This window comes from Harpia harpyja, chromosome 4, assembly GCF_026419915.1.
Source record: "Harpia harpyja isolate bHarHar1 chromosome 4, bHarHar1 primary haplotype, whole genome shotgun sequence".
In the NCBI taxonomy this organism is placed as follows: domain Eukaryota; kingdom Metazoa; phylum Chordata; class Aves; order Accipitriformes; family Accipitridae; genus Harpia; species Harpia harpyja.
Genome location: NC_068943.1, coordinates 62,332,734 through 62,621,091, shown reverse-complemented (window position 1 = coordinate 62,621,091; position 288,358 = coordinate 62,332,734). Strand labels below are relative to the sequence as shown.

The 288,358-nt window shown below is 40.9% G+C and overlaps 2 protein-coding genes and 2 long non-coding RNA genes across 5 annotated transcripts; 2 read left to right on the top strand and 2 right to left on the bottom strand.

Moving 5' to 3' along the window:
- Positions 1–111,865: 111,865 nt before the first annotated feature.
- Positions 111,866–188,731, bottom strand: LOC128140508 (uncharacterized). The gene is made up of 2 exons (XR_008234763.1): positions 188,366–188,731; positions 111,866–112,757 (listed from the first exon to the last, which is right to left on the bottom strand). It is a non-coding gene; the product is annotated as an uncharacterized LOC128140508 (long non-coding RNA).
- Positions 188,732–189,247: 516 nt separating this feature from the next.
- CCN2 (cellular communication network factor 2) lies at positions 189,248–192,383 on the top strand. The gene is made up of 5 exons (XM_052784375.1): positions 189,248–189,554; positions 189,669–189,891; positions 190,045–190,296; positions 190,513–190,724; positions 191,054–192,383. The coding sequence occupies exons 1-5, from the start codon at positions 189,504–189,506 to the stop codon at positions 191,348–191,350; spliced, it is 1,035 nt and encodes a 344-aa protein (XP_052640335.1). The 5' UTR covers positions 189,248–189,503; the 3' UTR covers positions 191,351–192,383.
- A 14,422-nt stretch (positions 192,384–206,805) lies between these two features.
- ENPP1 (ectonucleotide pyrophosphatase/phosphodiesterase 1) lies at positions 206,806–265,533 on the bottom strand. 2 transcript variants are annotated; one of them, XM_052784374.1, is made up of 26 exons: positions 265,317–265,415; positions 264,601–264,830; positions 247,816–247,888; positions 246,030–246,146; positions 243,667–243,792; positions 243,441–243,501; positions 238,374–238,471; positions 234,740–234,819; positions 233,226–233,345; positions 232,023–232,132; positions 230,722–230,787; positions 230,340–230,412; positions 228,137–228,245; positions 226,852–226,983; positions 225,066–225,097; positions 223,810–223,937; positions 222,646–222,715; positions 221,056–221,143; positions 217,652–217,827; positions 217,066–217,117; positions 214,125–214,279; positions 212,790–212,925; positions 211,751–211,831; positions 210,394–210,526; positions 209,520–209,676; positions 206,806–208,668 (listed from the first exon to the last, which is right to left on the bottom strand). In XM_052784374.1, the coding sequence occupies exons 3-26, from the start codon at positions 247,871–247,873 to the stop codon at positions 208,501–208,503; spliced, it is 2,526 nt and encodes an 841-aa protein (XP_052640334.1). In that variant the 5' UTR covers positions 247,874–247,888; positions 264,601–264,830; positions 265,317–265,415; the 3' UTR covers positions 206,806–208,500. The 2 variants fall into 2 exon arrangements, with proteins under 2 accessions (XP_052640334.1, XP_052640333.1); XM_052784373.1 differs by lacking the exon at positions 264,601–264,830 and having other exon boundaries at positions 265,317–265,533.
- A 232-nt stretch (positions 265,534–265,765) lies between these two features.
- LOC128141132 (uncharacterized) lies at positions 265,766–268,234 on the top strand. The gene is made up of 2 exons (XR_008234920.1): positions 265,766–266,588; positions 267,778–268,234. It is a non-coding gene; the product is annotated as an uncharacterized LOC128141132 (long non-coding RNA).
- The last annotated feature ends 20,124 nt before the right edge of the window (positions 268,235–288,358 follow it).

The window sequence follows — 288,358 nt, the reverse complement described above, 5'->3', positions numbered from 1 at the left end:
ACAATTGCGTAAAAATATCTGTTGGATTAGGGATGCTGGGGGGAACATCCCTCCCCATTCCCAATGGTGTCTTTTTCAGACCTATTTTGCTTTATTTTGTCTAATACTGTTCTGAGCCTGGAGGTTTGCTCTGACTCCTCACCATGGCTCCTGCGGCAGCACGTTTCAGAAGTGCACTGCCTGCTCTGTAAAGTTACTTTTACCTGTTTTGAACTGAGTCCTGTTCTACTAGCAGAGAATTTGGGTGAACACTTTCTCCCTCACCTTCTCCACTTCCTTCCTTGTTGTACAAACCTTAGTTATACCCCTTTTCATCTCCCAGCTGAGCCATCCCAGCCTTCTACACCTCATAGCCATCTCATCCCCTAAAATGACCTCCAAATATCCTCAGCCCACCCTGTAGGGTTTTGATGCACTAAGTACAGAAGTCTTATGCCGTGTAAAGCAGAGGTTTTGGAGAAAAGTTTATGCCAGAGTAGCAGCCTGGAGACCAATGGGTACCTAAGGCTGCCGTGCCTGGGTTTGTAGTACTGAGCTGGCCAAAAGTCACCATGAAAAACTGATCCACAGCCTGCCACAGCAGTGCATAAATGCACACCTTGTTGCCACTGGATGTTTTGAGGTATTTCGTTTTGGAAGAATTTAGATCTGGTGGTGAAATCGGGCAGCTCAAGTCCACGAGTCTCCATGGTATTATTATGTTTCCCCTTTTTCAGGAAAAAATGGGTGCTCTAAACAGCCAGCTGAAAACAGTCTCCCCCGCACAGCTAAGTAAACCATCATTGTCAGGAATGTGGGCCCACTCTGTTTTGTGCCAGGCTGTGTGTGCGCTCCCTGCTGAAGCATTTCCTTTAGCAAAACAAGTAAGCACCACAACGACAAATACTACAACAATCAGTCAATTGATGGACTGAAACACTCCTTTGCCATCATGCAGCGAATCTCCGCATGAAAAACACAGGGACTGGAGAATTGCTTTTCCTGCATCTTATAACAGCACTGTGTTTTTTCCATGATCCAGACCTGACACGCGTTGCTTCTTAAAACTCAGAGAACAGGGAGATTATTAAGGTAACTCAGTATAATACCATGTTTAAATCTGCCCTCACTTACCCTCGTTTGTGTGACATGAATCAAATATACCATTAATTTGTCCTGATAGAAGTGGGATCCTATTTGAAGAAGGCAGCAGGGTATGTGCTCTGATGGTCCTTCTAACACTTTACAGAATAGAAGCATCTCGAACAGAGCTGTCTGTCTTGGAATAAAACAGAGATTTCAGGCCATGAACCATTGCCACACATGTCCTGTCACTCACTTTGAATTCACACTGAAAGTGTCACAAAACACAGGGATATTTGGGCTCTCTCAAAAATAACACATAGTAATAGTATTTTCCCTAAGATAGTGCACAAACACAAGCAGAAGTGCATTTTTCTTTTTTTCCTCTCTAAATTAGCAGCAGTGGCTGTGTGGTCATTTGGTCTTCTTCCGTTTAAAAAATACGGTACATTCCTTACTCCCAGCCACCTTGACCACTAGCTGTTGTGTTACCTGCGTCAGAGGAGATGAGATCATTAATACCACCAGTAATGATGTCTGCAGAAGCTCCTCTTTTTGCCAGCTCATGGGACCAGTCTGGATGAACTATGAAAAGGATCTACGATCCATTTAAACTGCTCACTGTTTAAATTGGCTATTAGAGATATGCCTTCACTGTCATTCCTTGGCTTCTTCCTGATAAAATAAAAGATGACTCTGCTGATTTATCTTGGTTGAGAAAAAGAGTATGAAAGCAGAATTTTGCAAAAAATTCTTGAAGAGGGAGGCAAGGAGAGAACTTGTAATAGAGCAAGAAGAAAGAAAAAGGGGAAAAATAAAATAGAAATCTGAGGGAAGGGGAAGAAAATGGTAGATCTGCAAACATAAGGGCAGTGGAACACAGCTGTGGTCAGATTATATCTCGTCATGTCTTCATCATCTTCAACAGAGGCGTGGCCATGTCCAAATATTGTTGAAGGGAGTGATAAGGCCATTATGTGATTTAAGTAAGTGTTGGAAACTGGTTTTGCCATAAAGGTATACACCAAAAGATCAGGTTTGTTCATATTTTACTGACCTTTATCCATAGGAAATAAAGAAACCAGAGAACACAGACAAAACCACCAATTTATAGATAACACAAGAAACACCTAGCTCATTCTACTGTGCAGTGCACAGTAAAGTGTTTACTTTAAAATGAGTAATGACATGGCTGTCTTTGAAAAGCAGCATTCAAGGCTGATATGTAACTCTTCTCCCCAGGAGCGTCTGAAAGAGGCAATTCAGATCGTGGAACAAGAGAACTGGCTGAATCCCAAGGGGATAGCTCCTGGCTGTCTTCTTGGAGGTGCTCTATGGCAGTTTGTGGGCATGATTCTTCAGATGACCGAGGGTGTCCTGAAAAGAGCTGCTACATCCTTGCAAGGTAAAAAATAATATAGGAGACAAAGGATGAATTATTCTTTTACTTGCTGATGCCAGAGAGCAGAGTGTCATGGCCAGCGAGCTTCTACAAAGTAGAGTGCATAATGGGAGACTCTATATTTTAATTATCCCTGACCTCAGTCCTCCAGCTCAAAGAAGGATGAGTGTATTTAGGAATATCTGACAAGACTTTTGCTGCTGAGCGTGTTTGCGAGGAAGCTGCCTGGCAGAGCGAGGGCCTGTTGCTGCCTGTGTCCAGCAGGCCTGAAGAGGGTCTGCAAACATTGCAGGACTAAGCATGATGAGAAATCATTTGAAGCAGACTGCAATATGGATTTGTTTCTGTTCTTGGTTTCACTACTATGCTTCTTCATTTGCTGTTCAGTTAACACACAGGCTGTGACATCCCAGAGGAAATACAGTGATGCTCTGGGAGCTGAGACCAGCGCCATAGATATAGTGCATGGTGTTTTGGCACAAAGCTCCAGAAGGACACACAGAAAAAGGTGGGCAACAAAATGGTCTTTTCTGAACTCAGCCTTCCCACCTTCTACATTCACCAACACTCAACAGACTGGTGAAGGCTAGCTGTAATCTAGCCAGGAACCAAGTACTTCAACAGATTCAGTTGCAAGACTTCACTTACCATCCAAACACACGGGTAGGTTGAAACTTTCTTTTCCTTACACACTTTCTATAAAATAAAACCTACAGCAGCAATAGTTAGTTGGATATTCTTACAAGATTTTCATAGAGCTGAAATTATTCTTTTGTTGATTCTGCAATGCATTGACTTCTGATACTAATGGGATTTTTTTTTTAAAGGAATGTAACACATACCATCCACACTTCTGAAGCACTAAGTGTTTTAAGGTCCCATTGGCTGAAATCTCGCAAGGTTTACTTATCTGAATGTACAGCTTTGTTTCTGTGGATGTGGACAGCTGTCTTTAGTTCAGGGTCCAAAATACCACTCAAAATCTCATTCATACTGAACAATTTGTTTTAAATGATGCTTATCAACTGTCGTGGTTTAACCCCAGCCAGCAACTAAACACCACGCAGCCGCTCACTCACTCCCCCCCACCCAGTGGGATGGGGGAGAAAATCGGGAAAAGAAGCAAAACCCGTGGGTTGAGATAAGAACGGTTTAATAGAACAGAAAAGAAGAAACTAATAATGATAATGATAACACTAATAAAATGACAACAGCAATAATGAAAGGATTGGAATGTACAAATGATGCGCAGTGCAATTGCTCACCACCCGCCGACCGACACCCAGCCAGTCCCCGAGCGGCGAATCCCTGCCCCCACTTCCCCGTTCCTATACTAGATGGGACGTCACATGGTATGGAATACACCGTTGGCCAGTTTGGGTCAGGTGCCCTGGCTGTGTCCTGTGCCAACTTCTTGTGCCCCTCCAGCTTTCTCACTGGCTGGGCATGAGAAGCTGAAAAATCCTTGACATTAGTCTAAACACTACTGAGCAACAACTGAAAACATCAGTGTTATCAACATTCTTCGCTCTGAACTCAAAAACATAGCACTGTACCAGCTACTAGGAAGACAGTTAACTCTATCCCAGCTGAAACCAGGACATCAACTGAACTCCTGTCTCTTGTACAGCTTTTAAAACATCAGAGTGCATAAAAAATACAACTTGCTCACTCTTTTTTTCTCCATTTGCCAAGAGCATCTGACTGGGGAGCCTAGGAAGAAAGCACAAATGATAATGGAGTGATATTGAGAATGATAAAAAACAGTAATACAAAAATCCTGATACTGCTCAGATGTCAGCCAATGCACAACTAATAATCTGACATCCAGGCACTAAGTCCTCTGTGGACCACTTTGTTGTTTCCCAGTATGGACACAGTGGTTCCCAGGGAACTATACACCACTAAATTAGTCATGTGCTCCTACCATTAATTTCAAAAGTACATGAATGCGAGCAAAATTTGGTCTGAAAGGTATATAATAAAAGCTGAAATATACCAAGCCAGGGATGTATCTAGGATACTTACTCCAGTAATTGCTTTTTGGATTGCAGAGGTTATTGGTTTTTTTGTGAGATACCTATAAAAACAAGAGAGCTTGCTGGCTTCACAGAAAGCTATAAATCCCAATGGATTACCAAATGGAAGTGGTTCACAGTCTGCCACTGGGTTGATGGTGATAAACAGGACTGCATTTAATGGTAAAAGTCTGTTACTCCCCAAAGCTCAGTCAAAGCAATTTCTTGATAGAAAATTGTTCTGCAGACAATGGGAAACAGTATTTGATGTAACCAGCATGAAAGCACATTGCCCTCTTTCTGGTAACCATCAAATGCTTTGGTTTCTTAACTTGGAAATAAACAAGTCTCGAGGAATTTGAGGTTTTATACATCTCTCATGCAGTTTGGGGTTTTTTTTTCAAACCTAGATAAATTTGCAAATATTTTCAAACTTGTCAAGTAACTTTCCACTATGGTAAAGAAGAATGAAAATAAAATTCCTTTTTTCATAGACTTTAAGCAGCTCTCCAGTTCATATGAAGTACTTGGGTGCAAACAGCTTCCACTGCTGCTTTGGAGGAACACAGCACTTTTCATAAAGATTTTGTTGCCTTCAGAATGTGACAGTAGAGAAATAATTTTAAAGGCTAGCATAGATTATTTCAACTTCTTATTCTGCCCACCTTTAATCTCACTGAGACTATCTGATTTGCTGCCTTGCAATTTGTAATCTGGGATTCAGTTTTGTCACTGTTTGCCGTACAATGTTACCTAGCTTCCCTTGTGTGTCTGGATGAATGACCCTGCCCTCTGTTAAGGATGGAGATTGTGTGACCAGCTGTGACGGTCTGACAAATTATAGTCAATGTCTCAAACATTCGTTAAAGAATTTTGGTGGAGAAAACGGCCTCTGTAAAAATGCTGGAATTTTGTGAACAGGACAATGTGGCTGGAGGAGAGGGCCCCACGGAGGGTGGGACCGCACTTCTCCAAAGCCGCAATTCCTTGTCTTAAGTGACCAGGAGAAGGAGCACAGCATATGTGCCTGGAGGAGGATGCCCACGGAAGATGGGACTGTGCTTCTATCTTAAGCGGTCATGCCAGCAGAAAAAGAGAGGCAACTCCGCAATGAACCCCCCCCGCCCAAAGCTCACCGACCGATTCCAGAGAACCCCGGGAATGGGACTGCGCATGTCGAGACCATCGACTAACATACTATAAAAGAAGGGAGAATGAGTTCTCCGTGCGTGCCCTCTGGAACTGGATCTCTATGCTGGCTGGACCAACGCTGGACCCAGGACTGGTGAAACCCTTTTCTTCTCTTTCTTTCTTTCTTTCTTTCTTTCTTTCTTTCTTTCTTTCTTTCTTTCTTTCTCTTTCTCTCTTTCTCTCTTTCTCTCTTTCTCTCTTTCTCTCTTTCTCTCTCTCCCTCTTTTCCTTCTCTCTTTTCCACAGTCCCTACACCTCATCCTTTTAAACATAAACCGTTGACCAAGTCTGAGACTAGGAGTGGATCTAGCCGCCCCTGGGCTCCTCTTTGAGAAGGAGTCCAGAAAGCAAGGGGGTCCGCTCTGAACCTCGTGACTCAATGGGAGGGCTCTCCTTCTGATACATTTCATGTTCCTTTTTCCATTTCTTTTTCTACACCTTCCTTCTCTTCTCAAACAGTGGCTTAACAACATGTTGCAAGGTTCACATTGATAAGTTCACGTGTACTTGGGCAAGGTTAGTTAGGCTGAATAAATGTTGATTGTTGTTTGAACTCCCCTGGTGTCGTTTCACCTTAATTCTGACAAAGGAAATCCACGAACCTGAGTCGCTCCAACTTTGGGACGCGACACCAGCTGTTTGTGTTACTGTGCTGTGACAATTTTCCCCCTAACTGCAGGTGGGCCCCGGTGTGGATTTTTTCCTGAGTACAGGAAACGGCAGCCCCTTCCCTTGGCTTCTGCCGCACAGGAGTTGTGCGGGGGCCTGAAGTGCAGTTCCGATGGGACTTAATGTAGGCAGGCTCTAGATATACAAGACTATCCATGTGCTGGAGGAGTATTTTAGAATGACAAGGCTCTAAATTCCACTTCTGTGGAGTCAGCTGCGTGAGACTGATGATGTGGTGAGAACTATGCCGAAATCTACAGGAATATGTCTGGAAAAGTCCCGGTAATTTAGGTGATGTCTCTCAACATCTCCACTGAGGATATGAAATCAAGATGCAGTGATATACCACAGCCCAGTTTTAAGTGTGGTTCTTCCCCTTTGCAATGACTTTCTAAAGCTGTTTGGTGGAGGACTGTGGATGGATTTTACAGTTCACCAGCTAAACACAGTGGAACTTCTCCAAATGCTAGGAAATCCCATTGAAAAACTCGATTGAAATGTTAAGATGTCAATATTTGTATCTATCTCCATCATTAGAAAATAATGAAGTTAATCTCAGCCTGCCAGCCTTGGGGACTTGCTGCAAGGGTAGTCTGACGTAAAGGTTGGACTGGGATGCATGAGCTGCTATGGGAGAGTACCAGTACAGGTTGATCCTGTTTTCATCATTAGCTGAGAAAGAGAGAGAGAGCTACTTTTTTGATAAAGATTATATACAAGTTTACAGTTCTGCAGTGCACTCTGACTATGTTGACAACCATAGATATTAACCTCTGAGGTGCTTGTCTGTATCTATATGAACAATGTACTAGCATCTTTGAAATCCCATCTGGGTTCTCAATAGGCTATTACCTAAGCTGGAAGATATATACCCTAATGTCAAGTCAGTTTATAAAACCCTGTGTGGTTTGGGTCCCCCAAAACATCAGAACTCATCATTGTCACTATGTGCCACCTTATTTTCTGAACCACTTTTGCTAACAGTGTTTGGTTTTAAGTTCTGGAAGGAGGGAGTTAGGTTATTTCCAGCAGGGACATTTCAGTTTGGTCATCTGTTTCGTCATTTAAATGAACCCCAAGCCTGTTGACTTTAAAAGTGTGCTGAAAAGGCTTCATATCTCCAGGAACTTTTCTTGGGCACGTTGGGTGTCACACAGCAGGGTCACTTTTGCAGCAAGAAATGCAAATCATTTTGGTGTTGACTTCTACTACCTTTGATGTATATAGTTCTGTGTTTTGGTTATAGATGGTCCCTAGAGACTAAAAAAGTCATATTGCCTGATAATCCATGACAGAAATGTTTAACCACAGGTATGAGCTAAACTAGTGTTACTGGTGGATTTTTTTAAGAGGTATGTGGTATTATTATTCATCTGCTTTAAAAAATCTGATTTTAACTGTGTTAGCAATGATAACTGCTTGGTAATAGCTGTGACTTTAAATAAGAATTATCTGAATGAAACTATCTCTCCTCCTCAGAGTGTGTTGTTCTTACTACATGTCTCTGAAACATGTTGGTAGAGGATATATATAAACATAATTCAGCAAAGAAGTGTGCTGAGGCACTCAATACAGCTGTATCAATTGCCTAATGAATACATCCATCTTCCCAATAATGGGTAGATGTTGAAATTACTGGTAGACAAAGGATAGTTTTGTTTTTAAGGCACAGGACTATTAAGTAAGAGTAAAATTTAGGCTTAAATAAATGTGCTCTCAGATTCTAGTGGGAATTGTGCACATTTATATTATGGGCTGGTTTGTTTCCACTCCTGGCTTTGTCTTTGACTTCCTCTGTGACACTCGGACAAGTTACTTCACATATACTTGCCCTGGTTTCCACACTGTAAATTGGGGACTGTGCAGGAAATTAGCCCACAAAAAGTTTAGATCCCAACTTAATTAGAGGTTGCAGAGGCAATTTTGTTCCTCAGAGAAGAGACTGGGTTTTATTACAAACTATTATTGTGGTAATTATCATTTACTGTAGCTACTAGGGTCCATTTGCTTCCCCTCGTTTTATGCCAGTATAAACCATGTAACATCCATGAAGCTTTGCTTCATTTAAAGCAAGGCTGTTGGGTACATATCAGCTGCTGAGTGTCCAGGACAAGCTGTCACTCAGGCATTTCTCAGCTTTTGAGAGGTATTCTGAGTCTCCAGTACTAGTTTTATCTGCTCAGTTTGCACAAGCTCCTCATGCCCATTTAGAGAGGCCTCCAAGTAGTCTTGATAGCAATCGAGAGGAACAGCAAACAATATGGTCCTCTCGACAAGCACTTACGGGAAACACAAGACTCGTAACTGGGAAATGTGAGATATTTCCCTGTGTGGGAATGCGAGTAATGGAGGATAAAGAGCCTCTGTGTTTTACCTTCCTCCTGGGGCTAAACAACGTGTCCCCTCAGTGAAGGATATCAAAGGCAGCTGAAGGATATCTTATTAGAGCTCAGTTGCCAAGGAAGGCGGGCAGGAGTGACCAGAGAAAGCTGTGGGTTTGGATTCCTGCAGAATAACAAACTCCCGACTTCCTGTGCTGCTCTTTCTCTTGGGGATGTTTTGGTAACCTGCCAGCCCCAGCCTGGTGGCAGCTTAAAGGAGGGTGGCCAAGTGAATAGCCCTGGTGATACAAATAATGATTAAAAGGTTAAAGAAACCCCATGTGACTAGCTGGAATCACAGGAGCTTGAGTAGACCTGGTACGCTAACAAGTAAAACAGCAGCACGTTTACTTCAGTAATTGGATATATACACTGTGTGTAGGCATTTTTCCTATTTACTGCTTCAGCGTGCTTATCCCTAGCTGCTGAGACATTCTTTCATCAGCGTAAGTAAAAATGCTATTTGCTCGAACTGGGTGAAATAAAATAAAACCCAGTCCTAGACTAGGAAGTTTTTCTCCAGATTGTTTCCACCTTCCTTGGCACCTTTGATGTGTGACCCTTGCCACCCACCACCCTCCCTTTCAGCTGGCCCTCCCTGGAATAGCCTCCGAATGAAACGATGGGCCCCAGGACCAAAGAGGAGGCTGTGGTTTCCATAGATGACTGCCCACTGCGGGCACTGCTTACTTGTGGTGTTTATTTCAGTCCCTCCTAGCTATGGTGCCTGGAGTTGGAAGGGTCAATCCACAGTTTAAACTAGCATATTTTTAAGGTCTTTTCTATTATGAAATATTTATGAGAGGAAACAAGGTTGGACATTCCTGCAGCCAGTCCAGTGTAGGAACGCTATGTACCTTCCTCCCCCGAAGATGTAAATGCAGTCAGTTATTTAATGGAAGACTCACATACCTTGTTCCTTTACATTTCAAGTGAGCTGTCAGAGGAATGTAAACATTTATTTGGAGCAAGCCCTCAGGTAAAGGATTACCATATGCCACAGAAGGAAATTCCAGCATGCCCACCAAAATTTATGCTGTGGAGAGAGCTATGAATAGAAAGTTTGTACACTGTTATGAATATGGATAAAATACATCACTCATGGCTGGGCTATGGCACGCAAAATTAAAAAACACATATTTTGGATCACACAATATTTTCAAAAATATATTTAAAAGAAAATAAACACGGGATCTTGTGTGTTCATTTACTGTTTGAAGTACCTTCGGGGAAGAGAGACATCAACAATTTTTCTTCCAGACCACTCACTTCTCTTGATAACAGGGGGTTCTTTGGGAGAAAGGCAGCAGTCTCATTCCCGGGTTCTCTTTGTTTCCTTAGCCAGTGCCCATTTATTGGGAGTTTATGTTGTGTTCAGAGCTAGCAAAAGCAAATGTGTTCAGAGGGCTATGTTCAGTCTTAAAGGTCAGAATTCCTCATTCTCAGCCACCTCACAAGGTGACCTTTTCATGAGTGTTACATGACCCTTGCTCACCTTGCAAATGAGTGTAATTAGCATTTTTATTATTATTATTCTACAGCCAGCCAGTCATCACTGATGTTTTGATGTGGTCAGCATCAGTTTCTTTTGAAGTGAAAGGACTTCTGCTAAATGTGTTAAAAAGAGATGTTAAAACTTGTGTCTGTGAGAAGGACAGCTCCACCATGCAAACCAATGGCCTCTGGACACCTCAGCAGCTCCAGGCTGCACAATGCAATGGTCCTGTCTGTGCTCCAGAGCTTGCTACTATGACCCGATTCCATGTAGAGCTCCAGCACTGCAAACCCCTCCGTCAGCCCCCTCTAACTGTATTTACAGTAGTGCTGCACAAGCTCCTTTAGCTGGGAGGGACTGATGAGGGGTGGCCTGCCCTTCCTCAGGGTGTATGTGTTTGGGCCAACTCATGAATTTGTTCTCAGGACCCTCCTGCTGCCTTTTCACCTCTGCTTTCCCCCTGCAGCGTCTCTTTCCACTGCAGTTTCTTTTTGCATATGTGTGGAAGTGACAGGAGAACAATACTATGCTTAAATGAGATCAAGTAAAACAACCTTATTATTAGTGAAAGAGAAGTATGAGACAGTGAAAGAAAACAGTATTTGGCAGCAGGAACACTTGGAGTGGCATCAGGCCCAAGCTGCATGTTGACGCAGAGAAAGGGAGGAGTTTGATGTGGGATAGTGAGCTGCTTTGATTATCTTTCACTGTTAGCCCAAAGCCAAGTTTATTTTAACTGGACATTGCACCTGACAATTGAGTGAGAAACTTATTCAAAGAAAAAGTTACTGATTTAAAGTCTTAAGATTCCTCCTGCCTAAGGAGGGACAACCCAAACCTTGCTCAGAGGTAGCTGTAGCATCCATGCTTAAGCTGGATATCAGTGAGCTCCCCAGGACCACCCCCCCCTCCATACCCTTCTCTCTAGGGTGTTCATACCCAGGACAATTTGCACCACAAGTTTCCTACACCCACCTGCCCTTGTTCTCCAGCCCCCCATCCAGCACATTCCCAGTACTGACTGCAGGGCTATGGTACAGCACTCCCCTCACAGGAGGCTCTGAGTGCAAAGTGGTACCTAAAGTTATTGTCAGGGAGTGACAAGGAGGAGGTGTGTTTGGTGATGAAACAACAAGGTACAGCTAAAGAGATATAACTTCTCTCTCCCTACATGTTAAGAAAAAATGGTAGCTTTTTAGTTAATTTAGAATCATTTAGCCCTTGATAATTAGAGAAACAACCGTTGAGTAAAAGCTTTACTGCAATGTAGGTGAGTTTCAAGGTGAAGCTGAAAGGAACAATCAATCTCAGTCTTTTGGTCTTCAATCATGTCTTTTGGAACAGGGGCAGGAATATAAATTCTGAAACTATAGTGATGAAAAGATTATTAAGAGTAAATATTTGCCATCTGGAGAGTGAAGACATGGCCTTTGTGATTTTTGCATTAATAGACAGTTTCCTTTGAGCATCAAATGCCTTATTTGTTAATTCTTAATCTGATGTAGCAGCTGTGCACTCTCTGACCTTACTGTAAAAGAGAAGCAAAGTACCACTCACTTTAGGCTACTAACACTGAGATTAAAAAATTCTGATGCTTGGGTGAGGATTGGTTCTTAAGGCAGCAAAGGGTGACGTTGGAATGAAATATAGCATCATAGCAAGATAATGGCTTCAGACTACTCAGCGTCATGATACTGTGCATGTCACATTTGATATAGCAAATGATCAAGGTGTTATTACCATTTTCTAGCTAAGGAAACTTAGACAAGAGGCTTCCAATGGTGGTGGCATAGGAAGAAATGAAACTCTAATGTGCTCACTTGCAGTTGTCTTCTTGAGGTGCAGATCACTTGAAACCACTTTGAACTTTTAACATCCGATGAATTTTTAAACATGAGGCCCTACACGAAATATCTCAGTCTGGCAAACAGGCTACCCAGTTTGATCCTAAAGTGCATCAATCACGTCATTGTAGGTGCTGAAAAGTGCCATCAGAGTCCAGCACCCACATTTGAAAGCTGAGTGTGGGAGCAGGGGAGGGCAGGGAACAAAGAGACTTTCTATCCTTGTGCCCACTTGCACAAACATCACAGTGGGTCTGAGCCTCCGCACTCTTACTGTGCGCCTCTGTGGGTGTAAATCACATCAAAGAGATTTTTGGAAACACTACCCCGAGGAAGGCTGCAGCCTGCCCGCAGTTCCTGGGTGGTGGGCCCCTGGGCAAGGCACGGCCCTTCTAATTATGTCCTGTTATGATCCTCAGGGTGGACCCAAAGTTAAATACCACAGTTTGCATGGAAAACACACTAAGATGTAACTGAACCAGCACACTAGCTCTGTGGACTGAGGGCTGTAATTTGATAGGAGACTGGGTTCATGGTGTGACAACCCATGAACATCTATGTCCCACTGCAGGCAACCTGCTCAGCGAGGGAGAAATGGAACAGGCTGTCCCAAAGGGCTTTTGACCTGCTGACCAAATGATGTCCAGCAGACTTTTCAGACCAATCCTGGCCAGGTTTTTGTGAAAATTGTTTCTAGGAGAATAACATGTCATACAGTAATTTACTGGCAAGCCTGAATCCCCTGGACCATGATGGTTTCACCTGCAGGAACATTTATTGGGCACAGTCTGAACTTGGTGCCCACCGTTGATTTTTACAAAAAGTTCTGGTGTCCTCGAAGTTGACTAAGAGTAACGGGTACCTGTGAGTTTGCCTGTGATGCTCTGTCTCACAGTCAGCTGCTCTGTTTGTACATGGAGTCGAGTTCCCAACACATAAGCAACAACACTAAGAGAGAGGCAGCACTGAGAAACGACCATGGTTTTAAAGGCAACTGATGGCCACGTCATATAATTTGCTATGGGCTGCTTGCAGATATGATGCACATGCATCCTGCCGATTGCTCTCTGATTGTATATCTGCATGAACACTTTACCTTGAAAATTAAAGCCCTCAGGGGGGATTTTTCCATCAGTGCTATCCAACTTGTGGCCTGAGAACAACCTGAGCTCTTTTGAGGCCCATGAGAACAACTGCTGTAACAAGAAAACCTGTGTTTAATTAGCAACAAATATCTGACAGTTCTGATATGCAAGGTGGGGGCTGGAAGCAGACCTACTTCCCTGTGGGGGCAAGGAGTATGCTGGGGGGAGCTGTCACGCTAGCTGAGGTCCTACAGGAGGTACAAAACTCAGGCAAAGTACCTAAAACTCTCCCAATGCAATACTTATACTCCCTAAGGATTTTTTTTTTTTTTTAAAGAAAACATCTACATTCTTTAATCAATTTTGTGATTTGGTGGCAGGAATGGGGTTTTCACTCATTATTTGGTAGTGTTTACAGTTTCATATTTACTGTTATTTTACGGATTTCTTTTGATCCCCTCATTTGGCACTTCTCAATGGCAAATTCCAGGTACACCTGTAAATCACATGGTGTTGTTTCTTCTTGTTTGTGTAAACATAGCTGTTCTTTCAAACTAAAAAAAAAAAGGAGCTCAGAAACAACTTACAAAATAAACATATGTACAAAATCTTATACATGGGAATGTCAGATATTTCCAAGATCATGGTAACAGATGCCAATTAAGAAGTAGCATAAGTTTATGCAGCAAAACAATGTTGAATAGGAGATTAATAGATCAGGAGATTTACTTGCTCTGTTGTTCTCATCGATTGCTTTTAATTTTTTTTTTACTCTAGTTATAAGTAACAAACACATTGATTAAAGGCAGATTAATTTAACATTAGCACATGGTTCAGAGAGTCAGCAGTGAGAGAAAGATATCTTGCAGAAATTTTTAAGATAACACAATCTGTTTCTTTTATGGGAATATTGGTTCCTGTGGTATTTCCAGCCCAGTTTTGTAAATGTATCAAGTTCAGATGGTTTTTTTACAGAGATAGGATAAGCATCCAGATTTTACAGTTTTTCACAATATTTGACATCTTTAAAGCTTCATGTTATTACTGTGAACGTCCAGGTTGATTACCACTGGATGTATAAGAGACATATTTGGACATACAGCTCTTTCAATACTAAATCGAAGGCTTGATATCAATTGATGAATTATGAGACTATAGATGCCACACGCTTTTGTCAAAAAATTGAATTGCTTCCAAGTAACATCTTTACTGTGAATATGATGCAATTATCTGTAGCACTATTATGACTGCCACTTTTCTGGGTTGTGAGTATGTTCAAACATATAATACTCTTTGTCACTACTGGTGACACGCATTTGTTGTGGTGGTTTTTCCTCACAACTGAAGGAACATTTTTCTTACTTTTGCTAATAATAGTGGCTGTATCAATTTCAAGGAAATGAATTTGAAATATGTAATTGTATTTGAGTTCCTATAATTATATACATAATTTACATACACAAAAGTCAGTTAAATGCAAAGAAGAAAGACAATTTAAAAATACAAAACCCATTTTGTTTGTATATGCTGCCATGTTGATGACGCAGATATTTTGTGGTGAAATTCTTCTGCCAGGCCTGGTATGTGAGCCTGGTATGCTGTAAAAAAAAAAAAAAAGGTGGCCTTTTCCTGTTGTTTGCAGTCATTACATTTTGAATGGGGAGGTGAAGAACAGATCCTAGTTTGACACAAGATGAGGTACGGATAGAGAGTGTATTCCTCCACAGGCATTTTTCTCTGCTCTGAACCTGGGTGTCTTCAAAAGGAGCTAAACATCTCAGGTACCTTTGTACCCTCCAAGTTATAGTCTCCTTACTGGGGACTGGTGTCAGTGTGCCAGGGAGGGATTCGTTTGCTGACTTACCGCCTTGGTTCATTGGCGTGTGTCTGCCCTCCCTGCCCTGCACGTGGTGCAGATGGACAGCAGCACAGGTGCTACAACAAACCAGTTAAAAGCGGTGCTACTAATATCATGAGTATGGTTTCATAAAGGAGCAGACAGTTCACAGGAAACCTGACAATCTGCTGCTTTTACTACAGAGGATAAAGCTCTAATTGTTCCTTAACATAGCATTTTCTCAGTTTCAGTTCATGAAACAGCTAAATTAATTGTTTGCGCATGTGTTGTTCTGCTTGATTTCCAGACTCTTCTGATTTTAACGACTGAAGCAGACTGCTCCAAACATGAAAAGATTTATTTGCTATGAGGCTTATCATAAATTTCCTGGCAGAGCTAGTCTAGAATTGCTCAAAGTGTTTGTGGAATATGACTATGGTCACAGGCTCCAGCAGAAAAGTTTTACAGAAGATGGAGGTGTCAGGAGGGGCCTGGAATATGCTCCCTGGATCATCACAGATTGTTTACCACCTGAAACGCTGAGCAGAAAATGTCATCAGCCAGCAGATGCCCCTGAGGAGAATTCATCTCTTCTGAAGTCATTGAGGAGAAGAGCTGAAAAGTATTCCTGATTTCTGTAGGTGTTCCATACTTACTTAATGGCTGATTATACTGTTAACTTGAAAGGAAATTCTGACAAAGGTAAAGTTTACTGTTTTTTCCAGATAGATTTCCGCTTTCCCTTTTAGTTCAAATTGGTTATCTGGATATAAAGAAGGAAATGCATACATTTAGCTTCATAGGTCTGCATCACCTCAGAGAAAGGAACCAGTGATTTAACTCCATTTGCTCTTTTGCCATAAAGAGGGTGTGACATTGTTGACCACCTAAAAAAAAGTCAAAAGTGTGTAAGAGTGAACGGCGCACTTAAAATGACATTCTGCAAGAAATCTAGTATGATCTTATTCCCAGGCTAAAAAATCAGATAACCTTTGCACAGGTAGTCCTCCAGGTTGTGGGGTGTGATTTTTGTTGCTGTTGTCATTGCTGGCTTTTAGTCTAATGTAGTCATTGCTGATGTCACTTCTCCCTGAAGTGTAGCAAAACTTCTAGTACATGGTAATGTCTGATAGGCCAGAAAAACATCCCTAAAGAAAAAATGGCTTGATAAAATGTTGTGATAAAAAGCAGATTGAATTTTACAGAGATTTGCATAACTAGTAGCTTTCTCTATCACAGAGAAGTAAAAGCTGTTGTCTAGATGAGAACTTTGTTTCCACTTTGATACTGAGATTGCATAGAGCTTTGTGTCTGAAAATACATTGTTCTATTCCAAAATGTGCATCGACTCAGGAAGGTGAATTATAGAAGGAGAAGACAAATATGAACTCTTCCAACTTTTCTAAGTTTTTATGAAAATGCATTTTAAGCAGAGACCTGGGTCATTCCACAGGTTGTTGTCACCTGCCTGTGGGGATTATGTCAGGAGCACGGTTACCCTGCAGTGAATGAAGACACATGACCTTGTCCAGAAGATGGCTCCTGGGTGGCCTGAGTCACTTTCTCGAGCCACCTCCTTTCATGCTCTATAGATGCAACCAGTAGCAACCATGCTCCTGCCCAAGGAGTCCCAGCTGGGTGCTGGAAGCCAGAGGGATGTCTCTGAGCCACAGGCCTGGCTGGTTGGCTGGCTGGCTGGCCGGACAGATGGAGGTTTACAATGACCTGACAAAACAGTCAGATTAAGCTGGAAAACATTTGCAGAGGCAAGTGGGGTACCGCAAAGTTTAATACTTGCAAGTCCTATACAGGTGGGAGTCCCCCTACAGCACTATAATGTCCTTCACAGCAATATGTATTTTTGTGAAGTAAATGTAACCTGCTTACACTCAACAAGGACAGCCATGACTCCCTTGCAGACAGCTCTGAGGAAGGCATGAAGCACCACAGAGCCCCAAACTGAAACTGAGTCTGCCCTCAACATTTTAGGAATCCCATTCACCTTGATTATCTGCCCCTGCACAACTTTTCTTTTGTCTCCCAGGGTGATAAATTTTTTTATTCCTTAGATATTTGGAAGAGAAAGAGAGGCAATGAAAAAGAGAAATGGATATAAGGCAGAAAGTCTCATCATCCACTAGTATTAGAATATCACCAGATGGTCTGTGCTGAGATAGATCATAATTCAGTCTACTGCTCATCCTTTATGCAGCTTCCAGAGACAGATAGTGTAAACTTTTGTAACTTGGACTGTATTTACATACATTTGCCCTCGCTTTGCTTATTAGCACTGGAATGATATATTCCTTTTTCGGCCAAATTCCATGCTCCTCCTTCCTGTAAAAGCCATTCTTCAGCTCTGCATGAAATTTCTCTTTGGTGGATCTACTTGCACAGGGGTCAGACTAGAAGGGTACCAGCAAAGCAAATGTGGGCAGCAGATAGTGATAAGCAGCGTGAAAAGTTTTTTTGACATAGCCACAGACTTTCCACTATGGTTATGTTTTGAACTCTGTAAGTCTATTGTTCCCAAATCCTTAAACTCTTATTCACTGAAGCATTGTGGCACACCAAAACTGCTTGTTACATAGAATAATGTGTTAGTTTGTCTTCTGCAGGATTGCAATTTGTTCCATTTAGTCCAAGTTAAATTATAACCTTGCCCATACTTTCTACACATTTGCAAAGCATGTTTATATGTACATTCCTATCGCTTTATAAATAATTATGTTCCATGTGTGATAGAAAATTTCCAGGGAAAGCACCAGGATTATTATTGAAAAAAATCTTGGAAAGGATTAAGAATAAATTAATTGGGTCTGATTTGCAAATACTTGCTTTTATTTTTATAAGCTCTGTGGAGGCATAGGGAGTATGCTAGGTATGTCTAGTACTGCAAATACAGAGTGCTTTCACTGTATTATTTTTGCCACTTAGTGGTGAGAGGTGACATTAAAATGATTTAGTAAAATTTAGAAACTTGCAGAATCTCAGTTAATGAGATCTCTGTTCATTATTCTTGGCCCTGGCTCAGTTTACTATATGATGTGCCTTGTATCATGAGACTATGATCTAATTATTGAAGTCACTGGGCATCAATTTCAATTTGGCCTGATCTCTTGTTTTTTCAGGAAGATGGACTCTGAATTAATAGATCTTTACTTAATCTGTTTGCTATCTTAACCTCTACACCCACACCAGAAGACCTGTGCTGTACCTAACCTAATATTCTAATGAGCATTTCCTCTGCAGTAGACCCCAGTCCTTTTTTATGGTTTTGTACTTGCAAATGTAATTTTTAATTAATCTTAATAGTGACTAATTTTATTTACAGATCCTGCTATAAGCCTTACAAAAGCTCTGCCAGCCTTTTCCTTTTCCCCTTGAAGTCGTGCCACAACTTCAAAGTGAGAAGAAAACAGGATTTTATGCATTGGGAATAGCTAATACCAGAGCACCGGATCAGCACAGAAGCTAGTGCAGATATCTGAAAAGTATGGAGAGCGCCTCTTTCTATGAATATGCATTAGATCACTGATCTCCTAGCTATTAATTTCTACTCCTATCAACTGTATTATCTCTATACTTTCTATTTCTTTCCTTTTTTAAATTATTCATCCAGTAGGAATCTGTGGCAAGAACTGGGCAAGGATGAAAACAGCCAACTGGGTATTTATTAGCCACTATGCTCTACTTCAAAAGATGTCACGATGGTGCTGTAAATTGCAAAACTTGTAGGTCCAGCTGCTTTATGAAAAACCAGATCTTCCCAAATATTATTAATTCTGTAATATTTTCACAACACTTTAATTTATTACTAAAGGAAGGAATGTGATATTTTACTAGCATTTACTTAAAGCAGCATGATTTTTTTTTTATGACAACAGCTGGAATATAGTAAGTAACAGCCTTCTATCATGCTTTTCAACAACCCAGTGCTGGCTTTGCAACAAAGAGTTTTGAAAGTACACTGTGTATATCATACTTACGTGTCTAGCTTTGGCTCTTCCTTCTATGTTATGCTGCACGGGTTCAAGAGGAGGTAGGGCACAAAAGTTGACGCTGAGACCAAAGGGAGGTGAGCCAGATCCCACGTATAAAATAGATAAGTGTCTGTGGTTAATTTATATCCACTTTCTAAGAGGCACAATGGACCTTTCAATTTTACCCAAACTCAGAGATACTTTTCAGCACAATGCCTGTCCTGGGAAGTGGAAGGAGATAGCATAGCCTAGCCTAGCCTAGCCTAGCCTAGTATGATATGGTATGGTAAAGTGCTATACAATATAGTAGTTCTGCCATCCTCTAGGGTTTAAATCCAAGATAGTAAATCTTCCACGGGTTAATTCCTGCTTTCTGGATACTTCATGTCAAACATAACCAGAGTTGAGTGTTGAAGATAAATAAACAGCATCAACATGCTTCAGTGCAAATCTGCTCAACTGAGCATAATGTAACAGTAGTTTTACTTTAAACCAGCTCCAATTAATCTGCAGTGGTTGCACTGAGCAGATGAGAAGTCTCTAACGAGGCAGCTAAAAGACACTGCAGCAATATTCTCCAGTACTTAATGAAAACATGTAGAAAACATAGGAATGTGATTTTTTCCCCTGTTCCTTGCTCTAGGGAATTAGAAGATGATGTAACAGAGGTTTTGATTTCCCTCCTGCCCCAAAAAGCAGGAATTCTTAAAGTGGGACATCAGTTTACCAAAGACTAAGAAAACGGGCTCCTCGGAATTTTTTGATGTTTTTGTTTATGCTTCCCATGACAGGAAGATGGTGATGCACCTGGCAAATTACCAAGCCAGTTGTCTACCCTATGCCGAGTTCATGCCATACAGATCTGTATTGCATTGAATTGCATGTGTCACTATGCTTGTGCACGGCTCTAGAGCTCTTCTGAGAAAGCAGTAGCCTTTCAGATAAAATAATCTAAACATTACATGTTTTTTTAAGTTGTTCTCCAAAGACAGAATGTTTGCAAAACTTGGATTTGCTCTTCTTGCTCTCCTCAGTATCCCAGGAAATCATGAACTATTCCCAGCAATGATGAATATATACACATTCAGCTGACAGGAACTCAAAACAGGTCCCTCCCTGAAAAAAAACAAATGAAAACACTCATGTAAATCTCAGGCAAACCATATCACCGATACAAGAAAATGAATCAAGACCTTATGACTATCTTATGAACACCAGAAAAACCACATCAAGCAAGTGTACATAGCATGAGACATGTCAGACAAGGGGCAGTGGGGTTTTGAGCCACAGTTATATGGTATCAATGTAGACATCCAGAGCTCAGTACTGAAACAGAGAAGTTTAGTCACACAAAGTATATACTTATGAATTCCTTTAAGGCAACGTTTTAAAACTCCCCTTGGCTTATTTATTTATCTTAATATTTGGAAAAGCTTTTACTGACTACTGATAAGAAAAGTATGGATTTCTGAGCAAAACACAATAGAAATAGTGATTAATTTTTAAACACATTTACTACTGGGAGCTAATTGAGGAAAGAACTTAAACAGATTACCCACATGCATGCTTGTTATCTGTAAGATAACGTTATCTGCGCTTCAGCTGTTGAGGGATGTCACAGTAAGTTAACACCGTAAAACCTATGAAATGCTTGAGACTGGAGTCTAAAGCTCTTTAGTAGAGAAAAGAGGAGTATTAATGCAGCATTAGGTACGATTCCCACTTTAGGGAACTGTACCTAACAGCAGTGCTTTCTGTGCATATAACACAAATACCATTACCCATCCCTGCCCTACTGGAATCTAATGGGGTGCCAGCAGTCCTAATATATGCTACCCAGCAGGACTTGCCTTGGCATTTCTGCCATGATATTCAGGGGAAAGTGTAATAACAGTTGGCGTGTTGAAACCCCTGCTTCAAATATTGGCTTCTTGTTTCCTCATGTACTATTGTCTGTCTGTTTCCTTAGAATATAAACACGAGATGGAACACTCTTTTCACTCTCTATTTGCATTGCACTTACCGCAGGGACACAATGCTCTGGGCAGGTAAATGTTCTTACTATTTTTAATCTTTTTAATTTTTCTTGTTGTTACTTATTAAAACAACTATTATAAAGTAGAAATGGCTGCATTTTGATTTGTTCCTATACAGAAAAGACTGGAAGACAAATCTTCTGTCTGTTCCATTGGCAGAGCCCATATGTAGCTGCTGTGATAGTCCATTATCAGTTAGAGAAATGCCAGCTCTGTTTGTTGAAATGCTAAAAGGCTCCTCTAATGCAGGACTTCTCAGTTTGATTGGTGGCCTAGCAACTCTTAGTTTTCCCATTAAATTGTTTATTCATATAGTGTTAGGGATGGCTGGAAAAATCTTGCTACATATATGTGACTACATTTGCTATCTTTCTCCTCCCATTTAACAAAAATAGAAGCATTATAAATGTCATATCAAATATAAACATTGTTCTACTCCATGAGGAGTTGACCATTAATGTGGGGAAACATAATCATGCAACAGGGTGGGCTTGGTAGGCTTAAACATGAGCTGAGACCCTGGGAAACTGCTATGCCTGAGTTTGCAAGGTGAGGAGCCCTGGAGGCTGCTTGCTTGACAAAATAAGACACCGTAGGGATGGAACAGGGCTATTTCTGTGCTCCCTAGCAGCTGGAAAACGTTACTTTGACACAGTACCATGGGGTCAGTGCTGGGCAGGAACAACGGGAAGGTGAGAGGGCAACTGAAGAGCAGGTCATCTACTCTGCGGTGGGCAAATGAAGACAGAATCCAGGGCAAGGGCAGCTGGGGCAGGAAGGGAAGGTGTGGGTGAGAGAGAGAATTGTTCCTTCTCGCTGGGCTTAAAATTCCAGCTTGGTTTTAGCAACCACAGGGTTTTACTGCCCTTTCAGTTGGTGGGATGAAACCCAGTGGGTGTCCTCTGGTGACCCACTTTTGGGTCATGCCCCAATGCTTGTAAGCTGTTGGTCTGACAGATCTCAGCAATAGGAAGTTTATTCTGATGTGGTTCTTGAATGGTTTAGAAGATGTTTGGGAGAGAGGTTTGATGTAGGTTATGGAGCACTGATGTGGTCTGTCTGTGTTTTTCCATCTGTTTTTGTTCAGGGAGGGACCTAGTTTGAGTTCCTTTCACCACATGGCAAGTTCCTCATTGCACAGATTTTTTGCATGATCCCCCTGCATTTTAGGAATGTCTAAAAGCCAGACATGACAAAGTGTAGGAAGTGTCTGATCCTGAAGAGCTGCTGGAAAAATGTCACCCAAGATTGCATGCCACCACCACCAGCATTGGCACACCAGCGGCTAGATTTCTGAAGGTGTTGTGTAACCGAACTTTTCCTTGGGTTTTCAGAAATACTTAAGCACTTGACCTGTTTCCATATGGTTGAAATTTCTATTGGTTGCTTTTTGGTACCACTGAAGTGAGATTCAGTGCATCAAAGCCGGGACCCTGCTCCATTAGGCTGGAGCAGGCATAGCTGGACAGCTGGATGCTGGGTGGTCAGAAGTACCTACTGTTTTCTTCTGGAAGAGGCAGACACCCTCTGGAAACAGACTGGCTTCCTGAACAGGGAATGGGGGGGGAGCACTGAAAGGAGGCTGCGTGGGTCCTCTAACTGCCTGCAAATGCATCCATGTCTTTCCAGTGACTGAATAAAGAGGATGAGCATCTCAACTCAAGCTCCCCAGACCCTTTTGAAAAATCTGATCTTAGTTCACTAAGGGACAATTGAACTTTCTATTTATTTCCTTCTGTCTAAGATTCATTGATCTTTGCAGAAGAAACATTTTTAAAGGATTTCTTTTTAATTTTTCTCCTAGTTTTCCCTCTTCTATTTGTGTTCCTGAAGGAAAAAACACAGTCCATCCTAACTTAGAAAATTTCTAGTGTAAAATACAGCACAAAAGCCACTTCTGGTATACAGACAGGAAACCCATGTGTCAGGTTCACTTTAGAGATGAAGTCTACGAAACTTTGTGTCCCATAATAACAAACAGGGGACAAAAATAAAGTTACAAAGTATGGACAGTAAGCCTTTCTTAACTTCTTGAACAACAGCTGCTGTCCTCATAGTGGGTCTGTGAAACTGGGAGAGGAGGTAGATAGGGTAGTATGTGGTAGCAGAAGAAAGGGATGAGGTGACTAGGATAATTATGATATCTCATTTCCTTGGTGGATGACTCAAGAACTCATGACTTGTGCTTTCCAGGATGAACCAAACAGCATGTGCTGACTTTTCCTGAAGTTATGTGTAGGCACACACAGCAAAATTATGGGATTCTTGTGTTTGTTTTTTATTTTCACTTGTACCTGTGTATACAATCACACTGCCTACTGTTCCATAGACCACATAATTGATCTATGGCTAACACTGGTTGTGGTAGATCTCCCATAGATTGGCTGGTAGCAGAGTAAAGAGCTGGAGAGGAGAGACAAAAGATTTAATGATAGCTTGCCAACCAGCTCAGTAGTTCAAATGGTAATTCAGCCTCTTTCCTGGAGCACATCAGTGAGATTTCAGTGGCGAGGGAAAATGATTGTACCAAGAAGAAATATTAGCAGATAGGCAGGGACTTTCTTTTCCAAGGTCTGGAGATCTTAAAACCATGTTGGAGTTTTGCTATAGCTTAGTGTGTTTGGGGATGGAGGGCTGAGCAGGGTAGCTGAGGAGTTCTCTGATCTATGTGGATAAAAAGCATCATATGCTGTGGCAGTGACAACATATAGCTTAGTGTAGATGGTGTAAAATTGAGACTAACATTATAATTTCTCTACTGCGCATTGCCATTTCTCTACTAGAAATGACTAGGTTTATGCAGCACAAAAAAATAAATAAATCCCTAAATATCGAAATAATCCAAGAAAATCTTGGGCTTTCTGGCATGTTTGCACAGAAGGCTTTTGGCCCATTTGTGGTGTCACCAGTCTTAAAGACCTTATACACTTGCAACACAAAAGGGAAAAATTTAACATGAGAGCCCTGAAGTTTTGCAGGTAACTTGAAGTTTTGCAGTATTTGGAGGTAAACCTCCAAAGGGACAACAGTTGCTTGCTGAGTCAGAATGAACTGTGCTAAGCTACACTTACCTGGAAGTTGTTGTTGTACACTGGCACAATAACAATCAACAGAGAGCAGTACTCAGAAGCCATTTACCTGGCTGCAGAATCAGTACAATGTATGATGGGAAAGAATGGTTTGGCAACCAGACTTGAACCATTTTTAAAGATTGAGACCATCCATGCTTCCAAATGATGACTGTAGAGAGGCTTTTTTTGAAAACAAAGGATATGCATTACAAATAATTTTCTGCTGAACCCTCTTCTCTTATGCAAGATGATGTTTAAAATTTAATCTAAAAAAAAAAAAAGCATGTTCACGAAAACAAGCTGAGGGAAAAAAAGTGTTCTCAATTTTGTTAACCACTACTTAGAAAAGTCCTTGTCATAAGACACAGTGTAATTGCTACTATAGGTAGTAGTACCAAGGTCTTAATTTCACAAACTATTTTTGAGAGATGTAGGTAACTAGGTTTAACAAAAATTTTCTCTTCCCAACTCAGATGTTTTCTGCATTGGTCTGGGAGAAAAAACCCATCAGGGAATGATATATATATACAGAGATAGCATTTTTGATTTAAGAGGTGACTGACCACAAACTGTCATAGGGAGGCAGATTTTTCTGGGAATATACCTCTATTTTCTTCCTCTGCTTTTATACTTTTCTCTATTTACCTGCATTGACCACTGTTGGAGAAGGACACTGGCTATATGGACCCTTGGCCTGACTTGTATGTGTCTCCTTATGTTCTGTCCTAGTTCTGATACAGGAAGTGCAGTAGTAAGGAGGCATGATGCAAGACACTGCTGCTTCAGTTTTCACAAACTGAAATACTGATATTACTTACATCTTTTCAAGCATATAGAAAATTGTACTTTTCTAGCCTCAGAGAAATACAAAATGTGTATCCCAGCTGTGGAAAACAGGGCCAAAATACTGTTGATAGGCTGGAAGAAATGGTGAAGTGATACCTCTTTAACAACAGATGTTCACATCTGACCAGAGCAATGGGTCTTTCCTTTTGTAAAGTTGTTCAAAATGAGAGATTGTTATTAGTTACCCAGTAATCTTATGAAGCAGGTAGTATTTCTTATCAGCATCTGACAATAGAGGGAGCATGCGTGGTGGCCCTATTGTTTGGATTTGGGCTAAAACCTGGGAAAGAGACATGTAGAAACAAGTTTAGCATTCTGTACTGTGACAGTTTCGCCTTTGTTATTGTATAATCTTCATCTAGTTTATGAGAATTTTTAACCTATGAGAAAAAGGATTTGGTAGCGAACTTTCCTGCTTAAAGGAACTCCAGCTACTGTTATGTTTCCCTAAGTAAGTGGCTAGTAAGTTCACATACACTTGGTGAAGGTACTTTTTTGAGACTACATGTTGTCTTGTCATTATTCATATTCTATTTCTGCTCCAGCAGGATGCAAAGGTCTCAGTCATGTGCACTGCTCTAAAGCCCACCTGTGGAGGAGAAGGACAAACATGGAAACTGCCCTTCCCTGAAAAACTATGACTTTTTTAGTGGGGTTCTCTTGAACAGAAGGAGGAAGAAATGCTGGTTTAAAACCAGGTGCTACAACTGTGTATAGTGAGCAGTTGTATGATTATGAACTTACACTCTGTTAATGTGTGTAAGCCTCAAATGTTGAAAAATGTGCATTTGCAGTGATTGCATCTCCCCCACCTACACTACCTTTTCAAAAAGTTTTTTGCCAATTTTTCTTCCTTCTTAAAAACAATAGCTACCTTTTTTTTTTATATATATATTATTTCATAATTCATGGGCAAGTAGCATTGATACAACTTTGCAGAAAAGGTAGAAAACGGAGAAGGAGCAAGAAGTGGAGTATAGGACAAAATGGGGGAAGAAGTGTTGTGAACTGAGGTGAGGAGAGTACTATCTGAGAACTTCAGCAAAAATATTTACTAGCCACAGTGGGAAGTCTCAGAGAGGGCTGAGACCCTTGCATGTTTGATGGCGGTTGCAGGAAAGACATATTTTCAATCCAAAAAGAAATGTTAAATCCTGTAGGTTGAAACAATGCTGAACTGCACATGCTAGCAGACTGCGTAAATCTCAGGGCAGTGGAAAAGGCAAGAGAAACATCAGGAAGTCTGTACCTTTTTAGGGAAAAGCCTTTAGAATTTAATGAAGTACTACAAGAATGATGTAGGGATTTCCATAATTCACAATTAAATCCTGGAAGGATAGTTTGAATATCTGGTAGAGATGGTATTATTTTCAGTTACATTCTGAAGTCTTTAAGCTCAGAAGCAGGGAAGATCAGGCAAACTCTTTCTGAAAGACAATGCAGCAAGAAATTCAACTCCTGTGGACATTTCCAAGCTGACACTGTGTGTGCTCCATTGCTATGTAGTTCCATCCATTTGATGAGGCTGCTCAAGGCAAACATACAATATCTTGAACAAGTTTCTGCTTCCTCCATTGGCACTTAATGGGTAAATCAAATTTAGGCTAATAGGAATACAATTAACAACATCTGAGGTACTACTCCAGCTAGGATTTGATTATGACTGATTATGTTGCACACGTCAAGATCACTGCTAATCTTTGGCATAAGGAACTGATTAAAAGGGATTTTTTTTTTTTAACTTCAATTATATTTTTCTTTAAAAACTTCCCACAAACAATCTGTTGGCATCACAAAATGTTTTCTAATCATTGATGGAGGTTGGGCTGGAGCGAACATTTTGAGTGAAAAGATGCCAGAAGTTTTCCTAAGTATGATGACATTCAGATAATTATATGCAATCTTCTTTTCCAGTTTCTAAGAAGATAGGTAATGCCTTGTCAAAACACTCACCCATATGCTCTTTGCACTTTTCTGGAAAGATGATCATACTCACACTTGCTCTCACAGTCCCAAAGATGCTGAATTTATTTCAAAGGCAAAAAAAAATTAAGAGGAATGCTGGCAACTCCTCTGCTGCTGCTTGTTTTCCAAGTGGTTTGTCATAAGGCAGATCCAGATTTCTTACAAGGCAACCTTGCTTTTCTGTGTCTTTTGGTCACCCTTGGAGCTATCATTTTCCAGCTCACAGATGGAGCCTGGCCCAAAAGTCAGGGATAGTTTTGCAAACCACCATGCCACACACCTCATGTAGATTTTACACTGGTAGTTGGAAGCTCTCAGCCTTCAGGGATAGGCTTTTGTACTACTTTTGCATAACAGAGAAGAGACCATCTACAGTCTGAGCTCATGGTGAGAAAGGGAATGAATGAGAGCCATGACATCTTGTTGTTGCTGTAGGAACACAGAGATGTCCCAAAGGCTCAGGCACAGCTCCAGATAGGTCCTACCATTTTTTGGTGGATTCTTACCACTAAAAAGGAATTATTCTGAAGTGAAAAACCTGACTGAAATTTGTTGGCTTTTCTCCTATCTTTGAGACTTTTGACCACCTTTGTAGGCTTCCTCCCTTCTCTTTGTCTAAGTCACCTGCTGTAGTTTGAATAAATTGTTGACAAGCCTATGTCACAGACTTGCTTGGGAGACTCCCAGCATGTGGTGAGTCCAATGTTTTCTTTTATGGCAAGTGTTTTTTTCACTGAATCAAATGATCATCACTGAGCTACAGGGTTCACCTGAATACGAGTGTGAACATTGTCATACATATGCATGTTAATTTCTAATTTCATTTTTCAGGGACAGCCATTTTACAAGTTTCTCCAGCTCCAATATGCTAGAGTTGATAGAACTTCTCTTCTTTGAAAGAAATGCTGATTTGATGCCACAGCTCAGTTTTGCAGCTACCTTTCTTTTGCCAATTTATTCCTGCTAGGGAAGAAAAAAAGGCTTCTTAAAAAAGTTTCTTTAAAAAAAATAATTTCATTAAGAACTAAACAAGTCTTAAAAGTACTCAAGTGCTTAAACGTGGGGTAGTTTTTTCTTTACAAAACATCTGAAATATTGTATCTGACTTAACGTGACCTTCATTTACTCTTTTTATTTGTTTGACATCATTGATATTTTTTCATTTTGGTTTTACTCAAAAAATTATTTTTATTTATATTTTATTCCAAGGGACTGACAAATCAATTATGCATGATGTATTGGAAATAATAAATCAGACAATCTGTTTAGTACCTTCACTGCTAAAATAAACACAGCTAATTAGATACAGATGATAACAGCAGCTCTTCTAAAGCTAAATACTAATCCATCGAAAAGCATGGTTTTGTGGTATCACCACTTGGTCAGGGCTTGGGAAATCTGAGTCTGATTCCCAGTTTTGCTAGGCACATCATCTCATAGAAGTTATTTCATGCCACTTAGCTCATCTCCCCAGCACAGATAGACACGTCCAAGGTTGAGTTGTCCTTCTTGTGCCAGATCCCTGTCTGAGATAGGACCCCAGGGGGTGTTTATTTCTCTGTACGGACTACAAAACTACTGAGATGAATAACTCTTTTTTTGTGGCTCAGGCAAGTCCTTCATACGTGAGAGAAGGGACTCTTTGGACAAAGATCTATTTTTCTTCATCACCTTCCAAAGTTGGCTAAGGTAGTCTGTTCCCTGTCCGAAACTATACCAGAGTTTGCAAAGGGCAATGGTTTGGGTTAGTGCCAAAGGGTATCGGTGTCATTATGATGGAATGGCCTATCCACCTAAAGAATGAAGATACAAATGTCTCAAAAAATTTGTCTAGCGAAGACAGAAAACACCATTCTTAATATGTTCCTTGCTGTTCCCCCTTCTATGCTCAAAATAATGTGGCTGCTGTGGCCAGAACCATGCCTGCCTAGACTGTAGGACTTAACTTCTTTGTCCATTTAATTCAGATTCTTTGGTTAAATCCTTGTAAGGCCCAGGCAGTTAGCACAAGCAATTGTAATTGATAGGAAGATCTACACTTAAGGTATGAAAGAAGACATGGGTCTTTGGGAGCTATACACACAGTGACAATGAAATTGCACGCAAAAAAATCATATGCAGTTAACTACAATGCCAATGATGGGGCTCCCAGCACTGATAAGCATTGATATTTTGGGGGGTTTGTCCCATGGGAATATTGTGCAGGTAACTAAAGACCTGTGGTCTCTCATGAGAAGGAGGCAAGCAACATCTCATGGGACTGGAAGAGATCACAGCCTCATTTTACTAGATACAGCCTGCCTGTTTACCAGCTCAGCTCCTCAACCCATCCCAAGGGCAAGGGCCAAATATCAGCAAGAAGCAAGTCTGTACTTCTGGATTATAACCTTTAGGGCCACAGCATGTAAGAGCAATCATTCTTCCATCAATGAAAGCCAAAGGTTTTAACACAGACGGAAATAAAACTGCAGTCTATGCACAGGTTCTGGAGTGAATTCTTAGTATCTTCTCCCGAGAGATAGAAAAGCAGAATTCGTCTCCCCTACCTTTAGTCAGGATACTTAAAAGATAAGTATCCTGTCTAATCTAGTTGTCTAGGTGCTATTTAGTGGAGAATGATTGACACATACAAGGATAATGCATCATATCCTAAAGTAGGTGTCACTGAGAAACCTTTTATACAGGCTAAATATAGATTTGCCTATCTCCATTGATGACAGAGGAAATATAAATGACCAGTTTAGACTAAATATATTCCTTGAGGACACCTGAAGTTAGGTGAGATGCATCCTACTTCTAACAGCCTCAAACCCCACACAAAGTCTCCACTTTGTTCTCCACAGTTACAAAATGCAGTTTCAAGACATTCTTCTAAAATGTCCTCCCTCAAAAATGCTCGTGGTTTCAACATTTCAAGCTGTTGCTGCCCAGGGCTGATTAGTCTTGGAAAAGCAATCCTAGCAGTTTTCATAGATCTGGGCAGAATTCCCATAGATCATTGTTCTTTCCAGTCATTATTTCATGAATGGCTCTTGAGTCAGAGTCTGCCTTCATATATCACACATAAGCTTTTTCAGAGTCTCATGCCTGCATTACAGGGCAGAAAAGTTACCATGAAAGTAGTAAAAGCCCTATGCGACATACTTAAGTACTAAATCGATTTCTGATTTGTGGCATCATTACTGATTAAGAGAAATTTTGGATTTGGGGAAAGGTTTTATTTTGGCATTTGCCTACTTAAGTCCTAAAATCCTAGCTAACCCATGGCGGTTATATGGTACCCTTGCTACTCAAGCAACTGGAACTTAATTTTATCCACAATGGCAGCTGTCTGAAGATGGTCTGCATAAACTGGCACAATGTCACATTAGTACACTGAATGTAGGTGCAATTGAAGGAAGAGGCATTGTGAGATTCCCAGTACCCAAACTGCTCAAAACTAACTGCTACCATTGTTACCGTTTTTGCTGTTACCATTATTCACATCCAAAACCACATCAGGCATCTCTTCCTCTAGAACAACTTTCTTGGCAGCTTCAGCAAAGAAGCTGAGAGTTGAATTGCCACAGAAACTGGAATGTCTTCTCATGGCTAAGGACGTTTCCACAAGAACAGACTGGAGGTATGTTGGTAGTATGAGAAAGCATTGCCACTGCAAGTGCTTTTACCATTCTGGGAATTTATAAAGGACTTAATGCCTACCACTTCAGCCTATTCCTGAGCACAACATTCACTTTAAATTATGTGTGTACCCACAAGTATGTATTTGCCTACTCAACAGAACTATTGTTATTGCTTAGAAAGGGGTAATGTAGTTCAGCAAAAATAAGAATTGCTCCAGAGCTCAAACATTTTGAAGTTTGGAAGATGTATATAAATACACAACTAATACCGGCTGTAGTAGTAATAATAGTAATGATGATAATCATAAAATACATCATATGTTGCATCCATCTGTCTGTTGTCAACCAGTAACGTGAATATTGAAACACTCCAGTGACTCTTTTTGTACCATTTCTGAGCTGGCTGAGACGGAAGATCCCTGGAATATGTTCAGGAAATCCAGATCTGATGAAAATGTCTGCCTATTTCCAAACCGGGGAGGCTTGTAAATGCATCCAAGCTTTTGGATGCTTAACCAAAACTGAATTTCTTTTGCAGTATGCCCGTTAATGATTGGTACCATGTGAAATTGTCATTGTGAAATTCAGAAGTATGAAAAACTCATCCAGTTTTATTATAAAGTTTAAACTCAACCCTTGTACATTGAAAAACTTATGTTCACATTCTTGTTTACCCCTAACACCCAGGGGAAATTATACCTCCTGACACATATGTAACACCAACTAGGAGTGTTCCTCATCAAGGTGAAAGTGTTCCAGCAAATCTGTGTCAAAATCTAAATACAAGGTCCCTTTTTTCAGAGGAATGGCAAGGTAGACAGATGGGAGCAGTGGAATATGAAAATAAGATTTACATGAAATGCCAAATGCTGTATATTGCTATCCCAGTGCCTCTCTACAGATAGCTTCAACCTATTTTCTCTTACTGACATTTTCAACATCAGCAGCACTTGCAGTATTTGTATGAGTCAGATCATGGGTGGTCTTTGTCTTGTTCTCATTAACTAGACATCAGCAAGAACTCAGTGGTGGAGACTATAATTGAGATGAGTCCTCAGAATAAGAGAGAAGCTGTCAAACATTAGAGAAGAGAATATGAACAAAAGAGCAAGTTCTCAAATAAAACAAAGAATGTGAAATAGTGTTGTTTCCTGGAGTCTTACATTGGTGCTGGTTCTAAGCTGGGGTTGGAGTTCCTTGCACTCCCACATCTCTTCCAGGGACATCCAGTGCACCACTTCCCCATACCCCAGCACTTCAGGATCTCCCTGAATGTCTGATAAGTTCCCACAGGTCAGACAATCTGTTGGTCTTAAATTCCTTCTTCCTGCTGAGGTCCTCTCTGCTTCCTTCTTCTCTGGCCCCTGCCATGAGAGGCAGCCTGGGTCCCTCACACTTTTATACCTCTCAGCATCCTTTGTGTGTCAATGGGTTAACATGTTTTGGGAAGACAGTCACATGTGAGATAGGAAAACTGAAATGTGTGAACATGTCAACAGCTGCTGTAAATTTGTTTTGCCTAGAGACAATACTAAGCCATTGGAAGCCAGTACCAGTACTAACTGCATGCTGGAGCTCCATGACTTCCTTGCTTGCCTCTCTTGGCTTTCACCAAAATCATTTGGGTTCATCCCACTGACATTCAGATTATTCTCTGAGATTTTGGAATTGGTTCCACTTACTGAAATACAGAAGTGTTAAGAAATGGGGGTTAGGGCTTAATTGACTTCAGCCAGTGATTATTTCAGCATTTATAGGACTAACAGAGACCTCATGAAGACTGAGTAAGACCATGGCTCCCACAAAGGCTCTTAATATACTCTGCTAAATATCAAGCTTGCAGGATCTTTCTTCTGCCTCTTATTTTAAAACTAAGAATTTGTATTTATATGCATTCTGGGTTTCTCAGGACATTGTCTCTGTGGCTGACAGCTCAGCTTAGCCTCAGCAGTACCTCTTCAGTAGCGGCTCCAGGCAGAGTCCTGTTCCAGCTGGGCAGCCTGGAGGTCCCTCTAGGGCCCTAAAGAAGTTTTGAAGGGACTCATCCTCTTCCCAAAAGTGCCTGTGTGGCCTACCACCCCCTTCAAGTTCTGCTTCTACCAGTGCAAAATGGTTGTCTTGCATTTTGTACACAGGTTTCTCTTCTTATAAATGATCAGTCAAGGTGCGCAGCAAAAAGCTGGGCCTCTGGAGCGGAGGGTTACCTTGGTGGTAGTCTGTCCCTGGTTTCACTTCAAATGCCCTCAAATCGCCCAGAAGGTTTTGGGGGAAAATGATCTTGGTTTCACAACCCACAGAGGGTGTGACATTTCTCTTCTCCACAATCACGTTGTGAGGCAAGTTGAGTAACTCTTATCCAGTACTTTGGGAGTTACAGTGGAAAGTATTCCTATAAATTTTTCCGCGATATTTTTCCTTAATTAAACATTTCACTTCTTATACTAAGAAATTTCCTCAGCATTGAACAATAGAAAGAGCCTAAATGTAATTTTGATCATGGGCAGAAGAATACTGTGAAAAAGACAAGATTTTCTAACCTTTTTTTGTCACTTCCTGCTCTTTTAGCACAAGACGAAGGTGAGAGGGCTGAATGCCCCAGCAGCTTGCCAGCAGGTTTATATGTCAGCTGCTACCTCTGACTGTGGCAAACATGTAATTCTGACATCTTGTGGGTGAGAAGGATGACGTTTTAGTGAGCGTCTCCCCTGCTTTGCCGTCTCGGTTTGTGATTTCCTTGGCGGGGCAGCCGAGTACAAATGCAGACGGGTGAACACTAGATGGAGACAGATGCTCCTGCCATTGGGTGTAGATTTCCTGTGGCGAGCTGACATTTCCTATCAAACAAAGAGCTAAGGCTAATGAGGTGCTGACTGTTCTGAAGCAGCAGGAGGATTTAAGCATTAGAGAGGTTTTACTCCCCCCACGTCATCTCAGACCTCAACAAGCAGCTTTTTAAGGGCTAAATTTGAGCTTTGCTGTCATGTGAATGTCGTATTAGTTCATAGCAGAGATGCAGGGTATATGGGACGTTGCATAAATCACACGGTTTCAAAGGGGTGAATCCAAGGAAAGGGTAACGTTCATTAATCTCTTTCTACTTTGTCTATGCCTGTGATCAGAGGTCTTTGCTAAAACCAGAATTGTATTTGTCTTTCGTGACCTACCTTCTCTTTTTCATAATGTATCCTGAAGATACATACTGACTGCAGCACTGCAAACAAACCATATAAAAGAAGAGGTGGGCGAAAGATTTGGAGTTGGGATGAGATAAACATCTGGAAGTTTAGAGCTTTTTCAGAATGAATCAAACTATCCACCTACCTGAAGCTTTCAGCAGTCTTGTGGTAAAAACCCCATGTGTAAGCAAGGCATGATAGATGGAGGTATGTTAATAATTCTGGGTTAGAGATCTTGTCCTCCAGATGAGCATCCATGAACATTTTGTTTTGAAATTCAGATCTGGTTTTGAATACAATAGTTAGAACTTGATAAAAAAAAAAATAGAAACTAGTTACTACTAGAAACTAACAGTCAAGCACTTCTAATCTCAAGGGGACGTCCAATTTCCAGAAGAGTCCCAAAGGCTATGCTTGCTTTTTTTTTTTTTTTTCTTTTTTTTAGCTCATCTCTGATTTTGATCCTTGACAAAAAGTTGTGAAAGAGAAAATGGTGTCGTCTGGAATTGGACAAGAGCTGGCCTGTGGGAGGCAGCAGAGCCTGGTAAGGGAGAAAAGGGATGCTGCAGGACATGAGGCCCCAGCTGAGGGAGTGTGAGTGACCCACCGCCACATTGGCACCCCTGGCACCAGCCTTCCACCCTGAGGTCACTGGGAAGTAGCTGACACCTACATGGAAAAAAGGGGGATACATTGCCGGCCAAGGATGTAAAGTGAATAGGTATCCTCTGCCAGCTGACACCCTCTCTCACCCAGCAAGTGTGTCTGTGTGTCCATACCTGAGACTCAGCTCTGAGCTCTGTTCTGGCCCTTACCAACAATGTGACTATGAGGAAATCTTTTCATCAAGGTGGGCCTTCACTTGCCCAGAACAAGACAAAAACAGTAAAACATAAGTCAGTTCTGCCTGAATCAAAGTCAAATAAAAACCGTATGGGGATTTCTCCTGAGGTAAATGAAATCTCATAAAGTGTGGTAGACAATGATGTACCTCATCATGACAGATAAGAAAAGGGCATACAACAGAGGGGAAGAATTCATAAATTTGAATCTTTCTTTTATAAATTATTTTTTCCAGACACGTTATTTGATTTTTTCTTTTTTTTTTCAAGAGGAAGGTAATGGCATGAGTATGCATTTATGTAAGCATACTTGAGCCACAAGATGTTGAAGTCCGTCTTTACATCACAAACAAGTGTACATAGAATAATCACCAGCTAAGAAGAAAATGGTGCAATAAGGAATGGCTGGTGTTAGAATTGGTCACAGCATTGAAATGAGCACATTTCATGGAAACAAGACCAATGAAGAAAAACACAGCCTGGTGGTAAATACATTAGCCAGATATGTTGGGGTTAAAATCCATTCTCCGCCTGACTTGAAAGAATTTGGGATTAAAAACTAAACTGAGGTCCAATTCGAACAAAATCAGAGACTGGGAACAACTTAGTTTTTTCAGAAGTATGGGGAAGATTTTGCTATCTTCCTACTGCAGAATGAAAACCAGTTTCTGCTATATAATTAGATATGATATCTTCTGAACAGTTCTGCATGCTTTTGACCCACTTATCCTTTACCTCCCCCGTTCCCTGGCTTTACAAGCAAAGAAATCATGGGGAAGCTGTCAAGAAAACACATTTTTTCTTTGGAAGGAGCACTCCAATCCACACAAACACCTGCAGCTCAGCTCTGAATTTCATTCATACACTCAGTAAATGACTTCTCCAGCACTTGTGTAGTGAGGTAGGTTGCTCTGACAAAGAAGCAGAACAAGGGAACCACACTGAACTTAGAAGTAAATGCAGAATCAGAGGCTCTGAGCTAAAATCCTTCACCCTTGCTTAGTACCAGCAGAAGAAAAACAAATGGAGCACTGGCATGCTCAAAAAGCTGTTATGTTTGCCTCCCTTTGGCTTTTTAGGCACTGAGAAAGATGCGATTTCTCCTGAGAAAAGGATCCAAGAGAAAGTAGAAGGAAACCATTAGTTTTGCCTCTGTTATATAATTTCAGATAAGGTGCAGTGGGACTTGGGGCCTGCACTTCTGATTTCAGAAAGGACAGGTTTATGTATGGGCAGTCACCTGCTAGTCTAATACTTAACCCCATCAAATATAATGTTTGTTATGACCATAGCTTCAAAAGCAGGGACTTATTCTATTAAATAAAGCATCCTATCTTTTTTCCTTAAAAATGTATTGATAAACCTTTTTTTTTTTTTTATGTAATAATTTCCTTCCTTGGAAAATTGCATAAACCCAGCTGCACTGGCTTTAGCTCAAGGGATTAATTAGTTCCAACAGAGGGAGTTGAAAGTTTTCTGAAGTTTGTCTTAGATAAGTATTCAAAAGACTGATGCTTATGCAAAAGTTGTCCAAACTATGTGAACCTGTTTGGCACAGAAATACGGAAAGATTAAACCTGAGAGCCTTTCACTACATCCTGGAATGACTGCCCTTCTTGTAGTGAGAGATGCCTGACTGCTGCAAACACAGAGTTGGAGAATATTTGTTCACATTCCAGCATTCAATTTGTCTGTAATTCTCTCCCTTGACCATATTCAAAAAGAGAATTTTTTTTTTTTTCATGTCCCTGTTTGAGAAATGTCAGTGCTTCCCTTGTATCTATAACTGAAAAAGGGTGCTTAGGCACAAATAATTAATTTGCTTAGAAACTTTCAGCTGTCTGGTCAGAAACCAAAATGTAGTGAACAAATCCCACCCCCTGAACAATGAATGCTGAACAGGCAAAACCAGTATTCATGAAAATCCAAATAATACAAGCAAGACTAGCAACATTTGGATTACTATTGCTAAATACATATGCAGAAACTGAGCTTGCTGCAACAGATTTTTGGACAAGAAGTTTAAGTATGCCAGATAATTTTTCTTAAGTTTTGTCATCTTTGGTAATTCAAACCTACTTAGCTCTTCCCTGAACCTGAGAGTGTGAAGGGTGACTGTCACTAAAGTAAAGTATAGTTTTCCTAGCTTTTAGATCATGTTGCAGAACCCCATTCTTTGTTCTTATGCTTTATTTTGGCTTTTCAAAGTAAATTCATATTTTGAAAACTGATTATCTCTGCCAGTTTTACTATGTCAGGAAGGGCCTTCTCTGATGTTACCATATCAAATCCTTAGAGAAACACCAGGGAAAAGTGTTGAGCCACAGCTTATCAGCTTTGATTGCACCAGCATAGAAAGGCAGGGACCATATGTGAAGTTTTTTTACAGCACCTCAAAAGCAAAATAAGCCAGTGATGGTGGTGCAAATACTCAAATTTCCATGAATTCAACTTAAATCAGAAATTTGGACCACTTAATGGGCCAGTTGTTGGAGTCTTGAGGAAACCTTGTATGATGTTGCTGCTGTTTAGGGAACAAGGTAGTGTGAGGGAAATACTAGCTCTCAAAAGACCAGCCCCTCCACGGGCCAGGTGTACTCTGTTGTCACGGAGGACACAGTGCTACCTGCTTTAGGATGGTGCCACCACAACACTCTGCTTGTTCACAGAAGGACTTGTTCACTGTCTCCCTGAATCTCAGTGCCTTTTAGGACCAGTCCTGGGGTGATACACAGAGTCCCCTGTCCAGGACAGTGGCTAAACACATAAAGTGCAAGTAGGACAGACAAAAGACAAATACAAGGGCTGTGTAAGCTACAATCAGCATTTATTCATAAATAAATTTGTTTTTTCTTACAGATTGTCCCCCTTTTAAGGTGCAATTAGACACTCAAGTTATTTGGCAGAGAAGAGGGGGAGAATGGTTTGTAAATCAGAGAACCTGCTTCCTCTCTCAAGCCATGCGTCATTGCCTTGGGGGACTGTTACCGTAACCAAGATCCAAGAGAGTCAGTCCTGCTGTCTAGCCACAAAAGCTTTTTAATACAAACACTGCCGAACGCTGCTCTTGAGCACGGCAGATGTCTGCAATCAGCTATTGACTGACTACTGTGTTTGTCTCATGGGCTGGCTGGTGCTTTTGGTTGACAGTAGATATCTAGGCTATGAAGTAATGCTGCTGAGAAGCAGCATATAGACATGGAGATTGGTACTGTCTCATGGGAGTTTACTAATCCTTTTGCAGCACAGTCAGAGACAGCAGACATGAAATCAGCAGTAGGAGCAAGCTCTGGAAGATTTGGTTATGATTAATCTTTCATGGGGGATGAGTATCTTCCTGTAGCTCCTTTGCTTCTGTGTAGTTTTGATAAAACCTTCATAGACATGTTATAGTGTTCCCCAACAATCTGATAGGCTATTTCCAGCTCTAATAGCTTTAAGCAAAATACCAGGCACCTTATCCTGTTTCCACTCAAACTTCCTTTGGAGCCAAGAGGAGTTTGTCTGAATGAGAACAAAGAATCTGGGTATCTTGCTCCACTTATCTGGGGGCTGTCACCACCGGCACCTGTGAGTGACTGTAAAGTCACTGATGGCAGACAGCTTAAATTCAAACCCCCTCTCCTCTTCCAATCCAACTGCTTTTCCCATTAGGCCCTGCTCTCATTAACATACTGAGCTTTGTATTGCAAGGACATTGTGCAAACAGTGGCAAAGCAAACACAGGTTGCTGTGGTGGCAGGTGCAGGGATTTTTGCAGCACCCAACTTATATCAGCAGCCCTCAGGCAGATGTCACTTGGTGCTTGTTCAGCATTGCTCATTAGTACCCCGCCAGATTTCTCTGTGTCCTCTGTGCCTAACATGTATTTTGGTAGCTCCTGAAGGTCCCAGCTGGGGTCCAGGCCCTGCTGTGCTGCAGCAAGGCACACAGCCCCAGTCTTTATACTACAGAGATTGCTCTAATTTGTGGTTACTACCCATGTTTCCACTCACAGTGTTTTTCTCAGTGACTGCCTGACTAGCTTAGTGTCTTTGCTTTGTGTTGGAGTAGTACAAGTGATATAAACCTTTGCCTGATGGAAACTATCACCACTCCACACAAGGTATACTACTGTAACTTTTTATAGGGAGTGAAAGCCTTGTAACTAAGGTACAGCTATATTTCCATGCAAAGGCTTGTGCTCCATCTTGTGAAGAAATTAAAGCTTAAAGCTGTCTGACTTACGCCAGTTTCGTCTTGTTTCTAAAAGTAAGTTACTCAAAGCAGCAACTGAAGTAATATCACAGGATTTAGCTAACCAAGAAGAGATTTATGAATACCAAATGCTGAAAGCAATGTATTTCCAGGGAATATATTGTGTAACCTATGAATGCATCTTGTAGTTTAAATAATGGGCTTGCTGATGAAACGGAAGCCTGCTTTAGGCAACTTGTGAGCAGACAATAGCGTTAGATCAAATAGATCAATAATTTGCCCAGCCACTGCAGAAAATTTATTAGTGACACAGGAAAGGGACAGTATTATGTTTCCAGCTGGTTATATTTGTCTAACTTAGTTGTTAGACAATTATACTACTATTATACTTTTTTATACTACGATTATACAATTATACTACTATACCACCATTGTACTCCAACAAGAACAGTGTGCTCTTCTTGCTCCAGCTACCCACTGAGGCAACTGTAATTGTACTTTGTGCAAACAGCTGACCATGGAAGCAGAGACAGCGCAGACCCTCTTGCTCCAAATACAGGCTGTCCCTTTAATATGCTTACTGGTGCAAATCCACAGGTCACAGCTGACTACGATGTATGCAGCCCATGTATATGTATCCACAAAAATCATGAAAGCATTGAGAGTAAGCTGTAAGGTTATTGGTACAACTGCACCCTATGAAGATCTTGTAGCTCTGCATTATGACACAGTTTGTTTTAAAAAAAAAGCGAAGGAATGTGGAATCATTCATTAAAATGACTAACACTGATATTAGGAATAAAAAGCAAAGGATGCCTGTTTGACCCAGCTTACCCCAATTACCACTTTGCTCCCTACAGTCAATCTCACCTCCCTAAAGTCTACTCCTTTTTATGTTTTAGTTGTCATTTTTTAGATTAGTGTAGAAGTGCACATCTGTCCCCACAGTGCTGTACAGACATCTTGTTTGATGTATTGAGTATGTAGGAACAAGAAGCCTCTCTTCCTGCCAGAAGTACCCGAGAAAAAATGAAATCAGTGAATTGCCTCACAGGTTAAATACTGTGCAACATATATCCAGCAGCTCCTTCTGGGTCTTGCCACTTGCACAACATGCTGTGCAGGAAATGGTAAGAGGGAGGAAGAAAAAAATAGAGGTGGCCAAAAGTATGTAAAGTATCAAAATTAGAGGTAACATTAAGAAGGAGGAAAACTGAGAAGAGAAGGAAAAGAAAAGAGTGTGTTTTTGGGCAAAATGCTTTTGGGAAAGAAGCTTTTGAACAGTGAGCAAACACTGGTTTATCCTGCTTTGCCCATCTCCATAATGAAATTTTCCTTCTGCTGGAATCCATCTGCAAGTTAGGAGGAACTTCTGAGTTAGGCTAACTTTTCAAGTCAGGAGAGGTAACAGTATGTTCTCAGCATGGCGCATCCTTTTCTGCCTTTTGCCTCATTAGCAACCAAATCTGTTAGAGCACACCGCTTAGGAGACCTTTTAACTTCTTAGCGCATCTATAGCCTTTCACGCAGATGTTTCCTTTGCTGAAACCGTGCCAGAGAGATTTCTGAGAAATCTCCATCTGTCGTATGACATGCTGAATGCCACAAGGTAGCTAAATCTCTTATCCAGTCTGACTTGCCAGTGAGATGACTCTGCAGACAACATGTGAAACTGTGTGGGCTGGATTTCTCCTGCAGGCACATTTCCACTGAAAGGCAGTTGCTTTTAGATGAACACGGGTCCATGGGATGGCAGAGAGCCTGTTCCTCTTTGAATCCTTTTCTTTGCGCTGTCGGTGACCTGGCTTTGCACTGGGCAGTCTGGTAGCAGATGGCTTATTCCCCTTGGGAAAAAGTTTTACAAAATGAACAGGAAGAGTTAAAAGTGGTGAGCCAGATTTCTCTGGATAGGAACAATTATTTTTCTTCAGGACAAAACTGACTCTCAATACTTGCTTGCCCATCAGCTTGTAGAAGAGGACTCTGAGCCAGATCAAGGACTTTGGAGGCCTGCTGCTAGTAATCAGTAGTCGTATAATCTCCTGATTATGAAAACAGTGAGACACAGCTTCCCTGTATCTTTGAAAGGTGGGTCAGATGTTATCTTTGAAAGGTTGTACCAAGCAGATGTTAACAGGGATCTATCAGATGATTTGCTCTCCAAAAAATCACAGCACTGACACAGTTTAAACCAGATTTTTGCTTGCCTAACTACAGGTGGACAGGTTTGAAAATGTTGGCCTGGATATTGCCAATACTGCATATTAAAGACTACGTCAGATACGAAAAGCACTCAAGATCTGCTGCTATTGTGCATACGATTTCCAGAAAACCCAAGTAAAAATGTAGTCTTGTATCACACATTTTAATATGTCTTGTTCTTTCCTTCTCCAGCTGGGTGGTTGTCTCACACAAATGCCAATAAATGAAGTACAGTATGTACTGTACCTGTAGTTTATGCATCTATTATTTGTGCAGATTTTTTCCGGGAGTAGATCATTTTGGGCAGGAATTGGTTGCCAGCTAGGAAAGGAGAGAAGGAAAAACAAAATAATGTCCCTTAGGGTGGGTGGTACTAGTAAGCAGAACATTATTGGTCTGTGCAGGCAGCAGGATTTGGGTTTGGTGGTGTCACTGACATCTTCTCTGAGCATGGCAATAGAGGAGAACTATTACGGGAGCCACAAGTCCAGTATGCAATTAGGGTTAGGTAAAGGGATTGAGTAATCCTGCAATGGTTGCTGTTATATAACTTGTAAGACTGTGCCCAGGGAACAGAGATGTAACTTAATACTACAGCAGCAGTTCTTAACTCTGTGACTGCCAAGGGTCAATTGCTATTCCCATTAAAAACCTTGGGATTTAGAACCCAGACACTTTAATTCACAGCAGGCTAAAGCTTGGCATACACACTATTTTTTTTTCCACTTTGAAAGCTTAAATGAATTAGATAACAATAAAAATAGAATATAATATAACTACTGTTATCATTAATTTAGACCCAGACCATTCAAAACAGTGAAAGGAGCTTGAGGTTTTAGACTTGCATTTTCTTCACTTAACACAGGTTCAGTTTATATCTCAAAGCATACATTAAGTCAGTCACTGCACTGGAAACCTTTTCCTTTGCAGTCTGTCTACTGTTATGCTTAATGTACATTTAATTTACATCCCATTGATTTATATTTAATCTGATACATTAGTTCTGTTTCTCAATACCTCATAAGGGAACATTCGAAAGAAGCACTAAATTATTTTGCTTTATAGGACTGGTTTTTTCTTTCTTATTCTACAGAGTATTTTCCATTCAGGTTATTTTGTTAATTTTGTTAGCAGTGTTAACCATTACTTTGCAGCAAGATTTTTCATTTTTTTAATTGTCATCTACCTAGAGATTTTTTGCTATAGTGCCACTCAATTGTAAAAATTCTAAGTACATGGAAAGGCTTAATTTAAGCCCCAACTGAATTTCTGTTTATAATGCACTCTTGTTAGAAATTACTTTATTCCTTAATCATTTACCTCTGTGGCATCTAGTCAACAGTAAAAATAGGAACTTTCCTGAACTTGGCAATCTTGTGTAAAGCAAAAATAACCCAATACACAACAGAAGGTTTGTTTGATTAAGATGACAGAACTGGATACATTAGATAACGACTTAATTCAGACAGATTACACCTGGCCTGTGGTCCTGAGCAAAGCTGCACGTGCGCAGCGGAGGTCTACGGGGTGGTGTGCTTCACAGCTCGTCCCCAAAGGAAGGCTGTAATATTCTGTGGGCACACAACACATACCTCATGATAACAGAACTACCATAGTGTAATACTGTGTGAGCTGAAAACCAAAGTTTTAACCTATCTCTACCCTCATTGCACCATTTGGGAAGATCAGGTATAGTCAAGGCATAGGCTAAGGGATGCTTTGTGCTACTTTTCTCAAAATAGCCACAAACCTGGACGCAGAAAATAAAGACAAAGGACATGGCTCATTAATCCTATTTTTTTGCTAATCTATGGAACTGTATGGAAAACACTTGAAAAACATGGAAATGCAAAAATTGGTCAGTCTACCACAAAGAAATTAGACTTTTCTCCCCTTTCTCAGATAGCCTCATTAGGTTCAGCAGCACTTTTTTCAGAAGACATATGGAGTAGGACCGTATTCTCTATATGGCAGCAGTTCCAAGATGGGGTTGTAAGTTAGGGATCATAATTGTACATACTGTGTTTCAGCTGACTTAGGATGGCTAAGTTTTATTCTCAGTTTGAGCTCTTGTCATTCAGAATTATTAAAAACAAAATGAGCTTTGTAAATATGACTACTGAACATCACAGTATGCAGGAGGAGATTATGTGATGCTGGAGGGTTATCCCAAATCAGATTATGGAGTTTTCTTGTTTATTTGAGTTGCATAAATTTATAACCATTATCTTCACAAAAAAACCATGTAAAGGATTATTTATAGGGTCATTTTGCTTTCAGATGTGCTTCTGTAATAGTGTTGTATTATATCCCTCCATGCCTTTGCAAAATGTTTTATTAATCAGATCTTTCTTATGGTAATTATTTAACTGCTGTGCACGTTTGCACTTAATATTCTGTGAATTTACAGAAAAAGGAAAACCAGGCATTCATAAGAAACAGGCTTTGAGTGCTAGGTGGCAAATAGCAAGGGGAAAAGTAAAAAGTGAAGAAAGTTAGTCAAAACCTGTTGTAATCATTTGGCCCCAGCAGACATTTAATTTGTTTTTTGTTCCTATTCCAATGTATTATAACATTATTGGAGTTGACTTCATAGGTCAAGTTTCACTAAGAAACTGCATATTTTATTTAGCATTATGGGTTTCAAACCTGCCAGAGAGTCAATATTTATCAGGGACATTACATTTAATATTTTTGTTTTCTACATAGCCTAATCCACACTCTAAAATTGAGAATTTAGTCAGTGGTCCACTCAGTCTACCTCTATCTGTAACAGCGTGTACTGATTCAAACTGCCAGCTGCCAAAAGCAAGACAGAGCTAGAGTCTTGTTAACTTATTATTGTGTTGTGGGTTTGCAGTTATTGGACTACCCATGACTAAATTAAAGTTTTGTTTGTGGTTTTGGTGCTTTCAGTCTAGGAAGTGAAGAATTTGCACGTGTTTTTAAATATGCATTATTAGAGAAAAAAATTTGAAGCTATTCCATCTGTTTCAAGACTTTAATCAAATGCATTCTATTTCTTTGCTCAGTCACAGAAATAGCAATGGTACTTTCTTTAAAATCTACCACAATTTTGAAATTATGTATTTTTTAGGAGTAGCAAAATCTTTTTAGAAAGAACAAGAATCTAAATTCAGCAGCATTCTGATTTGCCTTCTTCTGGGCATTCATTAGCTGTTCCATTTCTTGATTTTAAGTTGAATTAAAAATGCCAGAAAAGGCCAAGATAGAACCTAGTCCTGAGATTTCCAAGTGACCAGATGGAAGAACTAGAAATCTCACCAAAATGCCTGTCCATTGCCCAACCAATTTGCAGACTAGCTCTCGCCAATACTTATCCAAACCCAGCTGAAATTCCATCTGAAACCTTTGAAGTACTTCTGGAAAAGTAATTAAAAAGAGTGACTTGTTAATCACTCATTAACTCACAAATAACTACTTGAAACCTTACATTGTCACTTGGTTGAATTGTCAATAGGGCTACTTCCATCTTCCTTGACGTTAGTGTTTTGACATCTGGGATTCTCAGAACCCAACATCAAGATCTAAATATAAATGACTGCTTTTTTTCTTCTGGTGAAACAGTCATGTATTTTTTCCATAACTGACTTCACAATGTTTAGACTTGAAACAGTCAGTCAGAATTCAGCAGCTGTATGTCAGAGCTATCTTTGATTGTGCAATGGCAGAACAGCAAGGGCTTTTAGGAGATGTACACAGCACAGAAGCAGGGGAAGCAAAGCCAGGATGGAGTTGCCCTGATCCAGCCCTTTCATTGACGGTTTCTTTTAGTGATAAGCTGCCCAAAGAAGGGAGAAAGCCATTTTTGTGAAGAGCTGTAAGTTTTAAGAGTCCTTTTTTTTGGCTTTGTTTTTAATAGATGTTATCTGATATCACTCAAATATAAGAAGCAAGGGCAGGAAAAGAGGGTATAAGGATGAGTCATCAAGCAAACATGCCAGCCTTCCTGTCCATCAGAAGAATTCCTCTGAGGTCAGCCACAGAAACCTTTCATCTGTATCAGCAGCCCAAGAGACAGCCAAGAGCACATGGAAAAGGCACAGGAAGGACCTGCAAATTGCAAATGGTTCCTTTTGAGACCTGTCAATACCTTCTCACACAAAGCACCACATCGGTTCTGGGCAATACAAAAACGTAGAAAGGAGTCCACAACTGATGACAGCAGTTTTTAGAAGCAGCATCTTTTGTACGAAACAGTGAAGAGAGCAGGAATGCTGAGCAGATGTGATGGTGGTTTTCAAAATATGGGAAGTTATAGAAAAAGCATGTGGGCTCTTATATTTAGCCTTTTTCATAATACAAGAAAGATGGTGTGCTCATGAAATCAAAAGGCAGCAGATATGAAACAAATGGAAATATTGTCAGAGTTCCTGATTAACTTGAGGAACTCATTGACACTAGACGTCACTGAGGTCAACAGCTTAAACTCAGGCAAATTAGAAAAAAAAGTGAAAACCCTGGTAGCTACGCTCATGTCTAGCTCTAGGGACTCCCCATTCTGCAGATTGCATCTGTTCCGCTTAGTATTTGAACAGCAAATTGGTTAAGATGTTCCTCGTAATATAAGAAAGCAGAATGCTTGCCGAATGGGATTTTCGAGTAATATTAAAAACTCACTTTAAAAATTGTTATAAAAATGGCAAAATTATCTGTGATGACTGTTTTCAGCACTTTGCTATCAAACATTCATTGGAGATTGCTTTTGGAAAGTTTATTGTGATTTCCTAGGGCAGCCCTTGTCTTCCTATGCTGTTGGATTTCAGAGGAGGAGTGCTTCTGCTGCCCCTTGCATGAGTCTAGATTAACAGGTTGGCTAACTGCACAGACATTTACTAAAATCTTAAAAAAAACAAGAGCTGAAATCTATGTTTAATGTTCCAGCTGTCTGCAGATTGAAGAATAAAGTAAAAATTTAAATGAGCTCACCAAAAATAATGAAGTCTGGCTGAAAACCAGCTGGGCAAGAACAGAGTTTAAAATCTGGAGTTACTCTGAGCACTGAATCTGATTCCAGTAAAGCTTTAGTACAATTCCAGCAAAAATCCAATTTCCCTGCTGTTATTTTCTCTGAGAACTACTTTTTAAAACCAGTTGTACCCATGCCATCCCTTCCAGAAAATAGTTTGAAGTGGATATAAATAAGGATAAGATTTTGACCACCATTTTCCCTTTTGAATGTCCCAATAATTGGTGCAGGCTTTACGAACACAAGAAACAGTTGATGTCCCCCCAACTCTTTTTATTTGTCCAAAAACTCATATCAAAGGAAATGAAAACAAGTACTAGTGTCTGAAAACTAATCTAAATAACACTCTGCTGCAAAATGGAACAGCAGGGGGTTGTGTTTCAGTCAAATCTGGGCCTCCAGATCACAGTGAGTAATCACTGCCCTAAGATTAGGCACATGTTTCTTTGAGACACTGTTTACTGCTGAAACTTCCCATTGGAGGCTCTTGCTCCATCAGAAGGACCATTACTAGTTTGTTGCAAAAGGAGCTGATAGCAAAGATCCATCTGAAGCAGGTAACATTGAACGATACTAAACCAAATGCAGAAGGAGCACAGGTGCTGACTCATGTGAAATGTTTGGCATTGGTCTGAAATAAAGGATATAAATAACCAAACAGGTGAGTTCTGTGCAGTTTATCTGGATTTATGTAGCAGAATAACTTGACTAGGACAAAGCTGAATGTCACGTCCACAGTGTACTGAAAATATTTGGATACATCAGAGGTACTTAAAAACATACTGCATGTAAAAACCCAGATTTACCTATGCAGAAGATAAAGTTCTTTGTAAAGCAAGTTGATGCAACAGATACTTTTGTCAAGTGGATCCCTTCGCTAAGATTGAGGAAGAGATTGGTCTCAAGAAAGTCCCATTAACATGATAAAGAACTCATTTCTGATGTCCGCGGTACATGAAACTGCAAGGAAATACCCCTCAACTGCAAATCAGTATGTTGTTCAGTAGAGATTACAGGGTGATATGAAGTATTCCAATAAATTGTGAAAATGCTAGCAGACATAAAAGTGCATTAACCAGAAAAGCAAGAAAAGAAGGGAAAAGTCTTCTTTTTAATGTTATGATCTCATCTCCAAAGGAGCAGTGTAATAAAACTTTCAGTAATAACAATCAGTGAAATGTTTGTGAAAAACCATTTGACATGTTGTAGGTCAAATGACAAAGCCAACACAGAATGCAGGAAAAGAAATGCCTGACCTGTGACAATAGAAGAAAGTTGTTACAGTTTGTAAAGCAAGAACAAATAAGGGGTGGAATAAATTAGCCACACTGAAGAAAACCCTATACAGCAAATGGCTTTGAAATATGGAATTATTGTGACTGTCACCAAGTCAAAGAAAAGGTGACATGGAGTAGTTGCACAGCCAGTGCGACAGTGGGAGTTGTCTTTTTGAAAGCACACTCAGATATGAGCTGACTAGAGAATTCATTTTATTCCAAACTAAAGGAATGCCTAGTACAACATAAAAGACTACAAAAATGAAGCCCTTTTTATAAATCACCAGTGCATGTTGTTGGTAGATTAGACCATATGCTCACACGAAGGAAAAACATTGCCCAGAACTATTTAAATTGCTACCATTACATCAGCCCCAAATTATAAAAATAGCAGAGAACTTTTTACAGATAAAGTCATTCTTAATTCAGCAGAAGGAAATGGATTGCACAAAAACATTACTGCAATTGAAAACAGGCTTTTATTGCCCCCCCAAGGTCTCGGGTTATGAGCAGGGGCTTAGTGAATGCAATCACAGAACAAAAATGCAAGCAATACAGTTGCTAGGAAGCATCCCATTGACATTGCTACCAAATTTGGAGATGGCCTTGGAGCAAGAGCTGGAAATTTGAAAATAAATAAATAAAAAGGAAATGTCATTATTAAAAAGAAGATGTTTGAAAATATGCAACTGATTAGAGCCATTGAAAAAACTCAGAACATCACAAAATGGTCACGAAACATGAGAAAGCAAAGGTTGCTTTTGACACATGTACTTCAACATTTTAGAGAAAAAGATGATGCCTTAGAGAAAGAGGCAGTGATGTGACAATAATCAAATGATGCTACATTTAAATGTAACAGAGATTTTTCAACTTGATTTTTGGCACATTTTCCATAGAGAAGTGAAACTCTCAGCTTCATTAAAATGAAGATCTACAGAGACTGTGTTACTGTCTTTGGGAAAGATGGGAAAGACCAGTAGAATTGACAAGTTTCTAAGCTATGCTGATGAACATTATGGGCTATGGGTTACACAATTTGGAATTAAAACAGTCCAACAATGGGCCATTTTCCAAAAAATTAGTTTTCATATCCATTTTATATTTCTTTTTTCATAAAATAGCCAATAACTTTATAAACATTATTTACATTTTTCCTTTAATAATTTAAAATTTTTTTAGAACATTAAATTATTTACTGAAAGGGTAGATTTCATCCTGGAAAAATAATATTTGGCTGGAAAAAATGTAAAAGAATTTTGGAGATAATTTCAGGAGCTATGTAGACAAATTTCATGCAATGTTACAGGGAAGTGAAATGGGTCATTTAAGCAGTAGGAAATTTGGAACAACTTTAAAACTGCTATTTTCCATGAAATAATCGAGAAGCACTAGCAGAAAAACAAGAGGTGTGTTCTGTTCTCAAAATACTACTCTGTTCCCAAAGTTTCAATAAGTCAAATCATCACCCTGTGATTACTTCTTCTCCCACCTCTTGTCTGCATTCTCAATATCGATCATATGGTCTGAGACAGGATTTGATCCTTATGAATTTGTATGACATCTGTCACAGAGAACCTCCAATATTAAGTGCTATCTAAAACCACCAGAGCAATAGAGGGATAAAAACACCTTTTAAAGTGTACTTCTTCCATATGCTAAATGCCAGGTGTTCAATGACAAACATTAAAATAATATTTTTCCATTGGCTAGAATTGTATTGCAGTTGTCCTCGTGACAATTTTCTGAAATCCCTGTGGAATATGTAGGAAATGACTGGTGCCTTAGTAATAACTCAGTGTAAACACTTCCGTTTGTGAAAAGCAGATGTGTTTCTCACAACTGGCATTGCAGAAGAATAACATCAGACATCTAGCCATGAAGTGGCATTTCTTCAGGATTTATCAAGGCAACTGGAAAGAAGTAGCTTTTAGAGTAGGATGTCAGAGTGGGCAGCAAGATGAGCTCACAGGAGAAAACAGGCATTTCACCGCATTTTCTGCAGGGCATGTGTGCAGAAAGCAATTTAAGGAGGATGAGCTTCTGGACAGCAAGAGGCAAGAGGCTGGGTACTGCTCTCTTCATTGCCAGTGAGAGATCAGAAAATAGCCAAAACCAATTGAAAATACTTATGTTAATACACAGCAAACCTTGAGAGCTTTTTGTAGTCTAGTATTTATCTAAAGAATAATCCCATTTGCTTTGTCATTTTGGCTTCTCTGCCAAGTTTAGCTGAAGCCAGTCCAGAAAAGACAGAGAAGCTCATATCTAGTACTTCTAGCTGTCTTTCTTGACGATGAAAGAGCAAAAAAGAGCAAAGTTCTGTCATCAATAAAGGCTTGTTTATTTATAGACTTGTTTGTTTGTTCCACAGGTGCTGCTCAGTGTAGCCATGTCTCATCATCAGAAAAAAAAAAAAAGAGAAAGAAAAAAAGGAGTCCTACTGAAGGAAAATAATATTTTTTCCCTCTCAGTAGGTGATTTTCTCTGAGGTCAGCCAGGTATGTGGGACTTTTTGTTTTTCCCACAGTATTGTGATTTGCTTCCCATTGACAGGAAATGTTAATTTTTGTAGTAGGAATATCACTTGCTTTGGAAATTGTAGTACAACTAGTGCCCTGAATCAGATTTTGTTTGAATTGGTGTAAATCTGTAATAAACCGAGAAACAAAAGGCTGAAAAAAAATTACGGAGAAAAACATATTTGCTACAATTTGGAAGTCTCACCTCATAATGTGTTAATTATGTGTGGTAGTTATGCCATGTGCAGTAACCTGAGATATAAGTCAAGAGCAAATAGTACTTTTTCAAGAGCACATAGTACTTTTTAAACCATGCATAGGGATGTGGTTTAGTAATCTGGATGGTAGAGAGGCTCTAAAATATTCACCATCTCTATAAACTAAATGCATATTTAATATACAGATTCTACAAATATCAGTGAGTAATCATGTTCAAATAAAGGGAACAAAATAGTAACACTAGATTTATCACGATTTAATAAAGAATTTGTAGTGTAGAAAGCCAATGCTTTTCCAGAGGAGCCAGCTAATGTGTGTCCTCGATGTCTATCTAACCCGCACCATTTATAAGAAAAGCTACAGTCTCATCTTAAAGCCTTTTAATCAGAATGTGTCAAGAAAATTTCTCACGTGGTCCAGCCACTCAATTCTCTGAAAAGATCTTTCCTGATGGTCTGGAAACACAAACAGGAAGGTATTTATGAGAGAATGGGATAGCTGCTGGTTTGGCTTTTTCTAAATTCTCTTTACTGCACATGTCCAGTTTTCAATGTGTGAAGCCAGCAGCAGACAATAGAGGAGATACTGTACCCTACAGTCACACAAAGGAAAGATCCCAGGTGCTAAAATGGGCATAATCGAAACCAGAAACATCTCCTGATGTGGTACTTTCTCTAGCAGAGATGACATCTCCACCAGAGCAAACAGATCAACTGTAAAAACAAGACCTCTCTTTAGGTTGCTACACCTGGTGGTCATATATTTTCTTCCACACATTATGCTGGTCATTACATTAATTCTACACAGACATTATTTTGATTACACACTGCAGTTTTTTTCCAGGGTGGCTACGCAAGGTGTTATTTGGGACACATTATCATACATTTTAGGCTAATACATGTTTCACATATTTTTCATTAGTCATTGGAAGATATCAATAAAGATCAGTAATTTGGAAGGCATATTTTTACTGCGAAAATAAAAGAAGATACCCCATGCATGGGAAAACCATGTTCAAAACTGTGCCTTGGGCTTCTCCACATTACCTTGAAGCCCCCTCTCAGATGCTTTTACCCCTCCTTGAGCCTCCTTGGAGGCCCCTTTTCTCCCTTTCTTCTTCCTGTAAGCAAGGTAGCTTTTCTCCGCAAGTTCCCAGCAGCTGACTTATTTTTTGGCACAATTCCTGCCACTGATTTCACTTGACAGCTATTCTGCACTCTGGTTGCAGACATAATGGACATGCCTCAAGTGAATTTAAACTTGTAATTGTTCCTGAAGCACCTGGGGCTTAATCAGTTCCCTATTCAAAGCCCTCAGGAGGACAGAGCACATCAGTGAATCACCTCAAGATGTCCATCCTCAGCCTAGGACTGGGCAAATCCTGTGTGTGAAGCTCTCCTGAAATAGAAAGACAGTTTTCTGTGCAAGGCAAGCCCCCCCAAAACCCTAGGAACATATTACCACAGTCATTGATTTCTTTGCAATATAAGAAACACTTTTCTCCTTTTTCTGTACAGTTCTCAAAATCCAGGCATCTTTATGAGATTTTTTCCTTTTTGTGGGGTACTGTAGTCTACAGAGAGAATTTAATATAATGCTTTCAGGTTTTTACTAATGAAAACAAAATACTGAAGCAGCCCTTCCTCCATTCTTCCTCACTCAAAGTTTTTCATGCTTAAATGCCAAGGTGAACCTGCCTGAGATCAGGTTATTTTGTTGTTGTTGTTATTAGTTGACTATCGCTTCATTTTGTCTATAACCCCAGTCCATAATTTGCTTCTGTCCCAACTGTGCTCACCAGTCATACACTGTCAGCCGAGTCTTCTCAGCCAGCACAAGCAGAGGTGTGCAGGGTCATGTTTAATATGCTTGCCCTGCTCTGCTTCTCATTACCCAGGAAAAGGACTTCAGGGTAACTGCTCTGTGATGCATCCCAACAGGAACTGGCTACTTATTTCTGCTTCAGCTCACCATCTTGATTTCACCATGTTAAATATATAGTGCTAATATTAATTCACATGTTAAAAGATGCCCTCCAAAGTTTCAAACTACTGTTCTATTGGATTGTTCAAAATTATATATTGTTCATATTTCCACTACTTCTGGGGGTTTTTATATATATTTAATGCCATTAGTACAAAGGAAAAAAAGTGAAAATACACTTTTGGAGAGTTCAGAGCAGTTATACCAGAGATTAATTTAGGCCCAATTTCTCCAGGGAAGGCTGATGATCTGCAAAGAGTCTGCTCTGTGTACGAATTCTTTGATGTTTCACTGCGCAGTCTGGCTATATGGTCCAGAATGCAATTCCTATTTAAAGACTAACACCAAATACTATTCTGTTCTATGAAAAAGGTGAGGTTTTTTGCAAAACATTCCTGAAATCTAGAGACATTAGTAGAAAACATGAGCAATTTAAGCATTTATGTAGCAGTCATTCATATGCAATCTGTAGACACAAAATACTATGCATTTATTCTGAGACAGATTGCGCTTTCTGCTTTAAAATAATCTCTCTCACATTTTCGACATGCCAGAATGTTAAAAAGTGTTGCTGTTATCTGATGAGCAAGGGAAAGTAGTAAATGGATGCAATGCCCTTCTCCCAACTGTTGATCTCATTTATTTTGTGCACAAGGTAGAAAGAAACCTGTTTTCAGAAAATGATAACAGCTTTGGAATAGAGTTCAGCTGCAAGTCATGCTTGCTGGCTGAAAAGAGTTTTCAGTCCATTTGGTACAACAATAACAGTCAAAGTTAGGGAACCATTTTTCTCCCTCCTAAATATGTCGTAGCACCAGCATGATTTTAAAAAGACAGCTCTTCCTTTTTATTTCTTTCACTCATTCCTTGGGTTTGTTGCCAAGAGCAACACAAAGAATGCACCAGGGTGTCATAATAATCCTCCATTAAATCCCTAGTATTTGAATTTTAATGCTATAATTCAACAGCTGACAAAAGCCCATTGAGCAGGTCTGAGGAGAGGAAAAGAGCTGGTCCCATTTTCTCAGGGGGTGATGCTATAGCAACATGGAATGAATTTGGGGTCAGGGAACAAGCTGTCTCCAAGCTTTGTTTGCATTTCCTGGCTAAAAGTAGAATCTGGTGTTATAAATTTTACCAAAATAAGTAGTTACTTGGAGCTGCATGAAGATCGTTCACTCTGTAAAACCTTTGCCTTGTAAAAAACGAGCGGAGACAACAAAACCAGCAGCCAGAAAGACAACAAACTAACAGACTATTTTAGAAAGTGCCAGCCTAAGAATTATTTCACAGTCTCTCTTCCTTCTCTGGTTTCCCTACCTTCCAGCACAAACCCTGCACCAGAACTTGAAATGATGCAACACACTAAGTCCATTTTAAAGGAATAACACAAAGACAGCAAAGTCAATAATGGTGGAACAGAGACCTCTTATAATCATCAAAGACCTCGGGAAAGTCTGGTATGTCATTTGTTATGCTTAGCTGTCCCCACACTGAAGGCTTTTGTGCTCTGGGGAATGTTGTTCGGTGGAGACAAATGAATACACCTGGAAGACAATTGTCCATTGTGGGAAACGCTGCTCATCGGACCCCCCGCCCCTCCCAAGGCCCTCCTTTCCACTCAGGGCTGAAGCTGAGGTGCGGCTGTTCTCAAAGTTGGTTTTAGCGGGGATCAGAGCTCAGGGTGTCTGTAGGTAATAACGATATATTGGCAATTTCTGTGTTTTGCACTGTACTGAGAGGTATATTTTAAAGAAGAGGGCTGATGCATTCTTCTTCTCAATTAAAATAATCAGAGATTCATTAGATAACAGTGAAATAATGAGATATAAAAGATTAGAAATAACAAGATATGCAGTTCTCTGTGCGGAGATACAGCTTTTGTCACTGAAGAAAACTATCAACGTTTTACTGTATTTGAGATCACTGAGCTGCTTTCTCTATTTTTTCACTTTGAAATCCATTGCTGATCACCTGTAGCCAGCCAGCTCCCCGGCGCCTGCTGCAGGGACCTCTCGGGTCTGGCACTTCTTGTTCAGGCAGGGAGATGAGACACACATCAGCACAGGGGGTACGGGTGTTAACAGCCTGATGTAAGGTGAGTGTAGTGTGTTTGGTAGGTGAAGTGATGCAGCCAGGATGGATGAAGGTGGAACTGCTGTGACAGTAGGGTGGAGAAGTGAGAGAGATGGTTTTGAGGCCTTCGGGAGGTATGTGTACAGGAAAGAGCAGGATGAGTAGGAACTGGCACAGCAGCAGCCCCCCTTGCAGCTGGTATGTCTAATAGCTGCTTGGTCCTGCAGGTGTTGGACTACAAGACACCTGGAGTAGGGGGGAGGCTGCCCCGAACTGCAGTGCCTGCGCATCTTACTGATGGGGTGGACTTTTCTGTCTTTCATGCAGATCCCCCTGACAAGTATTTGGTGCACAGCGAGAGGGTTAGGAAGCCTTCTTCCTTCCCCCCTCCCCCTCCAGAGCTCAGTAGCAAAGGCTTTCTGTAAGAAAAACAGGGCTACGTAATGTCTTCCTCTGCGATTCCCAACCTTTCTTCCTGCATGCTTCTGGATGGGGGAAGCCACTAAGGAGTCAGTGAGCCACTCTCTTCAGCGTACCTCTGGGACAAAACAGTATCTCCCTTCTTTTGTTTGTCAACAAATCCATTACAAAAAATGATTGTTTTTCCAAGCCTGAATTTCAAACTTATATAGGCCAAACTTGCGTTACAGGTGCTACATGTAATGCATGTGACTGTTGCTAGGCTGTCCACATACTGCTTTATGGAAGTGGTACAGCTATTTCTGATCTGCATACTGTAAGCATCCATTTTCTGTCCAGTATTATACCAGTATTATTAAGCTGCTCATTCACAGTCCTTTAAAAACAGAGCACCTTGTGCCTGCATTTTCTTTCCCATGTCTGTGAATTGCTTTCAAGGGCAGTTTTGCTATATCTAAGATGAACAGATTTTATGAAAATTCCATTCTTTCACCCTATAAAGAACTGTTTTTCAATAGAAAAGCCCTGAGCACTGGAGCCCCACTCCAAAAGAGTTCAGCTCACTTGACTTTGGGGTCTTTAGAACAGGAATGATTCCTGTCAGCCCACTAGATCTAAAAGGGAAGCAGTTCATGTGCAAACAGCTTTCCATCATTATCCTGGGAAGAATCCCACTGGGAGAATAAAGAGTAGCCATAGGAGAAATTTTTTGCAGTAATGGCATGTCATTCCCTTGACCCTCTGCTGAAGTGTTCATTTCTGTTACAGCTCAGGCAAGAAATATGACATTTTATTGTCTGAGATTTCCAGGCAAGCATTCCTGAATGGGGTGCAGTTCTCATTGGGTAATAATCTACAGGACCAACCAAGAGAAAACAAGAAACTTCACTGTCATAACTTTAAAGCCTGGCAAACTATAAACTGTGAAGATCCTTTGTTAGATATTTTTTATTTAATGTCCTTTGTGTGACTGAACTGATTTACATACAGAGCTTATTGGATTTATGTAGTAGCTGCACTGATTCTGATTATTCCAAGCAATGAAGAACAGAGGCAGAGTTTTGGAAGGTTTGCCAAGGCTTTGGAGCACCTTTTCTGTTCTGGAATTCTAGATTCTGTGGATAAAATGAGTCTCATAGCTGGAATTAGGAAGCACCTGATCTTTTGCAGCAATGACCTTTTGCTCTGATGAAATTACCCTATTGCGGTTTAAATGCTGCCACAATGTGACTGAACCAATAGCCTCCTCTGGCAGCAAAGTTTATAGGCATGCACGAATGGCACTACCTGGGATTCACTCCGAGGCAATTCTTCACTGAACAGTATTTTGCTATTTAAGTGCAGATGCTGCTCCACTTGTCCTGGTGCACATCGAGGTGCTTGGAGGAGTGGCACGCTCAGGCTTCCAGCATGCCAAACACACACATGCAAACACATACTGAAAATGCCAGCAATCAACCCTTAGAAAAACGCTCCTTGAAGACTCCTTTATTTTACAGCACTGCTGTTGGCAATAGGTCTTAGAAACAGCAAAGTAAATGGCTTCAATATAAACCAGATACATGTGTGTTGGAGGAGAGTTGAAACTGAAACAGAAGGGACCAAGATGAATCAATACTGAAAACAGGGCTCATTGCATTTATGACACTGGGTATGTCTAAGCTGGTTTTGCACGCTCTGCTGAGGATTTGTTATGGCCAGACATGCATCAGCTTCAGTCTAAAAGCACCTCATTTCTACAGTACAGTATTAGACTGGTGCCGAGCTGTAGCTGCAGAGCTGAGGTCTGAAACTGCAGTGGCTGTATTTCAATTACCTCCACTTCCAGGGTGTGCAGGGTACAAATATCCTTTCATGCTGAAGATAAGTCTGCTCCTCACTGTCTGTGGAAGTCCCTTTCCCATCCCCTGTTAGTCTGGCCTAAATCCTATGTATTAATTTTAGTTCTGTTTAAGATCTGCTTAATTGTGTTTGACTGTCTATCAGACTCCTTTATACTTTTTGAAAGGCATCAAGTGATGCTCGATGCAGATTTGGCTAGCAAAATGAAATGGCCACAGTTGTAAAATTTTTCTGTGGCTTTGCCCATGAAATTTTATCAAGTAATTCACAGTGAGGATTTAAAGGAAAAATAAAGATACCTGTTAGAACTAATAAAAAATAAGTTGGAGCACCTCTTCCTCAATAGTATTAATAATTTCAGCGTAATAGAACAGTGAGCTCAGTCTCACAGATCAGCATCTCTTGTGTAGGTAGATAAGTATTAATAAAGGCATACTAAAAATGGAGAAGTAGAAGACATAAGAGAGTTCCTGGGCTAATGCTCTGTCATATAGAAGGCGGGCATTAGGGCTAAGGGTTACTGTGAGTGCAGCACTGATGATTTCTGCAAATGGCAATGTCCAAGTGCTAAAAAGTCTGGAACTGTTGTACTAGAACCCAAAGGAAAAATTTCATATTATTCTTTGAACATTTTCTTCAGTGTTTGCATACAGCTTCAAAACAAAATGATGCATTTCTGAAGCATTTCCAAAACTCCTGTCATGGATCCATGATAGTAACCCCGTCTTTGGCTGCCCCTGTGATGTGTTAGCTCTGGGTCTAACTCTTCCCAAAGGTGTTCCTATCAAAATAACTGATTTTACTTTTTGAAAGACCCAACCTTTTTAAGATAAAATAAGTCTTGTGTACCAATGGATGGTATACATATAAAGAATCTGATGCCCCGAATGAGGTCAGCATTGGAGTTCATAATCAAGGGCTCTCAGAATCTACTTAAGTGGCTTCCTTCAAGTTTTCCATAGTCCACTTCATATAGTTATCAGAGAAAGGAATCATTTTGCTGACAAATGTCAACCAGAATCAAATCGGTGATCAGAAATATATCCTTGTGTTTTCTCCTCTTTATTTCTGATTTCCATGACAAGTGACTTACTTCTTTGAGCAGAGAAGTGTGAAAATCTAGCTGGGAAGCAGAAAGGGACCTCCTTCACACTGAAGGTGCTGCTGAAGCATGTGGATGTTCCTAAAGAAAGACTATTCTCCTTGTAAATTCATGTGAGAAAGGCTCTATGCCCTGACACTCCCCAGATTCCCATGAAGAAATCTGACCTAGTCTAACTAATGGAAATCAGAAGGTATCAATAATAACTTTCTAAATTAGTGCAAGCAAGGAGGCTGGTAAGATTAGAGGCAGGACATTTAGCTGGTGGTGTATAATCAATAAACCTGTGGTGCTACCTTGCTCAGGAAGTCTGACCTATTCTTTAACGCATGGACCAGCTGAGGAAAGTCCATAGCAAGAGTGATTAAGGGTCTTTAAAAAATGCCAAAGGTGGAAAGGATGGAAATTCATAGCCATTTAGCTTGCAGAACAGAAGACTGAGAGGAGACGTGAAAAAATCTTCAAACAAATCACAAGTGCCTGCAGAGAGGAAGGGCATATTCAGTTCTCCATGCCATTGCTAGGCTGAAAAAAATCTGGGACTTCAAATACAGCAAGGGAGTCCATATTGGAGATACACTGAATATTCTTACAGTAAGGGTAATGAGGGACTGAGACACTTTATCTGGGAAGTTTTAGGAATCTCCATTAGTGGAGGTCTTAGAGAACATAACACTCAAACATTTGCTAGGTGGGATCTAGGCATACCTGATCCTCCCTTGAGGCATGGGCTGGACCAGGTGATTTATCTTCCTGTGTTTCTGTGGTGTTGTGGGTTTTTTTAACCTCAGCACTGCATGAGTGTTTGTACGGTCTGCATTGTTTAATGCAAGGCATGTAGCTTAGAATACCTCATGCCTTTATTCAAACAGCAAAGCCTTTCTCTAACAATTTTCTCATCAGAACTACTCTTCCATCTTAACTCAGTTCCTCCTGGTTAAGGCTGGAAACAACATTACCGTACTTTTAGCATCTTGGTGGTTACATAAATTTTTGCATTTCAGGAATGAATCTGGGACCTCCCTGTAGCCTGTGGATGTGAAACACATAATCCTGATCCACTTCCTAAGCCATCAGAGACCATTTTTCAGGGGAAAACATGTACACATTTTTCCCAACTAGAGTTGAATGATGGCAAAGGAATAGGGCATGAGATATCTCAAAGAGAACAAGAAACATATTACCTGCTTTTTTTTCAGTTTGTTTGGAATTCGTTGGTGGTGACTGTGGCCAGTGAAACAGCAATCTCTTAATGTTATTTATCTGTCAATGGAAGGGAAAGTTATTTCCCATGATGAAATCAACAGATGTGAGTTGCACCCTGGAAACTGAACCTCAGGTCAAACAAGTACTTCTTGAGAGTGAACAGTACAAAAATTAAACCAAGGACAACTTAAATTACATTTCTGGTTTAACAAAGCTGGGGTTTTTTTACCCTTTTCTCAGAGCCAATGCATTTGTTAGGTGACAGTAAGTTTCTGTGAGGAAGATATGAGGTTTTTGCAGTATTAAGTTATGCAATGTTTTGCTGTGTTTGGATGAGCACATGCAGCCACGCTAATGAACGCTGATTTGGTTCCCTGTCTGTGTACTGAGGCATGACGCAACATGGGCAAACATGGACTCAAGTCACTCCTAACAATGACTACTTCAGTGTGGGTACAGAAAGTGCTCCCATGTTTCCATCTGGGAAATCCTGGACTGGAATATATGTATGCATGCACTGCACAGATGGCTAACACATGCCATCAGAAACGTTTTTGGGTGCATCAGACTAGATGCAAAGATTGACTCCTGTGAGTATGTGCAGTAAGCCCAGGGTGTCTGTAGAGGCAGCTCACACCAGTGCTCTGGCCACTGGTCCAAGACCTCTGGACACACAGCAACCCATCAAGAGCTGCTGCCATTGTCTGGTCTGGCAGCAGGACACCCTCTAGACCCTCTGAAAAAATGACCACATCCCTTTTTCCCAACTGAATTACATTTTAGGCTGGGTTAAAAGAGGGGACATGTCAGAGAAAGCAGGATAACTATTTGCCCTAGACAAAGAAAAAGAAAAAAAAAAGTCTGAATTCCTGCTTAGCTGTATGTGTTTCAGCCTACACAATAATGAACAGTCACATGATTCAGGGGGAAAAAAAAAGTCCCTATGTTCACATCATTGCACAAATGTCCAGATAAATCATGTATTCCTCGGTTTCCTTCGGAGTATCATTTTAGAGATCAATTAACTGTTTTTAAAGAGAACTGGTCAGAATAAACTTTCCCACCTTAAATGGTGAGTGTGTCTTCATAACTATAGACCTTAAACTGGCAAGGAATAATATAGTATTGTCAGTTGAAAATTACAGTCTTTAACTTCTCAATTTGTAACAGTAGTTCCCATTCTCCCCATCTTGTCTAGAGAGAGAAAAAGAACTGGGGTCTTGCTTTCTATGTAGCTCATTTCCATTTGTAGGATTATGGATCCTGCAGGATCCAAATGGATTATGCAGGAGCATAATAAACATCCTAGTTAAGTTCAGTAGTAGTTTTCTTTGCTTTATATTGAGAAAGTAATTGTGACAGTATGAACAAGCAAGTGAACCTGCCAGAAATCTAGGAGAGTCTGTTGCTGTGATGTTGCAGTCTTTAAAGCCAAGTGATATATTTTCCTTCAGCTTGGTCAGTCCAAATATCACATTTTAGGAAGTCTTCAGATTTTAGTTTTTCAGCTGCTGTCCAAGCTTTGCATGTTTATCCTTATATAGAGACAGTTGGACCAATCATCTTCTGAAATGAAATTATGAAAGGAATAGTCATGCCAAGTCAGATTCCAAGGTTTAAGGTTTCTGGTTTGGTTTTTTTTTTTATAAATTATTTTCACACACAAGAAAAGATGAGCCACACACAAGAGCTGTACTCTGCAGCTGGATCTGCTTCCAAGTCTGAATCTGAAGGTGGGATATGGACTCTGGATATTTTTAGCCACAAAATATGCAAACCACAAAAGTATGTAAACTACACACATATATTTGCCTGTTCTTTTCAAAGGAATTCTCTTCATTGCAGTAAAAAAAATATTGCCCACAGAAAGTTGGCAAAGCAGTAGCCCATGTCCCAGCAGATGCCTATGGAATGTTCCTGACTGCTTTGCATGCTAAAATGTGCGGCTTTATAAATAGTGTTAAAATATTCAACTCTAGTTAAAAAAAAAAAAAAAGACTATATTCCCTCAAAAGCACATGTAATATGGACAATAAACAATGTGCTAATGAACTGGCCATTGCCTAAATGCTTTTCTCATCTGCTGCTTTAAAAATGCAACCAGAGTGGGCCCAGTTAGGTCAAACAGGACTATTTGCTAATTAAAGTAATGCTTGGGGAGAGTGTGATTGATGCAATATGGTGCATATCCATCACCAATTTCATATCTAATTATGAGCATAGGTCTAGATTCAGGAAAGCACTTAGATGAACACATAAGCCAGTTTCTCTTCAAGACAGCATATAAATACATGCTGTATTTTAGCTAAGTATCTGTGCCTGTTTTTTCCTATTAGCTAATTCTAATTATTACTTTGCTTAACATGTAGTTTAAGCTCTTTGAATGATTCTTTAAAGCATGCTTAGTTCTCCTAGACATGGAGACTTAAGGAGAATTCAGGCTGTTTGAGTATAGCCCAGAATGATCAACTTTAAGCAGGTACTTCAATCAAATGAAATTTTAAGGTATGCTTAAAGTTAATCATGTTCTTATTTATCTTTCTGAAGAGACAATTATTTATTTAAAATAATTACACATACAACTAATAGAGTTTTTCATTACTTTAGTATCTTTCATCTGATAATCTAAAAATATGTTTTAAAGGTAAGCTACTAAATATTCCTCTGAAATGAATAACTATTAACCCTGAATTTTTAATATTCTTAACAAGGAGTACATTAAATTCCCCTTCTCTTTGAGGAATAGTAGTGATTGAATTAGCATTTTCTCAAATTAGTTATTTGAAAGTATTCTACATTTGCTCTGAACTGGGTTAATCTTCATCACACCACTTGATAGACTAGGTCCTAAATTCAACTACTTCTTAAATTAAATGGTTTCCTGCAGTCCTACGGTATTTGTGTACCTCAGTGGAATGCCTGCCTGTCGTATGTAATTGTCAGCTGTGAATGCTCATCCTGTTTCCAAGGCTTTTGTTAATCACCACTTCTTCTCCATCATTCACCATTCGTATGTCACCATTTGTACAGATTTACCTCTTAACTGAGCCGACAAGTCTGCTTCAGAAAATGTTTCCCTTTTTCCTTCTCCAGCTTCTTTCAGTTTGGCACTTCTTTTTTTTTCTTTTTTCAGACTTTGCATCCTGAATGGCTCAAGGTCAGCTCAGGCATAGTCTAACTAAAACCAATCCTTTTTATCTTACCTCCAAAACCCTTTCCACTCCCATTTTCTATAGCTGCCAAGAACACCATTCTGCTTGTCATCCAAACACACAATCTTTGATTCTTCTTTTGACTTCTCTCTTCAGACTCTGACTATAAGTAAACAGTCAGCTGCACATAAATTATTTTGTCCATCTTTGCACAGGGTACAAATATCTTCTTTTGAAATTCAAAATTTTACATAGCTCTGTCCTGCTTATGTTTTGAAAGCATCTCCTTTAGTTTTGTGTTTAATTTAATAGCTCACTTTTAAGTAAAATTCCTCATGAAATTATCTTATTGTGTCACTTTTTTTTTAAGAAGAGTTTACTACAACAGCAATTGCAATAACGATACCGGTAATAATGGAATCAATATATAGCAATTGCAAACCCATCTTCGTAATTCCTTTTCTTCCTCCCACATTTCCCTTTATTTATTACTATTATTATTATTATTATCATTATTATTATTATCTTTCACATAATATATATTTGTAAATAAAGATTGTTGAAGGTTCAGGTCAGGTGCATTGTCTTTTTTGTTCAGCAAAGTTCTGGTAATATGTGCGCATGTGAAAATACAAACAATATATGAAACTCTTTGGCAGCTAGGTTTCAGTGGTTAGTGTCTTTCTTTGGAGCTGACTCTATGCCAAGGGAATCTGTCCTTTATGTGGAAACAGTTTTGTTGACTTCATAATGCTTCTTTGTTTTGGAGGGAAAAAAAACCTTTGAACCGGCTTTAAAAAATGTGTTGCAAAGATTCATGAAAGAAATAGGTTTTTTTATTGTTGGATTGAACAGGTCAAAAGGTGAAACTGCAACAATTTCAGGCTCTGATTGATTGACTTTGCTGTAGAATATCTGCTCGTGCCATTCCCCAGGGCTGCTCAGCTGAGAAAGCGTTGTGTGATCCAATCTGCTCTCAGTGGCAGAGGTAACAGCAAGGGGTGTCAGGGGATGGTTGGTAGCTCACTGCACTTTTATTTGTAATAATTCATTGGGTTTGTTTTGTTTTTTTCTTAAATCCCCATTTCCTGAGAGGAAAAAGCCACAACTCAATTTGAACCTAATCTTTCTTGAAATCAAATGCAACCTAAGTTTCACGATACTTTTCAAGTATACCTTTTCTATCCAAGGATAACAAAACAAAGTCAGTAAGAGATATTGCTGCTTCTCCTATAATGGAAGTCATTCTGGACTGAATATGTGATTCACATTATTAAAGCTTCAGCATCCACTTTTCTGCAGTCCTAGTCCCACACAGAAGAGAAACCTTGACTGAGAAGTGAGGTTTCTGATACGAAATAAGGTACAAACCTTACTGATGCTTCTGCCAGAAGCAGGGCTTTCATCGGATCTCCCTTTTGTGTGGCTTATCTGGTGTTTAGCTCACCGCAGCCTTCCCCTGGTGAGCACTCGTCTCTCTCCTACCTTTGTATCGTACCTCTTTTCAGGTCTGCTGAGCTTGGTTGAAATTGGCTGATGGGTTCAAATGTAATTGGACTGAAATGTCTGACAGACAGAGATACACACAACACAATCTCCAAGACCTTAGTGCCTCAGGCAAGAAACCAGACTAAAAGATTATGAAATAAGATATCCACCCCACCCTGCCCCAAAAATTAAGGCATAAACTTAACAATCTTCTGCAAGAAGTTTTTCCTCTGAAAAAGAAAAAAGCTCTGGCATGTCCCGGATGCCCAGTATGGGTTCTGATACTGCTTCTGATTTGATGTGAATGTCCCTCCTATCCAACTGTGATGGCTATTGGTGCACAGTTGTACGATAACCCCAGGGAAATAAAATAAGGTCTCCAAAAAATTACTCAAGACAATCACCAAATACAGTTGCAGATTATGATTGTCCCATGTATATTTGCTCTACTACCTGCTGTTGATGTCAAATATCAACATAAATCAACATAAACAGAGTTGTATAAATACCAGAACCACTGTTTAGGCAGCATTAGCTGTTATCTACCTTCTACTTTCCATCTTAAGAATCAGATAAAGGGATTTCGTTTACTATTTAAAAATGCTCAATGAGTTTAAATTCTGAGCAATACTAAACACTGAAAGATCATTAAGTGCTATAAAGCTGCATTTATCTTTGAGCTGTTGCTCTGCCTCCATGTTCATCCTCATTAGGATTGTGCCTGTTGTACAGATATGAAAAAGTGCTATGCAGTTTAACCATAGGACTCTTGAAAAACAAGGCTGTAGGGCATGAAGTGTGTTTCCCTCTGAAAGGTTCTCCTGGTTTTCTGCATTACATAAATACTGAAGAAAAAATGAAAGTCTTAAAACACAGGTCCTGTCATAAAAGTTTAACCAGCCAGGTGAAAACTTGTTTTAAAAGCAGGCCTCCTCAAAGAGATTTCAGATTTAGTTTGTCCAAGTTGTATAAACTATAGAAAAATAAAGCTGCCTTTCCATACTTTACTGGGTTGTAAGTATATCTTCATGCTGTAATTTAGCAATTAAATCTGTAAATCATCAAAGTCAAAGTTGAACATGAAACTTTGGCCTTTTGATAGTTCAATTTATTGGTGTGTTACCAGTTCTGCTTTAGCACCATCATTTCCCTGATCTGTGAGCTGGCACTAATTGCTTATTGCAAAAATAGCAACTCTGTTTGTTTTATGTGCTGCCAGTGCATTACGAGCCGCTCACTGATTCTTGAATTTCACTGTCCCAAAAGGCAGAAGAAGAAAAAAGCATGCTAGACCCTCAGTTCATTCCACTTGATACTCTATAAGCTGCAGTTTGCCATTGCTCTGCTTCATATTATCCCATGCAGGTGACTTGATTGTATGGGGGTTGTAATCCATGTATGTATCTGCATTAACACGTGCAGACCAACAGGGGAGAATTTGTAGAGCTAACTAATTGGTGCTGAAGACCTGACATCCAAAATCATACACATTTCAGGGTTTTTCAGACTTCAGACTACCCCTTGCCTGGTGCTGGGAACTAAAGGTCTGACTTGAGCTGGAGGGTGTCAGCAGTGGTCCCATTGTCCAGCTATGGGAGTAATCAAGTTCATTAATCCTAAACCAGCTCCATGATGCAAACCAAAGCACAGGAAGGAAGTAGGACTGTCACAATCACTTCAAAAGTACAGTCCTGGTTCAGTCAAACTCTAAAGCAGATACCAATGTTGTGTCAGAGCAAAGACTTGAAGACCAGTATCGTCTCCAGTAGAAGGCAGTAGTTTAGGGGAAGGATGCAAGAAGCAGGACAAGTACATGGTGTGATCTTTCCCTTTGCTTCCAAACCCCAGTTTTTAATGACTATCTGATTAGAATTGGATGCAGTTCCATAGGAACATTAATGTGCTATATAGGATTGTCATGTTAATCTCATAACTGACATGATGAAGAGCAACACAACACTCCATGTAGAGTTTATGTGGGTGTGTATAGTCAGGAAGAGGAACAGACACAAGCCCATCTGCTGTTGGTTAAACACAGCTTATGTGTTTGCATGAAGGGCCAATTTATCTCTTTCAGTGGTTCTTACCTTCCCCTTTGCTAAGTGCTCCTATTGGAAAGGTTAAATATGTTGCATTCCTATGATAAAACATGCCATCGTTGTTCACCATAGCTTGATTCTGAACTTGCACATGATGAAATAGTTGTAAACATGATGTGTACCTGTTCATACATAAAACGGAAAAGAAGGACGCAATAAGTATGGAAAACAATTACCCTTCTTCCAAAATGTGCATTAGTTCCGTGCAGCACTAAACCTCAGACCAGTTTCTCTCTGATATGTCCCTTTCCATCGTTGTATCAAAGCACTTTTGAAAAGCAGGTCTTCCCTTGACTCCTTCAAGGACTTGTATGTGATCTCCTTCCTGCCTTTTCCAGTTTGGCTTTGCCTAAGGAGCGATTAGCAGCTCATGTGAGCAGGCAGCTGTGAGAAGGACAGCTCTGGTGTACAAAGGGAAAACAGCTGTAGTTATCTAAGAAAGCAGCAAATATACAAAGGAAAAAAAAAAACAACCAAGAAAAAATCACACTGAACTTGCAGGAAGTCTGTGCCAGAAGTGAAGTTTGTTGCAATTAAACCCATATATTTCAAGATCCCTATTTCTGAGCCCCACTTTGAAACAATTCTGATTGCCTAAAATGCAATTGTATGGTCTGGGCTTTTTTTTTTCTTTAACCTGTTGTTTCCTCAAGCTTAAATGGTTACACTGGGCATACAGTAAGGAAGCGAGGCCTCCTGTGTTGAAAAGCCGAGCAGTCTAATGCAGATATGAATGTTACATCTTAGGACAGCACAGCATAGTTACAAGTTGTTCTTAGAGAATATTGACATCCATAGAAGACACAGATTTGCTCACTCAAAAGTTAGATCTTGAGTCAAAATTACAGAGAGGCCTCTCTGTGAGGGTTGACCTCTCTGTGAGGTCCCAAGACTGATTTTCCACAATTTTTCTTGTAACAGTTATTAAACTCAGCCTAATGGCAGCTCTGATGGTATGTAAACACATCCAAATGCACCCGTTTGTGGAGCTTTAGAGCTTTCACTTTCACTTCTTTCTCTCACATCAGTGTTTTCAGATATTTCCACAGAATGATGTGGGCAATGTGTCTTGCATGGGATCTCTAGAAGGAGGCAGACGCAGACACCTTCAGTGTCATGTGGCTCCACTGTGCTAATGGAACAATATTTGGACCAGAATGTGCTGGAGTGATGAATGTGGCCTCCAAGTCAGGCATGCCTCATCTTTTCCAAACAACATTCTTGTACAGATTAGAGGATAATCTGACAGGCAGGCCCAGCCAATTAAAACAGTAATTGAAATAGCTGAGAGTGTTTTATTTGGCAGAGACTGATCATTCTGCTTCATTTTTTAATGAACAAACAAGTAGGGTCAATCATAATAGTTTGATTAATTTAAGAAGCCATTTTTCTGCTAAGATAATTTCCTATCTTGTGTTTCTAAAAACAAAACCAGAAAAGACAGACAGAAGGAAAAGATTCCTTTTGACCTTTGGTGAGACACTATAAACATCAGTCAATGAATAAAATCCTGAAATGATGGTGAAACCACAAAAAGCAAAACAGTTCCCCTTTTGACTAGAGGTAGGCAAAGATATTTCAGATGCAGGGAAGGGGGAAACCTCAGGAAGCCCACGCTCATTAAACGATTGAGGTTCATTTTCCTGAGTCTCAGAAACATTTAGGAAAACAACATTAAACAAAAAGCAAACTAAAACTTCCCCGGCAACTTCTATAACCTTATTGAGGCTCTTGCAAAGAGCTAGGACTTTCTTTCATTCCACCCGCTTTTGACCAACCCTGTACTATAAAGAAAAAACAAGAAAAAAGAACCTAACCCAAAAGCAAAATTTCAGTTAGGAATGTAAATGTAAGGCATATTTCAAACAACTAGCACACATCACTAATTGACAGTTGCTTAGTGATTTACAAGAGACAGCTTGTTGGCTTTGGTACAGCGCCAAGTGGTACCCGCATCACTGAAAGTGTCTCAGCTGGCATTTGGGCATGAATATCTCAGGCTCTCCTTCCTACTGTCCCCAGTTTAGGAAATCATCACTATTCATCAAGGTACTTAGGCCACATGCTTAATTTTAAGCATGTGCTTTCCTCAAAAGGGATGCATTTAAACATGTGCTAGGGATTTAAACATGTGCTAGAGTTATTTATGGAATTGCTCTTTCCAGGAATGGCATACATCTGAAGGCAATATGGGAAGTATTGACTGCCAAGATGAAGACTGTGTCTTTTCTGTGGGTGAGTTGTGGATTTGCATCCTCAGACCAGCTAATTTGGCGCCTTGCAGAAGGAACTTAAAGATGTCAACTGTTTCCTGAAGATAACACGCGTGAGTAACAAGACATTGTGTTCAGTCAAAGGCTGGAATGATGCATTGAGTAATTTTGACAAAGAATACAAACATTGATCCGTGTGATTTAGTCTGAGGCGAGGGTGGCTGTGGGAACCACAGTGTATGTTGGATTCAGCAATTAAGTACCTTCAAACATTTTCATCTTTCTTAAGCATATATTAGGTTTTCCAGAACGATGTGAAGGGAGAGGTAAGTTGGGCTAGTCAGGGATGTCACTCCCAAATAGTGGAAATGCCATCCCATACCTTACATTATATTGCAGATACACATTAAAGCCTGTCTTCTGGGAACTTATCTGCCAGTGTTGTGAAAAGCCACGCGGATTTGTTCCATTGCTCCTGTCTGTAATTTCCTGATACCAAGAATTAAAAATGTATCAGAGTGCAAGTAGCAAAACTCCTTTTCCTTCACAGTCCCATTGTTATAATGGAATTTTTGCATTTTAGTTGTAAGAAGAATTAATCACAGTAGTAGTGAAAATACGCTCATGCACCATTTTCTGATTTCGTCCGTGAGCTGGAGTGACTGGTCTGGGCCATGTTACATGCAATGAAATGAAGCCCCATGTCTGGCCAACTATGAACCCTCCCTTCCTCTTCCTCGCTAGTCATAGAGTAGAACATGCCCTTACCCGGCTTTTGGGCAATAGCACAGCTGCACCAGCTGGCCATTCCATAGGGACACTGTATTCAACATGCATGGCTCCTCCCAGTAAAGGATTTTGTTTAAAGTCCAGGATTCCTGTGTGCTCCACTGCAGAACAATTTGAGGAGATATGCCATCAATATATTGTTGCTTCCTTCTGCTTTTCAAGTCCTAGAAGGACGGAGTTCACAGAAGAGATTTCATATAAGATGCTGCCGACTACATCAGAAAACTCCAACTTTATGAATTGCCCTAGATAAATGCGTTTAGCCATCCTCTTCAGTTCTCGTCTTATAAGGACCATATATGTCACCTCCAGCCTCCCTGAACAACAGCAGCCTATCCCCTACAGCACATCTATAGGGCCTGATAGGAAACAAATTGACACATTGCTTCATTGCTTCCCTTGGCCTTAGAATAATCTCTCTATCTCATTTGCTGTCCCACAAAGTAGACAGGATGGCCAGGTTGTTGAGCCCTGGCACACACATGTTAGTCTCAGCAAAATCAGAAAATTCTCATGGCAGCATTTGCCAAACTCCACATTAAAGGTTGCATAGTGGCAGCTCATCTGTGCTACTTAGAGCAGTGATGTGGTGCTCTGAGCTGCTTATGCTTACAGTGAAGTCTGCATGGGACTCAGCTATTTTTAGTTGTTCCTCATAACTGAACTGGCTAATTCAATATAATGCAAAGCTCAATATCTAAAACGCACTTTGAATTCAAGTTTCAGCATCTGAAGCTGCCACCACTGGTTCTCATAGAGTCAGTCCTTGCTGCAGCCTGGCTTTATCAACCTGTTGGCCATTTAGTCTTAAAACAACAACTGAGATGAAAAATTCTGAGAAAAGACAGTACTAAAGCACTTTGAAAAGGTAGCATGTTAGTTATTATGTAGACAAAAACCCCATGATGTACGTCATTGGTAAGTGTTTGGGCAAACAGGTCCTGTTCCCAGGAAATTTTATCTGCTGCTTCCTTGGCTCTTTTGCTTGCAGAAGCTGCTACCCCTCCTATTTCTGCATCACTTGCTGAGTCAAGAGTTCTCACAGCTGGAACGCTCCGAGGCCGCATAGCCATCTGCTCTGCGATTTTCCCTCCATACCTGTCTCCTTCTGCCTCTTTGCATCAGCTTGTTCCAAAGCGTATTGCTATCTTTTCAGGATGACCAAAGGTCAAAAGTTCAAACACTGACAAATTATAGTGTATTGCAGAAAAGCTGTAAGTACGAGTGTAAGCAACTGTCTTGGCACCTTCATTTCCATCTGTTTTCCATGTGTAATAAATGCAGCCAAGTTTATTAATATTCTAATCGCCGCTCAAAGGCCACAATTCCATGCTCTGACTGAATTAACGCTGAGGTTTTGGACCTGAGAACCATATTCTATTTATATAAACAGCAAGGATATAACATTGTGCAATCATTTTGCTGATATCTTATTAGGATACTTAAGACTCTCTTTCCATGCTCAGGATGGCTTAATAGGATTATCTCATTGTGAAAGAAACATTTATCCACAAGTTCAAGAGGTGTATATTAAAGGCTCATGTACTACACCACAGAATGACCTTTACCTCAGAATGTGTGTGCCCTGTGTCAGATATAATTTGTACTGAAAATATCATCAGATTTGCCCCCGCTTGATAAAAGAGGCTTTTCTGGAGACACCAGAACAACAGCTTTCTCAGCTAGCTGTGCTTGTTAGCTTACACTTGAGAGAGCTGTATCATGTTTGAGATTTTTGTAGTAATACAATACATTTTATAATACAATAAAGTAGAAGTCATTTTATTCATTTAAATTGGAATTATTGCATGCCATAGCATTTGAATCTGGCAGGTGGAAAAGAAACCACATCAGTAAATTGTACTATGAAAGAATACTTTGTGGTTTTATAATGCCTTTCTTCTGAGAATCCCAACACACTTTATAAACTTACATTGCCTTTCATAGCATGTTTGTGGGTATCTATCTGAAGACTTTTTAATTCACAAAAAAAAAAGAGACATAGATAGATGAACCAGCCTGGCTAAGGATACACATATTTTACAATCTGTGAATCTGTGAATATTCAATCTGAGAAAAATCCAAAGTGTGATCCCTGTTTGCCTGCTCTAAACATGAATTTAGATATTATTTTTCTTACTGAGTGATTGTCCTGGTTTCAGCTGGGATAGAGTTAACTGTCTTCCTAGTAGCTGGTACAGTGCTATGTTTTGAGTTCAGAGCGAAGAATGTTGATAACACTGATGTTTTCAGTTGTTGCTCAGTAGTGTTTAGACTAATGTCAAGGATTTTGCAGCTTCTCATGCCCAGCCAGTGAGAAAGCTGGAGGGGCACAAGAAGTTGGCACAGGACACAGCCAGGGCACCTGACCCAAACTGGCCAACGGTGTATTCCATACCATGTGACGTCCCATCTAGTATAGGAACGGGGAAGTGGGGGCAGGGAATCGCCGCTCAGGGGACTGGCTGGGTGTCGGTCGGCGGGTGGTGAGCAATTGCACTGCGCATCATTTGTACATTCCAATCCTTTCATTATTGCTGTTGTCATTTTATTAGTGTTATCATTATCATTATTAGTTTCTTCTTTTCTGTTCTATTAAACCGTTCTTATCTCAACCCATGGGTTTTGCTTCTTTTCCCGATTTTCTCCCCCATCCCACTGGGTGGGGGGGGAGTGAGTGAGCGGCTGCGTGGTGTTTAGTTGCTGGCTGGGGTTAAACCACGACAGTGATCACAAGCAACATGGGAAAACAGACTGATTGAATTTAGATTACATCCAAAAGGAAAAATCAAGTTCTGCATTTTACTACCATGATCATGTGCTCTTGCAATATTTAAAAAATGTGCAGACAATTGAATTTCTAACAATACTCTATAGCATGTGGCAGCATCCTTCTGTGTCAACAATTTTTAAACCAAAACTTTGTGATAGGTTTCCAGTCTCTGAAGCAAAAACTACATGCATAGAGAGATTTTCTGCTGGTTCAAAAATTCTTATTGTGGAGTGTAACAGTTGAGCCAGTGTAACAAAATGGGCCTGGGAGCTCAAATTCTTCAAGCTGCCTCTGCTATCTATAAAATACTTCTGTACATACAATGATGCTGTTACTTCCCGCCCCCCCATGTGTTTTTTGCAGATAATAATCAAACAGACAGCAAACCAATTAAAAAGTCTTTTCAGCCTACTGTGTTCCCTGTTGCCCAATACCTTTCTTAAGGCTAGTAGTTAATTAACTATGAACTGATGCTGCAGTATTTGGCTTGTTGGTAACATCTGGTAAGATCTGAATAGCCTTCCCAGCAACTTCAACTTTTGCTGACAGGACAGTGCATGAGAGCTAAAAACTCCAAACATCATTATATGTTAAAGCTATACAAACACAGAAGGACACTTCATTAAGTTTGATAAAAATTTCATGAAAACTAGTCACATATTTTTATGACAAAACCAGTTGATTTGGCCGCTGAGCAATTATGACTGTCCTAGCAACTACTGAATGCTACAAAATTAGACAGAAATAATGCCCAGCTAGTTCCAAGTATACTGCTCATCACTTTAACTAGGGAGCTAACAATGTCTCTTCATTGCTGTGTATATTTGGATTTGTAATACATATTTGCAGAGGTGTGACACTGTGTCTAGTAGAAGACAGGCTATGTACACCCCTGCTGAAATGCCACATACTCTCCTTTAGCAGACAACACACCAGAGGTGCATGAGATTCCTTCATGGTATTATTGACAATTAGGACGTTAGATTATGAGGCCGGCTTCAATTTCACATCTACATGAGATGATGGAGTTCAGACAGAAGAATGCCCACCTTTAGGAAGCCAAAGGATCAGATCAAGGTCTGCAACACGTTCTGTGGCTTTTCCTAAATTTACTTAATGGAAGTTTGCAAAGATCATAATTCACAGTTACACTTCATCCTCGAGACTGCTTCCTGCACAGCTTGCTTTCACAGAAAGACTGTCTTCCATGTAATTACAGCCTACAGGAGAATTGTCATTCTCGGATTTACTTGCTTTATGCGTGTGTGTGGTATTGCCCGTCTTCTTAAGTCATCATGTCCCATCATGAAGAGACCATCTGTGTTTAGTTAAACAGCATATTTCATGGGAGCTATTCTGTCACCCTGCAGAAGGAAGATGCCATGGCTCTGGTTCCCAGAGTCCATCTGTCTCTCCCAGGAGCAAGGAATAACTTCACTAGTAACTTGCATTTTAAAAACAGGTGCAGAGTGGTAAAGGAAACAAACTAAAGGAAGATGAAAAAATGGAAGGAAAAATTAAGAGAAGCAGTCCTGTGTTTCTCTAGGGAGTGGGGGCCAGAGGCAAGGAGACAGCAGGGGAGGCACAGAGGTTGTCTTTGTCTGGCAGAAGTCGGAAAGGTCAGTTCATTCCAGTTTTTGTGCCCACTGCTGCCAAACTGTGGAATAAATGTATAAAGCTTTGAAAACTTCCTCATTCAAGTAAACAAATACCAGATGAGAGAATCTCTTGTATTCAGTTTTCAGAAGCTCTCTAGTGTCCCCAGATTATCTTAACTATCTGGATACTATCTACACTCTTCAAGTAGACCCCCAGACTCATGTGTTATTGTCTCACACAGGTATGGCATCAGTCAGATAGATGTTATGACCCGAGTGGATTACTTTTAAGAATATTTGTCACTGCAAATATTTTTTAAACACAGAGCAGTCATCATTCAATGATTTAACCTATTTTCCAGTGACTTGGAAAGTCCACAATAGGATGCATCATTTGATGGCGAGCTCTACTTATGTCTACATAATAGTAGTATATATATAATATAATAGTATAATAATATCTACTACAGATAAAATTGGGTAAGCCATATATATAAGTGGACGGATGGGAAGGTTTACTCTACAGCTCCCCACCATCCTGCTCCCCCATGAACTGGATTTTGGGTCTGGCCAATGACTCATCTGGATTGCAAGCCTCAATTTCCTCCCTATAGGGGGCATGGGGCTTACAGTAGGGGACAATATGCTTCCCATCCTTATCCTAGCATGGAAACATGAATAGAGCACTCACTTGGGCACAGATACTGGTCTTGTTTCCAGGACCCACAGCTTCTGATACAGTCTCAGGAAATGTATGTTGGGTGAGGCCTCTGAAAAGTTGTGCCTTAATAATGCTTGTAAGCATTAATCAGTTTGATGGATGCAGTCCTATAGATTGCTTTGCTGTGGTACCCACTGATTGTTCTTAAAGAAACCCCATATCTCACATTCACTAATATTTTAAGAAAGATTGTCCTGAATTATTGATGATCCTTAGATCTAGAGGGCGATCACTGAATTCTTTGCTCATCAAGCTTTCATTTCCTTCAAAGATATTTCTTCTCCCTGAGGAAATCCCTGAACTACATCTCTCTCTCTCGATTTGTACACCATAGAAATATAACTGTATGTCTAAAATTTCATAGGTTCCTGGGTAAGAAATTTCAAGACTGAAATTTAATGAAAGCAGATTTGCAGAAGTAAATTAACCATTCATGTTTTTTAAGAGATATCTGAGCTGATGAGTCTTCTGAACTTCACTAAATGAATGCAGTGCACAGCAGAGCATGGGCATGCCATGTGAACAGCCATCTCTCTGCCCCTTTGTGCGAGCACCCTGAAGGGGCTGCGCTCCTATGGAGCTTCCACAGCTGTGGCAGGCATGGCCCTACCGCACACCTCATGGCGCTGGACCCTCTCCTCAATTTGCGTGGGAAAGGCTGGGGGTGAGGAAAGGAGTACACGAGCTGGGATCCATCTTCTATCACTTCACAATATGCATCATACAAATAACACACTCTCCCACCATAAGTATCAAACACCTTTAAAGCTGTTCAGGAAAAAAGCCACATTTGCTCCTTTCACTCAGGCAGAACATGGGCAAACTTCAAACCCTTTCACTCTTCCTTCACAGAGCAGTACTTACAGACCCTGTAGTTACCTTGAACTCAGCCAACCCTGTCTTCTCACCCAACTGGGAAGGCTCTGGAAGTGGCCTAAGGCTGGTAAAAAGACTCAGTCCTCTGACAGACCTCAGATATCTCCAGATCTGATCTCAACTGACTCTAGACTGAAAGGCCCCAAAGTCTTCTGAGAGCTCAAGATATGTCTCCAGACATCACCATTTCCCATCCCCAAGAGGTATTTTATTGAATCAGTACTCTTCATGCTATAATATCCCATGTGTGTTGTAAATTTGATTATTTTGTTTCAACCTGTGCCTGCTGCCTCTCACTCTGTCACTGTGCACTTCTAAGGAGACTTTGGCTCCATCTTCTCTCCAAACACCCTTTAAGTAGTTGTAGACATCAGTCAGACACTCCTGAGGCCTTCCTCCTTTATGCTGAGCAAATGTATCTCCCTCAGCCTCTCTTTGCACATCATGTGGTCCAGGCCCCTGATCAGCTTGGTGAACCTACACTGGATTCTCTCCAGTATGTTCATGTCTTTCTTGTACTGGGGAGCCCCAAACTGGTTTCAACACTCCAGGTGCAGCCTCACAAGTGCCGTGTAGAGGGAAATAATCACTTCTCTCAACTTGCTGCTATAACCTTAAACTGCCACCAAAAGACCAGGTCCTGCTGGTCCCTCACCATTTCTTTTCACATGACCTCTTCCTGAGCTGCTGTTAGTATGTGGATATATGTGAGCCAGATCACATCCTATACACACACCGAAGTTTACTTTCTGTACACACCACTAATGTATGCTAAGTGTTTTTCACCCCTGTAAATGCTGACTGATCCCCCTTCCTTCAGTGGGTTGGATTGTCTGAAAAACACAGTATGAAGTGTGAGAGACCCTGGAATGCGAAGAATAAGAGAACAGAAGTGTAACACAATGATTCATGAAGCGACAAAATGAGAGGTATCAACATTTATTCCCATTAAACTAGTTCCCTTTTATAAAAGTATCATTGTTTCGGGAACATTTAGCTGTGAATAGGATTCGGGGCTAGTCCAGATTTCTTACCTCAGAAAGAAAGGAGAATTTTGTCTCTGACTTCAACAGTAGTAAGTCCACAGATCCTTTGCCAAACCATACAGTGAATAGGGAAGAGGATGTGTCACAGCCACTGCCGTGTAACACATAGCTGCCATTAGCATCCCTTAGTGTAATAGTCATAGATAGCCTTCTGCATGGATTAAAAAGTCCTTTTGCAACTTCAGGACAGCAAAAGGAAAAAATACACTATGCAAAAGGAAACTATACACTTTGCTTGTCCTATAAGGTAAAATGAATAAGGGTAACAAATAAGGTAGGATTTAAGACCAGCCATAAACTGCCAGTTTTTTGGAACAACCTAAGAGTTTCAGCTGCTTCCCGAACTCTGGAATCTGTGTTGGAGAAAGGAATTTGCAGACCCAGAAAGAAGACGCAGTGCCACACTGCCTGTCCCTAGCAAGGAGGGCTGGAGGGGGTCCGCAAAAGATTTTTTATGTCAGGGAATAATTATTTTGTAGTGAGACAGAAATTATCTCATTTAAATAACATTTTTCCTACAGTACTTTCTCAAAGCCCAAGGGCTGCTCTTCCAAAAAATGAGATTTTTGGCAGCCCCAGAGCTTTTCTCGTATTTCTGTCTGTCCTACTCATACTATAAACAGTATTCTTACAAAATAATTTCTAGACTACAGTTTCTTCATCAGCCCACTGTAGGAGGAAGGAAAAAACCTATGTTTTATGTAACTTAGCAGCTGCAGACCGTTACTCAGTTGTGCTGTAAAAGTCTACCACTTGTTAGCCAAACAATCCAATTCTATGGCCAGGATTATATGGGAGGTCAGACTAGATGTTTGAATAGCCATTTTTGGCATTAAAAGCTATGCAAACAACTATTATTTCAGTATCATAAACAACGTTATTAAATACAAATGCAAAGTGTCTGCATGCTAACCACCCCTTAAAGTTTTTATGTTGTATTGGAGTCACTCATCAGACTGAATGTAGTTTATGGTTTGGGGACAAATTCAAGCTTCCTAGAGGCTGGAAGAGACTGTGGATGATAACCAACACATATTAATAAGAATCCATGAGCAACAAAACTAGATTTGAGGAAACAGTGGGAAAAAATCCTTGTAATTCTGCATTCAACATCAAAAGCAAATATCAGTTTCTGTTCACTACTGTATTCAATTTGCATCTCAGAGGCAATCAATCTAGTCTTGAAGAAAAAAAAAATAAGGGAAAGGACCATTATGTTCAAATATCCACTGATAGACCATTTCAGAGTGTAAAATCCACTTTAGAATGAGAAATTAAAGTTGATTATTTTCATAAATCATATGAGGACCAACTGAATTGTGATAGGTAATACTGAAAAAGTACTGCTTTGCTTAGATGGAGAGTATTCCCTTTGCTTTTATTCCTGTACCTTTGGGAATAGCTGAAGTACAATCCTTGTCCTGCTAAAACTAGTCAGGTATTTTGGTTGAACTTGTCAGTTGTTTTGGCAACAGTTAAAACAATGGTTTTATTGATTAATTTACAACTTGTGAATATTTTTGCTCTGCACAGGTCTCCAGGGGTACCTTGGATGTGTACTGAATGGAGGGAATTGCCCCTCCTTTTGGCCAGGGATAGTGGCTGTCGATTTAGCCATCCTGTGATGCTTTAAAACATCCCGGGGAGAAGTAACTCCCCAGGAAACCTCGAAACTGAGTGCAGTCACTCCACCTCCTGCCCTGAGCACAGCTCTGGCAGAACCGTGAATCAGAGACATTCACCCAATGCCCTAAGCTCCATAGCATCTCCTCAGTCAGTTATTATTAAAACAAAATAGAAGGAGATCCACCAATCTTGTTTGGACTTTCTGGAGAGGAAAAAAAAACAATTGTGTAAGCAACTAGTTGAAGCAATTAGGGGAGCTGTGAATGGCTCCACCAAACAGATGGCTAGATGAACAGACTGTTTCCCCATAGGTATTTTAAAGATATTTTTGTATTTTATATGTTCTATAAACAATTTTAAATGCAGTGGAGTTACTGGGGATGAAGGGAAATATAAGAAGTGAGCAGGGTGGGAGTGCAGGATGAGGGAGGATATGAAAGACGAGCCGTCTGAAATATGAAGATCTCAAGTACTGGCATGTCTGGTTATTTGAGTGTCCCTAGCAGTCAAATAATGAGCCTTCTTCATGTTTTGCCTTTCTGGACTTGGCTTACTTCGAGAAATTTGTAGGCATTAGGGTCTGTCTGGAGTTAGTTCCAAGATCTCTTTTTTTTTCCTTAACATTTTGCAGCTGAGGCAGCCTTGTGAAAAAGATGCTTTGAAGAGAAATGTTACCAAATATGTCTTTTCTCCTGCCCATATCTTCTATTTCCACAGGAAGGGGACGCAGGCACAGGCAGACCAATGGAAATGCAAAAGCAGCCACCGTCACGGGAGGAGAAAGCCAAGCCCTGCCTGCAGCCCTGCTCGCAGAGAGGAAGCAGCTGAAGGTAAACGTCTTCGTCAGTAAAGGGGACGCTGTCCGTCACCTTGACATTTCTGCCAGCTTTGCAAAGGTTTTACTCAGTGCTTCCTTGCCTTCTAGCCGCCCTGGGCCACTCCTGGCCGACCACCTCCGAAGACTGTTTTGCTTCCCTTGGCTGCTCTTTGCGAACTGCAGACAGCAGAGTCTGTCTATTTTTGTCAGGGGACACCACTAACACAAGCAGAATAACTGAGCCCTGTGCCATTAACGCTTCCTGCCAGAACCTCAGCTGCAAATGCAGCTACATAACCTGCTCCCTCCTCTGTGTTTCCAAAGATTTTAGGTAATCATAGAATAAGAGTGGAGCAAGAGCTGCTTGTTCCTTTCTACTGCTATTACTTTTCTGAAACAAAATGTTGTTACTAATTACAGCTGCATTTAAAAGCCCTGAGTAAGGAGGGTCTGCATTGTGCTAATAAGCATAAAATAAAAACAGTTCTTACCCCAAGTGGTGTGCAGTCCTGTTCATTGCTGTCCACTCCCACAATTTTTTCATGATTTTTTTTTTACCCCAGAATATCCTAGCCTCTGGAGTCACAATTATGTAAGAGTCCTGATTTGCATGTACTGAAACCCCTCTCCCTTTTCCCCAAAATGTTACTGAGAGCTTTAACACAAATGAAATCAAACTTCCTAAGTAATCATCTTTACCCCTTCACCACTCTTCCCTGCTACTCTCCACTCTTCTTTTTCTGTATCCTATGATAGCCATGACAGACTTGAGACAGTATAGACTATGGTTCATCCAGAAACACATAAATGATGGTTTCTTGTCTGGTCCCTCTTCTGACCAAATGGGCAGCTGCTGCGAGGTAAAACCTCCTAAGGCTTAGCTCTGCCTCCCTCTCCTTCTGGAAGGAACTCATCCGGCTTCCTTGCTTCTAACCAGCTTTCACAAAACTTGAAAATTTAAACTTTGTGACAAGTCAGGTTGAAATTAGTGAATGCATTCAAAAGATATCAGAGGTGATCAAATAGATAGGCCAGGTCAATAATATGGTAAGCCATTTTCCTTAGAGAAACAGACAAAAATAATTCTAGAACTTTCTTGTAGATAGGAAGAAAATCTTGAAATTGTGGCTATTCCATTTCAGAATAGGAACAAATCTGGATTATTAGGGTAGCAAGGTGCCCCTAAGCAGTCCTTCTGCAAATTCTGTTTTGAATGAAGATTTTTGTTCTGCTTTCTGTACTGCGTTTTTGTGCCATTGTATCGAAATATAATTCAAATCAAGTGAGACTTGTGAAATTTTGTTCTCCACAAAGAGCTGGAGTGACATTACACTTTGACAGCCCAAGAAACTGTGTTGAGACAGAATTTGGACTTGGCTGGTAGGCAACTTTTTGTTGGAGTTAACACATGAAGCTGCAGATAGGATTGGGACCAATAAAGAGCAAAGAGCAAAGTTAGGAATAAAGCTATGTCTAACAATAACCTTGGGCTGGGGTTCAGAGAGAGTAGGTAGTCTCTGTGCAGAGTTTCAGGCAGAAACAGTATGTGGCTGAGTGGTAGGTTTCTGATGTGTCTCGTTTGGTGATCGCAGGCTAGCAAAGAGATAAACCATAGGTGACCCTACTGGTAAGCCTTTTGGAGCTCAGGTTATGACCAGTATGAGACCTAAGATATTGAAACTGGTAGGGGGACATCACATGATAGTTTTGGTTAGTTTTAGTAAATACCTACTGCCCAAGACTATGTTAGATTAGATAAGAACTAGAAGGAAGCAGAGGGCTGAGGGTAGGTTTGAAGCTAGTGAAGTAGCTGGGCCAGGTCCTAAACCATGCCAGACACGGTTTAGGATTTGGGCTAGTGCATGGCTTTGGAATGGGACTGAGGATGAATCCAACACACAGCCAGGGTTTGGTGAATGAGGCAGCATTTCACTGCGGGAGTGGTTGTGGGTGGGACAGGGAAGTAACCTGGCTCCGGCATGAAAGAAGAGATCATTAGGAAGTCTTGCATTAAGAAGCTGGGAGACAACAGACTGTACCTGTTTTTTCTTAAAACTAGCTGGCAGGGCTGAAAGTGAGACCTCTGACTGAAGCCGCACATTAGCTCTCGGGCCAACGGGTGACTTCAGGCTAGCAAAAGCTGGGTGAGATTATAGTGCTGCGGATACAGGCTAACTCGCAGGACCGCAGGCAAGGCTATGGCTGGGGCTGGCAGGCAGTGCTGTCAGAGGGCAGCCTCAGGGCTGGCGGGGCTGCAGGTCAGCAAGTGGCTTTGTGCCAGGGCCACCATCAAAGGTTGCTTGCGGTGCAGACCAGGGGGAGCACAGAGGAGCGGAGGTCTCGGGGTCCGGTTAGGACCTGGCACAGCAGGCACCTAGGGCCAGGGATAAGACTGCAGTGGCAGGCCACAGTAAATGATCTGAGATTCAGGCCTGGGGGGTGGTTTTGCTTAAACTGCAGGCACAGGGTGGGTAAGGATTGTATTGATACGTGACTTTTTTGCTAAAATAGGGTTAGAGGCAGTACGTGGCTGTGAGCAAGGGGCAGGTTAGGAGTCAGTCAGTGTCTTGGGGATAGTGCTTAGGCCCAGGGCAGCTAGCAGTTTGGAGCTTGGATTAGGACTAAATCCAGCAGATTAATCTGGGAACTGCACCCCTCAAAAGACCCAGCTTTATCTCTAGGCTGCTGTCTACCAGTCCTCAATTCAGACTCAAGCTACATTTATACCAGTACCTGAGACTAGTTATCTTCCTGAACTCTTAACTTATTAGAGGAAATAACCATAATCCGACTTAGTGTTACCTATTGGCTTCAATCCTAACCCAACTCACAAGTGCCTGCCTACATCAAGAGCTACTAAAAGGTCCTGTCCTGTTTACATCAGTCCTAGTTGCCATCTGAAGCTCAGTACCAGCCCAGTATGTTGTTAAGGTCTTCACGGGTAAGTTTCACCCCAGGCAGCTTGACTAATACAATTAAAATAAAGGTGGAAGCTATATTTCTCCACTGAACACCTGCAATTATTTAATTAAATTTCTGTGGCTGCACATTATTCTTCAGTATAACAGGAAAAGGTACAGGGACTCACTTGCACCAGCCATGTGAAGTACAGACATGCCTTGCAGAGACTTTCAGGGATTGCCCTGAGGAAATAGGTCATGTCTGCACCTCAGGAAAGGCTGAGGTTGCTGCGTTGCTTCTCCCGAGCAACACCTCATGAAATGCCACAAGTTTCTGCATACATCTGTGGTCTTTTCATTTACAGTAATAAATGAAACTACTAAACCAGGAGAAAATAAAATGGGTAATGAAAATGAAAGAGATGTTCCTTTTCATACAGACAATAAAAACGGAGGCCTTTGTATTTTCAGGTATAATATTCCCTCTGGCCCTTCAGCTGGAGCATATGGGGGAAATGACTCGCTGGCTTTCTACTAACTGCAATCAGCAAATAACTGTTAATCATCTCTAACCAATATTCTCTCCCTTTGGAATAACAGTCAAATAATGCATGATATTCCCTGTTTACTTCCTGTGGAGACAGATAACAACTGCCTTCTGTTATGACTGCGCACAGATCCAACCCCTCCCGCAAGTCCCCTGTGTCATTCATTCCCCTCTTCCCACAAAGCCCTTGTGCCTACATGGGTAATTACAACCATTCTGAATTTTTGATCTCTCAGATTTTGGGGTTTTTTGCTTCTTTCCTGCTCCCATTCCTCTCTCCAGCCTTGTAATACTCTGCAGACTCTGAACAATGGATTAGCTGTTCCCTCCAGTCAAGGTTTCCAGAAATAGTATTTAGAGTTTTGCCATATGTTTATCTTTCTTAATACTCCAGTGAGCAGCCCCCTCATGACTCACGGGCAAACAAAGGTCTTGAATGGTTTGTTTATTCTTCTGAGCTAGATGGCACTGCCCGGGGCTCACCATGCGGGCAGCAGAGGAGCTCTGAGGAGGTGCATACTGTTGCACATATTTAATTACAAACAACATCATATTTACCCTGACCCAAACCGCTATGAATCAGAATGAAGACTAGAAAATCTAGCCACCCTCAGGTAGCCCCACTCTGACATTGTTCCTGGAAGGGGTTGGTCCCACGTGCCAGCATACTCCTATGCATACACCCGTTCCCATGTGGAGCCCCTGCTGGGAGAAGCACAGGAGGAGTAGGGAGGAAGTCACCCTAAATGACTCAGCTGCTGACCTTCTCCCACTGAGCTCTCTCCTACTCCTGACACAGTCACTGAATGACCCTTGTCTGTCAGCGGTAAGGTATATTTTGGCTCACAAAGAACAAAGGCAACTAACAGTACTACAGCCCAAGAATTCAGTATTAAATAAATAAACAACTTTACCATGCATGACAAAGACAAAACCCCAACAGCCAGTCACAGAATGAAACGCTCAGCAAAAACAAAGGTGCCCAGAAGACCTGAGCTGTGGGGCTAAGCAATGTTCTTCAGAGTACTGAATATAAGATTAGCTCTCATGGCCAGCACTGGATGTGCAAAGCCATGCAAACCATTCAGGTGTAAAACCTTAAATTACCTAAGGGACTGGAGAAGAAAAGATGCGGGTTACTCAGTTACCCATCCCCTCAAGGGAAAGCATCAAGGTGAAAGAAGTCAAATGTGATCCAAGCAGGTACCTAAGCAACCAGTTTTCATGCACTTTTAAACACTCTGTGGTCTCTAAGGGGACTGTGCTGGAGTGGCAGCTCTGACTGGGAACATCTGGGAGCCCTTGCTTTTCCAGAGAAGGTGCTGGAGGCTGGGCATAGGATGCTATTTAGAGGTTTTTCAGGGCTCAGAAACCACTGCTGAGACCTATCTATTTATTAATACATAAATATAGTCGGGGCACACCATGACATTGATTAAGGCCATTGGTTAAGATAGAAAAGCAACAGGCATTGTGTGATATTTAGACAATCTCCTCATGAGTTCTGGGAAGGTATGCTGGGGAAGATAGATACAGCTGCTGTCTTACACATGAAGATGTAAAATAAAACAGTTAAAAGAAAATATCTAAAGTGTAGGCCTATGTAGCAGAGGTTCCAAGGTGTTCATGGTCCTCATTTAGAGAGGGCTGGACAGGAAAACTTGGAACTCAGCACAAGGGTGAGCAAGTGGCTTGAGTTCTCAGGAGCATGTTCCAGGGGAAAAAAACCTATCAGATCACCAAAGGAAGAAGATGAATCAAAACTACTGCATGCTGAAAAGGGAAAAAAAGAAGGATTGGGACTCAGGTATCTGAACATCAGTGTCTAACGTGGCAGGAGGGTACCCAGGTATCCTACCTGGTATCCAGCTCTTGTTTCAGAATAACATGGGCCTCCCACAGTTATGAGCTGTGCCATGTCTCAGGTACCACAGGACACCTACCATGGCACAAGCAACTTGTTCAGGCACATGGATGGGTCCCAAACTGCCTGTCACCTATGTGAGAGCTTAAAAGTCAAACTAGGTAAATAAGGAGGTCTGACCTTTCTGGAATACAGTGAAATGATGAAAACTCTATACCTCCAAGCCAAAGTCACAAACCATCTCCAAATGCCTACTCACCAAGGTGGGCTATCCCTGGAAGATCAGCAAATTGAAGGTTGGGGGCCCAGGAAACCCATGAACTCCAGCAGGCTGCTGTAGTGAGCACCTTTCCCTTACAGGCAGGGACCTCCCATTCCAAAGACTCTGCTGATCACAGTTGTGCAAATAGGGTGAGAAGGAAATCCTTTTTCTGGAGTGAGGATTTATGTCTTTCATAGGTCAAGCTCCATCTGAAATCCGGGGGAAGACCAGGACAGGTAGTGAAGCATGAATATAACATATACACTTCAAGATAGTACTTAGTATAGGAGATCTTTGTTAAAGGTTAGGAGTGGATTGATGATATCTTGAGTATTCAACATATTTTGGAAATATTGCCAGATTTCCAAGTTTTCAACATCAACAGTAAATGAAAGGTGAAATCCTTTTCTTAAGGGTAGAAAAGGGAGGTGAAGGAAGAAAGATATAATGTTGGCAAATATTTTTTTGCTTTCTCTGAGCCACCCTAATCATCACAAGTCAAAATATTTTGCAACAGGAAGGAAAGGATAACTTGTACACTGAGGTCTTTTATAGGAAAGGAAGTTCAGTTGAAGTGTGTATTTCCCAAGCATCAGAGAAACAAATACTTTCAGCATCAAAAAAATGGAAAAACAGAACAAGTTTCCCAGGCACAGCTCACCTCTTCTCACAAAGCAGGTAGAAGTCCTACAGGAACAGGATGAGACACAAGTTCAGATGCTGAAGAGCTAACACAGTTTCATGCTGTACTGAATCATGTTAAATTCCACCAATACTCTGAAACTAAGGCATAAGGTCTGAGGTTTTCCTTTGCCAAGCTTTCAGGCATGTATGTATTTCTTCTTATTTATGTGTTTATTTTCTACAATATACTACCATCATATACTGCATTGTTTCATCTTATATGAATTGGCATTGGCTGTACAGTCTTGGGAGCACACTAACCGGTGCACTGAAAAGGGAACAGATCTCTGCCTATGTATTTGTAGAGCTCTGCAAAGGCTGCAGTTTACTGCTGCAGCAATGGGTTTGAAAAGAAAGAAGCGTAATTTTTTCTTGTTTTGGACATGTACAGGTAAAAATATATTTTTGCACACAAGTATATTACAGAATTTTAAGGCTGCAAAGTCAAGTGCTCTGTTTGAGGCTTCTATAATACGTATAATATGTATATTATACACTGTAATTTAGAGACAAAGAATCTGCTGCAGTGTGGCTCTGGCTTTTTTTCAGCACTGCTACATAAAAGGGAGTAAAAAATACTACTTTATAGAAACCATCTTGTATAATATTTAAGAAATCTATAAAATCTTATCCATATCACTGCAAATCAAGGTGCGTAAGATGCTTTTTGCTTCATCAGGTCTTGGGCCATTGGTACAGGTCCTGAGGATTTGAGAGGATCCTGTGCTGTGTTTAGTAAAGACATACCAGGCTGCTGGTTTGGGGAACTATTCACCATTTCTGCTGATTTTTTGTCCAGGCCTGTTCTTGTAAACCTCATCATTGCGTGTGACTTTTTAAGTACACATCACAAACAGAGTTAATGGCTTCAGCTGTATAGCAGAAAGCATAGAGTAACTCAGGCTTATGTTCATGTATTTCCTGATGTTTTCAGACAGGATGTTTCAACAGAAAAAAAATTTGAAGTCTGCATAGGTATTATTAGATGGGATAAAAGTGTCTACTCACAAATGGAAGTAACCATAATAATTCATGTGCTTCTTATTTTGTTTAGTAACAATAACCTTTGCCTTGACCTCATACAAGTAGAAAGAAAGGTTTTGTGAGGGTAATCTGGAGGTTTGCCCGTGCTCTGTTTCTGGTCAATCCATTACCAGCTGCCAAATCCTGATAACACTCCTTAACCATCTAGAAAGTTTGCTGGGTTTTGCTGATGAAAGTGCTTTAACTTCAGAAGTGAATTGTCTGCAAACTATAAAAGATTCATTATTCTTTCAGTGCCTGGTTCTGTTTCTGTTGAAACAGGCGGTACCTCTGACCAGTTCGCACCAGTTCTTTCACCCTTTATGTAAATCAGTTTGCTTTCCTTTATATGAGACAAATTGATAACCGCAGGACCAATAAATCATCAGCATAGTTCTCTGTCATGTGCATCAGAAATACTGAGAGGCATCACATGGCATAAATGTAATTTCAACTCCTTACACATCCTATTTTTGTCCTCTTTGCTGAAAGCCAATTTTGATTTGCTGTCTTGCTTTCATATCTGGATATTTAGGCACTTTGACTAGCTTGAAAGGACCAGCCTGCTCCACTGCACAGCTGTCAGTTGCTCATTACTTTTAGCAATTGCTCCTCAAATCATAGCTCACATCTGTCATGATGTCAGAAAAGCATCATGATTACCTGAATTAATTTCCTAACATCAGGTTATAAAGTGTCACATAGAGATTTCTCCATCAGGCTCCTAACCTCTCTTCAAAAGATTGAGATTCCCCAAAATTGCCTTTCAAAAAAGAGATCTTGCCTTACTCAAAGGCTGCTGCCGTGCTCATCACCACATTATACATATATCATATATATTAATCATATTATATTAATATTGTGTTATACTATAACAATATATTCTATAGTATGATATGCTATACATTAAATATTATGTATATGTTGCATATTATAATTCATTACATATAATATATTAATGTCCTAATACAGCTATGTTAATGTAATTATTGCTTTATTAATATATACATTAGTATATTATTATAGATAGTATATATGCATTTATATATATACCTCACTGTGTGTATACACATGTATGTATATGTATACGTATACGTATATGTATAAATACACCTGTCCTGGTTTCAGCTGGGATAGAGTTAACTGTCTTCCTAGTAGCTGGTACAGTGCTATGTTTTGAGTTCAGAGCGAAGAATGTTGATAACACTGATGTTTTCAGTTGTTGCTCAGTAGTGTTTAGACTAATGTCAAGGATTTTGCAGCTTCTCATGCCCAGCCAGTGAGAAAGCTGGAGGGGCACAAGAAGTTGGCACAGGACACAACCAGGGCACCTGACCCAAACTGGCCAACGGTGTATTCCATACCATGTGACGTCCCATTTAGTATAGGAACGGGGAAGTGGGGGGCAGGGATTCGCCGCTCGGGGACTGGCTGGGTGTCGGTCGGCGGGTGGTGAGCAATTGCACTGCGCATCGTTTGTACATTCCAATCCTTTCATTATTGCTGTTGTCATTTTATTAGTGTTATCATTATCATTATTAGTTTCTTCTTTTCTGTTCTATTAAACCGTTCTTATCTCAACCCATGGGTTTTGCTTCTTTTCCTGATTTTCTCCCCCATCCCACTGGGTGGGGGGGGAGTGAGTGAGCAGCTGTGTGGTGTTTAGTTGCTGGCTGGGGTTAAACCACAACAACACCTGTGTATAGACACACACACAATATATACAGGGTGTAGAAGTGTTTAATTTTCCACTGTAAAAAATACGGGTTTTTTTCTAGCTGGATTTTATCCAGTCTTAGTTATAATCACTGACATATATCACACTTTTGTTCTGCTAGATTAAAGTGCAAAATACTAACCTGAATCTTTTCTCCAGATAGGCAGTTGCAGCCTAAAATAAAATCACTGGCAAGCTGTCCTTAAGGATACATATAATGATCTTCTTAAGTGTTTTAATAACTAGAACAATAGCATTGATTGCAGCCATCATCGTTAATTTCTTTTAATCTGTATTTCTTAGGTATGTTAGTTACCATGCAACAAGTGAGTCTATTTTTGTTTTGAATTATTCCCTATGGCACCAGTCCAAGGTATGACACATCTTTAAGAGTCTGCTCGAGCTTAAACCTCAGTGCAGCAGCAGCAGCAGCTACCTACTGGACTGCCAGTGAACGCAAAGGGCCATGAGCAGTGCCGAAGGGTGGGTGAAGGGTAGGCAATGGTGAAGTAGGAGGCTGGTGAGTGTGCTGGCACCTTCCCCTCACGTTAGACTAACAATTATCAGGTCCCAGAATCTGGGAGTCTATAGTTCAGCCCCAGTATTTCGAGGCACAAACTGCTCACCCACCCCAGGGCTCTGGGGGTCAGTGCATCACCTCCCCATCCCTGTGGGTCTTCTCCCTTGCCAAAGCCCTCTGCGAGGTCTTGGCATCCCCCTACGTTCTCTGGGACTTTGGCCTCACTCAAGACCCTAGGGCATCATGCTCTTGTATTTTTATTTCTGCATATTTTTTAGCACAGGTGGAGATGTGACATGCTTTCAGTTGGAAAGGCTACACCCATGTCATAATGGCAGCAGACTGGATTCCTGCCTGGATTTGGCCTCATAGGCCAACGAAATAATAACTGTCTTCTGCTTGCTGTCTTTAAGCTACCTCCTGAAGGCGAGTGGCCGATTATCATCTGAACTCAAATATTGAGACTTTTCCCTATTACCACGGGATCTGTGTCTGCCTTTCTTAGTCTTCCATCCTACAAGGAGTTAAATTTTGAATTGTCCCTTCCCTTGAATTTTCATCTGATGTGTTCCTACTCAGCAGTAAAGATTCTTAGGATCCCAAATATCGGAGAGATACTTACCTGCAGTGTGAACAGAATATTGTTCAAAAGCCATGTTGAGTTCCTCAATCAATAAAGATTTGTATAGTGTGGAAAACCCTACCGTCTCTTACTTTCCTGCAAAAAAACCCTCTACATTAACTGTGAAGGAAAGAGATATCTAAGAAAGTGAAGGACATTGTTATTTTCTGCAGGAAAAAGACTCTCTAAATATTTTTCAGCCTGTTTCTTAATAAGTACAAGCAGCCGGGTGTCTATTATGCAATGAATTAGGCCTCCAGTAACATTTTTTTAAGGCAGCTGTATGGCTTCACAGAATCATAAAAATCATGGACAGATTAAATGATCTAAGACAATATACTCATTTTTCCATTCCTCTCCTGGTAAATAATTGTTCTCTGAGCAATGTTTTTCCAGTGCTTTTTCTCATTTCTGTTTAAAGGAATCAGACAATAGGGGCTCCCATTGTTTTCTCAGGAGGTTATTCCAGTGCCAAAAAATTCTCCCTAGATGTAATCAGTAAATTTTTCATAATATTATTGTATTTTTGTGTAGCTCGTGTTGTTAATTTCACTTGTGCTCTAGTCATACCTTTGTGGTGTTTACACTCTCAAAACCCTTACAGTTTGCTGTAATGCATGTATTTATGTTCCCCCAGTTATGTGTTGGTCTTAAATGAGATCTATATCAGTGGGTTCCTATGCCTGCCTAGCGTTATCTTGGATTTAATAAATTGGTTCCGAAAGAGTGATCTACTAATACAGATCTCTCAAAAATTGATTTTTCCTTGCTTTAATTTATTTTTTTTACTGGTCTTTTAATTCCTTCCAATTTGCTCATTTTTTTTCTGCTTTTTCTATAAATTGAACTTGCTATTGCAGACTGAAAATAGATATTTTTTGTTTGGGAACAGATTTTAATGTACCAGTTCCTCCTAGTGAGGTGGAAGTTCTCAGGTACATTGAGCTAAGAATATACAGAATGAAACTTTCTTATCTCACAGATAAGCACCATACTTTTAACGTACTCCAGCACACAGTCATTCACATTTTTAACTTGTACAAAGTCACAGGCAAAATGTAGAAAACTTACTCATATTCGTGCCAAAACAGAGACAACTTCTGCCTTTCATCAACAGGTGTAGTGTTTACTATGACCAACGACCTATAAAAGCCTTGCAGCTGATATGATTTGGTTTGCAATACAAAACAAATGCCTTTCTACTTGTTTAATTTGACTGTGAGAAAGCAATCCGGTGAAAGCACATTCTTACAGAGCTAAAATGTGGCTATAAAAAGTATTCCTCTGTTCTTAAATCTAAGTTAGCGCCTCAGTAGTATTTCATTCCCCTGCGAATGTGATGAAAGTCTAAAACACCCCAAGGTAATTTCTGCTGAAACTTCATTGAGTCAAAATGTACTATAGATATTTTCAGAGCACTGTGCAAAAGAGTTGTCAGACTACACCACTTAGAAGTGTTGGATGTTGCAAGTAGCTAATGAGCATGGTATGCTAAAAGCACCTCAGTTCCATTACAGTTGAGATAGTACTTGAACTAATTCCCATCTGGCTGGGTCTCAAGTATTTGCTGTTGTCCCTTTCTGAACTACAGCTAAACAAAAAATAAGAAAGGCTCTTTTCCACATTGCATTCCACATTTCTCAGCTCAGATTTTCTCTTTCAAGATCCATATAATTCATTGGCCTGGAAGGTTAAATGAAAGATTAAAAAGAAAAGGAAGCCTTTCAGGATGATGTAACCTGGGTTGCAGAGTAGGTCAGGACAGGAGTCCTAGCCAGTGTGCAAAGGAAATTGTGTGGCTTGCTTGTGCAAGGGCGGGGTGGAAGAAGCAAGGGACCTTTACAGTACAGATATCTCAACGTAGGCACTACATATGGGGACCAAATCATAAAATCACCAGTACCACATATTATCCCCTCTGTGCAAGTGGAGAAAGGATCCTATAGACAAAAAAGGCACGGCCAGGGAAGAGCTAGTGCTGCATCGTATCAGCTTTGTGGCACATTTTGCCTTCTACCTACTTTGAGTCTGTAGTTGGAAAATAAACTTTTCCCTTTCTCAGCAACACAGTACTTCAGGTATCTTGGGGTCGAGCTAAGAAAAAACATTGTTTACTGCAATTGTCCTGTAAAAGGAATTGATGGAAAGAACCTTTTGCTGAATAATGGGATCAGGTCTGGAGCTTATAAATTTGAAGTTTCCTTCATGAGTTTGTTCATAGGGATGTCACCAAAAACTACAGTGATTTTCCATTCACAGAACTGAAATAATTAAAAAAACACTTGTGCAAATTTAAGCGACTAAGCAGTAGAGCTTATTAAAAATATAATTGCCTGAAACAACTGTTTTAAATGTTTCTAAATGCCTGTTTAAAAGACTCTTGTGCCTTCCTAAGAAAGTACGGCTGTTAGTATGTGAACAGCCTCTCAGTCTCTAAAAGAAAATATTTCATGATCCACTGTGCCATGCAGGTGAGGGGTTTCCGTTTGTTAGTTTGAGGGGGCGAGCACTTTTGAATATTGCGAAAGGCTGGTATTTTGATTTGAGCTGTGCGTGATGTTTACGTAAGTGCTATAAATTCATTAGGATTTTGTAAACTCTCTCATCTGCCAACCAGTTATTACATGGACAGGTATAAATTTTAGTTACTTGTCCACAAAACCAAAATGCCTCCTTTTGCTGGCAGGGGTTACCACCATGCTATTGCTCAGGAGAAAAGCATGAATAGCACGCAGAGATGAAGTATGTCTCCCATGAGGCTTCCAGGAGAGTTTCCTTCATGGGACCTCTGTGAGGAGAACAGGGAAAAGATAAAACTGGAGGATTTGGCGCTAGACCCACCTTCAGTGTGCTCCCCACTTACAGGGATGCAACAGTAGCCTGACCTGTTTGGGCTGGGCCAGGTATCATATCAGAAACTCATGATTTACAAACACTTGGAGTTTTTTTCCACCTAAGTCTATATATTATAATAACATTGATATTGAAAGGTGTCTATCATGTACACACTGATAATGCTGTTTTACACAGGAATGACTTTTAGGAATTAGTTGTTTGTTTCCTACAAAGATCAGGGAAAGAGGAACTAATTCCCCCAAAAGGCTCCAATGCAGTAACCATGAAGTCAGTAGTCATTTATGCCCATTTAAGATTCTGGCATCCAAACTGCGAGGCTACCAAAACCCCCAGGGATCTTCATATGCCAGATGAATCACGTGCCTCCACTTATCATTCAGGAATGGAAAGAGCCAGTAATGACTGCATTCAAGCAGTAAATCCAAAACAAGTGCTCCAAGCTTCTGCACCCTAAGCAATACCAGTGAGGCCAGACAGTATATTTGGCCTTCAGAGTTTGGGCATACGTGTATGTGTGTGCAGTCATCCTCTTCTATTTCAAGTAACACGTTTATACCATTGTCTTGCATGCAAATCCAGAGCTAAGTGAGTTGAGGGGAACTGTAGACCAAGTTATTTACACAGTATCCACAGTCTGGTTACTGAGGTGTAATGGTTTTAAAATCCTCTACTGAGGAGTACACTGTGTTCTCTGCTCTCTAAACGTGCTGGAAAGCACACTCATGTGTTGTCTTACTGGGTTTTGGTGATGTGAGCTCCGTGCCATCCTGCTGCAGGTGACTAACATGTATAGCTCTTTTAGTACAGTCCAGGCATGCAGTGGTAATCACAGACTTGAAATCCTGGAGCAGGCAGGGATGCAGAGAAGCAGGCATTACTGGGAAGTTACACTAATGGGACAAAAATGGTGTAATTTCATTACCTAAACAGATATACAGAGATTTACTCTGGAAATCTCACCTGATTCATTGCTATTATCCATCCTGTTACATATGGTTGATAAGGGAAATACTCATAAATGCTTTGATACTCCATGGAAAATGGTATAATTTCACAGGAATATAAATCACTCCTATCTCTAGATCTTCATAGGATATACAAAGAGGGAAAATGAGAACAGAGCCTAATCTGCTCTGGGATCCACAAAAAGGAATGGGAATTTTGCCACTAATTTCAGTGAGGCTAAGATGTCTTCTTCGACTATGAAATCTTTCTAATCTCAGCAATTTTTTTGCACCTCCTTTACCAGTTAGTATGTTATGGAGCCTATGATCAAAATACATTCTGTTCTGTTACTGAACTTCAGCTGCAATTTCATGCAGTTATCTATTTTCATATGCTAGGGGATTGGCAAAAGGTTTTATTTTGGAAGGTTCCTTTTACAATCAAATTGCATAGAAAGGCCTGATTCAGCAGAGTTTACCCACATGGTTTTCAAAAGGACCAAACTCACAAATAACCATTGTGGTATTGGGAGCTGCAGAACGAGTGTCAAGAGTGGTCCTCTTTAATAAGCAAACCTCTTCATCGCCTGTACATAGGGGCCTCCAAAATTCATAAAAAACTTTAAAAGGGACTGTCTACAAAAACATCAGGAAGTAGAATGAGGCCAGAGAAAAAGCTGTGACGAAAGTGAGCTCAGCGGGGATATTATTAACCAATCGAGACAACATGCTGGTGATACAATGTAAATACCATCTTCAGGTAAGAAGTCCTTCCCCAAATGTCTTTGGTCAACACCTGAGCTCAACTCAAACTTTCCTGGAGGAATCATTGCATTCTTCTTAGCCTTTTTCCTGTTTGTCTGCCTCTGCCCTCCTGAGTTTTAGCCTGAATTGAGTCACCTAGTTGTAGAAGTCATAGCGGAAATTGCAGAACAGCAGAATGACACCATTGTTGTTGCAGGGTACTACCTTAATTTCCAAACCTCAGAGGGTCCAACAGCAACTTTACCTAGCCTGGCCCTTTAAACAGGATCAGTTCTGATCCTAACGCATAGCTTCCAAAGAATTCAAGTGAACTGGCCTTAAGAGTGAAGCAAAGCAGAGGTGAGAGGCTTTGAGTTGCTGCTAAGCTAAAGCAGAGGCTCCGTGCTGGCCCTGAGGCTGCCTGCAGCTGATGCTGATACAAGGAGGTGTTTGTGCCAAGGGGAGAGTAGCTGAAGACGTAGGCTGGGAAAATAACCCGCAGGAGGAAACCTGTGAGCAAGGCAAAGTTTAGGAGGAAGAGATCGCAGAGCAAGCAGCTTTAGCCCACTTTTAGACTGCAAAGGTTTTAGCTCCTCGCGAGCTTCAGCTGTGCTTAAGGAGTGAAGAGGCTGACAGCGCATTTCACCCATACAGGAGAGGCACAAGCTGCTTCCATTCCTGGTGCTCCACTGTCAGTTTTGACTCTAACCAATTGCCGTAGGGCCAGGTATTGGAGATCGCCTGGAAGAGTCTCCATCTCGCCTGATGGCACAGGTTCACTCTCCCTGGTATGTTCCTCCTTCTGATAAGCCCTTGCCATGAGAATAGTCTCTGATCAGACATGCCACACAGCCAGCTGGCCTAGCCTTGAGGCAGAGCTGGAGAGCACCTCATATTTCATGTTATTTCATGTATAGGTTTAGACAGTCTCAGGTGTGAAAGCTTTGCTGGCCCCAAGACTTGCCCTGGCACAAGACAGTTTAGAAGTGACACCCGTTTCTAGTACAGGCAACATCACAGGGGCCCTTTCAAAGCCTTTGAAGTCATTGTGACTATCTAATTCGTGTCCCACTGGGATTTCAGTTGTTCATGTGTTTGGTCTTCAACCCGTTTGCTGTAGCGAGGCCTAAGGAAAATGGGATTTACAAGGAGTCCTCAGCACTCCCCTAGACCTGCTTCTATTCAAAGAAACTTCAGCAACACTCAAGAAACTGCAGAGCATTTTTGAAAGTCCTGCTTCGATTCCACTTTTGTGATAATGGGATAAGGTATTTTTCTTTCTAAAACTTGAACTTTCCCACACTGTTTTGTGAATGGTGAACAGTATTAAGAGGGTTTCTTCCCTCAAACTTTTGGGATGGTTTTAAGCTAGTTACTTAAAAGAAGTTAGTTATATACTCTTTTTCCTCACTGAGAAGAAAAATACACCTAAAAATGATACCCTGAAAAACCTGCAGAGGATGAAAAGTCCAGGCTTATATGCAATTCTAAACAAGCATCACTTCAATATATTTTTATTCCTTTAATGAGTTCATTTTTCAGTGACTTTTCTTATCTGATATTCCTGGAGGGCCCTTGGCATTCCTCGCATTTTTTCCCTTTTGCTTTCAGCTGCTTCATAGTCCCCTTTCTACTTCAATCTTTCTTTGAGATGCTAAGCTGAGTGACGGACTTTAATTAGGTGACATTTGTTGCTAAGGAGACATGCTTATTTAAACTAAATAAAAGGAGGTTACTTTAAAATCCAAATGTACTATAAATGGTATCTTTATGTGTGGGAGGGGGCAATAGTTTTATTGGAGTGGTCATTAGCATATTTCTCATGTGTTATGTCAGAAATAAATTTACAATAACATTCATTTTTTGCTGCCCAACATAGTTCCAGTCTTGCCAGTTTGCCATGCTAATTCAATCTTTTTCACAATTATGCAGTTAAAGTTGGCAGTGCCTGGCAAGCACTTTGATTTAAATCCTCTTGGAGTCAATGTTGCGTTGTTATAAGAAGACCTATGCTTTTAGCATGCTTATTTTGGCATTTTGCAGTCCTAATTCTAGTAATGATGATAACTAAAAAAAGTTGCTAGCTTTACTTTGAAAAGAAAGGTAAATGGTTCATTTTCAGAGTACCCAGCCTGGTTATGTCTTGTCTGAATTCTCCCTCTGGTAAAAGGAGTAAAAGATGGATGACATAGAATATTAATTATGGGAGCATGCATATAAGATTTGGTCCCTGCAGGAAGATTAAGCCATCATAGTAGGTTTCACATATCAACAGCAGCATTCATGTGTTTCAATCTGAGCCATTAAGAACCTTCTCAAATTAAAAAAAAAAAAAAAAGGTGAATAACATGGCTGAACGTAGGGGGCAAAGATTGATATAACAGATATTAAGACAAGTATACAAAGTAATGTAGTCAATCAGTATGTAGCTGCAGTTATAGAGATCTCCTGCAGCAATTAATGGATTATATACCAAATTCCAGAGAGTTCTGAACCATCCCACAGCTTTTCTTCTTGAAGTGGAACCTTACGCATTTTAGAATAGTGCCTCTGATACAATCTTGGTTCAATTTCTGTAGGTGAAAGTCCTATAAATCCTTGAAAACTTTTCCATAAGAACAAGAAGGTAAAAAAAATGTTGTTTTGAAGTGAGTGAAAATTAAATTAAATTTTCACTAAGATAAGAGAAAAATAACTTGCTATCTCAAATAAGCATTATCAGGAAGGGAAATAAACTTTTGTTTTGTTGTAGTAGTAGTAGTAGTGATAAGGCAGATCATTACAGCCATCTTACACTGTGGTTGTTTGTCTTTGACCTTGCCTTTTTCCTGGACAGCATGCTTTGTCCAGACTGGACAAAAATTGATTGCGACAAGACAGGAGGGAGAATGAACTTTTTCCATTCTTAGTTACAAGGGCCCCAAAGAGTTATTGGTGCCTTTGAACTAATCCAGCAAAGCATTTTGGTTTAGATGCACATTTAGGATAGCAAAGTTGATGTGACACATTAAAAATTTGTTCCTTGTTACCATGACAATTACATGTTTAACCATTGTTTAATTATTCAGTGCAAAACATATAGAGTCTCAGTTCAGAAACATCCTTGAGCATCTTGATGGCAGTCAGAATATACCTAATAATAAACATAAATTCTTAAGTGCTTTGCTCATCTAGGTAAGAATCTCATCTCACATAGGTTTTTCCACCTGACATCAGTGTGAATAAACCCATCTATGAGGATTACTTGTGAGCAGAAGGAGTCTGAACATCAGACATTTAACCTTTACTGTATCTTAAGTTTTTTTCATGGAATCAGTCCTTACAGGAAAAAGTAAGCCTAAAATAGCAATCATATTTTGTAATCTTCTTAAGGTTGGTGTTTGATGTTTTGGTTCTGTTTTCAAAATCATGCACCAGTAGACTTATACATTCTCCCTTGGTCAACCTTAGTCTTTAATTGTCAGCTGTGTGATCAGCCACAGACATGAGCCTACACTGGTGAATGCTGCGGACGATAAATGAGGCCCATCATCTTATCCATTGAGACGACACCTACTAGCTGAACACATTTCTAGGAGAATGCATTTCCTACACAAGTGCAGACTTTTCCTGTGCAAATGGACAGCCATGAGACTCCCAGAGGTTTTGGTCTAAGTATGCCAAAAATGTCAGCCAACATAAAGCAGGGATAACAAACATTTTAAATTTTTGGTTAAGCATGGGCTTGTAGGTCTGCTCCTGCTTCTCCAGTTTGCAGAGCTGCTGGATGGATGCCCTGCTTCAGTAGCACTTGGGCAAAGCGTGGGTGAGGGGGATAGTTCACTTTGGCAGCTGGAGCTCAGAGCTGGTACTTGGGCCACCTCTGTCACCGTTGGTGCCTGTTACTGCATTATTTCAGCAAAACAGGATATTATCCAAGAGAAAAATGGAGTGCCCCTTCCTTTAGCTAAGCTTCACAACAGCCACTTAGCATCAGGATTTTTAATCCTGAAATCTAGGAAATGGGACCGGAGATTTCTCCGAGAAGATGAGGCAAATGAACCTGGTTTCCCACATCCTGACAAGTGCCTGAGGGAACTGCTCACTCAGAAAAAGACAGGGGTAAAGAGCGCATCTGCTCTTACAGCAAACCGTATGAACTGTTTTGTAGTAAATTTGAAATGTTGTTGAGTAAAAAAAGTATAGATAAAGCAAAAGGATTTTACCTTCATAATGTTGAATTCGAGGCAGCTCTAGGAAGAAGGCAACTGGAACCTGGGTCTGCAGATTCCCCTCAGACAGTGCACTGTGTCCCTTTTTGTTTGAAAAAGCTTGCAGAAATTGTTACAGAGTTAAGCCAAATCCAATGTAAATAAAGTCAAATAAATTGGGCAAGCTAATAATAAAGAACAAATTATAGGACTCAAAAAAAAAAAAAAAGAAAAGACTTATTAGATCAACTAGGTTCTTGCTGAGACAAAACATAACTGGTGTTTACACAGCAGCAGAGAAAATGAGCTCTGATTGATAGTGGATGCTTCAAATACATCAATAAACCATTTAAGCATGTTTTAATGCTTTCCTGAGTTCTTGTCCAGCATATCTTAGTGTTGTTCCCTTCACTACACTTTCTAATGGTTTATTAGAGCAATGCTAAATGTGCTAAACTTTTTCCAACATAATGACAGGTAAAATGAAACTGCTGCAACTCCTGTGGCTTCTCTCACTTCTATTTTTGTTTCCCTAACGAAGAAGACTTCAGTGGAAATTTCAAGATGTATTTTCTCTTGCTGTTTATTTCCTCTTAAACCTTGTTAATTGAAAAATGTATAGAGAGTTTCAATCTATCTAGTTATCTGTTTATGTCTATACATATCTATCTTACTATTTCTCTTTGTATATACAGTTATATCTCCAAAATATAGGGAGAAAACAAAGATAATTTATTCATTTAATTTAATGACACAATAACATGCCTGTCCATGACTTTAGTCTAATTTGATTTAAAATGAACATAGAAAAGTATTTAACTCTGAATAAAAGTCAGGGTTTGACCCCACCCATCCTCCCAAATCCCAACCCACCAGCCCAGAGAGAGCCTAAAATAATAATATAGCAGTTCTGCAATATGGCCTCAAGGTCAACAGATTCAAGTTCTGCTAGATCAAATACAAATCTGATCTTAAAAACCCCTGATTGAAACAGTACTCCTCTGTCTAAAATTCAGAGTTGTGCATTCAAGTGCCTAAGCAGATCTTAGTGTTGTGGTTACAGGCAAAAGGGGAGATTTCAGATAGCCAGTGCTACTCTGGTTTTCTTAGTGGGAAGTATGGGTATGTGCAGAGTCATTATTCTGCACTACCAGATGTGTTGACTCTGTTGACTTCATTTAGCTAATTCCTGATGTACTCTGGCATCGGGAAGGTCAGTACTGAACTCAGGAAGCCACAGAGGCAGAAATTTGGTCGAGTTCTTTTCCAGCACCACAATAAAAGTTAGCATTTATTATACAGGTGTCTCTCAGCTAGATATCTGTGCCTCTAGTACACCACACAAAATATTTGTGCTAGGGCCTGCTTTTCCTCCTGTCCCTCTCTCTACACACAACTATGTAAAGGTGAATCTACCAAACATGTTTGTGGAGAGTAATTTGCAACTGCTACTAATACTTTCCTGTGTTATTCACCCCTCTTCCATTAGCATTGGTATAAGGAGATGGCTATAGTACTATTCACTTCTGTAGATGCTTTTAACTGCTAACTTCAGGACCAAAAGCTTTTGAAGGTCCAGCTATGAGTGGAATTTAGGTGCTGAAGCAGACTTCAAGCATACTTGAAGGTGGGAATGACTAGGAGTATGCCTAAACAATTGTGCTTGGGTGCCAGAATGGGCAGGACTCCCCTGAAGAGAGCAGATGAGAGTTGACCACAGCTAGATTGCTTCCAGGCCTGTCACTGACTCCCTTCATGCAAGTGCCAATATCTCTCTGCTAAACGCAGTACAGAAAAGCCATATAAATATACAGCTCATCTTTCAGTTCTTCCCTCAGACCCAGGGGAAGCCTGGAGATTTATTTATCTGCAATGCTGACATTCCTTTTTCTTTCTTATGATGAGGTCAGGAGAAAATTGCCACCCACTCTGAATCATAACATGGTAAACCTCAAAGCCGTGACACAGAAATGAACAGCGGGGCTTATTTTCCCATAGAGAAAGAGAAGGATAGGCTGTCAGAGAAAGTGTTGTGACTGTGACTCTTCTAATCTTTTTATACGATTGGATGAAAGTAGTGTCCATAATTTGTCCTTACTTCCATTAAAAAACAGTCACTGAAGGTGTTAATGGTACTTTGCTGCAAAAAGGCATTAACCACTGGTAATGGCATGGTTCTGCTTGGCTACAGCTCTGGTAGAGCTCCTAAAGGCAGCTTGTTAAATGTAAGTTCTGGTTCCTCATCCTTGCAAGCACGTTTACAGTACATGGATTTGAACACCCTTGAGACTCACATCTTTTCTGGGAGGTGGTGTGAGTACACAGGGACTGGAACACACACTTAGGTTGTCTTTGGGGGTAATTTTGCTTGGATAGGATAAAAGCACAAGAAACCTTCCCAGGGACTACTGCTCTTTGCTCAGATGGTGTGCTTAGTTTTGTGCTGTCAAGCATTTTCAAGTTGTCCTGGAAGAGTCTGGACAGTTACAATGCAATGATACTTTTACAGGATATCTTTTCGCATATTGTGTATTACTACTGTGCAAAATATGGTGGATACATAAACATTGCCCCATGTAATTTTGATTAAATGATGTGTTATTTGGGCTAAAGACCATGTCATGTAATGATGGTACCTGTCAGATCAAACACATAAAGAATTTCAAAAGAGTGCCACATACCAAAGCTGTAAGTTCACTTCTAGCTTTCTGTGCAAGTAGTCTGGTTTTCGAGGGTATTTTTGGGAAATCATTAACTTCCTTTGCCTAAGTCAGGCAAAATACTCCACAAATATGACTGTTCTTCTGAAGCACTCATTTTCTACCTGTTTTCTGTGCTTTTAGAGCTCTTTGTGCCTGCTGTCTGGGTGAAATACCTGTCTCCTAATGCAAGATTTTCCACAGTTTTTGAAAGCAGTTACCGCCTATATAGTCTTCTGAGCACTAAAATCTTTAACAAATGGATATTTGCAGTTTTAGAAGGAAGAACTAAAGTTAGCATCCTACAAGTTAATGAGACAATTCACGTTACAGAACTGCTGTTTCATTTTGTATTTGTAGCCCAGGTGTTTGTGTGTTTGCACACACATATGCACCCACGTAATGAAAGAGAGGTTTGAGAAAACAGCATCATACAAAGCAAGAACAGTATAGGTTATACATCATTAATATAATACCAACAAGACGCTAATATTTGGGGTTTTTACATTGGAAAACAGAAAAACGACTGTTGCATGTTAAAGCACCTTGTATCTTTTCATGATCAGTCCTAGTTTCTACTTTCTTGTGCCTGCAAGCTTGAGGATAAGCAGCAAAATTCCCACTGAGGGCTACCATGGAGGCACATGGCTATACAAGAATGCCTGACATGTTTACGTTTTAGTATTTAAAATAAAAAATTTCTATGGAATTTGTTATAACATTTTACATGTCATAAGTTTGTCCAAAGTTTGTAGTTTCTTCAGCTGTCATTGCATGTCACCACCTTGACAGATGACAGGGAAAGACTACACTGAGGTTTCTAAAGTTCTGCTCATTATGGACCTCGTTGTCCTCAAACTAAGAGACCACCCTGGGTCAAAGTAAACCCTTAGGCTGATTGTGGGTAAAAAAATCATAGAAACAAGTCCTGGAAATCTCAGCTTAGCTATCATCCAACCCTGGCATAAACTAAATTCCATATGTGCTTCTTTTCATGACATTAAAGTTTCCTGTGTGTCTAAACTTGTTTCCTCACATGCCAGAAGCCCCTTCCAACCTGAACTACCCTATGATCTTATGAACTTGATGCCTAACTCACACATAGGTACAACAATTACGCACAAAGCAGACCTTCCTTCTCCCTGACCAAAGGAACACGCAAAGAACATACCTAATGCAGTATTATATTGACACAAAAAGCAGTGAAAATAAATATTTTCTTTTGAAAAATTGCCACAGCACACAGCAGGTCCCTTCTGGCAACCTGCTGGCTGCTCACTGATAATGCTGACTAAGGCACTCCCTGCGTGGGATGGTGCTTGTCCTCGACCCTGGGTGTCAACCGCCATGCAATCCACAGGGAGCCTGGATGTTTAAAAGCAAGGCACTACAATGCTCACTGTTGTAGTCTCCAAATAATTTTGGTTTTTTATTTGGTTTTTTTTTTTTTATATTTGGCCTTCAGTTTGTTTGTTTTAAATGAAGGCTGATATCCTGAAGATAAACTGGGCCTGTTTTATGTCTTTCCAGAAGTGGCTCTCTTAGGTGCAGGAAAACACTGTCCTATTGGATCAGATCCCTGAAGCAAAAGATACAACAGAGGAATGGCAGAGGTATAGATTCTGTAGTTAACTACAGCTCTCCAGAGTATACAGCTCCTGTTTCCTCACCCTGTCCTTGAATTTTAAAAATGAATAAAGATTAAAAACATACAGTAAAATAATCTAAGCCATGGAATACAAGCCTGATGGACAAAGGTAGCCAGATCTAGTTCCCACCCTTGTAAAAAACAATAGGAAATCAATTTCAGACATGAAAATAAACTTCTGCAGAAGAAGTCTGATTCAAAGCCAGAATGAAATATAGTCTCTTCACACAGGTTTGTGTTTGTTGAGTTGCTTTTCAAGCAAGGTCTTCTAAGCAGCAAAAAAAGGAACTAAAAGTGCTGAAATACAAAATGATCCATCCAGGATAGGAAAATATTTTTCTCTGTACTAATACCTGAACATGGAGTAGAGTTGCATTACTTTTGCTTGTTTGACAGCCACTTTCTTTTTTTTAGCCTGTATTCCTGTGCCAAACCGAAGCTCTAATTTGATAATATGAAATGTCTGTGGCAATAATGACCTAGGGAACTGCCTTCCACAGACAGAGCGACAACCATAAAGTTTTAGAGGTCGAAATGCTTTCATATACAAAGGTAAATGTGAGGAGAGGATGAGCCGATCAACCGATCAAACTTTGTGTTTCTTTTGTACTGCTCAGGATATCCTTAAAGAGCCTCTGTCATTTCTGGAAGATCCTCTATTATTCCTGTGTTTGGCTTTGCAAGGGAGAGTTACGTATGGACACAGGGTAACTGTGTATTCTACTGATCCTGGACACAAAAGGATAATCTGTCCATTTTCATCAAGAAAATAAAGATGGTAGTACAAAAGCCTCAGGAAAATAATCAAGATATGAAAACATGTCTGTGTCAACTTCTCAGTGAGACACTGGCCCACAATCAAACACAAAGCCACAGACTAAATAGAGATTTCTTACCCATAGAATGAAGTGCAGATTTCTTTGACTATCACAATATTTACTTTTCAATACTTTGATTAGTGCACTACTGTTTTCTCACACTTGATTTCTGGTGTTTTTCTTCATAATACTGCAATTTCCCCTATAGAGAAATGGGAAAGATATTGCCAGAGGGAGAAAGTTATTTTATAAGAAGAAAAAGCCTTTCTTTGGAAAAGTTAGAATATGGTCAGAAAGACTGGATTCTCTTTGGCACTTAGCAAAAAATCCTGATCATGGTGTACCATTGTCCTGGTTTCAGCTGGGATAGAGTTAACTGTCTTCCTAGTAGCTGGTACAGTGCTATGTTTTGAGTTCAGAGCGAAGAATGTTGATAACACTGATGTTTTCAGTTGTTGCTCAGTAGTGTTTAGACTAATGTCAAGGATTTTGCAGCTTCTCATGCCCAGCCAGTGAGAAAGCTGGAGGGGCACAAGAAGTTGGCACAGGACACAGCCAGGGCACCTGACCCAAACTGGCCAACGGTGTATTCCATACCATGTGACGTCCCATCCAGTACAGAAACGGGGAAGTGGGGGGCAGGGATTCGCCGCTCGGGGACTGGCTGGGTGTCGGTCGGCGGGTGGTGAGCAATTGCACTGCGCATCATTTGTACATTCCAATCCTTTCATTATTGCTGTTGTCATTTTATTAGTGTTATCATTATCATTATTAGTTTCTTCTTTTCTGTTCTATTAAACCGTTCTTATCTCAACCCATGGGTTTTGCTTCTTTTCCCGATTTTCTCCCCCATCCCACTGGGTGGGGGGGAGTGAGTGAGCGGCTGCGTGGTGTTTAGTTGCTGGCTGGGGTTAAACCACGACAACCATGAAGGAAAAATTCCAGGTGCATCAAATTTTTGAAAAATATACTGATTGGCTGGCTATTCTGCTAGGCACTTAGAACAACTTTGTTACAAATACTCCAAAATTAAGATTAAGAGTGGTTCCCTGGAGATTTACTGCAGTCTGGAAAAGCACCCAAAACAGGGAGTGCTTTCTCTGCACGCTGCAGGTTAGTGCAGCAGAATACTTTCTGAAATCAGGTTCTACTGTGCAGTGAAAGCATAGCCTTTCTTTGGAAAGACCCCACAAAAAGAATTACATGTCATGCATGACCGATGTTAATTTTCTTACTCAGTGAAGCAAAAGTCAATCTATTTTATGCCCATAGACTATCATCTTTTTGAGGCACGCTTATCTTGTCATCACTTCCTATTCCATCCATACTGGCATGTGAGCTGGCTTCAGTAATCCATGAGGTGACTGACTATAAGGTGAAATAATTATTAAAAATATCTGTCTTCTCATTTAACCCTACATTAGAAAATTATAGCCTCACTCATATAAATTACAGAAATTTAAGTAACCAGAAAGTTTTGTGGAGGAAGAACAGCAATTCTCTTTCACAGAGGACTTTGCCATTTCCAAATCTGAATACAGTCTGGTTAGAAATTCTTTCTGAAACTGAACTGTCAGCATAAGAGCCACCAAAGCACAAGAAGCCAAGCAGGCAGGGGAGCAAGGAAGAGGCGTGCAGGCAGCCTGCTTGGTTTCTGCCAGAAGGTTTTCCAAATGGATAAGGTCTTTTCCATTCTGACTGGTCACCAGACATCAGAGGACCTGATGTTGCAACTGAGTATTTCTCTGCTCAGATCTAATCATGACAGAAGTTAGTCTTTCTGGACTGAGAAAAATATTAGTCAGTTTTAAATGCAGGATGCTGGTCTAAGCAGCCACCTTGAATACCCTTTCAAAGAAATGGCTTTATTCAGATGAACACTTAACATGTGCCTCCGTCCCATTTCCATCGATGGTTAAGGACATATTTTAGACTAGGCACATGCCTGACTTTTACTGAGTAGCAAAAGATGTAAAAGCAATCCTCATGTAACGTTTCCTAGTCAGTTCTGTCACATGTCAACACTGAAGTGAAACACCTTTAGAAAGCTGGAAAGGAAAATCTGAGCAGAAACTGCCTGTCACCACTTCTGTCAGCCCTTGGGGCAGCAAAAATGAGTGTTAAGAGAAGACTGTCAGGTTCCTCAGTTGACCCAAGGTCAGAATTAGAGCTGGACTGCAGATCCTCAGGTGTGACTCCATCCATTGACTCTGGGTGGTTCTGCCTCTGAAGACCTGCATTAGTAATAAGGCTGTAAATGAAAAAACAAATGCTTCTTACACAACCGAACACATTGTTTCAGCTCCTTCCGTATTACTACTGTGAGTTATTACAGGACAAGGCTGAGAAAAGGCGGTACCCTGTCCATGCACAATGACTGTCTTCGTGAAGGAATTTCTAATTATTTCCTATTGTGGTTCACATATGATGAAATTAGCAGTTTTGCTTGCCTTGAACAGAAAAACTGACAGTTGCCACCAATTTTTTTTAGACTGGAAGTACCTATTACTGGACTTGACCTCAAGTTGTCACTAGAAAGAAGTAGTTTTGATACCTAAAGTGGGGGTCCTCACCTGGACCATCAAAGCCAGCTTGGGAAATTTAATCAGCATGCAACTCCACCGTGCATTGATTTCAACCTCTCTATACTTTTTTCCCCCCTAAGGTCTACAACGTATTTAATCTTGCTTACAATATATTTAATCATTATGGGGTTGGGGCTGAGATGCACAGTATTTACTATGGCTCATATTAATACAAGCAGGCATAGGGCATGATTTAAGGATGTAATAGTTGTGAATATTTTGGCTTGCACTGGAAAAAGCAATTATTTTTTTCACATGCACTTTGAAAATTGAATAAAGCGCAACTTGAGGAGGGGCTTTCTGTGATGGTCACATTTAGAGGGTGGTACTCTTACAGAAAGAACAACATTGTCCCTACAGATGTTCTTTCAGAGGTGGAGTGCCAGATGGTTGCAGGCTGTCCAGTTTCACAATTTGTAAGAAGGCTGCATTATATTTTCATTTACGTATGTGCTTTCCAAACTGTGGTGACATCAGTTATCTGTTACAGCCTAGCCTGCTTCATTAATGTAAGTGTGGAAAAGAAAATTCCACCCTGTACCCACTGAATTAGACAAGGAAAATGGGATTCTCCCATGGCCCACCTCAGAGTATTTTTTAAAATCCCACCCATGGAGGGATTGTACAAACTTGTAGCAGTCAGTACCCGCAGAGTTAAGGCCTTCCTTAAGTCATGGTTCAAAATATCTAAATTAATGGATTCAGCATGGGGAAAGGAAAATCAAAAGTCAGGGAGGATTGTGAGGTTTGTGTCTTCTAAACATTTTTGGTCTGGACAGTTTGTTCACAATTATAGCATCTCAAGGCCAAATTGTCTGGTTTGTTTCATTCATCTTGCATTATACAAAGTGAACGTATGCCAGCCAGGCAGAGGGATTCACTGCTGGAGAACTCCCACAAGCTGGGGCAGTCTTTGACCACTTCAGACACTGCAGGGAGAGCTCTGCCATCCGTCCCCCATGCCTGTGTCACCACCTGCTTTCCTGGACACTCATCCCCTGCAGGAAGGGAAAATGGCACAAATTAATATTTTCCCTGTGTTTTCTATCCAGAGAGATTCAACACAAGAAGCAGGTTTATTTTATAGAGAGTAAGCTGGAGGGGTGCTTCTCACAGCCAAAGAAGCCCCCATTTTTCAAGACCGGGTTGCATGGGGCATTTGTCTTGCAGGGCGGTTCCTCAGTGTTAAGCCTCTCTCCCTTCTGCAGGAAAAGGATGTGAAAAGCTGCTCTACCATCATGTCGTGGTTTAACCCCATCCAGCAACTAAGCACCACACAGCTGCTCACTCACTTCCCACCACACCCAGTGGGATGAGGGAGAGAATCAGGGAAAAAAAAAGTAAAACTTGTGAGTTGAGATAAGAACAGCTTAATAGGACAGAAAGGAAGAAAATAATAATGATAATAATAATAATAAAATGACAATAATAATAAAAGGATTGGAATATACAAAACAAGTGATGCACAATGCAATTGCTCACCATCCACTGACTGATGCCCAGTTAGTTCCCAAGCAGCGATTTGTCCCCCCTGGCCAACTCCCCCAGTTTATATACTGGGCATGACATCACATGGTATAGAATACCCCTTTGGCCAGTTTGGGTCAGCTGTCCTGGCTGTGTCCCCTCCCAACTTCTTGTGCCCCTCCAGCCTTCTTGCTGGCTGGCCGTGAGAAGCTGAAAAATCCTTGACTTAGTCTAACCACTACTTAGCAACAACTGAAAACATCAGTGTGTTATCAACATTCTTCTCATACTGAACCCAAAACATAACACTGTACCAGCTACTAGAAAGAAAATTAACAACCCAGCCGAAACCAGGACACATCAGATGGATGCGCTGCCCAGCCATGCCACCTTACATATCCATTTTTCCTCTGCTTTTACTAATACAGGGTTACCCTTCTCCTAGCCGTTCAGAAAGTTACTACAATCATCATTTTCCTAATCCATCTCTTTGACTACTGTCACCTTTCTCCTTGCAACTTAAACTGTGCTTCTTTACTCTTTCACATCAGAGAAAAACTTCAGGCTCCTCACTAGCTAGTTCCTATCTCCCCTACTATTGCACCTATACTGATAGTTGACTTCCATCTTTTGCAGTCACATAACTTCACATAATTGAATTTTCAAATATGGTCTTGAAAGCAAAAGCATTTTACTGGTTTCCTTCAAATCCCTATTGAAATCTCTCTTTTGACAAGATGCCTGGGAAAATCTTGGCATAAGTTAGGCTACCGGAGGGTCGACATTGCCAGGATCACTGAACATACCTGTAACCAGTCTTCTGCTGGTATCCAGCTCTGTCGTCTTCCTTCAAAGCAACCATAAATTTGTAGGAGAGTCATCCCCTTTTGATCTCACCCACCAGTATTCCCCATGTTGTGTTGGTAGTGTATGACTATGGCTCCTAAGCACAATGCAGACATTACCTCAAAAACGTATTATTAGTAAAAGTACTAGGCAGGGTTTTTATAGCTCACTTTTCCAATTAGTTCAGGCATTCAGGAAGTTTCTCTTTTGTCAGTCACACGCTTAAATCTCCAGAGCAGTATTATTCATAACTCAGCTTAGTTTTCCGAACAATAATAAACAAATGTTATAAATTAATTAATAAATTAATTAAATAAATGTGGCAGTAGTTTCCTCACATTTTTCTAGTTGGAATGTTTACAGGTGCATGCAGAGACTGGCTTTTCCTAAGTAAAGCCCAGGATGAAAACTTCTTACAGAAAGGAGTACAGTTTGACTAAGTTTGTAGGGAATTACAAGATCATCCTACCAAACTCTTTAAAGGGCATCAGCCACTGATACAGTCAATACATTTTAAAGTGATTCCAGTAGAACTCTAATGTCTTTAGAACATGATTGGTGTTATTCAAATCATACTCTTCAAATCTTTTACATAAGAGATATCAGCACACCGGACACATCATAAAATGACATCCAAGAAGACAGCCTGTGTCAGTGAAGTGGTGCCTTGCTTTTCTTTGTGCTCACTAGTGAAACAATATGGATACAGACCTCATGGAAAGAAAAATGTCCATCTTAATTGGAAATTTGGTAAATCTGCTCTGTCTGTTCCTAATATTCCTTTCCTAATATTCAGCTTTTCCCATCTCTTAGAAAAGGAATAAAATTACCCATCTATTCCCTGCCAGGTTAGAAAACAGGCACCCTGGATTGCCAGACTGGCAAAAAGTACATTCCTTGCCAGTTCTTGCACAGTCACAGCTGAAGAGGATGCTAAAAGGAAAGCTGTTCTGTATGGAGGCTACCTCTCAGCTGATGAAGATTCATTTCTGATGCCATATATATTTGATGTGGGGCATTTCAACTGAAAATAAAAGAGTAGAGTCACAAAATCAGCAAGGCTGGAAAGTTGCCATCTTCATACTACTGTGGTGAGGACATCTGTACAAAACAGATCCAAGATCCCTCTTTCTCTCATCCAGCACAAGGCAACGAACCAAGGAGTAGCAAGGAATCACCAGAGTGATTCACTGAAATTGAATTCGCCCCTGTTGAGGTTTGTTTTACCTTCTACCTCATTCTTAACTATTTGGAAGGAAAGATGAAAAGTAAATGATTCTTCTGTCTGGCAAGTGATTGATCTGTGGTGTGATTTTTGGAAAGTCACATCATATCCATTTCTTGTCCTATCTTTTAGTTGTCAGGATCACTTTGATCGCTGACTTTTAAGGGCAGAGCCTGTCTCTCACCATGTGTTTACACACAGCCTAGTGATGCAGGCTTCAGTTTGGATCAGGGCCTCTAAGTACTACCATCGTATAAATAGTCATTCTCAGAGAAACAAAAATCAAACACGAAAACTACGAGGAGATGAAAAGCAAACATGGTTTCCTGGTGACTCATTTTGCGCAGTCCTGAACATGTTGTTTTATTTTGCTCTCAAAGGCCAAGTCACACGTGGTGCCCTCCAAAGAAGAGTAAGGATGCCAGCACGGAGGAGTAACTAACAGCAGAACTCAGGGCAAGCATTTAGGGACTAGGCTGCTTTTTCTCCTTTTTTTCCTTCGCTGAGTACTGCATCACTAAGCAAGTATCTCTCCCTGTCAGTTATAAATAGGCATTAGTACCTTATCATGTTCTCGCTCACTGGGAAAGAATGTGGATCAGCTAAAGAATGAGACACCCAGGAAACCTGCTGAACGGCAACAACAATTTTTTTTTTAAACCCTCTCTCCTAGAGTCAGAGGCATACATTCTTCGGCAGTGAGTTTCTTGACCTGGTAAATGACATGATGCTTTATATACAAAAATATTAAAAAGAGATTAAGTCACCGGTAAAAATGTGCTGAAATGAGGCCTTTCCCTTTTGCAAGCCTTTAAAGGAACTTTCCAAGCTTACCAAAACTGTGCAGTCATGCTGCTGACAGGCAGCCAAGTTCACATAAGGACCAGTCCAAGGGCACCTTCAAAGCCAGCACACTGATGGACCTTCCATATATAGTGCAAGGTGTGTTAGACATCACATTACCAACATGGGCTCTCAGTAACCAGAGCCCAGAAATAATTATCTTCCTTCATTCTTGTATCACAAGGTAAATCTTGAAAGACTTTTAAATCAGGACTCCAGGAAACATGGAGATGATTAGAGAAAGAGAAGGTGTTAAGACAAGGCACTGGATGGGGATCAACAAGACACAGGCCAAGATCCACATAGGTATTTAGATTCCTATCCTTCCATCAATTTCACGGTGAGCATTGGTGCCTAAAAAGGAGTTACAGTCTTAAATCCTTTTGCAGATTTTGGTCCTGTTTTATTCCCAGGCTTGTTCAGCTGACAAATCAACTCACCTCTTTGTAGAGAGTTCACGGTTCATAACTTGTAAAACATGTGCATAGCACACATGTATCACAAGCGCATCTCCACAGACTCGATGTCATGACAAGAAAGATAACAGAATATCCCAGGCAAAAAACATTTTGGTCAAATAATTGAACATCTGTTCTACTTGCATGGTAGGAAGTACTTAATATTTCAGCAGGTACTTCCAACAAAGCAAGGCATCAGATTTCTCTTACCAGTTCAACTGCAGCCATAAGTGATAGACAGGCCAGGGATCTTTTTATTTTTGAGCAGGGGAGGGTAAACTAATTTGAATATTGTCTCTTTGGAGACACCTGTCCTTTCATTTCTCCATACAGTAAGCACCTAACTCAAATTGCTCCTGCTTTATTCAGAGTTCCCAGGTAGAAGTTCTATTAATTGAATCTTTATCATCCAAGATCTTAGGACTACAACAAACTTAAAATAATTTAAAAAACCCCCAAACCATTGTATATAAATAAAAATGTGATCAGTATTTGACCCGAAAAGGAGTGAAGATTAATAAAAACCGAAAAATAATGATCCTCCTTTTCAGCTTTGCAGTTTGGTTCTACAGGAGAATTTTTTAAAAAATATTCATTATTTTAAGCTTTAGGAATGTCTTACCTAAAGCATGTATAGAGCCAAAAGACAGAGCTATTTTTAGAGTGATATTTCTCAGCTTGTTTTGGCAAGGTAAATGCCAAAGCATTTGAAAGACTTGCGTCCCCTGAGATTATAAACTTTGAGAATACACAGGTCAGCCCCTGTCTTCAGGGGAGTTTGGCAGACACCTACCCACAAGAGAAAGCTTTCCAGAGGGAAACTTACTTCAATAACTTATTTGCTGGGAGTCAAGTATCCAGGACAAAGTAATACTCGCCATTGCCAGGGTTCTATAAAACAGGCCATTAGTATAGTATTTTCTAGATTACTCCATGGTTTTCAGTGCTTCCTGAATCCCTTGCTATAACAATCCATCCCCTTCAGACATTAAAAAACAGTGATGTTGGAGATCTGTTTTCTTCCACTAATACCCCAGAACTCTTTCTGGATCTCAACAGTAACTGCAAAAGACTGCTCTGGTTTCAAATTCAGCACAATTTCAGAGGAAAGGGATACTAAGTGAAAAAGGATCCCTCAGTCACAGATAACTGTCCCACATACAAACAAGATAGACAGCAACAAGAAATGTTCTTCCCCATACACCTGAAGTTTCATCTAGCAGATCTTCTCCTGCTTCTGGTGGGAACTGTGGGATAGTGCAGTAGCTTCAGTGTGAAGATTAAGAGCACCCATTGGCGCTAATTCCCTCCTGATGTTGTAATCAGAGGTCACCTAGTACTTCTCGAAGCCACCCAGCCTTCTACAGTGCCTTTCCTTTCACATGCTGCTTTGTGGTAGTAAGTAAAAAAATGGGTCCAGTTAAGAGTGCAGAGAGTAACAAGGGATGAAGTAGGTTAGTGTTAGTGTAGCAGCTAGGAGACCTTTGTTTTTCAGAAGCAGAATTCTCGTTCTGATTTTACTAATAACTGTGCTAGAATAAGAAAATTTTTGTTTTGATTTTTTTTTAATACCATCAGAGACATTTTCTAAAATAAACGTAACTGCAGACAGGAATCTAGGCTAGGTATGGTAGAATTACACAAGCAGACTGACTTACATCAAACTTAGAAAACTGCTCCCAAAATGTATACACACCCTTTGAGCTTGAAAGTCCTGGACTTTGATCTCCATTTCAATTTAAACCACAGCCGAGGTCTAATTTCCCTTTCTTCACATTTTTAAATTCTCAAAACCAACTCAGCAAGTTCTCATCCTCCCCTGCACCTGGGGAGAAAAAAGGCCAAAAAGGCAAGAGAACCAGCCAAAAGGAACAGGGGTGTTCCTGGGCTGCTAACTAATTTTGCTCCGAGAGAGGGGAAAAAGGTTGACCCACTCCTAGTAGGTGTTGTCGCTCCACTTCCCACTGACTTCCATATGTTTTGGATGCTAAGCAGAGAATTAATCCTCTCTGACAGTACAACATGCTGACATGGACATGCTATCTAGTTTTTTGTTTGCAGGATTCTGCCAGAATACTCTTTTTAATATATCTGGATGTCTCCATATACATCTGTTCTTGGCCACATAGTAGAGGGACCCTCAGATCAACCATGCCCTTTCTGAGTTCTTCAGCTTGTTATGCATCTCATAAAAAATGTTTGGAAATAGTATTAGAAGAAAGACTAACATCTCATGTAACAGTTTCTCTGTTGTTTTGTTGGTTTTTTTTTTTTAATCTGAGAACTTGAATTTTTTAAACATGAAACAAAGATTCTAGCCCTGCCCATAAAAATTCCTTTATTATACAGCTCCCAGACTTGAGTTCAGTGTAGGACACTTACTTTTCGGATTTGGGAGCCTGTGCTTTTACAAGGACAGCTCAGAGTACTTCCAAATCTCATCTATTTATCCCTCTAGCACATTATAAAGGAGCCTTTCCTGAGAGGACCTTGTCTGCACAATGTCAGCCATGAAATAAGTCTACAAGGACAGACAAAATCATGGTGGCAGCGCATTGATACTGTCTATAGCTGTGTGTCAGAGCCTTCACAAGGAGTCTGTGTCCAAACATTCTTTGCAACATGTTCAGAGGCTTTTCCACAGTCAGATGAGAGCAGAATTTTACTCCCTCACAGTGCAAACACACAGCAGTTCATGCTCAAAGCATGGTAGAGACATACCGAGCACAAAATATCTAGAGATGGGTGCAGTCCTTCATGCATCTGCTCCATGGCTCCAAAACAGACATAAAACAGATGTAGTTTGGAAGTTGAGCAATTACAGAAGTGCAGCACTAAACTCAAACCAATGTATCTGTCACACAGCAAAGTTAATCAGCTTTGACTCAGTATTGTATTAATGTAGTCAAAGCTTGCTGTCGGCTCGACAGCTCAGCTGGCTTTCCCCTGCTATATACCAGAACTCTCCAGAGTACTTGGACAGTGTAAAGAGTCTTAATGTGAGTTTACCTGTAGTTTCCAAAGACTTTAATGCACCTCCACGTTATCGAAGCAGAATATGCCAAAGGGTGCCCGTGGTGCTGTGAAATGAAAGTTGGACTACTGTACTTGCTAGCGTCACAGGCGAAAACTGGGCAATTTTACTTAATTTAATTAATTACCAATTAACAGAAATTTCTGATCACTGATCCAAGTATTGAGAAAAAACAGAAAGAGAGAACATAAACAATTAAACACTTAACATCTTTTCTACTCCTTCCTCATGCTCACCTTAAGTCAAACACCTATCCTCCTTACTTCTTAGTCTCAATTTCTTTTACTCTTGCTGTGGGACACACTCAGTCCTTCCTAATTCCTGCAGTGAAGCTGTGGGTGGCCCAGAAGTTGGATTATGTGCATAACAGCTTCTGCCTGTTGCTCTGTGCTCATGGCTTCTTTCTGCCCCACTCTGCTTCTTACTGGTTTTCTTCAGCCACTCTGGTGCTTCTTCCTGGTTTTCCAGGATCACCTCCTCCAAGCTCAAGAATGGTCCATCCTGAAAAGAAGGAAAACAAGCAAAGGTGATGGGAGGCCTGCATGGATAAACAAGGATCTCCTGATAAATCTCAAACATAAAAAGAGTGCATACAAGAGGTCAAAGCAGAGAGAGGTGACCAAGCCAAAGCCCACCTGGAGCTTAATCTGGTGAGAGACATGAAGGACAACAAGAAAAGACTAGGGAAAATTTGGGCCTGCTGCTGAATAGGGCAGGTGCCCTTCTGACAAAAGACATGGAAAAGGACACAGTATTCAAGGTTTTCTTTACTTTGGTCTTTACCGGCAAGAACAGTCTTCAGGAATCCCAGGCTCCTGGGATCAGTGGGAAAGTCTACAGCAAGGAATACTTACCCTTGGAGGATGAGGATCAAGTCAGGGAACTTCTAAACAAACTGGACAAGCATAACTCCATGGCACCTAATGGGAAACACTCATGAATACTGAGGAAGCTGGGCAGGGTCACCACAAGGGTACTTGCAATTTGTCTTTGACAGGTCTTGGTATTCAGGGAAGGTTCCTCAGGATTAGAAGAAAGGAAATTTCAATTCTATCTATGGGACGCAGTCGCCCAGGGGTGTCTCTGCTCTGATGTGGGTCATCCTTGGCAACAGTCCCTCAGGGGCATCCCTGAGCCAGGGCGGATCACCCGTGGCTGTAGTCCCTCAGCAGTGCCCATGTTCCAGTGTGGGTTAGCCTTGGCTGCAGTCTGTCAGGGCTGTCACTGCCCTGCTGTGGGTCACCCACAGCTGCATTCCCTCAGAGGTATCTCCTCCAGCACAGAGCACCTCCTTCCAAGCGTGTGCCTCTAGCCACGTCCTCAGCAGTGTCACCCTCCATGTGTCCACCATCCTCAGCAGCTGATACTCTTTCTTAAATAGAAAGTGGGGGACATGTAAGTGGGGATGCCAAGGGTTCTGCTGACCAGCCAGGGCTTTGGCATGCAGTAGATAATGTGGAAAACAACAGCATGGAGTAAGACCCATAAAAAAAGGGATCTAAGATATACAGAGCAAAGAAAAGAGATAAGGCACAGAGATGACAGGCATAGACTTGAGAGGTCTATTCATATTTCTGGAAAAGCCTCCTTTATTGATTTTATTAATATTATAAAAGAAAAAAAAAAAAAAAGCTGATGGACTGGAGCCCCAGTGATCAGATTCCAATCAGGACCTGAACTTCATTATAGTTGTGGATTGTTGTGGCATTAAGAGTGTTGCCTGCTCTCTGTTGTATAATTGCATCGCTTGAATAACAGGCCTGCATTCCCTACAAAGAATTTGAGTATGAATTGTCTTTCCTTTCACTGGAGTAAATCTGGTTTGAAAAGTGAGTTAACTGCACAAGGTAGGCTGCAGTGTCTGTCACCATTTAAACCCTTTTGTAAACCTGATCAAGTTTCCACCTTAATCATAGTGGGAGGAAGAGGAATAAGCGTTTACTTGGAAATCTATGTAAACTTTTTAGTAAAAACAACTTAATTGATGATGAAAAGAATATATGGAATTAAAACAGTTAAGAACTGAGGAAAATCACATTTGTGTCATATAAAATGAAATGAGCGAACGAGACAGGAAGACACTGCTTAACACTATAAGAATGCTATTATAACTGACTACCCACATTTAAAAGTTGTAAACACCATAAAGTGAGGCGAATTGCATATAATTATGAGTGATAATATGACAATGAGCAATGCAAAATGTTGGCTTCGTATCTGGAAAACAACCCTCTTTATTAGAGACAAATCTGCTATACAGCAGCAGACCTAACTCTACCTTAGTTTTCTGCAAGCATTCCAGTGTCAGGCTAGGGAGAGCTTTGGGCAATGTACCATACCCACGGTACACTACTGGCAGAAGGATAAGCATATTCTTCTTGTCCCTGAGAACTAGGAACATCACCTGTTTAATGTCCATATCATTGTTCCCTGTTTCCTGATACTGCATGCATCTTCCTTGCATTCAGCAAGCTGTGTCTTAAAACTAGTTAGGTTCCTTGCCCCAGACTCATCATACTTCTGCTAAAACTTTGCAGTACTGCCAGTTCTCTCAGTTTCTAACCCACAGTGATTCACAGTCATATTAAAAAAACCCGTATTTTTTTCCTGTGCAACACGGTCTTTAAGCTCAGATAGTTCCTTCCCCTGCTTTCCTTTACCCATCAACATACTTAGGGAGTGCAATCCTGTCCTTTGTTTTACTGTGCTAGGCTATACAAGCCAGTCCTTCTCAGTCTCTATCTTGTAAGACAAGACTCTCATCCCCTCGCCATTTCAATCATCCTCTCTGCACATGTTTTGTTTAAATTCACCTTGCTGGAGAAAATGTACTAGGTGCCAGAGGTAAAATCCCCAGTGATGCTTCAGACTCATCTCCAGGCTATGATAGAAACATCATATTTGATAATCTTAGGATGATGTGTGCCTTGTTCAGGACAAGTCCTGTCCATGTTTCATAGACATCCAATGACTGACTAACACCCTCAGCTGCTGTAGCATACACTCCATCCTGATTTCCAACAAATGAACTCCCAGTTTCCAAAGGAAAATCTTACTGTTTACTTCTGGGTGTGTAACAACTTCTGCACTTTGATGATTAAAATGCAGGACAGGGTTCTAAATCACCTAATAGTGCAGAACCACTGCAGCTGCTATGATTCTCTCTGTCTTGAGAATAGTTAGCTCTTCCCCTTTTATGGAGAAAAAGAATGACCTAAATAGAAATACAACGCATTGTATGTTTGCATGACCTCACCCTTGTCTTGTCTCTTTGGAAAGTACCCTACACTTGACATGCATTCCAAGTATACACTGCTTTGTAAATATTTTTTATTCCTTCTTCCCAGAGCTTGTTTTAAGCTACTAGTTCCTAAACGAGGGTCACAACCTTACTTTTATGCACAAGCTTGGCAGTATAGTTGGAAATGGGGTCATGACCCCAGAAGTGGGTCTTGATGGACAGATGTTCTGAGATTCAAACCCCTTTCTGACCCCTTTTAACAGCGTTAAAGTCTCTAGCAGTGTGAAGCACATCATGAATGCAACAGGAGAAGATGAAGCTCTGCTTACCATCATTTGAGCAGTTCTGATGAACTCTGCAGCTCTCAGCCTGAGCAACAGTCATGTTGCTGGTCTCAGGACATAACTCTCATGTGTTTGCCCAAAGTGCAATTAGCAATACAATTTTCTTTGTGTCCATACAGGGTATTTTTAAGCAAGTGCAATCCAAATAATATAACAAAGCTCTTAGTAATACACAGCACTTTGTGAAGACTGTGGGTTTATTCTAGGCCTCTCTACTTAAGCTGTGAAATTATTCTGACATGCTGATAAAGTCTTTCCAGGCTTCCGTAGGGATCATATACATCATTCCTCTCAGATAAATTGCACTCAGTTATTCCTGTGAGCTGAAATAGTTTGGTTTAATTACAGAACAGTTCATGCCCAGATAGTGCTCTGGAAGGAATTCAAGGGCGAACATAGCCATTTTCCATAGAAAAGGGACAGAAGCAAAATAGATGCAGACTGAGTCCTGTTGTCACAAACATTATGTAGGTCCATATTCTAGGATACTCATAAAATGAGGAAGTGCCTTATCATATTAGGGTGGGTGTGGACCAATGATGAATTGTGTGACAGAGCACTCTGGTCCCACAGTTGTCTGGATAGTCACCCTTCTCACTTGTGTATTCAAGTTTCCTTCTCAGAGCAGTCAAGGCATGACATCGCCTTTCTCTCACTTCAGAACATGGCTGGGAGGCAAGGGGACATATATCCAGATTCTGGAGTTGAGAAGCTCTCTGAAGTGAGAGTGGAGTGGATAGTAGAGACTCACCACTCTAAGTAGTTGAGTCCACCTCTTTAGACAATGAGGCTATGTCTACACTAGTAAGGTAAACGGTGCCCAGGAACAGTCCCAAGCACTGGAATGCAATTGTCTATACAGTTCCCTGTCCGAGGGCTCCCAGGCATGCTTTAAGTCCTTGCCAGCCAGCACCCCCAAACAATTCCTGGACATGGTCTGGGGTCTGAACATTCCCAGGATCGTTCCCAGCAGGGACTTGCATGCAAGTCCTCTGTTTTGCAGGCTGAAAGAGTTTATTATAATGGGCATAGACTATTCCTGCCAGTAAGCCGGTTGAAATTACATATGTAGAGTGTTAAAAGTTCCATTACCTTCAGTAAAGCTATTCATGATGTAACGTGTTATTGTGGTTAAGGTGTTGGGATCCTCACTGTAGGAAGACAGTAAAGAGGCTTTCTGAAATACTCTGAGCAAGAAGCAAGACTGCGAACGCTTTTAATGGGCCTGAAGGAGACAGAAGGATTCACTTTGTTCTTGTTGTTGGTGTGTATCTGCTCATAATATCAGTCCTGTCTCCCCAGAGCATGGAGACAGACCTGGCAGTCATGCTTGGGGAAGTATATGCCAGCCAAAAGCATAAACTCTTGCTGGTCGTGGATTGTCTGTGACAAAGGGCACCCACAGTACAGCTTAGCCCTTTTTCTATTCTGACTAGCAAAGGCAGTAACTATCAATGTCAGCCAGAAGTCTAGCAGCCTAGTGGTTCAGCGATGTATGCCCTCTAATAAGAAAGTCTCCACCACCTCAACTAAAGGAGCCTTTACTTTATGTATTAATACTTCTCTTCACTCTATCATTTATTTTATTTCTTTCCTGAAGAAGAATAGCTGACACCAAATAGATTTTTTTTTTTCTGTCATGATGATATTACCTGCTTTTCCTTTTTGGTGGGGACTTTTTTCTCCTTGTGAAGTACTGACAGCTTTTCTTTCTTTTGATGCTATATTCTCCACTTTTAATTTAGGCCTGCATTTTGACTCAGTGGTCCCCCTGATTTTTAAGTAGTTTTGCCACAGTTCCTAATTATTATCCCAAATTTGCCAAAGGAAATGAACATGCCTCCACAGGGGTAGTACTTACCCTCCTTAAACGACCGCAAATGTCCATGTCTAGAACTTAACAAAAATAAATCATCCTCTGCTTTGATACCATCAGTTCGAGGTCTGTGGCTCTGAGCCCAAGTGTGTTGCTGGTACCCAAAGCCCACAAGCCAGCTGGCAGGACTGTGCATCAGCAGCCAGGCAGGCTTGGTCTGCTGTATTTAAGCTGCTCTTGATACCTGGCACTTTTGTGAGTATTTTTTCCGCTGTGCTTTAGCACATACGTTCAGCTATAGAGCAGCTCTTGAACATTCAGAGTCCATTTGTATTTGTATCTGAATTTACTAAAGTCTGGTTAAAAGTGTCTAGTGTGTGCTGCCCCTGGCTTTTCCAGTCAGAATGACTGAAAAAACCCTTCTCAGATGACATATTTTCACTGAAACTTTTAGCCCCTTAAGATAACACAAAAAATCTGGCAATGACTATTCATGCCCACTTGAGTACACAGGTCTGGTGACTATAGCTACACATGTAACCATATGGAGAACTCAAACAGTGGGTGACAAAGACAGCACAAACCTTTAGGAAGGCCTAAATCACTATGCAGCAGCTATAGCAATTGAATCATACGTGACAATACCTCTCATCAGTGCGTCCTCCTGTTCTGTTTGCTCATCAGTTTGCTTTTTTATGCAGAACATGATTCGAATTTAGGCTACAGAAAGCAGAAATTCTTCTAAGTTCACGTCGCTTCCTGTTTGTTGCCTTAGTATTTATGTTGTGTTTAAACTTCTTAAAAACCTCTTGCAAGGATCATCTCTTAGAGTCAGACCCATGTACCCAGCCAGTACCCTCAGTGGCTAAGTGAAAAAACTGAACTTTTCAAAAAAATTCCATCTGCAAACCCTATGGCTCCTTTGTTTCCTGGAAAGTGGTTCCACATTATATTTTGTCAGGTAGCAAAAAGCAGCCGACACCTATTAGTATCCTAGTCATGCCTTCGGCTGAGGCAACTCAACTGTTTTCGGTGTGTTGCTTTCTGTCCAAGATGAATGAAATACTTGGGGTGTAAAAAAGGTCCTATAAAACAAAGGTGCACTTTTTAGTCCAGATTATTTTATTGATATGATTAGAGCACAATGCCACAATTACATCAAGGCACTGGAGGGTGCAGTTGTTCTTACCTTCTTTCAGCAAACACTTTCCTTTCCCCCTCCCCTTTCACACTTTCAGCTGGTTAACGTCACCCCAGGGCTGAGGCCAACTGCCCTCCCAGCTGTGCCAGGGCAACTCTTTGTGGGGTTCCCTGCAAACCCTGCACTGAAATGGTGAGGGTGGGTTTCACCCTTCCTGAAGCAGTTGCATTTCTGCCCTGGGTCACAGGCTGGACTGCTCCAGAGAGAGCTGCACTGGCACTGGTGGGAGGCAACCGCTGCGTCATGGGGAAGGCAGTGGGCATGAGATTTTGTATACCAGCTTTACCCTCAAAGCTTTACTCTATGTCTTGACAGCACCCAGCCCAGGCGTAAGCCTCATCAGGAGATGCACGTCAGGCCCAGCCTGGGAGTCCTCTGGCCACCACTATTCTGGATAAAGAATTACTCTCACACAATAACATAAGAGCTTGCAGTGGATCAGACCACAGGACCAGATCAGCTCCAGAAGTGTCTTCAAGCAAATGCTGAGGGGACATCCTAAAAATAAAACTAGCATGCACGATGTTTCCCCATTATACTGTCATAGCCTCCAAATATTTCCATCTCAGTGGAATCTTGAAGGAGATAGAATTTCAGTGTGTTTAGAAATTCTCAACAAATTTCCCTGAACTCATCCCGTCTCCCTTTGAACTTAGGTCAGCTTGGACCACTACAACCATGTTAATAACCTTCTCTCCCCACCCCCCCACTCCCCCCGAATCTGGCTATTACTAGCATCATTTCATGTCCTATGGTTTTACTGTTGGAAGAGACATTTAAATCACACCCACCACTACTTACTTTTTCTGTGCGACTCATGAGTTTATAGACCTCCACTACATTGGCCTGAGTCATCTCTTTCCCAGGCTGAAAAATCTTAGTTTACTTAATTTTTTGTCATGCAGAAGGCATTCTGTATCTCCAGCTATCCCTGTAGCTCTTCTCTGAACTCTTTCCAGTTCTGATACACCCTTTTTCAGATGACAGGATGAGAGTGGCATGCAGCATTCAAGGTGTGGGCGAACAAGTACGTAATGCTGTTCCCTGTTTTATTCAAACTTCCTCACCTTCTTACCTGCACTACATTTCCATCTCCCAAGGATGGCACTCATTGCTGCTTACTTCATCACACAGCTAGAGACGGGAACCTGATGATTTTTTTTTTTCTTCCTATTTACGCCTGAAATTTCAGCCTGTACAAACTTGGTGTTACTCATCGAGGCAGTAAATTTGTTAGTTTGTTAATCTACCTTTATGTTAGGTTCTCATTAACTTCTAGTATTACTGCAGTGCCAGAAGAGTTTACTATGTTTTCAGGTATATTTTGTACCACCATGTGCCGTGGTGATCTTTCTTCCCCCAAAGCTGCGGCATATCCAGTGTCGAGATTTTCATGAAGGGCTGTGTAGTCCAGTTTTCTCATCTTCTTTATTAGACTCCTTGCAATCCTTTGGAAGCAGGCATACCACTCTTTTGGTACCTAGCACTCTAAATGACAGTTTTGCATTTCTTATGTGATTTTTGATCCTCTGATCTGTCTCCTATTTGGACACAGAATCCAGAACAGAAGAATTGTCTCAAACCATGAGCTCTTCTATACCCATCAGCTTCCTTTGCTGCTCTTCAGTTTAAAAACTCATTCACAACCTTCTTGTTTTAGGTGCTAGAATTGTGGTTTCTTTGATGTCTATGAAGCCTGTATGCCTGTATATGTCTCCCATACAACAGAAGGATCCCCCATTCCTATGATCCTGAATCCCTGCTCATCTACCATCTTTTCTGCTGGACATTAAAACTCTGCCTTTTGGCTTCTCTCTCCAGCCCTGCACAAAGTACTGTAAACCTTTCAGAGAGCACTGCCATGGAAGCCTTGCTGTTTTTAAGGTGCCTAGAATTAGCCTCCCAAATCTCCGTCCTGCCTCTCCTTTTGCCCTTGGTGCCTATGTGGACTAGGACTCCAGGATCCTGTCTGGTGCATTTTACAAGCCAGCCCAGAGTCCTAGGGAGATCTGCCACTTTTGCAGCCCTCCCCAGTCTGCTCGCAGCTGCTGGTCACACCTGCCTCCCAAAGGCAGAGTGGAACCTCAGCTCTGCTGGAGCTCTGCATGCGCACTCGCTCCCCGGCCCAGATCTTTGGGATCCCAAGCTTTGCACAAGGGGCCAAAATACTGGAGTCACTGGGATGGCAACAGACCAAAAAAACCTGCTTTGCAGAACGGAGAAGTTTAGCAATGTTCTCCTCTTTCCCTAACCAGCCTGGAGACCCCATGAACTCTCCCCACTGCCCACAGAGCCACCTGCATTGCCAGCAAGGAGCAGCAAACCCAATTGGTCCCTTCCCTTTCAAAAAGGACACAGGCCCTTGGGCCATGCCAGGTGCAGGACGCTGAGCCCTGTAAGAGCTGAAGCACAGGCAGGCCCAAGATGGCTTGCTTCCTTTTAATTACTTACAGTTATAAATCTGAGAGTATAAACTCTGCAAGGCTAAACAATATCTTCTCCCATGACTTATTAAAGTTGAATGGCACGCAGTCTTGTTCTTTTGCCATGCTGCTTCACAGAGCTCCGTCTCAGACCGGTTGGCAAAAACTCACTTTAAGATGAAAAGCTTTTGGAAAGAGAACAGCACATTCTGAGCACATAACAAGTACTCTGAGGCAAGAAAGGCTTTCTCATATTTTTAAAGTTAAGCTCATTAGTGATTGGGCTCATGTTTTGTAAGTGATGTTGCAATGGCAACAAAGCTGGCTCCTTAATTGCTCTAGGTGGAACAGACTCACCTTCTCACATCTCCCTCCTGCATACTCCTCTCACTGCCCAGATACTCTGTTCCTCTGACTTTCAAACCCACTGACAAATCTGCAGGCTGTGCATCCCTCTCACTCTGCCCAGGAGAGTTGTGTCTGACTGGCTGATGATCACAGACCACTTTTAGTGTCTTTCGCTGAGTGTATGGTGGTCTTCTGCTGAAGCAGTGGAGCAGATAAAACATCCTCCAGAAGCTGTTTGCAGCTGTGTTCTGTATATCTGCAGCTGTGCTTGTCATAATCTCTGCTTCCACTGCTTTCCAGTATTGCAGCATTCCGGTTCACAAAATGCAAAACCACTAACAAAAACTTCTGATCATATTCTTTTATCTCTCTACTGGATTTCCTTCTTTTCCTGCATGTAGGTAACAATTTTTGTCCTTTTCTCCAAGGCCATTCAAAACTAAGTCCCTCCTAATTTTTTCCTCTTGCATCATAAATCACAGCTTCACTCTTTTCCCACTCTCCATTCCCCAAATCACTTCTTTTGATCCATAGTTCTCATCTCCTTCAGACTTCTCAGGTTTGCCATTTGCATCAAACCCTAGGGAAGAACAAGGAGATCATGATATTTTAGAAGTCAAACAGCTTCACAAGGATGTGTAAAGCAGAACCAAATCATCCTTGGCCCCCTTCAGAGAAATAGGTACAAGGGAGCATCATGTGAAGCATGCTGTCACTCCTTGTTTTCCTGCATCACCCCTTGTTTGCTGCTTCTCCTCAAAGCTGCACAGTTTTGAGAGCTTACATGCTCCAGTATGTCTGGGTAGATCCCAACACTCTGCAATACTCTGTGTTCAAGTAGAAAGGATAATCCCAAGAAGAATGAAAGCTGGAGGCTTTTCCCTGGCTGTAGTACTTTCTGTGAACTATTTTGCCTTGTTCTGCTGTTTCCATGTGGAATGACAAAGGTAATGCTATTACAGTCTGCATTATATTTGTATCTACTCATTTACTACTTCTATATTTTCCACTGGACAGAGGACAGGTTTTTTTGCCCCTTTTAAGTAGTAAATAAAAAAGAAATGACAGATTAATTTCTCTACTTTGTCATCTTTGTCTCAGATAGAGGACTAGTTTTCATTTTGCAAAAACTCAAGTAGTTTTGGTGATTAAACTCACAAAGTGACTCAGGAGCCAATTACTTTTCTAGACCCCAATATTTGAGATGTAGCGTTTCAAAATTCTTCTCCAGCTGCACCATCACAACTTTTACAAGTCTGTGAAAAATAATGACAAAAAATATGGGGTATCTCTAGGGAAAAATACTGACTGTGGTGTCAAAAAGGACATTGACTGTGACATCATGAGAAAAATATACTTAAACATTGTGTTCCAGGCAGAAAAAAATGAGAAATCTTGGCTTGAACTGACGGTGAAAGTTGCCTTGCTGGAGCAATTTGCCTTTGTCCATGCTACTGTTAAGTACATATATATGCGTATAGAAATGTTCCCATGAGAAAAAAACTCAATTTGGTAATGACAAAGTGTCAGCATCATATTCTGCACTGGATTAAAATATTTTACATCAGCCAGATCAAAGTAAAAATTTCAATAAAAACTGACAAATTATTTCCTTCAGCTGGGCAGAAGAGAATGAAAAGGAAAACAAAAAAAGGAAAAGAAAAAGCCACAAAGGCAATTAAAAGTAGAAGAGGAGCAGAAGGCAGCCAAAGCAGGGCACAGATTTTATCAGATGGGCATACAGAGAAGCTGGCTGGCATGACATTGCGTTAGGAGCTGGAGAACAAAAGCTTGATGCTGTGAACACTCCGCTTTGCTTTGATGCGGTCACTAGCATCCTACCTAAGAGAAAAGACACTGTGTACAAGTGCCACACCATTTTACGAGGACTTGACACAAGACATTAATCATTTTTCCTCACTAGAAGCAACTTGCCAAGTATTGTTCTCTGTTCTGGGAGTGAATTCAATGAGCACTGCACCTATCTAATAGAGACTGAAAGCTGGCCCAGGGTTTCACTTTGAAGGCATTTTGCTGGAGCTTTCCTGTCATAACGCATTCATTTCTATAGGATTCGAAATCTTTAGCTCCTTAAAGAGCTACATGGGGACACAGATATGTAGGGGTCACTCCATGCAGTTCAGCATCCTGCCTCCAACAGCCTCCATTTACCATCGCCCTGGGAAAAGATGGAAACCACCCAGACAACTGCATAAAGCTCTCGTGGGGGGAAATGCCTTCCTGGTTCCTGCGGAGAGCAGCGTGTCCCCCGAAGCATGAGATTTGATTACCTTATTCCAGAACATAAAACTTCTAATGCTATTAGAAAGCCTTCAGGCTATTAGGCATTTTCCTGAAATACAGCTACCATGTCTAGCTTGATGACCCCCTATAGAACAGGCCATGTGCCTGGTATTTCCTTGTACTAATCACCAATCATTAATATCATCACATGAGCCTTGTTCATAACCAAATGTCCATTTTCAAGAAGCCAAGGGCCTCCCAGTCTTAGCTTCCACCAGAAAAGAAAAGGTTGGTCTCGGATTCGGGACTAATAGGACAACTTGCTTACAAAAAAGGTCTATTCCTCTACTTCCTATGTGCGGCTGCACACCCCCCCCCCACTCTGGGAGCCCAAACCTTCTCTGCAGCAGGGACATCCTCTGAGGAAGCATGCACCTGCCAGCTGTGCAAAGTGGGTCAGCAGCCTGGCCATTAGCATTTCACCCAGAGGTTTATTTATTTTCAACCTTACAGTGCACCTGCTCTTTCCCAGGGGCTTGGACAGAAAAAAGTCCTGTGAAGTAACTGTGATTTGGAGAATATCAGGTCTGAGCTATTCTGGGAGGAAAAGAAAGAGGAAAGATAGAAAGACAAAGCAAGATAGTTTACTATTGGCTAAGGCTGTGATCCCTTGTAGTAAAACTGACAGGCAAACTGCGCACCTATAGGCAAAAGATGTTATGTCATTTGCTTGATCTGCACCATAACCGCAGATCACTCCAAATAGTATAGGGAATAGATTTTTTTTTTTTCTCTAGCCCCATCTCCTGCAGATCATTCAGCTGTGAAGAGTTCTTACCTTCCCCCGGAAGAGACAAAATGCACTTCTTTAGATCTTTGCTGGAAGTAAGGCCCTGCATCTTGCCTGACCTGATCTGACCCGGTAGCATCTCTGGCAAAACCCTTGCTGCCCTAAATGAAACCAGGATTTCATTCCCTACCCCTTCAAAAGCTCCAGGTTCTGCAATTTCTTTACAGTAAGATCTGTGACTCTCAGAAAGCTTTTCTCTAGGTTACCCTTTAGGCATTTTTCCACCATATGCTAACAGGCATTACAGCCGTGTAGTCAGCTGAATTGTACCAAAAAGTGCTGGGCCAACTCACACGGTGGCCCTGCAAGCAGACTCCTTTGCTCCTCCATACAGGTCTTTAACAGAACAAATAGCATGCAGAAGGATGCAGCATTCTCCTCCTACAGGGATAAAGGGACATACACCCAAAGATGTGTGTATATTTAATGTTACCAAAAGATCTGAAAATAAAAATAACTACCTCTGTATTGAATAATTGTGTAGATGACACAGAAGATCTGAGAAAAGGCAAATAATGATCTCTGCCATACCATACAGCAATGATATCCTCTCTGATTAGAGATATAGATGACTGGAGAAGGGATTTAAACCCTTACAGCTGCCAGAAAGAATACCATATGCTTTATTTTTCAAGTTGTGCTGGAAGGTGTCAATACATAAATATATTTAAAATAACAAATATATAGCTGAATATATAGCTCAACATAAATATTTCACGATTTCAGAAAAAGTATAAAGAATTGAGACAAAAATGGCCAGGACTGTATGGGTGATACATTGGTATCAGAATGAGAGGAAAATCTCAATATCCTCCATCTCACAAAATGACTGAAATTAGAATTAAGGGAGGTTTGTTGTTCTGCTTAGTGTCTGTGTCTGCTTAGTCCTTTATGTTATCAAATCTTAATTTGATTTGAATTTTGTGTTGAAATAAATGCAAGAACTCAAAATTAAATTAAGCTAGAATAGCAAGTTTTGTCCAATTTTAAGATGACATCACCTGTTTTTACAGGATTTCTACCTGAAAACAGTTTTCACCCATGCATTAGATAATGGAGAAGATCAACTGAGCTACAAAACTGAGATCTGGATTTTTAACCTCTTTTTGTCTTCAAAGCTTCAGAGAATTTGGAGCAAGGCTTTTTGTTTTGACACAACCAATTTAAACGACTGCAGATGTTTGTGAATCTTTGAATACATCTGCACTATGAAATTTTCTCTGTAACAGGACACTAGACAGATTTAATCTGCCTCCAGTCTTTGGAGAGAACATTCTGAACCCTTTAGGCCTGAATCAATTGTCACTAGGCTCAGGACAGAAGTATGTCTTTCAGAAAATATGGATCTATTCACATGCAATGTTCTTTGTATGAACTGAAGAGGTACACTTTTTCTTTCTGGCAAACTTTTTTCTGACAACATTTCATTTATGCACTTTCAATATTAAACTGGGGCAATCTGTCAGGAATGAACTTCTGCAAAGAGGAGATCTGGCAAAAGCCAAATTAGAAAAGTGTCTTATGTCTATGTAATAATCAGTTTTCCATTTAATTAGAGAAGACAGTACAGGATAAGTAGGGAAATGATAGTAGTACTTTAAAGTAAGCATCTTACGAACATTCTGTGACTTCAATTCCCTGCTATACGTATAAAGTAAGCCAAATGATTGTTAAAGACATGTTTATTGAGGATTAACATTCATGTAAAGGATGCATGCTTCCTAAGCCTTGGCAAATCTGTTTTTAATGATCAACTGGCATGCAATTAGCCAAGAATAATGAACCTTTAAAATCTACATTAAAAGTGTGTTGGAGACATTTGTTTCAAACTGTCGCTGAAATATTTCTTAGCTAATGGCACCAACATTTTTATTCAGAAATATAGAAATAATCACAGGCTCTTATTTTTATTGCCTCTCGCTGAAGAATGCCTGATTGGAATAATTAAGTATGTCATTTTAGATTAATCCCTTCTGTTTCTTAGAAGATGAAAATGGGTTCCTCCCCACATTCGCATTCATTAAAACCCATAAGCATTGTCTCCTGTTCATGCCAGCATTCTAATGACTTCTTAAAGTTAACAACATTAAGGTTCGAGAAGAAAAGCATTAATTAAAATAACTCTGTTCTCATAAGTTTTCTCACCATAGCAGCTCACTAAAAACTTTGCAGGTGACATTGGTGGGTAGGAAGAAGCCATTGTGCTGAAGTTGTCACCACTGCAGAAGAGTTTATGGTTGCACTGCACTAGCAAAACTGAGCATTAATTTTTTAAAGCAAGCAACTGAAGAATAACTTGTCCTGTTGAAATACTGTCTTTCTGGCCAGTAGTTGTTGCTGAGTTTGGGTCAAGCTGTAGGGAAATTTTGGGCCGGTTCTGTTCTGCTACTCACCCTACCTGGGTGCTGGCGGCTCTCGCACTTCCCTTCAGCCCCTAAATCACAGGGCCGACTTTCCCACAACAGCAGAACACTTACTTACATTAGATAATTGCAAACCGATCCTTATGCTGGTTCACTCAAAAAGCCCCGTGACCACAGTGCTTGGATATGTTTTGTTATTTGCAAAAGCCCACTGTCTTAACTCCGACTAGAGGCAATCATTTCCATTTCTACCTGTGTGGGCCCAGGATTGGGACTTACATTTACCAGTTTGCTGGTAGATTTGGATAGGTACTTGGCAAGAAGAAAGCAAAAGTATTATTTAAATGAAATTAACTGTTTCTTATCCTCCTGTATTTCTAAGTTATACCTCCTATCAGTGGACTTTAAATCCCACAAAACAAACAAAAACAGTCAGAAAACTATCATTGGTGAATTCTTTGTGGTAAGAAATACACTTCCAGAGCATGTCAAGAAATGAATACTAAGTGTTAACAGTTACTGTATTAGTCTGTGCTAAGTAGTGGGTTGATTTTTTTCTTTTTAAGAGGCTGCAGCTCTCTGCTTCCTGAGAAACAATAAAGCTTTGGATTACTCAACAGGAAACCCTAATTTTTCAGAAGAATTTATTATTTCAACCATTCTTTTACCCTTATTCTTCTGGAAAACCTAAGGAGAGAGGAGCAGTTTCTCCCAACAAGGTTGCAAGGATTTGTTCATCTCTCCTGGATGAAGAAATCCTTTTCTGCCATTCCACAGCACTTATTCTTGTGCTCAGACTGAGCTTCCTCATGATGAGAATAAACAAATAAGTAAAAGCAAGTTCTCTTGCTATGTATCTTAATGGTCCCCTTCAGAAGTCTTAGTTTAAACAGCAATATGGCCCTCATTACAGCAAATAAGTAGGAACGTCACGATTTGAATTTACATGAACTCATGCGATAGAAATCCTATGCTTCACATTTGACAGATGTGAAACTGAAGCACAGAAACTGAAGCAAATGCAGCCTGTTGTGGCTCTGTGGCTCAGTGATTTGTGCAAGATAACACAGGAAATCTGTGACAGAGATTTTAATGTAGGTTTCCTACATTTGTGGCTACCATCCTGACCACTATCCTGCCTTTTCCCTCTCATCGGTAGTATCACCGGAGTGATCAAACATATATTTGGAGAGGAAGTGAGAGGTAGTTGCTAAGGCTAAAACGAAAGTCCATGTTTCAGACAGAAAACAAGCCCTGTACTCTCCAGCTGGCACCCATAGTTCGAAAATGAGCTTTGCTTTCCGTTCAGGGTGCAATTGAAAATGCTATTTGGTTTGGACATATGCAAAATATGCATAGAGGAGAACTGTCACAAGCTGGGTAATAAACTAACCAAGCAGCCAACACCACTGAGCCTTGAATACCCTGAAAATTGCTTTCTTTAGAAAAAGGGCAGAGGAATTGTGAGGACTTTTTCACTGTTGTCATTTCTCTCCTTTTTCTGTGTGCAAAAAGGAGGCTTCCCCTTGCTGTGCTCTTCATCTCGTGACCTAACTGAGAAAGAAACCCTCCTCGCCTAAGTGGCACCATGGCTGGCCTTCAGAACATAAAGCATTCTGCGTAAAACATCCATGTTAATTTCATAACACACCACTGCTGTGGAGAGACATGCTGAGATTGGAGATTGTGCTTTATGAAGTAGCCTCGCATTCCTGTGCATCTCTGGCATGCCATAACCCTACCCAGTCTGCTGCCTCCAGCAAAACAATGTGTTTTTATAGAAAAGGCCCCTAGCCATGACTGCATTTCAGGGTCTGTTGTTTTGAAGTGACCTTAGACATAGGCCACATCCATTCACAGGGCAAAGGAGAGTAAGTCCTCTTCATTATCTCCTCCAGAGAGAGGCAAAGCATGTGAGAAGGCAAAACTGTACAGTTATCACTGACAAATATACACTAAAGAGGCAAGTCTGCTGTAAAACTGCATTCTTTTCAGTAGTGGAATGAAACTGTGAGATAAGGCTGAGAAAAGTAATCCTCTGAAACTTATCAGGAAGTGGTTGTTGGGTTTTTTTGTTGTCACGCACAGATGACTGCCAGCAGAGTGAGAATCCAAGAGAACTTGGTGTCCCCATTTGGGCTGAAAATGGCCATGATAAACAACTGCAGGGTGCTGATAGCATATTGCCCTACATGCATTCTCCACAATATCCTTGCATTGCTCGTTTTAAAAGAAGAAAAACATTTCCTGCCTGGATACATAACAGGGGAGGGCAAATGTTCTGGAATGACCTGAGACAAAGGCAGGGGGTTTGTTTTGTTTTCTTTTGTTTTAATGAGACTCGGAGAATAATAATGGTTCAGGATAGCAGCAAATAGCCCAATTGGGCTTTTGCCCTAGTTCTCAGAAGGAAGAAAAACAACCTCCCTGGACTGCTGACATTTTTTCCCTATATCTATCTTACATCTGACCAGGAAGGCCTGCTAATACTGGGAGGGTGGTATTGCTCATGCTAGACTTCATAAAAAGGCCTTCAAGTATTAAGATTCCTTCTTTATGTTAAGAGTGATGGAGTTGCCTTTTCTCAAGATGTTTCCCCACTGTACAGGTGTAGTTGTAGCGGCAATGGTAATGACTGTAGTAGCCAGGCATAGGGCTGACCTATTCATCAGCACTGAAACAAATGCATAAAAAAGTAAAAAAAACCCCTACCTTCCAAAACTTCTATTCTGATACTTTTTAATTATTTCACATAAGAAACTAACTGGTGTTTGAAATTGCATATTTTTATTCGGTTGAAGTATTTTAAAATATCTTGAACAACATATTAACTCATCAAAGTCAGAACCAGAGAAAGCCAGAATTTGGAGAATCTGCTGGATTTTCCCATCAGAAGCAAGAGGCCTGGCTTTGAACTTTGACTAGTGTTTCATTATTTTTGCTCAGCTGGCTTGCAGAGAACTCTTAACACCACTGTTAAGTGCAATAGGAGCCAGGGTCAATGTTTTGATTGCATTCAAAAATAATATCTTGTGTAACAGAAGAATATATACAAAGATATTCAACTCCTGCTTCTCAGCCCAACCTTCTGTAGGGTATAATATCAACAGTCACAAGAAGTTTCCACTTTCCTCAGCTCTTAGTTCCATGGAGAAGTAAAAGCAAGAGGCACATGTGGGATGTTTCCACTTTTACATCCCTGAAAATCAGGACTAGTTCCAGAAAGATCAAGTGAGCTGTACTAGCATAACGTTAGCATAAGTGAGAACACAAGTGATATGTAATACTGCTGTAATTGTTGGCAGTAAGGGTTCTGCCCTCTTGTGTATTTGTTCTTGTAATTTTGACTGTCTGCCTAGTACCTTTTCACATGCTGAATTTCATAGTTATGTTAGCCCCTGTTTATTTCTTTTTGTCTGGTGACACCCACTCTCAGACATTTTTTTTCAGGTTCTCCTGATAAGGTTAGGAAATCTTGGTAGATCATGAAATTTGAAGAGTGTTTTAACATTGAAAGACGACTAAAATTTTCTCCTTCTTTAGGCCAAAATTGCAATCTTTGCTTTAAATCTCTAGATGATTTAATTTTAAAAGTCTTGATAAACAAATCTAAACAACTAATAGTAACTCCCGTATTTCTCTGTTCAACACTCCCATTAAATTTTCAGGAGCCTTTTTCCTCCCCACCTTTTTTAGCACAGAGAACACTTTGTTGCTAATATATTGTGCAGTACCAGCACCTTTAGGTATGCCCCCCCTTTCTTATAAATGGAACTGGTGGCACGCAGTATTGTCTCTCACTTCAAACCTTTTTGCATCATCCAGATCTCTAATACTCAAGTATTATCCAGATCTGGAGTAGGACTCATCTCACATAACCATCCCAAAGTTATGGCATCTGGTCAAGTCAATTCCTCTGGTTTCTTCTGTAGTTAAAAGAGAGAAACGATTATGTTAAGATACAAGTCTTAAGATCAGTGAGCTGAATTGCCTTACATCACTTAGAACCTTACCCTAGACAGCTAGCTTGTACTAGATGTCAGCTTTCAAGTGGCAATGATTAAATGAGATGAACCTGAATTCTGGTCACAGGAGTTGAGGTCCCCAAGCACACAGTGAATGGAAAAGGATGACACTAGAAATAGTGTTTTCAAGCAGAGAAATGATAAATTTCACCAGATTCTTATCACACCATTTGAAAATATCTCCAGGGCTAATAAGATAAGGCTAAGGGCAGCAGAAATTTCATTAAAGCATGTTTTTGCAGTGTGTACATGTAGAAGTCCAAGTTTATTGTGCACAGGTACAGCCACTTAAATGGGTATAGTGACCTATATTCAAGTGAAAATGAAGTACAAGAAGACTTCTTAAATCAGGAGTGCTAAAAAATTTACACAGAAGGTAAGTTAGTGTGATTTGGTTGGTTTGGCAACACAATGCACTGGGAGTATTTTTCCATTTTTTACAAATACAACACAAGGCAAAAAATAAAAACAAAAAACAAGGAAGAAGATTTAAATTAAAGAGTGGCACTGACAGAAGTCTAGATGGGAACACAAGGACCACAGACACACTTAGGATGCTTGTCAGAATGGCACTGTAGGAACAGTGCAGCAGCATGGCTTTGTGGATGTGTGATTAACTCTCGGCTTTATGTGTGATCCCAGGAGAGAGGCTGAGAGCCCTCTGTTCAACAGAAAGTGGGTTGGAAAAAGGAGCGTGAGGTCTTTTGGAAAAGGTACTGTGGACACATCTATTTACAGCGTACTCAAGCCCCTTTTTGGTACTGACACAATACATATCGCTGCTAAAGCCAAATTTCTTACAATGGTTAACGGGGTGAAAAAATAACACTGCTCATCACTTCTCCAACCAGTCTATGCTTCCTTCTTTTTAAAGTGAAGATTTTGCTAACTGCTGCCACATGTAGTTTTAATACATGAACGAATGTCTCAGAAAAGTATCTAACAACATTAATCTAGTTTGCAATTTATATCCAAAGTCACTCTTCCAAGATAGGAAAAAACACTTCCACGACAGCCTTTTGCTCAAACTGCTGGTAGGAAGGTCATAACCCCTTGAAAAAGAGTGTGGAACTGGAAATACTGGCAACCGTTTCAGCAGAAGATCCCCATTGTACACTGCTATAAGAAGGATATGGAAAGAATGATACTTGTGACATCAGCTATCACTTTCTTCAAGAGCTTAAAATTTTTTCCATAAAGTGTTTTTACCATCTTACCAATGCTGTAAAAAATCTTGTTGCATCTCTAAATGTGGGCCAGATTAGGCAGCCAAAAAGGAATTAAAGCACCATTACTTTAAACAGAACTTGCTGGTGCAAGTAAGCACTTTTTGGATGTAGCAAGTGCTGTAGAATCTGACCCAGTATTAATAGACGCTAGTGGTATGCTCTCCAGTTATAACTTTATGCTCAATTTAGACAGTACTAATGAGGAGTGGTTTGAAGTACATGAACGCTATGCCGAAGTGTTTATTCCATGTCAGTGCCCCATTAATAAAACTCCATTTGGTACCGGTGGACATTTTACCTTCCAAGTGACCACTTAAGGGGAAGAGACATGAGAGAGAATTACAGATTCTCTTCTGTTATTTTTTTCCAAAAGAAAAATGTGTTTTGACACAGAACTTGACTCAGCCAAAAATACTTGCTTGCTGAAGGTCATAGGTCAAAATAAAAATAATCCTGTAAGGGAGCAGGAGTGGCAAGGCTGGGGATAAGAGGAATAGATGCAGGTGCAGACTAAGGCACAGGATACATACAGTGTGTATGGATCAGACTGGACATTAGATCCAAAAGCAGAACTAAGTTCTTGAAGGATAGGTATCACAACATTCAATTTTTCTGGCTGTGCCCAAAAGCTTAGCTCTCCAGTTTCCTTTGTACTATGCCTCAGCAGAGCTGGGCACCTGGGTCTTGGACACTAAAGCACCTGCACTCCATCACCCACAGCTGCCTAGAGCCAGTCAGGTGGGACAGACTGAGCCTTGGTACCTGCTTTCCTCAAGTTTTCAGTCGATGCCCATAGAAAGGTGAGTCACTTTTTGCAAACATTGGGTAAAACATAGAAACTGCCCTGCAACCTGCTAGCCCTTAAGCATCATGCTCTCTCTCCCTCTCGTCCTGGCCCAGTGAGTGCTGAATTCCTCATTGCGTAAGGTTTCCTCTTTAACAGAAGCTGTGGAAAACAAGTTTTCCAAAAGCCAGATGATTAAGAAATTCTTCAAGGACATCTGAAAGCAGACATCCCACAGACTGGGCAACTGTACTATTAGATTAAGTAACTTGTTGAGGACTAAGTAAGGCGGGATAAATCCTACCCTAAGTGTCCATCAAAGTGTAAGACGCTCCTTAAAATCAGAACTGGACACTGCACCCCTGATTCAGAACTATCTGGTGTCCAGGCTGCTGAAGCTCAGAGATGGCTAGATTTGAAAGACTTAATTAGCTCTTTGTTTATTTGTTTGTTTTTATAAACAGTGATCTCTACTCAGAGATCCACAAAAGTAACAGCACAGCACTTTGAGCCCCTTCACACCCATTCACCACAGGAACAGATCAATATTTTGTTCTTTTTATAACATACTTTTTATATCATGTCTTTTTGCATCTGGGGCCCAGTAACAGGGATACTATTTCACACCATGGAGTACATATTCCCTTTGAATACCTTGCATCCTCAGAAAGGCCAAAAGCAAGCAAGCAACAAGAGGGGCCAGACCCTCACTGCCAACCCACCACACCAGACTTCTGCTCAGCAGTGAGGACTGGTACTGACAAAGCAAGAGAGTTTTCTGCTAAATACACCCTGTATTTTGGAAACTTTCTACAGGCTATCAGTGGACCCTGGGTGTCCTTTCCCTGGGCAGAATGGACTCACCACGTCAGGAAGCTGCTCTCACAGCAACACGAGGAGGACTGAGCACCTTATGCAAAACGACTGCCCCTTCTCACTTGGGTGCATCCTAGGTGCAGCCTAGGATGGTGGTATCGGCCCAAACTTGATTCTTATGATACCTGTCATGAACATGATGGTCCCAAAGACAAACGTATGCTTAGGAACTTCTGTGTCCTCCTGAGCCTTCAGAAAGTTAAAACCCTTAGAGCTCAATCCACCTGCATTTTGGTCAACCAGAAGATTCCCATCGGCCATAGTCAGGACTGAACTGACAGCGACGCTTGCTGCCAAGAGCAGCATTTCCTTTAACAGCTGCTGGGTAACCTGGAAGCTTTCAATCATGGTAAACAACTGGAAGCTGTAATGCTGTGTGCCCTAAGTATCCCCAGGAATTTGCTTAGGAAACGGAAGCTAAGGATATAAAAAAATTCCTTTGTTTTAGTCTTCAAGTATCATAACAGATTAATTATCTCTCGCAATATTTAATCTCACTTTTCCCAGCAAAATACTTTTATGAGGCTTTTTTGTATATAATCTACCTGTTAGCTTCTGTACTTTCTCACTAAATCCATCTCCCTCCTATTAAAATGAATAAAAAATATATCCTGGTCTGAGCTTTTGTCCCATCTCAAGGTAGGGCACTTCTGTGACTTGGAAAGTATTACATCCCACTGGTTTTGTGGTGGTATCTGGCTCTCATGGAGATGTGGTTCGTACTCACTCAGCTTTCTTTGGACTGTTGCGTGCATGCTGAAGGACATTATTACAGCAAAAATGATATCACCTTGGACAAACTGCAGCTTGGAACTTAAAAAATCCTGGGAAGAGACAGAGCCTAACACTGTTCCTGTGGCTCACACTGTCTCAGATGCAGTTTCTGAGAAGATCCAACCCTATTATGGATCATGTTTTTTCATGGCCTACCCCTATACTGCATTAAACAAACAAACAGAAAAAACATCTAGAGCTGCCTTGAGAACTGGAGTTGAAGAGGAATAAATGTAGCATAGTCTTTCCACAGAAAATTTGGTAACAAATTAGCAAAAATATTAAAATATTAGAAAATTTCAGCCTTCACTGGAAACAGAAGCAGTATCATAATACCTTAAACATGTTATAGTTGGTGGGCTTTATGCTCATATTTCCCTCTTGAGGCACAGCTCTCTGGTTAAACCGCATTTTCCACGACACACCACAGCCTCCTCACTTGGAGAGGAGATGTGGTTCATTACAGGAGCCAGAGGTCAACACAGGAGTGTGCCCTTTTATCAAAAAATTTGAACACAAAGATTCAGCTATACTGCTGTGCCCAAAGCTAACTTGTTTTGACTCTCGTCATCCTGCTTTTCCATAGCTAGCAATCTACATAGATATACAGGTAGGTAGGTAGAGAGGCAGGCAGACAGATAGAATTTCTACCAAAGGCAAACATTTTCTCATGTATTGTTGTTTTTGAAAAGACAGTTTTCGAACATCTGTAAAATGACCGATTATCAAAGAGTAAACAAAATTTGCAATCAGCAGCAATTGAAAGTCAAATTACAATGTACAGATTCATAACCCACCTACAGCTCTGTGGTTCTGGTCACATCTGGCTGTTCATATTGAAATTAGAAAATGTGCTGTAAGCCTGAGACACGGTCCCACAGGGCTAAGAGGAAGCTGAATGCTGTTTCCCATAGGAGCAGCAGACGTGCCTGAGTTCATAGTCCTCAAGGTGCATTTGATGTCTTGCTATGGAAATGTTTTCCTGGCCCACAGCCAACAACAAAACTAATGGTGTACCACATGCCATTTTCCTTGGCCAACTGCACTGATAATGGGGTCTTCTTGTGACCTTTTCACAGAACATGTTTGAACAACATACTACATTGTTATTATGTCTCTGCAGCTTTCAGATCAGAACTGGCTGGGCAGCTTGGAGGACAGAAACAATTATTCAAGTCTAACCTGTACCCATTTAGAAAAAGATGCCCTTGTAAGATTCATCATGTCTTTCCTGGATGTTTTATGCAGGCAACACCTGAAGTGATGTACAATCAACTATGTGGAAGGAAAAGGGAATTTCACTTCAGAGCTCACACTCTTAACCAGTGGGAATGACTCCTTCTCTTGTCTCTTTAATTCTTTTTTTGAAAATGTAATTATTGTCTGGGAAATCTGACTCTATTTAGGCACCTGCCAAGTACTGACTCACATCTGAGTACAAGATGTTCCCAGCTCTTGTGCATGTATTTGTATCTATTTGCAGAAGGTATGGGATCTGCTGCTTTCTGCATGCACAGAAAGAAAGCGGAAAGGACCCCCAGCATAACCAAAGGGGCAGGTTCTGGGGTTTCTTTCCCTCCTACTTGCTCCTGCTTGCATCTTTCCACTCACAATGCCTTTTAACAAAACTTCTCTGTGTGGCTCAGAAGTGCTGTCAGGGACTCACAGGCACCACTAAGTCATATGGCAAATCTCTAGTCTTTATTTTTGATAAGATGCTGATTAATTAGTCTACTATGAATATATGGTGTCTTGATAACAAGCTGGCTGAAATGGCTTAGTTCCCATTCCTGAACTACCAGGTTAGAGCATTTCCCTAGTTGTGGGTGAGTGGGTGGGGCGTGGGGGGGTGGGGGGGGTGGGTGGCAGTTTTACACTTAGTAGGATTCCTGAAAAGGCTTGACTGCTAATGAACACTAAACGTCACTCATAATCAATCACTTAGATTGGCCTTGTGCTTTGGTTCAATCTCCCATGAGGGTACTTAGCACACCTGAGGGATGCCCTGAGGGGAAGAGGAGGACTGCTGGAAGTCACTGCCTGGTGCAGACAGAGCAGAAAGTCCTTGCACCCAGAGCCCTAACATCTACCACTGGGTAACAGTCAAGCAACCTCTCTTAAATGTTAGACTAGCCTGTCAGTAATTTATGCAGACTAGGAAAGAAATTCCTGCTGGAGCTTGTGATTTGTTTCTTGTTAGTCCATTGCTGGCCTACCTGTTGGTTGTTCTTGCAGTATAGCACTCAAGCAAACCTGAAGTTACACTGTCAGGATTTGCAGCCTTTCATCTGATGAGCTGCAGAAGACGCTGGAATTTTCTGTAAGTTGGAAATAGCTGGAAATTGCGTGCTTTGAGCTGCCTTCTGGGAGCAATTCAGAGTCCATCTTGTCTTCAGAACTGTGTTTTGTATGAGGAGCTTGCTTTCACCAGTAAGAGAACCTATTGTACCTGGGTCTCCAATTATTTTCTTTAATTTTCATTCGACAGAAACAAGATGGAAAGGGAAGGGGAAGGGGAAGGAAAAGGAAAGGGAAGGGAAGGAAAAGGGAAGGAAAGGGAAGGAAAAGAAAAGAAAAGGCCCACTTGGGCTGCTTTATATAGCATTCTGCTGAATAATAAAGTTCCTCCAGAGGAAAGAACTTCTGCTGACTACACCTAAAAAAAGCACAAACTCCTCTGTGCTAAGTGAAAAGTCATTACAGTATTTTACCATATTTTAATGTTTGTGTCATGGCAGATCCTACCTGCAAATTATGTGCATGATCAAGCTGACTAGGTGTCCATAAATATAATGTACATGATGTGTTAACAGTTTGTTCACACTCAGAGATTTCACTTTCAGAAGCAAAGATGCAACAGGTTGGGCTCCTGTAGCCTTGTACAAATAACACTTCTGGTTGGTGAACAGAAGCATTACCAAACTGTATTAGCCGATTGTCTAGTCTTCCTTTTATCCACCTTGCTGCAAAGAGGAATGCTCAAAGTTGCACTAGACAACTGAAAAACAGTATCTCAGCTACTTTTTACAGAAACATATACTAAGACAGTATGCGACAGCACCCCAGATCTCCCTGCAGTGCATTGATACCCATCTGGCTGCTCAGCAGAAGTGCGATGGGTCAGTATGGTTGTGACTGTGTTGAAAAAGCAATTACTATGTAGACAAGACTGCCTAAATCACTTAATGAATCCAGCCTTTGGTCCTGAATATCCCTGAAGTGCAACTTCATCAAAATGATAAAAGCTAATGGGATGAACACAAGTGCTGTTGAAAAAAAGAGAAAGAGTCCCTTCTGCTAAACTCTCAGACAGACAAGTCCCATAGGTTTGATGTTTACGTACCACGGATAGAAACTAGAGCTGGAGACCAATGTCTGGAATGCATTTTGCTGGCAGCTGGAGCATCAGTCCCCCATAGTGTGGAAAGAGAGGTGACTATGGGGTGGCCCAAAAGAGATTGGTTCAGAGTAATGCAGCATGGTAGCAGAGAAGGGGTGGACTCTGGTAGGTGGGTTTGCTCATAAGGAGAGGTAGATGTACTCATCTCCCTAGCATTCTCTTTTGACCTGTGGCCAACTGTGGCTGGGGAAAAGTACAAGGACAAGACAAGCATAGAGTGATGCATCCATCTGGAAGAAATGGCTGCAGTTTCCTAGCTATAGATCAGCATAACCTGACTTTTTCAGCGAGTATTTGGTTTTGAAATTTGGACTTCTTAAGTGATTCAAAGGATGGAACACTGAAAGCAGAGAAGAATGGGAAAATCAGAGAAAATAAGGTCTGATGTCTCTTGAAGAGCAACATGAGCCTCTGGCTGTTACTTCATCCACTGATGCCATTTGGCAGAAGTCAACCATATGATGACTGCACAGCACACGTGACGACTGCTTCAGAGCACCTTCAGGTTGCTCTCATGATGTGTTTCTACTGAGTGCAGAGTGTATTCCTTGTTTTGTTCTATCATGATCACCTTCAGCCCCAGTTATTTCTTTAGCAGAGATACAGAAAAAAAGAGCCTTTCCTGTCAAGGAACAATACATATTCCCATTATGTAAAGAGTAGCTGTATGGACTTTGCTTCCACAAAACAAGTAACACTTTGCTTAAACAGCTGTATCTGAAAGTGGTGTATGCTAGAAGCAAGAAAGCAAAAATAGTAAAATGTGAAATTCTCTACGGTAAATAATGCCACAGGTACAAAGCTCCAGTGAGGGACACTTGGAATCACTGTGAGGCTGAAAAAGATAGTTTCAAGACAAAGCTTATCAACTGAGATAGTGATGTCTGCAACTATGTATCATTATAATGACAGCTATAGTAATATTTGTTGGGTTTTTTTCTAGATTCGTGAATATGACTGACATGACCTCAAGGAAGTACTCCAGGATGTCAATAATAGTCTCATTACTTGCTGGGACAGCTTGCACTTACCATGCAAGTCTTGCAGTACCACTGATCAGCAATCCTACTTTTATCACATTGGCTGCCCAGCTTTCGGCAGCAGCTGCAGTGGCGACATGGCTGGAGCTGCTGCTGTGTGCCTCGGAGATAAAAAAAGAACACCCTATCTGACTCATTGAGTTAATATCTATCAGCTCTGCCAACACTGTGTTCAGTGTCTGGGAAGCTGATATAGTAAATTTCTGCCCATATTGGTAATGGCAATGATTCACTGAAGCAGCTGGAAAGATGTTAGGATCATGTAACAGGATTAAGATTTCTCTACCTGGCAGAAGAAATAGGGATTTAAACTACCATAATTTATTCCTGAAATCTTGCTTTTGCGTTGGCTTTCTTTTCCATATTTAGTTGGATTTCTGTTCTCAACCATCTTTCTTTCTTTGTTTCCTTCATTCCTTCCTTTCTTTTCCTTCTTTCTTTCCTTTGTTTTCCTTCTTTCTTTTCCTTTTTTCCTGCTTTCCTTCTTTCTTTCTTCTTCTTTCTTTTTTTTTCTTTTTTCTTTATTTCTTCTCTTTTCTTTTTTCCTTCTCTCTCTCCCTCTCTCTCAGGCTCTATGTTTAATTTGGTTTTTTATCATGCTCTATTTCTGTCTTTCCTCAAAAGTGTGTGTGGGGAACCTAGGAGTAACTGTTATGACTCACTCATAAAATCCATGTGTATCTTCATAGTATTTTGCAGATAGTTACTTTCCCTTGTCCCAAGTGAAAGGATGTGTTTCAAAAGTCAATTTTAGAAGAACAGACAGAGGTACAAGAAACATATTGATTACACCAGAGTGTATGCCTTTGGTTTTTAACCTGTTGATACTGATTACTGCTGGGACCCTGTAGTTTTGCCAACACAACTCTGAAGAAAGCTTGGACCCTGCAATTTTCATGGGACATACCTAAACCTAGTCCCCTTCCTGAGAATTCATGTTACTTTGCTACTGACTGATTTAACACACCAGAAAAATAGCTGGTATGTAGAAATATGGTGTTAGATGTGAGAGAGCTAGAACAGAAACTCAAAAGGATTAATGGTGAAGGCTGGGGGAAAGGAAGTTGCAGGGTTCAGACATAGCAAACAAACATGATGCTTTTATTTTGGGTGGGCTTGTGGGAGGGAAGGATCCTGAAGGACAGAAGACAATGTGGACATGGAGTTGAACTGAAATTGAATTTAAGTCTGCCAGGGAGGTAGCAAAAGAGCCTCACTGAGCAGCTGCCACAGGATCACTAGAAACTGGACTCCTATGACTCTCCCTGGGAAAGCTGGACTTTCAAAGAGGGACAGATCCAGGAAACCTGTCCTTCGTTGGTCATTTCACCCGCTCCCCCCCAGCAATAGCTCTGGATATCAAGTATGATATGATATATGATATGATATTGAAGTATGTGGAAGTCCAGGGATGAGTCATCAGTGGAGTCTATCTAGTATTCATTAGGTCCCACTATCTTTGTTAGGTCTATCTTCAGCAGTATCTCTGAGTACTGTAGTTGGCTGGGCCTAAAGAAAATCATTGCTTAGTCTGGTGCAAATCAGCACAGCTGGAATTTTACTGACTTAGGTGAGACTGGAGATCCAGATCTCTTCCTAGGATGCATTTTCTTCAAGCAAAACCCCAAAAATATATGTTTGTAAGGGCCTGCTAATGGTTTTTTTGTAAAAATTAGGCAGAAAGTACCAAAACAAAGCATGCAGCTCAGTTCATTCAAGGTGGCACAACAGCAACACACAAGACCAATGTCTCACAACAACATACCATCTTGGACTGTACTCAGTACATAGCATTCTTCAAATATTGAAACAGAACAGTGTTTAGATCCCGAGTTTGCTCAAAAATATTAAAAGAAAATAGTTGGCTACCACTTACATGGCTTCTGTTTGTTTGGAGTTGGGAGAAAAAATGTTACTAGAAGCAGTAATTGGTGAGACTTCTGAAATTATACTGAAAGGGAAAATTGAGGCCCAGGTTAGTTAGATGTAACTATTGCCCACTAGCTATAAAAAAAAGGTGTACTTTTCTGATTTTTTTTGCAAAAAGTACCCTGTGGCTTCAGTGAGGAACTGGAAAACCTCCTCACCTTGGCGCATCCATGGCATATGGTGCTCCATGCTTTTTTCCCATGTGTGTTATTTTCACTTTTGGCCATGTAAGCAAGCTTTGTAAACCTAAAAAAAAAAAATCCCTAAAGATCTATCTGCAAAGAACATGCAGTACCAAATAACATTTGAGGCTGATGTGGTAGAAGAAGAAACTGGATCAACAATTTGTGAATTATAGGTTTGACACCAATGGAGGAAAATGCTGTAACACACTTCACACCCTCAAATATTCACTGTTTCCTTGTCTTTGCGTGGGGCCAACTTCTTGAGTTCTTGTATGCATCTACTCATTACAGCTCAACAGCCTCAAATGCCAGTGCAGAATGACATTGACCAGTTCCCTTTTAAGTGTCTTTACTGGGAAGTGTGAATGTTTGCAGATTAACTGAAGGCTAATCATTGAACTTCCCCAGTGAAGGAGAAAAATTTGGTCACATTTTGCTTTTTTTGTTGTTGTTTTTTGTTGGGGGAGGGGATGGGGAGAGATTAAAAACATTTGATTTGGCCTGAAGTGAAAGTGCATACTTCACACATATTTCTAACCAACCCCCCAAAACAGTCTCTGGCTTTGAACGTGTTGAACAGGAAGCCATTTAGTGTTGGAATGCTTGCTTTGCTGGTCCAAGAAACACACATTCTTATTACTCCTGGGCTATCTAAAAAGGTTCAGGGTGAAAAAGTTTAATTTATATGTAGAACCTTGTTTCCTGTTTTGTTTTTTCCCCTTGTGTGCCAAGTCTGTTTTTTAAACTCTGTGATAGGAAACACATTTCCCTTTTACTCCCTTTCGTCTCGCTTTATTTACCCAGCTGTATATTTCACTTCAATTTATAGCTTATGCTCTTACCTGGCATAAGGTCCAAAGACACAGTGAGAGAGAGGGAAAGATGGATGTTGTGTTTTCATGGTTACTGAGGAAAGGGAAGAATCTAGGTGGAGGTGAAGCTGCCTTTATATCAATATCAAGGGAGTGGTGGATGGAGACTTCTCTTTCAGGATGTGCCACAGTATATGTTCAAGAAAGGTGAGGAAGAGGGCACAAGGAAAGCAGTGGCAGTGCAGAGCATCCCCTGACCATTGAATGAACTTTTATGCATGTTTTAACTGTACTTACTTTACTTTCTCCAAATGAGATGATACCCATCAGTAATTTTGCTCAATTTGGAACTACTTGCATGTAGAAGCATGAGCAGCTAAAAATAAAATTAAAATAAAATGAAGTAAAACAAAGCAAAGCAAAGCAAAGCAAAACAAAACAAAACAAAACAAAACAAAATAAAATAAAATAAAATAAAGTAAGACCAGTTCACAGATCTCTGGTGTGCCTAATACACATATGTATTTACACATGTACTCTGCAAGGGAGTTAGCTCCCAAAAGAGGAAGAAAAGCCTTCCTGAACAAGGATTGTAGCATTTGAAAATAAAATTGTGCACATAAATTAAGATTTCTACAGTTAAAACCAAACCAGGGAGTGCCTGTTGAACTGTTTTTTATTATCATTAGTTTAAGACCATTGTTTAGAACAGACTTTGAGAAGATGGATGGTTTTTTCACTTTGGAGGTAAAGTGATGGCTAATGAAAGCCATTCTGCACATAACTATACATGTCTACCACAGCTAAAGGGAACTACCAGGCACACTACTTTATTTAGGTTAGTACTCAAATTTTTAAGACTACGACAGCCTTTGGAATAGTTTGAGGCTTTTCTTTTATTGCTGTCCTAGCATTTTGATATTGCCCAATATAAAAAAATCCAAGCTATTAAGTGGAGGGAATGCACCAAGAAGAAGCCTGAGGCTTTTCTCGTGTGCTGTCCTGGGGGTGAAGAGATGTAAAAATACCGCTCCTGTTTTGCACTGCTTTTCCTCTAGAGGTCAAAGTGTTTATGTTAATAGGCTCAGATTTAAAGTTTAGTGTAAATGCGTATGATTTCTTCTGTATGTGCAACAGATCCTTCACTTCCTTATACCTCTATTACTAAGAAAGCCTGAGAGGTCTATAAAATAGTCAGTGCACCCACCAAATCTGTCCAATCCCCATTACTTCAAGACTACATGGCTGGGACATGCAGGCCGCCGATCACCCAAACCTCCAGAGAAAAATCACTGCTGCAGTGAGCTCTCATGGACTGCCATGCTGCATCACTCCCGCATGGGTTGCTAGAAGGCCAGGCACGGGACTGAGGAGCTTTGACATGGCACTTACTTACCCACATTTCTGCCAATATCCCCAGCCAGACTGCCCGGCACACACTGGCTGGTGCTGAGGCAGGATTGGCAAAGCCCTCTGGGAAGCAGAAATTCTTGAAAAAGACTGTTGCGTTTGTAGCATGTTTTCCATTTTCCCATAGGCCTGTGAGCAGTTGCTTCCTATAGCATTGGTGGCATATCCCAGATGGTGGCCTGCTGAGGAGGCTGTGCTGTGTGCTGGCCACAGTGGGTCTAGAGTTTGAGATCTTTCATCTCCCAGGTCCTTGCCTTCTTCTGAAAGGAAGGTTCAAGAGCAGAAAGAAAAATTGTTCCTCGTTTCTTGCCAGAACGGCACAATCGTCGCTAGAGTGTCGCTGGAGTGAGCCTCATGCTGGTTTGAGGAACCATTCTGCCTCTTCTCTCCCCGGGGATTTGGGATATGGGGAAGGAAGGAGGGCTGAGCCTTCAGTGCGTATCACCCTGCTCAAGGAGAAAAGATGCTGCATTTAAGTCTTAGGTTTTTAATGTAAAAAATTCTGCAAGGGACTCACCTGACCTCTGGACAGCAAAACAAAAAGAGCCTTCCGCAGTCTGTCAGAATACTTGTAAAACAAAGTTAATTTATGACTTTTTTCTGACTAAATAATATAAAAATGAGGCACTTACTTACTTAGTACACCATTTCAAAGGCTGGATGCTAACGACCAGCAATAAATATATTTCACTGGTAATTGAATGCAGGAATTATGGTAGAGCAAATCCCTATTTGGGGCCTGGCTGAGGCATATTACAATGAAGTATTGGCAGAAGTAGAATGAGCTTCTTTTATCTAACTAGTGTGCTTTTCATCCATCATACCTTTTATTGTCTGAATAGATTGTAAATATATTTTCTCCTTAGGTCTTTCTCATTCTTCTGAGAATCCTTAAAAATACCTCTATTTCTTCCCTGTTTTAGGAACTCTCCATTTTATCTCTGCAGTTCCAGCTACAACCACATTGCTACAGGCTTAACCCCCAGGGACCGATCCTACACCAGGTAGCATGGGGTGACTTGCATCCATACTGCTCAGGGCTATACTGTGCAGCAACTCACCTGTCTCCTCTGGAGGCCATAGGAAGCCCCCATGGCCCTAAGAAATAATGATTTTATGTTGTGACCTTTCAGAACCTTTCAGCCTGTTGCAGCAGTGTCTTTATAGCGTGCTGTGAAATTAATGCACACCATGGGGCATGGCATCAGTCTGTGCGAGGGTACCTGAGAGCATGGGTTTGCTAGAATAACATAGGAAAACTGCATAGAGCTGAACAATCCAGACTAGTGTTTTCTGGGAGTAAATTATGCCCAGAATAATTTGTGGATTTCATCTCAGGGAAGACTAGATTTATTCCAAAAGTCAGCCCAGAACTCTGGTATCCATGGTAGAAAATGAATAGAGGTCCGGAGCCTGGGAACAGGCTGAGCACCTGCGTTACAGTGTGGACTTATCCACAGCCTCTGGCATTTCTAACTAACCCCTAGCTCTCTCAACTCTTCTTCCTAATTAGCCATAAGTGGTCATGCAAATGACAGCTGAGCACATCCTTATCTGCATGATTCCTGAAAGTTTCCAAAAGGTTAGATGGTTCAGAAAAGAGAGCAGCTGCCTGTGCTCCATTCCTTCTTACCAACACAAAAATGAAAAGTCATGGGCTTTTTCAATACCTTTTTTCCATATCCTAAAAAAAAGAGTTGATTAGAACTTGGTGTGACAAAGACGTCATCCCATTAATTTTTGTTTTATCCCAGCAGGGTCATTCCAGTCTCAGTCACTACTGTGCAAGCAAGCTGAAGAGCTAGCTTTCTCTAGCTACCTGCTCTGGTGAGAGGGGACTGAGAGCATGGGAGCGATGCTCTGACAGAACTCCAGCTGCTTCAGCCACATTAGTTTTGGCCTGACACTTCCAAAAACTTCAAGGGCCTGACTCTATGCTCAGCAAAGTTAGTGGTAAGTCCCGTTGATTTCCACGTTTGCTTGATTTGGGTCAAAGCATCCAATTCCTAAGAAAGTCATTGGGGGTTTGTGCAAAAAATTTGGAGAAACAGTGCCCAGAAAGAGGTTTCTGGAGGGCCCTTACATCAGCCTTGTACAGGGCCCATTAAAACCAAAGCTAAGTCTCCCCTGATTGCAATGCAAGTGGAAGCAGGCAGTCACACAGGGCTTTTGGAAGTCACTTATCACCAACTAAGGTGTAAAGCCTAAACACTTACTCGGGAGTAGGTGTTTGCTGATAATGCCTAGAAAACTAAAATCCTCATTTAATGGTTAAGAGTTTTCCTTGCTGGTATGAGAAAACTTACTGATAAGGTTTAAAAAACCTGGCAAGCACTTTGTAAGCTTCCTAGGCCAAATGGTTCAAGCTAATTAGAGAACTTGTCATCATCTTCAGTAGTTCGATGTTGGTATTAGCCTAAGAAAAGGTGCTTTTATACCAATTCTTATGAAAGTCTGCAAATGTAGCAACTCTCTTGCATGCATAAACTTAACTCCTGCCTAATCTGTGAATCCTGGCATACAGCCTGCCACCCTCAGGATCTATGTCTCTTATCTAACCAACCAAGAACTAGCAGCCTACTGAAAAACAAAATACACCTTTCCAAATCCTTCCCAGTGTGCCTTCCTTAAAGTTGACCATATAATACCAGTAGGAAGCACAGAAGAATTTTCTCATTCTGTATAGTTCTCAGTGACTGGAAATCATATTCAGCCTTATAGATACTGTATAGAAGAAGATAAGGTTTATATTTCCATTTCTGAGTTAAATAACTGCGGGCACTTAATGAGAACTGCCATATACACATGGATGCTACAACAATTTTAATGCTAGAAACTTTTTACAAGAAGAGGATTTTTAGCTATTTTCTGTTCCCTGACAAAATCCAAATGACTAACAAAGAGAAGATGAAGGAGTATAACACAAAGCTTTTATTGCTGTAGACTTAAGATTTTAAACCAAAATAACTAACATATATTCTGTTTCTTTCTGGCTTTTGAACTTCCAGGTAAAAAGAGGTTAAACTGTAAACTCTTCTGTGTAATAGCTGCACTGTCAAAAAATTTGGGTGAATTCTTAACCTGAGTACCTCTGATTACTTAATTCAATACACTCAATTATGTAAGTATGCAAACATTTACAAAGATGAAGCAGAAAGGAAAATACCACCGTAATAATCACAAAACAACGTAAAGTATCTAAAAAAATCTAGTCCATAACTTACTTTGCGCATAAGCTACTTGAGAGTAAATGTTGTGCTAAAGTCCTAAGCTGTAGAAAAAGTAGGTCTTCCAAAACGCCTAGAAGGGAGCCCCCAACCTGTCTTCCAGCAGCGAAGCAGAATTAAGTACACACAGGCCATGCCTGACAGATGTTTGTCTATGGTTGCTCTTAGAAATCCTTGCATGAAGGGTGCTCCACAGCTTCATTAGCATCTGTTCCAGTATGTCAATAACACAATTAGATATTTTCACCTAAAGGTTAATTTTTTTCTTTGCCAAAAATTACGTAGATCTCTCCTTGTCCTGTTCCCAAAGAGAAAAGGAGAGCAAATGTACATTGTCCTCTCTATAACATTTTATATATTGGAGGATTACGTTAACATGACCCTCTAAGTCTTCTGTTCTCCAGACTAAACAAACCTAGTTCCTTTACCCTCTCCTCTATGTCATGTTTTCTGGTCTTACAATTTTTACTGGTCTCTTCCAAACTCTCATGACAAATGTTGTTTCACTATTGCAACCAGGAGCGAAGCAGAGTAAAAGAATTCCCTCTCTTACCTCACTGTCTTAAAAATCACATTCCTCTTAACATAAACCCAGATTTTCACCTTTTTTTCATTGACATTGTAAAAGCATCCCATATTTTTATTAATATTTGTTTTGCATTACCAGCTAAACAACCCCCATTCTTTGAAAAGCACTGAATCTGTGGCTTAGTTTCACGTAGCACTGGTCCTCTGACACCTTCCCTAAGACATTTTATTCCAACATACTTTACACATCAGTGCAACCAAACTCTTGTTAACAGGTTGATATGCTCATCCGACCCTAAACTGAGGGGTGTCCAACTACCTTTTTTCATGACATGACCCCTCAAACGTATTTCTATCCCCACACTTAGTATGGTGTCAAAACTACATTTGCCTCTTTGCATCCAGAAAACACTGTGCCAGCCTGGGGTGGAGGTGCATGCATGGAGGCAGACATGTGCCAAAAGCACAGAGGCAGCATGCCCTCGAGTTTGGCACAGCATGAGGAGCTGGGAGTGCTGAGAAAGGGAAGCACACTCAGGGACACTGCAGGAGGATGAGCTGGGATACCTGGTTAAATAGCTCCTTAAGGAGCTTCATTATTTCTAACTCATCTAGGTAGCGATCTATTACAAGCGGTTGCAAGGAGACAGTGACAGAAGGTCAGCAGCCACAGTCCTTAACTAACGTCTAGGTGAACAAAGCCATAGCTACCCCAATACCAGTGATTGTGCCCTTTGTTTAAAATGGGGAAATTATTCAGTGCAGCTCAGTGTTAGCTCATTGATTCCCTGTGGTGGAAAACTGGGGGAGCAGGATTGTGTCACTTTTAAAATGTATTTTTCTTCTTCTCTGCCAATTGTGGGAAGTGTAAGTAACTGTTAAGGATTCCAGGTCATTAACTTCAGCTTCCTTAAATCCCAGAGCAGACTTTTTAAATTCTACTAAAATTATCTTCATTTTTCAAACTTTGCTATATCTGTATGGCTGGCGATTCCCTCACCAGTGTATTTCACCAAAAATAAGATTATTTTTATACCATTAGTATAAAGATATTAGTATGTCTACAAGAAAAATAGACTTCGGTTAATACTGTGTCTATGGAAATGAGGCTAATGAAGCTTATTGCATTACCTCTCCATCAGTTGTAATTTACTTTGAAGATTAGAAATGCAAATGTTGACTTTTTATACACAGTAGAGTCTGAGGAAGAGAAAGTGACTTTTGTTTTGAACCCAAAGGACCAAGAGGCATTTCCATTAATTTTGGATCATCTGTCAAAAAATAATCCTGAGGAAGTTTAAGAACCATAGTATATAATTCCCTCTGCCCCCTCAAACACTTGAGGTTGATATTTTTCCACCCCAATTTACCAAGACTTATCCTTCTACTGTATATGATAATGAAGTCACTTTTTTTAGAGAAGTTGTTATGTTTTGGGTGAGTGAGCAAGCATGCACATGTAGATGTGGATAATTTCATGCACATAGTGTCAGGCTGTGTTTCTGTCTGCATTAGGCTGTATTTTATGATTAATTTTACCTCTAGAAAATGTTACCTGACTGTCCTTAGTGTCTTTCTAGGATCTAACTCACTCCCTTAAAAAACATTAGTTAGAAATCCAAGAAACCAGTTCCTTTCTGTTAAACCTTCAACTGCTTCCCGTAAGTAGTATTTTGGGAAATGGGCCTTGATAAACATTTTCATTTTCTCTGAGTTTTGCATGTTTATATATATCTGCAGATATGTGTATATCAATGACTTCATTGTTTAAGGCAAAAAAATCAACCAATCTGTGCATTAATGATCTTGTTTATTCCTATTCCTTTTTGACTTGTGATCCTGGTGGGACTTGGGTTTCTTTACTGTTTTATTTATAGATTATGTAAACATTACAATTTTCATTGTATTTGCACCAAATCCTGCAGAAGTCCCGTAAGTCTCAAAATAAATAGTTTTTTGTGTGTTGTCAAAACACTATTTAAAGCCAGGTTGGCATTTAAGTGTGGTTCACGTTTACTGTCTTTCAGTGACTTCCCATCACTTTTCCTCAGTTTAAAAGCAAAAGGATGCTGGTGGTTTTAGCTGTCAGGTCAATGAGCTGTTTCTTGGTTTGAAAATAAGGTAGGGTTCTTCCTGGCTCATGTATCATCACCTCTAAACCAGTCCCAGTTGCAGTAAGACATTACTGTAGAAAATAAGGGAGATCTTGAGAAGCACACATTATCCAGGAAAGCACCACCAGGTGCAAATCATTTATAACAACGAGGCATGTTATTTGTGGTGGGGTAAGTGGCAGAGCACAGGGATAAGATTACTAGCTTCTACTTATCAACCATACACATGACCCATGGGATCGAAAGAAAAACAATATTTTACATCCATTTACAGGATTAATATTTTTTTAAGCCAGAAGGAGACAAAAAACATGGCCTATACCAGCATTTTTAGAGAAACACTTCAGAAGTTAGACTTCAGTCTAGCCATAAATGCACTAGTCTGAGAGAAGGATTTCTCTCCCTCTTCATGAGTATCTACTACTATCTAGCAAATACAATTAATCCATCCTTGATAACACAGTTCACAGGTTCAAAGGTTATTTTCCTTTTGCTGATACATATATCATTACGCATCACTACATTTGTCTGTGTTCATGTAAGAGGTCTGTGTTTTAATATCTTGAGGTTTCCTGGCAAATGCTGAGGTGAAGATGGGCAAAGTAATTCAAGTGAAATAAAAGATCTTTGCCTATTCTTAGCATCAGTACTGCCCAAAGCTTGCCTTGCTTCCTGAAATGTTAGGGTGGTCCTTTTTACAAATGTTTTCACTTTTGTGCTTCCTGATCTGGGATAGACATGGAAATAAATGTCAACATTACAAAAGAAAAGCTGAAGCTGTGGTAGTGCCAACTGGGACCAGAAATATTGGAAATCTGTCAAGGAAGTCTTATATTCAAATCACTTGTCCAATTTTGCAGTATCAAGACGTTTGACTCATTCAGATAAAGTTTGGATAAGAGTCTGGGCTCTCCAACTTGTGTCCAAACTGAAAACACAAACTAAAGTGAAGTTGCCAACATTTTGGGACAAAAATATCTGGGCACTGGGTAAGTTTAAATGTTATAGGAAGAATATTCTAAAAGCTCCAATATCCAGCTGCTGTATAAAACACCGATTGTTTGAAATTCCATCATCAGACAACTTTTTGCTAAATGGATGAATAAAACCTGAATGTGGAAAAAAAAAAATCTCATTAATGCAGTCCCTGTACCTAGTCTGGGAGCAGCAACCAAAATCTAGGAGATAAATTATGAGGAAAAGTCCTGCTCAAAGCTCCAGGGGGATGGACTGATGCTTAGCTAGGCATCTTTCTAGTGACCTTGTTGAATTTTGGATCAGTCCCTCAGATGTCAGTTTATGTGTACATTGGAATATAAACGCTATATAAATGCATGTGTACACTGTGCCTTAGGATCTGCAAAAGTATAGATCAAAAAATAGAGATTGGAAAAAAAGACAAATGTGATGGCAATTAAGTCAGATGAAACTAATACATTTTCCAGCTGCAGTTAAGAGCTGTTAAGCAAATGGCAGTTACATATTTTCATCTTTCTAACATGGGAATGCAAGTATTTTATAGCTGTTGAAAGACAGACTTTATAAACCACATTGTCAAAGTATGAGCAACCAGTTTTTACTTTAATTTTCCCAAGGTTCTGTCTTTTCACAGTAGCAACATAATGGTTCTTTGGGAAAAGAAGAAAATAAAAGAGTTCAGCCTGTTAATAATGATAGTTTAGACATCAAATAATATTTTATAATTATAGATACAGAGTAGAGTTCTCATGTTAACCTACTCTGTGGAGTACACAAAAATTTCAACACTAAGTTCAGGGAAGTAAACTGAAGCCAGGATTTGAAAAAGCTTTTTTTTATAACTCAGTCACTAGTTCTTATTATTGCTAGTTCACAGATGAATCTAATACTGTTCCCTATTAATACTCTTGTCTGAAACATCACATTCCAAAACCTTATTTTCTGTTAGTTAAAAGTGTATCAGATGATTGACCTTTTGCATATTGTATATCTCCCTCAAGATGAATGGTTCTGAAATGTTTCAGCCAAATCTATAGGCATGTTCCTGAGAATATGCAAGAACTTCAAGACTCAGTGCTTTTGTTTTCCTGACCAGACCCATTTCACAACTTGGTTGTGTTTCAGCTGGAAGTGGCTGTGACTGCAGAACTCAGTGCTGAGGGCATGTGCTAGGCAGGCTAAGATATTGCTTACAGCATCCAGTCCCATTGGACTTAGGCACAGGGCTGCTTAGCTTACAAAAGAGCAGAAAGAGGCCATTATCATCAGACAAGCCAGCAAAACCCCCAGAACTGAGGCAGCATAGGGATGTTTTGTGTCAGCTGCTCAGATGCCTGCAGACTCTGCCCCAGAAGACAGGCCATTTCTCACAAATAGCTCTGACAGCTACATGTCTCCATCCTACCTGAAGTGAAATTTAAGTCCATTTGTGCTTCTGAGATGTGAATAAAGAGCAAGATGTGCAGTGAACAAATACCAAATTGCTTCTTATTTAGTGAGCCCCCGCCAATCTGTGTCTCAAATGGAGCAGGACTTCTCTTGCATAACAGCATGTGAATGTGTGCTGCATCAAAATGTGGACATGACAAGGTGTTGAACTTAAAAAGAGTGTCTGGATACTTCCTAGCTTGCCCTTGACTTTGCATCTTTTTCATAATGACAAATTGTCACATTGTGGGTGTTTCTGGGGTGGATGATGTAACTAATTAATTTCCTTGTTTAATGTTCTTTGTGTTATTATGCTTCAAACCATTAGAAAGTCCAGTTATTCCATAATTACTTTAGTCTGTAGAATATGAAGTGAAAGTAAACACAGAAGCGAATTGTCAGTGATGTATGTCCTTTCTTTGAATGCAGTCAGGGCAGTATCCTTCCTGTCAGACTGAAAGCAGGCAAATCTTTATCCCCCCTGCAGTTACAAGTCAGCTCAATAACGTGAGGTTTGTTCCCAAAGACTCACTGAAATTTGAGACGTGTTGCACACCTGAAGATACGGCAAGGTCTGATTATCAGTCTGCCTCTATTCGGAGTAAAAATGTATTAATGTCAGCATCAGGTCTGTTGAACAAGTTGCAAAAGGGTTCCAGGAGGCATCTTCCCTCTCATGAATAGCTCTAAGACCTTTGTTACAATTCCAGGAGCCACAGGAACTGCACCAGATGTAAAAAGACATATTACAACCCGCAGGTCCTGTATTACTCAGTTACAGTCCATGAATTGTCACTTTATAACTGTCAAGCAATTGTAATAGTTTGAGTCATTTAGAAAAAAAAATATTCCAGAAAACACTTCTTTTGCCCTTCCTCACATCCAGCAAACTGTGCTGGTGTTAGAGTCATATGAATGTCCTGCAGATGACATAGACAAGTTGTCTTCTGCATGCAGTGGGTCTCTGACGCACTAACATTAGCAGAAAGGTGATCCAGCTGTTGCATTTTACTTTTGTTAGAATTCAGTTTTAAAAACATCCCTCTACTGTTTGTTTCTTCTCGTAATTAAAATCTTGTGCTGGGAATATATGATGACTTACCTACTTCTCCCCTTTGCTACAGTAAGATAAAAGGGGTTGGCGAGTGGCTGCAGAGCAAGATGAAGTTGAGAAGAGAAGCCCATTCTCCTGTCCCATCACAAGCAGGATCTAGCGAGTGCTGCCTTTGTAGACCTTTTCTTCAGGTGACTCAATCTCCCACACTGACTGTGATCCTGGAAAAACGGCTCATGCCAAGTAACTATCCAGATAATGCTGCAAATTCCAAGCTAATCAGGGAAATTGCCTATTCACTTGAACAACAGTCACAGGCCTGGGAGACGCCAGCCTCCAACTGCAGTCATGCCTTGGCTCATTAGTCCTATGTGCCCCTGAAACTAAACTGTCAAAGGGGTGTTGAGTGCACAAAGCACTGGGCAGCATCTGAATTAAATTCCTGCGCAGAACCAAAAATAGAACACTTTGAGCCCCTTTTCTGTTGTGAAGAAAAAATGCCAGGACAAAAAAATGCTTTTCTTGGTATTATTTAATGTGTTTTTCTGTCTAAAAAGCTAAAGATTTTTGGCCTCAAGGGGTGCTAGCCTGTTACCTTAGAGACTGTTTCTTTTAGAGGCAGTGGAGTGGCAGAGGGCATGCCTTTGCCGCTTACCTTGGCAACCATGAATTGCTAAATGCTGTTCCCATGAATGCAAGCCTTTCACTGCCATTAGCGCTTGCCCACAGGTATAAACATTCCTTCATGAAAAAGTCCAGGGGAATGTACACTACCTCGATAAAAATCAAGACGACAAACAAAAGCATATTATATAACAGAGCAGTTATATAAAATTAGATTTTAAAACAAGACGTGTCTTTAATGACATTGATCCTGGACGCGGTCAAATTTCCTGTTCCATTTATATTCCCTACAGCCATACCAAGCAGTGGCAGTGGGGAAGGGAGGAAAGCGAGAAAGCTCGACAGGATATTCTTGTTTCTGTAATTGCAAAATGGAAGACCACTGTGTCTGTACTTAGAATAAATGTGCTGGATGGCTTCACAGGAATAATAAGGTTCCAGCGGTCTCCCTCCCTGGTACTGGGGCAGATGGAGGCAGGAGGAAAGCAGAGCTTGCTGGGGCTGTGCAATGGCACTAGCTCCCCCCGCTCACAGGAATTCTTTATGGTCTAGCTGGGCAAACACTACAGGCAACATTCTCAACATGTTTACCTGTATAAAGCCCTTGTGCTGCAAAAACAAGAGATTTGTTGTATTCTTCCTGTAAATGAGGCTGTTGAGCGTGGAGGAATTAAGTTCTAAACTTAATTCTCCCCTCCTTCCCCACCCCCCAGTCTCCATTTTGTAAACCAATTTTTTCTTTAAAAACAAGATTTTCATTCCATTATCAAGTCAATTCACTTCTTCCGGTCTCATATGATAGTCAGTACTTCTAATAAAACCTTGGCTCATCTGGGTTTTTAGATTGTAGTGAGGTGTATTTTAGAAGAATAATCTCTCAGAACAACAGTTCCACTACAAGACATGCCTCTAAATGTCTGTCGAAGGGAAACCAGAAAGCAACTAATGGCTCACATGGGCTGAAAAGCTCAGACCTCAGCAAAGCACAAGGAGGCTATGGTCTTGATCTGCCTATACAAGAGCAACTTTGTGCAATGATGTTGGGGTATTGTCCTACAGCAGGTTTGTTGGGCGAAGAGAAGACTCCTCTTGCCTTGAGAAAATCCATGTAGCAATGGTGCGTAGCACCTCCCATGTAACCCTCCCTGTGAGCAGAGTGGGCTGGCCTTGCATCCCTCATGTGCCGTGACACCTGGCAGTCAAATGAGCTCTTGAAAGCTGACCCTAATACAAGGGCAACATTGCAGATCTTCAGCATCGCCACCGAGCCAATGGCCATATAGCTACACCCAGTTAGCCACGTGTGTATGCAGACAGACAGCTGCTTCTGGAACATTTGTGTGTACCCAGAAGATGTCGATGGAACAGCAGCTCTTAGGATACCATGTAATAGAGCATGTCCAGGCCTGTCGTGGTTTAACCCCAGCCAACAACTAAACACCATGCAGCCGCTCACTCACTCCCCCCCCACCCAGTGGGATGGGGGAGAAAATCAGGAAAAGAAGCAAAACCCGTGGGTTGAGATAAGAACGGTTTAATAGAACAGAAAAGAAGAAACTAATAATGATAATGATAACACTAATAAAATGACAACAGCAATAATGAAAGGATTGGAATGTACAAATGATGCGCAGTGCAATTGCTCACCACCCGCTGACCGACACCCAGCCAGTCCCCGAGCGGCGAATCCCTGCCCCCCACTTCCCCGTTCCTATACTAAATGGGACGTCACATGGTATGGAATACACTGTTGGCCAGTTTGGGTCAGGTGCCCTGACTGTGTCCTGTGCCAACTTCTTGTGCCCCTCCAGCTTTCTCACTGGCTGGGGATGAGAAGCTGAAAAATCCTTGACTTTAGTCTAAACACTACTTAGCAACAACTGAAAACATCAGTGTTATCAACATTCTTCGCATACTGAACTCAAAACATAGCACTGTACCAGCTACTAGGAAGACAGTTAACTCTATCCCAGCTGAAACCAGGACAAGGCCAAATCCCTACAGAGCCCCATTGATGACAGAAGAATGACCAAGCTATCGGTGTTGCACACAGTGCCCTGATGCACAGGGTGTTTCTAATCTCTTCAAAGACTTGACTACATTAAGAATCAGATCCACTATTTAGTTTAGGTTTAAAGTGTATTTAGATTCTCCTTTATAAGTAATAGAAGAAAAAACGTGCCTTACTGTATGGGCTTTTCTTTCTTATTCCTTTTTGGTGCAGCAGAGAGAATTTCTTCTTTTCTGGTATTAGCCAAGCTTACCCCATACACCCCTTTTCTCCTCCCTCCCCTGCAGGTGATTAAATGGTGGGCTCAGCAGTGTACAAGTGGCAGGGAGGGAGACTGGCAGGGCAAGGGAACCTCTCAGTCAGCTGCAGGCCCCTTAATTATTAGATGAAATTGCTACTTTTTTCCAAAATTTCAAGTGAATCTTTCTCCACTTTGTACAAAGGGGAAATGCTTATTGCTGCCAAACAAATGGCAGCATGGCCAGCAGGTCGAGGGAGGTGATTCTGCCCCTCTAGTCCACCCTGGTGAGACCCCACCTGCAGTACTGTATTCAGCTCTGGGGCCCCCAACATAAGAATGCCATGGACCTGCTTGAGCGGGTCCACAGGAGGGCCATGAAGATGATCAGGGGGCTGGAACACCTCTCCTATGAAGACAGGCTGAGGGAGTTAGAGTTGTTCAGCCTTGAGGAGAGAAGGCTCCGGGGAGACCTTATTGCAGCCTTTCAATACTGAAAGGGGCTTTATAAGAAAGATGGGTACAGACTTTTTAATAGGGCCTGTTGCAATAGGACAAGGCGTAATGGTTTTAAACTAAAAGAGGGTAGATTCAGACTAGATATGAGGAAGAAATTTTTTATGATGAGGGTGGTGGAACACTGGCACAGGTTGCCCGGAGAGGTTGTAGATGCCCCATCCCTGGAAACTTTCAAGGTCAGGTTGGACAGAGCTCTAAGCAACCTGATCTAGTTGAAGATGTCCCTGTTCATTGCAGGGGGTTGGACTAGATGACCTTTAAAGGTCCCTTCCAGACCAAACTATTCTATAATTCTATGAAAACATGCGGAGCACTTCAGCGGGCATAAGCAACAGCCACCCACCAGGCAAGCACGAATAAGGCAAACCATCATGGGAGGAAACCTGGTCTGTTGGCCAAGCTCTGCCCTTCCCGGTTCTCAGCAGGGTGACCGGAGGCCGAGCAGAGAGGACGTGCAGAACGGGAGACCCAAGCCTGACCGGGAAACCAAAAGTGGCCTTTTCCTTTGCTCCTGAAACCTGTGGGTTTGACATTTTCTCTCTCAAAAGAGGAAATGTTACACTGACAGGAAAAATATTCACAGAAGTCACTTTGTAAGATACTTCTCTCCCTCTTTCTCTCTCCCCCCTCTCAAGCTATATCCAAATGGTTCTCAGTTCTTAGCTGGTAAAGCAGCTACGTTTTTATTTTCCTTTTCCCCCACATTGTAGCACTGTTAGAGGGCGAAGCATGCAGTAGAGGCTCTTCTCTGGCAGGGCTGGCCAGACGGCCCCGAAGGTCCTGCCTCAGCATCTCCCCTCACTCTCCAGCCTCCTCACGTACCCTCACCAGGCCTGGTGTCAAGTGCTGACAGCCGCGACAGAGCCGGGGATGTTCCCAACAACCTGTGAGCGCCAGCCAACAACCCAGTATCTTCTCCCACTGAAGTGGCACAAGCTTCATGCCTGCTGACCAGCTAGTGCTGTAACTGTGGGCCTCTACTGGTGTCACTGGGGGAACAGCTTTGTTCTTCTTTCTGCTAATCACACCAGTGATCACAACACCACTGCCTCCCTGGAGGAATGGGGTCTTTACAGATATACATCATGTACTTCTGTGAAACCACTGCCTATTCTACTCCTTTCTACACACACCTTTATTGACATTTCCACTCCTGGTGCAATGTCAAGTGAATGAGGAACCTCCTGGTCTGATGCACTGGGCAGTGTCCGTGAGCTCCACAGACCCAGGGGCTTTCAGGGCCATGGTGAGGGTCTAAAGACCTAATTTTCAGAGCTTTCCTCTGAAAAGGAAACCAGAAAACTTGCAGAGTACAGGACTTACTCCTCCTTGAATTCAAATCTCACGAGAGATTACCAACATCCATCTGTATGCAAATAAACATACAAGCGAACCAAAACAGGCTGAGACCACCAGGAAAAGATAAGCATTAAAAAGGACAAAACAGTACTGACACTTTTGGTCCCCCCAAAAGTAAATGTTCTCCTCAGCAGCACTAAATGCAAAAACAACAAAAAATGAGAGCTATTCCTTGGCTTCTTGAGTGAAATAACCTTCCTTCACAAAACAAATAGTATTGCTTTCCAGGTGTTTGTCAAGTGAGAGACAATGGTAGTTAGGGGACATTTCTATAATCCAAAACTCCCAGCAGAGAAAAATGGAAAACACATTTGCTTTATGAGACATGAAGCAGTTGTGAAGCAATGCAGTTGTGAAATCCATTAGTGCAAACATCTTTCAAGGAACTAAAAAACTGGTGACACACAGATGAAGCTTAGCAACTTTACAAACTCAGAATGTTTGCTGTGTAAGAGTTATGGTGCAACTCCAGAAAACAAACAAAAAAAATTTATGATATTTTTTCCTGTTTTTTCCTGCATTATCTGAGTACATGAAAATGTTCCAAGTAGCAGAGCATTTGTTCTGCTCAGTTCAAAGTAGTAGAATAGATAATAGGTGTAATAAGCAAAAAAGTCATAAACATTTCTAAATTGAATATGCACCTAGGAAAAATATTCTGTCACATAGCTGTGTGTTCAAAAACTGTTGCTTAGGTTGGTTTCTGAAGCCCTTAGTGTACTCAGAAGGCCAATATGAGCTCTGGCATCTCCTTCAGGAAAAAAAGAAAAAGAAGAAGAAAGGGAAACAGTCAGGAGGGCTGGAGTATCTGTAAGCACCCATCTGGCAGCTGAGCTGGTAGCAAGCAGACTTTAATATTTAGAGGCAATTACATTTTTTAGTCAAAACCCATCAAAATTCTGTTTCCTTTTAAAAGTTGGGATGGTTCAGACTTGGGGTCCCTTCCTTCCTCTACCCCAAAGGTACCCGCACTTTCCTCCATCACTCAACTCCATTATGGAAGTGCAGCCCAATAACCGCTGCTGTCTTTCTTGGCATGGAGCAACAAGAACCATTTACATCAATGAAACATAAATCTGGGCACATAACAGCATCAGATATCAAACAAAACAAGCCAGCTATTGAGCAGACCTGAAGACTGGTAGTGGAATAAAGACAAGATCAAAGGCTACAGCTATCACTTCAGTGTGAGCTTTTCCACTGCATCCCAGTCGTGCCATTACTGCTCAACCGAGTGACAACAGCCCACTGCGTTTCAGAGCCACCAAAGTAATTTCCATTACAGGAAACACACAGAATAAGGTCAGATGATACTTCATCATTTTAGTTTTCCAGCATCTGTGTCAGGTCACATTTAGATTTGTTTAGCTGAATTTCCTGCACCTGGGCTATAAATTCTTGGCATATTCAGCAATTCCTCCATAACTACAGCCCCCAGAATAAAATATTCTTGCCTTGCCTTGCCTTGCCTGCCTGCCTGCCTTCCTGCCTTCCTTCCTTCCTTCCTTCTTTCCTTCCTTGACTTTCCACAAAAACTCTCCTCCTTCTCCAAGACAGGAATTTAGTGTGGTTTGGTCACCAAGTTATGACACTTCATGTTTTGGAGGGTAGCTTTCCCCAGGTCCGTGCTGACCTCAGCCCCCCTGCAGTTGGCCAGCAGGTGGTCCTGGAAGGCAGCACAGCCCTAGCCTTGACCCAAGAGCATCTACATGATCACCAGGTCTGGCATCCCTCCCTGTGACATACAGAGCTAGCTTCCAGGGTATAATAGTCTGGGTGGGTGAAATCAAATAAACTGGTATAATTTCAGGGTAAGCAAGTAGCAGTGGTTTTGGTTCACTACACTGAATATGTTAAAGGCTGAGAGTTGCCAGGAAAAGGACTATGCAAATTAAGGGATATTTTTTTTCTGTAACATGGTGAAATTAAAGAAAAGCTAAAATTAGCACTCTAACACTAGCTTCAAAGGTCCCAATTCTGCCATTACTGGATGAATGTGCTGAAATGTGAGGAAAAAAAGACTCTTACTTCTGGCAGGGAGCTGTGAAATGCTGTGATCATCAGGGAGTAGTGGAAAAGTCCCCTGGAATTAGCTAGTGGTCATGTACCAGGCTGTTTCAATGCATACCTGAATAGCTCATACCTACTGTGAACACATCCAGGGAGCAGCCCTCATCTCCCCCCTCCAGATTTTTGCTGTGGGCTGGATGGCCCTGATCATTTTCTTCCTCTACGTACAGGAAACACACTAATTCATCCACCCACATAACTTGTCAGCTTCTATTGTAAAACAGTGGTCACAGTCTGAAGGTATCAGTAGAGGTGGACCACAGTGATCCTCTTATATTGCTGTACCAAAGTCACCATCAAATACTCCTCATTTGAAAGCAACCATAGCTAATTGTGTTGCTGATTTATGTCACAAGTCATTGTACTACCTAGTCATCATTAAAAATACATCTTACTCTGAAAATTTTGGACTAACAAGTATTTTGGATGGTAAATACCACAAGAATATGCTACTAATTATCCGGTGGCTTACTTCAATCACTGCCTCCATAGTGAAGTCACTGCTGGGATGGTGGCCAACAAATATTTAACGGTAGTCAATAATGCTGTGCAAAAGTGCAGGGCACAAGCTGAGGAAGAACACCATATCCAACTGAAGTGGCAGAGGAATGCAGTAGGCAGAATGTAATTAATTGTATGAGAATTTGCCTAGGAAACTGAAGCTAACACCTCTGCTCCTTTGAAAAATGTACTTTTTAACATATAATTGCCTAAGTTTCTTTGCTAGGTGAACATTGCATTGTTAGAGTGCTGGCAGGAAAGTTAGGGTGAAAAAAACCCCAAAGTACAACAGAATTAATGTTTCTTGAATGTCTATTAATTTCAAGCTGATATCAGGAAAAAAATGCCATAACTCTAAGGAAAGCAAAATGGAAATCAAGGGAAAACAAGGTTTGTTTTGAGCTTCACACATTTCTGAACTTCTGGAAGCCAGGGCCAGAGGCAGAAAGAACCTGAGATACTTCTGACCCAGGAAGTGCTAAACTCCATACAAATGCCTTTTTTTCCATAGGATTTAAGACCTGGGGCTAGATTTGCATTTGGAAACTGTTGAAAATGGTTTGGCAATTCATTATTGTTCTGATGAGAGCACTCAAATGTTTAAAAAAATACCCTCGGATCTTTTGGATGGCCTTAAGTCCTGGAAGGAAGGCTTTAAGTCTATACTCATTAGTCAGAGCAAAAGTCTACATCCAGAAAGCAATTCAGAGGCAGCACTGTGGGGATGCCTGGTGTTTAGAAAGCCAGCACTCAGCCCTGCGATGCTGGGCTCCTACTGCTGGGCACTGTGCAGGGGGTGGCTACAGGGAATAGCATCCACCCTGTGTGCTGCTGAGACTAACACTGAGTAAAGAGCCTCTCCAGCTAGCAAACAGGGAAACCCTGAGGACAGGCACAGATTTTAACTCTGTCCTCAATGGCCCACATGTTGTACGCAGAGTTATTGGAAGGCGCCTTCCCCTCTTCAAACCAAAGTCCCAGCCTGTAGGAAAACAGCCTAAATTACAACACAGAGCAGAGGTGTCCAGCCACGCTTCGCAAAAATTACCTCAGGACAGTCTACAGTGGCCTGGTCGACATTTGCAGTTACATGGGAAGTGGCTGACTGCTACTCACCTTGGCCCTTCAAAATTGGGAGAAATGGGCTCTGCCCTTCCCTATTTCTTTGGAAAGCTCCCAAACTAGCCAGTAACAGGCACATGCCCTCCCGCCTGCTCAGACATCCTGTGGAACTGAAGGACAGATGCTCTCGGACAAAGGGAGAGCAAGTGGCAATTTATACACTATGTGTAGAGGATGAAGAGCGGTGGCTCTCCACGTTCACCTTAATCCCTTGGGCCCTGGAAGCAGCATAGCTAAAAAAGCTACTTAGGCAAAACATAGTACCATGCAGAGGAAGCAATATTCCTTTTCATCCAGAAGCTAACTTGGGTGTGCAAGGTCTGCATATGCACTGTGGCCAGAGGAGAAAGGGGCTAGGGATACTTGGCTTCAATCACTGCTCTGGTCATCAGTTTGTTATGCTGTCTGATTTTCCACAGGTGATAAAAATGGGGTGTTCTGGTATCTATACAGGCTGAAGACAAACATTATACATTGAAACACAATGGTATACAGCTGCAGCAAGAAAGAAAACAGACGAGACTGGGGAGATGAGCTTCAAATATAAAATTCACTTTAATGACATATTTTAGGCCGGCCTCCCTTCACAGTGTTCCACAAAACCAGTCTGAATAGAGATGTTTACAAGCAGAGTATAGATGTGGAAGAAGCAAAGACCCCTTTTATTCCAGGAAACTGAGAGAAACTTTCCACGCACACATACACACCCGTGCACTCACAAAATCTCCTGGAGTGTAACTTTAAGAGAAGCAGCAGCATTGCTCGGCTAGGATCAGCCAGAACCACTTCATTTTGATTGAAGAGAGGAAAAACAACAACAGTAAAACTCAAACCGCTGGGTTCAACAATTTGGGCCAAATACTAAAAATAGAACTGCTTTCTTATGGAAAGAAATACCAAAAAACCCCCAATCCAAAACAAAACAAAACAAAACCTCCAGAAGATCTGAACTGTTCTGAAAATTGTCTGAATTTGGTGCCAAGCACACGGGGCAGCCTAATGCTTAAGAGGCTGCCTGTGCCAGCTCTGAATCCCTCCAGTAACTAGAGACTGCATAATCAAGACTGGGAAGTGACTACGGAAAAAAACCCTGTTTTCTAGTGGGCAAGCTGTCCAGCCATTTTAACCCTTGTCTGAATGCTTGCCTTGAGGTCTCAGGATGCACAGTCTTTCCCTGGCAGAATGCCTCCAGCTGCCAGCACTTGTGGCCCAGCACGGCACTGTGGTGGAGCCAGCCTCGGGCACCCACTCTCCAGGAGCATATGGGGTGAAGCAGCACCTTCACTGCTTGCGAGAAGAGGGTTTGGCCCCGCTGGCGAGGCCGGCAGCTCCAGCCTTCCCCGCTGCCCAGGCCGGGTGTCTTTGGTAGCATCCACCTGCAAGAAGGGAGGTGGTTTGGCCCCGAGCACAGGGCACAGAGCAACCCGCCAGCTTCCTCCCAGCAGGGAACAGGGCATCGCTGGTGGAGAATGGATCAGCTTTTGCACAGCAAATCACTACTGTGAATTACTTGCCTGAAATTATCGTCATGGAGCAAGGCCTTGCTGTGCTTGGGGCTGTACAAACTCGGAAGTGTTTCTGTAGGACTGAAAAGGCACAGGGGATGTGCTGTCAGTGGCATGCAAAATAATTTAAAAGAAAAGGCAGTTTTCTGTTTCCCTGCCTGCTCTGTTCAGAATGGGCAAACCACAAAAAATAATGTTAAGAAAATAAGTAACAAAGCAGCTTACGTTTATCCCCTGTGAGACTCCCTATTATCTTACTAAGAACCAGGCAGAAATACAGCTCCTCATGATTTTGCTTTCATGCTTTGCCCAATCTCAAAATGTATGGTACTAAGAGAACGTATCCCCTTCAGGGACAGAATATAGGAACAAATGCTTTCTGGACATTATACTGGCAAGAAACACAGGTCCTCATTATCCATGCAGGAAGGCAGGATTCTGGATTTTCACAAATCACCTGAGAGCTTCATGCTAAAACACCTGAAATGTCACTACTGACATCTGGCAAACGTGTTCTTAAGTTTGATAACACTTATCAAACCTGCACCTCCTTCTCTTTCTCTCTAGGCTGATGGCCTAACAGTTGTTTGTCCAAAACACCTGAAGATGCTGCCTGCAAAGACTCCAGGAGGGCAACTCCACCATCTCCCTCTGCATTCCTTCCCAGCCCCTGCTATTCTTGTGAGGCATTTCACTTGTGGTCCAAGGCAGTCTCTATATTAGTGATTTTGACTTTTGCCTTTGGTAGAAAAAGGTATTAAAAAAAAGCGTATAAAAAAAATCTTAGTAGTACAATGTTAGTTAAACTTCATCAGTTTTATTGCTGCTAAACAGGCTCCACTGTAGCTCCACCAGTTTCCACATAAACTCCAGATCCAGTCCTAACTTCAGTTTCCTGAAAACCTTTGTTAGGGTGGCAGGATAAGCTACTTTCTTGCACTCCACATGGCTGAAATTTTTATAAGGAGCAAGAGAGGACAGGACATTTAAGGAAGAAAGGTCACTTCTCTTTTCATGTATAAAGGGTTTTTAAGAAGCCAGGATCCCAGCTGAATTTTTGCATGCCAAATACAAGAAATATAATATGAGAGAAACAGAAGTGCTATTTTGGGTTACATAAGTATTATATTCTGAATAATCCTTTTATTAGCAGGCAGCCCTTTCCTGTCTCTTCTTTCTCTCCAGCATTTACAGACCTCAGGCTCATACATTTCCATCGCTGCTGTGAGGAGGGCATTTGTCAACTTCCTGTCCCTTAAAAAATATAAGTAAATCTGAACTTGAACTTAGCAAGAAGCACATCACAAAGCACAGAGCAGCAACTCTCATAGTTGTTTAAAAATGTGTTTTCAACGAGAAGGTCAATATTTTTTATATTAGATTTATCTTCTTTCTAAATGCCTGACCCAAATAAGTAATCAAAGAGAATGAAAGCCTAAAGCAATCAGTTCGAATTTCATCATATGATTCTGGCCTTGTGTGTAAGAAAACACTCCATTAATTTAACAAGCAAACTGTGCATTGGAAATATTATTCTAAGCATTTAATGGAGTTGCATAACTCTTGTGTGTTTGCTAGAGATAGTAAAAACAGTCAAGAGAAACTTTTTTTTTTCAATTAAAAATGCCCATTTAAAAAACAAGAGTTGCTTATGCTTTTTACAGACATTTAGTATCAAAGTGCTTCTGATGATAAATATTATCAATGCTTTTCAGGTAACATGTTTAATAACAATCCTCATTAAAAAATAGTCTCATTTGAACATGATAAAATAAGAATTGAAACTTTTTTTGCCAAGTTTTGCTTTCCAGACAGCTATCACAAATACTTTCACTTCAGAGTACAGAGTGGTTAAATTTGCTTATTCAAGAATCTGAATAATTAGGGTATTTTCTCCCACCCTGTCTTTTTAAGTTTAACCCTATGTATAAGTTTTAAAGCTTTCATATGATTTGGACCAATTACAGAACCCCCTTGGAACCAAAGTTATGCCTGTACTAGGCATGGCTCCGACACCAAGGCCAACCGAGTGAGTGCAGAAGCATTTTTAATTACAGCACCACCCTATGCATTTATGATTACTTAAGTGCACTTGACCCTACCAGTTGTCTAATCCTTCCTTTTAACTTCTCCACGGTCTATTAAACATCCCCATTTACAAGACTCTTTGCTGACATCAAACCCTTGGTGGTTGCAACGTCTGCCTTTCCTGCTTACAACGTTCTGACAGCCCTTAACATATTCCAGTCCAGATCTGACCTCTCAATGGTACATGTCTAAATTGAGTCGATCTCACTGACAAAGATCAAACTGCTACTTAAAGCGTCTCGTGGCTGGATTTCCTTCCCAGCAGACCCACAACTCCAAGACGAAGTAGACATGAAAGGCTGCATAGAGCTGCAGGCAGTATTAGGTAGGAGAACAGGGCAAGCCTCACATGATCTGAGCAGCAAGTGCTCCTGTGGGAGCGGTACGGGGAGAAGGGAGGGGAAACGGGCAACGGGCTCCAGGCCCTAGGGTACATCCATGCCTAGAAAGCATGATGGGGATACTCATCCATGCACGACGGTGATACTCACCCACCACACTACTCATGCACAAAGATGATACAGTCAGCGCTAGATAAAAAGGTTCTCTGAATAGAAATGAAAGATTTTATGCTATTTCCCTTCTTTGCCGTGGTGCTTGATTCATTTGTACTTATGGCTCAGAACTTTTCACAAATACCATCCGGAAAACCAACTTCCCTACAAACCCAGGAGATCCAGCAGCACAACATGCAGTATAGGTCTTCTGCACAGAAAAAAGATTGCTGCATTCAAGTACATAGAGTAAGTAATGAATGCTGGCCTGAAGGTGATTGCCAGCTGACATTAAAATAGACTAGAGAATCCAGTTCCTACTCTTTTCCACTGAAAAGTCACAAGCAATGTAGACAAACCCACTGCTTTTCTGGGGAGATTAAAAGGCTAAGCAAAGAGCTATAGCATCAACAGTTTTATCTGTGTTTTCATTATTTACTTACAATCAGGCATTTAATTTTCCTTTGAAGTTATATCCTCTTCTTTAGGACAAGTATTCTAGCAGGGAGAGAGGAGAAAGCTCTTGATTTCACTTTCTTGAAAAGGCAATTTTGCCATTAATATACTAGAAAACAGCCAACAACTATCTTCCTGCAGGGCCTACAGAAACAGAACTAGTACAGGAAAAAAAAGTCTTTGAACTAGTTCTTGCAATACCAATGTAAAAGAAAATCATGTGCTTGCCAGACAAGTTCTTTAGGTCTAGTACAGTCAGAATGTGTACTTTGAAAAAGAGAATCTACTTCCCAGATAATAATGATCTTTGGAAACCATTCCATGCTCCTACAAATTAATCTGTGAAAGTTATTTCTGGCTATGTGGGTGGGGGAACACAGATCCAGGAAATACACTCATCATTCTCAGTGGATTAGAAAAGTTAGTGCCTGTCTCGCACAATTCTTTTAACCTTCCTTGTTCCTCTCTTTATTTTCCTAGCCATCATATTTCCACTCGGTCTTACAGTGACTCTGACCTCACTGAATGCAAACTTGTCACTCCTGGATTTCTTTATTGAAGAAATGGGTGGAGCTGTTACTCAAAACCTTCTTCTAGTGAGTCCAAGCACCAAGGTAAACAAAACCAGAGGCTTGATAAGATCTCACTGGGTGATTGTGAGGGCTTGGGACAACTAAGGTTTTCTCAAGTTCAAGTGCTAAAAAACCATACCTCTTATTGTTCTGGTAATGGAAGGGAGAAATCAATTAAATTGGGGGTTTCAGAAAGCAACTCAAATCAATTACTTTAGATTTTGTTCTTATACAGCAAAAATGAAACCAGGAAATGAGTAAGATCCCAACTATCCTGGGGTAAATGGGTGAATAACTGTTCTGTACTATATCCTGGCAGTGAGAAAACCTCTATCTCATTTCAAGAAATATATACATAGGTATATATAGCAACCACTGATACAATATATCCCCTAAGAAATGTTTCCTCCTTCACCTATTACACAATGGACTGAAGAGTTTTAATTATCCCCTCCCAGCTTTGTACTAGCTCTCCTCCCTGCCAGGATGAAAACCCCTCTGGCATTTCAATTCCACTCTGCAGCTAAGCATTTTCATTACATACTGTATGTTTCTTGCCTTGGGTAACAAAATCAATTTGTTAATTTGGCTGTTAATTCAGGGGGAGAGCAGTGCCGTTTCATGGCTTCTGTGTAATTCTCCATCCCTTAGCTACGTCTGGTTTTCTTCCAAATATACTGCGGGGTTTGGAACTTGTAGTAAAGATGAGAAATTATTCTAGGATTTGCTTTTCCTTTCAAAAGGTATTTAAATTGAGGTACCTGGCTAGTACTTGGCAATTATTACTTAGAGAATAAAGTTTCTTGCTAAATCCTGTGTTGCGCCTGGTGCAATACCCTCAGTCACTGTGCTGAAGGAAATTGAGGGTATTTCTGGGGATTCCACTAGAGATGTGTGAAGACTTGAAATTTCAACACACACCATGTAACCAGTTCCTATTGTTTCTGAACTCCACATTTCAACAATACCTTTGTCTTTCCTGCCCACTAAAATGACACAGGGTATAATGACAGTTAGCACTTCCCCTTCTCACAAGATAAAATGTGATGGCATCTGTCTGTAAGCACACACATAAACCTGCTGGAATTGCATATTATGAAACATTTGAGGCAAGATGTCCGATATCTCTAGTACGAGAATATTATGCTGTAGAAATACAATGCAGAATAGGATTAACAGTATCTAACACACATAACAGCTCAGAATCTAAGCAGAGTTGAACTAGCATATACATTTCTTTGCACTCAGTATGACTAAGTCTTTGACTAATTTAAGCATTTTAAAAGCATTTCATGTGTACCTCATAATTCCAGGAACACAGGAAGCCTTTTGCTGCATTGCTGTTCGGATGTTTTAAGTGGTAAAACCTGTACGCCATGTAAGCATCTGCTTCCATTACACTTGTTCTGGTTCCCAAGAAACAAGACCCTCTGCTTTTAAAAGCTTCCTCTAGTTTCTTTTCAATACTTTTAATAAAACTTGTGGAATATATTTCATTTGCATAGAATTACCACATACATTTTTCTGTGACTTCTTCCTGGAAGCATTATTTTTGACTGTGCAAAAGCAAATTATTTGTAATTTACAGTACTAAACTCAACATAAACTGTCAACAAACCAGTCAATCTCTGACCTGACTTTCTTCTGTCAAAAACAGGACCACAATAATGTATGACTCAAATACTGAGCAGATCTTCAGGGATTTCATTCATTCTTTGCTGGACTCCTGGATAGGACAGAAATAATAAATACACATCACAAAAGCTGCTTTGATAGTTTTGACAGTTAGACCCACTGAGGGTGAAGTTTTCTGACTTCAACTTACACATCTTACCTGAGCTAGCTTTCTCCCATCTGAAGACTGAAGAACCTTCATGAATCTGTGAGGCAAGGCCTTCATTGGTATGAATTTTCATAGTTTCTCCTTTTAGCTCTCACTACTTACAATAAAGTGTTCATCGAAAGCTCTGTTCAAACCCTTTCTGCTCTTCTCCATAAGTGAGCATTCAAGTAGTTGATTGTATTGGAAAAATGGAAATTACACAGAACAGTGCAAAAACTTACTACTTTCTATTAGATAAATACTATACATATCTATTCCTCAGAAAAAATATATTGTAAAATTTCCAGGTTCTTTGGCCAGTTCAGTTGAACTCTCTAACAATATTCTTTGCCTGGGTCTTTTTCTCCTTCCAGCCATTTTGTTCTGTTTCGAGGGCCTGTGCTGCTTTGCTCAGTTAATGTTCTTCTCTGAGGAACTCAGCTTTACCCCAGCTGCTGAAATACAAAACAAGGCAAACAAAAAGTTGTCTTCGCTCCTTCCTAATTTTCTGCCACTCCTCTCATTTTCTCTTCAAGAGTCTTCTTTCATGCCAAGACAACAGAACTATTCTCTTTTCCATGTCATGGACCCCAAGAAGCCCTTTTTCTTCCAATGCCACTTCTCCCTGTCTTTAAATCCCTTCTTCCTTTTGGGACAATATTCCCCTTTGAGCCTCCCGTCTATCTGCTTGGCACTGAGACTGGCACACAAAAGTTGCCTCCTGTTCACCTATGTGGTATCTCCTGCTCCAGCACAAGTCCTCCTCAGCTCCAGTGCTAATTCTTCCCACAAACTGCTCAGTTTAACTGGTTGGCCAGGGAAGAAAACTGTCAGATATATTACCTTCAAGGTGCAGTTTTAACACAACAGGCACAGGGGAATCATCGGTCCTGCCTGAAGGATGAACCTTCAATATTCACATTTTCACAGTAACTATCTTGCATTTTATAAGTGCTTTTTATATGTTTCCTATTTTCATTTCTGTCTAGGTCGCAAGTTTAGGATATAGCTGAAATAAATTAGATCAAATCGATGAACAGTTTGCTACTATGTGTCTCATTCTCAAAAAAAAAAAAACCACCAAAGTTTTGTCAGTGTGTTTTCTGCAGACATAAGAAAGTAATTTGGCCTAGGTGATTCATTGTTTATTCCTTTCCAGATTTAGTGGTCACTATGAAAAAATAAAGATCTTTCTTTTAAATGCCCTGCAAAACAACAGTAGCTGTTTTCACAGACTAAGTATTGTACTCCTAAAGAAATACTGATACAGGAATTGAATTGTCAAGAGTTTCCTCAGTTTCTTGTACCACAAAACTTTAGCTACAGAACATTATTTAAAATGAAGCACATGCAGGAAGGAGCTCAACTGACTGAGTCTGCAGAAGCACAGCTTTGAAGAAGAATCCTGCTTTAACAGAGATTGTCTCTATCTTTCCTAATTATCACTAAGGCATTAATCACTGCAGCTAGTAAGGGCAAAGCAGAACATTAAGACAAAACATGATCACATTACATTCACAAATCTCAGGTACCATCCTGACTTTCTTATTTCTGGTTCTACAGGATCCTGATGCTTTTTGTTAATCCTGACTATACCTATAACTGACTTCAGAAGTGGGCCTAGCTGGGACAACTTCTCACAGGAGACCTTGACAGGAAGAATGCAAGAGCAAAACCTCCAAAAGAGGTTTCTTGCTGCATGTGGGGTTGTTACATGAGACTTTCTTCTAGGATGGGATACATATCTAAAGCAGACTGGTTCTTAATATCCAGGCTAAATCATCGAGAACAGTACAAACCATGGTATTTAAATTAAGAAGACTAAACAGCAATTTTCAGTCATGTTGTTGCTCTATTCTAACATGCTGTATGCTGTGGCTGAACCATCCAACATCTGGACTGTGAATATGATACTGCCAAAGCTGTACTCGGTGGTTGCCAAACTGCTGAGACCATGTGTGGCTTCACAGCTTGATATCCAGAGAGCTCAACTATGATTCAAATTCTGAAAAATCACCAGGTCTATGGTTGCAATATGATTCAGCAGTTTGGAGGAAAGCCTTCTTAAGGAAAAAAAGAAAACAGCAGCAAAATACCCACAACTGACCATATATGGCATACAACTCTTAACAAAGAAGTAAACTCCTTGAACACCTTCGCTTCACAGCAGAGCTCCATAACTTGACTAGTTGGTACAAAATATGGCTTATCACAAGCAGCAGGGGCTAAATTCTGCTCCCCTAACAACCGTGCAAACTCAGATGAACTCTACTAATTTCAATGGTACACAGCCTGTTTAAATACGAATATACAGAAGCTCCTCGACGTGCCTCTTGCTGGTGCTATTTGAGGTAAGCTTGAAATCATTAACCAGGTAAAGAGCAGCTTCCTTGCTGAAGAAAGCCTCCAGTGGTATTCCAGGAATGTGGCTAGAGAGGTGGACTCAGTCCCTGCCACACAAAGATACTTGATTTGTAAATGAATTAAGGCTTGTGAACTGACAAGGAACAAAGCCCCGGGTTCTGCACACACACAGAATGCACTGGGAACCTCAGTCTTACACTAATTGCTCTGTGTGCTCCAGGGATGTTTACACACACATAAAAGGTGACCATAGCTTGCCAAAATGAGGTGCCTATTGGCCTGGTACATGGAAGAGTTCAGCTTCTAATTCACATTGCAAAGCCTACTCCTCAAACTTGGCTCCTTGCCTTCTTGAAGATAAAAATAGTTAAACCGTGATTCTTTCTTCATTTATTGATTGTCCGGGTGGGCCAGCACTCCACCAAGCCATGAGAGCGCTCAGCCCTCACGCTGTGCTGCTCAGGCCTGCCTGGTCAGACAGGTCAGACACCATCCATCCATCTGTGCTGCCCTCATTCTTCTGAAGAGGATGCCTACGCGTCCTTTGCCAAGCAGAGTGGCTTAACGAACATGCCCTAGTCCTTACAAAATACGTGCTCAGTCATTTGGGAAATAAAAAAAAAAAGTGGAATAAATGCTGCTCCAGTTCAAGTTGAACAATTTGTTCAGCACTACAAAATGTTGCTTTAGGAAAGCTTCCTTTTAATATAGTACATGAGACAAATGGAGTCCTTTTTTCTCATTCCCTTCTCTTTAACAGTAATTGAATGAAGTGGAGATTGTGAGGTAAAATCAAGCACATCTGGGTCAATTAGCATGGAAAGTCAATTCTTTAAAACCTGATGGATGCCTCTGGGAATCGCACACTTCACAGCACGAATCTCAGCGCAGTGCCGCACTCTCAGCAACTCAACTCAATTAAGCCATTACGTGGTTCTTTAAATCTGGGGATCCGGGGGAATTGGTTAATTGTCTGCTTGTCATGGTTCCTCCTCAGGGAGCATGTAAACGTCTTCTGTCTCTCCTATAGATGTGCAGTGCACACAAGAACAATCCATTTTAGCTGACTTATTCAAAGCTTATTTCTCCCGTGGGAAAATTAATCTTCCTCCTCAAACACTGCCCAGAAGAACAAAGCTCTCCAGTGGAATCAAACTATGCCATCAATACGGAATAGGTTTTCAATGACTACAGTCAAGTTTCTATTTCCTTTTCCTTGCAAGACTCAACTATTTCTCCCCACTTTCACATGTTCATAGCTTTCACAACCAAACTCCTCAGGCCTGCGATGGAGTTTCAGCGTTCTCCGCAGCTATGAGCACCTCTGCCACACTCTTGGACTTACCTAATGCACCATAAGTCACCCACTGACTTTACAATCAGCAGAGCCCGAGCAAGCTGTCTAAGCATTTACGAAGCACTTTACTCCATGGATAGAGCTGAGCATCTCCAGAGGATAACTCATCCCACATCCGGATAGATGGGCAGGATGACACATCAGGGAATGCTCACCTGTCCCCTCCACTGAGAGCTGCTCCAGATCCACTGACCCAGGGGGTCCCCTAGAGAGATCTTGAACAACCAGCATAAGGCAGACATCCCACTTTTAGACAGTAAAATTAGTGAGATTAATCCCACCCACATCTCCCCACCACTGTGACTGTGACAACCACCCAGGAGAGACTGCTGTCCCTGTCTCACCACACCACATCAGTGAGCTCCTCTTCATGTGCACACAAGCAGCTGCTTTCACTCCTCTTTTGCTTCATGTTTCAGACTGCTGAACACCCAAAATCTCTAGCTGGCCTTGGTAGGAGACAGTTACTGGGTGCTCAAGATTGTGGAAAACAAGTCACCCCATTTAGCCCCTAAATATGGATTTAGAAGGCTAACTTTAGCTTCAGATTTTTTTTAAACTTGGCATGGTACTAAAATCCATCCATGGGGCAAGTTAATTTTTTACCATCAAAGAGAAATAAAACAACTTCTCCAAGGTCATACAGCAGGACAACTAGGATTAGAACACCACAAATTCCGTGTGCTATAACCAGAAAATTATTCTGTTTCCTAAATGTAACATAATTGGGACATAGTCTGATAAATGGAGACTGAGTAAGCCACACTAAATCTACTGATGTGTTCTGCACTGTCTGGATGTGTCCCCAACCCTAGCTATGAAAGGAAATGTAATTATGGTAATGGGAAAGTGCAGTCCACCCATCATTTGGGTTACCACACACATACGTAACCTATTCCAAATACAGAACTGCAGTAATGTCTCTTACACTCTTATCTCCCTTAGATCCCTTTTCCTTAAGTTATAAGCTTGCCATCTTTTCCTCTGACAGAAGAAACAATCTATTTTGATGTGTGCATGCCAGCTAAAGGGCTGTCACATCCTCGAGGACATGGGGAATGGCTGCTCAACACTCACTAGACAGCTGCCATTGGGGGCAGGCACCTTCACTTGTTCACGTAGATGTAACCAGAGTGTTTGCTCAAGCGCAATGTTGGGGATGAAGGAGGGAAGGTAAGCCTGAGGAAGAAAGTTCAAAGAGAGGAAGATCAGGAAGCCAGAAAATTTTATAAAGGACCCTTGTGTTTTGGAACCTACGCCAATTTTAAAAATGAGGCATATGTTTCTTAGTGCAGTCTTAGCCATGAATGCAGGGCAGTGTAGAGATTCACAAGCCTTATTTAAATAGCCTAGTTTGGCTCTGGAGAAGAAGAACAGCATAGCACACCGTCCAGGCTAACTTACACAGCTTCTGCGATGGCAGCTTAGACCAGTCAGCTCCTCGGATGTAAAAAGGCAAATTTATATTGGTGTCCTTAGCACGTATCACTTTCATGGTTTACATTATCTGGAGGACCTGTCTTCAGAAGTTGTGCAATATGTATGTGTAACTTAGAAATTTCAGCCCCAGGGTACGTGCGAGGGATCCTGACAACAAACTTTCTGGCTCTCCTGCCTGTCTGCAATCCAGGGACACAATGCCAGACACTTTTCCTCCTGTGGTGGACTGGCATGCAATTATTTTTGTGCACCTCAGCTTGCCTTGGTTACAGAAAAGAGAGGAAAGATTTTATTAACTTTCACCTCCTAAACCAAAGTGTGGTAGATAGCTAGACTTCCAATTTCACCAAGTTTTTGCGGGCAAAGGAGAAATGGCTTATTGCCAGGTGTCTATAAAGGCATTCAGATGTATCTGAAGTTGAAAAAGAGTTCTGACTCTAACTTGAAAACATTAGTATCTTTAGGCTGTTGTGCCTAGATATTTACCATGAGTTACAGGAGTACTCTCAGAGGCAGCAGAGGCAGCAGCAAGAAGAATTAGAGAAAGGGATTGTGACCAGCACATCCCCATGCAAGGCTACCTTCTTGGAAGTGCCTTGTTCTTGCACTGAGCAACAGCACATTGCGGCAAAGTAATCCCAGCCATGGAGGGGCAGCCAGTCCCAGTGCATTGGTGGCAGCTCCTTCAGCGTTCAGCGCTTCTGGACGCAGTCAGATCAGAGCTTTGCGTCGAAGAGACTCTGTTCAATTTCCACCCACAACCAAAGCAACACGATAGCTCTGTTCTCAGTGAAAATAACACTGATGCTCATGTATGTGCTCCTGGACCAATCATCAAGCTGTTGCAGATTCAAGATACTTTAATTTCCTTTTTAGAAAAAAAGGAGAAAAAAATCAGCAAATTATCTCTTCTGCGTTCTGCCTTTCTTATTGCCTGGAATTCACCAAGATGGTGCCTGATCAACCATGGCTGGAAGAAGAAAAATAGGGAAGGACTAGAATAATCACAGTAAATTCAATTCAACCAAATCAACAGTGGCTTGAAGGCTTTCTGGATGCTTCGCAATCCACATGCAAGGAGTTCCCCCAGTCCACTTTCTGCTAAAAGTGTATCTGCATCCCAAAGTTAATGCAGATAGAGGCCAGTAACAGCTGAATTTCTTCCTGACCATAATGTACAGTAGCCCCTACAGTTGAATATACTTTATATACATGTTGAGGAAGGGACAGACCATTGCATGGCAACTGCATGTAGCGTAGCCAATTCCTGACTGCCCTGCATATTCTGTGCTGTGGTCTTCTATCCCAGTTCAGAGATTGTGTAAAATGCTGCTACTGTGTTTATGCTGGCTTCACTTTGATGCAAAGGACTACATGAAATGTCACACACACACACAATAAAGACAGGCCTTCTTCCAGACCTGTCAGCAGCACCTTTGAAATGTTGTATATGCACCTTAGGAGAAAAAAAAAGAGAAAAGAAAAGAAAAAGAAAAAAACCAAAAAGGAACCATTTGCAATGAGTAAGAACTTGCTTTTCTAACCTTTCTTCAGAAACAGCTCCAGCACCTTCCAACACCCAGGGCAGCACAAAACCTGGTATGTTTACCTTGGAATTACAAATAGATACACACACATGAACATACATACACACACCTACACAGACCCCAAACCCTCTCCCCAGGAACATGGCCTTCCCTTTTCAGGTACATACCAGCAGGAATGCATACACTGAAGAAACAGAGGCAGAAAACAGTCATGTTTTTTCACACAGTCGTTTTTATTCTGCTTGCAGCAGTTCCTTCCTTTTCCAGCCACAGGCAAGGGTTGAATCCAGATGAGCCAAAGGCAGTCTAAGCAGGATGTAAATGAGACCACACCTTCCAAACACCCGCCAATCATAAGGGAAAAGCATGGATGTAAATAAAACCACACCTTTGCTGGACCAGCCTCCTCTTCTTACGTAAAACAGTTTCCATGTAAATAAGACCACTCCCTTGGATGGCCTGCCTATTTCCATTTGTGATGAGAGGCATGTAAGCAAGGCCAATCCTTTTTACAAACTCTTAAGCAGAACTGAGAGGAATGTAAGTAATTTTTACCCTTCTCTTGACCAGAGAAAAGCTAGTTCCTTCTTTGGAAAGCACTTTCTTGCTCTGTGAGGGATACCATGAGCCAGCACAAATCTTTCCTCAGTCTTCCTGTCAGGCATTGAAGACTGCTTTATGAACAAATTGTTTGCCTATAGGACATGGATACACATTTTAAGATGCAACTTCTACCTTGCACTGACAAGCCTTCTCAGCCTTTACACTGACATTAGATGGGTGCCTTCCTTCCAACTGGGCAGAATTCAAAAAATACAACAATGGAAACAGTGAGATCCTCCTGCATTTTCTCTTATATCCTTCTTTCCACATGCACATCCAAAGCTGATTTTGAGATTTCCAACCCAGATCAAATGCAAGAGGCTTGTCCCAAAAGGTAAAGCACTAAACTGCAGCCAGGCTTCAGTATAACTTTTTCCAGATGTCAGAGCTTACTACAATCACCTCTAAAATCAATCCTGGTTTGGGCCAACAAGCAACCTAAGTAAAACATTACTGTCACTGAGAGTCATTTAACTACTTGGAAACATTTAAGATGTCTAGGTTAGGAAGGCAAACAACTTGAAGGCATTCTGAGAGGAAAAACACTGTTCTCATCTATGCTCCTCACACTAAGAAAGTCCTGGAGAAACAAAATAGGCAGACTCCAACTTCCTAGAACAAGATATATGAGACAGAATGAAAGTGCTTGCAATGGCACATGCTTTAGCCAAAAAGGTGGTTTTTAATAAAATTGGGAAAGGGTGTACTGCATTCCCACAGAAATGGTGGAAAGACAGATGTTGTCCAAGTTTAGGAAAACAAAATTGTCCACATTTTTGATGTTTGCACCAAAGGAAAAACTACCGCTTTGAACATTTGATGAAAGACTATTAAAGGAAATCATTATTATCATCGTGGCTCCCACCAGTGATACAAGAGGCCAGGATCTGTCAACATTTTCCTTATAAATCCATCTTTCAGTAGAGTCTAAATTGGCCTGAAATAGCTAGTTGGGACAAAAATCTGGATTGTGAGATCTCTGGAAGCAAAACTGCATCTGGCTGTTTACAAAATTCTAGTCTAGAGAGACTGTGAGAGCGGAAGAGGGGGCATTTTTAGTGGTTAAAGCTATCTATCTTGTTTGTGCTGCTTTACAGTGCTAGTCAGTGATCAACAACCAAAAAGGAAGCTTGGAATCAGTGCTGATGAGCATCCAGAAGTCCACATGCACATTCAGCCACCTCCTTTAGCATTTCCTTCTGAAACATGCAGCTGCCACATAACACAGGCCGTCTCATGATGCATCTGGAGCTCGCATTTCCAAGGACATCCTGGACAAAACCCAGCAAGGGCCACAGCAGGAAAAGAAAGATTCCCAAACATTCTTGATTTTCAGCAAAGAATTATTTCATGCCTAGCCTTAAAACTAGGCTATGTCTAAAGCACGATTATCATACCAATTTAACAAACCAGTTCATTAGACTTAAAAGGTAGCACTCAAACCAAATGATAGATGCAGTATTCCTTTTTGAGACAGCCCCCCAAAATTGCCTACCCCAAAGCTGTACACTTTAATGGAAGACAGAGAGGAAGTAAAATGAGAAATGCAGTCATAGGGCAAATCCAATTTGGCAGATATTTGATTTTATGGACTGAAAATACTGGTTCCCGTCCACTGCTCCTGCATCATTGCACTGTTCAGTGGCCCAGGCCACTCTCAACGTACATGTAGCACATCCCAGCTGTCTATGTGCTTCTACAGCTTCCTTCCACACTTCAACTTCCATAACTGTAAAAATGAAGAGAGTCAATTGTGAAGTCAATTAATGTTTCCCTGTACTAAGCTAATTAGGCATCAGGCAGAACAGCAATGGGCCCTGGTACAAAACCCGCCATGGGCTACTCTTTCAGTCATCCCTCCATATGTTTTTCTGCTTTGCAGTTTGTTGATCTTCCTTTCTTGCCATTTCTGCTCCAGTTTATGCCACACACCTCCTCTTCCTCACTCTTCCTTCTTCATAATGCTTAGCCCCTTTCCAGTCTCCATGCTCTGGTGACTACCGTCTTGCACTTAACCTCCACTCTCCTTCCAACTGCAACACCCCTAAAGTCAAACCACCTTACCTGCACTCTCAGGAAATACCCATCCTGAGTTATTGGTTCTCCCCTATTTTACCAGATTTTACAAGCTCTTTTCTAAAAACATGCTCTTAATCTGTGCAGCACAATTGGCAAAATCAGGACCTGAGTGTGGTCTCTTCAACACAGAGGCTGTGTTTTACTGTGCATTCCTGTAACACTCCGCACAACTGGTATCCTTCGCATGCTTGTTTACTATTAAAAATGTATTACGTCATCAATTATGTCTTAAATTTACTAGTTCAACAAATTATATAAATCCCTTACATTTTAATTAGCTAATTGGTTAAATCCTTTAGGAAGATGGTCACTTAAAGTCCTAGGCTTACAACAGAATTATTTTGTGAACGAAATCTGTATAACAGTATCTGAGAGAAACTTTGAAACAAAATATTACAAGAGAGAAACTGCAGTTGGTGAGAGACCAATAAACACACTGTAAATTCTGAGGGTTTGCACAAGAAACACTGAGTCGTGAATGACTATTCCAGAAATGGAAAAATAGAGAGTCTCTTGACATCCAAATAGGGTGAGCAGGCAATGCTCCAACAAACAAATCAGAAGTGGAAAGAGAAAAAATGTCTTCTCAGATCCAAATAGTTTTGAAAATGAAAACAGGGATTAAAAAAGAAGAATTAAAACATGGGAAGCCGAAGCCTATTCCCATATTTTATTGCACCACTTGAAAGAAAGCTAAATGCAGGCTCTGTCCCCATGAGAAGCAACATCCTCTGTTTTTCTGCCAGTGTTAGATAAGACTCACTGATGAAGATGGGGTTTAAAATAAGATGGGATTTAAATCGGTGCATAGAAAGACAGGTCATGCCACTTCCTCTTCTGTGTTTAAATGCAAGGATGACTTTTCTAACCTGTGCACTTGGGGGGTGGCAGATCAGGTAGATAAGGCTCCCACATCAGCTCTTCCCCATGCCAGTCTGCAAAGCAGTGAGTCTGAAAGAGCAAGTGCTAAATGCTACTGCCCTTTGCTACAAAAGGCAGGAAAACCCCTGAAGGAATAACCTGCACTAGCTCTCAGACCTGTAGGCACCAGCAATGCAGCCCACACTTGAGCCCTCTGAAAATGGCCCTGGCGCGTCACCCTTCTGGGAGATGCTTGAGGGGTTATGGCAGAAACCCAACTACGACTACTTTGGAGAGCTGTTCAGTGTTACATTTGTTCTGTAGGGCCACTTAGATGAAACTTGATAAACACAAAATGGTCATGAAGCAGCTGTGAGTGGAGGTAAGGACCTCATAGGTGAGTGCCATCAGAGAAGGGTTTAGTACCCTCGGGTCTCCAGAGGAGCTCTCACTAAACTCAGTCCCTCCTGCTCTGTGTCTCAGGAACTCCCCCTGCAAGCCCAGCAATGAAGAAGTACGACACACAAGCACCATTTCTGTACAAGTAGCGAAGCTTTAGCCAATGCGCCCAACTACAATGCGTACTCAAGCACAGGACTCAAGTAAAAGCACAGAAGATGCAGAATGGCAGCTGGTCTCCAAAGAAGTCATCAGTGATAGATACCTACCTGTTGGACTCACCAGCCTGTTATCCAACACTGAGCCTTTGAACTACCCAATCCAAGGCTCTGTACTGCAGACATTCACAACAATGGGATTTGTTTTAGGAACAACTACAGCGACAGAAAACAGTAAAACTGCATTACCAAATTTGCTTTTACTCAATAGGCTTTCATGACTTTAAACGAATCATAGAATATTTTTTCAGTGTTCCCTGTTGTGGGCCAGAAAATGAATTTTCTGCTCCTTGAAGAATACTGCGTTCCAAATGTCTCTTCAGCCCCACTTACAGTGACAGACATTAAAAAAAGTCCCTCAAAGTGAAAATTTTAAGTGTTTTTCAGGCCAATCAAGACCAGTAGGTCATTGACACAAAGTGAATTTCAAAATAAACTCCCCCAATGTTTCTTCCTTCCAAAATCAAACCGGAACATTGACATGTTTACAAACAGAAGAATTCCAAGTTTTTTCTAAGCTTCATTTTGGTGAAAATTAATGCAAGGGATGCACAGGGTCTATTTCATCAGGACGCCCCTTTCTAATGAAAACAAACTTTGATTAAAGCTTCCCAGTTGCCCTAGAAATTTAAGGAGAAAAGACTACAAATCTTCCTGGTGACTTCTTCTCTCAGTGGAGAAAATGATAGGCTGTATAAACTCTGTAAGACAGATGAATAGATAGGCAGGCAGATGCCCCCAACTTTAAACACACACCAAAAAAAAAAAGTCCTGGAGATCTGAAGGGGATTTTTGTAGCCTGTCTGTAGTTCTGACTGGTTCCCTAAGAGGAAAACAAATATCTGCCTGCCTTATATACTCTCGGAAAAAAAAATCCTGTCATAATTTTTAAGTGTGTTGAGCATAGTTTATTTTTAGATCTGACAAACCACAGAAACATCTCCAAAAATATTCTAAAGAAACACAGTGACCTTTCCAGCTTGGAAAGCAGAGATATTTTAACAACAGCATCCAAGCTACTGTACAGGCTGAACAAACCTCTAAGACCCCTCGATGGCCTACCAAAAAGCCTCCCACATTCACCTATACACTGTCCCATAAAAACTTCTCACCTAGGCTAGCAAAGGTAGTCCTAACTACCAGCTCATACTCAGAAGCAGATCAAGGAGTCACCTACCAAAGAAGGGAGCATTGCTCTGAAGACAGAAAAGGAGGTTCATGGGAACCCAAGCTGAAGGCGGTGAGGAGCAATGGCTAGCTTTACCTCTGTGCTTGAGAGGAGGCAATTCACTTAAGACCCAAGCAAAACAAGGAAGGGTGGTGAAAAGGCACTGAGACTCAGACTGCTGTAGGAATGGGAAAATAACGGTCAGGAAAAGGAGAAAGCTTCCAAAATGAACAGGGATTTGATACACAAACTATGTGAAAGTAAGTGAATATTTTGCAAGGTGCGAAGGGCAGAGGTGGGCAGGGAAGAAAGTTTTACCCCTCATGATCCGGTGATGACATGTTACAGCTGGTCAGGCAGAGTGTCACCACTGTCCTATGGTCAATCTGCTGAAGCTATCTTTAGGTGGGTGTTGTATTATGTCTAACAATTATCTCAGCCCCTACGCTTACTTACTGATTCAAAACTTCCTTCTAAGCAAGAGCAGTCATTAGGCAAGAGGATCACAGACCTTGGGTCTATTTTCACGAGAAGTCTCCCAGCATCGATACTGTGTCCCTGTACCACACAAATTATGGGCGCTCTACTGCCTTAACCTTTGGAAGTTTTTTCTCTCCACCTTCTGTGTTATTACCATCTTAGCTCTCCCCAAAACTCTAGTGCATTGGTTCACTTAGTCTAGGACTATCAAATATGCTCTAAGTCCTGGAACTATGTTCCTGCTTGGCTTTCTTGGTAAGTATCCGCAGGGCAGAACTTCTTGTTACCTTGCTTTTTTTTTGTTGCGTATTAGTTTTTTATATATAATTACATGATAAGAATGTACTGCTCTGTGTTGGTCTGCAGGAAAAGCAGCAAAAATGAAGGAATTTTGAGCTAAAACATAACTTTGGCAGGATTTGCTCTGATGGCCTTCAAGAAACAAAATTTAGACACCTCATCCGTTCATCAACTAATCTGGCTTGAAATACAGCATGTGTGGTTTTCTTGCTGGAATTATATTGGAATGAAATAACCTTTTTCAAATGTCAAAAGTGCATTATGAATCAGCTCTGGACATAATGTAAAATTAAGTCTCTGCAGGAACAAACCTGTAACCTCTAGCACCAGAAGCATACATCTATACCTTTTCAACTAAAAGAATGATTCAGTTACGCTACATTCTTCAAATGTTATGAAACACACACTGTGTCCAGAATTAGTATCTTGACACTGTACTTTGCAAAAGCACTCTAACCAGGGTCTACATTTTTACAGTTAGATGCCTGCCTTTTTATTCTCTTCTTTTACGTACTCACACTTCGTTGCCAATTTCCTCAGCAAATGTTCTAGGAAAAAAGCTCTGACAAACCAAGCTGAAAGTGCTTTAGGAAGAGTGGGACACAAGTGTAGGTATCTTTAAAAGTGATTTATGTGAAACTGTGACACTGACTCAGGTCAGTGTTCTCCAGGTTTTTATTACTGCAAGACTTTCCAGGTGAGTGCAATAAACTGTGGTACAACCTTCAGTATGTTTCTGACCTTAATTCCTTCTGTAACTCATGCATCATTGGAACTAAGGGAAAATTTCGAAGTTGCTCTGAATTTATTTAATTTTATCTTTTTCTGTTTGCATTTTTATCTCGAGTTAACTCCCTGAATTGGTAACAACCATCCCTAAGAAAAAACAAGAACAGGAGCACCCAGACTTCACTGCAGACACATCTCCTCTCTTCTTCTGGCAAATGAGTTTGCTCGTGGTTGAACAGACCCGAACATTGTTTCTTGGTGGTAAAACACTGTGAAGGCAGCAGGAAGAAAGCTGCCAAGCCCACCTCATCCTTGGCTGGTTCATTCACACCGCTCTCCTCACACACCATTTCCTCCACTTCCTTCTGTTTCCTCCCCCCAACCCTTCCCACACAAACACATACGTGCACCTCTCTCTTCAGCCCTATTTACCCTTTCCCACTCAGCACCATGGCTGGTTGTCTCTGGGTACAGGCTCAAATCTGGCACATGGGTGGGAAGCTGACAGGAGGGATGAGCCCCTTTCCACCCCCTTGTCATGCTGCACTACTCCAAAATCCCAGCCCACTCCTTCCGCTCTCACACCTACATCCTCATCTCTGCCCACATCCCTCCTCAAAACTGCACCAGGCCCACTGGCAGGGCAGGACGGTGGCTGACAGCTGCGCTGCTACCACAGACCACGCGCTGCAAGAGTAGCTGTGGTCAGACATGGGACGAGAGAGTAAGGCCACAGCTGGGGCCAAAGCGGGAGGAATGCATCCCCCTTCCCCATCCTTGCTGCACAGGACTTGCAGAGTCCAGCTAGTCATGCATTAAGCAGACAGAGCAGATTTCACCAACACTAGCGGTCCATAAGAACAATCCTTTTCTATCAAGTTGCAAAACTTTCCTCACTGTGTCCTCTGACTTGCAAAGATGCCTTGCCTCTGCCTAGCATTTTTTCTTCATTTGCAAATAGTCCTAACGTGGGAAAAGCCTTTCGTCAGAACGACAGGGATTTTGCAAGTACTGTACAACTCCCACATGTCATCTCCCCTCCTGAGGCAGGAAAACAATTCAGTCACATTCGCCTTACATCTGGACAGAAAAACTGGTTGGAATGAGTAAGAAAAACAGCATGGTTTTGCGATGCAGTGAACCATTCAGCTTGTCCCAGCTGCAGAAACCCTCCAGCTCCTTCCTCCAACCAACCCTTTCACTCCTAGCCCATCCACTCTTCTTTTGCGCCCGTTCTTCTCCCCGAAGGGACTGGCCAGGGTACGCACATGGAATACACCACTTGCCTCGGTGGCTTCTTGGGCAGCACAGTCCTTTCCAAACTTCTACTCCCCCCTGTGGCAGCTTGATGGCAAAAAAGAAATATAAAGCACGCTTCCCAAGTCATGTATTCTACCGTCACTCTTTGCAAGCCATTTATGAAGAAAAAAAAAGATATGTGGATATGTGAAGGCCTATGAGAGGTCTCAATTTAAGATGGTAAAAATAAGAAAGCTGTTCCCAGGGAATTTGAAATTCAACCCTCTCTATCTCGTGAGTGACATAAGGAGAAAGAAAAAGATGTGGCTCGTTCATATATGCTTTTAAAACTCACCTGAAATTTTTGTATTACAAACTTCCTAACTCACAGGTGAACACTGGTTAGGACAGTTTTAGGATTTTCAAATACCTTGCAAATCTTAAGTAATGAAAAAAGGCAATTGATGAACTGTCTTTTCATCCCATGTCATAATTGAATCTTAAATAATCATACAGATCTACCATGCTATTAAGGTTAGACTTTTCCACAAGATCCATCACGGGTAACTTCCTCACAAGAAATGCACCACAAATAAATTCATAGACTCCATCTTCATAAAGACCCCATTGTCCAAAATGGTCAAAACAAACACCTAGGTACAGTAAAAACCTAACCTTGATTTCTATTTAAAACCCTTTAATAAAAGGGTTATAAATGGAGTAATATGCTCAGAAACACTTGCTGTTAGTGTGAGTCCTACCACTTTTACAACTTCATGCTTATTACTTAAAAGCCACTCATCACCAAGACATTTGTAGCAACATGGTTGTAAACTCTAGACCTGGGACCTTCACCGTTTAAAACAACTAAGTTTCCTCAATTAGTTCCTGCAGGAAATAAATATATCTTAGAAATGTCCCCACTTCCCTAACAATGCACATTTCTTGGAGTATCTGCTTTTCTCGGCTCCATGTGGAAAACATTCTGACAGAATTTCCCACCGACACCAGAGAGATTAGCATTGTAAGACGGTTTTCAGACCTGGTCCAGTAGTTGCTAAATTTCACACACATCCATGGGTCAATAAGGAAGCCACCTTGGTTGTTGTAGGTTACATCCTAGTTTCCCCGTCTGCGTCACTTGTACAGATGTATTTGCACAGGTCACATACCACACATCACTTGCTGGAAAAACAGTCAGCCAAGCTGGCAGCTGAACCATGGGGAACGATTTTCCTGAAAATCAAGCAATCTCTAGAATGTTAATATGTTGAGGACGTTACGTTCCTTTGTAGGTCAGCTGCTGCAGTGTGCTTATGAAGTCCTCCGGAGGCATGAGAGACCTATACAATAACCCAGCTCCTCCACTTTCTCAGGAGGGCCTGTGTAAACAGAAAAGCCCATGCTACACTATACCAAGGTCAGCGAACTCAGGCTGCATCAAAAAAGGGGCAAATTTTACAGACAGTGATCTCTCTCTTTCTCCCCAAAGAAAACACTCCATCAACCCCCAATGTACAAATATTGATCCCTATCGGACAACATGGACAAACATATCCTGCAAGATTCTCCCCAGGCCTCCATTTCTCCACAGCAGCTACAACATAAATTAAGAGATCCCATAATTTACAGCAGAGCTAACGGCATTTGTTAAGCAAAGTCCCTCATCCGGTCAAGTCTTAATTAAACATTGATGTCTCTCAGCTTGGGGAAAAAAAAACCACAAACCCTCAAAATTTACACTGACAGCTCCTGAGAGAAGCAGGTAGAAAAACTGAAAATAAAATCACATGCATTTTAGAATAAGCAGATCTGATTCATTCCTGCCCACATAAGCCATGACAGAGTGGGAGGAAGTGTTCCTCCAGCTGTTTTCCACGTGGTTCCTCTAAGAGATGGACCTCAAAGGATGTCTGGTAGATGTTCTGAATCAAGTCCCTGGCCACATTTTCTCTCCAGCCAGTGACACTTACTTTTTATGAATTGTTAACCATTTATAGGACAATTGTCAAAAGAGTGGTTAATGACTCACTGCAGTCCTACACTAGTTGACTTACTACCGCAAGAGGTTGCGAACCTCAGTCAAATCTGAGAAATAAACTGAAAGTCTCTTCCCTCCTTACTCACCTTTGTGAGCTGCAGAAGGGCTCTGCACTTCCCCACAAAAACCTAGGACACAGCCAACGTCTGCAAAGGTGTAGTGAATGCTGCTCCCTACAGTGCTGATAAGAACTATGGCAAATTTTTCAGAATAAAATCAGATAAACTGAACCTGAGGCTCAGTTAAAAAGGACCTTTGGCTTCATGCTACTCTCTCTTTCGTACAAATAGTTTTAAGTGTGCTTTGAATACTCATATAGATTATTCCACTTCCAGTAATCACTTTGCTGTTTTAAGACCACACACATTCATAAAAACTCGTTACTTTTTAAGAATGAAGCCAAGAGCTTAAAGCAGCATTCTCAGTGACTTTAGAAGTAACAAAATATTACACGTTAGAACATAAAGAACGTAAGTTTAAATAACGACAATTATGGAAAACAACAGAACTCAGACCTGCTAATGGGAATCATATCTGATGGTTTTGCTTTGCTCATAGTGCTGAGTAGCTTTAGCTCAACGGACTTGGGCTTCTCAAGTCCAAGTATTTTGATGACCAACAGTGCATTCAGTGAATCTGCCCAACTGACGCTAGCAGAGAATCTGACCGAGTATCTCAAGGAACTTCGACTAGGTCCACCAGTTCAGCAGCAAACATTTCCATAGACCCTATGCCATCCATTGAACCGCCCAGCCTTCTTATTCTGGTTCACTTTGGAGAAGAGCTAATGCCTCTCATTGGTAAAATTAGCTCACATGAACTGTCACAGCTCCAAAGTGGAAGGCTCGCACCGCGTCCCTCACTCTAACAAAGCAATACAAATGGCACAACGTGGATGACTTGCTTGACAGCTCCTGGGAAATGTAGTTTTCTATTTTGCTTCGCCTTTGTTGATTCATGAGCTCACGCATCCCTCCAGAAAAGGATGAGCAGAAGTCCAGCAAGTAGTCTACTTCAGAGCACTTTCTATGCCTACAGACACATAGAACAAGTTACCAGACGACTTCTAAGAAAGACAAATACCAGGCAACCACATTCATGATGGAATAGATCTCTTTATTTTTATTCTGTGTCTATTTCTGAGCTAGTAGAGTAAGTCTTGCTTGGAATCTGCATTTTAAGCAAAAGCCTACTAAAGTAACTTTAACTAGACCTCTCAGGATTTTGAGATATATTTATTACAATTTTTAAGAAATATCCTGGTGAGCATTTTGGGAAAGGAACTAATTGGCATACTAAACCTGAGGCAAGCCAGAAATGTCTGAGGCCAGCTAGAAGCCTATCACGATGATAAACAGCTCAGGGTCCAGATGTCCATATATGGCAAGACTTCCTATAAGACTGACAGTACTGTATGTGCATTGCGTATGGTTGTTGGATCAGATTCACATTCCTCGGGTATGTTTCTCTGGGAGCTTTTGATTTCCGCTTTGAGGGCTGGCTCAGACCTCCAATTGCTCTTACAAAAAAATATCTGTGACTGAAAGTTGAAAATGTGCAAGATTCTTTCTTTAAGTACACAAACACTCCAAGTCTAGCCACTTTCCTGTAGTCTTGCCAGGTTTTCAGTATGTCTGATACCTGATCAAGTGACTTTTGGGGGGGAAGGAGGAAAAAAAAGAAGGAAAAACACAAGAGAGGAATGTAGCATATCCACACCTGTACATTTTACAAGACTTCACCAAAGGAACTATACCAACTGAAGCTGATGTAGACACACACATACCGTATATAGCTGTGTAAACAAGTCTGCAAGGCCAGTGTACTGAATTCCTAGTTTCAGCAGAAAAAATATACTATCTTAAAAGCATGTGCTATATAAACATCTGCATGGAAGTCAAAATTAGTGCATTTTAACCATTTTATGCATCAACGCCAAGACGTACTTCTCCAACCCATGACACATTGTCATCAGAAAGGATAAGCTGAAGACTGATTGGACTCTGAAAGAACAACCTTTGCTTCGAGGTTCCCTTCACCCCCGTGCGTACATACACATGCACAAACGAGGTACCCGATGAGTCACACCTAACAGCACAGAAACCAAAATGACAAAAAGGCAAAACCTGATGGACTGTGATTCTTACCCACTTTCGTGGGCTGGTATAACTTGTAATTCAGTGGGCTAATGCCGGATTCACAGTGGTGCAAGACCAGAATTAGTTCTGAAGTCCAAATGCCTATTTAAGTCTTTTTTCTCAGGGCAGCAAGTGGATGGGGCTTGCTGCACTTGGCCCGCAGTGTGAGGACTTAGGACAGATTTATCCTTTAATTTTGGATTTCCTGGCTTTCTGGTGGTTTGTTACTTTTAAACATACTTTTTCTGTCAGTGAGATTCTTAGGTTTTGTTTAATAAAATTGTTTCTCTGAAAAAACCTCTTACATGGAAAGTTATAAAACATGTCTAGAGCCTCTCTCTCTCTCTCTGATGTTCTCCTACCATATTTAGGCATTTAAAAAAGGCATTCTGTTTACCTGGTTACATTTGCATTTTGGTATGCATGTCATACATAGTTTGGTACACATATTATTTACCCAGCACTGAGGCCACTGGAGTCCTTCAAGTAAATACAGATTTCAGGAGGCCTCATGGGTATGGGAACATATATTATTTACCATAACTGTTCTACTGGGATTATTTTTTTTCTTTCAGAGCCAATTTCGTTTCTTTTAATGGAGAGTTTCAAGTAGAAGAAATGACATCCAAATGACTTTACCAGCCAAAGTACAGTGCTGGCAGAATATAAATGACAGTTTTACAGTACAATATATCCTGTTGAGGCTTTACGTGCAAACGTTTCTTTTTCCCTCAAGAATCCAGTGCATACATATTGCTGCATCATAGTGTGGAAGTATGCCTACATATGGAAGGATGGAAAGAAGGGGGGTATGGCAGTGGGAGAAAGCCTCCATGCAAAAGATGGTATCTTTTAAGATGTCCATCAGATTTCAGTTTGCCTAATAAGATGCATTAAGCCGGTCTCTCTCATTAAACACTAACATACTTCTACAGGTCAAAAGCCAAAACGCTGGCATTCCTTGCGTTAAAGCGGAGGTCAAACAACATGACATCACTGAATATTTGAATGATACATGGGGGGGTGGGGGAAGAACCATTCTCCTGGTTAAAAAAAAAAAAAAAATTAAAACCATAACAGTTATCTGCAATGATTCAATACAAGCCACAATGCTTAGGTCTTGGGTTCGGTCAAATACAAACCACAGCGTTAAGGTTTTGGCTGAGTGCGGTGGCATGCCAGCCTCTTCTTGTTGCGATCCTGGGGTGGACCATCAGCAAGGTTGGGAAGCAGCGATATGCGAGGAACGTGTTGCTCAGAAATGACAGCTGCACACACGCAGTGGGAAAATAATAGCCACCTCTTCCACGCTTCAGACTCCGTCCGCTGTGCCAAATATTTCAGAGTAAATAGGCGCTCTCTCTATTCATAGAGAGCATCTATTAAGGAAGGAACACATTACAAATATTCAGTATGATTCAGTGGTACACAGAGTCAATTTATACCCGGTAGCGTAATTATACCTTTTTTTGGTGGTACCAAAGCGCCAGGACCGTTCGCCACCGGGTACCCCGAGGCGAGGGCCGGCCGCCCCCGGGCAGCTCGGCTGGCTCGGGCCACCCCCGAAACCACCCGCCTCCCGTCCCCTCTGCCCGGGGGAGGGACGAGGGGCGAGCGGGGAGAACGGAGGAAGGGAAACAGCGGATTCCCCCGGCCGCCCCTGGCAACCGCCCCGCCGCCCCCCTCGCCCCTTCCCGCCGGACCCGCCGCCCGCCTCGAAATAACGCGCTGCCGGGGGGTTGGGGGGCGGCCGGGAGCCGCTGGCAGCGGAGGTGACTCACGTTTAAAAAACATCAGGATGAAAAATAAAAAGATGGGGGGGGGGGGGGTGCAGACGGAGGAATGCGGGAGTCAGGGGTCAGGGCCGCTCCGGGGCGGCGGCGGCGGCGCGGGGCGGGGCGGGCGGCGCGGCGCGGCGCGCAGGAATGCGCGGAATGTCGCTGTTTGTCCGCGGCCCCATTCAGCCCATTGGCGAGGCCGCGCCGCCGCCGCGTATAAAGGGGCGCCCGCCCCGGCACTTCGCAGTCACACAGCCACTCTCCCGCCGGAGTCGGAAGGAGCGGAGGAGAGCGGAGCGGAGCAGCGCAGCACCGAGCAGCCACCCGCCGGCCCACCGCCCACGACAGGCCCGTCCGCGCAGCGCCGCTGAGGAGACTCGCCCGGCGGGGAACTCTCCTCACCTCACCTCGGCTCGCCTCCCCTCACCGCCCCTCCGCCGGGCAGCCCGACGCTGCTGCCTGCCCGACGCCGCGCCGCCCACAAGCCGACGACCGCCGCGGGATGGCCCCCGCCAGCTTCGCCGTAGCCCTTCTCCTCGCCCTCCTCAGCCCGGTAAGCGCCGCCGCCCGCGGCGCCGCCATCCCCGCCCCGGCCGGCGCGGTCCCGGCGGCGGCCCTGACGCCCCTCTCTCTCTCTCTCTCTCCCCCCCCCCCCCGCCGCTTGCAGGAGGCGCAGGGCCAGGAGTGCAGCGGGCAGTGCCAGTGCGGCGCGGGGCCCGGCCCCACCTGCCCCGCCGGCGTCTCCCTGGTGCCCGACGGCTGCGGCTGCTGCCGCGTCTGCGCCAAGCAGCTGGGCGAGCTCTGCACCGAGCGCGACCCCTGCGACCACCACAAGGGGCTCTTCTGCGACTTCGGCTCCCCCGCCAACCGCAGGATCGGCGTCTGCACCGGTGAGTGGGGGCCGGGGCTGCCGCCGGCCGGGGGGGACGGGGACGAGGGCCTGCCGGGCTGGGGGCCAGGGAAGGGGGAAGCCGGGGCTGCGGCCCGGCCTCGCTGCCAGCACCCGCCCGCCCGCCTCACCCTCCGCCTCCTGCTCCTCGCAGCTCGGGACGGAGCCCCTTGCGTCTTCGGCGGCATGGTGTACCGGAGCGGCGAGTCCTTCCAGAGCAGCTGCAAGTACCAGTGCACCTGCCTGGACGGGGCGGTGGGCTGCGTGCCCCTCTGCAGCATGGACGTCCTCCTGCCCAGCCCCGACTGCCCCTACCCGCGCCGGGTGAAGCTCCCTGGCAAGTGCTGCGAGGAGTGGGTCTGCGACGAGGCCAAAGAGCAGACCGCCGTGGGACCTGCTCTCGCTGGTGAGTGGGGGTCCCTCTGTGGATGGCAGCCTGGGGGGAAGGGGCACCCTGCATGGAGGTTGAAGGTGGTGGGACGGGTTGACGTGGAGCGCTGCAGTAAGTGGAGTCACCTCACAGATAAGTGTGGCTGCCTGAATTCCTCAGGAAACAGAAGAGAGCCTTTAGCAGGGCATGAGGTCAGGCAGTGGTCTCATCTGGCTTGTCTATCTTCTGCAGCCTACAGACTGGAAGACACTTATGGTCCAGACCCGACAATGATGCGTGCCAACTGCCTGGTTCAGACCACGGAATGGAGTGCTTGCTCCAAGACCTGTGGCATGGGCATCTCAACCAGGGTCACCAATGATAATGCCTTCTGCAGACTGGAGAAACAGAGCAGACTCTGCATGGTCAGACCTTGCGAAGCAGACCTGGAAGAGAACATCAAGGTAAATAGTCTCGTCTTTATGTATGATCTATGAGGATGCTTCTGTCCACTAGCTAAAAACCCCAGTGTCTTACCAAAAAATACGCAGTTCTGACAGGTAGTCAGTTTCAAGTGGCTCACCTTCAAATTTGAGTTTTGCCCCAGCGGTGAATAGTTTACAATTAAATGTCCTTAATTTTCTCTTGCACTGTATTATGGCACTATGTAAGACACTCTTGCCTAATGGAAATATAATAAGGATTAGCGTGTCTGCTTGCCCGTAGCTTGCAAGCTTAGTGCTGTGTGAAAGCCTACCTTCTAAACATTTTGTATTCACTTATATCCTAACAGAAAGGCAAAAAGTGCATTCGCACCCCCAAAATCTCTAAGCCCATCAAGTTTGAGCTGTCTGGCTGCACCAGCGTGAAGACCTACAGAGCTAAGTTCTGTGGTGTCTGCACTGACGGGCGCTGCTGCACACCCCACAGAACAGCCACCCTCCCTGTGGAGTTCAAGTGCCCTGATGGGGAGATCATGAAAAGGAAAATGATGTTCATCAAGACCTGCGCGTGCCACTACAACTGCCCGGGAGACAATGACATCTTTGAGTCTCTGTACTACAGAAAGATGTATGGAGACATGGCATAAAGCCAGAAGGAGACGCTAACTAGATTCTCAACTTGAACTGATTTGCATCTCATTTTGTAAACATGATTCAATAGCACAAGGTATTTAAATCAGTTTTTTTTCATTTCAACAAACTGCTCCATGTGACTTAAGACAATTTTTCTACTGACCCCAAATGGTGGTTTGAAGAAGGTAAAATGGACAGTGGGACCACAGCAAGACACAGCTTCAGAACATGTTGTTCATGAGGTGGTGTGAAGGGGTTAAGGGAAATGGGCAGGAAAAGCAGATTCAAGCAAATGTTCCCTTAATGTGGTACAGCATGCTTCATCTAGTAGTGCAATTGAGAAGGAGACCGTTAGCATATTTGCTGGTGCTGGTTTAGTGACAGCAACAGCTGGAATGCAAACCCTCACCCAGCAACGTGCTAAGTAGAAGGTGTTCTGTTAGTCAGGACAGTAATGTTTCAGCTCTGACACTCTGATTCATATGGCTTGGTCAACAAGAATCAGAATCATGTCTATTAGACTGGACAGCTTGTGGCAGTTAATTTACCTGTAACAAGCTACTTCTTATTAATATTGTAAATACTGTGTGTATATATATTTGTACAGTTATCTAAATTAATTTAAAGTTTTGTGCCTTTGTTTAATGCTTTGAAATTTCAATGATAGCCTTCTTTTTTGGAACAAGATAGGTAGGATTTAAAGCTTGTTTGACAATGCATTCAAAGCATGAAGTAGATACTCTAGTGGAAATTGTTCAGATAGGGCCAAATGGTGAGTTGAGATCACGATGGAGATTGTTAAGAGTTGAGGTGCCTGCATCCTTACAAAGCATTCATCTGGCAAAATACATTTACTTCCACTTTATTGGACAAGTGGCTTTAAGAAAAGTGGCTCTTCTGTAGCTCATCAGTCTTTCCACTTGAGCATTTGTTTCTTTCTTTGACTATGGCTCTTTTTGGACAGTTTATTTGTTGAGAAGTGTGACCAAAAGTTACATGTTTGCACCTTTTTAGTTGAAAATAAAGTATTTATATTTTTTATATAAATGGCTTGGTATTTCATTTACCTTTAGTCTTCACTATTCCTTTACATATTCCTAAAAGGGCTTGGCTTTACACTAGATGATGAAAATCAAGTAATGCATAGTGGGGTTTTTGTCCAGAAGCACATGTGCTTATGAATAAGCTATGATTTATGGTTACTTATTCTGTTGCTAGTGAACCAACTGTAGTTTGTTACTCCTCTGAATTCAGAATGGAGGGCCGGGCCAGGTTTGCTTTGCCAAGCCCAGTATTGCATTAGAAAGTGCAGTAGGTTCCTCATGCATCACATGTGGTGGCTTTAAAATGAGCCAGCTGGTCACCATAGTATTCAACTCCTGCCGTAATATACCATGCCACATATTTTAATTTCATTGGAGTGTTCCACTGGTTATGATTTGTTTTCAGCTAAGGCAAGGAAAATGTTTTTAAAGTGTCTGCATTGAAGTGGCTCCTGACTAGAGTCAAATCCAGAAGTCCAAAATTTGGTAAAATTCTCATTGAAGACCTAGTGAGTTGTATTGTAAAAATCACAGAATAACACAGGTTGGAAGGGGCCTCTTTAAGATCTTCTGATTTAACCTTCATGCAGAGCAGGGCTAACTTAGATGTGTTTTTACTTGAGTTAAGACCTTAGTATGGTGTGGTAGACGGAGCACTGAACTTTGACGGCAGACACCTGGGCTATCTTCCTACTTGATGACCGGGGCAAATAATTTGACATGACAGTTCTGTCTGTAAAGTGTCCATTGATTCAAACTCTTGCAGGCCCACAGATGAGAAGTAGGAGCTACACATTTTGATAATGGTTCAAACATCTTCTCAGATAAACAAAAAAGAATAGAAGGACAGTTGCGAGTCACTTGCCTCACCCCCCTAAAGCTAAAAGGAAAGCTTCAGTCCTGTGCTAGGTCCTACATTAATAACAGACTTTTTTTTTGTCCGTTTATTAAGACGAGGGGATTCTTTGAATTTAAAATTAACCTTTGATCTAGAAGCATTAGTTCTTGTTTTCAGAAAAAACATGTACTCTCCAACAAGAATCCTTTTCAGGCAAACAAGTTCAATCTGGAATTTCCTGATGGTGAAAGAGTGTTAGCTTACAAAAATGTCCATCCTTCCTGAGAACCTTCCAATCCTGTTGATTTCAGTTAGCATTAGCAGCAAATTGGTGTAACACCAGCTTTGACTAATGACAGACAACAGAGCCCTAAACTAATGGGATGTCAATGGGAGTCTTGCCAGTGGCCTCACCCAGCTTTGCACAAGGCCATAGAAACATTTCCCCTTCCTGTAAAAAATACGAGGAATTCTCCTGGCATGAGGAAGTGGCTTTCTGTGTCCCATATGAAATAGTTTTGGGTAGCCTCTGGCTCTTAAACTCCTTGAGAATCTCCAGCATTTTTTCTCTCTCCTTTTTTTTTTTTCTTTCCTTTTTTTTCCTTCTTTCAGGTTATGAATATGATGCAGCTGTTCAGTTCACCCTGGAAACATTTCAAACGCTCATACAACCACAAGCACCGGTTGTCCAACTGCTTCTGTGGCTCCACCCCCAAATAACAAGAAAACTGTCATTTCTAGTTCCAGCAAGGACAGGATGTACATGGACTTTGTAGCTATCACTATAGAAGCTCTCATGATCAGAAGAACAGAAAGAAGTGCAATATACCTGGCAGGTTGGGATTAATGCCCTTAAGAGATGGGGTGTTTATGATGCTGCTCAAGCCCGTTCATTAACAACTCTGCCCTGCATTCTTTTACAAATTGATATCAGACATTATAATGAGTAGCCATTCCTTATAACATCAATCTCTTGAGCCTCGTGACCAGCTCATGAGATTCAGGTTCTGTTGCCAGTCCTTGGCAGTGTGGGCTGTATCTCAGACACCTAAGCTGCACAGCACTGTGGCCTCCCCTGGCACTGTCCACCAGCTGTGCCTGGCTACAGGGCCAGAGAGCAGCAGCAGTGCTTTAGTTTAGAAAGGCCATCTGTAATTAGACACCCACAAAGGGGCTCCCCCAAAACAACTTGGGACCATGACCTATTCCCTGCCTGGTAATGCAGTGATGCAGCTGCTTTGCCTGCCATCTGACAAATTATCACACTCCTTCACAGGCCAGCAGAGAAGGACAGAAGAGGCCTCCTGTCAGAATATTTTAATGGTGGTTTGCTGTTGCCAGCGTGAATTAAAATAAGGAAGTATGCTGCATATGCAAATCTGTTTAGCAAGTTGTTGCTCTCCCCTGAGCATATTAAGGATCATAAATCTCAGCTATCACTGCATTATAATGATTCACACTCCTTTTTTTTTCTAGGAACCCATGTAGTCTTCTGACAGAAGCATGCATTTTACACCGTTTCATAGGTGCTAGACCTCTGAAGGTTTTATGTCTGAAGGTAAAGAAATTTAAATACTTTGTTATAAGGTCTCCTAGAGGTGTAGGTAGGCATCATACTGTTTGTAAGACTTTCTTTCAAAGGTATCCTGGGAAAACGGAGCCCTTGTGTGGAATTTATGGCATCTTAAATGATGGTTAAAATGTGGGCCTTTCAACCGTAAAGGCGTTTCCTGATTTCATTCTTTGTGCCTAAGGTGCATAGATGCAAGAATAAAAACTTGAGTTCAAAAGTCCAAAGTCACTTACATGGGAGAGAATGTTGGTTCACATTCCTTCCAAAATACCTTGTTTTGGAAATCTGCTTTTGGATGTTTGCATCCTCAGAAAATCCTATTGTGCAGGTTTGCTACTGTACTTTTAAAATACTTTATTCATATATGAAAGTATATTCATTCAGATGAATAGCTCCTTAAAATGGATCTCCAGCAATACTAATAATACAGTTGGTAAAGGACCACTGTGAAGTCAATATTCATTTAATAAATGATAGTCAATTAATCATTAAACAGGAATTCAAGGTGGCTGGAGACTTGACTATCAAATAATTTGTGAAGTAATTCTAAACTGTCGTATTTCAGATTTTTTGTACCATAACACTTTTGCACGGATTTGCAGCTTAGCTTTCTAACACAATACAGATGTGAACAACAGACACGGATTATAGCCCTTTCATATGAAATAGGCTCTACTCTCCAGATGGAAATTTGTCAGATTCCTCAGAGCTAAGAAACATCCAAAAGACACTAGTTAAGAAACTCTTCAAGAATGAGCCACTTTTAACGATCCATAACCACACAGGAACAAATAAGTCTTTGAATAATATCCAGTTGTTTGTCTCACAAAGACAGGGACTCAGCTGAGAAAACTGACTTTTGGACACCACTAGAAATAGCATACTCTTAACTAGATCATTTGTAGTTTTTTTCATGTAGCATAGCTTTTTCAGACATCACACTTGAAGAAAGCACTCGTACCATTACACTGAAAAGGACATTAAATGTAAGAAGGAACAGTAATATTCTTACCTAAACATATAATAATTCAACCATTCTGACTTTGTATCCTACCACCAAAAACCTAAGTTCTTTAAAAACAGTGCTTAAATGTGGCTTTAACTGATGTTATACTATGCCTACATATGGAAGTAGTTAGCAAGGAGAAGTTGGGATGAAATACCAGTGTAAGGCTTTGCCCAAAACCCAAGAAGAATCTGAGAGAGGAAGTAGCTCAGTTAACTTATTTTTCCTCTCATTTTCCACTTTTTTTCCTCCCTGCAGTTCCTTTGATTCATGCCCATAAATGGACATACCAAAAGCCACCACATTCTCACAGTGTTTTTCAGCTTGCCTGGAACCAGGAAATACCAGGAATTTCTTCAAGGAACCTGTTCCCAAACTGTACTAAAGCCTTCAACACATTTAGCGTTTGAACAGAGCTTAGAAGCATGACTAAGGTCCCATGTCCACTGCATGATCCTGCGTTGCTCCTGCATCGGAGAACAACTGCTTGCAGTCATTACCGCTAGCCTTGGCTGTTGCAGCTCTTCTCCGTGCTGGTCCAAGCCCACACCCTCAGAGAAGTGAATTTGGGATGATTCTGAAAAGTCCTCCCAGAAACATCTGACTGTGTATTGTGGCAGCATTCCTCCGCTCCTGTCTGTTATTGGGGCAGTGCCAAATACAGGAGTATTTACGTTTGCTTAATGCTAAGTAAGTCCAACCCTAATAGTAGTATAATAGTGTTTATGCTGTGAGGAACAAAGCATTTTACAGCCTTGCGAGCAGGACCAAAAGGTTGCTAACGCGGTACTGCAGTGTAAACACAATCCAGTGGTGCCTCCATTCATTACTCAGCCCCATTAATTGGGCCACTGAAAGAAATGCACAATCCAAAGAAATGTTTGTTGTTTTGAATTAGTCCTATTAAAAGCAGGTATTTAACAGCTTTCAGCAGCTACGAAATATGTTTTTCTGCTCCTGAGCTAAATGCTAAGAACCAGCTTTTCAGCCAGTTTTCAGGACTTAGGTTAGCCTAGCTAATTGACATAGCTGCAGTCACACTGGTTTAGACCACCTGTGGCCCGAAGTCCTGAGGCTGTACGATGTCAGGGGAACCGCACAGGGCTGTGTGCCTGGGAAGGCTCCTAAGAGGACACAGGCTGGGTCCTGGGGCATTTGCTGGACAATAAACACTTGCAGCAGCATAAATTGCACAGGAAAGTATTCTGTAAACAGCTAAAATTACAATGTACTAGGGAAGTGATAAGCCAGAGTATCTGGTAAATGAATGGGATGGAGAAGGATTCAAAGTAGATCTGAAATACTGTTCAAGCTTTAGACAATGTAACACCTGGGAAGGTATTAGATATAATCTTAATACACTGTGATATGATATGATGTTAATTATGCTTTCTTAATTACATATTTCTTAAATCGTGCGATTAAAAAAAAAAGGTCTTTATTCTTCACCGAAGAAGACATTTGATGTCTTCTGATGAGAGGTCATCTTAACATGGACTTTGTGATGTGGCACAACACCATGCTCTGAAGGAACTTACTTTGCCTTAACTCTCAGGCTTTGGTTACATCCCATGTGCTGAGCCACCCACTGATCCAAGGACAGATATGGCCCAGACAACGTCTGTAATGGTGCTCTGCTATCACACAGCTCCAGCCCCAAGTGGAGAGCCTGGCAGGAGGAGAGGAATGGTAAAACAACAGAAAACAGATCAGCTAAACAGACGGCCATCCCTCTGGGGTTCAGCTTCACAGCCAACAAGAGCAAGAAAGAAAGGTAACACTGTGCAAAATTTGCACCTTCTTGTCTGTGAATCAAGAGCAAGAGAGAAATGCGTATCTGATGAAAAGCATGAGAATAGTTGAGGACCACTACATGCTGTAAAGCCAGGGAGTAAAAGTACAGAGTCTTGCTAAGAAAATACTTCTTTTCACAAATTTCCAATTTCTGCTACCCTAAGGAAGGTCAGTGTTAGAGTCCATTGATCTCAGTGGAAAAGAGTATTTGTTTTGACTTAATTCTCAAGAACACCATGTATGCAAGGGAGCAAATATGCAGAGCAATGGACATATGTAAAGAGTCATATATGGCCTTTTCCATTTATACATATTGTTCTAATTCTAGGCTTGTTCTGAGGTCAAAAAGTCCAAGGTCAATAAGTTGATCAAGCTTCTAAAATCTAATGTGATAGGAGTTAATGAAGAAGGCCAGCTCACCTTATCTTGGGAACTGCCATGAGTGTCTCTCCATGGGTTTTCCCATCAGCATCGTAGCTGTAGTTGCCTATCTGGGGGATTCTGCTCAACTGAGATTTTTCTTCTGCGTGTGACTGCGAAGATTTTTATAAGGTGGCATATAAATTAAATGTTTCTTTCCTTCCATTGATCCTTCCAGCCAATAAGTAGCCACTTTGGAAAGCACTACATAGATCAGAACGTGCCCCAGCCAGTGATCTCAAATGGATCTCAGCATTGCTAATGCCTATGAGAAACCACCTGGGATCAGCATTGCAAGGGAAGGCACCATTTGGCTTAGCTTGCTGTGTTACATGCTCAGCATTGCTGCTCATCCTTATGTTCCTTAGCAATAATAAACAGCACTGTAGAAGTGCCATTTTATTTCACAGTTCTTTGATTAGATACCCAACAACATGCTATTAGAGAAGAATTGGCAATGTTACCCACCTTCACTTAACAGCCAGAGTACCTGACTCAGAGCTAGTCAACATGGGATACATCTAGTGTAAGGATATCCTGTAAGGTCTAACCTTACACACACACATGGAAGCATGCATGCATGCACACACACCCCTTCATTGTAGCTTTCTGTGTTATGTAGTTATTCTCATGAGGATGCAGTTATAATATAAATGTGTCATATACAATATTCTACTCTATAAATGTGAGTATGCTCATCTTACCCTTTGGAAAACTATACAAATGGCATTTTTAGGTCTGGCTTTTCTGACTTCTGCAAGTATATAATGAGCATGGCAAAACTTGAAAGCACAGCCAGCCTTTGGAATGCAAGCACCCTCTGGGTAAAAACTTGGCTTCTGTATGAAGAATGAATAGACTTTCTACATGCAGAAATCAAGGAAGACTCTTCTATCCTTAAGAGTGCGTTAATTTCCTACAGCTGAAAAGCAAATTAGAGACTATTTATGTAATGTTTTCTTTGGCTCATGTATGGCATTCCCCACAGACCTTATCACAAAACAATTTAGAAACAACATGTGTATTTGCTAGCAACCACACACAGACATATATGGTGGCCCTCTCAACAAAGAGCAGAGCCAAACAAGCAACCATCATGCTGGCTGATAAAATCTCCTTGTGCTGTATGGTGACTGCTGATTGTGAGAAGCAACAGGTTCTTGTTCCAAACAGTTAACAGTTTTGCCTCAGATCTCTCTAACCTTCTTTATTAGACTTCATTAAACCAGTCTTTGAGTTTTTTGGTGCTCTGTACAGCCACACCAGGACAACTTGTGGGCTAGTAGGGTTGCAGAGAAACAGCCTGTCCTTGAGTCGGAAAATAAAGAATGGTGCATTGGCACCTGTATTTTGTCTGCCTGCTTCTCCAAAACGAGGAGGAGGAAAAAGTCGGTCTGCCATTTTATTTCATGAGTGCATTTAGATAAAAACTGCTTGTTTGAGGAGGCAATTTTGGAGCATGTAATTTCTGTTACATGATGCTGTTAATAGATGGTGTAGGAAGTACGGCAATATATTCTAACATTTAACCTAGCTAGCACTTACTACACCACCTGAACCAGGACCAGGCTAACGACTCCTGAAACAGCAAGTACAGCTTGTGCTGTGTCCCACACCGGCCCCGTCGGGTCCCAGCTGGCGTGGGGCTCTGCTGCTGGGGGCTGCCCGGCTGACAGCCGGGGTCCGGGGACCAGGCCGGGCTCTTTCTCTGCATCACACTGACACCGTGTGGCTGCTCTGCAGCTGCAGCACCTCCTGCTCCAGGTACAAACTTTGCCTCCGTATAAATGACGATAAACGAGCTCATTATGCTCTTTTTGGTGCTAGGCATCTCATTTCCCACTTGAAACAGTTCGTGCTGTTTTGTTAAGAAGGATGGTGCGAGCTAAGCTTGTTTAGAATATAGGAAATATTTCCTATTTTCTCATAAAATATTAAAGTAATAGCTACACAGGTGTCTGAGCACCATGCATTACTTAGACATATGATTATACACTCTCCATATCATTGTTACCTATACTAAAGATGCAGAAAACAAAACACCCAAGTGTGCCATTAAGACTCCTCTGGACCGTGCTGCAAGTCGCAGGATGAGGTCTTACTGATCTCCTTTCTCTCCCGCTTTGGGCTGCTGCCATGCTTTGAGCTGGAAGAACGGGAGCCCCTTGCAGACCCTCCCTGGGCTTCCTCTGACTTCCCAACAGCACCCATCCTGGAGGAACGGATCACAACAATACATCACAATAATTGTCACTAGCAGGTACCCAGAAAAATCACCCGAAAGAGAGGTTTATTTATTAAAGATAATAATAATAAAAAGTTTATATTTTAAATGTCTTGCTTTTTATCTCACATGGCTCTTAAAAATTAATCAACCCTCTGTTGTCCAAGTTTTAGGATAAGCAAGGCTTGCTTCTCCTCCTTAGGTGGGTACGGATGCACATGTAGGTGTTGGGGATCTGTCAGACATCCACGAAATTACCTTATGTAATTGCACCTCTTTTTCCAGTTGACTATGTTACAATAAGCCTTTGAGTTAAATTGTTGAAAGGGAAACTCATTTCCCTCCTGACGACTTCAGCATGCATAGACAATGAGTCGTGTCCGTTTTGTGTAGGTTTGGTCTGATGAATAGGACTTTGGGTCTGATGCTCTGGGTCTAACCTAAACCTACTGTAAAAAAACGTCCGATCCAGCTTTTTACTTGAGATCCAATGCTGTGAAATGGGTTTGGACATACAAATGGCAAGAGGGCTGCTGTGCCTTGTCCTCTGGATCCTCCCTACTGCAGCTGGCCCCCAACCGAAGTGCAGAGCAGAGTCTGGTACATAGACACCTACATTACTTTTAGACTCAAAGAACTGGTAAGAAATGCCAGGTGTTTGTTAGGTGCATATACTTCCTTCATAAACAAACACGAAGAATTTTACAACTTGTTTGAATGACACCTTTATTCAATAGAGTAGTGATGGACTGGCTGTTCTTAGTCACTCAGAACCAGAGATTCACCTGAGATTTGCTTTCATTGCTCCTTAAAAGCACTGTGCACCTCATCTTCTGCATGAGCAAAGACAAGAGGCTTTTTAGAGATGTGTTTCCTCACATGACCTTTCCCAGGTGAACAACTTTCAACACGGGATCTTCACAGACCTTCAGACCTTTGCCATCGACTTCTTAACTAACCTGGCTGGAACTGCTCAGTGAGCCTCAGACCTGGCGCAAGACCCAGAGGCCTTGAAATATCAGTACCACTGGGTCAGGCTGGGGTCAGAAAAAAAACCTCTTCACTTGCCTAGTGCCAGCCTCCTTCTTGGAAAGGCTTGTGGACAGCCCAGCTTTGTGCTCACCATCAGCCTGGTCCTAACTGACCAAATTCTTCAGCTTCTAAATCTCTCCCAAGAGTTACATCGCCTAACTACCTGTGCACAAGTATGGCTCTCAAGTTGCTGGTCTGAGAATCCAAACTTTTCCTTACATAGTTTGCTTTACACAGAAACACCTCTACCCCGTTATTTTCATGTTAAAGGTGGTGGCCCAGCCAAGCAGGTTGAAGAACACGTTTAGGATAACTTCTCTCCCGAACACTATATTCCCCTCCTAAGTATTTTGTGTTGTAATTCAGCCTTAGCACAGCTATTCTAGTTGTTTTCAGGACAGCTTTGAAATTCTTATCATCCACACACCCCAGCAAAACCATCACCTACATAACATGCCATCTCTTATACCATCGAAATCTGTTATATATATTACATGTCTGAGAAAACCATATTCCAAAGAGAGGGCTAAAATCAGTGCAAGTTCTGTTTTCAAAGATGGGGCTTTAGGAGGTGTTTGCCATCTACCAAGTCCCCCAAATTTATCTTACTAATAGTTGAAAATGTTTCCTTTTTACATATTTATCCAAGTCTTTTGGGCCAAACCAGGCTTCTGGTTAATTTTTCTTTTTTAAATAGTCATGTGGTGGTTGTCAATTAATAGAGACATTCCCTCCAGTTCCTAAAGCACTACCCCTCTTTTGATGCCCTTTCAGTAATGGAACAGTTGCAGTCTTGCTGAAATATTTACAACTCAGTGACTGTTGTAGACTCTGATATTAAGCTCCACATGCCATTTTCTTGTAATACTTTGGATTGACCGTCATGTCTTTAATGTAAAAAATGTCCATCTTTTGTAAGCTTTATTTTTGCATGGATGATGCTTTGATAAATTCTCATTGCTTTGCAAAGGATTCATTCTGGATGTTGTAGGAATCTCCACACTTTCTGTATTCAAAGAGCTACACATCAAGAAGCTATGCGTATTGAACACAACTTTCATCAGATGCTGAATCTGAATGGCTGTGACCAACAGTTTTCCCAGAGCTGCAGCTATCTATGCCCTCAGATGACGAAGCTATGGAGCCTGCAAGTCATTTTAACAGACATTCCTGATAAGGACTTAGAGCCAGCTAGTGGGTATGTCTAACAATTGGTGCCTTCTTCCTCAAGGTGTTTTCTGATCTTCCCAAATTTGTTTGCTTTGCCCTTTATACATACTGAGAAATGTCCAATCAAGCTAAAACTCTTCTCTCCTCCATGTGAACAGTGTATCAGTCCAAGTCCTGTCCTCTGGAACTTGAGATCTGCAGCCAAATTTGTTGACTTAATAAAATACAGTCTTTACCACTCAGTCCATTAGCTGACTTTCCTCTGAAGTCATGAGTGTTCATTGCCAGAATACCCCACCTCTCCAGTTTGAATCAGGCTATTTTGGCTGCAGTGTGTTCTGATCTTGCAGTATATGGGGGCAAGGGGTCTGGGCTCATGCTTTTGCTGGTTTTGTTTTTCCTTTTTTTTGCAGAAAGCTGTGGACAACCGGTTTATATTATGCAAGCTCCAAGATTACATCCATTTCTGCAAGATATCCCAAGAACAGTTATTCCCCGCAGTGATGAAGTGGTTGATACAGAGTCACACTGCATTTTTGCTCCGTTGAAGCCAGCAGTGGGAGTTAGCAATGCACATTTATGTGATTTTAGCTCATTTGTACAAGGAAAGAAAAGTGTTAACATCTGCAGTGTAATAAGTTCCACTGGCATGTCTGATACGCAGGATATACAATAATTTATATGAAAAAAACCTTCCTCAGTCATAGGAAGTCGTAGCATAACCACCTTCTGCAGAATTTTTTTTATTCTTTACATGGCAGTAATTGAGTCCTCCCAGTGCTCTGGTCTCTAAAAATTGTAGTAGGAGTGTTAGCTAATTAAAAGAATGTGAAGTATTTCATAAAAAGCCTAGGAAAGCCCATTCTTTTCCACGTGATTTGCCTGGATTTCTACTGTCCCAGGGCCACATTTCCTTAGAAAATGTACACTGAAGAGAACAGATCTTTTCCCACTTAGATCAGACCAGAAGAGGGCCAGATATCACCAGCAAATGCAGTTGCATTCAGTATTTGTTTAAAGTAAAATGCATCCATACATGATTATCAAACTTTGCACCACCCCAAACAACTTATTTTGAACAGCAGAAGCAAGTGTATGTCATTCCTTTCTCCAGTTTAAAGAGACTAGGTACAGTTTTAAACATATATACAGCACTATAACAAAGAGTATAATTAAAATTCTGTAGTGAATTGTACCAACTTATGCAGCCAGCAGGTACAAGATTTAAAAGCGAATTCATCGTCCTCAAGCAGCACACTTTTTGCCACCCACAAATTCAAAGCTCCGGTACAGACGCAGAATGGCAAAGGTAAGGCCTCCAGCACAGAGAGATACAAAGAGACAAACAAATTCTCTTTCAAGCCCCAGGCAGAGGCTGGTGCTGAAGCGCAGTTTTGCCAGAGTGCCACGAACACAGAGTCTCATACCATCTAGACGGACTTTCAGCCATGCATATGTGCCTTATAGGCATGACGAAAGGGCCCTTCCGCTGTCTTCTGATCAGGGGGAGATCAGTCAGGAGCTTTGGGGCCACTCAAAATTTTTCCATCCCGCTGTAGGCTGTAGTCTCTCTGCTGAAATAAAGCAAATAAAAATAGAAAGGACTAAACCTGCAATAAAGGGCAACACAAATTTAACACATGTTGTGGCTGAAGAGGAATATCATAATTTGCAATGGCATCCTCTAAAATCTGTTGCCAGGCTTCCATAATTATTGCAAGTTTGTCCATGGTCTCCATAGCAGCCCTTCCTGAGGCTCAAGGCCAGTGTGGTGACTCACAGCGGTTCAGTGAGGGACTCAACTCCTTTCCAAGGGAGTCTGAGTCACAGGATGCCAAACCTGGACTGGTTTCCTGTAATATAGAGGTTCCCGAACTATGGTAGACGTACTGCTCACGATACACAAGGCACCTCAGTGTGGTGCTCCAACACCTCCCAGACATTGCTGCAGGGTGTACAAGGGTAAGCAGGAGACATTGCTGCTGCTGCCACTGGCAATGGTGGTATCCAAACAAAAATATTTGGAAACTTCTGCTTTAGTAAGTTGCTGGGCTCACGCTAACTCTGTCCCTGAATGCCTCAGAGGAGTAAAAACAGTTTACCACAGCACGGCAGTAAAAGAGCCGAGTATAGCCCTCACCGTGAGCCCTGGGATGGTTTCCTAACCTCATTAGTGGTGCCGCTGTGGGTACAGAGTGTTGCAGCAGCTGCCCTGTGACCCTGCAGAGGAGAGGTCCCTCACAGTGCCATCACCCCTGAGCATCCACCCCAGAGCGATACGATGGGCAACGCAGCCTGGCACAGGTGCCTCCTCAGCAACAGTCTTGAGGTTTGCAGCAGATCTTGGAAGAAGGGAGGTCAGAAATGAGGTCTTCCCTCCCAGTTGAGTGCCCTAACCACAGAGATTTACGCTTTCTTTTATATCCCTTCTTTTCTTCTCATCCCCATGAATCTCATTTTCCTGGAAAAGTGGGTGCCCTCCCAGTGGTAGCTTCTCCCAGCTTGCCAAGCCTGGTTTATAACCTTGTATTTAAAGGGATAATTTTGTACTTTGAATCTTCTCAGACTAAGGGAAGGCAGAAGCCCAGGCCACCCACTTGCCGGATGAGACAGGGCAGCTTCTGGCAGGTGCTGTTAGCAGACGGCTCTTGTGCACTGGGCTGAACACAGTGGTTTAGTGGGTGCTGAATTTGTCGAGAACAGATTTGCCAGAACAGACCCAACTCAAATACAGACAGTTAGATATTGCTTCATTTTCTCAAAATGCAGGAGATCCTGAGGTAAAAAAAGACCGAGAAACCTGTAACACATTAGTCAAGTGAATTACCTCACAGTTACTGATGGGAGCAGCCAGCGATACAAATCTGTATTGCCTGAATACCTCTGAAGGGACAACTCCACATGCATTTCTTCAGCAGCAAAACCATCCTGAGATGTCCTCTGCCCCACTCCTCATTCCTACTTTGCCATCACAGAGCCATCAGCTTCTCAGGTATGTTAAGGCTTGCCTGCCCCAAATCATTTCACAACCCATTTCATTCCTGAAGTAACCAGCCCACCCCACTGCTTAACTCATCCCAGTTAGACAGCCCATGATCTAACCCAGATGTCCCCTGTTGCAACTTCAGGCCCTTTTTCCTTTCTTCCTGAATGTAACAGTTGCAAGGACTAGATTAGCTCTGTCCACCCTGGAACAACCTTTTAACATCTGTGAAGACTCCTACCACATTCTGCCTCAGCCACCCTTTCCTTATCCTGAGCAAACACCATTGCTTAGGAGATGGAGACTGGTCAGCACCTTCCCTGTATCAGTGGGCACCAACGGCAGCCTACAGCATCTCCTGGTGCCTTCCCTGAGAATGCCTGGTGACACACAACACTGCTAGGCACATCCAGACTGATGACCTTTACTCTGCCCCTCCACTGCCTTTTTTACCTGCAAGAAGGCCAGACTACACAGCAGCTGACATTAAGAGGCAGTTACACTGAATAATGCTGACAGTCATGTCATGACAGTGTTGCTATGACACCTTCCAGCTTCACCGAAGAATGCTCAGTGGAGCTCTGATACCATCCATCAGCTGAAACAAACTATTTTACATCCAGATAGACAAAGCTGTAGGTTTTTTGTAGAACTATGAGTTTGATGGTGGCTGTAGCATGCTCTTTGGGGCTCATCGGGCTTCAAAACCACAACCCAGTATCTGCTGTCCTGGGGTATCACCAGCCACTGGATACCATGACTAGCACCAGCATTTATTCACAATGCTCTGACACCACCATTACAAATGTTTCTGAACACCAAAGATGAAGAAATAAAAGAAGCAAAACTATTTACACTAAGATTAAATCAGGATAACTCTCTTCCTTGTCAAGTTAACTTGCCAGTTTCTGGCAAAGCCACACCCCAAACCCCTCTCGGCCACTCACTCTCTTGATGACCATAATAACAGCTTTCACAGCCCCTCTCCCTTCCAAAAATCCTTCCTAGGTCAAACCAGCAGTCATCTGCTTGGAGCCTATCCTGTTCCATCTTTACCCAGGAGCTAGGCTAGCCCTGCCTCTTAACTGAAACTGGCACCACTCCACTTTCTGAAGATGTTAACATCTGTCACGTCCATTCAGGAGACAGTACCAGTTCTAAAAAAAATTTAAGAACATTTTGATCATCTTTCTTCCTATCTTCCCCTTCCAATAATGAATGTAACTTCAACTTTCCAGTTGGAGAAGTTATCTTCAACTCAAAGAGCAGGGATTGAAGCAACCCACTCCCAACCCCCCAAAAATAATGTGAAATAGTGCTCTATATCTGCACCAGTGTTTAACTAGCCAGTAGCATTTGGTACAGAAAGGGTCAGGAACAGCATACTACTTCTGATGTTTTTATTGGTCACAGGCAATGTTACAAAGCAGTTACACTGAATAATGCTGTCACAGTCATATCATAATGTGAGGTTGCTACAACACATTTAAATTTCACACAGTGAAACTACTTTAGGAAAAAAAAAATCATGCTTGTAACAGAAGATCAAGAAAATACAATTGGTTAAAAGAAAAAATGGTCCCAGGATTTCAGCCCACTCAAACTGAAGTTAATGGAAAAGCTTCCACCAACTTCAGCAGGCTTTGAATCCAGCCTCCAACATCCCCTGACCAAGCTGTAAGGTAAAATGCCTCTCTGCTCAGTCACAGGCTCTTCATTCTTCTAACACACTTGTGCATGATGTATTTTCTTCTTTTTAAATGAAAAGAACATAAATGTGTAATTGACTATGCCAAACTTCATACGTAACAGAGCCAATTTTGGCTCATCAGCTTTAGAGAGAGAGTGGGAGAATTACAAAGGTGATAGCATGTGTACTGGAAAAGGAGGGAGTTCCTACACTCCTGAGTGCCTGTAGCAGCTGTTTGTGTAGACTGAAAGCTTCCAAGAAAGTTCATTACATGCTTCTTCAGAACTTGCATCTGGCAGCATCTGCATTCAACATGGGTAACTTATGTGAGCTGGAATTTGGATGATGTAGCACTAAGAACAGCTACAAATGCAGCTAGGATCTCATCATTTGCTGCCAACGGACAACTGAATGGCCTGTGGGCATTTACCGTAGTGATGAGATGTGCAATTAGAGAAGATCAACTTAGCAGTCTAACTAAGACAACATTCTTAGTGCAAAATTACCTTTTCTTGACAAAAATGGGATTTCAAAACCACAGCTGACAAAATCATGCACCAAATTGAAAAAGACATCTTTGTTTTGAAGAAGCAAAATCTTTTCAAATTTGTTTAATTTGAAGAAAGATAATTATTTCTAGGAGCTCAGAGGTATTCCTGATTTAATTTCTTCTGATTTGCAGTGACTTGATACATCCTATACCTGCTCATTTCAAGGATGCATATACAACATCCATCAAATTCTCCTTCAGTGTTGGAGACACCAGAGGGCAGCAACATACCAAGGCCTCCCAGGTAACAGAACTCCTTTAGCCAGGCTCTTTTCTGTGTTGGGGAAGTTCCAGTTACCAGTTTTACTAACCTCAGTATAGCTTCTTGCACCATAACACTGCATTATTTTATGAGACCCAAAGCTCAGAATGTAATTCATACCTCAAGGAAAACCTGCAGTGAGAGGTGCTGTTTATATTTCAACAGTCACCAAGAATGTAGTTATTTCTCAGAACTGTATTGGGTAATTATCTATATTTTTGAAGTAGAATATTGATCATAACCCATACTTTATAAACTTCTCCCTCTCTAGTGCATACAAAAGATAACATTTTTGTTCGTGTCTCAGACTATGATGATCAAATGCTGTTAGCATTTAGTAATGGACAGGGTTCTACCACATTCAAATGGGAATGAAAGGAGCTGCCAGCCTATGTTACATACATAGTCCATCAGGAGTCCCTGAGATACAAATATGGCACCCACTCTCCTCCCTACTGGCGTTTTGGTCAAGAGTTCTCAATAAATGTTCCAGCTTATTTAAAAAAAAGTTTACATTAATTAAAAACAATCTATTTACAAATCAGTTGTGAAATGGATAACAACATTCCATAGGAAAAATCAGACCGTTTCAAAAGTTGGTAAATATGTTTTTAACTGTAAAATCTCAGATACTGGCTGTTTTCTGTCTTGATAGAAGCTGAGACCAGTAAGTAATTCTATATCTCTGATCCGAGCTGTATGAAACTTCATTCTCTCTTCAACCCACACAGACTCAGACTTGCCATCCTATTGGGACAAAGGAAGAAAAAAAAAAAAAAAAAGGTTTGTAAAACATTTTTTCTGACGTACATTTAATCAATTAGCAAAAGACCTTTTGATGTTTTATAAAGGCACAAAGCAGTAACTGTTGGCAAACATCTAAAACAGTGAGCACTGGATTATAAATCGTTATAAGCTTGCCTGAACTTAGCACTTGCTGCTACTTCCTCAAGTATCGAGAGTTTGTAGCTGCACCAGTGATAATGGGGATATGGCAGATAAGGTCCAGCATCTATCCACCATCTCTATGTTAAAACTATTTCTGAGAGCTGTCTGACTTGGGCATTGACTTGTATAATTCTTCGCTGACATTTTCCATGCTTTGTTCTGGTTTACATGGAGTGTAGCTATGTGCATTCTCATCACAATGCCAAGGTACCTGAACTAGAAGGAGCCACTGCTCTTCAGGAACATCTGTGTCTTCTCCTTTTGGGTATGCATTTGGCCTAGCACTGACCCTTCTTTCTGGATGGCTTATCTTCTCCTAGAAGCTCTTCATCCTTCTCAGCTGTTGACTGTATATTTGTGCTACAGAAGTCTATGTATGTATCACGTTGATGGTCTCAACATACTCTGACTCTACCCCGCTAGCTCTAAGTTTTGCTCTTTGAACAGGGAACTTCTATTTTCACATTTGAGCATATATACGGACTTTAATATAATTCTGTTTACAAAAATATTGTCTTCTCTCTCAAGATGATCATGATAGACTACTATGAGGATAGAGTCCTCATAGTCTCTAATTAATCATGGACATCCAAGCAAAACAAGGTCAAGCCTGACTTCAGGTGTTTATGGGGACTGAATAGACTACTTACTGCACAGCTTTCACTGTTGTCTTCTCTGTGAGGTACAATGAAAGACAAAGCATCTAGAGACCCTTCACACTCCAGAGGAGTTTCAGAAGTATTTTTACAACTAGTCAGCACAATGAAGAAGTGAGTTGGAACTGGAACTTCTGAATTACTGGGGTGTCTGAAACACAAGAGATCTTTCTGTAAATCTACCAAATCATACTTGCACAAAGACTAAATGACAGCAATCAGCTATATTCTGGCATATCAATTTTAGCAATCCACCTATTTAGCCCAAAGAAAGCTTAGGCCTGGAAGGAAAATTCCAGATTACCATTTTTCAAATCAAGTTTGGCTTGTAGGCTGATCTAAGTAACAAGTTTGATGAGGTATAACAACAAACTGATTTATCATAAAAATATGTAAGAATACAGAGTAGATGGAGGGTTCAGCCTGAGCCCAGAAAACTGTCTGCCTGCTGGCTTGAGCCAGTTTTGCTAACTAGTGTATTTGAACTCACAACTTTGTAGAAGAACACTGCCAGCTAAGGAAGTGTCAACTACGACACCAGGGATAAGCCCCTGCCTCATCCACTCCTAGAGGCAATGTCATAAGATTTCAGGCTAGCAGACATTCTTCCACATGCATCAGCTTCTCTTACACTTCACCTTCAGGTTTTAGGATAACACATTTTGAGGGTGCATTTTCTCTTTATGCTTGTTGCTTATTTCTTAGCTTTATATTTCTGTATCTGCTTAGGGCCATTTGTCTCTGAACTGACATAACCTGCCAATGGCCCATCTCTGCAAGATGCTTTCCTTAATAACAAGGATCATAATTACTTTTTCACCAGCAATGGAGGAAAGAAACAAAAGATTAGAATGTGAAAAGTTCCCACCTTTTCACCCTTTCTGGGGTATCATAGAGCCCATCAGAGTCATAATCAAACACAGGACCGCTGACTACATTGACACCACTCCTGGCTGCAGCATATTTAGGTAGCAGGTATTGATGGAAGTAGTTCCATAACACTGAAACACAGTAGTGGAAGTGGGAAACAATCTCCAAGGTAGAAGCTGTTAATACAACTCTGCAGAGTTTTCAGTGGAGTATAAACAGACATGGTAAGCTAGGGAGAATAATGTTGATAACGCACTGATGTTTTAGTATAAACACTGCTTAGCAACAACTAAATCAAGGACTTTTCAGCTTTTCATACTGTCCTGCCAGCAGAGGCTGGGAGTGCACAAGAAACTGGGAGGCGATCCAGCCAGGACAGCTGACCCAAACTGGCCAAAGGGATATTCCATACCATATTACATCATGCCCAGTATATGAACTGGGGGGAGTTGGCCATGGGCCACTGTGGCTCAGGGATTGGCTGGGCATTGATCAGCAGGTGGTAAGCAATTGTATTGTGCATCATTTGTTTTGTATATTCTCTTAGTAGTAGTAGCATTTTCCCTTCCTTTTCTGTCCTATTAAACTGTCTTTATCTCAACCCACATGTTTTACTCCCCCCCTGAATTCTCTCCCCCATCCCATGGGGCAGGGGTGAGTGAGTAGCTGTGTGGTGCTTACTTGCCAGCTAGAGTTAAACCACAACAATGATATTTTTAATTACGGTTAAGAGCTGATCCCTATTCTGTTACAAAACAGGACATCTCTTGTCCAGAGGAAGTGCCATAGTTATCCTTCTTTTTCACCAGGAATATGCTTAATCTCCTTCAGCCAACTATCTCATGTTCCCTTTCACCCAGGAAAGCCCAGGTCTTCATCCCTTTTCTACTAGAGACATGATTATTTTCTTGTTTCCTTAGTGATCAAGACCCTAGATTCCTGCCTGGAAACTCATCTGAGTTTAGAAGACATTCCTAAACTGGAAATAAATTTAACTCATAATTATATGTAGTATCTGGGTTCTCTAGAAGTTATGCAGTATAAACCCCTGTTTAGGTAGGTAGGAAAATGCAAAAAAAAAAAAAAAGTGTCAGACAGTAAATGGAGACATTTATACTATGCTCCCATGTAATGAGCCAGTTGATTAGGAGCTCACAATGGTGGGCCTTTTTCACAAGTGATAATCCTACTTCAAGGAACTTTTCATCGAGGTTAAGAAGCCCACAGTCAGGGAGGTCTTATTTTACAGAAGCAGCTGTACCAGGGATCATTTGCATGGTTCGGAAGCAAGCAAAAAAACAGTAGTCTTTCTTATATTCGACTGTACACACAAAATATGCATACAAATAAAATACCTTTAAATGCTGGATACATTGGCACAATGTTGCTAGTAAGCAAGGCATCATAGTGAGGTTTCTTTTCACCTATCATGAAATCTAAAACAAAAAAGCAATCAGTTACTTGGATTTGTTACTTTAAATCTGCATTTTAAAGATCAGTGTAATAACATTAAGGTAGAGCTGATCTGGGTCTAAGTGCTAACTTCAGTACATGCTGATCCCATCCAAAATAATCTTATAAGCAGCAACAGTAATTGCACTTGTCAGATATACAGTGGACAAATTTTCATGGGATTTAAAAATATCAGAACACACTTTTGAATTATGGGGAAGGGAATAAAATTCAATTCATGAGTGTCAGACCAACTTGTTCTGACTGCAAAATCTAGGCATAAAAATAGGAGCTCTATTGGAACTTTGCAAATTAAACTTGATGTGGATGTTTAAATAACCTACTACTTGGTACATTATGCAGTAAAGTCGATGTAAAATGCTTCCAAATCAGGTCTGCAACAGTTCAAACAATTTAACCAATTCTAAACAGTTAAGTATTTTGTAATATGTTTGAGAATCAGAGCTACATTCTTCAGACCAATGCTGAATTGCTTCAGTAAAGACCACATATGACACACAACAGTATATTTCAAATAGAAAATAAACTTAAGGCAGTTTTTTACTTCACAAAACATCCCTAAATTTTACTTTGGATAGTTCCAACTAACACCTGTCATACAAGGTGAATTTACAATTTACTAGCTTGCCAGACTTGACACAAGGCTTACATGTTCCTTCCAGTTTCTTCTACAAGATGCCACTTTAGAAACCTGACAAGTTCCAAAGCTTTCAGGAAGTACTAAATGACCTTATCTTGGAAAACCCACCAACTGCTGAAGTGCCTAAAATGTTTTTCTTTCTCATATGCTGAAGTGAACTGCAACAATTCAGGAACTACTGCTTTGTACTCCGATTAGTTATCAAGAACATCTATAAAAGACTACACCTACTACAAGTTATTTAAATCAGGTATGCTGTACAATGAAGGCAATGTACTTACTTAGAGGAGAAAGGAATCCGTAAGTTAGGTGAGGGTGATTGTTGTAAAACAAACATGTCTGGTTATGATTAAAAGAAATACGAACATCCTTGTGTAAACAGCTGGAGATATCTTCTGTAGCAGAAACCCATTTGGCCTATTAAACAAGAAGAAAGAATCATTGGTAAAACAGATAGCTGACTTACAATAATTCTCTCTCTGGGGGACTGCAGAACTCTAAATATTTAGCTGCAACCACCTTTAATAGTGTGAAGGGACTTAACTAAGATGCAAGAATTGTTCCTCTTTTGTCAGTGGAAAACAAGCACTCCCATCCATTTCATATATTTTGGAAATAAAGTGAACAGAATTGCAGTATTTTACTTGAGTTGAGAATAATGTCTTCCAAAAGACAACCTAGAGGTGCCCATTAAAGATAACCTGATCTACTGTAAAAGTACTTGTTCATTCAGGCTAGGAATCAGTGGCAGCCAAATGTGTTGTTAGCCATCTCTCTCTACTGGGCCACTTGTTAAGAGTAACTGGTTGCTTCAGGCCACTAACCTCAAAATATTTAGGATCAAACAAATGTTGCCAGAGTTTAGTTAAATAGTGACTGTTATAATTAAATTTAAAACCTATGATTCCCAGATAATCAAACTGAAAAGCATCCTCTACTGTCCTAATTCCTTTTAAGCATGATGTGGCTTCTAAATTTTCTCTGAATGGAAAAGGCCAACTTGAAAAACACTTTCATTCACAAGATCAGTGCTCTGCATGAACACGTGCATCTTAGCATAGGGTTCAGGACAGCAAAGGCCAGATTTATCTCCACTGACCTCTTCCCCCCGCCCCCCCCCCCAATCAGGACAATGTTCTGAGAGAAGGACTGGATCAGGGCATGAATCGTTCAAGATAGTCCTGAGATTATTTTTTTCAAAAGGATCCTGCTACATTACAAACACTGCTTTAAGACCACAAAACCTGCATTGAGACCAGACTTTGAGGACAGCACTGGCAGACTGCTATAGCAGACCTGCGCTGCCAAGCAGTAGCCCAGTGCAGACTCATAGGGCTTCTATATCAGTGGCGATAGGGTCCTCACATCCTGGTGGATCTGCTCACTTTGGAGGCAAAACTGCAGCTCACTCCAAGAAACAGGACAGTGTCAAAGCCAATCCTTATTAATACAGGAAAGCGAAGAAAAGCTCATACAAAATTCCTCTTTTTCTCTCATGTGGTTCTACTTTGTTCCCTGGGAGATAATATCATGAGATCTAAGAAGTGTTCAGGAATAACTGACATTCAAGCTTTTTACCTTTCAAGGTTGCTTCTAACCTTTCTTCATATACTTACATCTTTGTTAACAGTGTACGCACTCCACAGGGACATCCCATATTCCCTGCTGTATCCACTCACATAGCGGTAATGGTAAAGGAGGCAGTAACTATGTCTCTTCTGCAGAACCCTGGGCCGTCCATAGGGTAAAGTAAGTGTCTCTATCTTCTTAACTGCAGCAGAAATAGTGCTTGTTACATTTCAATCAATACTGGTTGTTAAGCATCTTTCTCTTTTATACAGCTAAGGTTGCCTCAATTTCCAATTGCCAAATAAAAGAGAAGTCACAGTAACGGAACAAAAAAAAATTTCATTCTTATATCAAAGGTAGAGTTTCTATAAGGCAATAAATTAAATGACAAAGCCAGTACAAAGCAATCATTTAAACTTACACTGTACAAATTAAGTTTATATTTAAAACAAAACATTTTGCCATTTGAAACAGGAGATGGATCCAAGTTTCAAAGTTAAAGTCTTTGTCGACTTTATGTTTCAATTTAGTATATAATGTGGGATCTGCTTCTATGTAACATTTAGATGGGACAGTAACCAATTGTGGTGATTTGAAATCCACTGAGGGGACTATTTTAGTAGAAACCACAAAGTCACATGCAAAAGTGACATTTAAAGGACTACGAAATATAGACATCTAAATAAATGATACAATGAAGTACTGGCTGGATTTTCAGATGTGCAAGGACTCGCTTTATAATGAGTGTGATAGTCACAAAACCTTCCTTCTCCTTCTCTCTCATGGACCACATCTCTTTAGAAAGTTTATATACAGAGAAAGATGTCTCCAAATGTTTTATGTATGACACTGCACAGAGTTTTTGGCAGACCCTTGCCTAAGGCATTGCCAACTACTGGATCCAATGGAAGAGTGAAGACTTTCCTTTAAAACCGTATCAGAAAGAAGTTATGTGGGGTCAGCAGAGGGTAAGTCATTAGACAGAAGCTGAAAAGTAAAGCAGAGTTAGCAAAAGAATTACTTTAGAGTCACTACCATTTATCTTGAAGAAAAAGCAAAGTAACAAAACAGAGTCTTAGGAAACAGGTGCTCTTGCAATCATTTGCTGTAGTCAAATGTCAGCAGAAAGTTTCAGTTTTTAACCACTAAGGTAGACTTCGATTTCATCAAAACATTGAATATTTAAAATTTTGCCAACTGGAAACAAACAAAAGTTTTCAAGTTTCAAGTTCTCTGATGTAAAATAAAAAACGAGGAAAACTAGCACATCATAGAAATATTTTAGAATAACAAAAATATTACTTTGCTGTTGAAAATGCAAGTATTTTCAATCATTACATGACTGGAATTATAAAGAAGGTGTCAAAGTATATTTTCCATTAGATAGGTCACTACCATCCACAAATTATGCGTAACTACAATTTCAAGGCAACTGTTTTAAATGGGGAAGAAATTGAGCAATAAATGCTGCAGATTTTTTCCACTGTAATGCCACAACATAAAAATAGTCAAGATTATGCCATTTATTTCTCCACCCATGGGGGAAAAGGCAAACAATTCTTTTTTTTTTTTCTTCATAAAACTAAATATGCAGCTAATATTTTGTTGTTCTTACAGGCTGTCAAGTTATGACAATCAATGAGACAATATGCAAACTGAGGTAACTAATAAACTCTAAATAGTCTTAAGAAGCATCTAGGCTGGTTACTAGAAATTTTTTGTATGATAATGCTTTTTATATCTAATTAATAAGTGCTTAATTCATATAATTTATAAGGAAATTACTGCTATTAAGACCAGTGCTAAGCAAGGTCTCACTGATAATCCAAGCCAAAATCCTACTGTTTCAAAAACGTAGGTTAAAGCCTTAGGTTCCTATTTCTACAATACGGAACTGTGCCTGGCCTTGCCATATTTCTTCAAAGCCGGGTTCAGCAAGGCACTCTGGCATCCACCTACACATTAGCCAAGCCTGTGTCAGTGAAACCACTTACATGCTTACAATACACCATATTGTACTAATTGGATTTCATTTTGTTGCTCTCATGACGTTACAACGCTGAAAGTTATTTTAAAAGATTTCTGAGACACATTTTAAAAAGATGCCCTGTCGTTACTGGAAAAGATTCAAGAAAGCTTTATCTGCTCTTTGTGCCGGGGCAACCTACACAAACCAACAGAAGCCTTAAGTTAGCCCTGAATAAGCAGCAAGTACTGGATCCTGCCTGTAATGAGCATTTACATCCAGTTCTTAATAGTGAGCTACAGTGGGGTGTCACCAAATACAGAGTTTGTGTAAGAAACAAGGTTTCATGAACACACACAAGGCAAGGTCTCTATCAGCTTATTTCTGACAGCCTAATCATCTTGATTTCATCTTTTAAGGTATTAGGACCAAGGACTACATTCCATTTTGACTTACGGTTTTCATGTTTTACTTATTGTCTTACCTGCTTCATGCTCAAAATAGTTTATTTTGTTTTAAGAGTCATGAGCACGTCTACAGCCTTAGAAATCGCAGCTCAAACATGGCATGTGTATGTCCAAAGAATGGAAATAAAGCGTAAGTAAAACAAGCAATAGCTTAAGACCATGTAACAACTCAAACATGTAAAATATCCCTTACACTTCATGAAAAGTATTCTGCCATTGTGTTGTCTCTATTTGCAGGGATTTCTTATCAGATACTTCCCCATACACCACTTTTGCTTCCCATTCTTGAATGCTCATTACTTCAGTGCTAGAAAATTAAAAAATATCAGATAATACATGTGCCATAAAGACACATGCATAACGATACACATTTTCAGACAGTCCTACTGAACCATTTTTTTCTCAAACCTCAGAGCTGGTCCCAGAGAGTATTTCAAAGAAATTTTACCTCATGTACTTGAGAGTTTCTCAGAGGTTTAGACATCAAACATTCTATATTTTTTAATAATTCTTACATTTTTGTTACAATTTTATATTACTATCTAAAGTTCTTACCTTCTGTTTCAGTGAGATTTAAACGCTGATGAAAATCCCTGATTGGCAAGCCCTATGATTACAAAGCAAAACCAGTGAGATTCTACTAAGTGTTCTACAAACCATATTATGATCCACTACTACACTTAAAGTACCAAATGCAACATCTGCCTCACAAGTTATCCCTATACAGAACTCACTGACATCTACTGGAGAGGGGCTATAGAGAATTTGCAGAAACAAATTTTTGCCACAAGTAAATCTACAGCCTTGAAAACCACAGCCCAAACACACAACATATGTTGAAATTTCCCTTCCGTAAAAGTAAGTGAAGCAAGGAAGAACTGAATTTCCCCATCAAAGCTTGCTTCTGTGGCATCTTCCAAGCTCTTCAGAGCTGGATATGACTTAACATAAGCAAACTGCAAAAATGAATATACAAATACAGGCTAATACCCACTAACCCCAGGCAAGATTTGATTTTGAAACCAATAGTAGGGGACTGCAAAACTAGCAGGTAAAGATATACTCTGGAGAATCCAGAGTTTCACTCTTTGAATACACCACAGACATCTGCTTCCACAACTTTAACCATTTCAGTACTTACCCCTGTCCTGCAGGAACAGCCAAGGCTCACTGAAAAGGCTCTTTGTCCTACTACAGAGCATTCTGAAGGATGGCTTGTTTCTTTGGGATGGTGGGGAGTATAAACAGGGTTCCTTAAAAGATGGTTTAGGCGCCCATGAGTTCCATTGTTTGGGGCTGGTTTCAAATCAAGCAAATCTATGAAAGAATTCAAGGGATATTAAGAGGATGAGAAAGACTGTAATACACTACTACTTGCATTGTGATTACAAGTATGGGTGAGTCAATAAAGCTGCACTGCTTGCTGCTCCTAACACCCAAAAGAGAAAGCAATATAACTCCTTTATAAGGAAGCACACGTGTTCTTAGCTAGGGCTCAGGATAGTATTAGTCTGCGTGTAAGGAGGGACAGAACAAGCGCAAAAAGTGACAGAGGCTTACATCTGAAGGGAAGTGAACTTGCAGCATCCAAACTTGCAGTGGGGGACAGAATGGGAATTCAAACACAGGAAGCTAGCGACTACATAACATTGAAGCTTTGGGGAATAAGTCTAGGGGCTTTTTGGGTTTTGTTTTAATTATTTGGAAATTAAATACACAAGCTTCAGTTAATAAGCACCTGTCCTGGTTTCAGCTGGGACAGTTAATTTTCTTCCTAGTAACTAGTACAGTGCTGCATTTTGGATTTAGTATGAGAATAATGTTGATAACACACTGATGTTTTAGTTGTTGCTAAGTAGTGCTTATCCTAAGTCAACGATTTTTCAGTTTGCCATGCTCTGCCAGCAAGGATATGTACAAGAAGCTTGGAGGGAACATAGCCAGGACGGCTAACCCAAACTAGCCAAAAGGAGATTCTATACCATAGGACATCATGCTCAGTATATAACTGGGGGGAACTGGCCAGGAGGGGCAGATCCCTGCTCAGGGACTGGCTGGGCACCAGTCAGGGGGTGGTGACCAATTGCGTTGTGCATCACTTGTCTTTCATGGGTTTTATCTCTCTCCCTTTTTGTTATCTTCCTTTTCATTACTATTATTATTAGTATATTTTATTTTATTTCAATTATTCAACTGTTCTTATCTCAACTCACAAGTTTTACTTTTTTTGTCACCAATTCTCTTCCCCATCCCACCAGGGAGATGGGGAAGGAGTAAGCAAGTGGCTGCATGGTGCTTAGTTGCTGGTTGGGGTTAAACCACAACAGCATCACTAAAGGGTAAAGCTGGAAAAGAACCTAGACAGAATATAGGTTTCTGCTTGTCACTTAGGTCTAAAATGCTAAGCTTCAAAATTCTCACCAAAGTATTCTAACCACAAAACCATCTCTACCCCACAAACACCTAAATCTCTGCCATTAAAGTAACTCAAACAGCTAAAAGCTGCCTACCACCAATGCTCAGAGACACTTCAGACACCTTAAATACTGAATAGATCAAGCCCTATTTCATGCTTAATCCTTGCTAGCATTCATAGATTTGTTGTTCTTCCACTTAACTCATACTGAATCTATGAAATAAGGTTTTTTCAAAACATAGCAGGTGATGAGACACACTTGTATCCAAAAGCTTGGTGTCTAGATCAAGCACCTACAGCACAAGAGTTAGAGCTGAACTTCCATTCCTACACAGGGAATTGAACACATTTCTCCCTGCACTGTGCCACTCGTATGTTTAATGTCATTCCCTCCAGATGAAAAAGGCATGGGCAAGGAAAAGGTTGAGTAAATTGCCTCACCTAATTTTCTATCTGAATGTTAATGTGCTGGCTTTTGCACGTCCTATTCTTCTAATTCTTTCTATACAGTATGGAGGAAATCTAGACCTCAATGACTGCACTTAAAACACCTGATCTGTCACTGAACTTGCTTCACTGAGATGCCAGTAAGGACTCTACCCCTCCCATGCAGCATACACAGAACAGGTCAGGGGGGCACAATAAGGTGGCTCAAGATCAACCATGACATAAGACAGCAAAACATACAAGGCTGAGAGACACAATTCCTGACAATGGCCTGTTTCCTATTCCAGCAAAGAATTTAAACACATGGTTTAAATGTGGTATACCTGAATATCGCCACTGATCTCAAGCATGTGCAGTGCTCCCGTTAAGTGTTTCCTGGATCAAACCCTTTGGTAATACTTTCTCTCACAGATGCAGATGTTAGAGCAAGTATAGGTCCTGGCAAGAGAGAAGTAGGCAGGAAATAATGGAAAACAGGTGAAGACCTCAAGGGTAATAAATGAACAGAATGTGGTAGGACTAGCGAAAGACTTTTGGAGAAACCATGAAATACAGAACAAAGATGGGACAAAGGAACAAGGAGTCACAGTAACATTGCGTTTGAAAGGAGGGGGAAAAACGGCCACAAGGCATCTAATTTTCAGAAACACCAATTCTCTGGTGCTGTGTACTGTACAGTGTCAGAAAATAAAGTGAAGAGTATCTGTATACGGAGCGAGCTGTCTGTCATACTCAGATGCAGAAGCAGAGTGCATGGAATAGAAATCAATTATGAATTTTAGAGTGACATCATAGAGGGGTGAGAAACGGGAAACCTGACTATGGCAGAGACAACTAGCTCTAGGGTGAGACTCCAAAGCAATAGGGCTACAAACTAACAAGAGAGTTGCAGCCCATCAGTAAAAAAAAGCATATTTGAAACACCTGTTGTATTACACAATAAGAATGGACAGGGAAACATCCAAATCTAGTATTAAAAGATACAATACATAAATTAAACAAGGGACACATATAATGATGAACTTGGGAGAGGGTTTATTATATGAATCAAGTAAACAAAACCAAAAAACTTAAATTTTATCTGAATTCAAACCCTATTTATATCAAGTAACTAAAAAATATGGTAAAGGAAAACAACAAATAAGAAAACACATGACAATATAAGGAATTGTTCAAGTGCATAAAAAGCAGAGGGGGTGACTGACTCAGACCTTCTGGAAATGAGCTGCCTGGCAGCTGTACCCATACCCATTACTATGCTTGTTATATACTGTTCTGCCTGAATAAGGTCACCTGAGTGATTAGTCTGATAAAGCCTCTGGCTAGATATGAGAGAGAAATATCCTTTCTTCTTGATGGTAGAGAGATTGTGTAGTCGTCAGTTTTAGTAGTGGCGAGTCAAAGTGGCAGCTCTGAAGCAGCCAGAGGAACACAGAGAGTGACCAGTGGAAAGGATAGATACAAGGTGGCCTGATCAGTAGATCCTAAACAGCTGTTAGTCATTTAGAAGCTGGACCTTTCTCAGAAAAAGCAAACAGCTTTTCATTTGTGAAGATCAGCAGCAAGTCTTAAGGACAAATTTCTAAGGACACTTAAAAATCTGTTATTAGAAGATTTACAATGTCCAAAAGATACTATATTTCACTGAACAAAAGATGTCCCCCATCATCAATTGTACTTACCACACATTAAATTATATACTTCAATGTTTTCAAATGGATCAACTTGAGTACGAAACTTGAATCCTGGTCCAAAACCAATAAAGATAGCCTAGGGTTTACAAAGAAAAGTACAGTGGAACTCTGTTTAAGACAAGTTGAAATGGAAAATATCTTCATAGAGGGCATTTTCTTCCAAGAACTTAACCTTTACTTTACCAACATAGTATGGATCAAGTCAAAAGCAGGTTTTTTTTCTTAAGAAAAGTAATTGTATAAGAATAATTTTAAAAAGTAGTAAAAGAGTATTGGAAACACGATTCTATCTCATTGTTGCTTTTAAAAAATCACCTTCAGCCACTTATGAAGTCCCTTGCTCTTCCCTGCTTTTGAAGAAATTAAATTAATTTTCTTAAATGCTTTAAGAGATTTAATGGAAATGGTGAGCCAAAACAACCATCACATTTCATGCCCTGTAAACAATTTGGAAGCTTTTAACTTAAGGCTATAAAAACATTTGTTGGTAGCAATGTTTTAAATGGTTTAAGCAATGGCAACATCCTAGGCTTCTATGACCGGTTTGCAGCTGTTCTTTCTTCTTCTTGCACCACTTCCTGAGCTGTACCGGCACAAGCTATTGTGTAGCCATACAGTGAACCTGATCCAGGAACACAGCCAACTCAACAAATTTTCTTTTTTCCTGCTGGCTCTTTTCCTTCTGGTTCAGTTCCCCGACCTACTTAACACTGCAGCCACGCAAAGCTTACACTAGCATAGAGCAGGGTTTGTTGCAGGAATAAGAACAAGGAGGCATGGGCAGCAAGTGCTTAAACTCAACTGCTGACAAAAAGATTGTTTTTAAACTTATCCTGAGATATTGAGCTTATTTTTAATTAAGTGAAACAATTTGTGGTATCAAGATAGTGAATGACTGACAGATGCTTTGCACTCTATGGCATCTTCCTGGGTAAATCTCAAAGCTCTTTCCAAACAATGCAATTGTCTCAGATTTCATAGCTGTGTGGCAAAAACAGAGGCCAAAAACTCAACTCTAACTTGTTTTTTTGAGATTAAAGCATAATGCAGTCTGTCATTCTGCAACTGTTGATACTAAAATCTGTAGGCTAATAATTTACTCAACAAGCCTAATTTGAATCAGATGAGGCAGGAACATGGTACCTCCTTTCTGCTGAACTAGGTAATTAAGAGTATGAAGTTTATGCTGCTATAATGTTAGCCTCAGAAGGATAAGTTATATCTGTTCCAAGACCAGTTAGGGATGCTATGAACTGACAGTCCCAAGTCTGGCAAAACGTTTGAATACAGTCAACCTACTGAAAAAAATTTACACAGTTAAACTGTAGCAGACAGAGAATATACTAAGCTGGCATTTGGCATCATGTGGCCTTGCTGGTTGTAACCCATTACTGGGTACCCTATCAACAGGTTTTCCATTGTCAAATCATGGAAGATTAAATATGGAATAGTGTCACAGATCTTAAAAAAAAAAAAACAAACAAAACCCAAAAAAACCCAAAAACCCTCAAACCCCAGCAAACACATTTAGAAATAGAAGAAGCTAAAAATAAGAGCTAGCATAAGTTTAAGTCTCACCTGCATACTGGGGAAGCGATTGTCTGAGCCATGGAATCCACCTATGCAGCTTTTAATCTCAAGCGGTTTCCTATTAAAAATCCACAGTTTATATAACTCACTTTACAAACCATATCAGTATAAAATACATTCAGTGATGCATTGTTTACTTGTCTATTAAAAGATTTAAAGGATTGTCCATAGGGAATAGAAAGTCTTTAAGCTCTAGAAGAGAATGCCTTTAAAATCAGAATGATAGTTTTCTCTGCAAATGTTATACCTTTGGACTTCTCAAGTATCCATAGTCACTTAAAGTAAAATATCAGATGACAGATGAACAAAATGTTTGTTCTCAGGATAAGAGATTTTCACTTCACTGTCATTTGGGTAACAGAACTTTGCAGTACTTTATATAAGTAGATTCTTAAGCGGGGGGGGTGTTGTTTTTTAATAAAAACTCTAATGTAATTTAGAGCATTCAGCTGGGCATCTTACAGTCTAATAAAACCAAATCTCCAACATATGCCAGGTCCATACCTATTACTTAGATGTGTACAGTTCTAGTAACCCAAATGTTGTTTGCATGACTTGCACGCATTTATGGTGTTATACAACAGGACCTACTGAATACATAGACAGAAAAACTCTTTCATGATTAAAGCCCTGGAGTATCACAGAGGCATTCAAAATTATATTATTATAGCAGATGCCATTATATCGGGAGTTGTAAATTCATTGGTCAGAACATGTAGGGTAATTAACAATAGTGGGCTCAGTAAGTTCAATGTATGCCAGTGGATCACTCACAAGACTGATTCAACTAAGTAGTCATCCACATGCTTAGCTTTCATGACTCACTTTGGAAACTCCTAAAGCATGGCAAGATGTGCTCAAGTATCTGACAAAGGGGACCTTAGTTTCTAACATTTGTGTCACAAAGACTGCCGCTACCTGCATACTCAGCAGGGAGAGTATCTATAGCTGCCAGTTTAGAATTGAGCCTCCTCAAGCCAGCAAAAACTGTTGAGAAAAGCATGCATTGTTTCTTTGCAATGCCTTTTGCTACGACAAACAATACCACCACACTCCAATAGCTATCACTGAACTCTAAGCATCTGGAAGATAAAAGCTATAAGAAAACAAGAAATCATTTGCTGTTTAATCAAGTACTGAAAACTAACTTACCTAGCAAGCTGCCATTGGGAGTCTAAATAAAAGTGCAATGGTTCAATCCGGTCGTTATAGGAATAATGGAAACGCTTGGGTAGCAGCTGTTTCATATAAGCTTTGAAAGGCTGATTTGGTTCTATGCACTGAAATGTTTAAATTAAAATATAAAGTGTACATTTCACCAAATTTTTGCTTATGTCACGCACAGTTAAAGCATTCAATTGCTAAGGGTCTGCAATAACTTCCACTAAGGACAACAGGACTACATCAGGTTTGGAGTCATATGGTCTGGGACATAAATACTAATAACTATTTAAATAACAAATACTGACTGGTTTTGCATTCAACAGTTATTAGAAGAATATTTATATTGGATTATGAACATAACTTACTCTTTTTTCTTACAGCCTACAATTGTACAGAACCAAAACCAGTACTGCTTAGAATTAATAAAGAACTACACTGAGACATGAACATCATGATACTTTCACAAGTGGTAGGAGACTATCCAGTGCAGTAATTCTACAGCTGTGTAATACAGAAAGTAACAGACATTCAAAGGGTTTTTAGATTGGTCACTCAAGGACAAATACATTTTTTCCACCAACTAAGATCCATTAAGGATTTAAAAAACAAACAAACAAAAAACAAACCAAAAACCAACCAAACAAAAACCCCTCTACTGTAATATTAGAATTTTTGAATAGTGAAGTCATCTATACAAACAGCATAGCTCTCACCAACAGTGGTGCCTCACAACTGAGAGGCAAACAGATTGTGGTGCAGAGATGAGACAGAAGCCAGGTATAGAGCAGAAAAGCAAATTCCTTAAGCTGGAACTGACAAAAAAAATAATCAATAACCTCTCTCAAAGCTGTTTATCAAAAAGGTGTGGACAAGAAAATCTTATGCTTGCCCAGGAAATGGAGCTGAGCTTTACACTGACTTGGCCCTCAGCCAGCATGGTCCAGATACAAAAGTTTTCCAGTTTGAAAAGCAACATGATACAGTGCTATCTAAGAGTTAGTGAAAAGAAATGAACACAAAACCTTAGTTAATGCACAACCACAGACAGCCATATGACACCTTACTCAGCTTTGACCTTCCCTTCCCCTGCGTGGAACTACTCCTGTTGTTGTTAACTGTATAGCACATGGAAGGTCACTGATTCAAAGTCCAGATGCTATGTAAGTAGCACAGTAAACAGCTAATGCTATAAAATAACTGTAAATGTCAGTAGAAATTAAGCTAGAACAACAGATAACACTTACTGTGAGGTTTCTGACAATGCCTTCATAATTAACTAGAAGAATCATATGTAAGAATTAGTCACCTAAGTTAAAAAAAAAAAATCAGATGTAAAATGAAAGCATTCCCACCATGTAATATAATTAGCTCAGTTTCAAAAAATTTCTGGAGATAAAAAATTATTTTTCCAGAATGAAAATCATGTGGAGCAAAACAATCACTAAACTGTTGTATTGGGTCTGGCTGAGATGGAGTTAATACTCCCCATAGCAGCCCTCATAGCGCTGTGCTCCTGGCCGGTGGCAGGTCCATCTTAGAGCCGGCTGGTATTGGCTCTGTCGGACACAGGGGAAGCTTCCAGCAGCTTCTTACACAAGCCACCCCTGTAACCCCCCCCACTACCAAAACCTTGCCACACAAAGCCAATAGAACTGTCAAGCTATTGCTTTTATGAAGTTTTAGTTCACAGACTCTCCTCCCCTTGCTTACTTATTTACAGCTTAAAATTTTAAACTGTTAGCCACAGTTAGAAAAATAATCCAAGAAGTAAGATTTCACAAGCAGCAACTAAATGCTGTGCTAATCAAGCTGGATTTTTACTGCTTACTAATAAACTGCTAAGGAAAAAGAAACAAATACAACTATCAGGACAGCAGTTTTACCTGGCAACGATCCTTAGAAAGATAGCCAAGTACAAGCTGGCTAAGATTCAGATGCTTGGACTCAAGCCAAAAGGGACCATTACATCATTTATTTTGACATTTTGTCTAACACAGGCCCATTACATTTCACACAGTTACTCTGTTCTGAGGCTGATATCCAATGCTTGACTAAATTACATAAAGGATAACACTGGCAAGGGAACCATTAATAATTCCTGCATAGATATATGCAGTACTACAAAGACAGCTATGCTACTTCATGAAAACAGTGCATGTGTCAAAAGCAGGAGATACTCTGCTTTTCTTCCTGAACTTGTTTCTCCAGGGACAACCTGGAACTGCCTTTGACTCCCACGTTCTCCAATGAAACATTTAAAACAGTTTAGAATAGCATCAAGCAATGAAGTAAACAGGACTTAAAGTCACTGAAGTTGAGGCCTACAAGTTTTAAAGGGCATGGAGAACAATAATCTAGATAGAAAAAAGCCTTATGAAACATGAAGGAAATGCCTGCATTCAACATTAAAAAGTACCAAAACCTGCAGGCATTAAATCTTCACCTAAAATGAGACTGCACAATGAATCAAAGTTTAAAATTTGTAAGCATTTGTTGATTTTTACTCAGGTTTATCATCTTATTTATGTTTGTTTGCAGTTTACTCAACTGCTGTCAGGCCATTAAGCCATTTTTTAATAACTAGAAAATATATTATAATACTCATAAAATAATATGTAAGAGATAGTAACAATCTAACATTCCTTTAAGACAGAAATACAGCAAATTTATACATAAACTGGTAAATCAGGAAAGTAGGTGAGACACAAGGGGAGATTTTTGGTCTGTCTTGAGCACCAGAGATCTGATTCAAAAGAATACCATTCACAAGGCAAAAGCATTTGCAGTTGGTCACTGAGGCAGCCTGCAAAAGTAATCTGTAGGATTCAAATACACTTTCAGACCTGCAAAGTCAAATGGTCTTTAAAAACACAGGTGCACTACTCAGTATTTTCTTTTCATCATTATCCAGGTTGTCCCTAGCTGACCTTCACTCACGTTTACCAGTGGAATGTGTGGATCGTAAGCTTGTATTCGTAAAGTACAAAAGCATATAACCAAGTAACAAAAATTAGTTTAGCAATTACATACAAGAGAAATACTCATCTGGAACATTATTAGGTCTTAGGCGAGCTGCAGGACCAGGTACTACCATGAAATGTTGAACATCATCCAGATAGCTGTTCAGATATGCTGTTTTTCTGCAGCTCCCTGCTTCCATCCCTGCAAAAGGAAATAAATTTTATTAAAAGTGGGAGTATCAATGTAGAGTAGCCTTTCTGAGCAGACATGTAAGTTAAGTTGTAGAAGTCAGAAAAGTAATTTCTCAAGTCTTTATCAGCAACCCCAAGACATCTGATCCAAGGAGACCACAATACTCGCACACAGAAAACAAAATATTACACAAATACACACAATCAGCCATTTCCTCAGCTGAGAAAGATACTGCAATTGAATAAATGGATAAATTTTCTTCTCTGAAGGGAAAGAAATCTTATGAGCCTAAGAACAGTAGTAACAGTCAGACTAGATATTCATTTAGCCCAATATCCTACCTAATAGTGTTCAGTAACATGTCTAGAGAAATACCCCATAAGCACAGCAATTATGGATGGACTGATCTTCCTTGCAGTGTTCCTTATCGGTTTCCAGAAGTCAAAAGGGACTTCAAGTTGCATATTGCATTTGAATTCTTAATTCTTGACAGATTTACCCTCCATTCATTTTGTAAACATTTTTTAAACCTGTATAGATATTTGGCTTGGATCATTCCCAGTGGCAATGAGTTCTGCAAATGAATTTCGTGCTGCATAGAAGTGTGCTTATATTTTGTTTGTCAGGAAAAGAAGCAGAAAAAAATGTATTGGTAAAATACATAACTTATAGAAATAATTCCAGAAATACAGAAAAGCTATTACAGCAATAAATCAAAGTTTCATATTCACAGCCTTCTAATAATGGATAAGGGAACTAATAACTGAAAGGAAGATATGGCTTGTATTTTCACTTCTTCAGCAATTCTCAAACTATTGCTGTGTAGTATAGTTAAAAGATAGAATAAAATGAAGTTATTTTTTACAATTCACATTTTTATTTCTTTTATTGGCTGCTAATGGTCACATGAGGAATTAGGAATAAAATATGAAAATTGTTTAATCCCTCCCTACGTTCTCCAATTCTCCTCCCTCCCCCTCAAAATAGTCTGATTCTCACCTACACTGATTATCTCTTACAGCATCTTGATAATAAAAAACATAATTTCTAGGTAGTAGCTGCTTCATTAACCTTGCCGGAAACATGCAAGTATAAACTCAGAATATTACTTCATAAAAACAGCTCTTCAAAATTCCGATATATTTTATAAAATAAAATTTACCATGATCTGATATAAAAATAATGTTCAGGCATTTATGCAAGTTCATTTGCTTGAGACCATCCATCAGCATCCCTACTATGTTGTCCACTCTCTGTAATGCCATAATGACCTGCAGGACAAAATAGGAACGTAAAGTAAGTGTTAATCCCTTCAATTAAAAAATAGTATTTATTTCTAGGGAGAGTGAATAAATTTAAACTGTAACAGTACATGCTAATAAAAAATAAGGAGCTCTTCTTATAGACCATTCAAGGCTAGATGCAGTCCAGATATAAATGAAGGACACAGGGGACCTAGAACAGTGCAGTAACCCCCAAACTCATGACAGAGACCACATACAGCGCACACTAATACGAGGAACTGTGAGGACGGGAGACTTACAGCATTCTCAATACCCCGTTAAACCTGCTTTTTGCCTGTTCCTCCTTCTCTCAGTTGTACACCTTTTAGATGCATAGTCTTTACATCTACTGAGAATGGACTCAACAGGTACAGCTATACTGCTAAATAAAAATAGGAGCCTGCAGACTGCCTAGCACCTGCACTGCTCGGGGCTACCTCCATCTACAGAAGACTGGCTATGTCTACACTGTACAGCTCCTGGCCCCAATTTTTTCTGGGCCCCACACCGTACTATGACTCAGCTATGCATTTTTATGTTATTTCAGTTGAAGACATTTAAAAAAAAAAAAAGTAAAGAAACCAAAACCCACACACCCAGATTATAACCAGCGAGGGTGGTTTTAAAGTATGAAATTGAGGATGTTTGTTGCATCTACCAGGGGCACAACCAAGGACAACAGGGAATGCCTAAGGGTGCAGATGCTGATGGGAGAATACCAGAGCGCTGAAGAGAATAGAGGAAGCCAAGCCTGTGGCACTCTTCCTCAAAATCCCTGTTGGGAGAGACCCTGGAGCAAACTGTCCTTGAAATTGTAACTGGATATTAGCCTCAGAGCAAACTAGTTTAAAGGGACTGAAAAAGCCAAAGAACAAGCTACCAGTCCAGCACTTTTCATGATCAGGGGTCTGGCATTCAAGCTCACTTGCGTAGGTACAGCCAGTGGGGCTACTTTTGACTACTTGTTAAGTAAACAAAACAAAAAAAGTATTTTTAAATTAAGTCATTCTGTTACCTCACTGAGCTACTTGGATAAGCTGTCTTGCTTTGTGTGACCAAAGATGAGATGCTCCAGAAAGACTATATACAAACCCTCAGGGTCTTTCTCTCCAGAGCATTCCTAACATACAGAACTTTAGATCCACTTATTAACCAAACAAAAGGATAACCAATTTGAACACATTCCCTATAATGCAGTTCCAATTAGTTGTCTGCTACTTCACTAGGCACTTACATTCATCTTGCAGTTCCTTACAGGAACAGTAACTGCTCACACCTCAAGAGAAGTTGGCAAGAGCTTTTTATTGTCATCACTACTGAGGTTAAATACCTAGTTAAGATGCCCAAACTTCCTAACCATTCAAGACAGGAAAATTTTTACAGTGTTCCTGAATTTCCAAGAGCTTTTTCCTTTGCATTTTTCACTTGAGTTTGTTAAAATGTAAAGCTATTTTTCAGACTTCTTTTTTGAAAACAGTCGCAGTCCCAAAGACTTCTTATTTATACAATAGGTACAACACAGACTGTGATGGGGTGAATGCCCCTTTTATCACCCTCTTTCCGAGAAGGCATAAAAATCTAACTGCAGGGAGATAAGACCAATATTCATCTAACCTTTGCACAGAGACTGGGAGAAAGTGAATGACAATTATAACATGATTACTTAATCACCAAAACTTGGGACCATTGCTATAAAAATGTTGGTTCTTGCTAAATTGAAAGTATATAAACTTTCTGTCTAACCTCGCCCCCCCCCCCACCAAATCAACATAATGAATTAGTAGGAGCAGATAAAGCAGCGTACAAGACATACCCAAGCATGCTTTGGCAATTTAAAAGTTATTGAAATAAAGAAAATAAAAATTAGTCTTACTAAATAGGCTGTTTATTACATGCTTTGTATCAATGTTAATTATGGATGGGCTGTCTATTCACAGATTTATTTTGTTTTTCCTAATAAGCATACTGAACATGGTCTTGGTTAATCTAACATGAATTACAGAAGTTTATTATAGAGTGAGAGCAAAGCTTCAAATTAAAAAAAAAAAATTAAAAAAATTAACAAGCTACAAAACTACTTACTCCGCTGCTTACTGGTCCAAACTTATGGCCTGAGGAATCTGGTTCTTCTAAATACAGAGTGTAAAAGTGTGGTCTATATCAAACAGTACCAAAAATGTAATATTTTACATACACGTTGAGACAGTTTGAAGAAATTATATTTCAACAATGGATATCAAATATTGGAAACAATGCTCTCATTCAGAGGAAGGATATGTTTCTCTATTTCCCTTTAATGTAACTTAAAAAAGGTTTCAGTCATAGAAACAGGCTTGCATTAAATAATATTTTAACATTGTTAGAATAAAGCATAAGATATTGTTTAAAACAGAAATCATATTTACAAAGTAATTCATTGCAATACCACTTGAACAGGAACTTACACTTGCAAATGTATACCTACCTTTCATCTTCAGGTAGCTGCAGCCAGTGAAGAACAGTTATCACTCTTTCTTCAAAGGGGATTGAGCTGTATCAGAACAACACAAGATCAACCAACCGTGTATTTCCAAGAGCTAAAAAAATTTTAGTCACACATTACAAAAATCAATGTACTTTAGCAGAGAAAATTGAATTCAACTGGATGCTGTTAATAGCTATTTAGCAGGATGTGAGTTTATCAATGCTAATTGCCTGTGACTCCACAGGAGTTAATGGCCTGATCTACAGCTCCCTTGAATATTGTCCCCATTGATTGCAATGTGATCAGGATAAAGCTCCCAGTATTGCTTATGTTTATAATAGAGAATAATTGGCTTCAAGGTACAAAATCGTGTCTAGGTTTTCATTCCTGTATTATGTTTTGAAAAAGTTTCAGTTTGGGGGTGTTTTGGGTTTTTTTTAAATGTTTAACCTGTTTGAATACAAGTTCTCATACTATGTCAGAAAGAAGATGCTCTATATCAATTACTGAAGTAGACCAACAATAAGCATGTTGACCTGTAACAACATGAGGTACCCAAAAACTTAGTACTTCAGCTACTTAACACAAGTTCATGTAACAATGTACAAGTTCCTAGAGGAAAAAAAAAATGTAGGTAGTAAGTCAAGAACCAGAATTTCCATGCTATATGAAGGGTGTAGTAAGAGAAAATGATCCTAGGAACATAGAAAAGAAAAGCCTCATTTCTTGGGCAAGATTTGAGATTATTAAATAAATGGTAATAAACAGATTTATGTAGAATTTTCATTAGGCAGAAAATGTTTAATTGCAGTGAAGAGCAATCACTGACTAAAATATGACTGCCTTAATGTGAAATATTTTCAAAATTTGCAATGAAAATAATTTTAGATTAGAACAATTTACCACAGTCAACAGTAAAACTTTAGTTTTCATGGACAATATCACATCATGACCTGATATATTCAACTGTATGAGAGGTTTGGATTGAATGACTCTAAACACACCCATAAAAGATTTTTATAAATAGAAACAGAAAAGCACTAAAGCTTCAAAGCTGGCTGCTCTTCAAGCTGATTTTTCCACATCTATCTTTAAAACGTTTGCTGAGGAATGGCAAAATGATTAGATAAAGAATCTACATTATACTGAAACAAAGTTAACTGGATCCTATCTTTTTTTCCCCCCACATTGTGTACAACTATTTAGAACAGCAGGAAAAAAAAAGTTATGCTTTCTCTGGTGTCTGTCCCATTGCAACAGTTAAAGTAAAATATTCATCCAAGACACAGGAGTTTACATACCTATTATATTTTTCATACAGGTTTGGAAAGGTTCCATTAACTGCTACGTCCGACCCAGGCCAAAAGAACGTACCTGCTTTTAGACCTTGGTACATAGCCGTTAGCCAAATCTGCAGGAGAACAAGTCGTCATTATTAGTGTGGGTCACTGAATTAACTGAGTAACTGCCAGATCCACTGCTGCCCCTACCAGCTCTGCACCTTTTCAGCAAGATCAAAAACTAAAAGTGTAAGTAAGTGGAGCACTCCAGACAGTCAATCTTGCATGTCATAACTATGGGCAGTTCAGATATACCTTGCAGCCTGATTCCTTGTGGCAAACACTCACATCCTTTCTGCTGCTACACCAGGGGGGAGCCAGGATAGAAGTAGGAACCATTAGCTCCCATGGAGGGAGCAGTAATATAATAGTAGAACCACAGCTGAACACCAGGAAGGGGAAATGTCTCAAGAATAGTGAAGCAAGAAGAGATGGGAAAGTTCCAAGGACCTACGCTCCACATACTTTGAAATATGGGAGCAACTCTTCTGATTTTACTGCTGATCTCATGATTTGCAGATTTGTCTGCCTTCTGCCCGACTTTTACACCACTTTCTTCTCACTGGCCTGCAAAGTCTACGCTTCTGTGTTCTTTCCTCAAAAAAAAAAAAAAAAAAAAATCCGGTCCTCCCCACATTACTAAATAGTTGCATCTGTTCCCTTGCTATTCTTCAGGCTAGCACTCACCCAAACTTTCCCATGACACTTCATTTTGACAGCAGTCCCAGCAGATTTGCCATAGCTGTATGATTGAACTGAGACTTTTTCTTCTAAAACCACATCTTTAGACAAAGTAGTAATTTGGGCAGAGTGTAAACCTTTACTACTGCTTATTACTAAAACTAACTGGTCTGTTAATTTCCTCAGCAAAGTTAACTGCAAGCCCAACATATTAAAAATAGAACAAAATCTGGTATCTCTATTAGTCATTTTAAGCTAGTTTTCTCCTTAAAGAAAATTCCATTTAAGTTCAACAAAATCCGTTACACTTTGTTTCATTTGTCATTTTGCAGCTCTAGTATGGTAATTCCTAATCATACTGAGTCATGCTTCTTGGCTGACTTAGAAGTACCCTCTGTACTCTTTTAGCATCACTGTGCATCCAAGTGACATTAAGTAACATAACAGGCTGATGTACATTCTCAGCAGTGTATTAATACTTACAGGCTGTCCTTGGTACCACTGTGGATTAAACTTCTCTTCACTTTTAAGCGTGAAGGATGCATTTGTTTTGGGGTCATACATCTTGTTATCAATTATACCATGAGATTCAGGATACAGCCCCTGTAATTGAGAGTATACCTTGTCACAATGTTATAAAGAAAAAGAACCTTCCAGCTACACAAAGAGATGTCCATTAGACAAATATGTCCAGTGAATCATCTATATGCGACTTCTACTCCACCAGTACCTCAAGACACAAATTTAACAGCATCACCTACCATTGCTACCAAGCCCTATCTTCCAATTCTTAATTGCTTCTCAGTGAGATTAAGAAAAATAGGCAAGCAACTTGCTCTGGGATCAAACTGAAAGACACCATCTCAGTTCACGCGTTTGTTGTATCTTTAGTACCAATGACAAAGCAATTACCTATGCTGGACCTCCATCACATGACCAAAACCTGGGGATTTCAAAGGAGAATTGCACATCAGCAGGTAAAAGCTCCAGCTGGGGATAACCATTATGTGAGCAGAGAAAGAAGTTCTCAGAGGCACCAGCTGTTAGGTAGTTTTAACAGATTTTATGCTCTACCTTCAAGCAGACTAGCTCCTTTTTACATTAAAGGATATAACACCACCACCACTAGGACCCTAATAAACACCACACCTGCTACTTTTGACAACAACAGGGAGCCGAGACAAAGGCTTATACTGTATTTAGGGACACTTTCACATGGCTGCAGGGCATGATTAATGCCATGCCTCTTAGCTGCATATTCAACCATGGATATTTGTGAGGATTACACAAATAAACATCTCATTCCTGAACCTGCACTCCTCCCCAAAAGTCCTGACAAACTGGGAAGGTAAGAAAGAAGGTACAGATCCTCAAGTATTTGACTGAATTTTAGGTCTGACGTGATGAACCTAAGAAGGATCTACTGGATTCCAACTCTGCATTCGGTGTTGAAAACCTCCATTTTTCTTCTTCCTCCTATACACAAGAGGTGGTAAATTTACAAGATCAGCTTTGTGACATTCCTATCCAGGTTTGGGTACAATCCATCAGAGTCAACATCAATGCAAGGTTCAAATCTTTCGTTTCATTTCATACTCTTCTTTGCATCATGCCAAGCTACCTTAAAGAAGTGAACAAGGCTGGCAGTTTAAAGGAGTAAGGCTGCTCTTAGTCCAGAAGAGAGCAAGCTGCAATTTAGTGGAAATATTTACACAAATGAGGAGTTGTAAAGTGATGTGGCCTTCCACCTATACAGGAATTCTTGCAGCTAGTTTTAGGAGGATTGGATTACTTAAGATGAAATCTGACCATTTAGCTGCAGTGTTATATAATGACTGTTAATCTAAATTAAAGAGTATAATATATACATTTTCATAATCTGAAGGGAAATCTTATTATTTTAATAATCCATCAAAGAAATATACTATTCCCTTGGAGACAACTTGGTAATGAACAGCCTCTTCAGCAGTGGAAATGTAATATACAGGAATTCTTACTGTGACAATGGAGTAATGATTGGGAAAGGTTTTTGAAGGATACACTGGTCTCATACTGGAGGTGTATGTTCCACATTTCTCTAAAGGGAGGAAGAAAGAAAAATCAGCAAAATTACAGAAATAAAAACCCTTGCAAGCTGCTCTCATGAAGACATAAACCTTTTTAAAAAAGAAAAAGAGAAGAAAAAGACAAAAAATATTCCCAGAAAGTTTTCATTCTTCAAAATTCTGGAGTTAATACTTCATTTTTCTTCCCACATTCATTTACAAGCTGACTAAATGGCTATTAATACAAATTTTATATATTCCTAACGACTGACTTCAATGGTCATGAGCAAAACCTACAGTCCTTATGAAAACCATGCATAGATAAGAATGAATAATCAAAGAAATCACACACTCCAAAGTTGCCCTGGTATGCAGCAAGTGAAGTCTGCTGCTTGACAGCAACTGGCTACTTCACCCTGGGCACTCCCAGAGATGAAGTGGCCACTGGCAGTGGTACCCTGGTGCTCTCAGTCACCTGTCAAATCCCTATGTATTTTGCAGTCTCCTTTTTGTTTGCGGGTTTTTGTTTGTTTGTTTTTAATAAAAATAAGCTCTTATTCCAAGATGAATCTCAAAGTTTCCTTTATCTTAATATAAAAATCATAGGTTTCTAAGGAGATTAGTGCACAGTGTTTGCTAGTACGAAGAGTCATTAGCCAGGCCAAAACACTTAAGCAGACCTTACTGGAGTTAGGTGCCTAAATTTTCACAGGCAAATGTATAGGCCCTAATTTAACAGAAAGAAAAGAAAAAGAAAAAAAAAAGCCTTTACCAACAACTTCAAAAATACTATGTGATAACCAAAACCACTTTAACTGATGCTAAAAAGCCAAAAATAATGACCCTATGGAAAGACCACCACTGGGCAGTCTTCACTGGCCCTCTGTTGTCATTATTTTTATAATATAAATGAAAAGGAAATAAAAGGTTTGATAACATAAAAAGCGTTGCATCAAGGCACTTTGAACTCATTGGATTAGGGCTTTGGATTAGATCTCAGTTGAAATAATCAATTTAAGCTAATCAAGATAAAAAGAAGCCAACCCAGAAAGTTAAATCCTCTCAAGTTACATAGACAGTCCCTCCCACATCTGTGTTCTGTAGTAACAAATCATCACTTGCACCATTTTTGCTACTGCAACACACTCAACACGTTTCAACCATTTCCAAATCTGTTGTTGAGGCTGTTTTCTGAAATCATAGGGGTTTTTGTGGGGGTGGATGGGGAGGTTGGAGGGGGTTTTTGTTTTGTTTTTAAAGTAAGACTAAAATACACTTAAAAACTTTTGTCCAAAATCCTAGGGGGTTTTGCTGGGACTTTCCATAAGAGTTACCTTTCTTCTTTCTGACTTGTTAAAGACAATTTAAGACAGAAGGAAGATTTCTTTAAAAATTATAATATCACAGCATAAAAGTATGGGAAAATATCTTCTCTGAGCCCCATATACACACGTTATGGCTACGTTTGGATTCACTGAAAACCTTCAGCTCCATGCTGAATTGCCCACCTTTCAGCAGGTAGCAGAGAGAATGAGTATATAATAAAACTTGCTAAAATTGAAATTATGATATTGTCTTACAGGCATCTCTTCTAACTGATTTCTCCAAGGAGACATCAGAATTTCACTGTAGGCATGGCTAAATTAACAGGACTAGATAATGGGAATATTTTTATCTAACAGAATGCTGCACTTGTCATCAAGTGTTTTAAAGAGGAAAATCCAGGGATTTAACATTGTTCTAATTTAATAAAGAACTGGGAAGTCCGATAAGTTACTTAAAGCCAATAACTGTTCACTGCTTTGTAAATGCTGTCATTCAAACTGTGTCTCTTTTTGAACATTTACTAGTCCTGTAAATTAATAACTATGAACTTCAAAAGGATTCAATACACTTTTTCAGCAATATTCAAGCAATTTATCCATTTTTGTTACTTATCTACCACAAAGTACTAGATTTCATTACCCTTTCCTGCACAGCAAAATACTGTAGCAGTATTTACATACTCATATAAATGTTTATCTTTACACTATGACTGCTTCCACCATTTTCAGTGCCTAGTCACGTGGGACATGAAGAACATGGAGATTTGAAGCTACAGGCCCTCAGAGTGCCATGCGATATACATCGCAGTGACACCAATTTCCACTCATGAGACTATTTTTCTCTTACTGAAGAAAAATTGCCTTATCTGAGCTTTTCACCCACCATTTTACCATGAGGGGAAAAAAGCCTGGAAAGCAAGGTTTTGTAACAAGAGAAAGCTGAAGATCCTGTAGTATATCATATCTAAAAGTCTTGTATCAGATTACAAAAAAATGCTCCATAGTAATGTAGAACTGCAGACACAATGCAGAAATAATATTTTTTCCCCAGACTGTTCCTTGTTTTGCTGTGTCTAAAACATGTATTATTAGACATTATGGTTTTAGAATCCTTTAAAAAAAAAAAGTTTTGACCACCAAAACCTCCATGGTTCTGGAGAAGTGAAGTGACTATGATGAAGATACCAAGATATTTGTATTTCTTAGTGGTCAGAATTTATCATGGGTTCAGTGGAAAGAGAAATACAAGTTTATTACAGGAGTCAGCGAGATAAGTCCTACAGATACTTTGTGGCACTGTTATTTTGTATCTCAGCCACAGCTATAACTACCTGTAATAGCCAGCCTCTCCTCACAATGCCCAAGAAGTCTTCTTCAGTTGAAATTTTTTATAACTGCATCTAATAAAATTGTTTCAAATACCTCATTTTATTCTAACATGGAACAAACCAAAAAAAGCTAAAACCTCAAATACATCTGTGAATTGTTATCCTCTGGAACAGATCAAGTTGTAACAACCACTGCACAAAAAAGCAAGTATTTTTACTGATTTATTTTTAGTCAAACTGAGACCAGCCACCCCAGGTAGTAATTTATGAATGACAAGAAAATTGGCATATTTTTCAGACAAGAAATGCCATCAGTTCTTTACAGACCACAGCCAAAACAGAGACAGGAAAAGTAACTAAAGTTACTTAGACACTACAAAGTTAAGACAGTACAAATGCTAGGGTAAAAATATGTACTTATGAGGTTCTCATTTCTTCTGAAAATGTTTGTTAAATCAAAGTTCTCAGATTCAGCACATTTCTACCAGCCGTTCTGTATCATCTGTTCCTAATCTCTTCCTTCTCTATTTTCTTTTTCAAATCTAATCAAATGCTTTCTACCTCGCTTTCCATTTTCCAAAGCCATTCCACCTAAATATGAGACAATACGCAATATAGAGCAAAAAGTGGGTCTACTTCTATTTTGAAGAAATAAAGTAATCTCACAGCAAAAAAGCACCCACCTCCTAAATATAGGAAGGACTACTTAATTTTTAAGGTTTCACGGAAAATCCAAAGAGCCCTTTCCTCATGCCCTGTCTCTCTTTTTCTTTCCACCCTCCCACACCTCAAGCTCTCTGTACACAGTTGTTTAGAGCAACAACTTCCATTTCCATAGAAGAAGAGTGAGAATTTTAAAGAGTAAGCATAGCCGCATCTATGGATTTTTCAGGTGAGACATCATGATATTGCTTAGACAAAGAAACTACTCACGTAATTTGCTAATAACAGGTAGAAGTCCACCCCAAGTCTGCAAATATTCTGCTCTGAAGCCATCCAATGAAAATAGTAACACTGGAGACTTGGTAAATCTGAACAAACAGAAATTGAAGTATTAAAAGACAGACTCTGAGAAATAATTTCCTATCACTTATTTCAAGAAAGTTTCCCCTAAATCATGAGGATGTTCATTATGGGACTATAAACCAGGCCATGGAAGTAAGTCTTCCTAAGCAGGAAGGTTCACAGGCCGGTGCAGTCCTGAGCAGCCAGCCATCTGGTCCCTCTGGTTGTGGGCTGGCATAGCAACCCTGCCCAAAGAGGCTGAGTATCACAGTAGGGCAAGCACAGGGAAATCATGACAAGGCCTGATTTCACAAACACCCATAAAATAAAGAACGAGCCAAGATGCTCATGTAATCCATCTGGTGGGTTTGGTACTCCTTATCTTGAAATCAGTCCCACTGGAGCAACACTCAGCCCCTCCAACCCAACCTCCCTCCCCAAGGGTAAGAGAAGGGAAAGAGGAAAAGCAACGTGAAGCCATGGCTTTCGTTTATTCACTGTGCTCCTGAACAACTTGTAATCTATCTGAAACAAAGGAATTTATCTTTTTACATATACAGTGCACAAAACCATAAGAAAGTCTAATGTACAGGATATGTTAAATCAGCAACTATAACACACACATTTCCTTTCATCTTATCAAGATCACGTAACAAAGAAGAACTTGGTTACTGTACCAGAAGTACTACCAATCTCTGAACTGAAAAATGTGGCCCTATGACTGGAACACTGTACCAGTATTTCTGCCTGGAACTTGACAAATAAATTCAGAAACTGATTTCACTGGAACTAGCAAAAATAAATTCTCGCCTTCCAATCTCCACAGGACCTCTGTTTTCCAGCTTTGACTTGCTCCCAGCTTCAGCCCTGTTCAAACAATTTCTCTCCAACTGTAAGCACTTAAAATATTGCATCACAATGGGAATAGTCATCAGTAACTTCTTCCTTGAAGAAAAAATATCCTATGTTTGACCTATAGATATGAAGACATGTGAGACTGCAAAAAATCACTGCAGTGCAGCAACGACCACTGAAAATACAGATTTGCATAGAAGAATTGAATATTTTTTACATGCCAATTGCAAGCTCATTTTTCCTTTTTATGTCTACAAATTGTAAAGTGAAAATGTTTTTTTTTTTAAAAACTTTGTTGCACTTTAGTTTCCCAAAATAAAACAGTGAGGATAGAAGACAAATATTATTTATAAAGTGTTTACAATTTCTTTAGTGAGGCACCCCACAAAAAGATCCAAACAGTCATTTACAAGTGAAACATTTATAAGCCTTATTTCAGTCAAACAAAGGTGACTATATTAAACTGAAGATTAGTCAGGCAATCAAAACATGTCTATCCTAAAAAAATTTTAATCAACAATTTGGACAACAGTTCAGCCAAAAGGATTTCACTAGTCAGAACCATTACATAGCCTACCCTACACCCCAGACAGAATGAAACATTAAGATGTATTTGTAAGATGTGTGTTTGTAGCCCGGTTTTTATTTATATGGTATATTTAATACCATATTTTGAAAATCTTAGGGCAATTAGCTGGGAGCAAGAAATTAGTCTTGGTCTGAAGATCATTAAAGTTCTTTGGCAGAACAGAGTAGGGAAACTTCACGTACTACCTTTGCCCATATTACAAGTATCTTTTGCACCACAGATTCTGATCTCTGCAACTTCTGCAAATACCTTCTCCGCTGCCCACCCCAATAAATTGATTCCCTCCAATGCAGAGGTCTAACAATCTCCACTGCAAAGTTTCCTGCAATAAAATATGAACTTTGATGCAAAGACTGGTCAATATTACTTAACAACAAGTTTAACTAAAAAAAAAAAAAGTACCCACAAAAAAACCAAACCAAATTTAAAACTACTCCTTAGAAAGGGACTTTACACAACCGTTTCTGGTTTGGCAGTTACAAGCAAACCAACTGTTAAGTACATGTTTTGGTTGTCTGCAAACGCAGCTACTGACCCTCTCGCACATGTAAAATTAAACTTGGCAAAATAGACCATTGCCACAACTAGGGAGATTGGCCATTTCGCTGCTTGTATATTCTACACATGCTGAAACTCATACAGTTAGTGATGAGCCCTGTGCTCAGGGAAGCAAAGCTTGACAGACCACGTTAACTGCACTCTCTTTGGAGCAACTCCAGTAAAATCCCTAGACAAACTGACCTGAGCTCGGTTCTGAGATATATCAGCGATTTCCATGACTTTTTCTCGTCGGTAGCCCAGGTTACACTTGCTACTTCAAAAATGTGCTACCATGAGCAAGCAAGCCTGGTAGGCTCAAGTTTTGGCCCTGCCAGTGATTCATGCTGGCTGTGTCCAAACAGTATGACAAGGGTGCTTCACAGGTCTTGGATAAATATGTACACCACAGTCACATCCTGACTCCAAACTGAAGGAAATGCAGTGGCAATTATCTCTTCCTGTAAACTGGCTTCTATGGAAACATAATGCAGGCAACACAGGCTTGCTGTGGTCTAGCAGGTTCACTAGTCTGGATGACGAAGAGCCCAGAACTGCAGACCATACTGCCAACCTGACCTGCCTCACCGCAGGCAAGTTAGACCACAATTAAAGGAAAAAAATAGAAGAAAGAGAAAAGGAAAAAAGAAAAAAGTCCTCTTTAAAAGCTAAACATACTACACAGAAAACTTCCTATCCCCCCCACTAGTGCCTATATACAGCATAAAGCACAGGAAGTAAAGCTCTCTTTTCCGCTAAATGTACATAAAGCCTCAACAGGAGGCATAATAGCAAATTCCAAATATACAGGAGAGATCTGCAAAGAGGAAAGGAATCAGATGCTCTTCCAGCTCAATGAAGATAGAACAAATAGTAATAGGCTTAAAGTACAGCAAAAGATACTAAGACATCAGGAAAACCATCTAGTTAAGCACTAGGATAAACTGCTTAAGTAGGTTTGAATTCTCAGAGTTTCATTTCACTCCTAGAACAGTGAGAAGGTCTAGATCTCTCCTCAAATCTTATAGCCCATTAACTTTATAATCCAGTTAAATAATATAGAACCTAGTCTTGGAAAGACTTAGGTGAGTACTTAATTTTAACAACTTGATCAGTCTCACTGAAATTAGTGGGATTTCTCAATTAAACACCTCATTGAACACTGCATTGTCTTGTCTATTCTGCACCACAAGAGCAAACCCAACTAAAACCAAAACAGAATAAAACATGCTGTTATTAATACGCACAGAATCAGAATTGATATCCTGTGGCCTCAAAATGAGCACTGAGCTAGTCACCTGCACTCCTGCCTACCCCACCATAGGAAGAAGTGGATTGTTTACAGAGTTGTTAGTTTTGGGTGTGGTTTGTGCACTAATAGTCCAAGATGAGCCTTCAGTTGACACTGTTTGATTCAACTTTGACCCCACATCACCCTTTCCTGGCCTGGGTTTTATTGCAACATTTCTGGTTTTGCCAGGATTAAGACAACTTTAGTAGAGTAACTACGTATCCATTTCATGCTGAACAGAAATAAACAAAAACACCTAAAAAGAAGTTAACTAACAGGAGTTGCCCTATGGCATTTACACCATTAACTTTGACTGTGGATCTGCCCTAGGCTCTTGCTTGTTTATCCACCCCGTGGGGGTAACACTTCCTAATTTTGCATTAGGGAAATCAGCATCCTAGAGTCAGTTCCCATTACACAGTCCTGAATGGCCCCTGACCTCAGAACAGGAGTTAATGACAAAAGCTTCCAGAACCACCTGGCTACCACCCTCCTACGTGGGGGCTTATTGGGGACCTGGACTCCAAGCTGGACAGAAGTTCCAATTTCTGTCTTGATGAAGGTTCTGAAGTGTCAGCATTTGTTATTGCTCTGAATGAAAAGTACTTGTTTGGTATAAAAATATTCTGAAAGGAAATGTATTTTGTTTGACAGTATTATAACTCCAATGAATAAATATAGCACGATTTAAGTATCTTAACACAAGTCAAAAAAAGTAATGACATAAGAACAAAATGAAATGTTTTTACTTTACTAGAAATATCGCCAGCACACCATAATTTCAAAATCATCAAGATGAAAATAGTTTTGACTTTTTGACACTTTTCAGACAAGAACATAAATCAATTCAACTCATCCCCACAACATATCTACAAACTATTTTCCAGTGAACACTGTTCAGTCAAGAATGTTCAAGTCACTTCTATTAAGAACTTATACATACAATCATAGTTTGCAGTCAACTTTAGCTTTAAAGTTAATTTGAAGATCCCACAGCAAAAACAGTATAAGAAATACAGGCTTTTTTCCTGGCTGGGAGCTTTGCTGTACTGCTTGAGCCTGAGTGCTGTTGCCATAAACTACATGAGTCATTCCTCACACAACATACACATAACTTGCAGGAGCGGGCCCACTGTAGAGCTGAGCCAGAGGATACAAGGATCCCATGACATTCTACACCTTTTAAAGAAAGTAGTACAGACAGTTTGCAAATAATGCTGTCCCACTGCTGGTGAAACTGGGACAGTGATCTGCCGATCTGCCCACATTTTGCAGGTCTGGGGCTGGAACAGGCAAGGAAATGGAAAGGTCTTTAGAAGTGACCAGGGAGGGAGGGAGGCAGTCTTATGAGCCTGAGATTGCTGGATGGGTCCCAAAATATTTGGGACAGCAGGTATTAGAGCACATGTAGGACAATGAGGCTGGCACAAGACAGAGCTGCCCAGAGCACACACATCTGTGAGAGGCAGCGGGGTTCAGGAATAGGCATGTCTTGCAAGTCAAGCAAGTGCTGGGATACATGAGTGCTGCTGGGATAGAGCAACCTGATCTGTTAGGAAGTGCTACCAAATGCTGGCTGAACAGGTGTCCTTCTCTGTCTGGCAGCTGCTCTTACCGTGGATAAGAAAGGCAAGCAGGTCCCAGGAAGGCACAGTAAGGAAAATAATCTCAAAGATGAAGCGTAAGCAAAGAGTAGAGCTATGCAAATATACAGTATCCTCACCCTTTTGGACACTGGCGTTCAGTAATGTCCTCACACTCTTCTTCGACCCAGCTTGCCTCTCCTTAAAACAAATGAGTGCAATTTATTTTTTAAGACAGTACACTTATTGCTAAATGCAAGTTTTTTCATTTTACTGGATGCTTTTGAAGTTATATTATGTTCTTGCTCCTTTCATACAAATATAGGTACATATAAGAGACTGTAGGAACTTGTTTAGGATATTTACCTTTACAAACAGCATAATAATTGACACAGCAATCCTTATTTTCCACACAGTCATCTGAACAGGAGCAATGATATTCTGGTCGCCTCTTCTCTCCACACCTGAATTTATTACAGGTCCATATGTGGGCTAAAAACAGATGAGAGAGAAGGACAGCACAATGATTAATACCAGTGTAAGTGCAGAATTAACAAACTGAATCTTGTTCTCTTTCAAATGTGTACTCACTGAAAAACAGTCCTGAGGTATTTCATGCATGTGTAATATTGCAAGCTTTGGCACTTTGGAAAATAGAAACACCCATGGCTAAATAATCCAAGTGCATAGCCATCTGAATACAATTTTGCAGCATATGATTATAAATATCACAGATCAGAAAATCCTTTTTACAGACCTCCTTAAATATGGTAATTTATGCATTTACCAGATTAAACCTACATACTATAAAGAAAAAACCCAGATTTGAGTCTGACTTTGGAATGCCTAGAAGACACTGAGCAGCAGTAACTTACTCTGACTTGTACTGAAGTCACAATGGATTTTACCAGTCACCATCAGGCACTCCAGCGTCTTTCAGCACCTCTGAGGCATAGGTATCACTCTGCCACTATTTGAGACTATATACATAAGCTCACAGGAAGACCTACTGACTTCAGCTTCGTTGCTGATTTTAGTAAGAGATTTTTTTTTCCTGAATCATATTGATTTTCTGAATGGAATATTCCAATACATTGTATCATTTGAAGATGATCATTTTGCGATCATCTGATGATGATCTACACAAGTAGATCCTTTGAGGTCAATGAGGATAAACGTGAATGAGTTTACCAACTGAGTGAATACTTAAGTGAAGGTCTTAGAGACATGGAAGCCAAATCTAAATGTTTGATTAGAGGACAGTCAGCCATCTTCATACATGACTAGCAATTATAAATCCCTAAAAGCATTCTCAGGAGGTTAATGTCACTTTCAGGAATACTGAACTTCAGTAACTCTACCAATGTCAGTAGATCTTTACTTCTGAGAGAGATAGAAGAATCTATTATGGTTCTAGTTACATACTATTTAGAAATTAGAATTTGATTCTCCACTGATGTTAAGGCTAATTAATTAAAAAAAAAACCAACACCAAGCAATGAATTCCCATTCTTAGTGCTAAGACAGACCCTCCAATTTGTTTTTGAAGTATTCTTTAAACTGAGGCAGAGTGGTGTAATGAAACGAAGGGGAGGGTAAATCCCATGCAACTATTCCGTAAGCAAAGAGATTTATGCAATTTAGAGGATCTTTCAATAACAGTCAGTTGAAGCAGGGACCTAAGCTCAGTCTAATCATTTGGTTTTAAAAGTCAAAATTAGAATTTTTAATTTCAGTGTGAGACTACATTGATAAACTTTACAGATACACATGAAGAGGAGTGAGAAGAAAAACAGTTAACTGAAAAGAATGCTGCATATGAAGCATTAAGGCAAAACTAATTTGGAGAAAACAGTCAAGTTCTGTCCTTAATGTTACTACCTGCACTAACATATTTCCCTGTAAAATTTCTCCATGGTACTTTTCACACTTTTGCCTATCTGACCTTTGTTTTCCGGCAAATCACAAGACCTGCTTCTCACTTCACAATCATTCTCCTCCAGCACAATATGTTTTGTCATCCTGCCTTGTCCCAAAGGCCAGCACATGACCCTTGCTTCACACTCAAGCTGGGGAGTAACAAGGCAGAGGGCCTGAGTAGGTAGGTAAGGAGAGACAGCAGCTTTCAGAGTTGCTCTGTCCTTCTACTTTTTCACACTGGTGATGACAGAGAGATACAGTATGCAGAATGCACTCCTATTCCTGGTTTGCCTGAGAATGTAGGAGTTGTCCCTGATGCCAGGGACAATGCAGATCACTGTTCTCTCACCCCCAGACAAAGAACAAAAGGCTGGCTGAGACTGAGTTGCAGTTGTTCCTCCTCTTTCCCAAGGGGGAGGGCAGCAGCACAGTCCTCACAGCCTTTCTCCCCAGAGGAGCTACAGGAAAGCCAGCCTACCAGCTATGTCAGCTCTTACGTAGTCCAGCTGGGTGAAATGCACACAAAGCAAGCTTGTAACAGCTGCACCAGAGCCCTGATGTTTCCACATGAGTCCCCAGTACCACCATCATCACTGCAACTCCACCCATGGTTGCAATGGAGGGAGCACAAAAAGGGGAGACCACTGGCATCAGAACCACCCTGTTGTTCAGCAGCCCTCCTTTGCACTCACAGCCTGTCTGAAAAGTCAGGGGTTATAGCCAGCTGACCACAACAGTACTCACACATGCTGAGCTGTCCCATGTCACAGAATAGAAGAGTTTGCCCCACAGCTTTTTTCCATCCTTACCTGGTTGTATACATGTTTCCTGGTAATCTAAGCAGCAGTTTCCAAGCTTGACACAATCTCTATCACAACGGCAGCTTCCAAAGGTCCTTTCAAAGCAACGACCTTTGCAGGTTTTCACTGTAATATTGGATAGTGTTAGATGTCAGTGGCTGAGCCCAAATCAGTCAACATGCAACAGACACGAATCAGGTCAGCATGTGGAACGACAGAACTGGTCATTCCACAACTTACAGGATGGCTGCAAAACCAGTGACAGCCAAAGGAAAAGGAAAATCTTGATCCAACTAAATGTTTATTTTCTCTTATTGAGCAAAAATATCTTTTCATCATATTGAACAAAGAGTTCTGTTCTGTTTTAGCAGGAACAGAGTGTTTCGTTATTGGCAGAAATAAGTGAAACAAAAGACTACAATTCTAGTTGTGACTGTCCTTGCCTTTCTGTATCACCAGAAGATATGACTACAGTCATTTAGAATATGGAAGATCTCTATCAGAGGAAATCTGAACCTAGGTTTTCAATAAGGGTGCCCTAAACAGTGAAACACTTGCAGAGAGCACTAATCTTCATCTTCACATCTGACAATGTTCCACTTCCTATAAATAATTAAACATTAATTAGAATTTAGACTGCATTAGCTATGCTTGCAACTCTCCAATGTTCATGCCCTGTTTGAGTGACTGTCTTGATACAAATCAGTGGAACTGAAGAAGCCCCAGTCCAGCATTCTGCTATACCATGGTTAAGGTACTATCTCAAGACACAGGAAGGGCTGTTCCAAACCAGACACAGGAGATACAAACTTGAGTGTACTGCTCACTGGCTTAATTTTTGTTCAGTTTTAATGTTAAAAAAAAGGCACAGCATTCTTCCACTAGACTGGAGCTGCCTGGGGGGGGGGGGGGGGGGGGGAAACACCAAACCCGAAACTGGTGACATGAAGCTGTAACAACATATAAGTAGTTGGTCAGTCTGTTTCATCCTGTGCAATCACCAGAAGGGAGTGAGGTAAATCCTTCATCATTTGGCTCCTCTTATCAAGAATCTTGATGTGTGTGATATTAGGAAAATGAGATAATAATGAGCCAATATTGCAAAGCTGTAATAAAATGAGAAAAAACCTAAACAGATTCTACTGGGAAATTAATAATCTGAATTTTAATTAAAAATCATTGTAGGCCTGTTTGTTAAACAGATCAACTTTGAAATTATTCTAAATAGTTGCTCCCAAAGTGAAGCTTGATTTCTTAAAATATCTTTCATAACCTTCTACCTGAAGAAACTTCACCATTGAAAAAACCACATATTTTTCAGGACAGAAAACAGCCTGAGGAATTCCACAAGGAACGTTTTCAGGCTACAATTCTAACCAGTAAAAAAATAACTTTTTTTTTTGCCCATAATTGACTGGAAAAAATGAAAAACAAATGTTCCAGGACAACATGAAATAGAAATTGTTGGGGGTTTTTTATAGTGAACTGAGAAAAGCCAGCCATGTGACATCACCACAGTGACAGTTGGGATATATGGAAGCTGCCAGACCAGACACTGAGTGCCAGGATCAGTTTACCTCTCAAGTGAGTACACACAAGTACTGAGTACACCTGACATTTATTTCCCAGTATTTTCATTCCCCTCTAACTGAAACTGCTTCAAGCAATGCATCCAATCCTCTTCCTACAGCAAGAAAGGGTGGTATTCTGATAATATGAAAATTAATTTACGAAAAAAAAAGAAACAAAAAGGAATTCCTTAGAAATATTACTAAATAAAAAGCATATTAGTTACCATCTTTTGAACAGCTAGGCTTCAGGCCAAATATACATCCTAGGATTGTCGTTAACATGCAGACACAGAGCACCTGTGGGACAGGAAGGAAAAGAAAGTAATCTTAAATGACCACTGATGGTTTGAAAGCCCTTATTTTCTCTATACTGTTATACAATTATACTGAAATTGATAAACATGCAGATTAGGAGGCTGATTTCACTGCTTTCACAGTTTTCACTCACACAAGTAGTTATGTTTGCAATTAATTATTGCTGCATGAACATGAATATTCTCAAGACTAGGCCTGTGTATTTCATTTCTTATCAAGTAGTTTAATGTAGACATGATGATATAGTTGTTTCTCACAAACAAAAAAATTAAGATGTTTATGGTTACTCATATATCAATTTTATAGAAAACTCTGCTCCACTTCTTCCTTCCTCCTAGTTTGTTCTAAGACGAAACGAAGTTTTGCCATTGACCACAGACTACAAACAGAAGGCATGGCTCTTAAGTGATACCTATAATTTTCTTAGGCAGGAAAACCTTTTCCCACTTCCTAGTATCCAGTTCGTACTAGATGTTGGTCCATACCATGGTAAGCAACTGTGGGATGTCACATTAGACTGACCACAGTGTCTTACACTGACCAGAAACTATGGCCATGTTTATTTTGGATTCTGAATGCATTAAAGTTATCAAACAAGCACCATATTGTCCTTGCCCAGCATTTTAGGGCAAGACCTAATGCCTACTCAAATACAGGGAAAGATTCCTTTTAATCTCATGAAGTACTGGATTTGGTCCATAAACTCTTAAGGAAAAGTGTATATATTATCAATGCATATACAGTAATTAAAGAGTCCAGGAAAGCCAACAAGGCACTTATGATGGCTATGCTATTCAAGTGTAGAATGTAATAAGGCAGTTTGCCAAAAGTCCTGAAAGAGATAGCACTGTAATAATGCAGACTTTCTTATTCAGAAGTATTTGAGGAAGTACGGGTAGGAGAGAATGTACATCACCTTTATGGTCATTGTTTTCTGAGGAAAAATTGCTTTCAAGCAATACTTCGATAACTTTACGTACATGCCTACACAAAGTCTCTGCCTTTTTTCCTCCTCCCCAATCAGCAAAAGCTGCTGAGTCAGTCTTTTGAGTGTGATGCCTGAATCATGTTGTGATGTGGCAAAAATTCACCCCATTTTAAAATGCACCTAATTATTTCTCAAGCTTACTTTTTTGAAGTCTGTGAGCACTTGAGTAAATAAAAACTATTTGTGTTGTTTTTAACAAATATACAGTTCACTATACAACTTTGTTCACTAAGCAGTTAATAAAGCCAGTAAGAACGCAATTTCTGGAATGCGTAGCATTGAAATTCAGGTATTATCCTGGATTTCTGAACTGAAAATTATCATAAACCATATTAATCAATATAAAAAATATTACACACACCGCATTCATGAAAAAAGGGAATTGTAGACTGGACCTGATGAAACTCTGGCCTAGAATTCTGAACCAAGCAAGTCTAGAATCTTAGATGATTCAACAATGTCTAACAGAGAAATAAATACTTTTAAAGTTCAACCCTGTCTTTGAATTGCCAGGGAAAGAAAGAAAATAAGAGAATAAGAACAAAAAAAATCTGGTATTATCAATGCACCCAGATACACTACAACTGACAGAAAGGTGCAAGTCTCCATTAACCCAGCTGTCAAGAATGACTACAACTGCTGAACTCTGCACTTGCCTTTTCTTTTTTTAAACAGCATACTAACATGTGCAGTATCAATAACATTTTCTGTTAAATCAGTATCAATAGTATTATCTTCCATGTAAATTGTTATGGACCTTTGAAGTCTTCCATATGAAATACCAACTAGATAAGAGCACATGCACAGCTAGGTAGGTAGCACATGAGATGCAAGATGTCAAAGCCCAGCAAAACCAGTGGAGAGAGCAAAACCTGTTATTGTTCCTTTAACTTATGTATTATTATTTGGAAATTACAAATCAATTAATTTGTTTTTAAAAAGCCAACTTGAGAACATTTTATTTCAGGGTGGCAATATATTGCTTCTCTACTCCCACCAGGCCCTGCTACTAAGATCAGAGAGTAGAATGTCCTCTGACATGTAACCACAAACACGCTTTAAAACAGCCAAAACCCACACCTACTCTATCTGCAAGAGCTTTATTCCCATATCTTCAAATAGCTACATGACCTATGGGACTTATGCCACCTAAGGCATCCTTGTAACAAAAGCACATTGCAGTGCCACTAAATGCACTATTAATACTCCCTTAAGGAGCTTCAGTGTAGATAATGCATGTTTAAAAACCACAAATTTAATTGTGACACCAAATTAATGAAAAAATTAAATCTAAATAAAACCCACTCCAAAGTGATAGCGTTATAGTACTTCCCAACTAAAACTGGTAAATCTTCACTGAAGTTCTCACAAATAGTTCCTGAGATTTTAGCACCAAATGTTACAAAATCAGTTTTGTACTGTATTCCAGATTTTCAGTTTTACACTTCCATGAATGTAATTAATTCCAACAAGCAAAAACATGAAAGGATTATGTTCACTGAGGCATATGAATGTTCTTTTGGGTAGGAAATACTACAAAATGGTAATGCTACTTGATGCAATAGCACAACTTGTGTTTCCTGCAAGCAATACTCTGGAAACCTCATAGCATCACAAAACACAGCACACTACAAATGCTCTCTGTGTCTCTACTACAAACCAGCTCTGCTCTCAGATGTCTTGTATATACACAAGGGAAAACATGGTCCAGGTCCTTACCTGGTGTACTATGCCCATCTGTAATAAATGAAGATCTGGGAAATTCTATTGACTCATTACATTCAAGCCTTTGCTTTCTTAACATTAGTCCCACTAGCTTAAATTTTAGTCTTAAAAAATATTTTACTGCAAAATACTAAAGCTATTCCTCCCCCCCCCCCCATTTTTTTTTTTTTTTTTCCTTTCTTTCTTTAACACTTAAGAACCTTCACAAAAATGGTAAGCTTAGAGGTAAAGCATTTGACAATGTTCTGGGACAGCCAGCTCTAATCTAGTGGACTATACCATGCAATTGCAGCTTAGTGTTTAAGGCTTTGAATCAAAGCTTTATCTTGGGCCTGAATGACTTCAGTCATGTGGATATTACCCACACAAATGGCAAAATGTTCAGCTGGAACAATGTGGAGCAACTAATACTGGCCAACAGCAGCAGTAGTCCTGACTAGGCACAGCCAGAGATGTTACACTGGTAGCTGACCTATTGTTAGTGGAAAGGCTTTAAGATTATCAGCTCTACAGATGACAAGGAATAATCAAGCTAGCTTTAAAGGTCACCCAGATACGGAAAGTCACCACACTGCTGCAGCCCAAATGTGGACTAATTTACTTTGCTTCTTGCTGTATGGGACCTTGCTGTAACAGTAGGTTACTAATATTACCTGAACTATTTTACATATAGGTAACTCAGGTTTGGGATGCTGCAGTCTGCTGTGTAAAGATTTTTTTTTTTTTTTAATCTACGTAAAGACAAGTAGCTGCACATGTAGTTTAAGGTTTACTATCAAGAACCTCATTAGAACCCTGCAGCGTCCTGCTGCAAGCACCAGACTCAAATCTCTAGCTACTACCACACTGTCAACCTAACACCTGCCTTCAAGGTTTAGTCTGTCTTTTCAAACAAAAGGAGAAAATCTTACCTGTTCTCTCTCCCCCACATTCTTCCCCTCAAAATAGAAAGCAAGAACTGAGAAAAAGGTGCAATTAAGAAAGAATATGGGAACCCAACATTTAGTAGGAAGGCAAATAAAATTAAAGAACCTGGCCTTGTTATACACAAAAGTAGAACATGAACTTTTTACGGTAACTTGAGAGACTGCTAGGACAAAATGTCAGATTTGGTTTTAATATAGTATCTGAGAAAAGTTTTTAAACCAACACAGTAAAAACTGCAGAGAAGAAAGTGTCCTTTTTTGTTTTAAAAATATTTTTTTTAAAGTTTGTTTTGGAATCAAAAAACGTTGTCATCTAGGGATGAATCTCTGTCCCATCACTGCTTCCTTTACGTGGGCGGAAGCAATAAAAGCTTTGCTTTGTAAACATTATAGCGGTTGGGAATAGGTGGTTGAGTGTCTGGAAAACTGCAATCCTGAAAACATTTGAAAAGCCTTTTATTTTGAGCTGGGCAGATGGAAATATGATAACATAGATAGAGAGCAGAATCATTTCCATCACTCATCTCTAGAACTGCAGCTGAAAAGAATTTCTCAGCAGTGATTTTGGAGAGCTGGTGGAAGGGCCACAGAGCCAGCATGCACACAGGCTGCAGGCACTGGATCCCAAAGAGACTGGTCAACTGTACAGGTATTGGTGACATACATAGAAATCTCTCACCAGCCTTAGCTACTGTCACCTTTCCTTTGCTATTGTATTTTACTCTTCCTTTACACAGTCAATGCTACTGTCCCTTTCTCTTCACTCTTCCCTAGCTCTGTCCATCTTCCTACTTCCCCTCTACTCTTCTACTCTGCATTTTCTTCAGCAAAGAATGCCTTGGTATCTCTTTTAAGGAATGATCATTCTGAATTAAGTTTCTTTGTGTTGATCTTCCTCACCCTTTGCCTACCATGTACTCAGTTATTTCCATCTTCCTTTTTTCATCCCTGGTGTTCCATGGCCAACAAAACTTGTCACTCTAAGGTTTAAGGCACATCCATTAATAACTACACAATTAACAAAGAAGCAATGCAAAGTAGTGGTTTTTCATTCTAATCTCCATGATTGACTCTCACAGTTGTGCTATGTCTGTCCATGAAGGGAGAACATCTAGTCTGGGTCTGTAATGCCAGTATTACAAAAACCCATGGAATTTTCCAAAACCACTGGAAACCATGAAGGGTATACTATGCTTTTCACTGTTTTGTGCACCTAGAATAGATGACTAACAACATAGATCTTAACAGTGAAATATCTTTGAGAAAGAATTTAATCTGCAAAAGAGTAAATGTGAGAAATGCACTCACGCTGAATTTCCTGAATTTTACAAGTTTATTATAGAACAAAGGCAAACAGCGCTGGGCGCATGGTCAAAACCAGAGGCGCACTGGTTATACCCAAACTTGCCTTTTTATACACTGTGTTTGTGGTATTTCAAAGGGGTTATTTTAATATTTCAGGTATCTATTAACATAACTCCACCCCAGACCACCCCCCCTTGCGCGCGTCTCTTGTGGTTCAGAGGGGCCTTCGGGGTTCTGCAAGGGATGAAGTTAGTAGTCTTCCTCTAGCAGCCTTTGGAGATCTGCAAGGGATGAAGTCAGTAGTCTTCCTCTGGCTGCACTTTTCACCCTGTCGTTTTCCTCTAGTCACACTTTTTAATATTTTCACATTAAACTCCTGGTTTTCCTTTGTTCTTCTCGTATCTTTCATGTCAAATAATCTTTGACCCCCCAAAAATGCTGTTCTCATGCTAACAAATCACTCCTTATCTTCTTACTTGTGTTCTCAATTTTACTTGTCCTTGAGTCCATATGTCTGTTTTTCTATGTTTTCACAAATCTATCTACACATCCTTTAATTACTTGAGTTACAGGATGTCTTATCTCATCAAAAGAAACTACATATTCTGCTTGTGCCCATTTACTACCTACAAACTATAAAATACAATTGATGCCTGGAATATATTAACTACATATTTCCCGTGTTAAGGCCTAATTTAGTGGCAGTGAGGCAAACATCCTTTCGGGATGTAACTTATGCAGTAGTTACGCAAATTTCTGTGTTCTCGTTTTGCGAAAGCCAATATACATTTCACAGTAAAGAACACTAATAAATAATGAATTTCAAGTAAGAACAGTCACCATCTGTCTTTAAAGAGCATTGTTAAAAATGCAGAAAGCATACTGTACAGAGAAAAACCCCTTATCTACACTTGCCAGGGGCAAGTAAGGAACGCTTACTCATGCTTGTAAGAGTTATTTCTAAACAGAGATAGTCCCTCAACAGCTCAGTTATATTCAAAAGCAGGGGATACTTAATAAAGTTTACTGAACTGAAAGGAGGTAGATACTTCACTCATACCAGCACAGCTACATACCTAAATAAATCACCTTAAAAAAAGTTATCAACACTGAAACAAGCGCACCACCTTCTCTTTGCACCACTCATCTCTTCTTTCCACATTTGTAAATATTTTTATGCTCTTCAAAGACTTGCTTTTGTTGATCCACATTCCACACCTAGAGCCCAGGAGGAGAGACCCTGAGGGCCTCAGGTCCTGGTTGTCCTGAAACACTGAAGGTGACTGAATTATCCTGAAGTCAGTGGATGGAAAAGCTAGAGCTTACATCCAAAACCTTTTCAGAGCTGAAAAGATTTACTCTAAAAATGTATAGGGATTATTGTTTTTCTTCTCAAAGCAGCACACAGGTGGTCTACTCTGTTTCTATTGAATGTTCTCAAGACTGTTATTACATACTGTTGCAACATAAGGTCATTCAAAGGACAAGAATGTTTTAAAGGTAGCTCGAGCCACTGTAAGATATTATTAAAAGCCTTCATGGAGCTTACCAAAGAACAATAACTGTTCATTCAGCAGGGAATTATCAGCAGAAGACATATCATACCATAGCTCTCTAAATACCTTCCAAAACTATTCAATCATCTGTTTTTTAACAAGAAAGAGACAAAGATCTAGAACAGAGTTAGCATCTGTCAGCTAGGTTCTAAAATATTTTTCTCATTTGTTGCTTGTCCAACTGTATACTTACACATTGTCCTGGAAGGTATTAACACATGAGCTGTTATCAAAGCACACACATTTTACCCCTGGCTGTTTTTTGGGGTTTGTTTTTTTTTTTCCAATGCATTTTACATCATGGGAGAATTTAGAGAGAAACTAAAGTGCAACTATACAGTAGCCAAAAAGAAGAGGAAATATAACTTCTGGTTAAATTCCCAGAAAACAGACAGCAGCTAACTCTACTTAATCAGCAAGTAGGTTTTTGTAAAAACCTAAGGATAAACAGGACTGAAAACCAATCTTAATTTATAAGAAAAAAGTAGATATTGTGCTTTCAGATACAATTATTTTATTCAGCACAGCAGACTATGAACACAGAACAAAGACCACCACATACCATCTGCTTTTGTGGCAAGCACATATGAATGCATGGTTACATAGAAAAAGAAGCTGTCAGTATTATGCCAACTCAAAACTGTTGTCCAAACAAGCTGCACTTGACCCGTGAATAAAAGCAAAACTGGAGAAGAAAACATGGCCTTGAGCCATCTTCATGCTCTTCCTATTCCAAAAATGCCTTTTCAAGAATAAAGCTAAAGCAGTTCCAATTTGTAGTATCATCATGAGAGTTGTAACAGGAACAGTGTAAAAAAGGGGACTGCTGCTACTGGGTACTGACAGTACCACCAAATATACCAAGTAAACCTATATTCACCTCCAATTTTCCATGGCAGATGCTGTTGCTACCGCCAGCATGACAGCAACAGTAGGCTGAGCAGGAAGACACAGCGACCTTAAAGAGCAAGTGAAGAAATCCTGTAAAACACCATAAGAATGTAAGGAGCATCAGAAATTGCAACGCCAAATCAGTACAGGAAGAAGATGGCACAAATAAAGTTCCAAAGCTATTCACTACAGGTCTTTACTAAGCACACTGATACCTATCACAGGCACATCTTTAGCCCTGAATCCTTTGGCCATTTTCCCAAAACAAAGGCCAGGGCTGACAGGTCATTTTTTACCTCTGCACCCTTTGAATATAGTCCCTCAAAAAACAAAAGGCAGACTATCAAATTTTGATGCCTCACAACACAGAAATGTATTTCAGTCAGAAGGACTCAAGAACTGACCCACTTGATCATGCCAGAGATAAACAGCACAATGGAAGATAAATGGCTGGTTTTGATTATTGACTTTTGTGCAAGCAGCTATAACAACATTATACTTTTTATTATTCTGTGAATAACAAACAAACAAAACTTTTACACAAACTTGTACCCAAATACTACCACATATTGGAAGGCATTTATATAGGTTGATTTGCCTATATGCCATTACACAGCAGAACTGGGACAAGGTTCACGCTCACCTGAGTTTCTTCAGGAATGCAAATATTTCATCTTTTCTCATTGCTTCCCTTTTCTCTTTAGCTAACTTATTCAGTGGTGAACAGTTAAACAATACCCTGTATGTCAAGCGTCCTTATTTATACCACTTTCCTTTGCCCTCCACCACATCCCACTTATAATAAAATCCACTGCTGTCTTATAAGGACCCTTAAAGAAAACTTTAAACAGCTGACCTGTGCAACACCTGTGCAGAAAAGTATTTTTTGCTTTTCAGTGCAGAAAGTATATTTTTTTACATTGCTTTAATATATTTCCTGTCCTATTTTCAAAATACCATTCCAATACTGATCATTATAAAATAGCTTCTCTGAAAATCATATATATACACTACTGTTTCACTCAAATAGGACACTACTGCAATGTAGCACACTGCCAAATTCTGTCAGACAGAACATTCTTTAAAACAAGTATTTATCCACTACCCATAGCATATGGTCACAGCAATGTTTGCCAACATACCAATTTCTAATACAAGCTCTGAGGTGAGAAAATTTTCATACCTTTCATGTTTTCAAAGCCTTTAATTTACTCCGCTCCTCCTTTCAGCTGAAAGCAACGGAAACATAGCTTCATGGTAAGTCAAATCAGAACAATAGACTCCTTGTGTAGTTCTACTGATATTAGTGAAAGAATGCCAAGGAAAAGAGCAGGAGAGTTGGAAGCAAGCCTTGCATAATTTTTATATCTTTGGCCTTGCCTGAAATCTAACAGTTTTAGCACAGTAACTAAACTGTTCTGAATTCAATTTAATAATTATCTCTACAGAAAGTCTATCCATTTAAACTATTAATGTGTTCCTTATTATTTTAGTATCCGAGAGCCTTGCAGAACTACATGGAAGCGGTATTCAGACCAAGACCACCCCCCCCCCTCCCAGGAGTTTGGCTGCCTGTGCTTGGGGCCAGTTCTCTGATACCATTTCAGCTGTTGAGAGCACTGTTTGGGAAACCTCAACCAGCCTTGAGGATAGCTCTTCAATAAAAAGCTAGAAGAAGCCTCAGCAGAGTCACCCCTTCACCTTCTTTTAGCCAGCTCTTGCCTCTGTCCCCTGCCTGAACTGTTACAGCCACACTGCAGTCAAGTCCATCCTGGCCAAGCACTCTATTGACCCTGACCCTAACTCAGACTTTACTTCCTCCCTTCCTTCACCTTGGACCTGCCTCATCACTATATACTCATCTGGCAATCTAGACTACTGGCTGACCCTGGTTAGCATCCCCAAACCTGCCTTGCTCACCTTGCTCGGGTATGGTGAGACTGCCTCTTTTCAGTGAGGCCACTGCCTGCATCTGCCTTGTCATCATGCCAGATACAGTTTTACCTTCTTTCAGCATGACCTGCCCTTGTCTGGTGCCTGACAGGTAGACAAAGACTATTACTGCAAAATTAAAGAAAGGTAATGAAAACCCTAAGGTGTGAATTGAGTCAGAGCTCCAAATGCTCAAGCAGGAAGTCTGAACACACATGACACTAATCCTGGCCCCAATCACTCATTTGTTTTGCCTGACTGGACCAAATGGCTGATCCTAGCACACTGCAGCCTAATCCATCAGCAGATAGTCTACACAAATTCCTAGGCAGAACATGGATGTTTTCAGACAGGCAACCAGCCAGCAGTGTTGACAGAAGCACACAAGTCACACAGCTGGGTGTACTTCAGCCTGTTCCAAGCTTTGCACTCCAGCTGGAGTCCAGGAAGCCAGAAGCATTCACACACTGCACTCTGAGGGATGACTGAAGCCTCCCAGATGTCTTAAATCCTCCAGCTCAGCTACATAAGAAAGTATCTTGCAGCCTGTCCTAAACGCCACACTGTTTTGTCTATGCTGAAAGCAATACCTAAACTACCCAGCTCAAAGTAAGCTGAAGTATGCTTAGCAAAGTCACAATCACACCTTTGACTGTGGCACAGCCATACCCAAAGTCAACCTAGTCTGGCGATCAAATTTAAAATGAGTTGAGTACAATTATAAACAAAGGCAGTCCCTACTCTCCCTTGGTGAAGATTTTTGTATAGGTGGAATTTTTTTGGGGGGTGGGGGTGTTTTCAGTTTGGTTTTTTGGTGTTTGGGTTGTTGTTTTTTTTGTTTAAGTAAAAAGGCTTTGTCTAAAGCCTCAATTCCTGCAAGTGTTTCTTTGGATAGTATTTTTTATTTCTTATCAACTTCTCTCATCTAGGATAGGATATGCTGACTAGCTCTGCGAAGTAAAGTGCAAGTAAAGCAAGAATACAAGTTACCCCTGGAAACCCATCAGAGTTAAAATGGCTAAATATTTCTTAACTTTTACTGTGTGAGAGCAAGATTATGATTTTTGTCTTCAATACCCAGCAAGAAGGTACCCACTTAAAGAAGCATAAAGAAATTGTGGGTTTACAGCTCCCTGTGCATAATGAGAATTATTTGCAAAGTCTTCCTTGAAAAATGAGTCAACTGAAGAGAAACATTAAAAGTTAGGATGATCTTAAAATTCACTGAACCCCAAATTGTCTTTTGATGGATTAAATTGGATAACAAAGTATTTATTGTATGTATTTATAATTACAATTGTATTGTAATTAGATGCATTTAAGCAGTATCAACAGCAAATGCAATAAAAAAAATCTTTTGTCAAACACAAATTTTAACTGTGTCTGCAGCATTCAAAACAAGCCACCGTTGGAGCTGGAGAGCTGTAATGTTGATGGAAGACAAGCAAGACACTTACTGTAAAACACCCTTCTTTCCAAGCATTGGGATAGTGTTTCCTACAAAATATTAAAATACTGGAGATTGGCCAAACACTGCTTTAATATTTCTGAACCAAAAGCTCTTCAAAGTCTATTTAAACTATGGCCATCCTGTCACTGTCATTTTTTACCTCATATTTCACCAAAGGACATTTGATGCTAAAAAAAAATTAAGTCACCTAACAGTCAGCTACTTTAATATTACTGTTAAACTGTGTGGAGTTTCCTGGGACACGAAAGTCCCATCTAAGCTCAACCCAGCACTCTCACAGGAGCAAGTAATTTCAGCAAGGACTACTTTTCTGTACTGAAAAAGGAAAAAAGGCAAGGCACATAAAGCAAAACAGTACAAAAAAGGCTGAAACAGAATGATTTGCTGAGGGCCAAAAAAAGATTAGAGGAAAGACTGAATGTGGAGCCCAGGTCTCCCAAAATCAGGCACAAAGTACAGTGTCCTTGAATCCAGTGCTTCAGAACTGACTGACAACCATAAAAATACCCAAGCCAAAGTTGGCTGAAGTCAACAACCATGTTCCAAATCACAAGGTTTGGGCACAAACATTTTACTGTCATTGTCTTTCCTCTCCTCACATGAGTTACGTTAATTCCCAAGGGGGTATGATGAGCACAGAGGGAAAAATCTGAGTCTGGAACCAGCTTTCTATGCAGTCCTTCCCCCGGGAATCAAGACCACATTGCAGCAACACAGCAGCAATGGCAGAAGACAAAGGAGTTCATCCAGTGATCACACCCCCCTAAGGAGCCTGAACCCAAGAGCAGAACAAGCTTTTGAAGGGTCTGGGCCAACACACTACAACTCCAACTAATTTCTCACCTGCTCTCTAATTGCTCCCCATGTTTCCTTCTCCAACGGCAGATGCAGAAAGAGTAAGACTAAGTTGACAAGTATATTAAATAAAATAATTAAATAGGTATTTCACATCTTTTCTGGAGAAAGATTATAGAAATGCATTATGCCAAGAAAGTACTAAGCTATACAAAGGTTTGGGCATCCTCAAACATATTTAGGAAGAAAAACATCAGCATTAAAACAACCTAACAGGCATGCAATTTTCCAGACACCTACATAAGAAAAGGTCATTTCCACACCTTCATCTCTGTTGGGGAATTAAAAACAAGCAAACAAAAAACCAAACAAACCTATAGCTGTCTCCAAAATCCTGACACAGCACACCCATCTTTCCCTGTATGAGCAGAGAGTCAGCAACTATGGGTTATTTTGGAAGAAAGTAGAGAAAGACTTTCAGGACTCTTATATAAAATACCTTGACAGCCAACAGATCTCTCTTCTACACTTAGACTCTCTCCTGACTGCAACAATGGCACATATTAATCGACAGCAGATACTCTCCCTTGAGCCAAGACCGTCTCACTCATTGTGAGAGACTGAAAGAGTTAATGTCTCAAACATTGTGGTGGGGCAAGTTCTGCTTAAAGACAAACCCTGCACAGCAAGGAACCAAGGTGAAAAGCCCATCAGCTCAGACATCAGCAACAGGAGCAGGAGGGCGTGCTGGAGGCTGCGCAGCTCCCTGTTCTGATAAGCTGTTCTGATACAAAGATCAAACAATGGCCAGGTCTGCAGGGAAGGAGAAGTTACTCCACAAACGACCCCCAAACCCAAAGGCTCACAATCTGCTCATTAGCCTGACAAGTTCGGGTACCCACCCGAAGGAGGGGCAAGAATGATAAAAGGACACAAACTGAAGCCCGAGGTGCACGAGCTCACCGGAACTGGACCCCTCAGCTGACTGGACCCAGGACCGGTGAAATCTTTCTCTCTTCCTTTTTCTCTCTGTCTTCTTCTCTCTTTCCTTTTCCACAATCCCTACATCTCATCCCTTTAAGACATAAAACTGTTGACCAAGTCTGGGACTAAGAGTGGATGCTGCCACCCCTGGGCCCTTCTCTGAGGAGGAGTCTAGAAAGCAAGGGGGTCTGCTCTGAACCTCATGACTCAACAGGAGGGATCTCCTTATTCCCTGAATTGATGTATATGGTTACCCTGGCTTACACGGTTTACAGAAGTAGTCTTATGCCAATTCCTGTTGTGAGAAACCCTGCCACCTACTACCATGCCTCCCCAGTTCAGTTTGCTTCCGTTATGAATAAAATTTTTAACTGATAGTTTGGTGTCGTTTCACCTGAATTTAGCCCGAGGGAATTTCAAATTAAACATGACTCCCTGGTCTGTCCAGTCTGGGGGGTCATGACACTCATTTATGATTTATGTGGGTTTATGATTCAGATCTTACACACTAAACTTAATATAGAGACCAATGGATAACTGGAAACAGATTTATAGAATCATAAGGCTAGAAGGGACCTCAAGAGGTTTTTAGTCCAATCTCCTGCCCAAAGTTGGGTCAAAACTGAATTCAGACCTGGCTGCTCAGGGCTTTATGCTGTTGAGTCTTGAAAACTTCCAAGGGTGGAAACAACACAATCTGTCTGTGCAACCTGTTCCAACACTTAATTATCCTCAGTGATTTCCCCCCCCATATCTAGTAAGAACCTCTTTTGTTTCAATTTATTGCCCTTGTCTCATTCTCCCACTGCGCACGTCAGTACAGAGCCTGGTTCCATCTTCTTGATGACATCCTCGGAGGTATGGGAAGGCTACTGTTAGGTATTCCTCAGCCAAGCCATCTCTTCCCCAGGCTAAACAAGCCCAGGTCCCTTGGCCTCTCCTCACAGGAGAAGAGCTCCAGCCCCAGACCACCTTGGTGGCACTCTGCTGAACTCACTCCAGTTGAATTGATCTTTCCTGTACTGGAAGGCCCCAGCCTGGACACAGTATTCCAGGTGGGATCTAACATGCGCTGAGTATAGAGAAAGAAAAAACCTCTCTTTCTCTACCAGTCCCTAGATATAGCCCAGCACACTCAACTTTCACTGCTAGATAAAAAGACAACCAAGATCAGCACAGAGGCTCCCAAGGATGCCATCTTTATCACAGTATCCTTCACCAGCTTCAGTTTGCAGATGATTCCAAGGCCTTGTCCCACCCACTGCTTTAGTCTGATCCTCAGGCTGATAAAGAGTTCACCAACCATCCAAAAGAAAAAGCAACCAAACCTACAGGAGTGCAACCACATATCCTGGATTGCTTCTCACTGCATCTGCAACCAGCTGTAAAACACAGAGCAGCCTTCTGGGAGTACGTGCCAAGAGTTACACTGTCTTAATTTGTTAAGTAAAACTGTTTTAATTCACAAGCATTGTACAAGTTCTGGCTACCCTCTCAACAAACTGCAGAAGGCAATTGAATAAAAGAAAGTTTCCAAGGACTGTTTAGTGTTTGGCACACGCATAAAACACTAGTCTTAAAAAAAGATTGGACTGCCTTAATTAAAAAAACGTACAAGGAAAAAATAATCCCAGACTTACAAAATATTTTTAAGTGTATTACAACAGCATTTTTTTAAAACTTCACAATTTATTGTCTTTATGCACTCTGAAATGCTTGAGATACTCTTTAGAGGAGACTAACACACTTTCAGTGTCTCAGTCTGGACCTCACCTGGAATTTTTTGATAATTTTTTTTCTAATCAGGAATTCCCAAGTTGCAAAAACTCCTTAAGAAATTTTCAAATAAAAGTGTCAGTTTAAATGAGTCTTCCAGTTCTGACAAAGAAAGCCTGAAACTGTCAAAAAGAAACATTGTCTATTTTGTTACTTTTTTCCTCAGTGTTTCAGCTGTTATAAATGCATGGAAAATTTCTTCTTAATGGAACAAGTGAATCAGACCAAAATGCAATGCCTGAGAATCACTGGCAAGCTGGAATAGAAAACCTCAAACCTAAGCAAGTGTTCCACTGCTCTTGGGCAGGAGCATGCTGCTCAGTCACACATCAGCAGCAGGTGAGCCTGGAGACACTACAGACAGGCAGCTTGTTGGGCTTCAAGGGACAAAGGTGCGAGCTCAGAAAATTGGGAAGACGCTAAATGAAAAGGTGTGAACAGAAGTTACATAAACGCATAAGAGGATTACTGTATCTCATGATTACTCAAAGCTGGATGTTTTCATTCCATTGCCTTAGGGAAGCACCATGGGTTAGTAAATCCCTGTGGGCCTGTCCCACCATTTGGGGAATCCTCCCTGGACAGCAGCAACAAGAAGAGGGACCTGCACAGTATGAAAACCTACAGCTGAACTTAAAGTTACGCCTGCCACAACAAGCACTGCTATAAGTGGAGCTGACTCTATACCACTTCCTTATCTACCTACATCCTCCCTCAATCAACATACATTCAGTTAACAACTAAGTACTACCATGTAACACAGAGGCTTCTGGAGCAACCAAGAAAACCCATGCATAGAGTCCACATGGTACAACCTTTTGTACATGGGAACTCTGCAGTTCTTCTGTAATTGGGTAAGTTTGGCTCATTGACAGAAGCTGGGAACATCAAGGTTGTGTTCACAAATTGTGCAGACATCTACAGGTGGCAGGCACCTGGATAAGTAGAGGAGAATGCAAGCACGTCTGTGCTTTCCAGAAAAATGAAAAAAGTAATTCAAGTATTTTCTAATCACCAGAAATGCACTCATCAGTTTTTATGAAAAATTCAACAAACTTACCTGAAACCAGGTTTTTTTTTTTAATCTGCCCAAATAAAGGAAGCAACAGTGCATACAACGAGGGTAAATGCAGGCAAAGGGAGTTTACCGGTGTCTAGTCATGGTTACAGTTTCACACTGCCCAACCCAAAACACCAAGCAGGTAAGTCTGCTCACTTATTTCTTACATTAGGTTGATATCATCAATGCATTATAAATGCACTGGCTTGTGAGAAAAAATAAACTGGCATTTCCAATTCCAGTTTTCTACCTTCTAACATGATGTTTAAGTTAAACATAGTCTTCTTTTACTCAATCCAATGTCACCTGCAGTATTTAGAAAGTTTTTCAAGTTCTCACTGAATATTCTAAATTATCTCAGTGTCTCCAGTAGCTGAAAAGAATAGCGCATGGTCGTTTATATTTAGAAGTTTCTAATTATTTCTGTATAGATGGTGGATATTTCACTCTGACAGTTTAGACAGCACAGGATAAATGTTTTGCCAATTCTCAGAGAGCAGCTATGGTTTGGAAATAAGGACTTAATTCATAAAAGTAAGTACCTGCAAACATTTTAACTTGTGCCCAACTCCAGTCTTTAAGTGGCTATGTATCTCTAATAATTTTGTTGTATTAGAGCCTAAAAAACTCAGAACAACAACATTAGGTTTTGAATAGTACATGATTATTTTCCACTATCATTACCTATTTCTAAGATTGAAAAAAGCTGAGCTGTTTTCACCATCCAACTGCAATGGCTTTTATGGCACAACCTAACCTACCCAGAAGACAAAGTAATGAAACAAGCTACAAACTGCTACCTTTATTTAAGGCGACTTTTCATCAGAATAGCTGCCAAAAAAACTTCTACATGGAAACTACCATAGACCCTTACATGAGTTTTGATATTTTTCTTATAGTATTCTGACAAACTTGGAAATGCAACTTAGCACCCAATAGGTCAGAAAGTACAACCAACATGTAGTCACTATGATATGGTGGGCCGTTCATGTGAAACGGTAACCAGATTACAAAGCTATAGGTAAATTTAGAAAAGCATCTTGATCCTTATGCTTTAATGTATTTAAAGGAGGACTACTTATGGAGAGAGATATATATATGTAATAAAAAGTCTGCTGCAGTTCCGCTGAAGCTTCCTTCCAAGAATGCCACAGATCTTTCACCTTGATAATGATTTTTGCCTCATAATGATCACTCCAGGCAGTCTGGAAGGTCTTACTTTCCCATCTCTACAAGGAGGATAATTATAATACAGCAGCATGGCTAAAACTGGAAAGTGACCTACCTGCTAACAATGGCTTTGGCCACCGGGGCCTCTGAACCAGCGCTGAAAGTGACTCCAAGCAGCACTTGGAGACAAACTTTCAGTCCACAGTACTTCAAATTCAGTGACAAAAGCAAGTTTTTTTACTTCCACCGGCTTTTCGGCTCTTGAAGTCTTTTTAGCTTTTCCAGCCATATTTTCCTGTTTTAACCTGGTTTTGTCTTTGCTGGTGTGTCCCCTACGCCAAACAGCTAAAACCACATGATGGAAGATGGGACAACCATTAATACTAAAAAAGAATCGAGATGATTCAAGCCTGACCACTGTCAAAAGAGCAAAATAAACCAACTGAAAAGGCATGAATCCCCCTTCCAGGCAGGTTGCTGTCTATAAGCAGTAACACAGGCGCAAGCCCCACGCTTGTGCCCGAAGCGAAGCCCTGAGGCGGGAAGCAGGGAGCCGCCCCGGGCATCCTGAGAAGCCGCTGGTGCCGAGGGCGGTCTCCCCCTCCTGACGCCGCTCCAGACCCGCCGGGAGGCTCTGAAGGCCCCGCCACGGGCTCCGCTCCCGTCCCCGAGGGGCCGGGGAGAGGCTTGCCCGTCCCCAGCCCCACGGGGCGAAACACCTGCCCTCAGCCGCGCCGCTTCCTCACGCACCCGCCGGCGAGGTGAGCCCCAGGCAAGACCGCCCGCCCGCCCCGCAACCGCCGCCGGCCCCCGCGGCGCCGCGGCCCGTACCAGGGAGAGCACTTTGTAGGTGTTGGGGTCCTTGCTCTTGCCGCCTGGAGCTTTCTCCGGCTCCTCAGCCACCTCCATGGCCGGCAGCATGGGCGCGGCCGCAGCCGGCGTCCCGCCGTCAGCCGCCCCTATCCCGCCGAGGTGATCCTCATAGTCCTTCCCCGCCAGCGCTTCCTGCCCGTTGCCCTGCATACTGCCCGCGGCTCTGCCCTCCGCCTGCCGCGGCCACGCTTATTAATAGCGGGGCGGCCCGGCCCCGCCCCGCCCGGGAGCGCGGCCGCCGGCGGCTCCCGCTCCCCCCGCCGGCCGTGGCGCGAAAGAAGGAGCGGGCTGCTCCCCTCCCTGCCCGCCCGCCCCGCTCGGCTGCCCCCCGCTTCCCGCCCCCTCCCTGCAGGTGAGGGCGGGCCGCCCGCCCCGCGGCTCTGCCCCGCCGCTCTGCCCCGCCGTGACATCACGCCGCTCCAAAATAGCGGCCGGGGGAGGGCGCCGGGCCGTGTTTACGAGGGAGCGCGGGGAAAGTTTCCGCTGCCTGACCCCCGCCGCGGGAAGCGGGCGGAGGCGGTGGCGCGGCCTTCCCCGAAGCCGCCCGGCGGCGGCGGCACAGGTGCGCGCGGGGGCGGGGGGTGCCGGTCCCGGTGCCGCCAGAGGCGCGCAGCCAGCCCCCGGCGCCTGTTGGCCGCCCCGGCTCCGCTCGCCGGAGCTTTATTGCCGGCTGCTGGTCTCCGTGGCGGGCCGAAGGCGCTTCTCTCTTCCTGCCGCCTAGTCTTCGCCCCTTCCCGGGGAGGGTTTCCCCTCCCGTCCACCGAGTGCCCGCGGAATCCACCCCCCCCACGCGGGGCATCGGGCCAGCCGGCTACCTGCGCACCCGGCGTGGGAGCTCAGCAGGCGGCTTCGGTGCCCTTCCGGGGGACCTTCCTTCTCAGTTTGGGGTGACTTCGGGCTAACTGCCCCCAGGCCAGGCCACCCTCAGAGGGTGCAGCAGCCTTAGGGTGAAATTGCTGTTTGGGTACCCTCTGGCTCTTGTGTTTGGGCAGGTACCGTGTTGCTCCATGGTATCGCCTCCCGCTGATTCTCCCTAAATTCGGCCCTGCTGCTTGCATTTTTACTGACTGTACCTGCCCGTGGGGAAGGCCCGTTGGGCCTGCGTGTGTAAGGGACGGCTGTCAGCGCGGGGACTGTGAGCGTACCGCCGGCCTGCTGGCTCCCGGGAATGTATCGCGCTCTGTTTCTCTAACAGATGAGGGAGTGTTCAGTAGCGTCAAGACTCTCAAAGTATGCTTAATTTTAAAATAGCTAAAAGTATCTCATTTTCCATTATTTCTTATGTTATTATAATATGTATAGTTATGTATATTGACACGAGACTTCGTCTTTCAGTGCTACTGTGATGATGGGTTTGATTTGCTAGGGCTTGAGGAGTCTATGGTAGATTTATTTTAACTGACAGTGTATTCAGAAAAGAGTGGCACTCACATAGTTTCTGACAAAATCTGTGTTTTCTGAAAAATAGCTACAGTAAAATGAAAATTTCCTTTGGAAGTGACTTTGATCCCTGTCAAAATGTTGTTGCTCTGTTTTCTGTTTCAGCTGAGTTGCACAGTCAAACTGCCACTACAGTTTTCCTTTAAAAAAAATTGTAAAGATACAGTACTTCCATAACTGCTATTCTGTAGTGCTACTGCAGCTCACGGTATATGGAAGGTTACTGCAGAGCTGCCTGCATATGCCTGTTGTCATCTAGTGAGGTTCCATAGGTGCAGTCCAGACAATTTCTACACTGACATTTCACCTGATCACAAAGAAAAAGGCAAAGAAAAGAAGAAGAAGCTGTGAGAACTAAGCACTTGAGTCTACAGTAAGAGTCTCCTTTATTCCATTAATGTGGCATTTCAAACAACTGTCCAACTGAGCAGCCGACTTACTATACGTTCAAGGATTTTGACATTTGACCTATTAAAAAAAAGTAAATTGAACACTGATTGATAATTTTAAAACTCTCATGAAAACTGACATAGCCAAATTGGTTTTTTTTCAGTGAATGTGGTTTTAATAACTAGCACAACAACTGACAGTAACAACCTCCCTTTTTTTTTTTTTTCCTAAAAATGAAAAGATACTGCTATCACGTGGTAGGTTAACATCTTCTTTTTCTTTTCATTTCCAGTCACACTGGCAGGAAAGAAAATGCCTTCCCCCCCACCCCCCCCACCCCCCCCCCCAAATCAGAGAAAATTAAAGGCTTTCAGGTGTTTTTTTACAAATAATTAAAATTTCATTTCTCATTTTCATGTTTTTGTATGTAGAAAGATATTTTCTGATTAATTTTATGTCAAATAGAAATCTCCTTTCTTGTCCTGTGTAAGTCATCTACTCAAAAGTTTGAATAGCACACTGTGTACTCATGATTCAAACCTATTATGTATAACTACATTCCAGACAAAAATGTATCTTTTTTCCACAGAAAGAAAGGGTATTCTGCAGCTGGAGCTAAATTCTGCGTTGTTCATCCAGTAACTATTCATTAACGGTTACTTTCCTATGTACAAATACTCATGAAGCACCTTCAATTTTGTAATTTCTTTCTGCGTCAATACAAACACTTACGGTGCTTCAGGGTAAGCATGGAAAATAATTACCCAGCATGGAAAATAATTAACCTACCAGTGAGAAGTACACTAATTTCAGCTGACTGACAGGGTGTCAAGGTACTCTAGAAAAGAGGAGAATGGAAAACCAAAAAGGACTAAGTTTTGACACTGAAGAAATGGGGTGAAAAGTCTTTTCTGTTGAATACTGGGAGAAGAGATGAAACATTTCCAGCGTTAAACCTTCAGAAACCTACAGCTGCTTGATCTCTTCGGGAGGAGATTGTTAAATAGCAGTCAATTACCATTTTAATAAATCTGTGACAAAAGACATCTTTGTGCAATGAATTAATTGCAGGGATTACTGAGGTTGCAAATCCAAATTCCAAAGAATTGGCTGTGACCATTTCAACAAAGACTGAGGAAGCCAGGGCTGCTGCCAGCGCAGCTGCCAGCTCCAGCTGTGACCAAATCAAGCTGCCTCACCAAATGTCAAGGGAGAGCAGGAGCAACACCAGCTTCATGTTTCCAGGCCTTATCTGTAAAGGGAGTCATCAGACATTATCAGTTTTAATTTGCTGTTCAGCCATTAGCAGCTGCCAGGAAGACAAATGAACATAAAAGATGTATTAGGAGAGAAAGGTAAACATAGGGAGTTTACCACGATGCTGCATCTCAGAGCTTGTGACACTTGTCACTTGCATTTTTTTACCTCAATAAAATCTCCACCAAATATCTGTCTCTCAGAAAGACTGGAGCAAACACCAAGTACCCACATAACCCTCATCTGACCCCAGTTTGTGAGGTGGCTGTGGCACAAATAGGAACTATGGGCTAGTGACAGAGGGTGTAAATTGCACCTCCTTGCACAAGTGGACTATCCGCTCGCTCCAGGCAGGGTGTGGAGACCCTTCCTGCTCTCGCAGCATGGGGACAGACGGAGCTTGCCGACAGAGCAGTGCCGTCATGCGAGGTTGCCTGTGATAATCAGCTCCAGGCTGGCTGGGTCTTGACCCTTAAATTGCAGCATAAACCTTTTGCCGGTGGTTGTGGCAACTATTTCGTGTCGCATTGTCTCTAATCCTCAGCAAAATTTCTGTAGCCATAAAAAGAGGCTGGGAGCTCCAGACTAAAAGCCTGGCGCTGCTTGTTAAAGAACGTTGCTGCTCAGTGTAACACTGGACTCTCCACCTTACGGGAGCTAATGAAGCTCTGTTTCTCAGCTCCTGCTGTGAGGACTTCTCTGGCCTTGTTGCATGAGATCTGCATTGTAAACTATTCTAAAAATCGACGAAAAATTAGCAATTATCTTAGTTTCTGAGATACCCTTATGGGGAGTTTTATTTAGTACTCAAAGTATGTCTAAAACTTTACAAAAATGGAAGAAATCCTTAATAAAAGGGACAAATGAAACTGGAGGTATATCTGAAACTGTTTTATTGTGTCTGGCAGTAATGACTAAAATGAAGTCAGAAATCCCATGGCATTTATAGACATATCAAACTGTGTGGACTGAACTGTGTTTTTCAGATTTATATCTGTAAAACCAGCATTGAGGGGTGGTACACAGCTGAGCAAAGATCCAAGACACAAGGGCAAGGTAAAGTTTCAAGACACACATTGCAAGACTGAGGTTCTGAACTTTCCATCACGATGTCTCTTTGTCAGAAAAAACTGATAGTCTTTTATAACTACCTGTTTCAGAATCTGTTAATTTTACTCTCCAACATGCCCCCTTTTTGATAAGTACACGAAGAAAATTGTTTTTGCAAAGAATTACCCATTTTTTGGCTTTTACTGGTCTTCAAGAAAAATGGTATAATCCTGCCTGCTTTCAGTATTAGTTTGGCATATATTATTGCAAATTTAATAACTATTAATCTAACAGTTGTTAGATTGCTGGCAACAATACAAGCAAACTATGAAAAGCCTTTATTTTAGCAATAGGAAATACTTGCTTGACAGTAATTACCTGTCTCTCTAAACTATATAAAAATTCCTTTATTTGATTTCAGAAAAAATGCCTCAACACCTTTAAACTATAAAATCCTGACATGATGACAATGTATTGGCAGTATTTGGTGGGAAGCACATTATAAGATGTTTGAATACTTTAATGCTACCCAAGCAGACATTCATTATGCTGTTATCAGTGTAATCTTTCTAGTATACACAGTTTTAATCCCTAATCCCCTGACCATATCTAAGTGGTCTGCACAGGTAAGCCTATTACCAGGAAGAATACTTTTGTACCTACCATGGAAAAATTGTAGGATGTTCACCAACAAGAAGAAAAAAAAAGGAAAAATACTGCATTAGAGTAACTAGTCCAGTGGTTTCTTGAAGACCTGAAGGCTTAATTCAGTGGTGCTAGTGAAATTAAAAGCAGTGTTTATCAATCTGAGAGGAGTCCAGAACAAAACAATAGTGTAGGTACTGTAACATCCACTGCAGCTAGCTGGTGATTTAAAGAAGATAAAACATTCTTTCACAAGTTAGATGTTGTGTTACGATTTAAACTAGATAAATAAACAGAAGGCGTACTTGTGTTCTCATCCATGCTGGTCTCTGCATGATACAGACATACTACGACCAACTCCTCTTTCAGTTCCTGCCTTAAAACCCGTTTCTTCTAAGACATCTATAACAACTTGGTGATCCAGAAGGTAACATATGGAAAGACTGCTGTGAAATTACATCAACTAACTCTCCTCTGAATCTGTTAGATGTATTCCTAAGGCCCAGCCTCACCACCCTAAATCACATTGAGAAATCCCCTTACGTCTCACTGATTTTTGACAACTTGAAGTGAACAAGATTCAGTACAAACAGGGATGGGGAAAAAAAAAAAAGGCTTTCAACATAGATGGTCAACTGGGGGCAGAGATTTGAAAAAATGCCTAAAGAATTTAGGAATGCACATCCTGCATCTCCAGACAGATTTATATTCCTGAATCATAGAAACAGTTTTGAAATCCACCTTTATTTCATGCCTATGAGTACAACAACTGCTGTATTAAATCAGGTTAAACAGCGGTCAAAGATCTGCAGCTGAGAAGATTTTTGAGCCAGAGGGAAGGTCTCCTGCTAAATACTGTTTGAGATAATTTTTCATCATGTCTAACCACTTTTTCAACACAGGCACACTTTTAACATCTACCCCATTCTGTAGCAGGAAGCCTTGCAGTTTAATTCTTGGTGCCTGAAGAAATACCTCTTTAAATTTTAGTAATTATTGTCATCACATAAAATATATAGGTCAGTGTAATGCAAGAAAGTCCTATGCCCTGTATAGTAGCATTACCATTCAGATGCTACATGTCTCCTTTTCAACAGCTACAGGCATTGGCATTCACTACCTTTTTACTGGAAGCAAGCACATGGAATGTCAAGTTTGTATTTCACTGCTGGAACAACATCTATTTCATATGAACACACTAAAATGTCATCAAAACAAGATTCTGGAAAATACTTTTGAAAAGTACTCAGAATGATGCTTTAAGACTGCCTGCACTGACTTACCATGAAAAAAATAAGTTTGTGATTTTCACAATGCAAGTTGTTTCTTCCAGTGTTTTAACAGACCGCAGATGATCCAGGAACTTGTTGCACATTTAAGAAAATATCTGGTATTGTAAAATACGATATTACTTGATAAAATCCACACAATTAAAATACTATGTGCAGGGATAATGAGAGAAGTACCATTTGTTATTCCTTTCAGAAAAAAAAAACAACTAATGAAGGCATAAGACGGGAGTTTAAACATTTTTAACATTAATATTAACATTATTAACACTATAGTTGACAAGTATAATGTTAAGACCAACCGGAAAACTCAAGAGAGAAAACTCAAAGATCTCCAGAAGGGAGGGAGAGGAGCACCTGGGAGGAAAGAGAGGGGAAGTTGTGTCTTTGGTTTTTAATGATGCAGATGCTGTTTCTCATTCATCTGAATTTCAGTGCTGTATATGCAAGCATTGTAAGTTTAGGAGATGATCAGATTCAATAGAACAAAACACCTAATGAAAACATTCTGTTGTTTGGATCAAATTTCCCCTCCGTAAATGGACATCCATGAAGCCTCCAAGTAATTTGAATAGCTGTGGCATTTCTGTGCTTCACAGTAACAACAACAAGTACTCCATGTTTCTGGAGTCATGACCATCACAGCCTTCAGACATCTGATTTTGCAATCCTGACGGGTCTGTGCACAAACACTTTTGAAAGCTTAAATACTGTTTAAGAACAACTTCTGTATAGAAATTTTAATCAACCATGAATTGTAGGGCTCTCTAATAATCTCTAAGTAAGCTGACTAGAATCATGTTTTGTCAGGAAGACTGTAACTCTTTTCCAATGGAAACAACTATCTAATGTTAGGGTCTAACTTGTTACTACTGTCAGGAATAAATGCCTGTCCTCGCACTGCCACATCAGCCTGCACCCAAGTTCCTACCTCCTGCTCACCCATTCTGCTTCTGTGTTTCTTCTGGCTTGATGCAAGCAGGCACATACAGAAAAATTCACCAAGCAGGGAAATCCTGTCTCCTGGTAGGAAATATTCACACTCTTGTCTCCAGACAGTGTGAGTGGATATTACCAGCACCAGAGCTCACCCCAGTCCTCCTTCAACTCTAGAATCTTCAGCTCTGCCCTGTCACCCAGTTAATCCATGCCACTTCCTCTTACCCTCCCACAACAAAAAAACTACCCAGGGAAATTCCTGGAGAACATTTTAGTAGTATTCTACTGGGCTCCATAGTTTGCCTCCTTTGCATTTATGAAAACAGATCTTTAGAAATATTAAAGTACAAGAGGATGCACAACATTGCTTCTGGTAAAACTGCTTCAGAGTGATAAAATGAAACCATTTTCTGGGACATGGCCCAGGTAAGAAGCCCGCCAAGAAAGGGAAACAATGCATGTTTAAATAATTGTAGAAAAAAACCCAAACCCTTCAGGATGACATCTGAAGGATGCAGTACGTGTTCTGGGGCAGGGCACTGCACCTACCCCTGTTTTTGAGAACCAGCATGAAGTCTCTAGCAGGGTGCCTACTGCTGAATCCCTGCTACTTTATGGCCTGGGCATATTATGCCTGGCCTGGGCATCATCAAAAGACTGTCCAGAGATTGACCAGAGCTAGGTTTCAGGAACAACAGCTAGTTCAGGCTTTGGGGAACTCCAGGAAGCTCATTCTTCCAAGTTTGATTCAAGGTCTATACAAGGTGCTCTAGGCAAGATCTTCAGGAGCCCAGAAGATCACAAGGGATATCTCGTTATCCAAACTCAACCCACTGCTCTACTTTCAGAGCAGAATTTGAGTATGTTGATATGAGTCATAATTTTGTTAGTGGACAAAGAGAATTGGAGTCTGCAGGTGAGGCTGACAGACCCCATCTAGGGAACATGTGGTAAACCAGTCCTGAAGGGACACGTGGTGAGTTGGTCAATACTGGCTCCACAATCAAGATGAAGTAGTAGTATGTCGTGGTTTAACCCCAGCCAGCAACTAAACACCACGCAGCTGCTCACTCACTCCCCCCCCACCCAGTGGGATGGGGGAGAAAATCGGGAAAAGAAGCAAAACCCGTGGGTTGAGATAAGAACGGTTTAATAGAACAGAAAATAAGAAACTAATAATGATAATGATAACACTAATAAAATGACAACAGCAATAATGAAAGGATTGGAATGTACAAATGATGCGCAGTGCAATTGCTCACCACCCGCTGACCGACACCCAGCCAGTCCCCGAGCGGCGAATCCCTGCCCCCCACTTCCCCGTTCCTATACTAGATGGGACGTCACATGGTATGGAATACACCGTTGGCCAGTTTGGGTCAGGTGCCCTGGCTGTGTCCTGTGCCAACTTCTTGTGCCCCTCCAGCTTTCTCGCTGGCTGGCCATGAGAAGCTGAAAAATCCTTGACTTTAGTCTAAACACTACTGAGCAACAAGTGAAAACATCAGTGTTATCAACATTCTTCGCATACTGAACTCAAAACATAGCACTGTACCAGCTACTAGGAAGACAGTTAACTCTATCCCAGCTGAAACCAGGACAAAACAAAAGGCTTCCAGTCTCTACTATTCTCCTTTCATACCTTCTTGTAGCCCATAAGAGAAGTGGAAGGCAATACTTCTGAAGCTATTCATGAAGTAGAATAACAAAAAGCAGGTCTTTTACAAACAGAGCAGCCACTCCTCTGCTGACTCCAGCCTTCACTGGGTATTTCAGGCAGCAAACTCTCAGCCCATTCACTATTCTATCCACTCTTTGTTCCAGCATAATTTGCAAACAAATCTTCTGAGGAGTAAAGTATCCTTTATAAAACTTCCAAATAATTTATGTTGAGTTTGTTAACAAACTTTTTTTTGCAGATGTCTACATTTAACTAATTCCCTATATGGACATGCCACAACCAGATTCTCTTCAGATGTCAGAGAGATTTGCTCATTCCATATTTTCTTCCCTTGCTTAAACTTGTTTGTCCCCAGTTTCTCAGTAGCCCATCACTTATGAGAAAGTCTGTATTACTCAGCAAATCTTGGCTAAGTATCCCTTGCTGTAGGATATGTAATGCAGAGACTGTGCAAGTGTTGCCTTCTGATATAAGCCTTTCATGCGAGGACTAAGAAGCTGGAAAAAAGGAAAATACCTCAAAAGGCAGGTAATTTCCCAAAGAAATTTACCTGACAAAGAACTCCTCTTTTTTTCTATTGATTTTTCTATTAATTTGTCTTTTTGTAAGAAGGTACAGAAACCCCCCCACACTTTTATCTTGTAGGGATGTTTCTTTAGACTGTCACCATTTAAAAACTAATATGTTCAACCAAACCCAACTATGTATTTTAAGGGAGGTTGAATTGACTCAATCAGGATGTTAGTGGTGTCTAAAAGTCATTTTACCCTCGCTCCAGAAAGAAACATGGTGTATTTTTAGTGAATGTTTATTTTTGTTTGGGGTTCCTTTTTCATGGAAAGTTCCAAGAGCTCTGTGTACCAGATAGCTTGGCCACAGTTTACAAGTTATTGGTAAATCAGTTTGTCTCAGACTAGCCATTTAAGCTTCTGAAGAATTGCTTATCTTCAGGAGGTATCTTCCTATAACACTTTCAGGGTGTTTACTCACCACAGGGTCATTGCTCTTAGTCACCCTGGTACTTACACTTATCTTCTGAATTGCAGCATAATTCCCAGAGAAAACATTTGAATAATAGTGATAGCTGATATTTTGAAGATGACAAAGCATTTGTGCTAAGGCACTTCTTTGTTAGTTAGCCTTTCAGACTTGTTCAGTGTTGATAATAATGATAGCATTCATTGACAGCAAGTTGACTCATAGTGATGCCCTGTGACACGTGGTTAGAACCGTTAATCAAACAGCTAGACAAGATCTTCTTATATTTTTAATCTCAAATCGTGTTTTTAATCTAGCCTATTTAGAAAAAGATCCGGAGTTTACTTTTAATTACTCTCCAGGGAGGAGAGGGCTAAGGCAAACAATTCCTTAAGATGAAGCAATGATGCGCTCTAATTGACAGTCAGAAGTCATGGCCCATATTCTTCTGGTTTAGCAATCCACCATGCCCCATGGGCTTTCAGAGCATGTACAATTATGGAATGAGGAAAACTTTGGGCATAGCTCCATGTTCTTCTTGGCATTCTTAGAGAGCAATGGGAGTGTCTAAGAGGATTCTGTAAATGCAGATTAGCTTTTCCACAGAAACGACACAGACTATTTCCCCGTGTAGACAAGCCATAGTTTCTTTGCCTGATGCCTCACAGAGACATTTTCTCTGGCTTTTGTCACAGCCCTCTTTACTAGCACAATTTACAGTACAGGAGCCCCAAGCCTGTCTCTTTCCATGACTCGCATCTCTCTAACATGAGGAAATCCAGCTCAACAGCACTGAGATTGATCAGGAAGACTGACCAGATAAGGAGGCCTGCTTACACAGGATCAGCAACTGGGGCTCCCACCGTGACCTGGTTTCTCACCACAATCACCAGTCCCAAAAATGAACTAGTCAGTTGGCACCAGGTAATAAGGTGGAATGAATCCCAAACACTGATGGCCAGTCCCAGCAGTGCCGCTGCCCTTGTACTCCATTCAGTCTGTACTTTGTTTGCAAACAAAAGCTACATGTTAGCAAAAACTATTATTGTTTAGCTTCTCCACTAGTTATTGGAAGATGGATATTAATGGAATGAGTTTTGAGGATGCAAGGAAAATATTACTATACTCCTTTCTGTGTGTGAGCTTAAAGTCTCAAAGTACATGCCAGACATCTATCTTTTTAGAAGTTTTATGTAGAGAGCAGAGATCAGTAAGCATTAATTGTACCCTATGAACTACATAAATACTGTATCCTTACAAGGCTTACATGAAAAGTATTTGGAATAACCTTTTTATAAAAGCTACAAGGCAGTAAATCTACTCATTCTTCCCCTTTGTGGTATAAAATTCCAAAGCTCCAGCATATCAGGTTTAGGTCATACATCAGCAAATATAAATGAATTTCCCTCTGATCTTCTTTCTGAGGTTATTTCTCAGCCATCGGTGTTTATCTTATACATTGCGTGTCCCCTAGATAATTGAAAAGTGGACAGAAAGGTAGATTTTTTTTTTTCCAACTACTCTGGAAGTCTGCAAATGATAAAACAGGTGGGTCTTTCCACTGTCCAGCATCCTAGGATAACAGCTGAGTAGTCTACTGTCACTAACAAAATAATGATTCTGATGAATAGTGATTAACAGCTGCATCCTGTATCCAAAATAATAAAGAGGCAGGGACCCAGCTATTATGATAGTCACGTAATAGTTACTCAGCCAATCAGCTCTCACATCTAGGTAATTTAATACATTTAATTGCCTTTGGCCTCCTCCATTTCTTCTCCATCTTCTGACTGACTGCTCTCAGTGAATATAAATGGGAATGACCTGCAAGGCAGCTTCTCTGCAATGAAAGCTTCTGAGTAGATGCAGTAACTACCACATCCTTCGTCATGTGCCTGGGCTCTTTTTAGTCAAACTGCCTTGCCCCAGTCTCTGTATATGTTCCAACTAAAATTCACATATCTTTTTCTTATGAGGAGTTGGAATAGGATTTTGGCAAAGAAAGCAAAGACAACAGCATGAGTTTTGGATGTGCTGAAGAGGAGAGTCGTGGCAGAAACACTGTGCTGGAAAAAATTTCCTGTCCTGAGGGCATTTTTAGGACTTCAGAAACTCTCACATCCTGCACCAGGTCAGAGCCATCTTTTACATGGGGAGAGCAGTCAGACAGAAAGGCAACAAAATAAGTAGCAGGCTAGTTGTTAAGACACTCAAGTTGTACAAAATCCAGCATCAAGCTTGTACCTGCAAGTTGCTCCAACTATGGATTTTGTCAGCTCAGCCAGCCATGGAGCAATGTGGCTGTCAGCCAGGACTCAATGAGTTCAGGTTGTCTGTCAGCTCAGGAGAAGCCTGAAAAAAAAGCCATGGAGATAATATGTTGGCATCTAACCTGGTTCTGAAAATTGTTTGGCTGACAAGGTTGTGTTGGGACACCACTGAGAGCAAATTCAGACTCTGCAAAATTATTTCATTTCAGTGGGCTGACTAATTCATACCAAAAAAACCCCCAACAAACCCCCAACTAAGTTTTATTAAGCTTTTTCTGACCAACTCTATCCATGCCCTTTTTTCCCCTAATTAATCAAAGGCACTTTGTACAGACATTTTCTGGCTCACCATGACATCTCCTGTCGTTACATTTCAGCGAGGCTCTCTTTCACATATTCTTGCAGATGTTGTGCAAAACAGTCAATAAAGTCAATACAGGAAGGAGGTATTGATGAGTTGCATTACAACTCCACCCTTGGAATAAAGAATCTTCCCCACCACCTTTTCCTTGAGACCCTCCCCACTGCCTTTTCCTTCAGTCATCCACACACATACTTCCCAACCTCACAAACACAGCTGGAAGTAAAGCAAGTAGGGAACAGTTTTCCTATCCAAGTGTTCAGGAAGATGATTCACAAGCAGTGAAACCAGAGCAGGAGCTAGGACTGCTGAAATGGCAGCATGAGCAGTGCTGGTACAAACCCTGGCAACACAGATACTTTTTATTTCAGTTGCAATAAACCCAGGTAAGTTTCTCAAGTTCCTGGCCATAAGGTCTTCCGGTGTTAATCTCTGTTAAATGTCCTTGAGCACTGTCTCAATCAAACAGTTCTTGTATTACCTTTCTACAGTGAAAATGCCTTTTTTTGTCTTTCATTTAATTGTTATTCATTGAGGCAAAGAACACAGATCCAACTGAGTCATTGAGGCAGTTCCCTGTTATCATGGGTAACTGTGTAATTCAGGGTGATTCATAGTTGACCAAGCTCTTTCTTAAAAGTATTTTTGTCTATCCCTTGCAATTTCCATTGAGTAGCTGTTCCAGAAGCTTACTAGTGAGAATCTGTCTTCCGATTTCAAGCTGGAATCTACTGCTAGCAAATTTATCATTCTAATTATTTAGTGCCAGCATTGTTCTGTAGCATAGATAGCTCTTTTTTTCTTTCTCTGCTGTTCATCACTACTACCACTCCTAGCAATACAGCTAGAAAGAGTGGTTTATCTCCTCTCAGGTTCTGGGTTTGCTCTGCTAAGCAAGAAAAGCTTTTAAAATCTCTTATTGTTTGGGAAGAGATTAAAGTAGGTAAGAACATAGGGGCTTAATTTTCCATATCGTAGCAGGAGCCTTCCTTCACTCCTGCTCCAAACTGAAATCACCTCTTCAGTGACTGGAATCACAATGTTCCCTTACAGTTTGAAGCCCTCTTCACATATTAAATAGCAATAAAAATGTATCATCAGTGTGCATTAGCCAGCCTTACATCAGTTCTACTCTGTCTCTACCTGCAACAACTACCTCTGGAGACCATGTGGACAACTATTTGACAAGCTGCTTAGCTACTGACAACTAGTAATCCAAGATGGGGAGGTGTCACCAGTGACAGTCACCTCCTTTTTCACTTTCAAGCAAGCTTTTGGTTAGGCAAGAGACTGCTGCAGCTCTGGGTGAACTCTGTACAGGCTTCAGGATGACTAAGACCACTTTCTTGGAAGTTTCACTGCCACTAATGGTGATTCCAGGTCTACAACACAATCCTTGTGCCATCTAGTCTGAGCTGGCCAAACCTGTAAGCAGCTTTATGTGAAACCACTCAGAATTAATATCTAAAGCAGAAAATATGCAATTCTTTGTTTCCTCTCCTCTACTTGGCCATTAGGGCATCACTGCAGTTGTTACTAGGTTCAGCCAAGTCCACCACCAATACACATGGAATGCCTCATTTGTATTCAAAGTGATACATAGAAGTTGACAGCAGTTCACAAATTACACCAAGTAGTTAAAAAGCAGATGGATTATCAGAAACCAGAAGGAAATAATTGTTTTCTTCAGTTTAACCTCAAACCTCAGTAAACCATCCAAGATGTCACACAGGAAAATCCCTGAGTATAAACACCACACTGGTGTGTCATGTCCCGTGTATCATTATCCCATGCTATAGCTGTCCAGAATGCTGTGCAGCTTTGTTGGACAAGAAGTAGACTGTGGATTCAGTGATTCATAAAGCAGAAGCTTTAGCCAGAACATACAAAGTTTGTCAGTGCTATTTTTCTCTGCATTTATTCTGCATTAATCGCAGTATTGAAACATATCACAGAAAATAGAAAATCAGTTCCTACGAAGAAATATAATCTTTCTTACAGTGGGTTTCATAAAGTTCCTGAGATGTTCCAGGAATCAGTTAGACAACTTGCCTTTTGACTTTATGTCATTCATCAGTTGTGTTTCACCAGGACCTGTTTTTTACGGCAATCAATCAGCAAATTTGTCAAGCAATCTGTCCATGGTCGTACTAGGTTGTTCATGACTGGAAAAGAGGGAGCTTTCCATGACTGCACTAACAGCAGGTATCAATTCCTGCTGCTTTGAAATATACACTGCGTGTCTTTGTGCAAGATACAAAAATCTTTATTCTATTTTTATTTCTATTTCTAGAAAGCTTTAACATTGCTTTTATGCATAACTTTTAACACTTGGTAGCTTTTAATAACTAGAACATTTGGTAGTACCACTGATGACATTTCCGCTGGATTATTTCTCTTAAACATTTCACACATTAGGAAGATATTGAAAGAAAGACTATATATACTTCTATAACCCATACAGTTTTACAGCATTTCTCATACAATGATGTTTACTTAGAAATTCTCACCCACAGGTCATTCAGACCAACAGAAATTTTCTATCTAAGGGTCTTTACACCAGTACGTTAAATGAAATCAGTACCTCAGAGGACAGTTATAATGACACACATGTTATCATAAAATGTTAAAGTCTTTTGTCATTGAAAACACTTATTTCTGGACTTCTCATAGCTCATCCTATTCCTTTGGCAGAAGCCACATGATTTTAATGACTATATTAATCACTTTACACTTAAGCTTTCTGAAAGTCCTGAGTTGCAGAAGCAGCATCATTTCTGGTCTGAGAAAGCACAGGTGGCAGTGATCACAGTCCCAAAGACCGAGCAGGGAGCTAGTTTACATACTGGTTTTATTCCAAATTAATTGTTTAGGGAGTATGGTTGGCACATGAACAGTTGAGCCAAATGCTAAGGGCCAAGTTGGACAAAGGAATGGGGACTCCTTTCATTGCAAGTGGCAACAGCTGGAGAAGCCAGAGATCACATCGAGCCACAGGTGCTGGGGAGAAATCTGACTGGGGCTGGGATGAGAAAAAGACACACATTGGAGTAAGAGAAAAAATAAGCAGGAACCATGGGAAAAGGAAGATGCTGGACAGCAGATACAGCCCGTGACACACTGCACAAAAAATAGAAATTGGTGTGGTTGCTTCTTATACCTAATGTTGTGGGTCAACTACAAAAAGGGGTCACTGGCCAGTCCTTGTGCCCTCCACAGCCCACAGTCTCCTAGGGGAACGTTACCAGTCCTTTTTGAAACATGCCTCATTGCCATCTCCTTCTCTTTTCTCATTCCTCTGCTTTCCCACCAGACAGCATCCTGTTTGCTGTCACTGCATCTGACTGTGCCTTTAGGAACCAGGATTATAGGGAATTATTTGCTGTCAAACCAGCAGAAGCTTGTTTGATATGCCAGACAGAGCCCGAAAGTTGTCGGCAATGTTCATAAATAAAAATTTACTAAAACAAATATGAGATCATATCATGTGCATTTCCTAAGCACATGTAGCTAAACTGTTTCCAAAACTATGTACTATTCCCATAAGACTAAGTTGCATACCACGTAAAATGTGATCTAACTCATAACTGAGAAAAGGAAATGAGGCAAGATTTCTCTTCCTGTGGAAAAAATTAGAGTAAGCAACAGTCTGAACTCACCTTTCCCATGGGTCTGCAGTTAAGCTTTTGAAAATGTGAAGGAACAAAAACTTGAATATTCTATTTTTTTCTGCATTCAGACAGTGCTTTTTTTCTGGCCTTCTTCCTTCTTGTAACGGAAGACTGATTTGAAATGCTTAATGGTGCTAGGGAGATATCCAGCATCTGTAATCTGAACAAAAAATTTAGAAGAATATAAACTGGTGAGATGAAAAGATGTGGACAATGCCCCTTAGGGAAGACTGGAAAGGAGGGCTGCAAACTAATCTCTTTGGAATCTGCTGCTGCATGAAAATGTGCTCCCAGAAAGAGAAAAGGCATCCTTTTGCCTAAAATGGAGGAGAAATTCATAAAGATAAATTAAAACCAACTATCACATCTGAAGCATGTTTTGCATTCTTGGCTGATGGGAATATCCTTCAAATGATCTAGAGATGATAGAAATGGTATTCACAGCTGTAGTTTTGGTAGTTAGACACAAATCTATCAGCTTTTCTCCTGAAAACAAATAGCAATGGGAAATAAAATAATCCAAACCAGAACAGCTGAATAGATGGAAATTACATTTACTGGCTTGCCTGCAAAGCAAAAGGGGCATTCCTTTCCAAAATGCTTTTTCTCAGCCATTCCCCATCAGTCCCTTTTCTTCCCCTGGAGAGCTGGTTACTCCTGAGATTGAGAGAGAATTCTGTGGCATGTCCTGCATACGATAATAAGAGAAGGACAGAAAGATTGTTGGTTCCCAGAGTTATTATGAAAAGTTTTTTTGGTTGATCAAATTAAGTGTTTATATTCACAGCTGACTGATACAGCTTCCATCTGTGCTGGTAAGGGTTAAGCCACTCATACAAAAAAGTCTGGCATATCTGAAATGCAGGACTTTGAGAAAACTCCTTTATCCTGCCTACAGAATAACAGGCTTGTATTCTGCCACTAAGAAAATTTCCTAACAATAAATAAAACCACTGGCTTCAAAAAGCATTCCTGAAAAGGCACAATGATTAGCCTTGCAACCTTTGAGGCATTCCCATTGTTGAGTAGTCACTAGCTGTCTATACTGGGTCTAATAGTGTTCAACAACTTTATTAATCATCTGGATGATGAGGCAGAGTGCACCCTCAGCAAGTTTGCTGATGACACAAAACTGGGAAGAGTAGCATGCCAGAGGGTCGTGCTGCCATTCCGAGGGACCTCAACAGGCTAGAGAAATGGGCTGAAGCCTCATGAAGTTCAACAACAGGAAATGCAAAGTCCTGCACCTGGGTAGGACCAACCCCATGCACCAGCATATGCTGGGGACCACGCAGCTGGAAAGCAGCTTGGCAGAAAAGGACCTGGGGGTCCTGGTGGACTCCAAATTGAACACGAGTCAGCGATGTGCCCTTGTGACAAAGGCTGATGGTGTCCTGGGCTGCATTAGGAGGAGTGTTGCCCGCAGGTCAAGGGAGGTGATCCTTCACTTCTGCTCAGCACTGGTGAGGCCCCACCTGGAGTGCTGGGTCCTGGTCTGGGCTCCTCAGTACAGAAAAGACATGGACATACCAGAGAAAGTCCAGCGAAGGACTACTACAGTGATTAAGGGACTGGAGCATCTCTTCTACAAGGAAAGACTGGGAGAGTGGGAACTGTTCAGTGTGATGAAGAGAAGGCTCGGGGGGAGGATGGAGCCAGGGTCTTTTCAGTGGTGCCCAGTGACAGAACAAGAGGCAACGGGCACACACAGGAAATTCAACTTAAGCATAAGAAAAAACTTCTTTGGTGTATTAAGATCCACTATGTTTGCAATGATCTAGAAAATGCATCTAGCCTAACCTTCAAGTTACAGGTCTTTTCAGGTTTTTCCTACATCTTATCCTATAAGTGGTTCTTGTAGGCACTCAGAGATTGTCCTGAATTTCTGTGGATACGTTGCCTGGAGCCTGCTTAGAAGAACACAGGTTGCTAAAGGGCAGAATTAGGGAAAAAAAAGCTGGGGGTTCTGTTTTTAAGGAAATGAAAGAACTTAGCTTTGGCTTATCATGCCCCTGTCAAAATGTGGAGCCTAACCAAGAGCTCATTTCTCTTTCAGCTACACGGCACTACAGACAGTCATGGAAACGATTAAAAAGCCCTCAGTTGCCTTTTTTGTATGCCTGGCAAGCACAGCTGGAGTTGGTATGGTTGGCATATCTGTTGTCCAGCCATGGCTCTCCTAAGAGAGTGGTTTCTAACTCATCTCCTGCTGTCATTGTAACTGTCAACAACATCTGTTGTTGAGGTACAACCAGCCAGAGAATTGGCTTCCCTACTGCCAAATATCAGATTAGTTGAGCCTCTTCTTTGGTAGGTAGGAAAGACTGTGCCCATCATCTGCCCAGATGAGACCACCCTGCCTCTTAGCTTGTAACACCACTCTCTACAGTCCCTAATCCTGTGCAAAACCACACATGCCTTTGGTGAGTTGTTCCCTCCGTTCAGCAGCAATCTGATTCAGTGATAAGAGGCAAGCTAGTCGGCAAACAAAACTCTGCAAGTTTACCTTTCCTCAGAGAGTCTCTGGAAAACTGGAGTCATCTTCTTCCCAGCCACATTTCTCTCACATGGAGTAAGACCTGGAGATCTGCCCTTCCTTGCAGCCAGTCTTGGGAAGCACTTGCTCTCCTTCCAACTTCCAAGCATTACAGGCAAAGCAGGCTGATGGCTGACCTTCCTGGTCAGTAGGCAGTTTGGTTTGTGTGCCACAGCAGTTGCCAGGTCTCCTTAATATACATTCATAAGTAATTTGGGTCCTTGGCAAAAGACTCCTCCCACTTCATGTCTGGTTGATTTCAAACCCAATGCTGTCCTAAGCCCTGACCCTGGCTGATACCAAATCACGTTCCACCCACCACTCTTCATCCTTCTGAGGATGCTCCTGTTCTTTGGTTCCTGCTCCAGGGACTGGGAAAGATTCAAATTTCCTGCTACTTCCAGACTATGGAAAGGAATGCCATTCCAGTAGTCTTCACCTCCCCCTCCCCAGGGCACATGTGATGGGGCAAGACAGTGCTGCTTGATTAAGAGGACACTTCTGAATCCCCACTTTTGACAAGACATCAGGTCCAGAGGCATGACAGGTGTGCCTGCCTCCATATTGACAGCTTTTTACCCAGGGGCAGGAACTCCCTGTGCTGCACAGAAACAGCACAGTTAGGGCAGAAAAAAATCTGTACTTATAAATACAATTGCACATTTTGCATATGAAAAATCCCATCATCCTATGTACAAACATTGAAGGACTAGTGTGGGAGGTAATTTGAAAAAACAGCCCTTTCTATATCAATTAATACTATTTTTCTTAAGGAAGAATGTTCAAGGTGGGAGTCAAGGGTATTCTGTGCCATTTAAACGCCTGCACTCAATTTTGAAGGTAGCCTTCACTGAGGTACCAACAAAAAGCCACTAGTGTCTATAAATATTAAGCAAAAGAAAATGTTTGTTTTATATGGTGACAGTCTTGCAGAGCCAGGGCGTGGTGTTAGGGGAACAGTAGCACTTGCTAAAAAAAAAATCAGTTAAGCTTTTCCTTGCTCTGGGTGTAGGACTTTCTGGGGCAGGGTAGGCTGTGTTTCCCTTGCCTGCTCTTTCCTTATTACTCTGCCTTGCTACAGAGACAAGACTAGCTATAGGTAGTGCCTAATTTCTGTATTTGCTTACAGGTTTGGTTCTAATACTCTAAAACTCAAAAAACCCAACACATAAGAGACGGAAACAGGCAGATCCTCCTGAGTTCAGATTTTCAATGGCTACAGCAGTGCTCAGTTTCTCAGCTTCAACAGTGGTCTATGGAAAATCATGTTTTACAGAAGTTACATTTTTAATTCTCACACGTAAGGTGGCTACGAGAGCTGGGACTCAGCAACATCTGCTTTTAAAGTCAGCAGATTGATTTACGCCTATTACACTCCAGCTTCATACTTAGGGGTCCCAAAACTGGCTAGAACCCACAAAAACAAAGGGCTTGCCATTTTGAGGAAGTTAGACCCACATCCCCTAGGAAATAGGAGAGTTTGAAACTTTCAGAAACTATTTCTTAGTTCTCAGGATAAAGCAGAGTGGTTATCAAAGGAGTATGTTTTTAAATAAATATTTGCCACATGCTGGTTTTACTATGTGTTATTGTCTATTGTTACTTTACAGTTTCTTTATTTTAACTTCTGAATTTCTTAGCATTTTTGAGTAAAAAAAAAATCAATTTTATACATTCAGTCAACTGTTCTTTTGTTCTGCTTTTCTACAGTAAGGAACGTGTCCCGAGTAGACTTCTTACAATGTCACATACAGTTTCACTGCCTTTGAGCTACAAGATAGAACTTATTCCCCTCCTACTCTCCTCTACATACCATAACTTTTGTATATTTGATAACTTTAATGAAGAATAAGTATTCTTTTCTTTTGAAATGCAAACCAGGACAACCAGTTAAGACTCTTGAAACAAAGTGGCTGAAATGTTCCAGGTCAACGTTATTTAAATAAAAAATTTTTTAGATTCTTGGAATGACTGTGCTGTAGTTTGTAGCTTTGGTGGCACATGAATTCTGTCTGAGGCAGCTATTCATTTCCATCTCCATGCAAATTGCCAGAGTTACCCTATTTCAAAAAGGAAAATTTCCGTACAAATGTCTTAGGGAACTGCATACGTTTCAGGCTATACCTCTACTGGTGTTGCAACCATATGTACACAGTATTGAGTGTTTTCTTATGAACTGGCAAGATTTTTTTATTTTTTATTTCTATAAATGGATAAGGCATTACATTTGTTTTCAAGTTTAAACAAAAATGCCTGTGCAAACCTATGAACCTGTTAAAAATTTTAGATAAAGTCACCAAAGCCCAAACGCTAATGAATTTCCCTTGCATAAATCTCCAGGCTTTGACAGCTGCACTTCCTCCCATGTGCAGCTTTCATTACGTGATACAAGGGTGGTACACAGAGCCAAATCTGTCCCCTAATCATCATTCTATCATCAGCTTCACTACTAGTTCTCCCAGTCACCACTACAGGCAGTGGCTCATGTAACTATGGAAGGGAGAGCAAGAAAACTTAGCCCGCAGTTTTCCACCAAATCAGTCAGAAATCCAGACATGTTCTAAAGCTGTCGATGACAAGGCTGCCTGGTTGAACTTAGTAGTGGTGGGGGAAAGAAAACTTCCCGTCATTGTTCCTGTACCAAAATACGCAACAGGTTTAAGGAGGCCTATGAAACCACAAGATCAACTAACAGATGGACATTACAGCCTCTGGGGAGAAGGAGAGGAAACACAATGCTGCCAGAAGCAGTTTGTAGCAGAGTTTACATCACGGGGTGTGACAGAAGCTGTATGATACTGCATAGAGAATTGGCACTGAGAAAGCTGGAGACTCTGCAACACGAAGAGAGTACCCAGGCATCAGTGCCAAAGGAAGAATAAAGGGCTAAGAACCAAGTCCTTTACTCACAGAAAAATTTCAGTTAGATATTCCTATGCAATCTCCATACTTCTATCTGTAAATGACCCACTGCACTTTTGAAGGCTAGATATTATGACAGCTGAATGAATAGTAGGGGAAATAAACGTGACTATAGCAAAACCACTTTCATATTTGCTTTCTTAGAGTAACTGCAACTTCAGACTCCGTTACCACAAAAGTTTGTGTAAAACCCAAATATATGATCAAGATCCTCTTGTGTTAGATGCTATACAGACTCTGAACAAGAAATAGTTTTTGTCAGCCTGATAGGCAGGGATCTTTATGCAGAAGGGGCCAACTTTTATCAGCAGGGTGGGGTACTTTTGGGGAGGGAAGGCTAGACATTTTGATAAAGAAGAATAGTGAAGAATGTTGTGAAGGAGAACAGAAAATTAGTTTTGCTGCTAAATAAGTCCGGTACCTGTCGCATGTGAGAGCATGGATGAAATTAATTTTCAGAAGTCTGGGCAAACCTCAAAGACATTATTTCTTCATGCAGGTACCCAAAGATATACATAATTCAAACATAAGTGTAACTGGTCACAAAGGCGTAACTACACCAGAAATTTGCTTTCATCATTGAACTAGAGTACTGGCCTGAAACTTGTATTGTTGCCATGGTTGGTGATACAGGGGTTAATTCAAATTTAAATATACCAAGTCACAACAACATCACACAGTCAAGCTAGTTCTACTTTAAATTGCTAATGTAGACATACCAAATATTATACTCTTAAGAGGCTATTTCTTCTTATCTCTGAAATTAAATTTATTATTCTAGACTATTAATTTACGTACCTAAATTAGTATGTTATGTAGGCTCATTGACTAGAGTTAGGGTATGATTTACTATGCAGTGAAAAATCAGTTGTATTCTTAATTGAGGCAGTTTAGCAGAAGTCTCAGATTTAGATGGACTGAGTTAGATGCCGCAGTGTTGCAGGGTGAAATACAATTCCATGGGAAGTGGTGTAGTGGTTTAACCAAAGATATAAATCTTGACATTCAGCTTGGTCCCACATCTTGATGCAAAATAAATATTGCTAAGCTACGTTTGGACTGTATGTGCATACACTGTTCATCTAAGACGTGGGGAAAAATATGTCCTGTGGTGGTTTTGACTTTTTTTTGTATAGGCTTTTAAAGCTTCCTTTTTTAAACAGACATATCTCCATCATTGCACAGTTAGTTACAGATTGAAACACTCTTTGACATGTTTCTTTAAAACTCCCCCACTGTGCCGATAAATCAGACAAATGGTCAATTGTCTGCTGTTATTTGTACCTGTGCTTAGCAGCATTTTCAGTGGAGAAAATCAGCTCAACACTCAATTAATGCATGACATTTCTGTAATAGCAGAATCTGGGAATTTCCACTGCCTTGTCCCACTTACCTGCCCTCAGTAGTAATTCATGTACAGCACAGTGTGAGTTAGAAAGTCTATGGTTAAAGTCACTATGGAAAGGAACACTGACTATTTTTTGGATGTCACCACTATTTTTGTGCTCTAATCTCAGGCTTAAGTATTTAAAAACAGATACAAACATTTAGACATTGCCAGGCATTTAGAA

Coding starts and splice junctions, on each gene's coding strand:
- CCN2 (XM_052784375.1), top strand. CDS start 189,504: ATGGCCCCCGCCAGCTTCGCCGTAGCCCTTCTCCTCGCCCTCCTCAGC. Junction 189,892..190,044: donor CAGGATCGGCGTCTGCACCG/GTGAGTGGGGGC, acceptor TGCTCCTCGCAG/CTCGGGACGGAGCCCCTTGC. Junction 190,297..190,512: donor CGTGGGACCTGCTCTCGCTG/GTGAGTGGGGGT, acceptor TATCTTCTGCAG/CCTACAGACTGGAAGACACT.
- ENPP1 (XM_052784373.1), bottom strand. CDS start 265,508: ATGCAGGGCAACGGGCAGGAAGCGCTGGCGGGGAAGGACTATGAGGAT. Junction 225,098..226,851: donor TCCAGATGAGTATTTCTCTT/GTATGTAATTGC, acceptor TGATTCTTCTAG/TTAATTATGAAGGCATTGTC. Junction 223,938..225,065: donor GCATTGTCAGAAACCTCACA/GTAAGTGTTATC, acceptor TAAACATTTCAG/TGCATAGAACCAAATCAGCC.